This window comes from Panthera pardus, unplaced genomic scaffold, assembly GCF_024362965.1.
Source record: "Panthera pardus isolate Hobbes unplaced genomic scaffold, ASM2436296v1 HiC_scaffold_27, whole genome shotgun sequence".
Taxonomy (NCBI): domain Eukaryota; kingdom Metazoa; phylum Chordata; class Mammalia; order Carnivora; family Felidae; genus Panthera; species Panthera pardus.
In genome coordinates this window covers 91,262,929-91,523,002 of record NW_026526843.1, presented here as the reverse complement: position 1 = coordinate 91,523,002, position 260,074 = coordinate 91,262,929, and the positions used below count along the sequence as shown (strand labels likewise).

General features: G+C 41.7%; 2 protein-coding genes across 4 annotated transcripts; one reads left to right on the top strand and one right to left on the bottom strand.

Moving 5' to 3' along the window:
- Positions 1-55,983: 55,983 nt before the first annotated feature.
- LOC109248010 (ferritin light chain-like) lies at positions 55,984-123,623 on the bottom strand. Of its 2 annotated transcripts, XM_053891714.1 has the most exons (4): positions 123,380-123,623; positions 117,300-117,378; positions 56,812-57,381; positions 55,984-56,363 (listed from the first exon to the last, which is right to left on the bottom strand). In XM_053891714.1, exons 1-4 carry the CDS (start codon positions 123,536-123,538, stop codon positions 56,359-56,361), a joined length of 813 nt encoding a protein of 270 aa, XP_053747689.1. In that variant the 5' UTR covers positions 123,539-123,623; the 3' UTR covers positions 55,984-56,358. The 2 variants fall into 2 exon arrangements, with proteins under 2 accessions (XP_053747689.1, XP_053747690.1); XM_053891715.1 differs by lacking the exons at positions 117,300-117,378; positions 123,380-123,623 and having other exon boundaries at positions 56,812-57,763.
- A 60-nt stretch (positions 123,624-123,683) lies between these two features.
- Positions 123,684-251,207, top strand: TSPAN7 (tetraspanin 7). 2 transcript variants are annotated; one of them, XM_019417286.2, is made up of 8 exons: positions 123,684-123,816; positions 226,780-226,968; positions 230,959-231,033; positions 233,357-233,452; positions 235,042-235,197; positions 241,124-241,207; positions 249,887-249,962; positions 250,227-251,207. In XM_019417286.2, the coding sequence occupies exons 1-7, from the start codon at positions 123,736-123,738 to the stop codon at positions 249,953-249,955; spliced, it is 750 nt and encodes a 249-aa protein (XP_019272831.1). In that variant the 5' UTR covers positions 123,684-123,735; the 3' UTR covers positions 249,956-249,962; positions 250,227-251,207. The 2 variants fall into 2 exon arrangements, with proteins under 2 accessions (XP_019272831.1, XP_019272832.1); XM_019417287.2 differs by lacking the exon at positions 241,124-241,207.
- The last annotated feature ends 8,867 nt before the right edge of the window (positions 251,208-260,074 follow it).

The window sequence follows — 260,074 nt, the reverse complement described above, 5'->3', positions numbered from 1 at the left end:
TTACTAGCTACTCTCTGAACTACATGGAAGGTATAATCTTCTTCCCTCAATCAGAACTTCTAATCATTTTCTTGTCAAAATGTAGTCACTTTACCTCAAAGAGCCCCAAAGCATTCTTTTTTTGTGTGTACACACGATTTAACATCTTTCTCAACCCAAACTGGTAGGAATTTATTTGCTTTCTTACCTTTTAATCTTAAGAAGACATAATTTATAATATTAAGAATAATGAAAACAGGGAAGGTTGATCTAGCCTTAATTTTTCCAAAGCCACTTTTTTTTCCTCACAGCAAATTTGTCATATTTTATTTCCCACTGCCTTCTAAGGAAAGTAAATTCTGGTATTTCAAGGAACTTCTCTTTATTTTTCTCCCTGTATTGGTCATTTATTATGACTGCCATTGATGTGTTTATTTTTATTTTATTTTTATTTTTTCATATTAAATATAATTTATTGTCAAATTGATTTCCATACAACACCCAGTGCTCATCCCAACAGGTGCCCTCCTCAATGCCCATCACCCGCTTTCCCCTCTCCCCTACCCCCCACCAACCCTCAGTTTGTTCTCAGTATTTAAGAGTCTCTTATAGTTTTCCTCCCTCCCTCTCTGTAACTTTTTCCCCCTTCTCTCCCCCACCATGGTCTTCTGCTAAGTTTCTCAGGATCCACATATGAGTGAAAACATATGGTATCTTTCTCTGCCTGACTTATTTCACTTAGCATAATACCCTCCAGTTCCATCCATGTTGCTACAAATGGCCAGATTTCATTCTTTCTCATTGTCAGGTAGTATTCCATTGTATATATAAACCACATCTTCTTTATCCATTTGTCAGTTGATGGACATTTAGGCTCTTTCCATAATTTGGCTATTGTTGAGAGTGCTGCTATAAACATTGGGGTACAAGTGCCCCTATGCATCAACACTCCTATATCCCCTGGGTAAATTCCTAGCAGTGCTATTGCTGGGTCATAGGGTAGATCTATTTTTAATTTTTTGAGGAAGCTCCACACTGTTTTCCAGAGTGGCTACACCAATTTGCATTCCCACCAACAGTGCAAGAGGGTTCCCGTTTCTCCACATCCTCGCCAGCATCTATAGTCTCCTGATTTGTTCATTTTAGCCACTCTGACCGGTGTGAGGTGGTATCTAAGTGTGGTTTTGATTTGTATTTCCCTGATGAGGAGCGACGTTGAGCATCTTTTCATGTGCCTGTTGGCCATCGGGATGTCTTCTTTAGAGAAGTGTCTATTCATGTTTTCTGCCCATTTCTTCCCTGGATTATTTGTTGTTTGGGTGTGGAGTTTGGTGAGTTCTTTATATATTTTAGATACTAGCCCTTTATCCGATATGTCATTTGCAAATATCTTTTCCCAATCCGTCGGTTGCCTTTTAGTTTTGTTGATTGTTTCCTTTGCAGTGCAGAAGCTTTTTATCTTCATGAGGTCCCAATAGTTAATTTTTGCTTTTAATTCCCTTGCTTTTGGAGATATGTCGAGTAAGAAATTGCTGTGGCTGAGGTCAGAGAGGTTTTTTCCTGCTTTCTCCTCTAGGGTTTTGATGGTTTCCTGTCTCACATTCAGGTCCTTCATCCATTTTGAGTTTATTTTTGTGAATGGTGTAAGAAGTGGTCTAGTTTCATTCTTCTGCATGTTGTTGTCCTGTTCTCCCAGCACCATTTGTTAGACTGGCTTTTTTTCCATTGGATATTCTTTCCTGCTTTGTCAAAGATTAATTGGCCATACTTTGTCAAAGATTAATTGGCCATTTGTGGGTCTAATTCTGGAGTCTATATTCTATTCCATTGGTCTATGTGTCTGTTTTTGTGCCAATACCACACTGTCTTGATGATTACAACTTTGTAGTAGAGGTTAAACTCTGGGATTGTGATGACTCCTGCTTTGGTTTTCTTCTTTAATATTACTTTGGCTATTCAGGGTCTTTTGTGGTTCCATACAAATTTTAGGATTGCTTGTTCTAGCTTTGAGAAGAATGCTCGTGCAATTTTGATTGGGATTGCATTGAATGTGTAGATTGCTTTGGGTAGTATTGACATTTCAACAATATTTATTCTTCCAATCCATGAGCATGGAATGTTTTTCCATTTCTCTGTATCTTCTTCAATTTCCTTCATAAGCTTTCAATAGTTTTTAGTACACAGATCTTTTACATCTTTGGTTAGGTTTATTCCTAGGTATTTTATGATTCTTGGTGCAATTGTGAATGGGATCAGTTTCTTTATTTCTCTTTCTGTTGCTTCATTATTGGTGTATAAAAATGCAACCGATTTCTGTAGATTAATTTTGTACCCTGCAACTTTGCTGAATTCATGTATCAGTTCTAGCAGACTTTTGGTGGAGTCTGTCGGGTTTCCCATGTAGAGTATCATGTCATCTGCAAAAAGTGAAAGTTTGACTTCATCTTTGCCCATTTTGATGCCTTTGATTTCATTTTTGCTGTCTGATTGCTGATGCTAGGACTTCCAACACTGTGTTAAACAACAGCGGTGAGAGTGGACATCCCTGTTGTGTTCCTGATCTCAGAGGGAAAGCTCTCAGTTTTTCCCCGTTGAGGATGATGTTAGCTGTGGGCTTTTCATAAATGGCTTTTATGATGTTTAAGTATGTTCCTTCTATCCCGACTTTCTCAAGGGTTTTTATTAAGAAAGGATTCCAAAGCCATTTTTTTTTACCTCCTTTCTCTTTTTACACTTTCCTCCTTGTTCACCTTCCCTATGTAACTACCACCTCAACAAAGAATAACAAAAACTCCAGCAATGATCCTTGGGTCTCTGGTGTACATAATAGATCCTATCTACCAAATATAACTAGCCAAAGAGTTCCTTTCTTCCAGTCTTTCTTCACTGTAACATTGGAAGTAAAACAAGAAGTAATTGTACAGCAGTAATTTCAGTGTCAGGAAGAATCAACAGGTTTTTTTTCCCAATGAGAAGTTTCTAGGAACTTTTATTTCTAATGTTTATTTATTTCTCAGAGCATGAGTGGGAGTGGGGCAGAGAGAGAGGGAGACACAGAATCAGAAGCAGGCTCCAGGCTCTGAGCTGTCAGCACAGAGCCCAATGCAGGGCTTGATCCCACGAGCTGTGAGGTCATGACCTTGAGCCAAAGTCAGACATTTAACCAACTGAGCCACTCAGGCACCCCTGGGTGAATTACTTTAGACAAGTAATTCAGTATCAGATATTTCTAATGGATAGTGCATGAATGATTTGACTATTGTAAAACCACCAGGCAGATGGCACAAGCAAGTGACCTTAGAACCTCAGTTAAAATGGCAAGAGCACCAGTGCCAAAGTTTCCAGGCAAATCTCCTCGGGTGACAAAAATGAATGAATAATACATATAGAAAAGGTGTCCAGAATATATTCTTTCTTTGGGCCTTTCTGTTTTGGAAGCTCTCATCAATGCCTAGATTACAGAGATGGTTGAGGCACCACTCAGGAATTTTGATGTCTTTTGACAAATATAAAAGGTCACATCAAAGAACAGAAAACCGCTTCAGTCACAATCGTCAGACTCCTACAACTAGGAACACCATATACTGACGTGAAAGTTACGTTCTGTGCAAAGGTCTCCGGTGAAAGGTGTGAGTAGTGCTGAAATATGATTTGCACTTCAGTTACCGAGTCTTGTGCTTCTTTACAGGCTGGAGAGCCAGGAGGAAGGAGTGACTTTTTAATAAGTTGTTCACCCAGAGGGGACACTTCTCCGCATTTCATAAGCCTGAACAGGTGTTTTATTTTAAATCACACAAAGGGCCAGTATCTGGTAGGGGTGGCCCTACCATCAACTATTTACATTAAATTTTTTTTTTCGATATCACCTTGGACTTGATTGAAATAAGACACCTAGGGACGTTTTGGTGATGGTTTTGGTATCTTGCCTGGGTTTCTGCCCCAGTTTCCTGATGACTTCACAATGGAAGTGAAAGTGTCTGTTTATCTTTGTGTGGCAAATACATGACAGAGATCACTGAAGCAGGAGTTTGAAATCAACTCTGCAGTTCTTTAATCTTTTGAAAAAAATTCATCCCTAATAATTATCCAGTCAGTTATTGTCAGTCAATTAATCAGAAAAAAAATCTTGGTTGGAGCAAATGGAAGGGAATTCCTAATAAGGATGAAATCTTTTTACGGTTTTAAAAGTGCCTGAATTATATCAATGACACCAGTCTTAATTTTTAATTAATGTTTTTGTAAAATTCATTCCTAAACAACAACTGCCTTCGGGAGCAAAACCATCAGGCAAATGAATATTTATGTATGTATGTATGTATGTATGTATGTATTTATGTTTATTTTGAGATAGAGAGAGAGAACATGAGCAGGGGAGGACAGAGAGAGAGGGAGAGAGAAAATCCTAAGCAAAGTCTACACTGGCAGCACAGAGCCCGTTGTAGGGTTTGAACTCACAAACCATGAGGGGCACCTGGGTGGCTCAGTCAGTTAAGCGTCCGACCTTGGCTCAGGTCATGATCTCATGGTTCATGAGTTTGAGCCCCGCATTGGGCTCTATGCTGACAGCTTAGAGCCTGGAGCCTGCTTCCGATTCTGTGTCTCCCTCTCTCTCTGCCCCTCCCGCACTCACACTCTGTCTCTCAAAAATGAATGGTAAAAAAATAATAATAACAAAAAATGAATTCACGAACAGTGAGATCATGACCTGAGCCAAAACCAGGAGTCAGACACTTAACCGACCGAGCCACCCAGGTATCCCCAGGCAAATGAATTTTTCAATTGGAAGGAGGTTGAGAAATAAGCCAGATTATTCTTTCATTTTGCAGAGGAAGAAAATAGGAAATAACAACAAAAATGTTCCTAGGATAGAAATATATCCTATAAGGAGGGATAATACATGTATTCAACTCCCTCTGAAAATTGTCAGGGATCCCACAAATGTAGCCACTTGACTTGATTTACCTTTTAGGCTGAGTGGGGAATAGAAAGCTGGCCGGTCCAGGATTATGGTTCTGTGAGGTCAAGGGATAGAGAGGAGAGTTCACACTTTAGGCAGGCATGGATATAGATACCCAGGGATGTGAACAGAGACCCAAAAATATTGATGTAGTAAATGCTGTTGGTGCCCCATCCAGGCCCTTTTACCACCCCTCGGCTGCTGTCAGGGGTGGGTGCTAATGGCTCACAGCTGCCCCTTTTTCTGAAGCGTCATCCTCAGCTACGAGCAACCACTTAGCTTGGGGGATTAGGCTCTAACCCTCATCCCACCAGCAGCCCACAGTGAGTGGCTGACAGAGGGGTGTACAAAGACTTGGCTCCCCTCCCTCCAGGTAGGACCAACTCTGGTAAAACTCATGCTCCAGAGCTCCCCATGGGATCAGGCTGAGGCTAGTATCCGCTTAAGAACACATCCTTAGGCAGCTTCCCCTGCTGTGTAACCTGTGTCCCTTCTCCTGATAGTGCTTCCTCAATAAATTACTTGCACAAGAATCCCCATCTCAGGCTCTGCTTCTAGGGAATCTGATCTAAGATAATCCCCAAAGAAGGTTTCGCAGAGGTCTGTACTATACTGCTCATCCTTCAGGCATCAAGGGACAAGTAGAGAGTTAAGAAGCCGTTGGAAAAATAGTGAAGAGGTCATGCTTAGCAAGCAAAAACTTTTCTGGTTATCCGGATCAGCCTTCCTTAGAAGGAAACAGAACATTATACATAGTAAATATTCTTTTTCTGCCACATGTTCAAATTCATAATAAGGAATTTATTAGCTGCACGGAATAGGAGACCAATTTGCCTTCCCCAGAGAAGAGTGGAGCCGAGCTAATGGACATGATATTTCTGGTTTATTTCTGTCACATTTTAGTCTCTTTATAGATTGAGTTTAGTTGGTTGCCCTTTGCGTTTGCTTCTGGACTTCCCCCAAAGCTTATTCAGCAGGTCTGGATTGGGGCCTGAGAATCTGTTTTTAACAAGTTCCCAGAGATGCCGATGCTGCTGGTCCAGGGACCACACTTTGAGAATCATTGGCCTGAAGCTATCATAAAGACTTATTTGAGGTATTTTCATCACCACATCGATAAAGCGCCACCATAAAGCATTTGACACAACCCTGATCCTCTGTTAAACTGTCTTCGGAGCCACCGCAGCCTGGGTTTCATCCCTCCTCTGCTATATAACAGTTATCTCCCTGATCTCCTTATCTGTAAAATGGGAATAATAATGCCCACCTCATAGTCACTGGGAGGATTAGATGAAGTAAAATATGTAAGAGTATTTGGCTGAGAGCAAGTGCTAAATAAATATTAGCCCCCTTTTTTTGATCTATTTTTTCTAATACTTTGTATTTTTCTTTGGCCCTTCACAATAAAATTATATTCCACTATCAGAAATATATTGAGTAGAAAAGTTGGTGTCCAAAACAAATTGCAAGGAGTGAGCTTGCCTCGTGAACTTGGCAGAGCGCAGCAGAGGATGCTTCAACTGAGCTATGTATCTCTAGGAGCCAGTTTGTGAATATGTTACCCAGATGAGCGACCTGGCTCTTTGCCAAACCAAATCATTGACGCCCACAAGTTCAAACATCTAATCAAAGTAACTAAACTCTTTGCTTAGGAAAGCACAATGGGAATGTACATTTATGTGAAATAAACCAGAGTCATTTGGCGATCGTTGGACTTGGGGGCTAGGTGATAAAAGGAGAAAGGGACTAGGAAGAACTCATCAGGGTTTATCCATCTCTGAGGCTAAAATTCCTCAAAGAAACAAGTTTGCAAACTTGTTAAGTCAGCAGTTCTTGAACATTTTGGTGTAAGCCCTCTTTATGCTCTCATAAATCATGAAGATATTAAAGAGCCTTTGTTTATGTGGGATACAGGTATCCCATATATACAGTAGAAACAGAAGCAGAAATTTTAGAAACAATTATTTAGCAATTCGTTTTAAAATAACAATAGTAAACCCATTACAGGTTACCATAAACAATGTATTTTTATTAAAAAAAAAAAAACATGTTTTCCAAAACCAAGTTAACAAATAGAACGGCCGACGCTGTGTTGTACTTCTGCACATGTCTCTGATGCCTGCCTTAATGAAAGCCAGCTGAATTCTCATATCTGCTTCTGCATTCCATCTGTGGTGCTATGTTGGTTTGAAGTACAGGAAGAACATCCAGCCTCATGCAGATAAGTAGTTGGAAAGGGAGGGCTATCTTAATAGCATTTTCAAATAATCATGGGTATTCTTTGATGTTACTCTGAAACTCTTCAAGTGATAGCTCCTTAAAGATTAATTGCAATTTGGAATCTAAAACCACATCAGTGAACTTTTCTACACTGTTACATTACACTGCATGCCTATCTTGCACTTTAAATAGGTTTTTACCCATATGTGATTCCACATTGGTCATTTGGAAAATATCAGTTTACTGAATTATATAGCTCTTTCCAATGATGGTATATTATATTACATAAAATATAAAAAATCACATTTGTTGGGGTGCCTGGGTGGCTCAGGCAAGCGTCCAACTCTCGATTTTGGCTCAGGTCATGATCTCACCGTCATGAGATTGAGCCTGGCGTCCGGCTCCATGCTGAGCATGAAGCCTGCTTGGGACTCTCTCTCTCCTTCTCTCTCTGCCCCTCCCCTGGTTGTGTGTACTCTCTCTCTCTCTCTCAAAATTAATAAATATTTTAAAAATAATAAAACTAATAAAAAAAATCACATTTGTTAATATCAACACTACTATGGTCTTAATGTGTCCCCACAAATTTCATATGTTGAAGTCCTAACCCCCAGATTATGGTATTAGGAGGTGGGGCCCTTGGGAGGTGTTTAAGTCATGAGGGTTCTACCCTCGTGGAATTAGGTGTCTTATAAAAAGAGACCCCACAGAGCTCCCTAGCCCCTTCTACCATTAGGGCACAGCCAGAAGTCAGCTTTCTATGAATCAGAAAGTGGGCCCTCACCAGACACTGAATCTGCCAGCATCTTAATCTTGGACTTCCCAACTTCCAGGACTGTGAAAAGTACATGTCTGCTGTGTATAAGCTTACCCAGTTGTGTGGTGGTTGGTTACAGCAGCCCAAATGGACTAAGATAACCCCCTCTCTCATTAGAAAAATTTTTAAGAATTGCAAAGCAGATACAGACTTTACACAAATCTAATTTTCTCTTGAAAGCTCACATTTTTTCTTTGGCAGTAAGTACTGTCACTTAGTTTCCTTGAAGTGACAGGTTTATCTCATTCATTTTCAAGGCATCTGCCAAATATCCAAGACCTAGTGACCATAGTTTGTCAGTTGTTTTTTTTTCCCCCAATTAAAACTGGTGTACCATTCAAAAGGCAACTAGTTTAACACACAACTCAAGGAATTGCACAGGTGCTTTTCCTCAGACAGTTACAATATTTCATAATGTGTTTGTCTCATGACATCACACAGAATATTAAAGAGACATGTTCTCAAGGGTTGACATTTAATATTAATAATATTTACTGATTCACCAAGGACCTTCATAAGTGAATCTGGCCTTTAAAAAAACCGCATGAATGTGCTAGTGAAGAATAAAATGACTTGTAGTTCTGCTGCTTTGATTTGTGCTAAGGTGTCAGCAGTTTTACCCAGCATTCCTTTTGTACCATCCATTGATGCTGCCGGTCCAGAGACCACCCATTGTGAAGCAAGGTCCTATACTGCCTTTGGGGATCCAAGGGAGCCCAAGTGGGAAGAACTCTGGAACACTCGCTCCTGATTAAATCAGAACAGCTGACTGTGGTCTGATTTTATCTGTAATTAGTAGCATCCTGAAAAAGATTCTGGTGGAAAATAAAAAGTTTATGACTCACTTCTGTAAAGCAAGTCTGGGTTGTGCTAACTATGGATAAAATCCACATTGAAATCTCTTTTTATTAATCTTGTGCATAACAAGCCATCTATTGTTATGATCCCCCCAGCTTTGTGGCAGGCACTGTGTTGGGCACTGGGGATACAGTAATTGACAAGAAGGACATGGTGTCTGCCCACATAGTGCTAATGGTCTAGCAGGGGACACAGACCACCACGTGTAAGTAGATATTGCGATAAGAGCTGAAAGAAACAAATGGGATGCTCTAACAGAGAATAAACGTATGAAAGGATGGATACACATTTGGATCAGTAGTTCTCAAGCTTTGGTGAGAATCAGAATGACCTGGAGAGCTAGCTAGTAAGAATACAGAGGCCCTGACTTATTGAAGTAGGGAGAGGCTGGGCCCCTGTAGTTTTACCAAGTGGCTTTCTAAAATTTGAGCAGTGCTGCTTTAAATACAATGCCCAGAGACAGCCTCTCAGAGAACGTGATGTTAAAACTGAGCCCTGACTGAGGAGAATAATTGGCCGCAGGGGGGAGGGGGCACAGGCTTTTCTTTGGATTTGAATCAGATTTGTCTGAGGTGATGCCAGTTCTATAGCTGTAAGTTGAGCATTAGGGCTGGTAAGTTCATTTATTGCTTAAATGAGCGCATTGCATTTCTTATTACAAAAATATGTGATCACTTTAGTGAACTACAAGTTCCTATAACAGTTTTATGAGCAGAAGTGGTTGCACTAGACATTTTGTATTTACAAGCCTTGTCATAGAACATCTCACTGAAGATCTTATCCCATTAACAAGGGACAGAGCACATATCCTAATTTCAATAATTTATGCCCCTACTGGCTATTTTCCAACAGTGCCTTTTGACGTGGTCACTGGAATGTAAATGTCCTCTGACTTCTCTTTGTTATCTTCCTGAGACTTGCACAATCATCATGACACTTGGAATTAATTCTCAAAGTACTTATGCTAATAAGATTATCTCCCCTCAAGGCTTTTCATTAAATATAATTGTAAAAATTACATTTCTTTAACTAAAATCAGTAAAAGAAATTAAAGTATTTAATTTCTGATCCTCATATAATTAAGGGAAAAATGGAGGATAAGAGTATTCTAGCTAGAGGGAATAGTACACAGGTTTGGCCCTGAGGGGAAGGAGGGCTTGGCTTCTTCAAGGAACTGGAAAAGGAGGAGTATAGCTAGAGTGGAGTGAGCAAGGGAGAGAGCACAAGAAAAGTCTGGAAAGTTTAACAGGGGTTAGCCCATGTAGGCCCTTGAGGCCAAGGCAAGGATTTTGGTTTTTATTCTAAATGCCAATGGCAGGACACATCCATTGAGAGTGTTCTGTGATGACAGCTGTGAGTTGAACGTATTGTAAAACAGTGTCATTGCACATGAATACACTGTTACCTGGTTTAGCCACCAATCTCTTAGATATTTGGTAGGTATGAGTTAGTCCTTAAAAGTCTACTCAACTATTGACAAACCAATAAGATGGCAATCTACAGCTTTAAAGCTAAGAACTAAATATCTGTCTGAATTTGAGCCATTGAAGAATCTACAACAGATCTGCTTCTAAAAGGAGGACCCTGGAAGACAAATGTTGACAGAACCGCTCCAGGGTCCTAAACTTCATTTTATTGGCTTATGGGTCACTCCATCTTTTTATTTCTCCATTGTTAATTCTTGCCCTCCTCTGCTTCTCTGTATTCATCTTCCCATTAGTGTTTCAATGGGTCACTTCCCCCAATCTCCCTTTCTTCCTCCCTGAGAACACATCTTAAGTGCACCATAGCCTGAGGGATAAAATATGGGCTATTCAAATCCTACCTCCCCTCTTATTAGCTGGATGACCTTGGCTAAGTCCTATAACATCTCTAACCTCAGATTCCTCATCTGTAGATAGATTATGATAATAGTGCCTACTTATAGATACAAATGTGCAAATTCAGGGAAAATAGTGTATGGTCTGCTGCATAGCACATACTCAAAAATGTTACTAATATATCTTTAATTGTTTAATTACATTTTCCATCTATATTGTCACCTCACATTTGGAGCTCTTTCTGTTCAAGGAGTATATAATTTATTTTCAGATCTACCATGCCACCTTTCATTTTGTTGTTACTCTGGAAATAATTTGCCGTCTGCTTAATACAACTGTGCAATGCCACAAGACTTCAGAGAAGGGAAAAAATACCTCCCTTAGGACTGATCAGAAAACGTTCAGGTCAGTGGATGGATATGATTCCATCCACTGAAGGACTGGCAACATTTGGACAGACAAAAAAAAAAAAGGCATTCAAGTTGGCAGGATTGTGATTGAATGTGTGAGATGGGAATGTGTGAGATGAGAATTCTTATTTGATGGTCCATGAATAGTCCATATTGTCAGAAATGGAGGATTTGTGTGTGGATGTATTTGGAAAAGTATGTTGGTACAAAACTGAAGAGCACCTTCATCAATAAAGTACTAAGTCTGAAAAATTTGTCTGTAGACTTTGGAGAGCCATTGAACAGTTTGACATGAGAGACAGACATCATGAAAGCAGTCTTTCATCAATAGGGATTTGATGATATTGTATAGATTTACTTAAGAAACTAGTTTCATGGCTATTTTACGCCCTAAACTGGAGTAGGAGCTGGGGAAATTGGCGATTTGATCCAGGAGAAAACTGACAGGACTTGGTAATCAAATCTAAAAGTTAAAGAAGAAGAATAAACAGTTTGAACTTGAAATTGTTACGAAACATATACAAGCAGGTCACTTTACCTCTGTGCCTCTGTAATTCTATATTTAAAGCAGTGTTGATAACATATAATCTCTTAGCTACTCAGGATGAGAAGAACTTAAGTGAGATACTCAGTGTGAAGTATGAATATAATAATAGATGCAAAGATCCGTAGCCCCTTACCTATCACAAGGAAAGCAATTAATAAACACTTGTTCATTTTTAATTATGCTGATACCTTGGAAATAGAGCTCCATAAGCAAATCAAGGAAGTTTTATAAAGTAACACTAGATAAGGGAAAGGGTTAAAGGAGGTGCTGGATCTGTATTTCTTGTCTTCAAGTCTTGATTTACAGATTAATACATTAAACAAACATATTTCCTGCCCACGGGCCTAAGAGTACAATAAGGTAGAGAAACTACTTAGTTGTAATTATTAATGGCTTCCCAGTCCTTCCCCTTTATCAATAAAAGCTCAGTAACAGCAGAACCTTATGGATGTAAACATCTGTTGCTCTGACCTAACAAAGTCTAATTTCTTTGATAATTAAATTATTAATCCTTTAATTGCCATTGAGAAGAAGTTGTACATACTTAAGTAAGAGTAGACAGTTATTCTCAGTAATAAAATACAGGATACATTCCTTCCTTGGAAGACAACCACTTCTCTGATCCCTGAAGTGGCCATTTTCCCCTCATCCCACTTCTATTTGGACCATAGACTCGACTTTCAGTTTCCAGGAATCATTTCCATTGGCTTTTCTAAGGGCCTTTGTCATTGTAAAACTGTTATTTCTAGAGGTCTGCTTCCGAAGGACCAAGAATACTGTCATAAATAGTCAAGAAAATAAGTCCATGTCAAAACCCTGTGTATCTACCAGGGTAAATCCGTGCCAAACTGTCTAAGAGGTTCTGAGAGCACTGATATGCCTTTTTCTTGCTAGGTAATAGCCCAGTTAGTCTTACTTAAAAGTGGACTATCTCTACCGGAATGACTAAAATTTAAAAGAATTACAATACCTATTTTCTATGGGGCTAGGGTAGGAGAAGGAATAACTAAAACTCTCATACCTCGCTGATGGGAGTGTAAGTTTGTGCAACCGCATTACAGAACTATTTGACAATATCTAGCAAAGCTGAACATACATATGTCCCATGACCCAGCAATTTCACTTCTGGATATGCACTCAAGAGAAATGAGTGTTCGTGTCCATCAAAAGACATGTTCAGCAATCCATAGCAGCTTTTTTCATAATAGCCCCAAACTGGCAACAATCCTAATGCCCATCAACAGTAAGATGATAGTATACTCATGCAATGGAATACTACACAACGATGAAAATAGATGAAGTACAGTCACCTATAGAAACTTAGATGAAACTCACAGACATAATGCAGAGTAAAAGAATGCAGGCACTAGAGAGCTCATAAAATTAAAGGACAGGCAAAGTTAATCTATGGTTACAGAAGTCAGAATAGTGGTTACTTTTACATGGATGGGTACTGACTGGGGAGGAGCATGAGGGAGCCTTGGGGATTTTGGAAATGTTCTATATCTTGATCTGATTGGTGGTTACCTAGGTGTATGTAGAAACTCACTGAGCCATTCCTTTGATATTCGTGTACTTTGAAGCATATAAATTTGATCTCAATTACAACAATAAAAAAATAAATAAATGTACAGTATTTATATTTTTAAACATTAAAAAAGGTAGGGGAATCCAAAGCACAGGAATTAAATGAGTTGCCCAAGGTCATCCTTTGTCTGGATTTAGACAAATATTTCACTGCATTGCTTCAACTACACTGCTTACCAAAGTGGAATTACATTTTGCAAACATTTTATTTGATTACAGAATTTGGGCATTGTCTTCATTAGAATGAAAGCCTGGACCTTCTGCAATTGGTAGAGTCACCAACTTTCTGCTCTTTCAAACCACGGAACAAGAGAGGGCTTCAAGATGGAAAAGCCGCTGCTGCTTCCCAACCCTAGGGCTAAACCTATCCCCAAAATGGGACTATTTTGGCTGCGATCTTTATTGGGTACCCATCCAACATATTCAGATTATCTATAATGTATTTAGTACTGTACCTATATATTAAGGAGGATATAGGCTCTTTCCTTTTTTTTTAAAATGCTTATTTATTTTTGAGAGAGACAGAAAGCATGAGCAGGGGAGAGGTTGAGAAAGAGGGAGACAAAGAATCTGAAGCAGGCTCCAGGCTCTGAGCCATCAGCACAAAGCCTGATGCAGGGCTTGAACTCGCAAACCATATCATAACCTGAGCCGAAGTCGGAAGCTTAACCAACTGAGTCACCCAGGCTCCCTGGCTCTTTCCTTTTTAATGAAGAGGTTATAATACATCCTTAAGAAATTTACAGCGTTTTTTGAAGATGTGTTGTTTCAGATAAAGGCCCACAGAAGATTCTTGTTAAATGAGGTCAGCAATAAATTCTGTAAACAGGTGGTCTTAACCATCCATGTGGTCCAACAAACGGACTTGAAGGGGTCTGTGAACCCCATGAAATGACACACATTTCCCCATGTGTATATTAGTATTTTTCTGTGAAGGGTTACAAAGCTTTTGTGGTAGCCATGAAAATGGACCTCTCAAATCCACTGCAAGGACCATAAGTGACTGGTGGTCCTAGCTGTTGTACTCTGAAATTTATCATTGTTTTGATGCCAAGGCCATACTTCCCACAGCCTGCTCCAAGCCAACGATGCAGGACTTCTCCAATGGCACCCCTGGCTCAAGGGCTCTCTGATAGCTTTACAGAATGCCTTCAGAACCACAATGCAGTCTAAGATGCTTCCACCTAACCTTCCTATCTTCCTCCTCCCCTCTCTCTCTCTTTCACCCAGAGTCAGATCCGCTTTGAGGTTCCCAGCCCCTTCTGGCTCCCTCCCTATACCCTCTCACAGGCATAGTCCCTAACAAATCTCTTATATGGCTAGTTCCATTGTGGCATCTACTTCTCATTAGGTCTGGACTACATAAGTAGTACTGAGAGTCTGAGAATATAGGCGGTAAGATATGCAATTGAAACTTGGTCCTTCACTGCCCTGCAAGTGAAGATGACGCTGTCCTGGTTGGTAGATGGGGCATAGCCAGTCCTTGGCACCAAGTAGTGACTTAATTGCTAAAGATTTCACAGGTGGTTATTCCAGTAACCAAGGGTCAGGGGCATGCTGGAACACTCTTTCCAAAGTAAAAAAGAGTGCTGAATCTTATGTCCCTTACCACAGAGAAGCACAGCATCTGGTAGGCCTCTTCGGGTTCTGGAGGCAGCACAATGCCCTCCTAGGAATATTCCTCTGCCATGGAAGACTGCCAGCTTTAAGTAGGGTCCAGAGCAGGAAAGCGTTCTGCAGCAGGTCCAGGTTATTGTAACACCATAAGGTCTGCTGGATTGTATGGCCCAATCCTTATGGTGTTATAAGTGTCAGTGGTGGGAAAAGATACAGTATGGAACTTATGGCAAACTCTAGCAAGAGAAAAGCCACGCAGGCCCTGGGAATCAGAAGCAAGGGCCATCCAGAGCAGAAACTGATATGCCTTTTGAGAAACAAGTCCTGGTATGTCACTGGGCTCCAGTAGAGACAAAATGTTTGACTATAAGTACTAAGTGACCATGTAGCTGGAACTGTCCATTCAGTTGAGTTCTTTCTGAACTGTCAAGCTCTAAAGTCAGATAATCCTAGCATCAGTCCATAATAATATGGAAATGGTACATCCAGGATGGGACCGGAGCAAGACCAGAGGACACAAATAAACTGCATGAGCAGTCATCCCAGATCCCCATGTCACCCATATGAGTTGCACCAGTGCCCCACCAAGGCTTGAACCTATAGCCACATGGGGGAAAGTTATACGAACAGCTGAAGGAAAAGAATAAAGCTCTTGCTTGGTTTACAGATCGTTTGGTTCAGTGTGTGAACGAAAGCTAAAAATGGATGGTGGCTATATTATGCTATGCTCGGGAGTATCCATGAATGACAATGAGAAGAAAAATGTTCCCAATGAGTGGAAAGTAAGTGTTGCATTTGGTCATCCACTTTGTGTGGAAGGACTGATGGTCTGAGATGAGAATATTTAGATTCATGGGCAGTGGCCAATGACCTGGGAGGAAGACTCAAAGATCAGACACCAGAAGTTCTAGGGTAGAGGAATGTGGATGGAAATAGAGGAGTAGGTACAAAATGTGAAGATCTTTGTATCACGTGGAAATGTCCACCAGAAAGCACACACCACAGAAGAGGCACCAAACAACCAAGGAGGCAAAATGACTCAGCTACCTGACATCAGCTAGCCTTTGTCATTAGCCATCTCATAATTGGCATGATAGACATATTCATGAAGTGGCCATGGTGACCAAGATATAGGCCAATAATATGGATTCCCACTTACCAAAGCTGATCTAGTTACTGCTGCCTCTGAATGTCCATCCTGTTGGCAACAGAGACCCATACTGAACTCCCAGATATGGCACTATCCCTTGGTTATTTGGTGTTAAGTCAACCCATCTTGAAAGGATTGGTGTGGGTTCATCTTTTCTGCCCATAGAGCTTCAGTCAGTATCACTATCCAGGGGATTAAGGAAGGCCTGATCCGTAAGCATGCAACATAGCAACTGACCAGGGGACTCAGTTTATAGCAAAGGAGGGGTGGAAGTGAACCCATGACCATGGGATCCACTGGTTGTATCATGCACCACACTATCCAGAAGCAATCAGCCTCACAGAACACTGGAATGGCTTTTGAAAGGAATAAATAAAGTACCAGTTTTGAGGCAACATTCTCAAAGAAGAGGGTGCCCTTCAGGACACAGTGTATATATTAAATCAGAGACCTCTATCCGGTGTTGTGTCCCCAGTAGAAAGAACAAATGGATCCAGAGACTAAGGAATAAAAATATGAGTGGCTCCACTTAATACTGGAGGACTCTGCTTCCAGTCCCATCAACTCTGGGCATGACAGGGTTGGTGGTCATGGTCCTCAAAAAGAGTACATTTTTTACAGAGGATGCAGGAAGAGTCCCACTGAACTATAAGCTATGGCTAACACCAGGACACTTTGGACTTCTTGTGCCCAGGGATCAGAAAGCAAGAAGAGAAGTCACAATCACGGCAAGAGTAATTGATGCTGATCATCAGGAGGAAGCAGGGCTGCTTCTACATAATGGCAGTAGGGAAGAATACTTCCCACTTGGGTACCTCTTGGTATGCTCTTACTCAAGTATAACTATGAACGGGCAAGTGTAGCAATTCTAGCTTCAGAAAAGTATGATTCCCAAAGGCATAGATATCTCAGGAGTGAAAGTTTTAGTTATACTATCAAGTAAAGCCAAAGACCTAGAGAGATAATTGAGGGTGAGAGAAATTTAGAATAGACAGTAAAAGAGAGAGATGATGAATTCTAATTGGAGCTCCAAGACCAACTGTAACAACGGCGGTTACAATTTGCCCCACTAACCCTATTTTTCTGTGTTTTCCCCTCAGGAAAAGAAGCCCATGATAACCATGGAGGGTCTGTTCCCTGAATTTGTGGGAGGTAGATCTGTGCAGCACAAGAAGTAGACAAGCAGCCATAAGAATGCCCCTTTTAGACCTCTGACTGTCGGGAGTGTAATTGACCCTATCGCCCAGTGGCTCCCAGCCAGTGAATGAGTATAGTAGGAATACAAAGGCATGCATGTTCCTGGCAGATGTAGGATTCCTATGACAGGCCAACTTTGGCTCAAGGACTCCTGGAGAGCCTTGTTGAACTCTCTGAAAACTGCACTGAAGTCTAAGACACTTTCACCTAACCTTCCTTCCCTTCCTCTCTCCTCGATAGGGGGTCAGATCAGATATCCTCAGTCTGACAGCTCTCCTAGCCTCCCTTTTTCTGCTCTCCGCACTCATATTCCCTCACAAGCTTTTCTCTCAATAAGTCTCTTACACAGCTAATCCCACCTTAGAGAACTTGAATCAACATAGCTTTCATCAGATACTCAAAATTTTTGTGACCTAAAAAAGGTTATGACCCATATGTCTGATGATGAGTTTGCATTCTGGCCTTGGAAGAACCAGGAACAGGATTTGGAAGAGTCCTTGACTCAGATCAATGGTCTCATTCTTGCCATGTCAAGGTGAGTAAGATTGTGCTGATGCATCTGGGAAGATGAGTCAACACTAGGAATAAATTTAGGCCCAAGAGTGATTTCTCTCCTCTTTGGCTGGGCAGGTCACCCTTCCAACAGAGTCAGCCTTATTGTATAAACTACAGGGATTCAGTGGAATGTCACAAAAGCAATTAAACTAGAGAAATAGTCTGCTTTAAATTTACTTATTAAAATAATATATTAAAGAGAATAAAATCCTTCCCAAATCATCCAACTAGCAATGCTATCAGTCATTCCAAGAACTTGAAATGTACTACGAACACAATGGCTTTCTCCATCTTGAAAAATGCAGTGATGAGGGAAGATGATCACAAACCATTTCCGGAGAAAATTAAATACATACATTTTAGGTTTTAGACAGTTAGCTTTTTTATAAAACGTGTGCTCCCCAACCATACTTGAGCTTTCTCCATGACATTAATTGTGTTTTGCTGGCAGGGAGGGGGACAATGTCTACTTAATAGATCTGTTACCCATGGGGGAGTGTTTCACAGTCTGGCAACATCCTCTTCTCTTATTTGTGACAAGACTGATTCAGAGTATGCTTCCCTGACCCATTTATTCACGGGTATGTTATCAAGAATAATCTTAAGCTTTCTAGTTCACAGCATAATAAAAAACAAATGAACCCAAGCAAAATTCATACTCTGTCTGATTTCTGTCCCACTCTTGTCCTGCTAATATTTCCTGGGTCTTTGGTCCTCAAAACAGCAAAATAAAAACTTTATTTTCAAAGATTTCAGTCTGAAATCTCTTCGGATGTCAGTCCAACTTAAAGTAGCTGAGAGTATGACTCTTCTAGGGTAACGTGGAGGAGAGGAGAGGCTGAAGATGGGGTCTAGGACATAGGTGGAGTGGAATCTTTTTCAAAGCACAAAAAGTCCCGGAGTGCCCAGGTGGCTCAGTTGGTTAAACATCCAACTCTTGGTTTCAGCTCACTTCATGATCTCATGGTTCGTGAGTTCAAGCCCTGTGTCAAGCTCTGCGCTGACAGCGTGCAGCCTGCTTGGGATTCTCTCTCTCTCTCCCCCCGCCCGCCCCTGTCCTGTTCATTCATTCTCTCTCTCTCTCTCTGTCTGTCAATAAACTTAAAAAGAAAAACATTCCACAAAGCACAAAAAGTCCCAAACGACCCTTCCTCAAGAGTAATGTCACCGCGGGGGGGGGGGGGGGGGAGCATCCTGGGGTTCACAGAAGGATATTAGGATGAAGAGACTGCTGGAGTGTCAGTAGCTTGATCCATAGCTGATCTAGTTGCCAAAATCATCTGGGCATTCTCTTAGGGACAAAAACACACCGGAGGTACGTGCCATCTCTGCAATTTAATTAATCAGAAGACCCAATTCACCAAGTGACCCTAGTGGGAGCATCCAGTCTCTGGCACCTAAGATCATCCATTTGTAGACTAAGATGGTGTTACTTATCTCTTCCTTATTCCATAGTTTCTCATGAAAAGGAAAGATACCTTGATTTTAATTCAATCAGGTTATAATGGCCAAAACAAAGTGTCAAACATGATTCACGGGAGTCGTTCAACATTAACTATGTTGGCTTTGTATTCACCAAAAGCAAACTTAGTATCCCTATCAAAATACTACTAGTATTTTTCACAGAATTAGAGAAAATAAGCCTAAAATTTGCATGAAACCACAGAAGACCCTGAATAGCCAAAGCAATCTTAAGAAAGAAGAACAAAACTGCATGTATTACAATCCCAGATATTACAAAGGGGTAGTTACCAGAACAGTAATGATACTGGCACAAAAATAGATGCAAAGATCAATGGAACAGAATAGAAAACCCAGAAACAAACTCATATTTATATTGTCAATTAATCTGTGACAAAGGAGTAAAAAATATCTCTTCAATAAATGGTGTTTGAAAAACTGGACAGTTACATGCAAAAGAATAAAACTGGACCATTTTCTTACTATATACACAAAATAAACTCAAAATAAATTAAATATCTAAATGTGAGACCAAAAACCATAAAACTCTTCAAAGAAAACATAGGCAGTAGTCTCTTTGACATCAGCAACATTTTTCTAGTTATGTCTCCTCAAACAAGGGAATAAAGGCAATAATAAACTATTAGGACTCAACCAAAATAAAAAGCTTTTGCACAGTGAAGGAAACTATCAACAAAACCAAAAGGCAACCTACTCAATGGGAGAAGATAGTTGCAAATGATATATCTGCTAAGGCATTAATATCCAAAATATATAAAGAACTCATACACCTCAACACCAAAAGAACCCCGAATAATCTAATTTAAAAGTGGGCAGAGGACCTGAATAGACATTTTTCCAAAGAAGACATGCGGATGGCAAATAGACACATGACAAGATGCTCAGCATCACTAATCATCAGTGAAATGCAAATCAAAACCACAATGAGCTATGACCTCAGACCTGTCAGAATGGTTAAAGTAAAAAATGCAAGAAATAACAAGTGTTGGCAAGGGTGTGGAAAAAAACAAACCCTTGTGTACTGTTGATAGGTATGCAAATTGGTGCGACCACTATGGAAAACAGTATGAAGTTTCCTCGAAGAGCTAAAACTAGAATTACCATATAATCCAGCAATTCCACTACTGGGTATTTACCCAAATAAAATGAAAGCACTAATTCAAAGCAGTATATGCACCCCTATGTAGCATTATTTACAACAGCCAAGATATGGAAGCAACCCAAGTGTCCACAGATAAATAAATGGATAAAGAAGACGTGGTGTATATACACAATGGAACATTACTTAGCCATAAGAAAGAATAAAAGCTTGCCTTTTTGCAACAACATGGGTGGATCTACAGGGTATAATGCTAAATGAAATAAGTCAGAGAAAGACAAATACCATATGATTTCACCCATATGTGGAATTTAAACAAAACAAATGAACAAAGCAAAAAAGAGACAAACAAAAAACCAGACTCTTAAGTATAGAGAACAAACTGGTAGTTGCCAGAGGGAGGTTGGTGGAGGGATAGGTGAAATAGGTGAAGGAGATTAAGAGTACCATTACTGTGGTGAACACTAATGTATAGAATTGTCAAATCATTATATTGTACACCTGAAATTATTACACCTTACTATAACACTGTATGTTAATTATACTTGAAATACACACACACACGCGCGCGCAATAAAGCAGTGCTACTGAAAATGTGCTTTATGGACCAGAATTGGTCCCTGGCCTGTGAACTCTTTTGTAACCAGTCTGCAACAAGTACACAAACTGAGAATATGTATTTATAATCTTTTATAGAAATTTAACATTGCCATATTTTTAAAATTGCTAACGTTTATTAATTTTTGAGAGACAGAGAGAGACAGAGTGCAAGAGGGGTGGGGTAGAGAGAGGGAGACACAGAATCCAAAGCAGGCTCCAGGCTCTGAGCTGTCAGCACAGAGCCCAATGCGGGGCTCGAACTCACGAACTGTGAGATCATGACCTGAGCTGAAGCCAGACACTTAACCGACTGAGCCACCCAGGCATCCCATCATTGCCATATTTTTTAAGCTCATGTCCACTGTACTCATCTTGTTGAACAGGGAAAGACCAGACTGGGTGCTGAGCTTGCTGGGATGAGTCGTATATAGTATGAACTGTATACTTGTGCTGGGCAGCAATACACAAAAATAAAAAGCTGACATCTTACCATAGAGGGTTTGAGAAGCACTGCTCTAAATCAGGAGTTGGCAAACTAAGGTCTGTGAGTCAAAAGCTACTGGTCATCTACCTGGTTTATATAACCGTTATTGAACAAGCCTTGTCCATTCGTTTACTTATTATTTATGCTGCTTTCATCCTACAGAGGCAGACTTGAGTACTTGTAGCATAGAATCATGGCCGTCAAAGCTTAACAAATTTGCTATATGATCCTTTAAAGAAAAGGTTCACTGATCCTTCCTCTAAAGCTATATTTTCTTGAATTTTATTTGACTATAATCAACACAAAGAAATGCATTTTACTACAGAAACAAGTAGACATATATATATATCTACGTATCTGAGACAAAAGTTTTACAAACAATATTCACTCACACTACATTTGATGCAGTCTTATATGTGTATTCTGTTCTGCTTTGCTCTATTTTTAAATGTTTATTTATTCTGAGAGAGAGACAGCAAGCACACAAGCAAGGGAGGGGCAGAGAGAAAGGGAGAGAGAGAGTCCCAAGCAGGCTCCACGTTGTCAGCACAGAGCCTGACATAGGGCTTGATCTCACAAACCAGGAGATCATGACCTGAGCCAAACTCAAGAGTCAGATGCATAAGTGACTGAGCCATCCAGTTGCCTCTGCTCTATTTTATTTTAAAAACACTGGATGCACATAACAAATTAATAATACAACCCATTATAGATTTTCACCCATAACTTGAAAATTACTGCTTGAAATCCCATAGCACGTGCCTGGCACAAAGATGGCACATAGAAAACATTTACTGAATAGTTCATTGGTATTTACTCATATCAGAGTTATTTTTCCTCCAGGTCATATCGGGTTTACTGATATTTGGTAGGATCTCCAACTTCTAAGTTCTCCCTTGTACCACAGGATGCAAAGCCTGGAAACTATTTTCCCGATTCCTTTGTCCCAGTTAGATATTGCTATTACAGAAATTGAAGGTGGAACTAAGGAGGAGCTATTATTCCCTAACAGCAGGCAGCAGGCACATGGGTATCAACAGATGCAGTAAGCATAGGATTCTGCCACGCTTCCAGTCATCCACCTGAGAATTATTCTCTCCAGTGCGACAGTCAGTGTTACCTGATTTCATGTACATTGTTGGTTCATTAACATTGAACTAATGGCCAAAGCACTGTAACTCATGCCTGAATGAAATTTATCCAACATGGATATTTTCCCCATAAAGCACATCACAGCCTTCTTGCACTTAGAAACACTAGCCAGAACTTCAACACTATGCTTGAGGGCTATTTTAAACCACAAAATCACTGACAGAAGCACAGAAATGGGGAAAACATGGCATTACATAGGCTGAAATGAGGATGTCTCTTTATAGTATGAGATCTGAAACAAGAAGGCAGAGCATTGCCATGTTCAACCTCAGCTAGGAACATGCACGCCGAGAGAGCAACTTAATATTTTCACTGCTCTGCACATGTCTGTGAAAGACAGCAAATGCACCACCAGAATTCATTTTGGTGTTACAAATAAATTTTAGTGAGTAGGCAACTTCTTTAAATTTTTTAATGTTTATTTGTTTTTGAGAGAGAGAGAGAGAGACAGAGAGAGAAGGAGACCCAGAATCCAAAGCAGGCTCCAGGCTCTGAGCTGTCAGCACAGAACCCGATGGGGGCTTGAACTCACAAACTGTGAAATCATGACCTGAGCCGAAGTCAGACCCTTAACCGACTGAGCCGCCCAGGCGCCCCATGAGCAGGCAAATTCCTAAATGTGGAATCATGAATCCATTTGTGAATCATGAATATCAACTATATATTATGGTCACACTAGTTATTAAGTGACAAAAATAATTAGGTCTTTTCATGGATAGTAAGAGCAAGAGCTCTGGAAGAATTAGTTGGAGAGGAAAAAAGATTTGGAAGTTGGACAAGATTTTGTTGAAGAAGATTGTTTAAAATCAACTTAAAGGAACTGCAAGGGGCCAGACAAATTAGATTTGTTACAGGGTTTATCTTTCTCTAGAGCCCCAGGAGCTCAGGATTCTAACCAAATCTTGACTCTTACCATAGATGTTTTAGTCTGCCAGTTGGCAGATGGGATGAACAACAGGGTCACTACAGCCCTCATTCTGAAGACTTTATTGGAATTCACTGCAACATGAACCTGCTTCTTACTGGTTTTCAAAATGAGGGAGAACTTGAGAAATCCTGAATTCTGGGAGCTTCCTTATGAAGTCTGATCTTTTGTTCAGGTCTATTAAAGAATTAGACTGGTGCCTCTGGTTCTACTCTCCACTTTTCTCCATCCTGCTGTCTGCCCTAGGAGCCAACTTTTATAGACTGCATCAACAATCTCCTTTGTCCTCTGGGTCCTGGTTATCCAATGATAGACACCCATAGATCGTAGAATGGTAAGGGAGTAAAGTCAAGGTATTTATCCCTCTGATGGCTTCCCTGCTGAGTTGCCCCAGGTTGACAGTGGTTACATTTCATTATCCAAAGGGCACGGCTGCCATTAGGTGGCCTTCTCTTGCAGCTCCAGCTCTCTTTTTAGGTTCCAGGAACTGCTCTCTTTACCCCTCTAGGCCTAGGGTTAATGGTCCCCTGCTCATACAAATTCTTGAGTACTTCATTATTCTGTGTTGCTTTTCTTTAAATTTTTTAAAGTTTTTATTTATTTTGAGAAAGAGAGAGAGAGAGAGAAAGAGAGAGCACATGCACACACACTAGAGCAGGAGAGGGGCAGAGAGAGAGGATAGAGAGAATCCTAAGCAGTCTCCCACTGTTAGTGTGGAATCGGACGCAGGGCTTGAACCCACGAACTGTGAGATCATGACCTGAGCTGAAATCAAGAGCTGGATGTTTAACTGACTGAGCCACCTAGGTGCCCCTGTGTTGGTTTTCTTTAACCATGCCCACACCTCAGTAAATAGTCCTTTCATTACATTATCCTCATTATCTTTTTTGGCCTGTATGACAATAAGGCCATATTGTTTCCTTCTGTGACTTGATTGATGAGAGTGGGTTCAGGTGCTGTCAGCCTGAGCCTTCCATTGTCAAGGTCCCTGTCGACTTCCACCTAATGATTTCTTACAACTTTGTAAGATCGTGGGTAATTATATATTTGGTGTGCTTCATTATTCTTTCCGATGCTCAAATTGTCCCATATTTCACCAGCAGGAACCTTTTTGTCATGACTCCAATATACTTTGATAGCTTCTTTGCTTTCTAGAACAACATGATGTCTCTGACTCCTTTTATACATTCCTGCCCCAGACTTGGAACTAAACATTACTCTAAGGAACTCTGATTCCTTTTTGTGGAAAATGCTATTTAGAGATCATAAATGGAATTTTAGGGGTCTTCATTCCTACTGGGTTTTCATTGCTCCTATACTTTTTCAGTGAACAGAATTAGGAAATAGATGCATTTTCAGAAAGCGAAACACAAATCATGAGTTTATACTGCCATTTCCGAGTAAAATCTAAGGTTACAGGGGTCTTAACTTGATTTTATATTTGTATCCCTTTTCTCTTACAGTGAAAGTATTTCTTTGTAATTAACATAATTAATAATTTGATTTACACTATTTCACATATCATTGTCCCCCAAACAACAATAGTTTAAAAAATAAGTCTATTGAGTGCAGTATAAGATTTCTTTGGGGGGTTATTTGGTCTTTATAATATATCCCTCAAGGAATGTAGAAGAAATGCATTTTAAGTCACTTGAAATATTTCTGCGGTTAAGCTACCATATTAATCTATAACTAAGTTCCATCATTAAAGTTTGTTTTATATTTTTGAGGTGCTTGCTTTTTATTTTAATTTAATTTTTGTTTTTCTTTGTATAAAAAAAAAATCTATGATCCCAAAGTCAAAATGATAGAATAAGGTACATTCAGAGAGTTCTAGCTTCCATTGTGGTTCTTGCTCATATATTCCTTCCCTCCTTCTGTAAGCAAAACTCTTCATTAGTCCCTTCACTGAGGGACATTTGGGTTATTTCCATTCTTTTTGCTATTGCATAGAGTGATAAAAGGAGCACTTTTTTTTAATCATGTCAACTTGTGTTTTTGTTAGATCTAGAAGTGGGACTGCTTGTACAAAGGGTAAGTGCATATGTAATTTTTTAGAGATGTTAGAAATTCTTCTCCAAAGGAACTGCATTTCCAATAGCTCCATAATGAGAGTGTCTGTTTCCCCACAGCCACACCAATGGAGTATGTTGTCAAATCCTGAAAGTTTTTGCCCCTCTCACAGGTGAAAATAGTATCTCAGTGTAGTTTTAATTTTCATTTCTCTTATATGATCAAGGTAGAGCATCTTTGCATACATTTGGGGGCATTTGCATATCTATTTGTGTGTGTGTGTGTGTGTGTGTGTGTGCGCGCACACACACACACACACACACACATATATATGTCTTTTTGAGAGAGGAGAGATATGGATGCTCTTTAAATTACATAACACGTGTGTCTTAAGTTAGGTTGCCCAGAGGTAGACCTTGAGACAAGGATTCATGTGTAAGTGAATTGTTAGGAGGTATTTCCATTAGACACATGGAGAAATAGGACAAGGAAGGAAAGGAGGCCAAGCCAGGGTGTGATAGCAAGCAAAATTCCAAGGAATATTTCTTTGGGTCAATCTCAGAGGGGAGTTATGGAGACAGTATAAAACACATCTAAGAATTGTCCCCATCTGGGGGCAAGGTTGCTATAATATTAATTCTCCTCACTGTTAGTTACTGGGTAAGTGCTACACTCAGGGGATATAGATTCCCAGGCACTTCCAGCTTTCCATGTCTCCAAGCATATCTAGCTCCAGCTGCCTAAGGGTAGTCCGCCAAATAAGAGTGTTAGCTGCAAGTGCTGGGAACAAAAGACTACATAGGGACAGAAAGCACGAAAATCGTAAATGGATTGGAGGAATTATGGGCAGAGCACGGGAAGTATCTGCTTCAGTGAATGATCACCCATCCCACATTCGGGGGGGTGAGCAGTGTACAAAAGGGACACTTATCAGGCATGATTTCAAAATCAACACTGGTGCCTATGATAAATGAGAGAGCATTGCTGGCATTTTATTTACTTGATTTGCCTTCATAACTGTTGGCTAATAACATGTGGTAAAAGAAAAACACAGTGTATTTTGTACACCCAGTTTTCCCTAGTCACACAGTGTTGAGTCAGGTGGCTCCTGTGAGGCTGCCTTAGAACTTCCACAGACACCTAAGCTAATCCCTTTGTGTGAAATCAACACTTAGACCTGTGTTGGAATTAAACCAGGGTCCCCCTGACAATAGCATGAGAAATAAACAGAGCCTTGTTTTCCAAGCTAATGAGAGCAAACAGCTCTATCCCAGGTGGCCTTCCTTAGAGGTTTTGCAACTGTATGATAATCGTACACAGGCCAGAGGTACAGTTCAACAATCCTGAATGAGAAGAGAAACCAGAAAAGGAATAGAACAAAATGTCTTGCTTGACACTATCTAGTGTATTAACATGTGGCAAGAAGTTTACTGACAAAGCAAACAGAGTTTACCTATTAGGACTCTGACGCTGGACTCCAGGTTTTGATTTGCAGGAGGATATAAAGAGCTGTGAGGTCTCAACATCGCAGAGAGCAGAGAGCTGTTCCTAGTTTCATCTATTTTCTTAAAGCTTAAAATGAGTGAGTGGGAACATAGTAATGGACTCACAGTGTAATTTCTCCACATCCATTTTTTTTTCCTTGTCAATTCTAACGTTGAACCTAGGTCAATTTTAGGGTTCCTAATTTGTCTCAATTTGCCTGGACTTTCTTGGTTTTAGCACCAAAAGCCCTAAGTCCAGAGTAATGTCTCAGTACAGAGTAGAAGGAGATAGCTGGTCACTCTAGCAATTTCTTGAATAATTTGGGTTACACTGAGGGTTTAAAACAGGGATTCTCAAATTTAAAGCACATCCAAACTCCTCTGGATAACTTGGTAACATGCTGATTCTGATTCAAAAGGTCTGGGGTGGGGCCTGCATTTCCAGTTCCCAGGTGCGGCTGATACTACTGGTCTACATGTGGACCACACTGAATGGCAAGGGTCGAGAGCAGGCAAAATATTGATGCTAAAGTTTTGCTACAAATCTCCAACGTTGGGAGAAATTTTAGTTTATCTCTGCTTTTAACTTAAGGAAAGAAAAGTGTGTGATAATGTTATTCCTTTATGAATATTTGTAATAAAGAGAAAGAAGTTAATTTATTTTCCCATAGTGTAGTTGTGTCTATGAAAAACAGTTTCAAGGAAGGGTGTTCAACTTACAACAAAGCAACCTTTAACTGATACAAACATTAGAGATGATGGTTGTTGCTCTACTTTTTGTGCTGTACTATTCACCTTCTATTTAGTTCCGTTTTTTGGATTTTTAACAAATTTTAAACATGATATTTTCAGATAATTTTAATTTCATTAACATATGTGTATTGCCCATTCCTATCACAACCACATGTGGGTAGCACCTGTACCTTCAAATGGAGTTGTATGTTTTTAATTTTTTTTTTTCAACGTTATTTATTTATTTTTGGGACAGAGAGAGACAGAGCATGAACGGGGGAGGGGCAGAGAGAGAGGGAGACACAGAATCGGAAACAGGCTCCAGGCTCCGAGCTATCAGCCCAGAGCCTGACGCGGGGCTCGAACTCACGGACCGCGAGATCGTGACCTGGCTGAAGTCGGACGCTTATGGAGTTGTATGTTTTTAAAGTGATTTCCTTATTCTTACTTTACGGGGACACATTTCTTAATAAATCATATACATTTCATATATAAGGTAGGAAAGTGCTTAATAAGGATTATTCCTAGATTTATTTCATCAACTCCTTATCTAAAACTTCATTTATGTACTTTTATTTGGGCACACTTCCCAATGAGAAATCTCCTTTGAACAACACACTTCATTGATGCCATAAGACAGCTTTGATTACAGGAAATAAAAGCTTATTTTGAGGATTCCTAAATATCACAGCAGCAGGGCTTGCTGTTATTAATCTCCATTTCCATCATTGACATGATAAACAATACCTAAATCTATACCATGCTCTTCCAATGAATTGTCTAGAATTATGTCTTGCCAGCTTTCTCAATTATAGGGTAGTCACTGTTAGTCATATTTGGTCAAGTTTCTATTTATTTTAGGAGAGGAATCATAGAAAACCTCAAGCATTATCAGCCCTATCACAGTTAAGAGATATACTCTCAAATCCACCAACTTTACTGGATTTCTAAATCTATTAATGGTCAGTAATTGTGTGTGTGTGTGTGTGTGTGTGTGTGTGTGTGTGTGTACTAATACGTGTACAAGTATAGTGAAGTAAAAATACACACTACTCTGATTTATTTCACTTAGCATAATACATTCTAGTTCCATCTATGTTGTTGCAAATGGTAAGATACCATATGATTTCACTTATATGTGGAATTTAAGAAGCAAAACAGATGAGCATAGGGGAATAGAAGGAAAAGTAAGATAGAAACAGAGAGGAGGCAAACCATAACAGACTCTTAAATACAAAGAACAAACTGAGGGTTGCTGGAGGGGAGGTGAGTGGGAGGATGGGCTAAATGGGTGATGGGGATCAAGGTGGGCCCTTGCTGGGATGAGCATTGGGTGTTATATATAAGTGATGAATCACGGGGTTCTAATCCTGAATACAACACTGTATGTTAACTAAGTTGAATTTAAACACATAAATTTTTAAAAATAAATTTTTAATTTTTTAAAAAAAATAACTTTTGTCTATAGTAAGATAAGCCCAAATAAGTTTATTTTAATTTTAAAAATTTATACTCTACCTTGTACTAGAAATGACTTAACATAACTTGCATGGGTGCATTTCAACACAAAGAAAATAGCAACCATTAAAAATGGGGTGAAAAATAAAATATATCAGAGGATAAAGTGAAACTAGGTAAATGCAGAAGATGCCATAATATTCACATCTACCGTTAAAGTTTCTAGAATAAGATACAATAGTGTCAAAGAGATAAAAGCAAGGCAACTAACCTATATCTCGCACAGGACTAGTTCAATATAATATTTCATCTTGTTCCGCTGGCATCAGTGCCAAAAACCAACTGTTTGTCCTAAGAAAATGAAACTTCTCAATCAACTAAATTGACATGTTGTTTACACCCACTAAAATGTACCTATTTTAAGTATATATTTTGATTAGTTTTGACACATTTACAAACCTGTAAATCACAATCAAGATGCAAACATTTCCAAAAGCCCTAAACACTCCCTTGTGCCCCATTCTAGTAGAGCCTCGGCACCTCTAGGTCTGGACAACTACCGATCTGCTTTCTGTTAATATGGATTAGATTTGCCTTTTGTAACATGTCACATAAATGAAATCGTAGAATATATGTTCTTTTGAGTTGGACTTCTTCCCTTCAGCATAATATCGCTCAGATTCAGCCATGCTTTTACATGTATCCAAAGCCCATTTCTTTTTATTACCGAACAGTATTCTATAGTGGGGATATATGTTTTGTTTATCCATTCACTAGTTGATAGACAAAATGCTGTAAGAAAAGGATATATGAAACAAACAAAACTGTACACCTGTCACTTTCGCTTTATGAATAACAGAAGATACAAAGAGAGTAGGATTATTGCTAAAATATTCTTTAACTCAACAACTAAACTTCTGCCTCATTTTCTCTCTCTAGGCCTGTTGCTTTTCTAATAATCAATACTTTCATTATACAAACGTAAAATACTTTAGATTTATGTAAATTGTCACTGGCAGAAATCAAAGCATGCCATATTGATCAACTTTGGCTCACATATCATCCCTGAGTGGCAGGCAGATGGCAGAATCTATTATCCTCCCTCAATTGAAAAGGAAACTTCTGGAAGTAAACTAATATTTTGGGCTGTAACAGAAATTTGGGACCAAAACCAGGTCCACAATATTGAGTTCCCAAGCCCAAAATTATTCCTCTACTCTCTTCCTGCACCTGAAATGTCAACTGAGAAAAGAGGCAGAACTGAAATCAAACAAAAGCATTTATTTGGGGTCTCATAACTGCAATTCAGGAGCACAGATTTGGGTGGCACCCCAAACCGTGTCCTACTAGGGACACAAAACACAAAAGTCAGTTTTTAAAGACAAAAGAGAATGTTTGTATATGCTGCTTACAAAGAATTCTGATTGGTATTGGTGGCAGAAAACTAGTCTTGCTTAAATATAATTGGTTGCTAAGGCTGTCACTAAGCAAATGTCTGTTACCATAGCAAGTTGCAGGTGTTTGTGCAGGGTCCTTGGAATATCTGCAGTTTGACCCAGTTCGAAAGTTCATGGTTCCACCCAGTGAGGACGAGCATAAGGCCCACATCCTTAATGGCCTCCTGGCTCCATCTTAAAACCCCACGGACAGAAGTGATTCCATTTAATTTCACCTTATACATTATCCTGAAAGGGGTGAGGGATTGGACTGAACAGGTGAGGCATGGCCCCCTTCCCCTCATCCTCGCTCCAATCACCTCTTCTCACTTCAACCCAAGCACTGGTCTTTAACTTGTTTTATCTACTGAATTACCATGTAAGATTTCATATGCTAAAATGGTTCTCAGGTGAAAAAAACTTGAAAACCCATTGAACCAAATCATCCTAGGAAAATAAGGATTCTATTTTTTTTAATTTTTTTTAAAAGATCTTTATTTATTTTTGAGAGAGAGACAGAGTGTAAGCAGGGGAGGAGCAGAGAGAGAGAGGGAGACACAGAATCCGAAGCAGGCTCCAGGCGCTGAGCTGTCGGCACAGAGCCCGACGTGGGGCTCGAACTCACAAACCGTGAGATCATGACCTGAGCCGAAGTCGGAAGCTCAACCGACTGAGCCACCCAGGAGCCCCTAGGATTCTATTTTAAAATACAAACTCTCAGTGATAATCATAATGCCTTCCACTTATGGGATACTTCTACTTCTTTAAAGACCTTGCACAGACATTTCATTTGGGCAGAAGAACAACGTTAATCAATAAAGGCAATCAATTAAGAGTATGCATTCACAAATGTGTTAAGTCCAGTTAACATTTAATTATCTTTGTTAATAAGAAATGAACGCAGTATGTGCATGCAAAATCCACACACAAACTAAAAACTTAATTAGAACAAGTAGTTTCTAACATCTTTCTCATTAAACTTTGCCTGGAAGTCTTCTAAAGAGTATCCACAGTCCTCCCCCCACCCCACCCCCCACACAAAAGGCAATGTATGTGGGTTTCATTTCCTGTCTGTCCTGCAAGAGTGCAGTGGTGGTGAAGTGAAAGAAGAATCTTGGGAAAGCAGAATTTTTTAAACCCTCAAAAATGACTTTCCAAAAACTGATTGCCAAATCATTTGACATGATAAAGGCATGTTTTTTAAAAAGTGACTTAAAAGTCTTCCAACAGGCAAGTATTAAAACCTCAACAACAGCATGGCTTAACTTTGGGCCTTTACTGAGACCAAGAGGAGAGGCAGGCCATAGCAAGAGCAGAGTAACAACTGATTCCAATTTGCCTGGACAGTTACAATTAACAACCATTGTCCTGGCATACCTGTTAATAGCTCCTTCTTCCACTCTCACAAGTGTCCTGATGTGGATAAATTCTACGGTTACCCTAGCTATAAGGAAATACCTAGTGCTAAGCACGAATGATGCAAGTGGGGACATTCCCTACGTTTTTTTTTTTCTATTTCTCCTTCCCCAAAAGATGCTCACACTGACATCAAGCATGATCTAAATTACAGATACAATGAGACTTCCTCTCCCTCCTATTCATTTCCACCATCGATTCGCAGCCCTGTGTGTTTGCTGGAATTATTAAAAATACTGATGCCGGAGAAACATCTTGGAAACTAAATCAGTGTCACTGGAGGCGGGCCTAGTCACCATTACTGTCTCAATGCTTCCCGGATAATTTTAATGTGCAACCAGGGTTGAGAACCACTGATTCTGACAGATATCAAGCAATTATTTCTATTACAAGGCACCTGATAATCTCAGTGATGTTTGAAACTTATTATCTCCTTCGGGAAGAAGGATGCCCATGCCCACCACTCTTAACCAAGGACCATAGCTCACTCTCCTTTGCGCCATCCTCTGGGTGGCCAAAGGTCCTGTTCATTCTTGTTATTCTCTGTTCACAAAAGAATAAATCATTCTACTTTTTCCTCCGAAATCTTCAATGCCTGCAGTGACAACATAACAAAGCTTGAATTGTAAAAGTCCAAATGAAGAGCCGTTTCCCCTGAGATAAAGCTCCTGAAGTAATAAGTGATAAAAGCATTTGAAGGCAACTTCAAGTTGGCCACTCATTATTTGACGGAACCTCTGACATTCTGAAAGCCTAGCAACTGAAGCTAGGTGGCAGTCCTGCTTAGGCAATTAAAGACGACACCATTAAGACAATTAGAAAGAAGATCCACACAGACGAAAACCAAAAAGAAGTTACCACTGATCTAACACCAGCATGGGATCAACAGGGCAAAATGAACTTGCTAACACCGTGCCTTTAAATATAATCTTCCTTATCAAAGTTGGAAAATTTCCCTAAAACTGTGGACAACTCTTGAATTTTGGGGATGCTTCTCAATATTCTCCATAACTTTTTTACATTCCAGTTTTCTGAAGATGCCCTCTCAGGCACCATCGCTCAGGCATGTCTCTACAAATGGACACTGGCTGATACTTTATCTTCTATAAAATGAAATAATGTGAAGAGATTATGGAGAATATTGAGAGGCATCTGAAATGGTAAGGTACGTTATAGATAGCCAAAGCAGTGGCAAAATGTGATTGTTTTAAAAGAACATTACCTGTATGTCTATAAAGATGTTTACCAAAATATGAATAGCACTTATCTCTAGGTGGAAGGACATTTTTATGTTCTTCCTTGTGCTTTTCTGTCTTGTTTAACTTGTTTTATAATAAGCACATTTCCTTTTACCCTAAAAGTTCACTGTTTTTATGAGTCATAATGTCCTTTAACTCACCAATGTCCATTAGTGATTAGATAATTAGCAGATCATGACTGTTTTCCGTCATGTTTATTTTCAGCCCAAGGCCTGCTTTACTTTAATTGATGGCTCCCCTAATTAGAGTTGTTAATGGATGATGCCAGTGTGTGTTCATCCCAGACAATCAATAGATTGTGCTTGTACTCACTCTAATTTGGAAAGCTAACCAGAAGTTGATGTTTTTGTTTACTTGCTGCTGTTTTGAGGACTGCCCAATATGTGGCTAGGGTATATTGAGTTGTGTAAATTTTACACATCCTAAAGTGTTTAACAAGCTGTTTTTCAGAGCACATGTAATTTTAGAAATTAAAAAACAAACTGCTGTATCAAAACTAAGATCTCAAAAATATTTTGTGATTCTTCTAAACACATATGCATTTAGTTATTTGAGTTAAGCACAGTACATTAAGAAGTACAGTTGGGAATACAGCTGATAGGAATGCCTGATCAACCTTTCTCAAAAATAATGCTTTGATGTATAACCAGATGTTGAGTTGTATTTTTCTGTTGCCCCGGCATTACAGCTAAGGCCCAAGGTTGATGACAAAAGGCTAATTAGTATCCTAAATCTAAGTTCATCAAGCCATCTAGAGTTGGGGCTAGCCACACCCATGCAAAGAATATAAACTGGCGATGTAAAAACAGACACTCTCATCACCCACCCTACCCCATCCTTCTCCTAGTCAATATAAAGGGAAAACTCAGGGAAGAGCCCATGGGCCTTTAGTCTGTGAAAAATAAGCTGTTTTGACCCTTCACCATTACCATACACCCTTTCTCTGGGTTAGGGCAGGATACTTCCCTTTTTCAAAGCCAAGGTGGGGGCTTCAAGAGAGTTATTTATAAAGTTATAGATGATTTCTAGAAAAGGAGACTGGAATTTCACTCTCTTAGTGGATGTCTCCTTAGCCAGAAGATTTGTTGAACTGTTGTGTACTATCAGAGGAGGGAAATGAGAATTGGGAGGAGATGGAAAGTTAGGGGACTACCAATAGAGTCTATCAAGCAGGAACAAACTCCATTTAAGTTCATGTTTCCAGAGAGGAATAAAAGATGGATTCCACACAGACAGAAAGAAGATGAAACTGGGAGTTCTTGTCCTACAGCATGGAAGGAAAGAGGCTTGGCCACTAAAGAAATTGTCTAGAATGTAGCCCAGAGACAGGAGATAAAACCTATAAAGGAAAGATTAAAAGACAAGGAGGAAAATAACTAAAGAGATCACGGGTGAGAATTTTCTAGAATTGTTGAAAAACACTAAATCTCATTATTAAGTCTTAATAAATCCCAACAGGATAAATAAAAGGAAATCCACACCTTCATATGTTCTAATGAAACTATGGATTAACAAAAACAGAGAAAATATCAAAATCAGGCAAAGAGAAAAGACTAATAATCACTTATAAAGGAATGGCTATTAGATCAATAGCCACAAGTGAAGTCAGAAGGCAATAAAATAATATCTTTAATATTCTGAGGGTCAATAACTGTCAAGTTAGAATTTTGTACCCACAGAAACTATATGTCACAAGAGCACACTTTACACACCGTATGTTAGCCAATTTGACAATAAATTATACTAATAAAAGGAAACTATATTTCAAGAATACAGATAAAGTAAAAAAATATTTTTAAGCAAAAATTAAAAGGTTTTTATCAACAGATCCTCATTAAAGTAAATCCTAAAGGACTGTCATTCAAGCAAAAGAAAATAATCTCAGATGTGAAATCTAAAATGAAAGAAGGAAAGATAATGAGTAAGATCCAAATTGAATATACAAAATAATAAAACCAATTCAATATATAAAATAATAAGACAAGTGAATATATATAGATAGTAATATCTAACATTTAAGCACATAGGGAAGCTAAGAGGAGATGCACCTCAGTTCATTTGATGACTACAGACGTAGTCAATATATACTCATGATCATACCACTCAGCAAACTCAAGATAAAAGGGACATTCTCTAACCTGATAAAGGACAGCTACGAATATTGATAGCAATTATTGCACTTAATGGTGGCAAAATGAAGGGATTACCATTAATATGAGAAAAAAAAAGACAAGGGAGACTTCTTATTACCACTCCTAGTCAACATTCTACTGGACATCATAGCCAGTGCAATAAAACCAAGAAAAATATTTTAATGTACAGGAATTGAAAAGGAAGAAAAAGCTGGCTTGATGGCAGATGATGTGATTATCTGTGTAGAAAAGCTGACATAATTTATAACTTATTAGAGTGAAGAAGAGTTTAGCAGGTTTCCTAAATTAAAAAAAAGTATAAAAGTCAATTGCATTTTTACAAACAATCAACAATCTGTTAGAAGATGTATCTCCTCTACTTCTTGAGTCTTGTTAGGAATTTTATTGCTTTGTTTCCGTATTTTACAGTTGCAGTCTACCATCGTACTTTAGTCTGAAGTTAGTGCCTAGTGCCAGTTCACTTGCCATAAAATCCCCATTCATCTTTTGAGGAAATTTCTTATTTTAGTTTCATCAAGAAGAGTTCAAAGGACTGTATATCCTGAATTCTTGTATATCTGAAAATATTTATCTGTTGGCTCTATACCTGCACAAAATTTTAGATGGTTATAATCGTCTCAGGATTCTTTTTCCTTTACAAGTTTAGAGACATTACTGTACTTACTATTTTCTAGGATTGAATATTACTGTGTAAAAGTCAGAAGCTGGGCGTGTGGGTGGCTCAGTCAGTTGAGTGTCTGACTTCGGCTCAGTCATGATCTCGTGGTTGGTGAGTTCGAGCCCTGCATCAGGCTCTGTACTGACAGCTCAGAGCCTGAAGCCTACTTTGGATTCTGTGTCTTCCCCTCTCTCTGCCTTTCCCCTGCTTGCACTCTGTCTCTCTATCAAAAATAAATAAACATTAAAATTTTTTTTAAAAAATAAATAAAAGTCAGAAGTCAACCTGATTTGTTTCCCTTGTAGCTGGCTTTATCTTTATGCTTTAAGGCTAAGAGGACACCTCTTCATTTCTGAGGTCTACAAAATTTGCTAGGATACGTTTTGTTCTTGCCCACTCTATCAGTCAGGGTCCAGTCATTAAAAGAGACCTCATACCAGGTACTTCAATAGAGGGGATTTAATACAGGGAAATTTTCACAGGTGTGAGAGAGCTGACAGAACAAAAGGAGAATGCTGGGGGAACCCAGAGATAATACCTGCAGGAAACAGCTATCCCTTCTAAGACTGAGAAAACAAAGGGAAGTCATGATCAGAATCTAGAAGCTTGGAGGAGGGGACTCCAATCCCCAAGGAAAGGGTGCTGCCTAGCTGGTGCTGTCACTTCAGGAATTTGAAGAGACCATGCATAGCTGAACTTCAGACCTCTGATAACTCTGCTGCTGTTATCTCAAAGGAACAAGACCAGTCAGTTATGTGGATGCCAAAAGAAGCTGGAAACAGGAACCAATAAAGTACCTTTGCTGGGTCTATGCAATGGAGAGTATCATGCAAATAGAAGGAAAGATGTCCCCTATTCTGCCCCCTTTTGGCAGAGCCTAACAAGGAACAAGCTGGCAAATGCAAAATGTAATTTGCAGAGCTCTGGCCACAGCATCACCAAGTGGAAAACAGAAGGGTGTATTTGGAGCTGTGAGATTAATAACTGGCATGCTCATTAAATGTCAACTTTTCCTGGGATACAGTATGCCATCCCCATCAATATATTCAAAACTCCTTTATTTCAGCAATGTTTTCTTAATTTCAATTTGTGAATTTTTTTATTCCATTGTTTGGTCCTTAGGTTTTCTTCTTGTGGGCTACCGATCGGTGAAAAGAAACCCCCTCATGCAATTACCATATGGTTAAGTTAATTCCCAGTTTGCTAACCATAACATATATAAATCTAGCAGGAGGAAAGTGGCTACACAGGGCAGCGTGGCTTTGCACATCTTACAGAGGTCACCGCCACCACCCCAAACACTAAGCCCAAACACAGGGAAACATAGGTGCCATTGTCACTGTCTGCACAGGGTAGGGCCTTGCTGCCTCTAAGAAGCTTAATTCCATGTTTGTCATCCAGGACGAAACTCTAAAAAAATACTCATAATTTCACAGAGATAGTTTCACTTCCTTCTTTCCCAGACCCATTTTAGAACCACAAAGCCCTTCTCCTGGGGTCTGAGAAAAGAAATCCAAACAATAGAAACAAAAATATATGGAAGATAAAAATAATATGGGCACTAGTTTTAAGATTCTTTCATTTCTTATTCTATATACAGCTTGTGACCAACAGATTCCTCCTCAAATCCTTACCTTTAGAGGTATCAAGAGTGACTGGCACATAAAATTCAATTGAAAGATATTTTATCTGTGTGCTAATGTAACCTTTAGTTAACACAGAAACCAAAGATTAGATGTGGAAAATGCATTTTGTTTTAGGGTGATTGCTTTCCTCCATAATGATGAGTGTGGTGGGTGGGTTTGTGAGCTTTCACTGCTAGTCAGGCATCCGCTATTCCTCACCCCGATACAGTCATCTTTTGCAAATTACTCTCCCAAATGGCAAGCTTCATCTGAAATTAGACACTTTACTAGAGACATTTGAGTAACGATTTGAAAGATTATAAGCTTAAAGGGAATGGCGGAGGGGTGGGGAGAAATAACTACACCAACCATAGGAAGCTGTAATGAACAGCTTTAAACCTGACCTGGGCCTGCAAGGACAGGAAGAATACTTCTTTTCTCTTGACCTCAATCTCTTCTGGTGACACTTTAGATCTAGCTCCATCAATTTATACTTTTAATTACTCCATTTTACTGTTCCTTCCCTTTGCTTACATTTTTAGGTCTACCCAGTATTAAAAATAATTATATCCTACCTCCCACAAGCTGCCAAACTTGCTGCAATCAAACTTCTTGAAAAAAATTTCTCGTAACCTGCTTATTGCTCATCTCCTTGAAGTGTGGATTCCAGTTTTGCCACCCCACGAAAACCACTCACCAGTGTCACAGATGGCTTGCTACCTGTCAATCTCATTGCTGTATCCTTTTCCCTGTTCCTCTCCATCTCTCTCCATCTTGTCATGTTGCTCTCCCGTAGTCTTCCTCTTCTCCTAACTTTTATGACAGAAGCATTTTGGTTCTACTTCTGGATGCTGTCTTCTGCACTTTCTTCCTCCTCTTGCTCTTAAAGGCTTTCCAGGACTTGTCATTTTTCTCTTGAGCCTTGATGAGCTCATCAATGTCTGTGGTCTCACCTTACGAAACCTACAGCTCAATTCAGTTATTTCCTTAAGCTCTATTCCTATGTTCAGAACTTCGTCATGGACGTCACTCCCTGGATAATTCAACAACATCTCAAACTCTGCAGATCCAAAGGTAAATTTGTTACGTTCTCCCACAAATTATCTCCTTTCCCAAAGGCTGGAAGCCTGTTCTTTGTTCCTCACTACATCTAATCGAGTACGAAATCTGTAAGCTCTCTGCAACATTTGCATGTGCCCCTTACACTCCGTCTTTTTTTTAATCTTCTTCTTCTCAATTTACCTTTCTAATTTGAGTATAGTGGACACATAACGTTACATTAACTCCAAGTGTGCGACTTAGCGATTTGACAAGTTTATACATTATGCTATGGTCACCACAAGTGACCATCTGTCCCATTATGCCATTGTTACAATATTATTGACTGTATTCCTTATACTCTGCTTTCTATTCCTATGACTTATTCATTCCATAATGAAAGGCCTGTATCTCCCCCTCCCTTTCACCCAGCCCCCCCACCCCTCTCCCTTTTGGCAACCGTCAGTGTGTTCTCTGTATTTATAGGTCTGATTCTGCTTTTTCTTTGTCTACTCATTTTTTTTATATTCCAAATCTGAAGTATTCAAAATAGTATAGTCCTGGCACAAAAATAGACACACAGATCAATAGAACAGAATAGAGAAACTAGAAATAAACTTACACTTATATGGTCAATTAATCTATGACAAAGGAGGCAAGAATATACAACGGGGAAAAGTCAGTCTTCAATAAATGGTGCTGGGAAAACTGGATAGCTAAATCCAAAAGGATGACATTGGACTACTTTCTAACACTCCATACTCCATTCTTAACACCACTGCCCTGCTCCTAACCCTCACAATCACTCATATTGTCTTTTGTAATAATCTTCTAATGTCCTTCCCCTACCCTTCCTTTCACACTCCAATCCATCATAGTCAGCAAGGTCAAATTAATTTCCAAAACTAGAGCAATGGTCATTTACTTGCTTAAAAACTTTCAATAGCTCCCTAGTTCCTTCTCAATTACGTGCAAATTTATCATCCTTACATTCATGCTTCATCTATGCTTGGCTTTCCCTCCTCTACTCCTATTATACATTCCAAGAAAACTGAATTACTTGCTGTTCCCTATACCTCTCCCTAGATTCTCCACGCCTTGGTTCATACCACTTCCCTCATCTCTGCTTATAAAATCCTGACCAATACTCAATATCATTTTGGATGCTTTCTCGTCTATCTTCTCTTGTAAACACTTGGTTGAAAATTCTTCCAAGACCCAATCTGAAACTTCAATTACACCAATTATTACATCTTGCAACTGATTATAGATTTCTGTGAACTTGTTTTATCTCTCTACTCAGACTAGGACCTTCATTTTTTAATTGGGTAATATATTGGACAATATCAGTGATCACTTTTTGCCATTTTACTATTATGTGCCCTCTCTCCACCAACATCAGTGTTCTTTAAATGGCCAGGCCAGCACCTGTGGTGGCTCTTCTTTAGAGAGTTGTCCTCAGGCTACTGGAGCTACTTTACCCACAAGGTCAGAGGGCTAGGGCTGGGAGTTTCCATCCTCCCACTGTACCCTGAGGTGGGTGGTTGTTACCCAGTGGATATAGATCATAGCCGTATGAAAGCACAGCTGCCTGACCTCAAGATGATATAACCAGGAAGGCCAACTCACACTAAGAGTTCCCTGCAGGATCAGGCTGAAGTTCCCCCTTGTAGGATCTTTGCTAAGATTCCACCTTTGCTTGCCTTCTTCTCCTTCTCTGCTCCCTGACCCATCTGCTTGCCTCTTAGGATGCTGCTAGGCAACCCTGGCTAAGACAAGTAACATTTTCGAGTACCTACCACATGCCAGGAACCATACTAAATGTGCATGTAAATAATTTCATTTAAATTTAACCCTCACAATCCCTCTGAAAGCTAAGTACTATTATTCTTCTGAATTCACAGAGGAGGAAACTAAAGTTCGAGAAGTTACTTTTCCAAGGCTATATAGCCAGTGAGTGGCAATATCAGAAATACAAACAAGGAATCAGAGGCAGCTTCGTCACTTTGCTTTGCTCCTTCCAAAACTGTCGAATGGAAGAGAGCTATCTAAGATGGCTCCCCACGATTCCTCCTTCCTGGTATTCACACCCATATCAATCCCCTCCCCCTCAGTGTGAACTGGACCTAGTGATTTGCCTCTAAGAAATATAATATGGCAAAAGTGATAGATGACACTTTCATGATTAGTTATGTAAGTCTGTGACTTCCCTTTTGCTAACAGACGCTCTCGCTGGCTTTAATGAGGCAAGCTCTCACACTGGGGAGGCCCATGTGGCAGGGAATTCAATGTGCCCCCCGTCAAGAACCAGCAAGGAACTGAAGCCCTCAGTCCAAACACCTGCAAGAAACTGAATCTTGCTGACAGCCACAGGAGTGAGCTCAGGAGTGAATTCTTCCCCAGTGACACTCCAGCGACAGTCCACATCTTGACTGCAATTCCTGAGAGATCCTAAGCCAGAGGGCTTAGCTAAGCTGGGCCTGGATTCCTGGCTCCCAGAAACTGGGAGACAATACATGTGTGGTATTTTAAAGAGTTTAAAAAGACCTGCTGCCTGGAAAGCAGAGAAGGAGTCAGTCTTGCTATTTTGTGTAACACTTGCAACTTCTGCCTCAGCAACCAAAAGAAATGCTAACGGATAATCTATCAACTGGGGTGACTTTACAGTCCAAAAAACTTAGCTAGGTGGCAAAGCTTACGGTGGTGGCAATAAAGTGCTTGAAAGGCATTAGCTTTCCAGTGTGATCGGTACTTGGTATCCTCAGAACCAAGTAAACAACGAATAAATTATGGCTGAGGATGTGGTAAAGCATTTTTTTAATGCATCCAAAATAAGAGTTTGGTTTGGGGCTTATTGCAATCAATTAATCAATCAATAAGGGACAATGCAAATCAGGCACGAGCTGGCTCATTGCATAATAAGTTATGTTCAGCATCTCCCAGTCATCATCATGTTTTCTAACATGTGCCTCTCTCTGCCCCTGCCTCTCCACCCACATATAGCACAGTTGTCATGTAAATGGATAGCAGCCAAGGATGCTTTCTCCTACTCTTTATTCCCCGTGTTGCCAGGGGATGAAAGACTAAAACTCAGAAAAGACAGAAGTAAAATTGAAAAATATGCAGACCTCCAACTTTCACAGCAAGGAGAGGTAATAAAACGTAATGGATGACACTGAGGCACAGCCAGCCACTACATGATGGCAGGAATAGAAAAAGTCCGGAAGATAAAGGCAATTGCATAATAGCCCGCAGGGAAAAATACACACCTTGTCCACAATTCTCTTCATCTTTCTAAGTGGTTCGACAACAACTGTCCTGATTTGCCTGAGATTTGCCTGATTTGCCTTGTTCTCGTTTAGCACTGAATGTCCTGTGTCCCAGGAAACAGCTCAGTTACTGGCAAACCAGACTGGTTGGTCACCCTAGCAACCACCATTAATTCCCAAAGGGCTCTGCTCCCATTGACATTTGCTTTTTAATTGGGAAGGGAGGTCAATATAAAGCAATTTTCTTCAACTTCCTCTTTGAAAGCTGTAAGTATTCTATTCGCAGGGCTTATTTTTTAAGGTAGTGCCACAAATTCTATTTCTTACACTAAAGAGTGATAACAACATTGGAAAGATATTTTTACCGATCTCACCCAGGTGAAGTACTTGAACTGAATTGTGTGTGTGTGTGTGTGTGTGAGTGTGGAGGGGTGTTATAAGGGGGGGTGTTATAAGGGGATGGATTTGGAAGACAGAAACAGAAATAATGGATTAAGAATACATTTAAATTATCAGTATATTATTGATGGAATCACGTGGCTGAATACAAAGTTAATTATGTTGGTAGTCACTCTTCATCCCTAGAGATCTGGGCCTTACGATGTAAGTTGTATAGCCAGAAGCTATCTCAGAGGTAATCCAATTCAAACCTCTACTGCTGAGATAGCCTTCAAGAAGCCTAAACTTGTATTTTGCTGCCTGTTACTGACACTAGTTTGCGTAGATCCTAACAGGTGTTATATGATAAAAAGGTTCCTTGGTCACAAAAGTTTGGGAAATATCAAGGTAAGCAGTATCAAATAAGTTCCTTGATTGCAGACATTTTCTAGGCATTTTATATGCTCACAGTGACTCTCATTAAAAAATATACATTAGAATCACCTGGGGAACTTTTAAAAACTACAGATGCTCGGGCCCCACCCAGATCTAGGGAATAAGAGGGAAAAAACATCTCTCTCTGGATAGTTCTGATGTTCACCTAGTTAAGAATCACTGGCTAATGCATACTGTCAATTTACAAGAGTAACAAAATATCTGCAATATTGGCCGTCACAATATTTTCCTAGCTGTGTCTCCTCAGGCAAGGGAAACAAAAGCAAAAATAAACTACTGGCACTCCACCAAAATAAAAAGCTTTTGCACAGCAGAGGAAACCATCAACAAAACGAAAAGGCAACCTACTGAATTGGAGAAGATTCTCACAAGTTATATACACAATAAGAGGTTAATATCAAAAAATATATGAGGAATTTATACAGCTCAACACCAAAAAAGCAAATAATCTGATTGAAAATGGGCAGAGGACCTGAACAGATATTTTTCCAAAGAAGACATACAGGTGGCCAACAGACACATGAAAAGATGTTCAAAATCATTGATCATCAGGGAAATGCAAATCAAAACTGCAATAAGATATCACCTTACACCTGTCAGAATGGCTAGTACCAAAAAGATAAGAAATAACAAGTGTTGGCGAGGATGTGGAGGAAAGCAAACACTTGTGCACTATTGGTAGGAGTGTAAATTGGTGCAGCCACTGTGGAAAATCATTTGAAGGGTTTTCTAAAAATTAAAAATAGAAATACCATGTGATCCAGTAATTCCACTACTGAGTACTTACACAAAGGAAAAAAACCCCACTAATTTCAAAAGATATATGAAATCCTGTTTATCGCAGCATTGTTTACAATAAACAAGATATGGAAGTAATCCAGTTGTCCATTTATAGATGAATGAATAAAGAAAATGTGGTGTGTGTATGTGTGTGTGTGTGTAAAATTAAATATTACTCGGCCATAAAAAAGGATGGGATCTTGCCATTTGCAACAACACATATGAAACTAGAGAGTATTACGCTAAGTGAAATGAGTCAGACAAAGAAAAATACCATTTCACGTATATACGGAACCTAAAAAGCAAATGAACAAACAAAAAGGAACAGACTCTTAAATCTTAGATATGGAGAACTGGTGGTTGCCAGAGGGGTGGAGGGGTGGGGGAATGGACAAAATAGGTAAAGGCAAGTGGGAGGAATAGGCCTCTAGTTATGGAATGAGAAAATCACAGGGATAAAGGGTACAGCATAAGGAACACAGTCAAAGATATTATAATTGTGTTGTATGGTGACAGGAGGTAGGCACACTTATGGCGAGTATACCATAACACGGAATTGTTGAACCATGTTGTATGCCTGAAACAGTATAGTTGTGTGTCAATCATACTTCAATAAAAATAAATAAGAATAACGAAAAATAAAAACAGGAAAAATATCTGTAATATATTCTGATTTTAATTATATATATACTTATATATTTTCCTCCCTCTCTCCCTCCTTCTGTCCCTCCCTTCCTCTTTTCTTCCTCTCTTTCTTTTCATTTTGGTCTTGGGAAACACTGATTTACATTCTGAGATTTTGTTTGTTTGATCAATTATTCTAAAAGAAGAAAACAGAAAATTATAATGATATCTGTAAAGAGAATTATCACTTATTTAAAAGCAGACTATCTTATACTTTAACTCTTTAATGTAAAATTTTAAAAACATATAGGAAAGTTCTTAAGAAGAGTAGTATAATGAACTCCCCTTATACCGTCACAAAGTTTCAACAGTTATCAACACGTGGCCATCTTGATTCATATATGCCCTAAACCACTTCTCCCCTCTCCCCACCACTAGATTTTTTTGAAGCAAATCCCAGATAATCATATTATTTTATTCATAAGTATTTCAAAAAATATCTCTAAGAGAGAAGAATTATTTTATTTTATTTTATTTTATTTTATTTTATTTTATTTTATTTTATTTTAACTTTGAGAAAGACAGCTTGAGTCGGGGAGAGGGGCAAAAGGAGAGGGAGAGAGAATCCATGCTCAGCGTGGAGCCCGACATAGCGCTCAATCCCACAACCCTGAAATCATGACCTGAGCTGAAATCAAGAGTCGGACCCTTAACTGACTGAGCCACTCAGGCACCCCAGAATTCTTTTAATTGCAATATCACTCTCATATAAAAAATGAACAATTCTGTAACACTATTGAATAGTCAGTATGCAAACTTATAAGTTAACTTAAGATGAATTGACACGTTAGTGACAATAAATTTTTCTAACCCAGAACACAGTATGTCTTTTTATTTGTTCATGTGTATTTTTGTGTTTTTCAGAAGTGTGTTATAATTTTTTTTCATATAGACTTTGGACTTTTTTTTATTTTATTTTTTAAAATTTACATCCAAATTAGTTAGCATATAGTGAAACAATGATTTCAGGAGTAGATTCCTTAATGCCCCTTACCCATTTAGCCCATCCCCCGTCCCACAACCCCTCCAGTAACCCTCAGCTTGTTCTCCATATTTATGAGTCTCTTATGTTTTGTCCCCATCCCTGTTCTTTATATTATTTTTGTTTCCCTTCCCTTACGTTCATCTGTTTTGTCTCTTAAAGTCTTCATGAGTGAAGACATATGATTTTTGTCTTTCTCTAATTTCACTTAGCATAATACCCTCCAGTTCCATCCACGTAGATGCAAATGGCAAGATTTCATTTTTTGTGATTATCAAGTAATACTCCATTGTATATATATACCACATCTTCTTTATCCATTCATCCATCGATGGACATTTGGGCTCTTTCCATACTTTGGCTATTGTTGATCATGCTGCTATAAACATGGGGGTGCATGTGTCCCTTCGAAACAGCACACCTGTATCCCGTGGATAAATGCCTAGTAGTGCCATTGCTGGGCCTGGGGTAGTTCTATTTTTAATTTTTTGAGGAACCTCCATACTGTTTTCCAGAGTGGCTGCACCAGCTTGCACTGCCACCAACAACGCAAAAGAGATCCTCTTTCCCCGCAACCTTGCCAACATCTGTTGTTTAGGCTTTGGACTTTTTTTTTTTTAATTTTTTTTTTAACGTTTATTTATTTTTGAGACAGAGAGAGACAGAGCATGAACGGGGGAGGGTCAGAGAGAGGGAGACACAGAATCTGAAACAGGCTCCAGGCTCTGAGCTGTCAGCACAGAGCCCGACACGGGGCTTAAACTCACAAACTGTGAGATCATGACCTGAGCCGAAGTCGGCCGCTTAACCGACTGAGCCACCCAGGCGCCCCTAGGCTTTGGACTTTTTAAAAATAAAGTTTTGCCTAGGTATTCTAGTTTATTTATTTTGGCTTATTCTCTGTTTTTATTTTCTTATTTGAGTTGACACACGTTACATTAGTTTCAGGTGATATAGGCTTCCAGTTATTATTTGCTGTTTTAAATGGGGTCTTCCCTTCCGTTATATTTTCTCACTCGTTACCACTGGTATATTTCAAGTTTATTAATTTTCATCCACTTTATTAAGGTATAATTTACAGGCAACAACATGCACATATTTTAAGTGTATAGTTCAATGAGTTTTAACAAAAGTTTATGCCCATTTACCATTCTCATTATTGATTTTTATATGGTGATTTTATAACCTGGTAATTTACTAAATTTGATTTTTAACATATATTTTAAAAGCTCTTACTAACGTTTGGCCAGTCATTTTAAAAGGCTTCATATTCCAATTTCTTATTTTTGTTTTACTTCTCATTCTATCGCATCATGCCACAAAGATGTTCCAGTCAATGCTGTTACAGGAGCAGATTTAACAGCAAATTTTGACTGCTCCTAGAGATTTAAATTGTTTTTACAGGCCTAAAGAAACATGATCCTCTTTGCAACAGGTGTCATGCTAAATACAAGTTTACTGATGTAACCAGCTAATAATAATTGGAATGTGAGCTGACTCAAGAATAGAAATCCGGCTCGTTAATATTTGCTTCAGAGAAATAGGCTCAAATGTTCTTCTCAAGTCTCAGTGTGTCCATGACCTGGATGTTTAGAGGAATAAATTTATACTTGATTCCAGTACTAATGTTGTCATTAGTCAGAGAATTCCAAGTGACCGCTGTCTGGAAAAATGTGTTTACCCAGCCCCAGCTGTTGTATTTATGAATATTTAGGAAGTGACAGTGACTGGTAATGGTCTCAGTGCCCCTTCCCACATGTGACAATTTATCTGAAAGCTGAAAGGCAGCCAACTCGCTTGCCAAGCTGAGACCAGAAGAGCAGCATTTCTGCACGGCGGTCAGGGCTTTCCAGGCTGAGTGTTTCCTGGAGCCGTCACACCGCAAGGATAGACTGTAACCTAGGGGCAAGGTAATGAGCAATAGAGAGAGCAAGGGAGTCGGGGAAGAAGAGTGAGGCATGCTGGTTGGAGGATAAAAGCAGAAAATAATGCAATTGTCCAGAAGTTCCTAGAGCCAATAGAGACTGTAACACATGAGTTATTCCTTTACTTTTGTCTTAGTCTGTAGTTGTGAAGAAGTAGACCTTGAGCAAAGGTTTGGGTACAAGCAGTTTATTGAAAGAAGAGGTGTGATCTCCAGAAGCACGGTGAAGGAAGGAAGGACAATCAATAAAATGTGTGTAACTGAAAGGGTTACTGCTGTGGGAAACCCAGGGCTCAATTCACTGGGTCCTTCCTGAGATACTTTGTAAAACATGTCTCAGAATTGTGCTACTGAACACTGAGGACACTGAGGTATTTGTGTGCTAATTTCCATCTCTTACCGGTTCTAGGTCGCTATGAGGGAAGGGGTGAGAGTTAACGCTTGGGCCCTTCTGAACACTCCCACATACAGACCAAACAGAGTGCCCTTTGGCAAGGGGTTGTATGGGAATTATTTGCAAGCAATTTCCAGGGTAGACAAAAGGATGTGGGTGCTATAATTCTATATCACTGTGATTGTTTTTTTAATGTGTGAGTTTCATTTCACCAACGGGAATGTAAACTCTTTGAATGCACGGGCTGCAGCTTCTATTTGTATTGCTTTCTCCATAAATTCTGACGAGTTCTGTGCTACAGTGAAATAAAATCCACTAAGCCCACCATGACCTGGGGTTGTCCAGACTTCCTCTCCAGACTTTTCTTTGTGGTCTACTTTCTCATTTCAAGCACTCGAGTCATTCCATTTACCTCAAGCGCCTAGAATAGCTCTTATTCCCTTGTCAACACTGATCATCTTTCAAGATGAGCTAAGTTACTCTTCTTTCATAAAAATATTCCACGTTCCACCCAAGTAGAGTAATCCTGCCCTATTTTGCAAACCACTACCTGGCTCTCACCTCTACTATACAACTTATCATGTTGTACTGAAGTAATATTTTTATATGTTAGTCTTGACTACCAGAGTATGAGTTCATTGAGAAAGTAAACTGTGTCACACATTTCGTTATCTGCAGTACTTAGCTCACTGCCTGGCATAGAGTAAATGCTCAACAAATATTTTTTGAATGAGTAAATGAACATGACCAATAAATACTTCTTGATTATGTGAAACAAGAGGCTGGACATACCTGCTTTGGACACTTCTAATAATATCTCTCAAATATCTGTAGATTTAATACAGAATATTCTCCCAGAATATTGTCATTGCCCTTCAGGCAATGATGACCAAGACTACATCTGTAGTACTGGTACAAAAATAGACACATAGGTCAGTGGAACACGATAGAGACACAGAAATAAACCGATGCTTATATGGTCAATTAATCTATGACAAAGGAGGCAAGAGTATATAATGGAGAAAAGACAGCCTTTCCAATACATGGCGCTGGGAAAACTGGGCAGCTACATGCAGAAGAATGAAACTGGACCACTTTCTAACACCATACATAAAAATAAACTCAAAATGGACTGAAGACCTAAATGTAAGACCTGAAACCATAAAACTCCTACTAAAAGAAAATATAGGCAAATAGTCTCTTCGATGTTGGCCTTAGCAAATATATTTATGGATATGTCTCCTGAGGCAAGAGAAAGAAACAAAAGCAAAAATAAACTAGCAAAAATAAACTAGCAGCAATGGAAACTATCAGCAAAATGAAAAGTCAATGTACTGAATAGGGAAAGATAACTGCAAATGATAAATCTGCTAATAGGTTAATATCCAAAATATACAAAGAACTTATACAACTCAACACCAAAACACCAAAAAAAAAAAGAATAATCCAGTTTAAAAATGTACAGAAGACCTGAATAGACATTTTTCCAGAGAAGACATCCAGATGGCCAATAGACACATGAAAAGATGCTCAACATCACTGATCATCAGGGAAATGCAAATCAAAACCACAATAAGATATCACCTTATACCCATCAGAATGACTAGAATCAAAAAGCCAGGAAATAAGTGTAAGCAAGGATGTGGAGAAAAAGGAACCCCTTTTCTGTTGAGTGTTGCAAAACCCCATGCACGATGCAAACTGGTGTGACCACTGTGGAAAACAGTATAGAGGTTCCTCAAAATTTAAGAACAGAAATACCATGTGATCCAGTAATTCCACTGCTGAGTATTTACCCAAAGAAAGTGAAAACGCTAGTTTGAAAAGCTATACGCACCCTAACGTTCATTCCAGCACCATTTACAATAGCTAAGATACGGAAGCAACCTCAGTGTCCATTGATAGATGGATGGATAGAGAAGATGTGGTGTATACATACACACACTGAAATATTACTCAGTCATAAAAAGAACGAGGTGTTGCCATTTATGACAACATGGATGGACCCAGAGGGTATTATCCTAAGTGAAATAAGTAAGACAGAGAAAGACAAACACCATATGACTTCATTGTGGAACCTAAAAACAGACAAAGAAAAACAGAAACAGACTTATAAATAAAAAGGAACTGGTGCTTGCCAGAGGGGAGAGGGTGGGAGGATAAGCAAAATAGGTAAAGGGGATTAATTAAGAGATACAAATTTCCAGTTATAAAATAAGTAATTCACGGGGATGAAAAGTATAGCATAGGGAATATAGTCAATAATATTTTAATAGTGTTGTTTGGTGACAGATGGTAACTATACCTATTATGGTGAGCACTGCATAATGTATAGAATTATTATCACTAGTGTGCCTGAAACAAATACAACATTGTATATCAACTATAAAACAACATTTTTTTAAGTTAAAAAAGAACACACCTGTAGTTAAGCAAGCTGGAATTTTACTCACTGCAGAGAGAGAACACACATCATGAGGGCCTTTGGGGTATTTAAATAAGGATATATTTGAAAGAAACTACGCTAGGATTTGGGCTTTTGACAGATGATTTTTGGGAGTGACCAAGGAAGCAGAGATTTGCTCTAGATTAGATGCTGTCAGAAAGCAAGGGCAATGCTACGACTATTTTGTGAGAAGTATGGTGACTGATTTGGTCTGTGCTTAGGCAAAATTATGAAATGACCTCATTTTGTTTCATTTTATCATGATCTCAGAGTAACTCTGAGTTTGGTAGTCTGTGAGATTGTTTATGTCCAACACGACAAAACAGCCTGGCTGGGAACATCATTTGACCAGCTTGTAATAATATTGAGGTCTAGTTATAAACATCAGATAAGTTTTGAACGTCAGAGAATGCTCTTTTTTTGTGTGATGATGAGTGGAAAGGAAGGCCCAAAAGAAAGGTTGTAAGTGCAGGTGCTGAGAGTATTCACGAGTGTGGAATGAGAGTTGAAAAGAAGGGAATAAAAATGAAAGTCAAACTGAATCTTCCATCCTGTTGTGTGACCTTTCAGGTTGACAGGAGTTTTAAATCCTGAAGCTCTGCATAGTATTAAAAGGCATATAATAGCTGAAAGGAAGAATTTTTTCACCAGAAAAGCAAGTCATACAGATTCTCCTTTGAAAAAATAAAACTGTAAGGTCTGAAAAATTAAAATATTTAATCCAGCAGCAGTATCACTTGTGTAGTGATAAAATAGTAGGATTTTCTTTTCGTTGCCTCCCTGTTTCGGCTACTCTCTTAAAAAAATTGTTGACATCCTTTTTGGGGATGAGGAATAGATAAAAAATCCGTAAATATGTAATTTATATTCAGGAAGAAGAAAACAACTTGGAACTTTCTGGTAGTTAAATTGTTTCTGAAGCCCTGTGACTAGAAATCTAAGTTCACAGGGTCATTTGAAAGCCATTACAGTATTTATTCAACAAATTATTTTTGAACAGTAGTTATAGGTCTAAATCATCTGTGACTGATATCTTTTGTGGGATGAATTTTTATTAGATATAATTTCAAACTTACAGAAACACTGCAACATCAGTTCACCCTTCATACAGACTCGCCAGTTGCTTTTCTTAACTATATGCAAGTTGGAGAAATTGTGCCCACCTACCCCTAAATACTTTAGCGAGTGTCTTCTAAAAGGAAAAATATTCTGCAACCTAACCACCATGCAACTATCCAACTCAGGAAATTTAATGTTGATGTAAAACCATTATCGAATTAAAATGTTACAAATTGCCTTAATGTCCTTCATAGTTTTGTTTTTTTTTTTCCCTACACAGATCCAATCCAGGATCATGCATTTAGTTGTTACACTTTGTGGTCTTCTTTAACCTGGGATAATTCCTTGGTCTTTCTCTGTCTTTCTTGACCTTCACACTTTTGAGAATTACAGGCAAGTTGCTTTGTATAATGCCCCTCAGTTTGGATCTGTCTGATGGTCTCTCATTATTAGATTCAGGGTAGGAATTTTTAGCAGGAATATGTGCTTGATTTTAAACCCCAGAATAGTCCCCTCTGCTCACATCTCCCACACTTTGATCGGACACCATACACAGCTGGGGGACCTTTGAGGTCTCCTGGTGAAATATAGACCTTTTCTCGGCTTCCTCTTATGATCCCTAATTTAGCCATCAGAAATGCTAAAATCCTGAGGAGGATGTCTGCTTTTTAAAGAATTTATACTTAGTTGAAACCTTATATTAATTCCAAATTCTTTCTTAATGTGTGGCCCCCTTCCTAATTCCCTATGTATTAGCACCTGCTTCATTATTATTGTGAAGAAAAAACTATTCATTGAGGTGGATAAATGGCTTATGGAGATAAATAACATGACATGAATGTAATAAAAATGTTTCCTTCTTGTAAAATAAATAGCATTTTTTAAAGTTTATCAATTTTGAGAGAGAGAGAGTGTGCGTGCGTGTGTGTGTGTGTGTGTGTGTGTGTGTGAGTGTGAGTGAGTGGGGGAGGGGCAAAGAGAAAGGGAGAGAGAGAATCTAAAGCAGCTCCACAGTGTCAGTACAGAGCCCAACACAGGGCTCCACAGGGCTCGACATGGTGCTCTTTGCGGGGTTCAACATGGGGCTTGATCCTACGACCCTGGGACCTGAGCCGAAATCAAGAGTAGGGCACTTAACCAACTGAGCCACCCAGATGCCCCTAAATAAGTAGCATTTTTAACCAAACCCTTTAAGACCGTACATCTTTCTGGAGAGAAACAGTCAACTGCACAGTAGTCTCCCCCCCCCCACATACACACAAAACAGAGCTTTAAACAGGCCCTAAATAAAGAAGTTCAAGGCTTCAGTGATGCCTGGAGTTTGACTGTGCCTATTCAGTCTCTGCTCCCTCATGCTGAATATCCAAGGCTGCCATGAAATGGAAGGAGGAGGATGTGTGGGTGAAGAGTGGGCAGAGAAGACTCCCAAGAATTGGAAACTATGCAAAGAGTAGCAGCCAGCAGCTAATTAGTTTCAGCTCTGAAATGACCCCTTTGTGTGGCTTGTCCTTCCTGAGAGAAAGGTTAAAATGCTGTCATGCCTGCTTTTAGCAGTGTGGTAATTAAAACAATTAATCCCAGGTTCTAAATAAGGTGGCTTTGCTTATTTGGCAGAAGAGAGAATGGTCCTCCTTCATTTTTTCCCGCTCCTACTCACTGAACATCACGTTCAAGAAATCAGCAAATACCTATATTATACTTCTACACATAGGGCCTATTTAGAGGGAGGAATGATCATTAAGGAAGAGTCTAGAATCTAAAGTTATCTATTTTCCTAAAACTGAGAAGCAAACTTATTTTGAGATGTTCCTATCATAGCTCTTTACTAAGCTCTGCTGGGATATAAAGTCAGTTGATAAAGATAGCTAATAATTATTGTGCATTTACCATGTGCTGAGTCACAATGTAGAGATTTTACATGGTTTATCCTATTTAATCCTCCCTAAAATCTGTGAGTTGGATGGTATTATCCTTATTGTGATCATGTCCAGTTTATTAGATGAGGAAGCTGGGACCAAGAAAAGTGAAGAGATTAGACCATGATGAGTTAGAGTAGAGGCAGGATTTGAACACAGGCAGGCAGTCTGGCCCAGAGGCCATTGCTCAACCACCATGCTATCTGTATTTCAGACTCCAACTTGCCTACAGTCTAGTGGGTACCATAAGACAATGAAGACAAGATGAATCCATGCCAAATGAGTGGATCAGGTTCATCAGGGAAGATTTCACAGAACAAGGTAGATTTAAACAAGGCTGAAAGGTAGAATGAGTTTGATTTGGTTAAGAGGGGTATGAAGGGCCTTCCAGGTAAGGGGAGCCACATGACAACTTCAAGTACTGGGACAACAAACTGAACACTTGGGCCAAGGCAGAGAGCTCCTGCAGTCCTTTGCAGGAGACCTTTATGTCCTAGGCCTCACACTTCTATAAAAGAGAGGTAACATCCACTCTGGTCCCTAACAGGGAACTCTGAGAGACTAATGTCTATGAAGTGCACATTGGCTGTAGTACAGGGTCACTGCAATGGCAAGGCAATAGGGCCTGCCATGTCCTTCCCACTTCCCTTGGGCAATAAGCATTGCCCTGGGTTCCAGTCTCCATGGGGTTATCAGAAAAGGCTGAGCCTGCCTCTGGTTGGTCCATCCTGGTTTCTGCTCTTTGTTTCAGCTTCACTTCCTGGAACTACTAGCTGGTTGAAATTAATTCAGGATGTGGCAATACGAAGCCCTAACACTCTCCAATTTGGTTTCATCACCAATAAAGCTATCTGGATTTCCATCTGACTTCTTGTGTCTGTTGTAAGTGATCAGAACTTGGATGAAAGATGAACAGCTGGTACTCCCCAAACTTCCAACAACAGGGAAGTGGTAGAAAATTCCATTTAAAAGATAGATTAGACATGGTAGACCAAGGAGAGCCTTGAAGGCTGGTATAAGGAATTTTTTTAAGTTTATTTATTTATTTTGAGAGAGAGATGGAGTACAAGTGGGGGAGGGGCAGAGAGAAGGTAAGACAGAATCCCAAGCAGGCTTTACACCATCAGTGCAGAGCCTGACGCAGGGCTCAAACTCACAGAACTGTGAGATCATGACCTAAGCCGAGATCTAGAGTTGGACACGTAACCGACTGAGCCACCCAGGGGCCTCTGTATAAGGAATTTAGTCATAGCCTATAGGAATTATTTACCATAACTCTCTGTGAAAGCGTGTGTGCACGTGTGCACGCACACACACACACACACACACACACACACACACACACACACACACAGTGGTTAGCCATAAAGGAAATCACTGTGGGACCTGAGTCCAAAATAATCTCTAGAGCTTTAATGTCATCAACTTCCCACTTCCCCGCAAATTTGCTAAGAACCTTAAGTCATTTTTAAAAATCAAACTAAGAGTACAAACTTCCAGTTATAAGATGAATAATATCTGAGGGTCTAATATATGGTGACAATAGTTAACAATACTGTGTTGTATACTTAAAATATGTCAAGAGTGTATATCTTAAGTTTTATCACAAAAAGGTAACTGTGATGTGCTGAATGTATTCATTAATTTGACTGTGGTAATAATTTCACAATGTAAATGTATATCAAATTACCATGTTGTACACTTTAAATATATTATAATTTTAGTTGTCAATTTTACCTCAATAAAACAGTAAAAACAAAAAAAAAAAAATAAAAGCCAAACTAATATGTTGTCCATATGTCTTTGAATGATTTGTTTGCCCCACAAGTTGCTGTTTTTCAAGAATTATGTGATGCCCAAGGAACATTTCAGCCTATTTGGGAGACTTTAATAAAACTTTCTTGTACAGCCCCATTATTGATGTTAAAAGACACTAATAAATAATGACAAATATAATGCCATTATTTGGAAATATATGCTTGCATCTTTCTTCCCAAACAATCTACCTTAAATTATAGTCTTTCAATTGATCTCACAATATTAGGTGATTTTTTTCTCATTCATTTAAAAAATTTTTAAAAACATTTATTTATTTTGAGAGAGAGAACACGAGCAGGGGAGGGGCAGAGAGAGGGAGAGAGAATCCCAAGTGGGGTCCACACTGTCAGCGCAGAGCCTGATGTAGGGCTTAAACTCACAAACTGTGAGATCATGACCTGAAATCAGTTGAGTCGGACACTCAACCGACTAAGTCACCCAGGCACCCCTTTTTTTTCTCATTTTGATTTATGTGTTTGAGTGCCAATGTTAAAATAATTTTGATTGGAAGTGTATATTTTAAGTACAGAGATCTGAGTTTTAATCCAAATCTGAAAATTGTTAACTGCTTCCTTCCATCTCTTACTGGCGACTACCAGCAAATGGGTAGAATTCCTTTCTCCAGGAATAACTTTTCCAGTACATTCCTTTTTATTATCAAAAGACTTTGCATGAAAACAGGAAGATATGGTTTTCTCCTTAACTGAGAAAAACACTTGTCCCAATCTCTGTAAAATGTTCTTCCTATGCCTCTGACCCTTGGACGATAAAAGCAATGATAGTATGACTTTGGTCTTCCTGCTCCAGGAAGGAAAGTTGCTGTAGGAAGAGAATTGACTTTTTTTCAATTCTGTGGCTTGAGAACAAGTTACAACTCCAGTTTTTCAAAGTGCATGGAAAATAATACACAATTATTAGATTGCTATCTGTCGGACTAGAGATTTAGTAGAATCTAGAAAAATCAGAAACCAGAAAAATCCAATGTATTTTTAAAAGAATGCTACATTTTACTGCTTCTCCTTCCTTTGGCTTCTGGAATTTAACCTCCATCTGACCCATCTCCATTCTAATAGTGTAGAGCCACTTTGGCTCTATTAGTACTTCCTTAAAGTTATCTTCTTTTTTCTGTTACATGAACTGCACAGCCAGTTTTTCAATCAGCATTTTTAAAGTTTATTTATCTATTTACACACAACCTTGTTCTAGAAATGGTTTAAGGTGGCTTAAAAGAAACCATAAAATATACCAAGAAATTAGTGACAGAAGAGTCAGAAATGAAGCTTGTGGAGAAATGCTTATACAATCCTACTCATTGACACCGGGTGGACCACAAATTTGGCTCTAAGCTTTCTCACAGGCAGTCAGAAAAGGAAACTTAATCATTTGCAGTGTCCATAAAACAAAAACAAATCAATTACCCAGGCAAAGAACTGTTATTCGCAATACTGAGACCAGAAAGAAATTTCTCTTGAGAGGCTTCATAGAGATGGTCAGTGTATGATGTCATCATCAGTATTCTCGGTATCAACCTAATTGAAAACATAAAAGATAAATTTCACAGGGCTTTTCTTATAATCTTCAACATAACAGATGGCATCACAGCAACTTGAAAAGCGGGAAAGTCATTTTATCATGAGTTTGAGGGTTGGGGGTGAGCACAAGGCACTCATATCTCCCCTCTGCTAGGCAAAACCAAAGGTAAATTTTAGAACAACGGGATCTAATCCAGTACCAATAATGGCTTCAGAGAAATTCTAAAACCTCTAAATTTGTATGCATTTTATGAATAGGTAAGTTCATTTTTCTTAACAGAGAAACCATCGTGTATCAGATCCTCAATGCACACAAGCAATTCACAAAAGCTAGGTACAATTTCTAGAAAACCTAGAGGATTAAACACGCTACCTTTCTCCTATTCTTCATATTTTTCCCCACAGCCTAGCTTTCCTCCCCACCTCCCACTCCTGCAAAAAGAACCTTTTTTGTTTCCATTTGATCTCACAGCATAGGCAAGCTTGTCAGCATGGTTGAAAAGTTGCGTTCTGGCTGAAGAAAGAAGCTCGAGCGGACATCTTGACACTGGGTAAATGCAGACGGGTTCCTCAAAGGCTGCTGGGCACTGCACGGGAGGCTCCAAGTTGTGCTGCGGGGTGAGCTTTTTGAAGAGATACTCGCCCAGCCCGGCCTGAGGGCCAGCCAGCCTGCGGAGGTCGGTGAGGTGGTCGCCCATCTTCTTGATGACTTTCATCTCCTCCTCTAGGAAGTGGCTTTTGAGGAGGTCACAGAGACCGGGATCTCCGTTGGCGGCCCCCAGGGCATGCAGATCCAAAAGGGCCTGGTTCAGGTTCTTCTCCAAGGCCATGGCGGCTTCCATGGCGTCCACGCTGCCACGCCACCCATCTTGGGACAGCTCTTGCCAGTCCTGAAGGAAGGGGCAGCCGCTCCACTGGTTTCGCATCTTAAAGAGACGGTGGGCGCCCTCACGCTTCTCCCCAGCTAACTCTTGGAAGAAGCGGCCCATGCCCTTCGGAGCTACATCGTTGCCTCCTTCAAAATAGAAGCGAAGAGAGAGGTGGGTGTAGGAGGCCTGCAGATGCAGGTTCACCAGGCGCTGGAGTGCAGCCTCCATCTGGGCGGAATAATTCTGCTGGATCTGGGTGCTCATGGTTGGTGAGCCGTGAGGAGCGAAGCGTAAAATACGGTGCTTGCGGGTCTTGGAAGCACGGGAGAGCAAAGAGGATTCCGCCGGAAGTTGTAGCTGAAGGGGAGGGCCTAGAGGTGAGAGGTTGGCAGGGATAGGAGGAGGTAGGGAAGGGCTGGGGCTACCCAGTCTGTTCAATCCAATAGACAGTTCTAGAGGGCTGCAGGGTGAACTCTAAGTCTAGTTTTTGATAAGAGTTTAATTCTTTCCTAACTATTAGAAAGGAGTTTTTACCTCTCATTTTGCCCCGTTTCTTACTTACAAGATGAGGTAAGAACGTTCAAGGTTAAGAATGTTAAGTATCGATAGTGAAATGCCTCCAGTCTTCACTTGTGACTTAAAACTCCCTTGTTTCTTATTTTATAGAGTCTATAGGAATTTATCGTTTCCTGCTCCTAAAGCCTCGTTTACAGGGTGACTATTAGTTCCAGTTTGCCCAGAGCAGTCTTGTTGTCCTGGTGCAATTATTAATAGTTTCCCCTAATAAATAAATAAAATAGTATCCCCTTTCACACTCAAAAGGGTCCTTGTTTGGAATATACATTACATGGTCACCTTACTTATTATTATTAAGAAGGTCAAAATCTACACTATAGAATGAGAAATGGATGAGCTTCTAAGACATTGAATTTGGACATAGTTCATACCAGTAAGAATCCCATCATAAATTTTCTACTAGTCAGGCTTCATTTTTTCATGTGTTGATGCATTTATTCCTTCTAATAGAAGATCTACTGGATACCGTTTATGTGCCAGGTGTTTTGTTAGGTACTGGTGGCTTCTTGTGATTACCCAGATATTCCACCATTAACTTAGACATGTCATGTGAAAGGGAAGTAAAGATGAAAGTGTAGACTTATAAATCCTACCACAATAGAAAATAATCCATACAGGATGAGTTAGCTATTCTCAGCTGGAAGATGAGGGTAGAACTAGATGATCTCACAGGGTCTCTTCCAGGTTTGTGATTTCATGTTTAGCATTTTATTTTCCTAAATACCACTTGCCTGGGGCTGTTTCACAATTAGAACACTTTAATGTGTTTTCTGTCAAACAGGAAGGCATATGCTATTCAGGATAAACAATATTTGAACCCAGAGAGGAAAGTTTGCATTCAACCTTGGACCTACTTCTAAATGAAAATAAAAATTCATTCTCTTGCAGCTACTTTCTTTTTTTTAAATATTTTTTAATGTTTATTTTTGAGACACCCACACACACACAGAGGCAGAGAAAGAGGGAGACACAGAATCTGAAGCAGGCTCCAGGCTCTGAGCTGTCAGCACAGACCCCGACACGGGGCTCAAACTCACAAATGGTGAGATCATGACCTGAGCCGAAGTCGGATGCCCAACCGTCCAACCCACTGAGCCACCCAGTCTTTTGCAGCTACTTTCAACTTTTATTTTCTATGTTGCTGGAAACTGACATGTTAAAATTTCAAAAAGAGATCTGCAGTCTCCGTTCACTGCTGAAGCCAAAATACGGGCATATATCCTGTAAATTGTAAATTTTTTTCATGGAAGGTTGTGCCCAAAAGTATTCTCATATTGCATTTGGAATTTGCAAAAACTGTTAGAATTCAGGAATAGCACATTTTTCAACCCTGGGGGGAATGGGGTAAAACGGAAGTAGTTGTGCAGCCTTTCTAGTCTTGGTTCTAGAGCAAAAAGAGGAGGCTGGAGGTTAGGAGGGAGGGGAAAAACAAAAATTCAAACCCAAGAACAATCCTCACATATACCCAAATAGGAAAGAAATTATACAAGATGGAATACCCTCCAAATGATTGCAAAGAAAATGTTCATTTTTTACCCTGTGCATTAACCCTTAGTCATCATATTGACCTTGTAATAAAAAATGCTGGGCTTAGAGAAAACTTCAGCATATAACATATTATCTGTATTATAACATGTCAGGCTCATTTAATATATTTCAATTTCCTATACATTTATTTGTTCTTCTTGGAAAAGAAAAATGTCTACATAAACCTTCTCAGATGAGATCATTTTCTGCCTTGTGCACAATTTGACAAATATTTCCCTCATCATGTTAGAGAGAAGACAGTCAGTGTTGGAACTGTGCTGTGATAGGTGGTCAAGCACATAATTGTCAGAAGCAAGTCAATGTGTGCTCAAATCCCAGCTTTGCCACTTACTATGAGTGTGACCTTAGGCAGGTAGCATAAGCTCTTTGAGCCTTAGCTTGCTTTCTTGCCTATAAAATAGGACTGTTAATATCTCACAAGTATACCACAAGGATTAAATTATATAATACATGAGAAAACATTGCCAAACAAGTAGAAAGCACTTAAAATAGTGCTGTATCACTAATGAATTTTGCAGTAAAATTTTGGGGATCCTCTCAAACCTTGGTAAGTATCAGATTCATATCCCAATAGGTTTTTGATCCAAGCGTCCTCGCTGCAGACCTGTTTGGCTGAATCACTCTTCTCAGTGGCAATGTCCTTTTAAGTATGAAAGCACAGAGGCACAGCCTTGGGTGCCAAAGAGCCAATTCATTTAAAACACGAACAAAACCAGCTTTTCTTACTTCCCATGCCTAAGTGAGATTCAGCAACACCTCTTGAGGTCCTTTGTGGCACTCTCAGCTGTGGAGGGAAGGGGAGCAATGCCTAGGCAGCAGAAGTCTCTTCACATTTTCTCATTTCTCCAGCCCAAGATCATCATCCACTGTAGCAAGAAACATCTAATGAACACCTACTTTATAGGAGAGGTAAGATTATGGAACATCCCGTGTGAATAATAAATTCATCTCCTCTCTCATTCCAATGTAGACTTTGTGGAATGCTTATGTCTTGAGTCAGATTCCTCAGAAACAGACCTTGAAATGAGGATTCCTGTGCAAGTGATTTATTGGGAAAGTGCTCCCAGGGGAGACCAAAAGAGAGTGCAGAAAGCAGCACAGAGAAAGAAAGGAGGCCAAGAAGCGAGGTTGCAATTTCAGGAAAAGTCTGAGCTTCCTAATAATCTCGAGGCTTATTAGCTTTGGAGTGTAAATTACACTTAGTGTTTATTTCAACATGGGGCAAGGCAACTGGATTTTCATAGTCCTGTCCATTGGCTATGGGGATCCCCAGAGAAATATAAATTCCCATGGTCTTTATACAGGTGAAACAACTCCGGTATCTCAAGGGACAGCCAAAGGTCACAGGTGCCAGTCATTAGCAGAAAAGCACACCAGAACTGGGTGCTGAGCACACCAAACTGCCAAAAGGGATCCGATAGTATTTGGGCAGGGCATGTACAGTATCCACCACCAGCCTGCTTCTCTACTTGACCTTGGAAGGTACCGGAGTACAGTGGAAATGAGAAACCCCAATTTGTACATTTTTACCATGAATTCAATGGATAAAATAAAGACTTTATTCAATGGATAAAATAAAGACTTTTTATATATGTATACCTCTTTGCTACTTCCATTTACAGGGAATATAGGGGTTTTAGAGTCTACATCTGAAATCTCTTCTGGCATCGCTGGAAATCTGTAACTCTCTTCAGGTGTCTCATTTTCACATATTCAAGGCCCAAACAGACCCAAAGCTCCAGCTAAGAAACTGTTTGCATCTTTTATCAGGCCCTCTACTGTAATTGACAGCACTCCCTATATTGGAACCGCATATTGATTTGTTTAATAGCTGCACAGAAGTACTTAAAAGTGAAAACATCCCTAACAACGCAGAAACTGACAGGCTGTGAAATGGCTGCTTAAGAACTTGTCATCCAAACTGAACTCACATGAAAACTGATGCTAAAAAACAGCAAAATGGTCTCTGTTGCTTGTCATTTTTCTAAAAGGAACTGTAAGGGGTACAATTTAGTTCTAAGCTGTTCATCTACTTTAGACAAGGGACAGCTTGACACCAGGCACAGTTATAAAACGAAGAGTTTCTAATTTTTCTCTCCCACAACACGCGCGTGCACACACGCGCACACGCACACAGTCTCCTCCTCATTCCACCTGTAACCCCCACTAAACCCTGAAGCACACTGAGAAGCTTGTCCACAGCCTAGCCCAACAGGTCTACCTTGCAAAACCTACCCTCCCTGTACTTCCTATGGGTACCTCAAACAAGCAGTGGTTCTCAGCCAGGGCTGATTTTGTCCCCCAGAAGACATTTGGCAATGTCTGGAGACATTTTTGGTTGTCATAATTAGGGGAAAGGAACTACTGGCATCTAGTGGGTGCAGGCCTTTGGGATGCTATGAAACTTTCTACAATGCCCCAAACATTCTACAGCAACCTGCAAGAAATTATGCAGCCCAAAATATCAGTAGTGCCGAGGATGAGAAACTCCGTGCTAATGGGTAAATAATGTTGGTGTCTTAGTTTGGGTTACCCTAAAAGCGGAACCTGAGATAAGAATCTGAGTACAATGAGTTGAGGTGATCCCTGAAAACATCAGCAGGCATTAAGGTAAATGAGACAAGGAAAAGGAAGAAAACCAATAATGGCTGTGTTAAACAACAGGTTACTCCTATAGGCAGCTAGCACTCAATCCTACTGGGGAACTCTGGGGTACTATATGAGGCATGCTTTGGGGTTATCCGGAACAAGAACAAGGAAGCTGCAATATTTATCTTCATATCTTATCTGTTATTAGCTGAGGACTGAGGATATTAACTTTCATGTACTTCCGGACTACTCTTTGAGAACCAAAAGAATGCCCTCTCAGGTAGAGAGTTTGTGAGCTTGTGGCAAGAGCCCATGGACACGTAGCAAGAGCCCATGGACATGTATGGGAATGGTGAGTGCTGAGTGAGTGTGGACAGGGGACCAATGATGTATGCTGGGGTTGGTCGTCCAAGAAAACACTCATGGGAATATATCTTCAGTTGCTTTTTCTGAGGATAATGCTTTAGCCAAAAACATAATTCTAATCATGACCACAGTAGGTGTCCCAGATGACAAGCAAGAGTGATATGTTTTAGAGAGATCTTATTAGAACATGTGGTTGGAAGGACTCTTAGAAGCCATGTGTTCCAGCTCTGTACCAATGCATGCATCTCCTTAGGAACATCTCTGACAAATAACCATCTAGTCTTTGCTTGAACACACCCAGGTTACCAGGAACACAGTAGCTCATGAGGGATACCCGTTCTATGTTCGAGAGAGTCACTTGGGAGCCAAGCAGACCTGAGTCTTGAACCTGACTATTCCATTTTTTTCATTTTTTTTTAATGTTTGTTTACTTTTGAGAGAGAGAGAGAGAGAGAGAGAGAGACAGAGAGACAGAGCATGAGTGGGGGAGGAGCGGAGAGAGAGGGAGACACAGAATCCAAAGCAGGCTCCAAGCTCTGAGCTGTCAGCACAGAGCCCGATGTGGGGCTCAAACCCACGAACTGTGAGATCATGACCTGAGCCGAAGTCAGACGCTTAACCGACTGAGCCACCCAGGTGCCCCAGAACCTGACTTTTCTATTTAATGGCTGTGTAACTTTGCGCAAGTTACTTAACCTCTCTGAGTCTTATTCTCTTTAGCTATAAAACACCAGTAATATAATCTACCTCTTAAGATTATTGTGAAGATTAAACAAGAGAATACAAGGAATTTTTTAAAGGCTTATTTATTTATTTGAGAGAGAGAGAATGGGAGAGAGGAAGAGAGAGAGAGAGAGAGAGAGAGAGAGAGAGAGAGAGAGAGAGAGAGAGAAATGTCAGGGCAGAGAGCCCGATGTAGGGCTGGAATTCACGAACCCGTGAGATCATGACTGGGCCACCGAGGAGCCCCAAATACAAGGAATTCAATACAACTTCTGACACATAGTACGTGCTAAATAAACATTAGCTGCCTTCACTCCTTTTCCTTCTCCATCCTCTCAAATCTCTTGTGTCAGCTCTCTGTCTCACAATAAGTTTGATCCTTTCATTCTGGTTCTGGCTTCCAAAAAAATATAAAATAAGCTAATGCCACCTTTCCATTAATCTAAGACCCTCCTTCTCCACTGAAACGGGCCTGGCGTCTTCCACCACTCCTCATACCACCTGGCTCTGTGGGCCTCTACTCTCTGGTCACTCTCCAAAAGGAAGTGGAGTCCCCCCAAGGAGACAGCTTCAACCACATGGTTTACCTGGGATGAAATACACTTGAAGATCACATCCTCTTAATTTTGATGCATGTAGATCAAAAAGGGCTCTTTATGAAATAGTGTTCTCTTTTAACATAAAGAACAAAATCTGTCTAGTCAGGAAAGCAAGGCAGGAAATGATTTGCTCTTTCCTTATCATGCTCCATTTTAACTCTTACAAATGTTTCTTCCAACCTGTACTTGCCCTTTAGCCTCCGTGATGAAAAGTACTTTCTGTTACTTTTTAAAAGTAAAATTTTAATGTTTCATAGAAAGAAACAAGATTCATATTCCAAATAAGATGTGGCATCATATTTCAGAAGGGCTGGCAAGTCGGCCCTTCGTGGCTGCCAAGAAGTGGGTTGGACAGACCCAGCTTGAGCTGGAAAGAACATCCAGCCTTGAAATCCGAAGTGGCAACTTTTGCAGTACTACTCTCCCTTTCCCTGCTTGAAGCCCCTCAATGCTCCTTCTGGTCCCGCTGACATCTGGCTGGAGAAGAGAGTCACCCAGCAAGAGATTGTGCTTTTCATTACCTATAACATGATCTCATTTTTGTAAAGATATGTGTGTATATGTATATGTGTGTGTGTGTAAAGACAGATAGCAAAATGTTAGCAGTGGTCTGTATCTTTGTGTGACCAATTTTTTACTTTTTCGTTTCTGTATCATCTGATTTGGGGGCGATGAGAATATACTGAAATTTATTTCAGAAAAATCAGGGAAAAAGACCTGTTTCTATCTTCAAAGAAAAGGAAAATTTTGCTCTCCTGTCTCAGTAGGTCATATGATCTCAGTCCACAGAGCAATGAACAGGACTCAGTGTCGTCTCCTGAAGCCAGAGCTAGCCTGATGCATAGCATTCTCCAGCCTGGTAGGTACCCAGGTACTTTGCAACTGAGAAATTAAAATTCAGGAAAATGAAGGGCTTCTCTCTCATGCCTCCTCCCCTATTCCCTTGGGGCTTCAGTGGTACTCCTTCTACCCCCTACTAATCACCAACAACCCGAGGTTCAGTCTGGGGACTGGGAAAAAAGGAAACTCCCTCCTGGGGCTGCCCTGGCTCATAGGGCAGGGATGCTGCCTTATATTTCCTCCTCATTCCCTGCTGGGCCTGGCAGTCTGATTGACACAAAGGATCACAGATTCTCAGGGGTGATGATTCCTCAGAGGTCATTTGATCCCAGTCCTTATCCCCATTGTCAATGCTTGATAATTACCTGATCATTAACAAGTTAAATGTGGCTACTGGTCACTTTGGCTACTCAAGAGGTTTGAGCCCAAGAGTCAAGTGTGCCCAATTCACTCAGACACCATCCCCAGCCAGTCCCCTCTGCCAATGGTCTAGGAATACAAAGACATGACTCGGCACTTATGTCCCCGTGAATGGGACAGGAGAAGGGGCCACTGACCCATGGTGGGAACAGCACCAACAACAGGTCCCATTTACAGCTTCTGGAACTGGCAATGGCTGTATGTTTGGCACCAGTGCAAATCTCCCCTCCCATGATCCCCCTGCCCCCTCCTCAGGGTGTATGCATGGGGCTGCAGGCCAAAACACAGCACTGTTCAGCAGTTCGAGATAACGAAATATCTATCTGGGCCTGACTCTCTATATAAGCACCAGATGGTAATGATTAAAATTAAATTAAATTAATGTTTGACAGTCCGTGAAGGGCATAAATTGCATGGTGTGCTGGTTGTCCAATCTGTCATCTTGTTTCCCTTGGCTCAGGTCAACAAACAACAGCTGAAAGCTGCCTCTCTGGGTCAAACAGTAGCTTATTTCTCTGCTATGGAAATGGCTGCTCAGTTTACTAAGTTGAAGGCTCCTATGCCGCCAAAACCGTGATTAAGACTCCTTAAAAGGCAGAGAATTCTGTCTTCTCCCTACAGTCTCCAGCAACCATCTCCCAAACACGCCATAATGGCAATCATTGGTTAGAATTCAGAAACAGGGAAATCTGAACCTGGCCTAAGAGCAAAACCATTGCCAAAATCACAAAGCAATTTCCAGCTCTAATGACGGCCTTCTACATGCACGTGGTTTCTAGAGCATGTGGGCAGTGCTGATGTGTTATCAAATTGCAAAAGAATCCATGGTATTACATTTTAAAATCACCCATCTGCCAAGTACTCCCTTCCAAAGAACTTTCCGATTCAGACTTTTGCTCCTTCCCCCTGTGTTATTCAAGAATCGCTGTTCCAATATTTACACTGTCTTTCTTCCTATGTACAACCAAAGTCCCACTTCAACCTTTGTACTTTTGCACAAGAACTTTAACGGAAGTTTCAAAATGTTTAGCATATATTCTTTGGTGGCAAGGATTTGTTTCTCTATGTGTAAGCCAAATAGAACAAGCAAATGAGGCACGCACAAGGCGGTGGAAGCCGGTTTGTACCACCCATATGGCCCTTCAGGAATCAAACACTTATCTCCCCAGCTGCCTGGTGCACCGCTGGCGGGCAGCCCTCAGCTGTCAGCCCACTTTGGAGATTGCTTCTGTTGAAGACAACTGCCTCACCAAAGATCTCATCTCCTTCTGAGGGCAGCTCACGTATCCCAACTCGGGACAGCTCTTAGGATCCTTCTTTCCCTGCTATTTTGTCTGCCTGGGCTTGTGATCCAGGTTATTGCCTGGGTCCTCCCACTTCATTCAGGTCTCTGCCCAAATGTCACTTCATCAGAAAGGCTTCTCCTGATCGTTTTTTCCCAAAGTAGCACACACTCCGCCCTTCTCCACAGCCCCACCTCCATAGCGCACTGTGCCTTTACTGTGCTTTTGTTTTCTTCACAACTCTTTCCTCTACCTGATGTTATTTCGATATTTATCTATTATTTGGTTTATCGTCTCCCCACTGGAATATAAGCTCTATGATGTCTGGGACTTTAGCTGTTTTGTTCATTTCTTTATCTCTACTATTTAGAAAAAGTGCCTAGCACATATATAAAGGATAAATACTTGTATTATTTTGCTCAGTAAATATTTGTTAATCAATGAATGAATGATTAGTCTCCTAATATCTTAGTTACTTCCTAGTATTTACACTGCCTAGCTCTCTCCCTCCACATCCTGAGAATCAGACTCCTGCCAGGGAAGCATAATAGTCAAGAACATAGGCTTTGGCATTAGGCTGACTTACTCCCTTAGTTCATACACGATTACATACCTCTTTAACATTTAGTAATTTTTGAGAGAGAGAGAAAGTATGTGCGCATGAGCAGGGGAGGGGCAGAAGGGAGAAGGAGACAGAGAATCCCAAGCAGGCTCTGCACTGAGATTGGAGAACCCGATGTGGGGCTCAAACTCAAGAATCATGAAATCATGACCTGAACGGAAGTCAGATGCTTCACCAACTGAACCACCCAGGCGCCCCGCGATTACATAGCCCTTAAGCTGTGTCAGGCATTGCTCTCGACACTTTAATATTAATGCATTTAAGGCTCACAACAGCCATAAGAGTAGGTATTATTACTATTCCCTTTTTACTGATGAAGATATTGAGCAATAGAGAGGTTAAGCACTTGCCCCAAGTCACACATATAATAAGAGTCAGAATTTGAACCCAGAAAGTCTGTCTCCCGAATCTGCCACTTAACCCACTGTGTAATTTTGAGTAAGTTTGTCTCTGAATCAGTTTCTTTGCCCATAAAAATAGAGATAATAATGCCTACCACACAGAGTTGTAACCAAGAAATGAGGTGTGTAAAGTGCACAGCAGGGTTCCTGATTCACACAAATACTTAATAAAGGGTAAGTGTTATCATTTTCCCCCTGCATCCCAACAGACTGCATGGACTTCCAAGTGTCACCCCCACTGGACTTTTGTTTCATTTTGGATGCCCTATATTGACCCTTGCTGAAGGTCTTGGATAATATATATCCACTCACTATTCTAATGCTCCATGGACAGCCCCAGCCTCTGTCACCTCCTCCCTCGACTCCACCATAGCTTGCCTTACCCCTGTAGACAGACCTAGGGCCAGGTCCAGAACACTTTGCTAATGTACTGCCTTGTCAGATCCCAGAATAAAATGATTGTTTGAGGCAGAGGCAACAAAATTCACGTGGTATAACTTGCCTTTGACAGCTAGCCTTACAGTTCTCTGGGGTTCCCACTACCCAGTATAATCACTCAGATGGGCCACAGCCCAAATTTGATCAGGTGTAGTAGCCACTTTCACGTTTTTCCCAGACCTCTCTTCAAACAATTCCTTATTGTCACAGCTGCTAGGAGTCCTCATGGCAGACAACTCTTAGCTCTCAGTCACTTCAGGGGTTGCCTCAAAGGCAGTTTCCTTGATGACCTTCTGAGGCTGTCGATATCCAGTGACAAATCAATGTAGGAATATAAATTCCTGCCATTTTGGCCCAAATGAGGACAACTCTAAAGGGCCATTGGAACTCCAGAGCTACTTGTGGGTCAGCCGAGGCTACTGTTGGGCCTGCATCACAGCTCAGCTTCTCCCTGTGCCCACTCCTGCTTGCTTTTTCTCCTTTTCCCAGGAGCTGATAACAAGGGCATGCCCTGATAAGCATCCTGCCTCCTGTGCTCTATCTCAGAGTCAGCTGCCCAGGAAGCCCAGCCTATAACACAAGACCTAGTCAATTCACTCATACTCATTGTCATGGTCTCTGGATTCTTCCAGAAACTATTAAACCCAGGAGACAAAATGGCCTCCTAGGATTACATCTCCCTGGCCAAATCCCCAACCCATCCCCATTGTTTTTCACTTTTTCTCAGAGGCACGTCTACTCTAGCCTGCCTGCTTACACAAGCATATAAATGAAGCCAGAAAAATGATCTTCCCTGATGCCTATTAATCAATTTCTTGCCTACTGTTCATTGCTTCAGCTCAGGGCTTCTCTTTCCTCAAGGAAATGAGACAGATGATCATGGGTTGCCACACAACACTGGTTCTTTACTTTGACCTCTTGAGTCCTAGGAGGATTTATCAGCAAACAACAAGCTCATTTAACTATAAGTCAGAAGCAGACAAAGAGTCAGTCATTAAGGGAATATAAACAACTAGGTGTTTTACCCATTCTGTAAAGCTGATATATTTATAAACATGCCCTTGGGCAAGGGTCAGCCTCAATGATAGCCCCTTTGGAAGTAGCAAATCCCATACCACTTATTTGTTATGTCTATAGATGACATTTTGATCTCAGTAATCATTAAAATATCTGTACTTTTAATGGCCTATAAAATCTTAACATGCTTCCCTATACCAGATTTCCCACAGTGCAACTGGATGAACCTCATAGCTTCCATTTGATCTTCAAGAATAGATAAATAACTGCTCTATTTAAGTGTGCAGCACTGTGTTTGATAAGTTTCATGAAGTATAAAAATGCGGCAGCGTATAAATGGTTTTTTTTTTTTAAGATTTTCTGTGGGAAGATATTTTATGTCAGTAAGTAGGTCTTCCTAAGTAAATCCTTTGCTCTCACAGCGTGCAGCCTAATTCTTACAAGGGAATTAAAAGAATACTTGATAGTCTATTGGTTTCTCATGTTAGTTTTTGTTTTATTATGTCCCTTTGGAAATACTGTTTCGTTTTGATCTAAGACTCTGTCTAGATATCCAAAATGTAGCTAGTATTATTAGGCAGGCATGGATACTGATCAATATTCTGTCCTTTATAGTGAACGGTGATATGATTGATGCTGACCTCAATCTGTATGGACAATTACAGCTGTAAAAACAGATGCTACTCTCCCAGGCCCATCCCAGCCATATGCTTTGATTCATGGTGCTGGGCACTTGGCAGAGATGGGCATTTTGTGTAAGTCAGACTCTGATACCCCTGGACTATCTGAAGATTATTTTTAAAAAGTTATGATTCACTGCTGGTGGGGCTAGCTGCCTGTGTTGCCTCCTAGGATTCTACAATTCCTATGGCTCATGCTCTGACATTTTGCTTTTGTGCCCCAGACACTTATAACAACCTTATTTCAGGCTCCCCATAAAGTAGTTACTTGGATCACTGGAACAGTGAACTCATAGAGACTTTTAAAAAATATCTGGTATTTTAAAAATCCTGGTTGTGAACATCACTATAGGGGAAACTAGTGCAGTTTAACGTCTTCCTATGGGAGCTTCAGATTTATTGGGGGAGACCAATGAAAACAGAATGACGTCTGCCATCATCGAAATAGGTTGGATTGAATGATCACTCACATAACCTGAAAGTGAATCATGGGGGTCCTTGTTAAAATGCAGTTCCCATCACAGATCAATTGAATAAGAACCTCTGGTTTGGTATTGATATCTGAATCTTATTAAGCTCTCCAAGTGATTCTCATGCACGCTAAATGTGAAGAACCATCACCCCAGAGATGGATTTCAGCCTAGGCATGTTTCCTGCACTGCCACCATTAGTTAGTGGCTCTCTGTGTTTTGGAAGGAAATGGAAGCCTTCAGTGACAATTATCATCAAAATGTGCAATTAATCACTAAAATGATGATGTTGCTGCCCCACCCAGAGCCCCTTTACCAGTATAGTGTACCCATTCTCGGTTGCTGACTCCATCTTACCCAGAACCAAGATTGGCTCTATTTATTTGCTACTTAGCAGCTGTAAGTGTTAGCTGCTAACAGCTCACAGCTGCACTCTTCTCTGGAGAATTGTTCTAAACTGATAGGAGCCACCTCATCCAGAGATGCCTCAGAGGTAACATACCTACCAACACAGCAAATGACTGACTAATATGAAGGAACAAAAGACCAAACCCTTTGCCTCAAGGGAGACCACTCTGTGATATCATCTTTGCTCTGAATCCTCCATAAAATCAGGGTGATGCTAGACTTCTGTTGAATCCACTTCTTTGCTTAGTCTCTTCTGCCATTCCTGCTTCCTTCATGTCCTTCCTTGGTGGTTCCTCCCGAGAACACTCCCTCAAGAGAATCCCTGTCTCATTCTCTGCTTCTAGGTTACTCTACTTAAGTATTGTTATTCAGAAGTTGAGGAGGCTTTTCCAAGAAGAAAAAGTTATAGAAATAACAAAAGAGGTTCTGTGAATAAATACACAGATATATATATGAAACAAATAGGAGATTCTGGTTCTAAGTAAAAGGGGGTAACTTTTTACCTAAGTAAAAGGGGGTAAAAGATATACAGGGTAACACTCTGTATATCCCACTCAATGCAGCTATAAAACCTGGAAAGAATGCATAAGGCAGCTAGTTGAGGACACTGAAAAGTCCACAGTAGCATGCAGATTGGGAAAGAAAACAGACCAGAATCCAAAGTACTACCAAACTGGTGATGAGTTTGTTTATTTTTCCTCTGCTATCCCTGGCTTAGACTCAAGGCAGCCCAAAACCTAGAAATGGGAACTAGGGCATGGACAAAAAGAGCTCCAGGAGAAGCCCACTAGTTTTGTCCGGAAAAGGAGGAAGAAGGTCTCTTGATGTTTAGAGAGAGTGGGGGAAATCTCTCAGGCTTCCCCCCACCTTTTCTCTGTTCTCTTGCACGCGAGGAAATCCTAGAGTAGCAGCAGCAACAGTAGAGACAGCACCAGCAATGGGGGCCTATAGATGCCTAAAACTCTGAGGGAGGAGAACCATTATGACTGATCAGAAGACCTGTGTCCCAAGAGGATGTGGCCAATTCCCATTGCTGTTTTTCTCTCTCTTCCCTCCTGCTGCTTGGTCTTAGACATAGGTACAACTGTGAGAAATGCACAGCACAGCATAGTAGCCCAAAGCCCATCTTCCCTGGGTTAGAGCCTGGAAGGTGAGCCCCAGGGAGGAAAAAGGAATGGGGAAATGTTGAAGAGGGTAGAACTTAGGAAAACCAACCCATAAAATTGTTTATTAGTGCCTAAGCTCAGTCTTTAGTTGTGTGCATATGAATCTGACCCAAAACAATACAACAAAGATTTTGAGAACTGAATTATGGGCTAGAACACTGCCCAGATCACAGACTGGCCACTGGGTGGCCACACATGAGATAGAGTTGAATAGCGCTGCAAAGGCTTTGAAACTGAACTGACGTTGGAAACACAACCCACAGATGGCTGGTTGGAATGTCTGGTTTGAACTCAAACCAATCGTCTGTTAAAAATATCTACATTCCCCATAAGATTTAAACAATACCCAGAAACTCATAATGCAGAGTCTCCCAAAATATCCAGGAAAAAATCTAAAATTACTTATATTGCAAGGAACCAGGAAAAATCTCAACTCACACCAATGCCAAGATGACATGTTGGGATTATCAGACAAAAACTTTAAAGCAATATTATTAACATGTTCTAAGAAATAAAGGAGAACACCCTTGAAATAAATGGAAATATAGAAAGTCTCAGCAGGGAAATAGAATATAGAAAGAGATATCAAATGGAGGTTTGAACTGAAAACTACGATAACCAAAATAAAAAATTCACAAGACGGGCTCAAAAGGAAAATGAACATAATAGAAGAAACAGTGAATTTATTGGTATATTAATAGAAATAATCCAACCTAAACAACAGGGAGAAAAATATTGAAAAAAATAATAAGCATTGCCTCAGGGGCCTGTAGGATAATACTAAAGGTTTAACATGTCATTGGAATACCAAAGGGAAATGAGAAAGAGTATACAATAGAAAAACTACTTGAGGAAATAGTGGTTAAAACCTTCCCCAAAGTGGCATAAGACATAAACCTACAGACTTAAGAAGTTCAATGAATCTCAAATAGTATAAGCCCAAAGAAATTACAGACACATCATAATCAAACTGCTAAAAAATAAATACAAAGTCTGGAGAGCAGTCAGAGAAAATGATTTTTGTGATAAGTGTCTAACCTTTTTTTTGCATATGGATGTCAGTTTCTCCGGCATCATTTGTTAAATAGACTATTTTTGCTCCATTGTATTGCCTCTGTTCTCTTATCAAAGATTAGTGGACTATATTTATGGAGGTCTAGTTCTGAGTTCTTTATTCTGGTCACTTGATCTATTTGTCTATTTGTCCACCAAAACCACACTGTCTTGATACTGCAGCCTTAAAGTAAGTCTTGAAGTCAAGCAGCACCAGTCCTCCGATTTTGTTCCCCTTCAATATTTTGTTGGTTATTCTGAGTCTTTTGCCTCTCCATATAAATATTTAGAATCAGTTTGTCAATATCCATGAATTAACTTACTGCAATTTTGATTGGTACTGTGTTGAATCTATAGATCAACAGATTAGAAAGAACTTACATCCTGACGTTATTGAGTCTTCTTTATCCATGAACATGGAATATCACCCATTTATTTAGTTCTTCAATTTCATTCATCAGAGTTTTGTAGTTCTCCCCATACAGCTCTTATATATATTTTGTTAGGATTTATACATTTTGGGGGGTGCTAATGTAAATGGTATTGTGGTTTTAATTTCAAATTCCACCTGTTCATTGCTGGTATATAGGAAAGTGAGTAACTTTTATGTATTAACTTTGTGTCCTGAAATCTTCCTATAATTGTGTATTCATTCTAGGAGGTATTTGTTGATTCTTTTGGATTTTCTACATAGACGATCATGTCATTTTTAAACAAACACAATTTTATTTTTCCTTCTTAGCCTGTGTACCATTTATTTAGCTTTCTCATGTTATTGCATTAGCTAGAACTTCAGGCACAATGTTGAAAAGGAGTGGTAAAAGCGGGGGCATCCTAGCCTTGTACCTGATCTTAGTGAGAAATATCCAAGTTTCTCACCATTAAGTATGGTCACTGTAAATTTTTTGTACATAGTCTTTATCAAGTTGGGAAAGCTCTCCTCTGTTCTTAGTTAACTGACAGTTTTTATCATAAATTGGTGTTGGAATCTGTCAAATACTTTTTCTATATCTATTGATATAATCATGTGATTTTTCTTTTATTAGTTAATTGATATAATGGATCACATTAGTTGATTTTTGAATGGTGAACCCGCCTTGCACCACTGAACTAAATCCCACTTAGTCATGGTGTATAATCTTTTTATACTTTGTTGGATTTGATTTGCCAATATTTTGTTGAGGAGTTATGAATCTACGTTCATGAGAGATATTTAGTTTTCTTATAATGTATTTGTCTAGTTTGGATATTAAAATAATACTGGTCTCATAAAATGAGTTAGGAAGTATTCCCTCTGCTTCTATTCTGTGAAAGAGATTATAGAGAATTGGTATAATTTCCTCCTTAAATGTTTGGTATAACTCACCATTAAACCCATCTGGGCCTGGTGCTTTCTGTTTTGAAAGGTTACTCATAATTGATTCAATTTCTTTAATAGATATAGGCCAATTCAGATGATGTGATTCTTCTTGTGTGAATTTTGGCAGATTGTTTTTCAAGGAGTTGGTGCATTTCATCTAAGTTATCAAATTTGTGAACAGAGTTGTTAACCTTTTAATTTCCATGGGATCTGTAGTAATGTCCCTGTTTCATTTCTGATATTAGTAATTTGTGTCTTTTCCCCTTTTTCCTTAGTCAGCCTGGCTAGGGGTTTATTGATTTTATTAATCTTGTCAAAGAACTAACTTTGGCTTTTGTTGATTTTATCTATTGATTTCCTGTTTTCAATTTCCTTGATTTCTGCTTTAATTCTTAACATTTACTTTATTTTTTAAAGTTTATTTATTTTGAGGCGGGGGGGGGGGGAGAGAGAGAGAGAAAGCAGGGAAGGGGCAGAGTGAGGGGGAGATAGAATCCCAAGCAAGTTCCACTCTAGCTTAGAGCCTGACACAGGGTTCAAACCCATGAACCGTGAGATCATGACCTGAGCCAAGATCAAGGGTTGGATGCATAACCAACTGAGCCACACAGGCACTCCTTAACATTTATTTTATTCTGCTTACTTTGGATTTAATTTTTTCTTCTTTTTCTAGTTTCCTAAGATGGAAACTTAGATGATTGATTTTAGATCTCTTTTTTTCTAATATATGTATTCAATGCTATAAATTTCACTTTAAGCACTGCTTTCAATGCATCCCACAAACTTTGATAAATTGTGTTTTCATTCTCGTTTAGTTTAAAATATTTGTTATTTCTCTTCTGATTTCTACTATGGCCCATGTGTTATTTAGAAGTATGTTGTTTAATATCCATGCATTTGGGGATTTTCCAATTTTCTTTCTGTTATTGGTTTCTAGTTCAATTCCACTGTGATCTAAAAAAAGACATTGTGTGATTTGTATTCTTTTAAATTTGTTAAGGTATGCTTTGTGGCCCATAATGTGGTATATCTTGGTGAATGTTCCATGTAAGCTTGAGAGAAATGTGTATTCGGCTGTTGTTGGATGAAGTAGGCTATAGACATCAATAATATCCAGTTTATTGCTAGTGCTGCTGGGTTCAACTATGTCCTTATTGATTTTCTGCATATTGGATCTATCCATCCTGATAGGGCGGTGTGGAAGTCTACAACTGTAATAGGGGATTCAACTATTTCTCCTTACAGTTCTATCTGTTTTTGCTTCATGGTAAAAAACTTCACTTCAAAGAGAACAGTTTGATGCTCTGGTTAAGCACATACATGCTAAGAACTGTTATGTCTTCTTGGAGAATTGACTGCCTTATCATTATATAATGCCTTTCTTTATTCCTGATAATTTTCATTACTTAGTAGTTTGCTCTGTCTTAAATTAATATAGCTACTCCTGTTTACCTTTTTAGAAATATTTGTTTTTGGGAGAGCACAAACAGGGATGGGGCACAGAGGGGAGACAGAGGATCCAAAGTGGGCTCTGCACTGACAGTCTGACAGCAGTAAGTCTAATGTGGGGCTCGAACTCACAAACTGTGAGATTGTGATCTGAGCCAAAGCCAGACGCTCAACCTGAGCCACCCAGGTGCCTTCCTCCTTTCTTTTGATTAGCGTTAGCATGGTATTTTTCCCCACTATTTACATTTTTTATTATTGAAGTATATTTATTATATACAGTGTTAGTTTCAGATGTACAACATAGTGATTTGACAATTCTACACATTATCTTATGTTTCCATCATGAGCATAGTTACCCATCTGTCACCATACAACGCTATTGCATATTACTGACTATATTCCCTATGCTGTACTTTTCACCTCTGTGACTTATTTGTAAGAAGTCTGTAACTCTTAATCCCCTTCACTTATTTCACCCATTCCCCCTAACCCTCACCCCTCTGACAACCATCTTTATTCTCTGTAGTTATGAGTCTTATTTCTGCTTTATTTTTTAGATTCTACATATAAGTGAAATCATATGGTATTTGTCTTTATCTGACTTATTTCATTTAGCACAATAGCTTTTACATCCATCCATGTTGTCACAAATGGTGAGACAGCATTCTTTTAGAGTTAAGTAATGTTCCATTGTATGTGTGTGTGTACACACACACACACATTTCTTTTTTTTTCTTTTTTTTTTAAATTTTTTTTTAACGTTTATTTATTATTGAGAGACAGAGAGACACAGAGCGTGAGCAGGGGAGGGGTAGAGAGAGGGGGAGACATAGAATCTGAAGTAGGCTCCAGGCTCTGAGCTGTCAGCACAGAGCCTGATGCGGGGCTCGAACTCACAAACTGCGAGATCATGACCTGAGCCGAAGTCGGTCGCTCAACCAACTGAGCCACCCAGGTGCCCCAAAACATTTCTTTATCCATTCATCTATTGATGGATACTTAGGTTGCTTCCATAATTGGCTATTGTAAATAATGCTACAATAAGTACAGGAGAGCAAGTATCTTTTCAAATTAGTGTTTTCATTTTCTCTGGGTAAATACCCAGTAGTAGAATTACTGGATCATATCATAATTCTATTTTTAATTTTCTGAGGAACCTCCATACCGTTTTCCACAGTGGTTACCCCAATTTATATTCCCATCAACAGTGTAGGAGGGTTCCCTTTATTCCACATCCTCACCAACACTTGTTATTTCTTGTCTTTTTGATTCTAGCCATTCTGACAAGTGTGAGGTGGTAAATCATTGTGATTTTGATTTGCATTTCCATGATGATTATGGCTATATGTTTTCTTTGGAAATATTTCTTTTCAGTTCCTCTGCTCATTTTTAATTGGATTATTCTTTTTGTGGATGTGTTGAGTTGTATAAGTTCTTTATATATTTTGGATATTAATTCCTTAGCAGATTTATCATTTTCCAACATCCTCTCCCATTCAGTAGTTTCCCTATTTATTGTGTTGATGGTTTTCTTCACTGTGCAAAGGCTTTTTATTTTGGTGTAGTCCCAATAGTTTTTGATTTTCCTTCCCTTGCTTGAGGAGACAAATCCATAAATATGTTGCTTAGGCTAATGTCACAGTTATTATTGCCTATATTTTCATGACCTTTTTGTTTTCAGGTCCCACACTTAGATCTTTAATCCATTTTAAGGTTTTTTTTGTATATGGTTTAAGAGAGTGGCCCAGTTTCATTCTTTTTCATGTAGCTGTCCAGTTTTCCCAATGCCATTTACTGAAGAGAATGTCTTTTTCCCATTGTATATTCTTGCATCCTTTGTTATAGATTGACCATAAAAATGTGGGTTTATTTCTGGGCTCTCTATTCTGTTCCATTGATTTATGTGTCCATTTTGTGACAGTACTATATTGTTTTATTATAGCTTTGTAGTGTATCTTGAAATTTGAGACTGTGATGCCTCTAGCTTTGTTCTTCTTTCTTATGATAGCTTTGGTTATTTTGGGTCTTTTGTGGTTCCATATAAATGTTAGGATTATATGTCCTATTTCTCTGAAAAATACTATTGGCATAGGGATTGTATTGAATCTGTAGATTGTTTTGGGTAGTATGAACATTTTAACAATGTTAATTCTTCCAGTCCATGAGCATGGTATATTTTTCCATTTGTTTGTGTCATCTTCAACTTCTTTCTTCAATGTTTTATAGTTTTCAGAGTGCAGGTCTTTCACTTCTTTGGTTACATTTATTCCTAGGTATTCTATTCTTTTTTGGTATAATTATAATTGGGATTGTTTTATTAGACCTAATGAATGAATTTGGTAAAGTTGCCAAATATGAAATCCATGTACAGAAATATGTTGAATTTCTATACACTAATAATGAAGTCTCAGAAAGAAATTAAGAAAAACACTCCACTGTTTGCTTTTTAATCTGTATATCTTTATATTTAAAGATTTCTCATAGAAAACATAGTTTTCATGTTTTTGATCTACCCTTATAGTCTCTGTTAATGGTACATTTAGACCACTGAATTTAAAATGATTATTGATATAGCTGGATTAATGTTTATCATATTCATTACTATTTTCTATATGTTGCCATTGCTCCTATGATTGTCTTCCACTCTTTTTCTACCTTTTGTGGTTTTAACTGAGATTTTACATGATTTTATTTTCTCCCCTTTCTTAGCATATGTTACACTTATTTAACTTTTATTAGTGGTTGCCCTAGAGTTTGCAATATGTGTTTACATCTAATCCAATTCCTCTTTCACTGGACCACTGTAACCTCTGTAACACTACAATGGTCATGTAAGTACTTTATAATAACAAAATAATCCTAATTCCTTCCTCCCATAACTTGTAGTATTGCTGTCATTAATTTCACTAACATATAAGCATACGTAAGCATATATATACACACACATATACGTATACATGCAGGTAAGTATACATCATTGAATACATTGTTGGTGTTATTATATTGAACAAACTGTTATCTGTTAGATGAATTAAGAATAAGAAAAATAAAAAATATTTTATCTTCATTTATTCCTTCTTTGATACTCTTCCTATCTTTATGTAGATCTGAGTTTCTGACACATGTTATTTTCCTTCTTTCAAAGAACTTCTTTAACATTTCTTGCAGGAAAGGTCTACTGGCAACAAATTCCCTCAATCTTTGTTTGAGAAAGTTTTTATTTACCCTGTACTTCTGAAAGATAATTTTTCATGGTATAAAACTCTAGATTGGTGTTTTTCTTTTGTCTCAACACTTTAAATATTTCATTTCTCTCTCTTCTTGCTCACATGGCTTCTGAGAAGTTGGATGTTAATTCTTAACTTTGTTCCTCTATTAGGTAAAATGTTTTGCGCTTCTGGCTTCCCCAGAACTTTGTCTTTATCTTTGATATTTTTTTCAATTTGAAAATGATATGCCAAGTTGTATGGTGCTGTGTTTTTTGTTTTGTTTTGTTTGTATTTATCCTGCTTGATGTTCTCTGAGCTTCCTGGATCCATGGTTTGGTGTCTGACACTAATTTGGAAAAATTCTAAGTCAAATTGTTTCAATATCTCTTTTGTTCTCTTCTCTGGGTTTTCTGGCATTACCATTACTAGTATGTTACCTTTTTTGTAGTTGTCCCACATTCCTTGGATATTCTATTCTGTTTTTAGTCTTTATTCTCTTTGATTTTTGGTTTTCAGGCATTCCGTTGATATATCATCTGGTTCACAGATTTTTTTCTCAGTTGTGTCCAGTCTACTAATAGGCCCATCAAAGGCATTCTTCATTTCTGTAATAATGTCTTTTATCTCTTGAATTTCTTTTTGGTTCTTTTTTTAAGATTTCCATTTATCTGCTTACAATGCCCATCTGTTCTTACATGCTGTCTACTTTATCCATTAAGGCCCTTAGCATATTAATCACAGTTGTTTGAAATTCCCAGTCTAATAATTTCAAAACCTCTGTTATGTCTGGTTCTGATGCTTGCTATGTCTCTTCAAACTATTTGTTTTGCCTTTTGGTGTGTCTTATAAGTTTATTTTTTGATAGTCAGATATGATGTACCAGATAAAGGGAACTACTGTAATAGGTCTTTAGTAATGTGGTGGTGAAGTGTGGGGAAAGGGAAAGCATTCTATGACCTATGATTAGGTCAGTCTTTTAGTGAGCCTGTGCCTCTGGACTATAAACTTCACAAATATTTCTCAGTTTTTTTTCTCCCCTCCTGGGTGAGACAGGATGGCGAGAGTGTTCTGGAGTTGGGTATTTCACTTCTTCTGCTCAGTTAGGGTCTGAATTAATTCGTTTCCCTTGAGGATAGGCCTGGCTAAGAACAGCATGTTCTAGCACATTTCAAAATGGTTCCTTTTCCCCTTCCACTATCGGAAGCCTGAGGGGATTTTTCTCCAGTATTTACTTTAGGAACCTGGTTGAGCTTCTGGAGGTAAGTCTCACAGTACTGTAGGGTTTCCCCCATGAGTGGGTCCCTCTAGGGTTTTTAACTCTCAGAGTTTTCAACACTGAGCCTTTAGCAATTTGTCAATTACAATTCAAATCTCCCTACCCCAGCACTGGTCCGTACAGTGGTTTCTCCAAGTTGGTCTCTGTTCTAGTAAGCTGTAAATCCCTTTATTTGCCTTTCTGTCTCCAATGTTTGGGACAGTAGCTTGTCCTATATCCTTCCTTCTCTTATGGATCCAAGGAGAGGTGATTTTCCAGTCTGTTCAGGTTTTTACTTGTTAGAATTGAGTGGTGACTTCCAAGCCACTTACATGTGAAACTGGAAACCAAAAGTCCCTTGCCAGCAGAAAGTTTCTGAAAGAATTGCTAAAAAGAAGTTCTTCACACAGAAAGAAACTTGGAACTAGAAATGAAAGAGCAACCAAGTGGTAAATATCTGGGTAAACAGAATATCCTCTCCTACTGAGTTCTTTAAAATACATTTGATAACTGAAAGCAAAATTTATCACATTTTTCGATGTGTTTTGATGAGTTTTCTGATTTTTCTGATGAAGTTTTTGATATATGTATATATACTACAAAAAATGCAACTACAATATAAAGGGTAAAGGGACCTATATGGTGCTAATATCTTTCCACTTAAAATACTAAAATATTGATTCTGAATAGACTGAAAAGTTGCATATATTATAATCTATAGAACAAACATTAAAAATACTATATAGAGTAAAAAACACAAGAGAAAAAATAAAACAGAATATTAAAACATGTTCAAATAATCCAAAAAGAGGCAGAAAAAAGAAAACAAATAAAAAACAGAGGGAACAATCACAAAACAGTAAAATAGTGAGCCTAAATGCAAACATCAATAATTACATTAAGTGTAAATGTAAAAGTAAGAAATTGTCAGAATGGATGAAAAAAATAAAAAGACCTGAGTGTATGCTATCTACAAGAGACTCATTTCAAATATAATGATGTAGGTATACTAAAAGTAAAAAATATTAACTTTTATGCCAATATGCAAATACTAATAAGTGGAAAGATGGAGTGACTAGTAAGAACTACAATAGACATTTTGGCAAAGTGACACAATGCTAAATCAAAGCTACTTGTCACCAATAATTCCTTAATAAATTATTTCCATTCTTTTCTTGGGAAAATTGTGATTCATCTCACCCAGAGACTTTCCAAGCTTCTAGATGCTAAAAAGCTGCCAACCTTTAGCTGGACAGCTTTTTTGAATCTTCATGGGTTTGAAATTAGAATCTTGCTGACTGCTCTAATCTAATGCTTACTGTAAGAACACAAGACATAACATCTTTCTCCTTCACTTTCCCAGTTAGGTGCAAGGCAATTTTCCCGACAGATCTCTATTTCCTCTAACCAGAATAGATCTTTTTGTTTTTTATTTTCATTTTATCTCCTCTGTAGTACAAAGCTCCACACTTCAAAACTATAAGAAAACTAGGTGGCCATATAACTAACATCACTTGCCTGGAGTCTCATTTGTCAGTTAAGAAACTTACAGCACTTGAGGTGGCTGGGTGGCTCAGTTGGTTAAGTGTCTGACTTCAACTCAGGTCAGGATCTCATAGCTTGTGAGTTCAAGACCTGTGTCAGGCTCGGTGCTGACAGTTCAGAGACTGGAGCCTGCTTTGGTTTCTGTCTCTCTCTCTCTCTCTCTCTCTCTCTCTATCTCTCTCTCTCTCTCTCAAAAATAAATAAGCATTAAAAATATTTTTAAAAACAAGAAACTTATGACACTTGTTGTGATGAGCACTGGGTATTATATGTAAGTGATGAATCACTAAATTCTACATGTGAAACCAATTTTACTATATATGTTAACTAGAAATTAAATAAAAATTGAATTCAAAAATGAAAAGTTGGCCATAAGTAAGTAGATACTACACTGAAACCTTCTTTTGTAAGAATCCTTATTCAGAAGGATAATTTTCTAACATTTCTGTCATATCACACATAAAAAGTGGTAATATTTGTGATGTTGTGGGATAAGTAGGAGGACAGTGCTCATGCCCAGCAATTGGCTGGAGCCATTTAGTTCCTCTAGGATGCACTGAGCTGTCCTGAAGGCTGTAGGGAACCAACACGCTGGCACATCTATAAATCGTTTGTGGAGGCTGCAGTCAGGAGGAGGGCACTATTGTAGCATAAAATGCAGAATCTTGCCATAGCAATCCTTGTGGACTTCCCTTTTGAGTTTCCATAATCCTCGGTGTAATTGTACTTAATCTCTTTTACTTTTTAAATACTTCAAAAAATTGTAAGTAAAAGAGAACATTAAATAATGTTACACAGTGGTTTCTTCACACTTGAAAAAATCAGTACAAAGCTATGTATGCTAACTTCCCATGGGAATGATGGGCAGAGAAATGATAGGGATTTTGGACTGGTTTCCTAAATTCTGGAATATTACAGATCCTTTCTGATTTTAGTTTTCTGTTATATAATGGAGATAATAACACATGTGATATGACTTGTGAATATTAAGATGAGACGCCTTATGAAATGTGCTTAGCATAGTGCCTGGCACATAGTGGGTACTCAATGAACACAGTTAGCTTCCTCCTCATTTTCATTCCCTAGAGTGATTTTTGCTAAAGAAATTGAAAGTAAAGAGATATGTCAGCTTTGAAGTCTCTCAGAAGGCTTTGTGGAGGGTTATGTAATGATCTTGGCCTTGAGGGGAAGCTGAGATTTGATGGGCAGTGAAAAAGAAGAAAGGCCTCCCAGGTCCTGGTAATAAGATGGCATGGAGATAATCTTTGAAGTCTCAGGCAGCCCAAGGTAGGATTAATGAATAAAGAATACTTGGTAAGTAGAAGAGATATTGATTTGGAACCTAGCCTCAAGGAAACACAATGAAAAAGTCTTACTTGTGTGGGTGTGAGAGTTGATTCAGGTTAGCCCATGACTACATGGTGAAGTAGGCAAAATTTTCCTCCAGTGCTTTTCCTAAATGACTTTGCTCTTTTCTTCTCTTTCAGCATCACTTCTTCCAAGGACTCCATTATACTACTTATGCTCAACTATCACCTCTTTGGGAAGAAAGTGGGCTAAAAATATCTAAGTCATACTAAAGAGTTTCTGATCTAATAGGTTAACCCTTCTAGTTCATCAGAATTTTAAAAGAGAGTCTTGGATTGCCTTATGATTAATCAAGAGAAAAGCTCTCCAGTGATTGAATTTCCTGAGTAGGGAAGATATTTTTGATTATAGAGGCTACCCACTCAAATCATACCACAAAGATAACTTCCCACTCCATCTATGGGTGATAAGGACCCTAATTAGTAGACCTGGGTATGCACAGTCTAGACATAATCATGCCTTAATATCAACATGTTAAATGAGGCTCTAGAAGAATTTGTCTGAATTACGCCTGAGTGTCAGGGCTGAACAGTCAGGAGAAACACCACAGGGATTCCTGGATGAGCAGTCCAGGGTACAGAGAAATGGAGGGGCAAGCAAGTGAGAAAAACCAAGACCCAAAGTAACAGTATTAAATCCAAAGGGGGCAGATACATGATTGCCAAGCATCCTCCAAGCTTTTGGAGTTAGGGGAGGTGGGGTTCAAAATAAGAACTGGCCAGGAACAGCTGTTGAGTTCAAGGGGTTATAGTGACCAGTCTATCCATAACATCCATGGCTCATGTTTCTTATTCAGAGACTGCTAGCTGTGACTGCCCACTGGAATAGTTTGAAAGGTTAAAGGCAGAGTGAGTATAAAGGATGCAGCAAAGGACCTGTGATGCTATGGGAAATTTTTAAATAACTATTAGAGAGGAATCGGTAGCTAGTAAAATACAGAAGCTATGAAGCTATTAGAATACAGAAGTTATGGAACATGCATCTAGAGGAGGTAGTAAAATCACAATTTAAAGACTCATTAGACACCCATTCATTTTTAAGACAGGATTTAAGAAAAATAATGAGATCTATCTTGTGGTAGTGCTGAGATATGAGCTAAATGACCCACGAGAGGTCTCTTCAAACCCGAGAGATTCTGTTTAAACGTTAGAATCCACCTGCTGTAATGGAAATTAAATCCAATAAGCATTCTCCTCGGAAAAACATTGCTTTATATGAGCAATGCTCTATTTGCTCTTCTATTTCTTTCGTTTCATCCCTTCCAAATTAAAAACTGGCTCAAACCTATCTCCAAAGTAATTTTCTTGATATTAACCCCTAAGAACAGGATTCATAGCCTAATATACCAAGAATGGCAAATAGACTTCATTTTGATAGAGGTTTCCTGAACTTTGTGTTGAGAAATATTTTGAAGCTGCATTCAGAGGGCTCTGTCTGATTAGCAATGCCTGCCCTGCAGGAAGAAGGGATTAGAGTGTGCTTACCAGGTGTTTGCTACTCCTGCGATATAACAACCCAAGGAGTATTTATAATTAAAAGCAATAAAAAGATAATCTAATATTTTAATATTCCGAAGCATATATGATCTCACAGGTATCAATGAGATTTGGTGCAGGGTATAACGGACTCCTTCCAAGTACTGTATATGGAAATAAGGGGCTAGTTATTGTTCGAAAGAAAAGACCCAGCAGAAGAGGAAAAGGCATGCACCAAGAGTAAACTTTTTGCAAAACCACTAGCCTAAGGCTGGAACCCTAAGAAAAACATGTAGGTATGATTTAAAGAGAGGAAACAGAACTTGTATTTTTATGGCCATATAGTACACTGCTTGGCCTAATGGAGGACACAGATAAAATTCTCCTAATATTGATCACAAAACTGATTTTATAGGCATAGAGCTGAACTGTTATTGTCATCCATTTCCAGAGCCACCTTGTTAATCACATAGCCATACTGCCTAAACTCGGCTGGAACCCGCCCCTTGCAATACTTAATAACTTGTATTTGACAGTCCAACCTACTCAGCTGCCTAATGGCCTTCAGGGTCCAGAAGGTAAATCTTGCTGGTAAAATCATTTCGGTTTCCTCAGGAGCTCTTTCAGGGGATTCAACCCAGAATTTCTCAGTCCCGGGTTCAACCCTCATATCCTCGCTCCACCATCTAAAATCGTGGAGACCGTATGTGGTTCTGGTGGCTATGGTCATGTGGAAGGCTCCCAGCCCAGCATGGGCCTTGCATTTTTCCATCCTCCAATCTGCTTTACCTGAGATTAGTCACAAGGGGTGTCTGTGGTAGTTGGGGGTGAGGGGCCAGGGGGAAATGAGGGGATATTGCTTGAAATATTATTGGAACTCAAAGATTTATTAAATGAATAGTTGCATGCATGAATGAATGAATGAATGAATGAATGAATGGAATTTGGGGGACCACCTTAAATAATGGGAGGAAAAGTGCCTTCTAGCCTTGGAAAAAAAGGTATAGCAAGTCAGAAAAATAAAACCAGGCCACTGTAGATAAGACTGGTGCTTTCCTATCCTACTATCACCGACCATCCTCCATCTAAGACAGGAAAACTGAGATATCTTTGCACAGGAGAATTGTCTGTCAGTGGGAGAATCCCATGACCAAAAGGTTAACCTTCAAAATAACAGGGGGAAGTTTATGCAGACTTAATTTGGCAGCACTTAATCTTGGAGTTCTCCAACATGTATAGTATGGAATAAGAGGGCAATGCACAACATCATTAAAGTGTACTGCATGTTCTAACTTTGAACCTGGGCTAGGACAAATAGACTTTTTTCTCTTTAACAATATACTGGTATGTTAAGAGAAAACAATTTCTAAATCTCCAGAGCCTTTAACAACTTCATTTGAGGAAACAACTGTCCTTAGTTTTAGTGACTATAGATGAACTTGAAATTGTTTCTGAAGAAGTTGATTCTGTTTTCAATTTAATCTGTTCTGAATTGTTCGTTTTGGATTTTAAGCTATGCTGCTATTGTCACTTTTATTTTTTTAAATTTTTTTTTGATGTTTATTTATTTTTGAGAGAGACAGAGACAAAATGCGAGTGGGTTGGGGCAGAGAGAGAGAGAGAGGGGCACAGAATCTGAAGCAGGCTCCAGGCTCTGAGCTGTCAGCACAGAGCCCGATGCAAGGCTCGTACTCACGAGCTGTGAGATCATAACCTGAGCCAAAGTCGGACGCTCAACCGACTGAGCCACCCAGGCACCCCACTATTGTCACTTTTAAAGAGAGGGAGACTTTGGTGGTGTTTGACCATCTAAGTAAATTAGTGCATAAGGCTGTATGAAATTGGCTGTGTATAGGCTTCATTTAAAAAGCAACTGGGGCACCTGGGTGGCTCAGTCGGTTAAGCATCCAACTTCGGCTCGGGTCATGATCTCACAGTTCATGAGTATGAGCCTGAAGTCAGGCTCTGTGCTGACAGCTCAGAGCCTGGAGCCTGCTTCGGATTCTGTGTCTCCCTGTCTCTCTGCCCCTCCCCCACTTGCTCTGTCTCTCTCTCTCAAAAATAAACATTAAAAAATTTTTAAAAAGCAACTGTGCAGAAGGCATACAGTCTTAAAAATAAGTGGTGTTGGGGCGCCTGGGTGGCGCAGTCGGTTAAGCGTCCGACTTCAGCCAGGTCACGATCTCACGGTCCGTGAGTTCGAGCCCCGCATCAGGCTCTGGGCTGATGGCTCAGAGCCTGGAGCCTGTTTCCGATTCTGTGTCTCCCTCTCTCTCTGTCCCTCCCCCGTTCATGCTCTGTCTCTCTCTGTCCCAAAAATAAATAAACGTTGAAAAAAATTTAAAAAAAAAAAAAAAAAAAAAAAAAAAAAAAAAAAAAAAAAAAAAAAAAAAATAAGTGGTGTTTATAATCTGGCACCAGAACAAATTTTGCCTTGGCAAATGCCAATTTTGCTTTACAATTACTTGGAAAATGCTTCTGTCTTTTGTCTCCATTTCAGCTATTTATATGCAAAATATTGTTAAAAGTGAAATTAAATATGTAACTTAGCCTCTTCTTAGGTTTTGATTATCATTCTAACTGAAATAACTATCTACTTGGTGAAGTTATATGGAAGAAAAGGGCATTCTCAGCTCCACCTTACTCATTATAATGGACTGCTGTCAACTGAAAAAACATACTTCATACCACCAGCCCTGCTCTACAGAGGGAGCATGTTTTGAATCTATTGCTTTAAGTAGGAGAAATATGAAATCATGTCATCTGGTAATGAGAATGAATTTTCATAGAATTCAGAATACCTGGATATTCTGTAAGGCAGGCTACGTAAGTGCCGGGAAATTAAAGCCCTCGTGTCCTAATGGATGGGAACTGGATAAGGACACCGGCTCTCAAGCCTCTCAGGTGGGATAACTCTGAGGTGCAAGTCTGCGTCATGGTTAGCAAACGACTTCTGCAAAGGGTCAGACGGTAAATATTTTAGACTTTGCAGCCACATGGCCTGTGTTGCAGCTATTCAATTCTGCTGTTGCAGAGTGAAAGCAACCATAAACAATTCAGAGATGAATGATCGCGGCTGTTACAATAAAATTTTATTTATGGATGCTGAAATTTGAATTTCACATAATTTTTATGTGACATGATTTTTGTGACTATTAAAAAACATAAAAGCCATTCTTAGCTCACAGGCTCGGTAAAACCAGGCTGCATCTGGCCCACAGGTTGTAGTGTGCCAACTCCTCTTCTGCATTACCTTTTGAAGTTTCCCTCGGGATTCCACAGTGGTATCTTACTACAAAATTCACCCTTTATTGCTTGCCTTATCTTCCTTGTCTTGCTTCCGCTTTCACCTAACAGTATTCCTGGGAATAACCTCCCAAATAAGCTGCTTGAACTTGGATACTCGTCTTGAGGTCTGTTTCTGGGAGAAACAAAACTGAGACAACCAGCTTGGCTGATTCATCGCTGAATTGAACGTTCATGGCTTTGGCACCATGAAGACCCCCAGGAAGACTCCTGCCTAGGAGTATATTTAAGAAAAGGCTCTTTTCATTATATTCTCAGACCGACAGTGCAGTGCATTAAAAATGTATAACCTTTGCCATTCCAGTCTTGTGACTTGTACCCGAGATAAAACCAGGAGTGTTAACACCTGCAATGAGCCCAAGGCAGCCATTTCATCTTGGATCCATGGCTTTCAAACCCTCATGCTGGGCTTATCAGCAGCGAGGACATCAAGGTGCTTCACAGCAGCATGTGTTGGTGAGTCAGAGTCAGCTGAACCATGTAACAGTCCATAGGAATCCAGGGGTCTTGGGTGTGATAATAACCACTGTAGCAATCTCTGGAGCCATGGGGACTTATGAAATGGGTTTCCTCCCCAAAGCTCCTTGGAAACAACCAAAGGACTGAATTATTTGTAGATCAAGAATAGCAGGTGAGTAGATGGGGCATTCATTTTTTTCTTGGTCCCATATTGCTCATTTTAGGCAGTAATTTCTTTCTTTGCAAATTCAAAAAGCTTTCCTCACCCTGTTCTATGCTATTCCAGATGGCTAAACCCTCCCAACCTGGCAGGTGCCTGCCTGTTGGCGTGAGGCTATGAACTTACTAAGTATGACATTTTCAGATCTTCAGACACAAATGAAGCAATGTAGATTCTTTTATTAATGACAGGCTTCTCTAATAAAAGGACAGGACATGGCATGTGCACTATAAAGAAATCATGAAGTTATGTCTGGCTCTAAAGTGCCAGGGACCTGTGCATCGCCTAAAAATTGATTAATAGACACTGATTTCCTCTAGTCCTACTTGGTATGCAACATACAACAAAAATATAATTGTAAACTTAAAAGAAAAAAGCTGACATTCTATAACTAGCTCTGGGGTGTTTGTGAGTTCTAACAAAACCCTTCAAAAATGTGTTTTAATTGGGTTTCCATTAGTAAGTCTAATCCATTGGGATTCCCTAATGACTGAGGTAAGTCTTAATTCCCTTTCATCATTATTTTCTCTCTTTCAGTTCAAAATAGAAAGGAAGAAGTTCTCTTTATTAAGATGTGAATTTTAAATTGCGCTTCAGTCCAGCAAAGTAAGCTATCACTGGTTCTTTCTGAGCCTAACCCTCTGGAGGGCTTCATTTTAAAATTCAAATACAGGGAGATTATTTATCAGTGTGGTTTTGGCAGTAACATAATTGCCCCTTGAAGAAAACAAATTGGCAGGCTTGCAAAAGAGGAAGTGATTTTTATTTATTTATTTATTTTGTATGGGAATTAGGTTCTGCAAACAAATGCCTCTGACTACTGGGGCTTAAAAAATGCTGTATGGTGTTCCAATGAAAAAGCAACATGAAGCCAATGAATGCCCATGGTCTCATGGTGTGGGAAGTGTAGCCATGGTAATAAAAACCAAAGTGCCAGGGAGTAGCAAACCAATGCCCAGATCCGTAAGCCAGCTGAAATTTCTACCCTAGGCTCCGCATTCCTGCTTGAAAAACACCTCCTTCTTGATCAGATACACAAAGGCATATGTCTCTGTGGTATAGTAGGATGCAGCTATGGTAGAGTAGAGAGTCAACTGGCTCAGGTATGGAGTATCTGGGTTATCTTCCTGCTTATAACAGTCTCTGGGTCCATATGCTGCAGGCAGAGGAGGAGGAGAGAAGGGAGCTATTTCTTCACATCAGCCAGCGTTGCAGCTCTGGCAGTTTTTCATCAATTTGCATACCCAGGAACAGCAGGTATATTTCAGAAGCATATGGATCACTGCCCCACCTCCCCAACACACACGTACCTCCACCTAGGTCTCCCTCCAGGCCCACTCTATCATATACATTCCCATCTGCTTTTGGATGCCAAAAAATTCACAACTAAGGATTTATTCCTTGGATATAAGGCCTTGTTTCTTAGTAATGTGTATATATAATCCTGGGATGAATAACACCTTAACTCCTTAGCTTTTGAATTTAAACCAACCCACCATGTTCACTGAAATTAACTCCTTCAAAACAGTCAGAAAATTAAATTGAATAAGCTCTATTGATCACTTACACTTTACTGAATACGGGTAGGGAAAGGATTAGGCAAAGAAAGATTTAAAAAGGGGGACACTGTGGGATCTCCATAATGATCAGGTCAATGGAAATGAAAACTGCCATTGTTCCATTCAATCCAACCTCTCATTGCCACAAAGAAAGATGATTCTACACAGGTGTTTATTCTTTATACTTCCTAAGGTATATTTTTTCTGTGAATGAAATATCTAATAAAATACATTTAAAAAAAAATAAGATCCAGATGAAATACCCTGTTTGGGAATGTGGAAATGAAATTCATCAGCAAATTCTTCATAATTTAATCTATTTGGCCAGTAGAGATATTGTTACATGGCATGTCTCCAAGTCCCCAAGCTTATTTATATCACTTTGCTATCCTCATAACATCTGTGCTCTTAGGAGAGTAGGAATATATTTAAGCGAATACTTTTCTGTTCAGATGGGAGGAGATGCATAAAAACATGGAATTGTAAGAACTGTCATATCGTGATAGTGTAGGAAATATAAAACGTTCATCAACAGTTGCTTAGAGCATAACTTGGAGGACAAATTTGGTCATTTTATCAAAATGTCTCACTGACAGAATTTAATGTAGCGGTACTTTTTCCAGAAAATTATTGTATAGGACCACCCTAACAGACAAGGGAACCAAGGTATAAGATATATGGGAGATACAAGGATATTCATCATAACATTGCAAATGTGGCAAATGCTGGAAAATTTTTAAATGTTTGTTAGTGGGCTAAAGAAATCATGGTTTATTTGCATAGTAGAATGATACACAACCACTAAAAAGAATTAAGTAAATTTATATGTACTGATATAGAAAGGCACCCAAGATACTTCATGAAGTAAACTGTAATGCATACTATCATACATATATTTTTCACAAGGCAAAATGGACAGGCACCTATTTATGCGGTTACCTCTGAGGAGAAGGATGTTGTCAGGGAAAATTTTTACTTATCACTTCCTAGTTCTGAACGGTTTGAATTTTCTTTTTGGAAGTGACAATTCATTACATGTATAAAATAATAATAACAAAACAAAGAAAAATTAAAAAGGGAAAATGATGAAAGTGAATTGTCCCCTTGGGAACATTCCTAGATACCATTTGGGCCTACATTCTTTCTTTGATGGTGGCCATACTAGATTAAAAAGAGGTCAGAATTGCCTTCCCTAGTGTGCCCTTAACAGGTTATAGATCTGCCACCACAAAGTAACACCTCTCCTATTAGAATCAGTATAAATTGCTCATAGTGCTTCTTGGGGGTAACAAGTTTCATAAATTCATTGCCCCTACTTTACACCCCTATCAGGGGTGCTGAGGGGAGAGGCCTCTAAATTTAGTTCTTTCCATCTTCAAGAGCTGCTGTAAGGTTTGACAAATAAGTTGGTGTTCATCCCTCCGTGTTTCTCACTCTATCTCTTATGCAACCTTGCAGAAGAATAAGAAATCTTTTAATCTGCCTTCAACAGGAGGACTCCCTATTTTCCCAGTCATCTTAGCTCCCCTTCTCTGGGCACTTTTCAGCTCCACCATAAATTTTTTGGAGAGGTTTCAGAATCAGAATTGCAAATGGTTTTCTCAGCATGGTTGTGCAGGGATCTCATACAGTGTTACCTGTTTTGTTTCCTCTGCCTTCTTTCCTGATCATCCCACTGCCTGGCCAGCCTTTTGGAACAAGCTCTCCCCACTCCATTTAGCCATTCTTTTCCCTCTGCAAGATACCAAACCTCCAAGATGAAAATGGAAAAAGTTCAGATGTTTCTAAATAATGGAATTCCAGAATAGAATTCAACAGGTCATTAGATCTAATCTTGTCCAAACCTCCCATTTTATAAGTGGGGGAAACTGAGGCCCAGAGAGGATAAGCAAGGACTCCAACTCAAATCTCCCAACTTCCATGCCAGCCCTCTCTCCATTTCAGCTGTGTGCAGGAGAGATATTGGAAATATTTAATAGCTATATATACCTCAGGCACCAGGCTGAAGACCCACCCGAGCGCTGAGGTAGGGTCCTGAAGGCACCCTGTTGTGGTGGACAATAGCTCTTTATTTGCCTGATCAAGGAATGGTTTGTGGGTCTCTAGGGGATGGACAGAGGTTACTGGACTGGTGGATAGGGGGGCTTGTGGAGCACACAGCAGCATCTCTTCACCAACCAATAAAGAATTATTTCAGTATAGTGACTGGGACAGTCATCCAAGTGTGTCGCAGTTGTGGGGCATTTGTGTCTATATGGTTCTTTGGCCTAATTTAGATAAAACTCAGTTATATATTTGTCTTCATTGCAGTGCTTTGATGTGTAAAGACTCAGTCGCTGCAAAGTGATATGCTGTAAATCTTTCAAAATATAGGCATCAAGAAAATAACTTCCAGGTACTCTGAACAATACACATAATTAACCAAAATCTAGGGGTCTCACACATCCAGCAGCATTAGAGCACTGCAGCCTTTCAGTGTCACTCAAAGATGAAATATTTAAATTGCAAAACAGACACATCCGCACAGAAATGTGAGCGCTCTAAAAATGTATGAGCTGATGCTTATCTGTCTTCAAGGAAAAATGAGTCACAGCAATGTTTCCCTCTGTGCAACTGATTTTAAATTGTGATTTATGCGATTTAAGAGCAGCTAAGTAGCCCTTGTCAGTAAGACTATCACAAGATTGTTTGATGGAGACCACTTTGTACAAATTACCTAATCAATTCAATTCCCTATCCTCAGAGCAGAAGAATAGGGAATACCCAACCCCAGGAACGGGTGGGGGTGTGTGCATGCAGACGCTCTTTGTTCTCTCACTCAGCATTCCTCTCTGCAGCTCCTCGGGAGGCACTACACAAGACACGGTGTACATGAAAGCTAAACAATAGGATGTGCAGGAATGTTCCCCCTAAGAAGCCCACCGAAGACCCCCCACCCCTAACGTCTCTCCCATAGCTTGAAATGCTGACATTCCATTTGTCTCTGGCAGTGCCCAAATAAACAAAATGATTCCCGGTAAGCCAGAGATACTTACATCTCTTGTACGTTTCTCCCCTGTGGGAAAATGGGACCTAGGTTCTTCCCCAAATTTATTTTCTCATATATACATTTAACGGGTTTCAAAAATATCAAAAGTTAAATCACACTTAGTCATACTTTTAAAGAAAGAGTCTGTATTAAAAATAAAAAGACTAGATGAATAGAGGTATGGAAGAGGCTTGACATAATATCTGTTGGATGTTGAATGAAAAATTAATCAATATATTTGTCAATTATACCTCAATATACAATTTACAAATTAACTCCCAGGAACTTGCATATTTGAACTAGGGATTTCTGATACCAAATTTTGCATCCTATAGGATACAGAGAAACAAAACCATACTACATGCACACACACATACACACACACGAGCACATGCACAAAAGGGATTTGTTACAGGGATGCAACCTCACACAATTGTGGAAGCTAGTTAATCAGTCTCTGTAAGACGGTTGTGTTTGCTTCTGATGCTGAAGCTTAAAGTGCACAGAGTGGGCAGTGGGTGAAGGGAAGATGGATATGCAGTGACGGAAAGCAAGAATGAGCTGGAACCCACAAGCACGAGCTGAAGACCTCAAGGAGGGGCTGAAAAACCGTCAGTTTGTGTCTCTAACCTTAATGTAATGGCTGTCCTGTAGAAGCTAGGGACCCTTCATCACCGAACTAAGCTCACACAGCTAGCCCAGGGATAGAAGTGGCTGAGGGAAGAATTAGAGGAGGGTGGAGCAGCAGAAAGCCCAGCTGCTGTGTCACTGCAGTAACAGATCAGTGATGATGTGTGTGAGCTACAGAGTAGCTTCTGTTCTCTTCTTCCCTCCAAATCTCATAACAATCTCTCTTTTGGCCCACCATAACCAGGAACGTATAAGAAAGGGGTTTCTGGGGGCGCCTGGGTGGCGCAGTCGGTTAAGCGTCCGACTTCAGCCAGGTCACGATCTCGCGGTCCGTGAGTTCGAGCCCCGCGTCAGGCTCTGGGCTGATGGCTCGGAGCCTGGAGCCTGTTTCCGATTCTGTGTCTCCCTCTCTCTCTGCCCCTCCCCCGTTCATGCTCTGTCTCTCTCTGTCCCAAAAATAAATAAAAAATGTTGAAAAAAAAAAAAAAAAAAAAAAAAGAAAGGGGTTTCTGAAATATGTCGTTCAGCCTAGCAAAGTTGACACATTGCAAAGCCCCCATACTAGTCACTGTACTCGGGGAGAGGACAGAAGTGTTAACAGATTTCTGAGTCTCTAATAAATAGAAATGAAGGTATTTTTCCAGCAGGGCAGAGAAGAGGGCAAGGGCACCGCAAGGAGAGGAAAGAAGGTATATATTTGGTTAGTCACCCTCCCTCCTTCCATTCGTTAAAAATGTGTACTGTGATGTTGGAACTCCTATATCAAGAGATGTGGTCTATGTTCCCTCCCCTTAAATCTGGGAAGGACTGTGACTATGGCAAAAGTGATGCTGCATGGCTTCCGAAGCTAGTTCAGAAAGGGTACTGAATTTCCACTAAGCTCTCCATCTCTCTGGAGGTTCTTATCATCAACTCAATCCCCATGTTATGAGAATGCCCAACCCACACGAAGACATCATGTGTAGATGTTCTAGTTGACATCTCCAGCTCTGATCTCAATACCAACCAACCAGCATCAATCTTTATATATATGAGCCTTCAAATAATTCGTGCCCCCAGTCTTTAAGTATTGCCCCCCAAATTGATGTCATAATGAGGAAGATGAGCCATCCCCACTGAATCTCGCTCAAACTACAGATTTGTAAGCAAAATAAATGTTGTCATTATTTCAAGCCACCATGTTTTGGGGTAATTTGTTACACAGCCACAGTAACTGAAACAGGTTCTTTCCTGATAGGGTATATAATGACTAATACATAGTTATATGGAATCATACATAATTACCTAAATCATTTTTCTATAGTATTAAACCCACTGACTTGAAGCTAAATTTTTAATGAACACTTTTGTATAAATAATGGTATGTTTTCAACCTTTTATGTTGAAGTAATTGTATATTTGCACGAAATTATAAGAAATAATACACACAGATTGGATATACTCTTCATCTAGTTTCCCCTAATGGTGGTAGCATCTTACCTAACTAGGGTACAATATCACAACCAGGAAATTCACATTGATACAATTTACCAATTTTATTCTGGTTTCACCAGTTTTATACACAGTCGTGTGTGTGTGTGTGTGTGTGTGTGTGTGTGTGTGTGTGTGTGTGTATTTAGTTCTAGGCAAATTTATCACATGTAGTTTCATATGATGACCATCACAGACAAGATCCAGAAAAATTCCATCACAAGGATCTCGTAAGAACCCTTTATAGCTACAGCCACCTCCCTCCCACCATTACCAATACCCCTAATCCCTGGCAACCACTAATCTATTCTCCATATCCATGACTTTTTCATTTCAAGAATGTTATATAAATGAAATCATACAGTATGTAAACTTTTGAGACTACCTTTTTTTTTTTACTCAGCATAATTCCCTGGAAATCCATCCAAGTTGTTGTGCATATCAGTATCTCATTCCTTTTTATAGCTGAGCAGTATTTCATGATATGGATGATGTCCCAGAGCTGTTTAAGCATGTACTCAATAAGGAACAATTGGGTTGTTTTCTGCTTAGAGATATTATGAATAAAGCTCTGTGAATATTCGTGTACAGCTTTTGTGTGAAAACGAATTTTCATTTCTCTCACACAAGAGTGAAATTGGTGGGTTGTATGGTAAGCACAATGTTTAGTTTTGTAAGAAACTGTCACACTTTTTTCCAAAGTAGCTGTACCATACATTCCCATCAGCAATGTATAAGTGATCCAGTTTCCTCTGTATCCTCACTAGCATTTGGTGATATCACTGTTTTGAACTTCAGCCATTCTGATGGGTGTAGAGTGATACAGTGATATATCTTGTCATATGATTAGACCAGATGTGCATAAACCCTGTGTGTATCTAACTCTTCTTGCTTACACCAGGGGTATTATATTCTTCAGGGTCTCTAGGCCTAGCGCCTGCTAAGAAACTGCTCGCTCTTGTCAAATGTTGGGAGGACCTCTTTTTTTTTTTTTACTATCACCTCTTTCCCCTTGACCATCCTCTTTGAAATAGAGAAGTGAATGAGTTACTTGGGGTGTATAACTAATGGCTGGCTTTACTTTCTTAGAAGTACAATCATTCCTAATATACATGCAGAGGCAAAATACATTGCTTTGTTCCAAAAAAATATTTAAATAAATCTTCTACAACAATATCCCTTAATGAGGAGTGAGGAATTCAAGACGAAGAAAGATAAGGACAGAGAAAAGATGAAATCTGGAATAAAATTAAATATATAAAATGCATAAAGTCTTTTTCCATTGAGTCACAAATTTGTGCATTTGTAGAGTTAAGAGGGTGATGTGGTGAGTTATTTAGTTCATAACAGTCATTAAGAGATACTAAACCAGTTGTGAGCGAAGCAGATTAGGAATAAGCCAATACGGAGTGGGGCAATGGAGCTGTGCTAAAGTGAAAAGTGCATGTCCAGTCTAAGAGGGCGGCCACTTCTCAGCTTTAGCTGATATTGCCATGAGGAAAGAGTAGACCCAATGTTTCCAGATTTTCCAATTTTTTAAGAGCCTACAAGGTCAGATGTGTAGGGAGTCGTCTCCTGATTTTCAATGTACTAACAACTCTATCGGTTAAAATACTAGCTGAACAAAATGCTTTTGTGATCCAGAGTCGGCCTACCACTGCCAACTGAAAACCTCTGGCCTGGAAAAGTAGACAGGGACATCTTATGCAAGGCAATCCTTACAAATATGACCTGTCTCAACTTAGCTTTGGGTAAATATTGAACATCACTGGGCTGGTGGTTATGCTGACATGTGTACAAAATACAGGCTGTCTGTGTTGGTCAAGTGTGGTGTCACACGCTTTCATAGTTAGTCAACAATAATAAAAAAGTAACCAAAGACTTGAACAGGCACTTCACAAAAGATATCTGAATTGCCAATAAGCATAGCAAAAGGTGTTCAACATCATTAATCATTAGAGAAATACAAATTAAAATGACAATGAGATAAAACTATATACCCACCAGAATAAAAAAATATCAAAAACACTGGGTGTGGGTAAAGATGTAGAGCAACTGGAACTCTCCAACATTGCTGACAGGAATGCAGAATTTTACATCCTTGTTGTTTCTATTAAAATGTATTATATTGCTTCTTCATGACCAGCAATTCCATTTCTAAGTATATATTAGCCAAGAGAAATGAATGCATAAATTCATAGAAAGACTTCTATAAGAATGTTGAAAGTAGCTTTATTCAGGCTAGCTATTCACTGAAAATATTCCAACAACAGTCCATCAACAGGCAAATGGATAAAAAACTCCATGGCATATTCATACAATTAATGAGCAATAAAAGGAACTCATTAAGATGCATCCAACAACATAGACTAACCTAAAAAAAACCACAGTAGGTTGAGTGAAAGGAGCCTTACACAAAAGACTGCATATATGAGTCCATTTATATGGCAATGGAGAGCAAGAAAACTTATGGTAATTTAAAAACTGGTTGTCTCCATGGGTGGAGGAATTGACTACAAAGGAAAGTAAAGGATGGTTCTGGGAGATGTAAGTGTTCTGCATCTTGAGCTGGGTGATAGTTACATGATACATACATTTGTTAAAGTTCTCCAAACTGTATATATAAGATGCTTGAATCTTGATGTATGTAAATTATACTTCAGTAGTGTACTAAAATAAGAGCTCAGTCCTGATAGAAAAGCTGTAGAAGTGTACTTCCAGCCTGGTCCAACTAACCCATGCCGCTTCATACAGGAAAAAAATGTCAACCTCCATATTGGCATGTTATACTTGGGTGCCTATGCTGGGCCAATTCCACACAGAGGTGGTAAAGCACACATACAGAATGACTGAAAGGGAAAATCTTTCTTTCCCAAGACAATGCCCATCATACAGAGAGACAGCACATGCTAGCGGTTAAGAAAATGGCTTTGAAGTCAAATAGCATAGATTCAAATTCTGGATCCCCCAAATATTAGCTAGGTGACCTGGAACAAATTAGTTCACTGTTCTGAGCCTCTTATTTCACATCTATAAAATGGGCACAATAATGCCTTCTTCAAAGTGTTGCCATGGGGGTTTTTGTAAAGTGCTTACCTAGCACAATGACACACATAGCCAAGTATTCAAAAAATGGTAGCATTTTACTTGATAGTCTTATGAGAACCAAATATCTGAACATTTAATCTTCAAGGCTTGTCTACTGGCTTCTTCCTAAAGATCTTTCACCATCCTGAGACTCCTAGGAAGAGTAACACACCAAGCTCTTAACAGTGCAAGTTACCTTTGGTAAGAAATGGCTTCCTCAGATTCAAGAAGGGTGGGTAGGTTGTAAAGTAATTTACTTGGAGGTAGATGTAGGAAAAGCCCTGCTAAAGGAGAATGTGCCATTTAGGATTCCCTGTTTACAAGTAACTGAAACAAACTCTGATTAAATTGAAGGCAAAAGATTAGAAAGTCATGCTGGGGAGCCTGCAGAAATCAAGGTCACTCTCTAGGCCTAGGGCACAGAATCAAAAATCACCAACTCAATGCAAGAAACGACTAATCAGTGCAGGACCTCTGTTTCTGGGCATCAATTGCTCAAGATTCAAAGTCTTAGGAGAGACATCATATTAGCCAAGTTCAGGTCAAATTCTCCATGCTGGCTCTTAAAGTGGCCAAGGCAAGGGACAACTGAATGCCTTTGACTTCCAAACGGGGAGGCAAGAATCTGGCATTATGTCACACCTCTTGGTGTGACCACCCTAATGAGAGACAAATATTCCCCAAAATAAAACTGGACAACTCTTGGAAAATAGCAGCTGATACCGGGCAGCTGAAAACAATAAATATCTACCAGAAAGAACACAGGGCAGAGCAGTGGAGGGCAGAGAAGGCCCTTTTCCCCCTTCTCAGCTGCTTCTTAATTAGCTGTATTTGGAACTTAATGACCTTTTCAGTGATTCCATTATTAAATTCATCTCAACAACAGCTCTGATCGGCACAGAGGGACCATCCATTTATCTCCTCATTAGTGACCTGTTCTGTATCTCATTGTATTTCTTAAAAGTCTAAGTGCTTTCTGTGAAGGTCAGCAAAAAGCCTAGAACAAATACTGAAGAGTGTCGTTTTGTGGTACATATTTTCATACATATAAAAGTTAAAAGATTAGGGTGACTTTTTGCACAAATCAGAGGAAAGCAACTGTACTAGCAAGATATACACAGTAATCATCAGAAGATGGAAATATGGAGAAACTGACTTTTCAGTTCATGTCAATGTTACCAGAATAAACATTTCACTTTCACAGAAATATTACTTTGGCATTGCCCATTCTGGCCTGCTAGCGAAGGAGGCCAAAATATAAATTTGATAATTGTAGTATAACTAAAGCTTATTTTATTTTTTTTAATTTTTTAATGCTTATTTTTGAGAGAGAGAGAGAGAGAGAGAGACAGAGTGTGAGTGGGGGAAGGGCAGAGAGAGAGAGAAAGGGAGACACAGAATCAGAAGCACGCTCCAGGCTCTGAGCTGTCAGCACAGAGCCTGATGCGGGGCTTGAACTCAAGAACCTTGAGATCATGACCTGAGCTGAAGTCAGATGCTTAACTGACTGAGCCACCCAGGAGCCCCTAAAGCTTATTTTAATTTAAAAAATTTCCCCAGTCTTTCCTATATGCATTTTCCACAGCTTGAAAGAAACCATGTACTGCCATGCTAAAATATTTATTTTATGTTCAATAACTTTATCACCAAAGTTTTTAAAATTTAGTTAATGTGTGTTTTATTAAGTATTTGTAAATGTTGACAATGGCCTTTTTAATTTTGATTGTTATAATGGCATAGCTTGCTGACTCAGCTTGGAATCATCTGACCCTGTCAACCAGTTCCAAATATACTTCAGCTCCTTAGGCATCTTTACTTAGTAAAATCCTTGTTTTTACTATGACACCAAACTGAACAAAATAGTATTTTCATATTGTACCACAAAACAACTCTGTATTCAGTGTTGAACTTTTTAACTAAATTTTCAATTTAATTAGTAATAATTCCATTTTTTCCCTTTGACAGAATGAACTTCTAAAAACTTTACTTTGATTCCCTGAATTGAGTGATATAAAATTGAACCATCATTGATATGAGCAGATTTTCCATTTTAAGCTTCCAATATCACTGATATAAAACTGGCCTCACTTAATTCTTTTAGCATTTCTTCTACTAACGGAGCTAACACAATAACATGTATCATTTCATTTTTTTAAAATTTTTTTTTAACGTTTATTTATTTTTGAGACAGAAAGATACAGAGCATGAACGGGGGAGGGTCACAGAGAGGGGGAGACACAGAATCCGAAACAGGCTCCAGGCTCTGAGCTGTCGGCACAGAGCCCGACGCAGGGCTCGAACTCACGGACCGTGAGATCGTGACCTGAGCCGAAGTCGGATGCTTAACCGACCAAGCCACCCAGACGCCCCTCATTTCATTTTTAATATGTGTAAATGAAAACTTAGAATGAAATGAATGACATTAACTTAGTAAAATGAATATTTGATCTAAATGAAAAGTGATGTCTTACAGAGTGATATATAAATACATCTTCTGAAGATGCACATGTTAAACAGATGTCCTCAGGCCCAGGCTTCTTAAATAAAGTATTAAGTCTCAAAATAGATATTTATGTATCCCACAGATTCATATCCCTGGATTTTATACAGTCCATTATATTATTTTGGCTCCCAAGGTGAATGGTAAATGTCTTCAAAAATTTTGTGCAAATTATAGACCCATGATCAACTTTCTTGACAAATGGAAATTCAGAGTTCATTGTCATTAATAATCATGAATTTCATTTTTTAAGCCTATTGGAACTAAAAGGGTTCATTGCAAAATAAAAAGATTACTAAACAGTATAAAATATTTGTTTATTAGCATCATACAATAAATGACAAAATTACTATATGAGAGTCAAGCTAATCTCTCTATTGGGTTTGGCAAACTACTACCTATAAGCCAAATCCAGCTCATGACCTATTTGTAGAAATAAAGTTTTATTGGTTGCACAGACTCGTTGATTAATGAGTGTTGTCTATGGTTGAAACAGGCACCACATGACCCACAAAGCCTAGAATATTTACTATCTGGCCCTTTAAAGAAAATATTTGCCAACCTTTGCTCTATATGTAACACAGCAACGCTGGTCAGCTTCTATTTCCTGTACATATTTTATACGCACCTAACCCGGGGTTTCTCCACCTTGGGACTATTTATATTTGGGGCTGGATACTTGTTTGTTGGGAAAAAGGGGGCCATTCTTTGCACTGTGGGAGGTTTAGCAAAATCCTTGATCTCTACTCTCTAGATGCCTCCCATTTGCAACAACCAAAAATGTCTACAAGACGTTGTCAAATATCCTCTGGTGGGCAAAATCACCCACAATTGAGAATCACTGACCTAAACTATAAGTTCCCTCTGATCCCACCAATTAGGACTTGACAGTTTCGTGCATCTTGCAGGCTGTGCCTTAATACATAACAACAGACTGGTACTTCATGTGGCCAGCCAGGGCAAAGCAGTGTCAAATACTTTCCCCACTACTTTCCAAGGCCAGTGGGCGTTAGTTGTTTCTCTTCACTGATGAAGCACACTTCATCCAATCATTAAGTGCCCTGCATTCTGTCTTTGGAAAGAGCACATTAGTTACTTTGTGTCTAGAAAAGGTCAGGAAATGAGCACTGGGTTACTGCTAACCGTTTTCAGTTCCAAGTATGTGTTAAACTGAGCACTTGGTTCACTGCCTATATATCTCACCCACTACTAGAGAAGGTTATGGCACAAGCACTAGGTATAAAGTTTCAAACTGTGAACTGAGTGAAAGAATAGGCAATGCATAACAAATCCACTACAAAATTCTATTTTCTTATCTTTGTATACCTTCACTTGTATTGCACCAAGAAACTTTTAGCATCTTGACCTCATTTACCCTGGCCCCCTTACTGAGTTCAACTGAACAAACCATTGGAATCACTTCTGGCATCTTAAGCTAGCACAGTGAAATCAGAATCTCCTTGTAAGAGCTTCCTAAATAATGAATTTAGACTGATCTAGTGTTTTGTTCTGCCTTCCTTCCTATGGCATTCACTGAATCTATTGTGATAACACAACATACATTAGTAAATTCACAATTTGCCAACTGGAGCTAGCTTTGGTGTGACAATACTCAGAAGCAGTTATCTAAGAAGTCAAAAGAAATTTTCTATCCTTTTAAAGGCAATTTTCTCGGGGCGCCTGGGTGGCTCAGTCAGTTAAGTGTCCAACTTCGGCTCAGGTCATGATTTCACCGTCTGAGGGTTCGAGCCCCGCGTTGGGCTCTGTGCTGACAGCTCAGAGCCTGGAGCCTGCTTCAGATACTGTGTCTCCCTTTCTCTCTGCCCCTCCCCCGCTCGTGCTTTGCCCCCCCCCCAAATTAAATAAACATTAAAATTTTAAACAAACAAACAAACATTTTTAAAAAATTAAAGGCAATGCTCTCAGCAAGGTTGTTACAGAGTCTTCAAGGAATGAACAGCTTCATCAACCAGGAGAGGAAGGAAGGCTCTGTGGGGTTTGGAGTACTTAGTTATCTGCATTCTACATGTCTCCATTCCAATTCTGGGGATCCTACTCTCTCCAAACACAAATATAACTTTTATGTAAAATATCTAGTAAACCAATGTTTTTTATACAGCAGCCTAAGAATAAAAATTTGAGTTTTGTTTGAGCTGTCTCAGCCTAGAGGCAGCATGCAATAAGAGATTCTTTGAATAAAATCATCGAAATGCCACAAATTTCTGCTTTTGCCTTGCTCTTTTCTTTCTTTATATTGTCAAGCTCAGCTAGAAGAGACTGACACTATAAAGTTTGAATTCCTTAGGCCTTTCATATCATTCTAGTCCAACTGCCCCTATCGCCCTTAGAACCTTACCCCAAATGAGCATGTTATTCCTAGTGGGCAAAGATAATAATTTAATTGGCTTTTGTTGTTGTTGTTCTTGATCAATGCATGTCTTGGACTAACCCAGTGCCAGTGGTTTTCAGAGATATCAATAACAATTAAAAGAGATAATTAACCTGACATTTCCTTTTTTCTCCTGAGGATCTATTACCTGCAGCCACTTCCTATATGACTTTCTTGATCAAGTTGACTATTAAGCAGAAAAGTCACTCATTAACGCTTCACAAAATTGCTCGGAGGGCTAGAAGCTAAACTTCCAGGAACAGAACTCAAAACCATACCGCAAGACAGGCTTGAAAAACTACTGCCACCAATCACTAGAGGAAGTCCTCATGGCTGCTATCCTGATGCCAGATCTAAGGCAGGCACTCAAGTTGCCAGCCACCAAGAAACTACCATCATTGCCACTACCATTGGTTAGACACCGCTCCAGATGAAATGGAAGCATCACAGACTGCTCACTTATAAACCAACGTTCACATCAGATTGACAGGGTCTAGGTCACACTCCTGTACACTAGATGCAAGTGGGGCTGTGAATTTGAGGTTTTACCCCTATGTTGGGGGACCTGGACTCAGGTATGGGGATTTCCTTTTTCTGTTTATTCACTGGTGTGTAATGTTCCATCCAAAAATTTAGTGGCTCAAAACAACAACATTTATTTTGCTCACAAATCTGCAATTTGGGCAAGGTTTACAGGGGGCAGTTAGTCTGTTTGGCTCAGTGTAACTGGGGGCTAGAATAGCCAGCAGCTCATTCATTTACATGTCCAGTGACATGTAAAGCCAGTGACATGAAAGCCAGGCTGGCTTTCAGGCTGTGAATTTACCTGAGGCCATTGACCACATACCTAACATAAGGTCCTCTCCACTAAGAACCAAACTACTTACTCCTACACAGCTTACTTTCTAAACTAAACTGACTTCACTATTCCATTATATTTGTTAACATGACTTTAATATTCTAGTAGGCTGTTGTCCAAGAAGATAAATTTGCAAATAAAATTATTGTTCTTTATAGGAACTTTCTGAAAGACCTATCACTCTTCAATAGAAGAGTTTATATACGCCTCCAGCCTCAAAATGTTCACCTTGTTGTGACCACCAATCCTATGATTCTTACCCAAACCTAATCAAGCCCCTATACTGAAAGACCCACTTTAGACCAACTCTCATAATAATCACTAAATATACTGTCTTCCCTGTCTGAGACTCTCAGATTCCATTAGGTAGTGTTTTAAGCAACATGCTCAGCTTTGTCTCATCAATGTGTTGTTCTGGTGGTATTTGGGAAGCCAGAATTTGACACCATGGGGCGTGGGCTTCTTAACAACATAATGATTAGGTTTCAAAGGTGAGCATCACAAAAGAGAGAGCTATGTAGAAGTGGCATGGCTTTTAATAATCCAAGGTCAGAAGCATCATTTCATTATTTTTTTTTATTTTATAGAGAGAGTGTGTATGCATGCAAGCAGGGAAGAGGGACAGAGGGAGAGAAAGAATCTTAAGCAGACTCCACGCTAAGTGTGGAGCCCAATGTGGGGCTCCATCCCATGACCCTGGGATCATGACCTGAGCCAATATCAAGAGTTAAGATGCTCAACTAACTGAGCCACCCAGATGCCCCCATTTCTGCCACATTCTAGTCAATGAGGTAATCACAAATCCTCACCTATGTTCAAAGAAAAGGGGATTAGTCTTTCCCTTTTGATGGGAGGGATCACAAATTTTCAGATAGGTTTTAAACCATCACATTCCCCAACTATTCAAAGACTATCCAAAAGCTAATGGTCAGCTATGAATATGAGAACTATGATGGATACCATCTACAAAAGGTGTCCACCAAAATATTGACAATGTTTAGGTTAGGGAATAGAATTACAGAAGGATGTTTCCTGCATATATTTTCTGAACGTTCATCAAGGAACACATATTCCTTAATTTCAAACTAAGATATACAAACATATCCTCAAATCTAAGTTTGATACTTAAGAAAAAAATGCAGGCTAAAAAATCAGAAAGAATACCTGTCACCTAAAGTTTAAAAACATTTTAATGGCTTTATTGAGATATGACTTTATATCATAAAATTCACTTGTTTTAAGTACACAATTAAGTGCTTTTTAGTAAATTTATAGTTTGTAACCACCACAAATTCCAATTTTAAGATATTCCCACCACCCCAAGAAGACCCCTCCTTTTAGTTAATCCCACTTTTAGTCAATCTCTATCCTCCCTACTCCCAGCCCCAGGCAACCACTACACAATTTCTGTCTCTATGGATTTGCCAATTCTTGTACAATATGTAGTCTTTATGTTTGGCTACTTTCCCTTCACAAAGAGTTTTTGAGGTTCATCAATGTTGTAGCATGTATCAGTCCTTTGTTCTTTTTTATTGCTGAATAAAATTCCATTGTACGGATATGCCACAATTTGTTCATTTGTTGTGCAGAAGGGCATTTGGATTGTTTCGGTTTTTAACTATTATAAATAATGTTGCTACTAACATTCACATATGTCTTTGTGTGAACATCGGTTTCATTTTTCTTGGGTAGATACCCAGGAGGATTGCTGGGTATGTGTGTTTCCCCTTTTAAGATACTGCCAAACTTTTTCCAAAGTTGCTGTACCATTTAATATACCCATCTGTATTAAGTTCTCATTTCTCCATATCTTCCCCAACACTTTTTCATGTCTGTTGCTGATTGTAGCCATTCTTGTGGATGTAGGGTAGTGTCTCATTTTGCTTCTTATTTGCATTTCCCTAATGACTAATGATATTGAGCATCTTTTCATGTGCTTATTATCCAGTTATATGTCTTTTTTGATGAAGTATCTATTCAAGTACTTTCCTCATTTTTAATCATGTGTCTTGTTATTGAGTTGTAAGAGTTCTTTATATATTCTAGATATAAGACTTTAATCAGATATATAATTTGCAAATATTTTCTTCTAGTATGTAACCTTTCTCCCAGTCAGGAACCTAGATTTTATGCTTTCGGTAGTATAATTATCACCAATTATTTGATTTTGTGCATGGAATGCACCACATTTGAAGCAAATTAAGTTAATGAGAAGGTGTGCTCTGGAAGAGCTCTGTTTCTAAGGTTTGAAATTGAAAAGGCAATTGCAGTTGCCTCTTTTATCTAGAGATTGAGAATCAAAGCATAAGAGCATATTTTCCAAAATGATATACTAACGGGTCTTTTGAAATAAGCATTTGAATAAGCATTATTCAACGATAGTAGTCCTAGATTTTAATGTCACAATTGAAATGTAAATCATTTTAACATTTTATCTGCATCTGGCATCGATGTAAAATAAAGCAGGTGGCTCAATTCAGCAAACATTTAGTGAGCATCTGTTAAATGAGGCCCTGTGCTGGGTGTGGCAGGGAATTTAGGGATGCGAATAATTGCTTAACTGTGGTTTACTAAATGAGGTAACCTCTCACCCAAGTGGTGAGAGTGCGGGACAATTTTATGAGTTGCAACTGATACATTCAATTCTGTATTCTACCAGTGAAGAGTAAAATTGTATAAGAGGATATAAGAATGAAAGTCTTTCTGCCTCAGTTTTGGCTGAATCCCCAAAGGACGAGAAAAGCCAGTAAATTCCAAATACGTTCATGTGCCCAAGGACTTGTGAAGAGAACGGAATAAAAGTAATGTTTTTCAATCCTTAGCACATCATCTATCTTGAAGACACATAATTGGCTTCAAGGGGGCTGCTCAGCTTCACATGTGCCTCTGGGTTTGGGAGACTGATGTCTGACACTCTGAGAGACAAGTCCAAATGTTGTGAAACATTCTTTTCAATTATTAGTACATTTCCTTATACAGAGGGGAGAACTGAACATGTGCATTTTACTGTTTTACCTCCAGCTTCGACAAAGTGGGTATTTTGTTTCATTGCTTGTTTATCCTACCAGTGTCTGAACATAAATACTCATATTTCCTCCTCATTTTACACAAAAGTTAGCATATGCACTATACTGCATCTTGCCAATTGTACTTAATATATTTTACAATTTGTAACATATCAGCACATAAAATCAGCCTCAATCTTTTCATATATGCATAGCATTTTTATTGTGTGGATGTATCATAATTTCTTAAACCAATCCTAACTTGATGGACATTGGATGGCTTCCAAGCTTTTAAGTAGTACCAAAATAAAAAAAAAAAAAGCAACAATGAACAACCTTGCATATACATCTTCTTATATATGTGGTAGATGAATGTTCATTTTGATGCCTGTAAAAGGTTTCCCGGTCTCCCCACCTGCCTAGAGACCGTATATTACCTATATAATCTATTCAGCTATGAAGCAAACACTTGACAGAGTGACATGTACATGCACATATGTACATGTCCAGAAGTATAATTCCTGGGTCCCAAACTGCCTGTGTAATCTTGATGAATATCGCCAAATTACCTTTCATAAGAGATATGTACTATTTTCCACCAGACATGTATACGGGTGCTTGTTTCTTTGCATAGTTTTCAGTGACCTCAATTGTTTACTAAAACACACACACACATACACACACACACAAAACAAGAACTAGTTTTATAGTCCCTCAGCCAGAATCAGGCTTTATTTTTTTTCCCCTCTGTGTAGGCAAGTTCATTCTTCTTCTAGTTTGCACTCAGGCTAACCCAAGTGCAAATTGGTTCTTTCTAAATACAGGCCTCAAGTTATTACATTTCTAAGTGTCTTTTCTTCTGGTTTCTGATATAATTTGTGTCACGTGATACATTTCCTTTTAACTATTTCTTAAAAATTTGAAATATTTGACCCATCAGGACAGAGTGGTAGTAGTTCTAAATGAAGAGATAAGTTCATGTTAATACATACTATAAAATCATTCTACTTCCTTATTCAAAGAAGAATGGCCCCTCGAGGCTGAATATTATCAAATTCTACCTTATTTTTAGACATATTACCAGTTTGTGAGATACAAAAAACTAAAAACCCTCACACATTTAATCCCAGCCACAACTGATTGTATATATCAGCTATTTTGATAAACTATATGCTAGAAAGTATTAGTCTCTTTTTACCCAAGATGAAGAGAATGAAAATGCACTATTTGCTTAAGGTCAAAAAGCCAATGGATGGTACAGGAAATAGAATGGTGGTTGCCAGGGGCTCCAGAGAGAGGGGCATGGGGAGTTACAGTTTAATGGGAATAGAGTTAGTCTTGCAAGATGAAAGAGTTCTGGAGATGGATGGTGGTGATGGCGGCTCCAGATGCAGTGAACTATATATATACTTAAAAATGGTTATGGTGGTAAATTTTATGTTATGTGTATTTTATTACAATAAAAAAATCGGGGGTGGGGGAAGCCAATGAATAGTGAAGCTAAATTCGATTTCATTTCTATCCGATCTCTTCTTTCTACTCATAGCAATGATTATCCTCATGTTACAGATCAGGGGACTAAGGCCCAGAAGGACTGAATTGACTTAAGTCCCATAACTCTCAAGTGTCAGAGTTGGAATTCAATCCAACAGAAATGATTTTACAACCAGAGGCTAAGCATAGGAAGTCAAAATAAAATCAAGGGCTCATCTAACCACTCGGGGTCGGGTAATCTTGAGTTAATCACTTCACCTGTCTGGGCAGCAGTTCACTCAATTGTAAAATAAAAGGACTGATATAGATCAGAGTCAGGGCTGTTTCTCAATTCAACGTTTTTGACCATGACTTATAGTAAGACATGTTTTATATTGACCCAGCATGTGCACGTGTGTGCGCATGCACACATACCACCTCACCCTAGGTGGGATTTCCCAGAAGCAGACCCTGACATAAGGATTCGAGTGCAAGTAATTTATTGAGGATGTGCTCCCATGAGAAACTGGTAACTGGTGTGGGGGTAGAAGAGGCAGAGCAGGAAAGGAATAGAAATCAACCCATGGTAAGATTTCAGCTGAAGCCTCAGCCTCAGCCTGACCCCATGGGGAGCTCTGGAGCATAAAATATAGCACAGAGTTTGACTCACCTGGAGGCAAGGGAGCTGGGCTTTCACATTTCATTCCTAGTCAGTCACTGGTTACAGGCCACCAGAAAGATGTAACTTCCAGGTATTTCAGCCCATGGTACCTGTTGTAGCCAGACTCTAAAGGTGGCCCCCAATGATCCCTGTCTTATGGTATTCACACCTTCGTGTAGTTCTCTCCTAATCCTGTTCCATGGCCAGTCTGTGTAGCCAATAAAATACAGCAGAAGCGATGGCATGTCACTTCTGAGATTAAGATATAAAAGACTGTGGCTTCCATCCTGGATTCTCTCTTTCTTGGATCAGTGCTTCTGGAGGAAGCAAGGTCTCCTTTTATGAGCAGTCCTATGAAAAGACGCATGATACAGACTCTCATAACAAGGAACTAAGGCCTCCAGGCAACAGGCAGCCAAGAACTGAGGCTTGAGTTTGAAGGCAGAGCCTCCAGCCCCACTCAAGCATCGAGCAGGCTGACTGCAGCCCCAGCTGAAGGGCTCCACTGTGCTCCTGGGACACGCCCCAAGCCAGAAGCATCCAGCTAAGTCGCTCCTGGTTTCCTGACCCTCGGAAATGATGTAAGGTAATAAATGCTTGTCATTTCATGTCACCTGGTTTTTGAACACTTTGTTAGGTAGCAACAGATAAATAATAATACATTAGGCTAATGTGCCTCCAGTAGCTGAAGGGTAGTTTCCGAAGAACTATAGGGAAGATTGTTTAGAAGAGAAGCACAAAGACACGGAGGGATGGGCAGAACCAACAAAAGAGACCTGAGGGGATGTGGGCAGGACATCAATCACGTCTGCTATTACTTTAAAACAAATGTTTCATGAAACAATACTTAACCTTACTACATGCGATGCATTTTGATAATATCTATCTTATCATATTCTCACTTGCTTTATTAAATGACAGAAGTGAGCCCTTAAACTGATTTCAAAATCCACTAACAGGTTGTGAACCACAGTTGAAAAACAGTGAACTTAATCATCTTTGAGGTCTCTTTTGGATCTAAACTTTCATACCTCAGAGGCAGCATGGCGTTCTTTTAATTTCTTTTTAATGTTTATTTATTTTTGAGAGAGAGACAGAGACAGAGTGTGAGCGGTGGTGGGGCAGAGAGAGAGAGAGAGAGACAGACAGACAGACAGAATCTGAAGCAGGCTTCAGGCTCTGAGCTGTCAGCACAGAGCCCAGTGTGGGACCCAAACTCACGAACCGTGAGATCATGAGCTGAGCTGAAGTCAGACGCTTAACTGACTGAGCCACCCAGGTGCTTCATTCTTAAATGAAGACTAACATTTATTGAGCCCCCATTATGTCAGAACTGTTTCTTTTTTTAAGTTTATTTATTTATTAAGAGGGTGGAGGAAAGGAGAGGCAGGCTCCACACTGTCAAAGCAGAGCCCAATGCAGGACTCAATCCCATGAACCGTGAGATCATGACCTGAGCCAAAACCAAGAGTCAGATGCTTAACTGTGCCACCCAGGTGCCCTGCCAGAACCGTTCTTCACATACATTGCCTCATGGAAAGACAGTAAGGTAGGTACTATTAATATCCCCATTTTACAGATGTGAAGACTGGTAAATGGCAGAGGCCAAAAGGAAACCCAGGCAGCCTGACTCCAAAATCTACCATCAAGAGTGCAGGCTCCTATGCCAGATTGCTTGGGTTCAAATCCTAATCCAGCTGATCCCTATATGTCTCTAATTTTGATGATGATATAAGCCAATTACTACAAGCCAGCAGTCTACTGATGGGGATACTTCTAACAAAAAATGTTTAGAGCCAGGGTTTTGTATGTCAACTGAATTCAGAGGTTAACTTATCGATAATCAGCTCGATGTTCTGGTCTGCTTTAGCCATGCTGGCCCAGTCTTCACCTTAAATACAGCCACTTGTACACTGAAGTAAGATGGGGCTCTGGCCTGGGTTATGTAACATCTGCATGCCTGAATGTCTAAAGTACATATCACTATAACTAGATAGAAGGAATTTCAATGCACTCATTTTTTATGTATTGGTTCATTAAAGTGCAATCAAATATAATTCTCTAATAAATGAATCTAAGCTAAAACAGATGAATCACAATTATGTAGAAAATATTCCTACTGGAGTCAATGAATGCTAATTAATCTTTGGATTGCAGAAATAAATAGGGTCCAATAAACATTATGATATAAATGACTAAAAATGGTAAAAAAAAAAAACAAAAAACGGCACAGAAGCTGCATCCCTCCAACTATCACCTTTTTGGCTGAATTCTTCTAAGCCAACTCTCCACTAATTACACTTTTATGTCACAGGAATGCAGTATTTATCATAGGTATTGAAGTCAGCATAAACGCATGATATCCTTTCAATTAAGATTATCAGTAACCAAAGATTCATGTATCTGCTGAATTATCTAGAGCTGCACACATGCAGGGGATACGTGTCAAGAGGATGTTCCGGCAGCCGCTGAGTGGTAAGGTGACTTAGAGTATTTAGGGAGAGGACAGAAACAAAAAAAAAATGGTTTATATACGACTTCACATGCTACTGCATGATTGTGGACTACTGGGCAACAAGAGTGACTGCAACCTGGCTTGGAATGCTTTTAGGAGAGGTAAGACCTGATTTCTTGTCAACTATTTTTTTGAGGAAAAAAAAGTCACTTTGAATATATTGCTAAAGAGGGAGTTACAGAAGGTATCATGACTCCACCAGGTTGAATATCAATCTAGATGTCCTGAAAAATTAACAATTTGAAATTTTTTCTAATTATAAACTTTTTTAAATGTTTATTTATTTTTACTTATTTTTTGAGAGAGAGAGAGAGCACGTGCACAAGCGCAAGTGGGGGAGGGACAGAGAGAATGGGAGACACAGAATGTGAAGCAGGCTCCTGGCTCCGCAATGCCAGTGCAGAGCCTGACGTGGAGCTCAAACCCACAAGCCGTGAGATCATGACCTGAGATGAAGTCAGATGCTTAACCGACTGAGCCACCCAGGCACCTCATGAAATTTTTTCTAATTATAAAAAAAAGCATGCTTTCACAGAGAATTTAGCAAATGCAGAAAATGTAAAAAATAAAAGAAAAAAATCACAAAATGAAAAGATATCGGGATTATAAGATGATAATTATCACTGTGTGTGTGCCTCCAAACTGGCATCATACTATATGTAGTTTTTATAATTTCATTGTTTTCACTGAGAAACATGCTATGGGAATTTGCCTCATTAATTTGATGGCTGCACAGAATTCCATTCTATGGACACTGTAACATTTGTGAATTCAATGGACACTAAAGCATTTGTAATAGAATCCAGTCAAGCAAACACAAATCACTCTATACGTCTACAGCAGAAACAACTTAATGCTACTGACTCGCTACAAAGGTATAAAAATGCTTTAAAAAATAAGGAAAAAGGCGTGTATCTGTTACATAGCTATTGCTATGTAACCGCTGCAAACTTACAGATATAAAACCAGAGTTATTTAAGAAAAAATTCTGTGGTTGACAATTTAGGCTGGGCTCAGCTAGTCAGTTTTCTGTTCTCAGTTGAGGTCCCTCATACATCCATGGTTGAGTGTGCATTGGCTTTGCTGACCTTGGCTGGGCTCCCTTAGATATTTGAGACCTCAGCTGGGACAAGAAGGCTGGCTAGACTCTGACACACATAGTTTCTCATTCGCTGGCAGGCTAGCATGGGCTTATTCCATCAGCAGTCAGGAGGCTCCAGAGAGTAAGCAGAAGCCTGTGAGTTCCCATGAGGACTAGGCTGGGGACTATCATAATGCCATTTTCTCTGCATTCTATTGTTCAAAGTAAGAAACAAGGCCAGCCCAGATTCAAAGAGTAGAGAAACAGATTCCACTCTTTATGGGAGGAGTTTCAAAATCACATGGCAATAGGGTATGGAAACAGGGAGAGAAAGAATTCTGGCCAGACCTGCAAACAACTGATCACAGTGTGTCCTACCTAGAGACCAGAAAGCTGCTTCCACTCTTGGGCTGAAGCCCACAAGCTCACACTTAATGCTGACCTGTGAGAGGTACTATTGCTGCATCTTTAGGAGATGCTGCCATCACTGAGTAGAAACTCAGGAGTCCATAAGCTTACTAATGCAATGAAAAGTGCACATAAAACATTCTCCAGGACAGATCACATGTTAGGCCACAAAACAAGTCTCAATAAATTTAAGAGGACTGAAATCACATCACACATTTTTTACAACCACAACAATATGAAACTAGAAATCAATTACAAGAAAAAACTGGAAAAAACAAAAACATGTGGAGGCTAAACAACATGTTACTAGACAACCAATGGGTCAATGAAGAAATCAAAGAGAAAATTAAAAAAATACATGGAGACAAATGAAAATGAAAACACAACAGTCCAAAATCTTCGGTATACAGCAAAAGTAGTTCTAGGAGAGAAATCATAGCAATATAAGCTTACCTCAAGAAACAAGAAAAATCTCAAACAATGTAACCTTACACTGAAAGGAACTAGAAAAAGAACAAAGACCAAAGTTAGTAGAAGGAAGACAGTAATAAAGATCAGAGTGGAAATAAATGAAATACAGACTAAAAAAGTAAAAATAAAAAAGATGAATGAAACCAAGAGCTGATTCTCTGAAGAGATAAACAAAACTTTAATCAGATTTGTCAAGAAAAAGAAAGGACAAAAATAAATAAAATCAGAAATGAAAGAGGAGAGCTAACAACTGGTAGCACAAAAATTCAAAGGATTATAAGAAACTGCTATGAAAAAGTGTATGCCAACAAATTGGACAATCTAGAAGGAATGGATATATTCCTAGAAACACACAATCTTCTAAAATGTAATCAGCAAGAAGTAGAAAATCTGAACCGATCAATTTCTAGCAATGAAATTGAATCAGTAATCAAAAACCTCCCAACAAACAGAATTCTGGGACCAGATGGATTCACAGGTGAATTCTACCAAACATTTAAAAAAGAGGCACTACCTATTCTCCTCAAATTACTCCAAAAAATAGAAGAGGAAGGAAGCTTCCAAATATATTCTACAAGGCCATCATTACCCTGATGCCAAAACCAAAGACAATACAAAAAAGAGAAAACTATAGGCCAATATCTCTGATGAACATAGATATAAAACTTCTCCACAAAATATTAGTACACCGTATTCAACAATACATTAAAAGAATCACCACAATCAAGTGGGATTTATTCCAGGGGATGCATGGATAGTTCATCTGCAAATCAATCAATGTGAATACCACATTAACTGAAGGAAGGATAAAAATCATGTGATCATCTCAACAGATGCAGAGAATGCATTTGTCAAAATCCAACATCCATTCATGATAAACAAGTGGGTTTACCAGGTACATACCTCAACTTACTAGAGGCCATATATGAAAATCCACAGCTAGCATCACACACAATGATGAAAAAACCGAGGGCTTTTCCTCTAAAATCAGGAACAAAACAAGGATGTCCGCTCTCACCACTGCTATTTAACATAGTACTCGAATTCCTAGTCACAGCAATTAGACAAGAAAAAGAAATAAAAGCCATCCATATTGGTGAGGAGGAAGTAAAGTTGCCACTATTAGCAGATGACCTAGAAAACCCTAAAGACCCCAGTAAAAAACTAGTAGAATAAATTCAGTAAAGTTTTAGTATACAAAATTAATATACATAAATCTGTTGCATTTCTATACCCTAATAATGAAGTAGCAGAAAGAGGAATTAATAAAACAATTCCCTTTACAATTTCACCAAAAAGAATAAATACCCAGGAATAAACTTAACCAAGGAGGTGAAAGACTTGTGCTCTAAAAACTATAAAACACTGGTGAAAGAAAGTGAAGTTGATGCAAACAAATGGAAAGATAAATCATGCTCAGGGACTGGAAAAATATTATTAAAATGTCTGTACTATCCAAAGCAATCTAGAGATTCAAAGCAATCCCTATTAAAATACTAATAGCATTTTTTCACAGAAATAGAATAACCTCAAAATCTGTACAGAACCACAAAAAAAAAAAAATAGCCAAAACAATCTTGAGGAAGGAAAACAAAGCTAGAGGTATCACAATCCCAAATTTCAAGATATACTATAAGGCTATAATAAAACAATATGGTACTGGCCCAAAAATAGACACAGATCAACAGAGCAGAATACAAAACCCAGAAGTAAATCCACATCTATATGTTCAACTAATCTATGACAAAGGAGGCAAAAATATACAATGGGAAAAAGACATTCTCTTCAACCAATAGTGTTGGGAAGACTGGACAGCTACATGCTAAAGAATGAAACTGGACCACTTTCTTATACCATACACAAAAATAAACTCAAAATACATTAAAGACTTAAATGTGAGATCTGAAATAATAAAACTCATAAAAGAAAACACAGACAGTAATGTCTTTAACATTGTCCTTAGAAACATTTTTCTAGATATGTCTCCTCATGCAAGGGAAATAAAAGCAAAAAAGGTCTATTGGGACTACACCAAAATAAAAAAAACTTTCGCACAGTGAAGGAAGCCATCAACAAAATGAAAAGGAAACTTACTGAATGGGAGAAGATATCTGCAAATGATATATCTGATAAGGAATTAATATCCAAAATACACAAAGAGCTTCTACAACTCGACACCAAAAAAACAATCCAGTTACAAAATGGGCAGAGTACCTGAATAGACATTTTTACCAAGACATCCAGATGGCCAACAGACACATGAAAAAATACTCAACATCACTAATCACAAGGGAAATGCAAATCAAAACCACAATGAACTATCACCTCACACCAGTCAAAATGGCTAGTATCAAAAAGACAAGATATAACAGGTTTGAGTGACGATGTGGAGAAAAAGGAACCCTTGAGCACTGCTCGTGGGAATGCAAGTTGGTGCAGCCATGGTGGAAAACGGAACTTCCCCCCAAAAATTAAAAACAGAATTACCATATAATTCAGTAGTTCCACTACTGAATATTTACCTGAAGAAAAAGAAAACAGTAATTCAAAAAGATATATGCACCCCTACGTTTATTGCAGCATTATTTACAACAGCCCAAATATGGAAGCAACACAAATGTCCATCTATAGATGAATGAAAGAAATAGTATGTATTCCCATTTGGTTGAGATATGAAGGGATTATTCTTAAGTCATAATTATACATTTTTGTATTGTATCCCCAAATACACAAAAGTTTTATCTGCCTTTCCCTATGTCCAATAGCCACAGGATAAAAAGGAGATCCCAACAACAATTTTTCAAAAAGCATTTCTAGGGTTTAGCCGCTATACAGTGTTTGGTTTTAATAATTTATTTTTTACTATAAATGTAATACTGCTCGTAAAAAAATCAAGTGAGCATTTTCAGTGGTGAAATTCCATTGTAATACAACTCACTGCTCAAAGATTGTCATGTATTCTCATCCTGATTTTTTTGTGTGAACATTCTACTACATTTTATTTTTATACTTAGGAGTTTATAATTCTCTCCTACAAGTTGTTTTTATAACTAAAAATTATATATTATGTATTATATTTTGATGTATTATATATATACATGTATATACAATATATATGTATATATTATGTATTATATTTTGATTAAATATATTTAATATTAGAAACCTAGCTCATAAAATTCTATAGTATAGATATGCTAAAATTTATTTTATGGTTCACCTTCCCCAGTAGAGTATACTCCCTGAGGACAAGGACCTGGTTTGGCTTGGTCACAGCTATATCCCCAGTGCTTAGAAAAGTGTCTGGCAAATGGTAGGCGCTCAAAAATTTTGTAGAATGAATGACTGAATGTCAAAACACTATTGATGAAGAGTTGTATTCGTTTTTACTATTCCAGTAATGCATTTTGCAACTCCTAATCTTCTAGTGGTATTTTATACATCTATTTATTTTTGTAGGGTAAAATCATAAAAGAAAACAAAACAAAACCGAAGAACTTCAACCTCTCTCAATTTCCTCCCAACACGTTCAGGAAGTCCCCAGTGTGAAGGGAGGTGGCACTTGAATTTATAAATCTGGTCTTCCCAGCTACCACCTTGTGCTGCCACTCTAGTCTCACCAATGTAGTCCTGTTACTAAATGGCATTGGCTTTTTCCTTCATTTTGGCTTGTGCTATTCGAGGAGGTTGTCTGAATGTCTTGTGTTTCCACCCCATGTTCTGAGATATTCAACTGCTAGTCTGTCAAAATGAGAACAGTACCCTTTGTCCCTGCTAAGTTTTCATGCAGCAGGCTATATCAGCTATAAAACTTCATGCTCCCAGTATTTTCATGAACTTTTTTTTTCTCATTTAGATTTTTTTTTTTTTTTTAAACATGTGCTTCTTCCCCAGGCTTGGGGGTAAATCCATTCAAGGAAAAAGCATGATTCATTCTACATCCTCCTCCACGTCCTAACGAGCTGTCCTCAGAACAAACCTAACCCTCTGATGCTTATGAAGGTTTCTTAAACCAAATTGGCATACTTCATATCTCTCCTCTCTTTGGGTGCATGCTTTCCTGAGTGGCTTTTGCAAACATACCTTTCGCAGGTGCCGTCTCAGTCATGCAGAAATTTCTGATACCCAGGGAGAAAGTCATCTTGGTGTTCAGGTAAGGACCCTGGAAGCACAGAGATATATTAATAAATATAGAAATTTAGATGAATGGGGGTGCCTGGGTGGCTCAGTCAGGTAAGCATCCGACTCTTGATTTCAGTTCAGGTCCCAATTTCACAACCAAGAGATCAAGCCCCATGTCGGGGTCCACGCTGACTGTGGACCAGGTTAGGATTCTCTCTCTCTTTCACTCTGCCTCTCCCCTGTTCATGCACACACCACGCATGCTTGCTCGCTCGCTCTCTCTCTCTCAAAATAAACATCTTAAAAAAGAAATTCAGATGAATGCACATACACTCAAATTTCATCTAAGCAAGTTTTCAAACAGTTCAAGGTTTTCTGCCTACTAAGTCCTACAACCTTAGTGTTTTAAACTTTTGGGAGGGCCTCCTATTATATATGATTATTTCAAAATTCTGAGAAAGAGAATAAATACAAAAAAGAGGAAATAAAATCCTTTATAACCTCACCGGCCAGATCTACCGGTGTGAAAATTTTATACACATTTTTAAATGTTATCTCTATGCCCAAGGTGGGGTGAACTCACAACCCCAAGTTTAAGAGTTACACGTTCTACCAACTGAGCCAGCCAGGTACACCAATTTGTACACATTTTCTTCTAATTTCTTTTCTATATGTTCTTACATAGTTGAGGTCATATTGCATATATATTTTTGATGACTTTTTCTTATTAGAACAAAAATTTCCCTTTGTGACTAAACAAGTTCTTCATATACATACTTTGTAATAACTGTAAGCCAGTCCCTTGCCTGGATGTACCATATTTGGGGACTACACATTTTAAAAGCTGCCCTCCAAGTTTACTGAAACTAAAAGTCATATTCTGTTCCTCCTTTTCCTTCATTACCCCAATCCACTGGGTCCTAGAGGCTGTGTATTCTTTTTTAAAATTTTTTTTAACGTTTTTATTTATTTTTGAGACAGGGAGAGACAGAGCATGAACAGGGGAGGGTCAGAGAGAGGGAGACACAGAATCTGAAACAGGCTCCAGGCTCTGAGCTGTCAGCACAGAGCCCGACGCGGGGCTCGAACTCACGGACCGCGAGATCATAACCTGAGCCGAAGTCAGACGCTTCACCGACTGAGCCACCCAGGCGCCCCGAGACTGTGTATTCTTAAGCAGGTTCTTTTATCCACCCCAGGGGTTTCCATCCCAGCTAGAGCATCTGTGGAGCTTTTAAAAAATACTGATCGCCATGGCCCCACCACAGACCGGGTCAATCAGAATGTCTGGGGGCCGGCGCCCAGGCATCTGTGAGTCTGTGAGCTCTCCGGCAGATTTTCCTGCTGCCGGAGTTGAGACACACTGCTCTGGCACCTCCTCCAGCCTCACTGCCATTTGCCGAGGTCTAGCCCACATCAAGTCCCAGGCAGGTGACTGCAGTTGCTTCCTAACTCCAGTTCCTTTCCTGAATGCTGGTCAGGTCACATCACTTCTACTGAGAGCCCCTCCGATGCTCTCTACTGCCTACACAAGAGTGTAACTTGCCTGGGCAAGGCTCTCCTCCCCTGCAGCCCTACATTTCTGCATCCTTTCCTACTCTATGTCCTCTGGCGCACCTCACCACTCTTCTACGTGTTCTGCTTTGTTTTATTCCTGCTGTGCCATAGCCTGTAAGGATCTCCTTCTCCTTTCCTCAATCACCGCCATTATTTTAGTCACACTTCAAGGTCCATTTCAAACATCCCACCCTTCTTCGATCAGTCAACAATCATCTACTGAGTGACTACTGTGTGCCATCTATTTGGTCAGCACGTTCTGAGTTGCTACTTCATCTAGGTGGTGGGGATGCAACAGCGAATACAACAGACAAAAAATACCTGCCATGTGGAGCTTAGTGGGGGAGGCAGACAACAGAACAAAAATGCGAATAAGAACGTGGTAGGGAAGTGCCACATAGGGGATTAGAACATATAGGACTGGGTGGCTATTTTCATCTGAAATGGCCTTTCTGACGAGGTGACGACTATGCTTAGGTCTGAATGGCAGGAAGGAAGGGAGCAAGCATTCAGAGTTCGGGGGCAAAGCATTCTAATGATGGGACCAGCCAGCATGAAGGCTTTCAGGTGGAACCAAGTGTGATTGAAGAACACAGAGAAGGCCAGAGAGGCTGAAGCACAGGGGTAGAGGGAGAAATTAACAGGAGAGGACGTCGCGGCCAGCTCATGTGTGCTTACTAAGTCAGGGCAAAGGGCTGAAATTTGATTCTTTGTACAATGATGGAAAGCCACTGGAGGGTTTTAAGCAAGAGAGTGACATGATATGGCTTGTGTTTGAATAAGCTCACTCTGGTTGCTGTGTGAACAAAAGATTAACGGTAGCAGGGACCAGGGAGGAGCCTTGGTGGACAGTCCGGTTCTCCTTGAAGTACTGCTGAAGTTAAGGCAAATGAAACTCAAAAGCCCCCCTTACTTCAGGCAAAATATTAAAATTCTTATTATTATCTACTGGGGCCTGGATGGGCTGACCTCTCTCCAGCCTCCCGTATGCCGTCTTTGGCCCTGCTATTGAGCCTTGCTGACTCTGTCAGCTCTCCAAATGCAGCATTCCTTCAGGCCTCAGAGCCTTCAGGCTTGCTGTGGTTATTTGTGTGATAAAATATACATAACATAAAGTTCTCTATTTTAACCATTTCAAAGTGTACAATTCAGTGGCCTTGAGTACATTCACTAGGGGGTGTCTAGCTCCAGAACTTTTTCATCACCTCAAGAGGAAACCCTGGAACTGCTAAGCAGTCATTTCCCATGGCCCCTGCCCCCAGCCCAGGCAACCACTAATCTGCTTTCTATCTCTATGCACTGGCGTGTTCTGGATCGTGCATACAAATGTAGTAACACAGCAAGCGGGCTGTGTGTGCCGCTTCTTTCACTCGGTAGCTTTTCAAGGTTTATCTACATTATAGCGTGTGTCGTTACCTCATTCTCTTTAATGGCTGAATAATATTCCCTGGTATGGATCGACCACATTTTGTTGATCTGTTCGTCAGCTGGTAGACGTTTCGGCTGTTTCCACCTTTCAGCTGTTGTGACTAGTGCTGCCGTGAACAGTCATGTATGAGCTTCTGTTTGAACACCCGTTTTCATTTCTTTTGGGTCCATACCTGGCAGTGAAATTGCTGGGTGATAGGGTGGGCGTGGTTGTTTTGAGCAACTGGAGATCAGTGAGTCTTAAGATGTTACTAGTTTCCTGTGATTGCGCTAACAAAGTATCACAAAATGGGCAGCTTACACGACACAAATTTATTGTCTCACAGTTTTGGGGGCCAGAAGTCTCAAATCAGAGTGTCAGCAGGGCCATGGTCCCTCTGAGGCTGGGTAAAACTGTTTCTTGCCTCTTCTACTCCTTGGCGTTCCCTGGCTTGCAGCTGTATCATGCCAACTGGTCGTATGCCCTTCCCACGTGTGTCTCTGTGTCTTCACACGGACCCCTCCTCGTGTCTCTTCTTCTTTTAAGGACACCAGTCATACTGGAATAAAGGCTGACCCTCCTCCAGTATGACCTCATCCTAGCTTAAATAATTGCACCTGCAACAACCCTAGTTCCAAGTAGGGTCCCATTCTGAGGTAGTTAAGGTAGAACTTCAACATACCTTTTGGGGGACACAGTTCAATCCATGACAAACTGACAGAGATTACTGTGCATCTGACTCTCCTAGGGATCTTGTTAACATGGGCTTCGCGTGGGGCCTAAGGTTCGGCATTTTCAACAAGCTCTCCCAGCAGATGCCAGTGCCACTAGTTCAAGGGCAGGGTGACCAACTTTTTCTGGTTTGACAAAGACTTTCCTGGCTTTAACAATGAAAACCCAGAGTGCAAGGAAACCCCTCAGTCCTGGGAAAACTGGGATAGTTTGTCCCCCTATTGTATCACCCAGACCATAATTTGAGTAGCAAGGATTTAGCTATCAGCTATGTTAATTTACCCAAGAATTACATTATTGAATATCATTATTGAATATTTACTTTTAATTCAATGTATTATTGAATATTTACTTTTGTTTTTGCTGGAACAGTCCACATTTTCAAGAATCTGGACCTAAAAGGTATCCCTAGAACGCTCAAAACGGAAATCGTTGACCTGATGGACGCCGTCTGGGAATATCACGCGTTAACTCATGAAATTATCTATGATGCTCAGCAGTGTCCCTGTTAGGTTGAAAACTGAGATTTCTGACTCCGTTACAGAGTAATTAGGCATGGGCAAGACCTTTTGAGGCTAAGGGTGGCCACGGGGTTTGAAGTGTTCACTATCCTTTTCCTGCTGCTGCCTGGGGACTGTAAACACGTAGGAGAAAGCTTTCTGAAGTTGGCTAAAGGTCATTGCAATAAGGACAGTATCCCTCAACTCTTGATTCCTATCAGGACCACCTGAGACCTCACCCCACAGCAAATGATTCAGGCCACCTGGGATTGGGCACAGGCAGTCAGTGTTTTGCTTTGCTTTTTTAACAATAAGCTCTCCAGGTGATGCAAATGAGTAACCAGCGTTGAGAATAATTGTGCGGGAACTGCCTTTATAACACAAACCTTGCCAATCTGCTCCTAATCTTTTTTTTCACCTGAACCCATATTCCTCTCCACTCCCCTCTATGCCAACATATCCTTTTGTTATGGTTGATCATTTCCTTAAGCAGGTTCTCCTCTTCCTCCTGTTTGAGTCCTGTTTATACAATGACCTCACTGACCTCAGACCATGTTCAACTTACTGGAGGTAATAATTATTCCTGCAACAACTGACCTTGGCCGGCTTTCCTCAAGCCTACTGACTGCTTTTTTACTCTTTCACAAAAGGTGTCCTTAACATTATCCACGGTAGAGTTAGCCTGAGCTAGTGTTGCTATTTTGACCGCAGAATCTCTCAGGAATCAGGCTAAATCTCCCACAGAATCTGTACTGTGTGTTCCTCTACAAACCAGCCACAGGAAATCAGGGTGGAGTGTACATTATTTTTTTATTGGGGTATAATTCACATGTCATAAAAGCCGCCCTTCTGAGGGTACAATTCAGTGGGTTTTAGTATGTTCACAAAATTGTGCAACCATCACCACTAATTCCATAATATTTCCGTCCCTCCAAAAAGAAACCCCCAACTCATTAACAGTCACTCTTTATTCCTGCAGCCCCTCCCCCTGCAACCTCTATTTCTGTCTCTCTGGATCTATTGTGGACCTTGCCTCTAAATGGATTATTCAACACTGGTCTTTTGTGTCTAGCTTATTTCACTTAGCAGATTTTCAAGGTTCATACATGCAGCATAGATAAGCAGTACTTCATTCCTTTTTGTGGCTAAATAATTTTCCATTGTATGGATTTACTACAGTATGCTTATCCATGCATAACTGATGAACATTCAAGTTGTTTCTGCTTTGGGGTTACAATAAATAGTGCTATGATCATATGTTTTCATACCTTTTGGGTACATATCTAGGGGTAGAATTGCTTGATCACACAGTATCTCTTATGCTTAGCTTTTTGAGGAAGTTCCAAATTGTTTTTGAACATTATTTTTTTGACCTTGATACAGCTCTCTTTCCTGGGTGTGAGGTGGTTTGTTGGACTTGTTAGGGTGGGAAAAATGGTTCTCAGGCATTTTAAACATTTTTTTCTGTTATCTGCTAAACATTTTATGTGCAGGAAGAATGGTACCTTCGTACAGAAACATGCCATTCAGCATCATTTCAAAATGTGACCTCTAAAAAATGGCGCTCCTGCGGTGGCCAGTCTTTGGGGTGTCTGAGCTCCCAGGTTCCTGACCATCCCTCCAGCTGTATCTCCGGCCACCTGTCACAGTCTGTTCCTGGCACAGACAAGGCTTGCTTGTTCCAAGAACACGACTACTGGGCCACTTCCATCTGAGAAGGCCTGGTGGGGTGTCTAAATGCAGAAACGTGCCCGCTTTTCGGGGATACCCATAAAGCTCGCGGCGCCAGGTGCACACAGCCCTGCAAATGTAAAAGCCTTACGGTGCATAAAGCAGAAACTTACGTGCCTCGGTGGCCTGGAAGAGATTGTGTTGACCTCCGACCCCGCCCCCAGGCTCTTCCATTCCCTCCCCGCGGCCCTGCCCGGCTCTTCGCCTCGGTGGGGGGGGGGGGGGGGTCTGAGCCTGCGCGGGCTTGCCCGCGCGGGCGGCCTTCTCAGCATGCGCAGTCACTGCCAGCCCAACTCCTTAAACTGGAGCCCCGCGGAATGCGCGCTCACGCACGCGCACGGCCTCATCTGCGCGTGCACGGAGCCTCTCGCGGCACGCGCCCCCGCCCCGCCCCGCCCCGCCTCCTCCCCCCTCCCGCGCGCCCGCCCGCCGCCCGCCGCCGCCGCCGCCGCCGCCGGAGCTCTGTAGTATGGCATCGAGGAGAATGGAGACCAAACCTGTGATAACCTGTCTCAAAACCCTCCTCATCATCTACTCCTTCGTCTTCTGGGTGAGTGGCCACGCCAGGCGGGTGGCCGGGCCTCCGGCCGTCCATCCTTATAGTGATGCTCGGAGAAAGGAAGAGGGGTGAAAAAACCCAAACCAAAAATCTAATCTCGGTCCCCTGCTTAAGGAAATAGGTTCAGGGGGCTGGGTTGGGGCTGCAGGATGTCGGGGTGCAAGCTTGGGGCTGCTGGGACCCTGGACCCCGCCCGGCGCGGGCTGCAAGGGGCTGCGTGGTGGCGGTGACTGCAGGTTGTCGATCTTTCCAAATTTGTTTTAATGCGCGGATTTATTTTTTAAGCTCGCGGGATAGAGTCAGCCTCTAGGGAAAGTTGCGGCTTTATTCCTCTATTTTCCTCTCTGGACACCCCTCCCCGGCCTCCCTTACGATCCTGTTCGCGGTGTCTCTGGGAGCTAACCTGGCTGGGAGAGGGCGCGGGAGTACTGGGTTTGATCCCAGATTCCCGGTTATTCCCAGCCCCGCGGGGCTGCGGGAGGGAGGCGCCAGGAGTCCTGTGCCTGCCTGGCTGGGCAAGGGCGACCAGGGCCCCCCAAACGCACTGATGGGGAGAGGGCGCTGCAGTCGCACGGAGACGCACTGACCTGAGAGGGTCTTACATAAACTAGGGGCATCTTTAAGCTTTCTCAGAGACCCAGGAGGTGGGTCTTATGACCCTTTTCCCACTCCCCTCCACCCCTCCACTCTTCATCTGGTCTTTCGGTCATTGCGCGTACCCAAGCCGCAGAGTCCTGGGGGAGGACCCCTGCCACTTGGTGACAGCAGTAGCGCCCCAACTCTACTCCCCACCTAACCGGTGCTGCTCCCAGTCCTTGAAGCTCAATGCAGAAGGGTGACGTCAGCCCCTCAGCTGAGGCCTCGGGGGGCTGCGTGGTGCACCTCGCGGAGGGATGCGCCCTTATGCGCGCGGGGGTAGGTGGAGGAGGGGGGGGGGCTCAAGGCTTGTGCCTTACCTCATCCTGTTTGGCAATTCGTGGGATCAGTGCAGGGCTGACACTGCAGTGATTCACTTGGAGGGGTGGGTGGTACCTAAAGACCGTTCCCTGTTGTTTCTCTTTCCATGTAGAAACCCCCTCCCTCCCCAAGTTCTGCATTTCCACACCAAGCCACAGCCACTCTGCAGGAGAATGAATGTCTGTTACCTCCTTCCGCCCACCCCAATAATAATTTGGGTCATTTCACCTTCCCAGGCAGTCATTTTGAAACCTGAGGCTCTGTAGAAAAAGCTAATCCCGCCTTTGGTCGTTTTTTCTCCGTGTCACCCCCCACCCCAATTAGCCCTAATTCTGGTTTGAAACTGGGCACAGTACCGTATGAGACTCGGGTTGACGGTGAGGCAAGCTGTTTGTAATGACCAAGGCAGGAGCTGAGATTTATTAAGGATGAAAAAAAAATCTCTCATGTGCCCCCTCCCCCCCCCCCCCCCCCCGCTGGCATTTCCTTGTCACTGGCATTGGTGATGCTTCAGATCCAAGAAACTGTGGACTCTAGGGACCGGACATTCCAAGAGATCTGCAGTAAGATAGGATAGATTAACTGGTATATCACACAAGGCAGACACAGAAATGGACTTTATTTGGACTGAAAACGACACAGGTTGAAAATTTAGCCGAAACTTTCCAGTAGCCATTCCTGGGAACTGATTTAGCCTTTTATTTATTTCCTTAAATCTCTGTGTTTGGCACTTTAGTATTTACTTGACTTCCTATTTGTTACTGGAGTAAATCATATGGGTGATTATTTTGAGCTTCCTGAAAAATAAGATTTACAGTATATAGGGAGTGTTCTTCGGCATCACTGCAGGCTGGTACAGAAGGGAGTCTTCTAGACTGAGGCTTTTCATATCTCTTTAACTCTTCTTGCTTACCTCCTGCTCCCACCCCATGCATATAATTACTTAATGCTCCCTAATAAATCGTAAACAAGCACTGTATTTTATGTCCTCTGACGTTCGTGATACCTGCGTTTTAAGTTTTTTATAATCTCAAATAAAATGTTTACCTGGAGCATTTTCAGTAGTTTAAATAGCATTCAGTAATCATTTCACAACCAAAAGAATGAGATGTCTCCAGATTCAAGAGTATTTTAAATAAGACATTGTCGTTAATAAAGTGTTGTTCAAATGTCATGTTTCCATTGTACTTTAAATGCTGGTTGTTGTTTTTTTATAAAACACCTTATTGAAATGTAATTCATATACTATATAATTTACTTTTTTAAGAATGTACAATCCAGTGGTTTTTAGTATATTCACAGATAAGTGCAACCATCAGCCCGGTCAGTTTTAGAACATTTTCATCATTTTTAAAGAAACTCCATACGTTTAGCTATTCTCCTCCTCCCCCTCCCCTCCCCAAGTAATCACTAATCTAATTTCTGCCTCTAGATTTCCCTATTCTGGACATTTTATATAAATGAAATCATATAGTATGTGGTCTTTGGTGATTGGTTTCTTTCATTTAACGTAACGTTTTCAAGATTCATCCATGTTCCTTCTTTTTATTGCCAAATAATACTGCATCGTATGACTATATCACATTTTGTTCATCTGTTTGTCCATTAATGGGCATTGGGGTTGTTTCTACCTTTTGGATATTGTGAATAATGATGCTATAAATGTTCACATACAAATGTTTGTGTGAACATATATTTTCAATTCTCTTTCCTGGGAATTGCTGGGTCATGTAGTAACTGTATGTTTAATTGTTTGAAGAACTGCCAGACTGTTTTCCAAAGTGACTGCACCATTTTATATCCCACCCCCCACCCCCAGCAGTGTTGGGGGGTTCTGGTTTCTCCACGCCCTTGCCAACATTTGTTATTATCTGACTTTGTGATTCTAGCCATTTTAGTAGGTATCTCATTGTGGTTTTGAGTTGAATTTAACTGATGAGTAATGATGTTGAGCATCTTTTTATGTGCTTCTTGGTCATTTGTATATCTTCCTTGAAATGTCTATTCATATCCTTTGCCCATTTTTTATTTGGGTTATTCATTTATTATTGAGTTGCAAGTGTCCTTTACTTTTTGATTCAAGTCTCTTATCAGATATACCGTATGCACATATTTTCTCCTATTCTGTGGACTTCCTTTTCACTTCCTTGATGGTGTCCTTTGAAGTACAAAAGTTTTTATTTTGACAAAGTCTAGCTTGCCTATTTTTCTTTTGTTGCTTGTGTTTTGGGTGTGCTATCTAGGAATGCTTTGCCAAATTCAAGATCATGAAGAAAATGCTGTTGATTAGAGTGATTTATCAATTCAGTAAATACAGTTGGCAAATTTATATCTAGAACTATGTCTGGCACATTGTAGGTACTCAAATATCTGTCAAAACTTCTGGGGTTAGGTTAGGTAATTAACTAAAAAGATGACCTTAGTTCTTTTAAGTGGAAGATGAAGGGAAGATTAGTCAGAATTGTTTCCTTTGTGTTCTTTGTGAATTGCTTTCGTGGGACAACCTCTCTTCTCTTCCGTTTAGATTTAGGACCAGAAGATATTCGAACTTAAAATGATGGTAGACCAGTAACATCAAGGGGTGGATGCACCTGAGTGTATACTAAAGCAGAAATCTAATGTTATGGAAGAGAGATCTTTGTTTTATCTTGTCTCCTCTTCTGTCTACAATCATTCTCCCTTTCTGAGGTATTCCTCTAGAGCAATGGTTCTCAACAGGTGACATTTTTGTTCACCCATCTCCTGACATTTGGCAGTATCTGGAGACCTTTTGGGTTGCAGCTGGGGTTGGAGTGCTATTGGCATCTAGTGGATAGAGGCCACAAGGGCTGCCGAACATCCTATAAAACACAAGACAGACCTCACAACAAAGAATTACCTGGTTCAACGTTAACAGTGCCTGCAACCTCTATACTATTGGACTTTATACAGTAGTAAGTCCTACGAAGAAAAATAGAGTCTTATGCAAATTATATTTAGTAGTGTTTGGAACCGCCAAACCAGAGCATGCTCAACACAATCCCGGGTTAGAGGAAAAACAGTCTCTATAGTGCACTGTAATTCTTTTTTGAAGATAAAAGGTAGGTAGTTCTTTATATAATAGTGTCTAAAAGCATAAGACGATTTGTCTTCCAGTAAATGACATCACTTGAATGCTAGGTAAATGGATCATTTATTTTTCCTGGTTTATATGTCTCATTTTCAGATTTATAGAAGAGGAGGAAAAAACACACCTAGGAGTAAGTTATCCTGTGCTTCAAAGACTAGTAAACAGTGCCTGGCACATAATAGGTTTACTCAGGAAGTACTGAATGAATGAATGAATGAATGAATAAATTTTATTGACTACTCTTAGGCTCATTGATTTATTTCAATTTACCTTAATTTGTATATTAAAGTAATTGGGAGGCTTTTCAAAACAGTCTCCTTTCCAGTCTACCTGTGGTGATTTAAATGTGTTCCTGACATTAATACATGCAAACATGGGACAGAGGACTTTCTAAAGAATAGCTTATCCTAATGATAGTTCAGTTATTATATTTTTATGGTCAGCTAGTTTCCCAGACATTTTAGTTATCTAAAATTTTCGTTGGAATTTAATGTCTTAAGCTTGAATACAAAAGGTATCTATTTTGTCCTAATACAAAGCAAAATGTCTCTTCTTCATGACAAATATAATTATTTTCAACAAGTGGGGCAGTTTTTTAAACATGCCACTTATTAGGTAAATTCTGTTTTGACTTATAATTTTTAATGTATTTTAGACACTCATGTGAGTTCTAAATCCACGGCATCTAAATCCACTAAATAATGTGTGAAGAAAAATATCCTTCACTTCATTCCAGTGTATATTAGATTTGATTTCTTCGTTAAATATCCAAGGACCTAATTAGCTTATCAGTAATGCTATCAAACTGTCTTATGGCAAAATATGAGTGCTTCTTTTTTTTTTTCACTTGATAAGCATCACCAATCTTTTTTGGGGGGAGGATTTAAACTTTTTTTATTTTATTTTCGAGAGAGAGAGTGTACAAGCAGGGGAGGGGGCGGGGGGAGAGAGAGAGAGAGAGAGAGAGAGAGAGAGAGAGAATGAATGAATCTCAAGCAGGCTCCATGCCCAGTGCAGAGCCAGGCATGAGGCTTGATCCCACGACCCTGGGATCATGACCTGAGCCAAAATTAAGAGTTGGATGCTCAACGGACTGAGCCACCCAGGTGGCCCCTTTTTTTTTGAGAGGAATTAAAAGAAACGGTCAAAATATTTTTCTTTTTTATTTTATCATCTAGAAAGTTTAGGTCCTTGGGTTAAATAGAGGAGAAAAATATCTTAATGAGAATTCCCTAACATTTTACTAAGTGTTTGAGTTTTGGCACATACTGAAGTTCATACTTACTATTTTGCATGTGTGTGTAATTCAATAAACAGTCATTAAAGGGCTTTTATACGCCAGGTATTTCAATAGAATGTTTACCAACTTTTGCCAGCTGCTGCTTTTAGCGTTTTACCTTCATTTTTAGGTAATGCACTTATTTTACTACTTCTCAACTAGTAGGTGTTATATATTGTCTTCCCACTATGGAAGATGAAGATTAGCTCTCCTACCCCTTTCTCCCACACTCACATCCTTTCTCTATTGGGATAGACCCCAGTGTATTATTTATCATTATCATATATCATTCTGGTTAGAGCAGTAGCCAGTTGTTACATTAATGTGACTAGGTAAGCCTATTCATAGATGAGCCATTTAGTGTGTATATTATGATTATGTGCACAGCTTTTTGTTTCCTCTGTTAAAAATTGCCTTGTTTTATATCCTTTGCTTGTCCCTCTTCCATGTTTGCTCCTAATTTAGCCCCAGACTCTCCCCCAAGAGTTGTGTATCTTCGCTCAGTATGTTCAAATACTTCATGACTCCTATCAGCTCCTATCAGAGACCTTTCTCCTAGAGCATTCTGACCTTCAATCTGGACTAGTGTTCTCTGGCCCTTTGAAACAGCCAACATCATTATAATCTCCCTTTACCATCATCCTGGAAAATCCAGTCTCGTTTTATGTTGGATCCTCAGTTTCCTATATGTCCTGTTTTTCTTGGTTTGTTCTTTCATTTTGTTGGAGCAAATCATCTAGTAACTTTCTGGAGAAGGATGCATGGGAGGTTAATATTTGAAGTCTTGCAGGTGTGAAAATCTTATTTTTCTCTTGCACTTAATTTGATAGTTTGGCTGAGTATAGAATTCTAGTTTATAAATCATTTACACTCAGAATGTTACTGTCTCCTCTCCTCCTCCCAGTCTTCTTACTCTTTTTACTGTTGAAAAATCAAATGTTAGTCAAATTCTTCTTAAATTCTGCTTTTTCTTCTCTAAAAGCTTTTTAAATTCTTATTCTTGGTGCTCTGAAATTTCATCAGAATATTTCTTGTTATATATTTATTTTCATTTCTTTCCTGTGCATTCTTTCAATCTGGCAACCGAGGTCCTTCAGTTTGGGGAAATTTTCTTGAATTCTCTTTTTGGTTACTTTCATTTTCTCTATTCTGTCTCTCTCTTTGAATGTACCTTTTAGACAGATTCTCTAATTTCTTTCCTCTTTTCTACCTCTTCATCATTTTTTAAGATTTTATTTTTAAATTATCTCTACACGCAACATGGAGTTCCAAGTCATGACCCCAAGATCAAGAGTCACATGCTCCACTGACTGAGCCAGCCAGGCACCCCTACCTCTTCACCTTTTTGCTCTACCTTCTGGGACATGTCACCTACTTGATCTTGCCTGCTATTGAATTTTTCATTTGATTTATATATTGATTTCTAGGAGCTCCTTTTTGATATCTGAATATTACTTTTCCTATCATCTTACTCTTATTTCGAAAATGTAGTATCTTTTTAAAATCCTTTTGGCAATACCGATGATTTTTTTTTTAAGTTTGTTTCTTCTGCATGGTTTCCTTCAAACTTCTCTGCTTTCTGGCATATTACAGACTTACCTCAAATTTCTGGCAATCTTTTGCTCTTTGTTCTGTGTGTGTTTAAGAGTAGAACACTAAAAAGCTGATTGGAAGCCCCTACTATATTAAGTGGGAGTTTGTTGATTTTTAAGTTGGGTGATTTGGCTGGACAATTGAGTTTGGAACCAAGGTCAGTATCTTTAGGTCTTTTCCCTTGGCCCGATCAGATTTCCTACAGAAGCATCTTCCAATCATCTCTTTGCATGGAGAAGATTAGGAGGATGGGAATCCAACATGGCGGAGAAGTAGGGGGAGCCAAAGTTCCCTTGTCCCTCAAACACAGGAATGTTGAGGCCAGAGGACTTGGAATTCCAAGAGACCAGGCTGCAGAGCGACAGAGACGTCTCCAGGGGCCCACGGGGACAACCTGGCAGGCCATAGGGTTACTTCAATGAACAAATCAAAGCACACCTGGTGGAGGGTCCAAACCATCACTGCGAGTAGGGTAATAAAGTAACCAGAGTTATAACAACAGAAAGCATGTAACACACTCCAAAAAACACCTGCTAAAGGGCTGGGCCCTGGACAGTGTATGACCTCTCTTTAACATAGTAGTGCTCACAGGTGCAGGACACATAACAAGCCTTTAAAGCACATAAGAGACAGAAAACTAGCCCAAATGACAAAATGGAAGAATTCCCCTCAGAAGAAATTCCAGGAAGGAATGACAGCTGAAGAATTGCTCAAAACAGATATAAACAATATATCTGATCAAGAATTTAGAGTAATAGTCATAAGATTAATCACTGGGCTTGAAAAAAGCATAGTAGACAGCAGAGAATCTATTGCTGCAGAGATCAAGGAACTAAAAAATAGTCATGATGAATTGAATGCTATAAATGAGGTGGATGAAGACGGTTAGAAATTTGGGTGTCTTCGCATGCAGTATATAAAACTTTGTTAAGCCCCTATTTTAAGTATACAATATATGTCCACTGTGCTTTTGTTCCACAGTTCAGAGACCCTCTGTTTCACCCTCCCTGGAAAATGAATCTGAGCCTATGCTGGAATGGGAAAAGGCCAGAGACAGAAGTTGGCAAGGATCTAATTACTCCACAGAACGCCTTTTTTTTTTTTTTTTTTTAACCAGATCCTCCTCATTTTAGCCCCGTTTCATCCCCAGTTCCAGGTGCGCTTGCGTGCAAATATTTTGTTCTTGGCTTTTCTCATAGCTGCCATGAGATTTGGCTTTTTCTCAGCTTTCAAAATGTCATTGTGGTTGTCTCCTCTTCCATTCTCTTCGTTATTGTGGGTTTTAAAAATCCTTTCAGTGTCATTTCGGTGGAGTTTTGGGAGATCGCCAAGGTAAATGGATGTGTTCAATCCATCATCTTTAACTGGAAGTCCTTTATATTTGTATCTCTTCATTGCATGGTACTAATTAAATACGTAGTTGATTGTGAGTGATCGACCGGAGCATCTAAAATGGCGATAGTTGGGCTGTGCTAGTAGATACTGGTATCTACTTTTCAATTTTTACAAAGCTTTTGAATGTCAAGGGGAGTGTTCTGGGGACTCGAGTTGGATTAAATGGAAATGAAGCTCTGAAGGTTGCTGCTGCTTTTTCTGCTCCTTTCTTCCTGCCAGGTGAAGGCCTTTGTGTCTCCTGACCTAATTCAGACCTTGCTGAATTAATTGAACGTGGAAGCACCAGAGTTCGAAATATGATGTTAAACGGGTTATTGCTCTGCTGTCTTTCTGTTATGACATGATAACCCTTCACGTTTATTATAGGATTTGTACGTTGTAATCTGAAGAGTCTCTTCTTAATCAACTTCACTCCCCATATGCAGTATGCAGTTAGGATATGTGCACTACCTTTTATAGCATTTGGGGAACGTTAGTCTTCTCCACTTAGTAGTTGCTTAGAAACTAGCTGAAATTTTGTCCAATTAGAATGAAATACTTTCCTCAATTTTAATTATAGCTAGAGTTCTTGATGTGACCTTACCATGAGCTATATTACTTATGATTCATGGACTTGTTCAGCGTTATATACTGTTTTAAGTAAGCACCTCAGAGGGTGCTGAAAGTTGAAAGTCATCTCTGACTGCGTTTCTTTGTTTAAATGTATTAAGCCCTTGACATGGGTGACTAATGCACTGCTAAACCAATTTGAAACACACTTTAAAAATATATTCTTATATCTTTTTCTCCTCTGTTCCCATAACAGCAGCTTCTGATTTGGGTTATCTCCTCATGGCAAGCAGATCGTTGGATTACTCTTCTTAAATTTATTTTTTTTTTTGGCTGTTATCCCCCTTGCCATGACAGAAGGCTTTTCATTTTTGGCTCAACATTTTAGCCTCTTTTATACAGATCCCTAATATCCGTCAAGTAAAGGACATAGGGGGGAAAAGATAGGAGAGGGTTTTTCTTCGGTTTCCCTTTTTATTATTTGATCAGTTGTGCAGGAAAGCATGCCAAATAGTTTGGTGGTAGAATTAAGGATCACAGTTCTATTGTGGAAGATTTTCTTTAGTGCTTTCTGGAAGGCACAGTGGGCTTTTTCATCATCTGTTTTAGGAGAAATTACAGATGCCTTTTACTAGAAGATGCAGTGGGTCAGATACAGATACTAGTTGAACAGTCTAGATCAGTGGTTCTCAACCCTGTATGCCCATCAGGATTGCCTGAGGAGACCTGAAATACATGCTTAGGTTCCCACCCTAAGAGATTCTGATTCAGTTGGTCTGGAGTTGGGTAGCATCATTTGGATCTTTCCCATAATCTCCTAGGTGATTCAGCGTTCAAGTAGGATTGAGAAGCATTGATTCCAAGAGAACTCAATATATAATAGCAAGCCCGGTTCATCTCGACTCTCCTGGATCTGGAGGTAGCTAGGGGATATCTAGCTGTTGAGTATCTAGCATTGGCTTATTGATTTGTTCTGCTTTGCTTCAAAGTCTGAAGCTAGGTTTCCAGTGTCTCTTGGGAAATCAAAGCGACCTTGTCCCTCTTGGGAGACCCTGCTAGCCATTCCTAACTATAGGAGCGCTTATCAGAATCACTAAGGGACTTTTAAAAACACAGATATGTGGTCCTGTCTCCTGAAGTTTTTATTTTAATAGGTCTAGAGATTGGCCTGGTTATGTATTTTTTAAAACCACTCCCAAGGTGATTCTGATTTCTGGGATGTGACTCTAGTCCACGATGCAGTTTGTTATAAATTCTTACCATATGAATGCTTTCCTGTGGTGTGACCTGTGGTACCATAAAGCTAGCTTGAGAAGATTCCACAAGCAAGACATAGCCCAAAGGTCTCCAATTGAACTCTTGGAGTTTGGAGTAGTTTCATTTCCTCGAGGGAATCTATTTCTGTTCACATTTGCACTGAAAAGTTAAGAAGCCCTCTGCCAAGAGATCAGACTATTATCCAATATCTACAACAAAAAGTGAAGTAGGAGAGAGAAGTTTATGAGTAAAGTAGATTTCTGATCTTTTATGGGAAGTGTGGTGGTGTTTGGGGCTTGCTCTGGTTACGGAGGCATGAGTGGTTGACCTTGGCCTTGGAACCATTTGGGTGAGACTGTTGTTGATTGACTTCAGAAAATGTGTTCACTGCAGTGTCTGCTGCTGCTTGGTTGGACTCAGAGTGTGTGAGGCTGTCACTGTAACTGGCTTTCAGAAGAATGATCCCTGAAGCAAGTTGAGTTGTCACTGATAATTAGACTGAGGTGAGTTGTCATTGATCAAATAGGTTTGAAAGTGGGTACTGGTGGTTGCTAGTTACGATGCCTATTGAATAATCAATTTACTTCTCCCCAGAAGTATAGAGACTTTTGTTCTCGCCTCAGACTACCACTTCTTGCTTGGCAATGAAAGGAAGTTGCTTCTGCACTTTAGTTCCCACTCTCCAAACATTGTCATGGTGTTGTACAGAATTCCTGGGTCAGTTAATTGTTCTAATCATTCCACAAAGATTATTTTAAAGTTTATCGTTTCCAGGGATTGTTCCAGGACTTCCCTAAGGTAGATTCTGTTGCACTGAGAAGGAACCTAAAACTTGATAATGAGTCTGAGTGGTAAATGGTCCTTTCACATCCTCATCATTACTTACGTTCCATTTCTATTTCTGATGAAACTTTTGAGGATTTATTGCTTTGCTCCACTTCTGTTTCATATTCAAAACTGTGCCAGTCACTTGGTATTCTTTTAACTATTGCCCTCTGTTGTAGGGGGCTTGAAATCAGTCCTGTGGGAAGTCTTGATTTGGAGAGTTGATGTGTGGCCTTAGGCAAGTCACACAAGTGTTTCTGAGCCTCAGTTTCCTCTTCAGAATTGAGATTTGTGCTTACCCACCTTAGTCAGGTGTTGAAGGCCAAATGACATTCAAGTGCTTTGTAAAGTGTGACACATACACATTTTGCCAACATTATTCCTTATGGTGTAGAGTGTTGCTTTTTTCCTAATATCTTGCACACGGGAGGTATTATGTCAATCTTTGTTAAATGAGTAAATTGATCAGAACTCTCCCAATCCTGAAAATCAAGGATGATTAACTCTTTGGATTTTATAGTTTGTGACCAAGGAGAGCTGGGATTGCAAAAGAGTTTGAATAGGAACCGAAAATATAGTGAGTTTAGGTTGCTGAGTGTAGCTGTCATTGAGATAAGGATATTCTTACATAGGATAAATAAATATCAATCTGTCACTTAAAATTAAACCAAGTATTGATGACTTACCTTATTATTTTTTTAAATAAGCTTTTAATTTTAGAACAGTTTTAAATTTACAGAAAATTGTGGAGATAGTACATAGTTTCCATTTATCGTACAACCAGTTTTTCCTATTATTAACATCTTGTATTAGTATGGTACCTTTGTTACAGTTAGTGAACCAAAATCAATACATTATTAACTAAAGTCCATACCTCATTCAGATTTCCTGAGTTTTAACCTAATATCGAATTTAGGCTACTATATTACATTTAGTAGTAATGTGTCCTTAGACTTCTTTTGGTTGTGACGGTTTCTCAGACTTTCCTTGTTTTTGGTGACTTGACAATTTTTGAAGAGTAGGGGTCATATACCTTGTACAGTGGCCCTCAGTTGGGATTTGTCTGATGTTTTTCTCATGGTCACTGGGGTTACGTGTTTTGGGAAAGAAAACCACAGTGGTTAAGTGCTATTTTCATCACATCATATGAAGGGTGCCCACTAATAAGATGACTTATTGCTGTTGATATTGACCATGATTATCTGACTGAGATGGTTTATCAGGTTTCTCACTGTAAAGGTACTCTTTTTCCCCATTTCCATACTGTGTTCTTTGGAAGAAAGTCACTATGCCTAACTCACACTTAAGGATTGTGGAGTTATGCACCACTTCCTTGAGGGCAGGGTATCTATCATTATTTTATTAACAGAGACGATTTCCGTTCAACAAATGTTAAAACCAACAGTAAATATTTGTTCAAAAAACAGTAAAATATTAAAGACATTTGAGTTAGTTGGGAACTAGACAAGGATTCTTGCTTGCCATTATTATTTATGATTTTGGTTTATCTAGCCACTGCAGTAAAATAAAAACAACTTAATGTTGGATCTTTTCATGGATACAATTGTTGTATACTAAGAAACCCAATAGTTTTTTAGTTTAAAATAAGACTAACAGAATTTGGTAAAGTGGTTGGATACAAGATAAAAATACAAAAATTAGGGGCACCTGGGTGGCTCCATCAGTTACGCGTCTGACTTCAGCTCAGGTCATGATCTCACGGTTCATGAGTTCAAGCCCTACATTGGGCTCACTGCTGTCGGTGCAGAGCTTACTGAAGATCCTGTCCCCTTCTCTTTCTGCCCCTCCCCCACTTGTGCTCTCTGTCTCTCTCAAAATAAATAAACTTTTTAAAAAATACAAAAATTACTTGCTTTTCATTATTTTAACATAAGCCTTAGAAAAGGAGAGGGAGGAAAAACTTCTGGTCTTAGTAGCAACAGATCATAACTACTTTAGAATAAAGCTAACAAGAAAGGCAAGGCTCTTTTTTTAAATTTTATTTATGTATTTATTTTTTAAATTTACATCCAAGTTAGTTAGCATACAGTGATAATGATTTCAGGAGTAGATTCCAGTGATTCATCCCCTAGGTATAACACCCAGTGCTCATCCCAACAAGTGTCTTTCTTAGTGCCCCTTACCCATTTAGCCTGTTCCCCCACCCACAACCCCTCCAGCAACCCTCAGTTTGTTCTCTGTATTTAAGAGTCTCTTATGTTTTATCCCCCTCCTTGTTTTTATATGATTTTTGCTTCCCTTCCCTGATGTTCATCTGTTTTGTGTCTTAAATTCCACATGAGTGAAGTCATGTGATATTTGTCTTTCTCTGACTAGTTTCGCTTAGCATCATACCATCTAGTTCCATCCACGTAGTTGCAAATGGCAAAGTTTCATTCTTTTTGAAGGGCATGGCTATTATATGAAGAAAACTAAGGTTTTATTGAAGGACATACAATGAGATCTGAACAGATTAAAGGACACTGTGTTCTTGAATGGAGGGATTGAATATCATAAAAATATCAGTTTTCTAAAAGTGTGTTTAGCGCCATTCCAAGGAGAATCCCAACAGGACTCTTTTGAGGGGTAGGGGTGATACTGATAAAATAATAATGTTTATGTAGAAGAATAAATGCCTGAAAAATCAAGAGAAATTTTGGATGAAGAAAGAAGTATGTGCCTTATCAGTTATCAGAATATACTCTTGTGGCAGACATACTATAATATGGCTGCCATGATTCCTACTTCCTGGTATTCATGTCCTTGTGTAATCTCCTCTATTTGGGTATTAGCAGGACACATCACTTGCTTCTAATAGAATACAACAAAGATGTTCAGGTGTATGTGAATACGTGGTCGTGATTATATTAGATAAGACTGTAATGTCTGTCTTCCTGAGACACTCTGTCCCTGGCTGGCCTTGAAGAAGTAAGCTACCCTGTTGTGATCTGCCCTATGCAGAGGGCCACATGGCAAGGAACTGAGGGCAGCTTTGGCTAATAGCCAGCAAGAAACTGAGATCCCCAGTTTGGTAGCCTGCAAGCAATGAAATGATGCCAACAATAAAGTGATCTTGGAAGCAGATCCTTCCGCATTTAGGCCTCAGATGAAACTGCAGCCACCTGAAACCTTGACTGAAGCTTTGTGAGACTCTGAAACAGAAGACCCAGCTAAGCTGTGCCCAGACTCCTGACCCTACAGAAACTGTGAGGTAATAATTGTATGCTGTTTTATGTCTCTACGTTTGTGGCAATACATAACCAATGAAGCTTTAAAGTCACTAATTGATTCAATATCATATTGACTTCGAAATAGACAAATAGGTCAGTGGAACAATAGAGAATCCAGAATTAAATTCTGGTGTATGTGGTTTACTATATGAAAAATACATTCATTTTAGTGAGAGATGCTACTAAATGATGCTACTGGATATGTGGAAGAAAATAAAACTGGAGCCCCTACTTAAATAATATTAAAACTTCCAGTTGGTTTAAACGCATAAATGTAAAACTAAAATCCTGTAAGAAAATGTAGAGATCATATGTACAATATGATCATATGTACAGTCAGACTGCCTTAACCTAGCTGGAGACTCAGAAGAAGCAATCAAAAAACAATGTATTTCCTTATAAAATTTTTTAAAATTCTATGGCAAAAGGTACAATAAAGTCAATTAAACAGTTATGGTGAGATAAGAAGCTAGTGTCGGACTATTAGCTAATGTGCTGCTTTCTTTGTCAGGAAAGTCCTGTTACAAAAAATGTATTTACGTTCTTTTTTTTTTTTAATTTTTTTTTAACGTTTATTTATTTTTGAGACAGAGAGAGACAGAGCATGAACAGGGGAGGGTCAGAGAGAGGGAGACACAGAATCTGAAACAGGCTCCAGGCTCTGAGCTGTCAGCACAGAGCCCGACGCGGGGCTCGAACTCACTGACCGTGAGATCATGACCTGAGTCGAAGTCGGACGCTTAACCGACCGAGCCACCCAGGCACCCCAAAATGTATTTACATTCTGATGCAAGCTTCTTCTCATTTTGGACTGATAACAGTTTGCTGATCAGTGCTGGCCCACTGACCATACTTTGGGAGTCACTGTTCTAGGGAAGGGATCAGCAAACCATTTCTATAAAGGAACAGATAATAAATATCTTAGGCTTTGTGGGCAATATGGTCCCAGTTGCAACTACTCAGCTTTGCCATTATCATGTGATATCAGCATAGACCAGTGTAACTAAAGAAGCAAGGCTATATTCAAATAAAACTTTATTTACAAAAAGAGATGGGCAGCCAGAGTTGACCCATGGGCAGTGATTTCCTGATTCATGCTCTAGGGAGTACCAGTATAAGAAAGGGATAATCCTTAACCTCGAGAGTCAAAGTTTTATATGGGCCTGTAGGAGTTGGAGTGAAGCAAGCCTCAACAATTTTTGGTTTGAAAGACCTAGAAATGCCCTATCCAGTAAAGCAGCCATTAGAGCACATCAAATGTGGATAGTCCAAATTGAGATGTGCTCCAAGTACAAAATACATAAATGTTGAAGATTTAATATGAAAAAATCTCTCAATTTTTATATTATGTGTTGGAATGATAATATTTTAGACATACTAAGTTAAATAAAACATTATTAAAATTGATTTCACCTGTTTCTTTTTCTTTATTTTAGAGAGAGCACAAGTGAGGGAGAGGGGGAGAGGGAGGGAGAGAGAGAGAATCTCAAGCAGGCTCCATACTCAGTGCAGAGCCTGACATGGGGCTCAATCCCATGACCCTGGCATCATGACCTGAGCAAAAATCAAGAGTCGAACACTCAACCAACTGAACCACCTAGGTGCCCTGGGAGAGAGAGAATCTTAAGCAAGCTCCATACTCAGTGCAGAGCCCAATGCAGGGCTCGATCCCACAACTCTGGGATCATGACCTGAGTTGAAATCAAGAGTTGGACGTTCAACCAACTGAGCCACCCAGGCACCCCATCACAACATCCACTGTGGCTACTAGAAAATTTTAAGTTAGATCTGCAGCTTGCCAGTAGATCTCTATTGGACAGCACTGGCCTAGAAGTACTATAATTTTTTTAAAGTACTAGAAGTTGAAATTAAGTGCTATGGGACCAAGGGAGAGAGTTCATCTAGCTGAGGAATTTGGAAAAGTCATGTGGATGGAATCTACCTTGGAGAATGATGGGATTTTGACAGGTGGTGCTCTGAGAGGATCCTGAAGGCTAATCAGATGGAGGAAGTGGCATAAATAGAAGTTTGTAGACAGCAGAAGGCTTTCTGTGTTTGGGGCAGGAGTGAGTTTAGCTATCATAAGGGACAAAACGTGCTACATTTAGGTAAGTAGGCATAGGCCTTATTGTGGGTTGACTGCACAAGTTAGGGCTTTGGACCTGTTTTTACTGGTGGGGGTGGAGGGACTAGGCCATAATTTTGAGCAGGGAGTGCTAGTTTTGGAAGCTGTTTACAGGTAGGTCTACTCTAGAAACAGTAAGTTGGTTGGGTTGGAATAAGAAAGGCAAAAGTGGTGAAACCTGTTTAGGAAAGCATAAAGGTCTTATATAGTGTATAATGAGAATGAAGGATAGAGGACAGTGGACAGCCACTTTATGATGTGGCAAGGATATTTGTGAATGAGTGAGAACCCCAGTGTTACGTGCTTGAAGAACCTGAATGATGATGATGGCCTCATGGAAATGCAGACATTAGAAGCTGGTTTGAGATTAATATGATGTGTTCCATTTTGCATGTGTTTAGTTGGAGATACCAGTGGATTTAGGAGATAGGCCAGCTCTCAGAGCTCTCAGAAGCTTGCTCACTTGTGTTCTTTGCTGACAGAAGTGGCCTTGCACACTTCTTTACTTTTGGCCATCTCTGTACTTCCTGACCCTTCCCACTGCCCACCATGATCACAGCCCACTGGCCAGGAGAAAGGATCTGACCCTTGGCTATTTGCTTGTTGGCTGGTCAGTGGAACTTAAGATGATAAGGCTTGTGGGATCTAGATGGAGCTGTTCTTTTGGAGGCACTTGAACTCAAGATACAAGAGACATGGCTGGTGTAGGGACGGAAGGAGAAAGAAACATAGGGATAAGTAGCAGAGAAAGGAAAAACTTCACTGAGTGGGCTCAGTAAACCCCTGGCCACAAGACTGTGCAGGCTCCTGAACAGCTGTGTGGGAGCCCACACGTTTCCTTCTCGCCTGGAAGAATGGCCTTTCATGGTTCTGGTGAGGTACGACCAAGGAGGTGTGATTCCTATCCTCCTTATTCTCTCCTTTTTCCTAACAGTTAAGGCTTCTTGGCTAATCAGGAAGAGTGATTAGGTGGATGTTTTGAGTTGTCAAAAAGGTAGGTTTGGAATTAAAAGAGGAGGTTGGTGTGGAAATCAAAATTGAAGAAAGTCTGTTTGTTCACATAAGAAGCATGAGATCATAAACAGGATTCTTTTCAACTGCATGGTAAGCCCAGAGTTCTACATGTAGCTGATGCTAAATTGCTTGCTGGTAAGTGGATGTAATAGGTGTAAAAGCGTTCAGCACTAACGGAAGCCCAAGTTTCCAGTAAATCTTGTTTAAGGGTTGAAGGTTCTACTACAGGGTAGAAGCAAGTTATTGGCGCAAGTTACTTATTAATCTTCTTAACATGCAGCTGCTCTATTTGTGACATGAAGCTGGCAGTTGTTTATATCCTTTAGAGATGTTTTGAGAACAAACAAGTAACTGCTTTGTATGTTGTATTTTTCGTAAGACAGTCCTGGTCTACAGAGGTAGCTAGCCTGACAGTTTTTATAAATGGCTTAGAACAGGTAGCTCTGAATGGTGGCTCAACGAGTGGTTTGGAGGGCTTTGATTTGGTCTAGATGACAAATAGAGGTGAAATGCACTTCTCCACGTCGTTGGAAACTCAGAACAAAGTCTTTTAAACCAAGATGTCAGGTATGAACTCTGTATATAGCATGTGAATTCTTTTGAGATAAAAATACAGGAAAAGAGAGGTTCAAAACTGAATATTCTAATAAAAAAGCTATACAAATAACCTGTCTACAAAACAATCTGTATATATGGTTTACCATATTTGTAAGGAAGAAAATGCATGTAGCAAATCCTGGTGAGGGACCCATAGCAGAATGTTACTAGTTATGGTTGTGTGGTGAGATAATTCATGGGTTACTTTTTTTGTGTGCTTTTCTTTATTTTCGGGGGCTCCTTTTCTTCCCTTGCATATAGCATGAATTAAGAAGACAGTAAATGCTGTTTTAAAAACAAAAATTTTCTGGGGTGCCTGGCTAGCTCAGTCAGTAGAGTACGTGACTCTTGATCTCGGGGTCATGAGTTCAAGCCCCACGTGTGGTGTAGGGTTTAATTAAAAAATATATATGTATATTCTGGGTATTTTATAGTATGTAGTTTTCCTTTGTTTCTCAAAGATCGAGTGCCTATTTTTACATCATCATGTCATTTATAATGTAGCAGTTCTTTGCCCTAGTCCATTTTAGCCATTGGATGAAATTGATGCAGAGCAAAAACACATTTAACTTGATTTTTAAGCCTTGTCCCTTCATAATAAAGGAAAATGTCTGCTTCTAGTAAACAAAAAATTTTTTTTCACCATGTATTTCAAATATAATACTAAGACAGGGCATAATATGATAATTATCTTTGTATCTATCACCCAACTTAATCAGATCTTGGCATTAAGCCTTATTTGCTTTGGGTATTTGGTTTTTAAAGAAACATGAAAAAATTACAGTTGATTCCTCAACATGTCTGTCATAAATCCAGAATTTATGAGTGGAGTAAGTGTATAAATGTTGTATCTATCATGCATATCTACAATGATTATAAAGTATTGCTTTCAGATTTTTAAACTTTATATACATGAATCACACCATGGATATTGTTTTGAAGCTTACATTTTTTGCTCAACATTGTTTGACATGTTTCCATGTTAATAAATGTGGCTCAAGGTTAGGGGCTGACAACCCCTATTTGGCCCAGGGGCCAAATCTAGCCAGCCACCTCTTTTGGTATGTAAACTAGGTATTATCTATGGCTGCTTTCACACCAAAACAGCAGAGTTGAGTAGTTGCAACAGAGACTGGATGGCCCAGAAAGCCTAAATTATTTACTATCTACAGAAAATATTTGGGGCGCCTGGGTGGCTCAGTCGGTTAAGCATCCAACTTCGGCTCAGGTCATGATCTCACAGCTTGTGAGTTTGAGGCCCGTGTCGGGCTCTGTGCTGCCAGCTCAGAGCTTGGAGCCTGCTTCAATTCTGTGTCTCCCTCTCTCTCTGCCCCTACCCTGCTTGTGTTCTCTGTCTCTCATAAATGAATAAATGTTAAAAAAAAAAAAAAATTTAAAAAAAGAAAATATTTTACCTCAGAAATTAGTAAATATTTACTATTTTTGGAGAGTTTGCTGACCTTTGCTCTAGTTCATTCTTTGTATGGATATATCATTATTTATCTGTTTTCCTGCCTATGGAGACACTTATTTCCTGTTTCTTTCCAAGAAGCAGTGCTTTGGTGAACAGTGATGTGTGTGTGTGTGTGTGTGTGTGTGTGTGTGTGTGTGTGTGTGTGTGTGTGAGTGAGAGGGTTTCCAGTGTAGCACACTGATCATGAGACAATTAGGCTTTTCATATATTTTGGTCTTGCTTTCCATACTTAGCAAAAAAAAAAAAAAAAATTCAAGGCATACAGTGGCCCTGTTAGCTGATAGGTTTGTTATTTAGTGGTTTGAGATAGAGAAGATATTTTTATTCTTGATGTAAATGGCTTTTCTCAAAGTCGATTTTTATTGCTGAAGAGGGAATAGTGCTGAGTGGTCCATACAGAGCAAAGGGAGAGTTATGAATGGTCCTGTCAGCAACAAGGGAGTACCCCCTGTGTAGGCAGGTAACTGTATTAGGTCATGGTGATGTTGTTGTTACTATTTATAGTTGCTACTTGATCATTGAGCATTTACAAAAGGACAAGGATAGCATTCAATGCTTCACGTGCATTATTTTATTTAATTCTCATAACAACATGTGGAGGTAGTAATTACCGTTCCTCAGTTTGAAAAGAGGCAGCTAAGGTCCAGAGTTTGGCCCAAGGTCTTGTTTAAGTGAGGCTTCAGTTGGGACCTGTCCGCCTGCCCTGGCCTGGCGCTTGTTGTCAAGTTCTCAGTGGTAGACCTTTGAAGGTGGGCTAGAGGGTAGAATCCACACTGCTCTGAGGCACAAATCCTCATCAGTTCCAGCGTTGGCTCCTAGAAGCTGGCCAAGGGTTCAAGGCACAAAGAAGCAGCCTTGGCTTTCCAGAAAGGTCCAAGTTTACAACTTCAGCAGGAATAATTATCTTATATGGTTCTTTTGTAGAACACTGAGGCCAGGGCCATCTTTTCTCGTGTTTTCCTATCTATCCTCTCCGCTCACAACTCCAGTTTCTCAAGTGGGAGATTTACTGCTGCTCAGATAAGTGGATGCTGAGGACTGTCTAAGGGATCCTAATGTCAGGCTTGGAGCTCTTCCTGAAACTGGACAGCTGCCCATTCGCTTCCAAATGTTTGAATTTCTAAATGTCTTTGTCTCGCTCCATTTTATGGCTGGGGTGGGCAAGACGTTAAGAAATCCTGAAAACTTTCATGGGGATGGTCATTCTGCTCTCATTAAAAAACAAAAAACAAAACACATATCCCGACAAGACTAAATTACTGTCCCAAACCGCATGGGTATTATTTTTCCTGCTGCTGTGAAACATGGTAAGGATGTGAACTTGTCTCTCATGCCTATAAGCTCCCAACCACTTTGAACAAGACAGAAGCCAAGTCATTAAAAGCTGCTGGAGATGCAGTTTTTTCTTTCCTCCAAAGGAACAAAGCTGAAAGCAGTGGGAATCGTCAGGCATTTTCCTAAGAGAGCTGACACTAGCTTAAATACAGTTATCTAATCCACAGGTAGACACACAGATTAAGCGCATTGGCCCAATTGCCAAGTAAGTTTGTCAACTGGAGTGAACTTGCTTCCTCCCGTGAACTTACTTTCAAGCAATAATCTGACCGGTCGTTTATACCCCCTATGAACGGCAAGAAAACGGCAGTACCCTGCTTTATAATGACAATAAAAACTTTTTGCCTTGAAATATAATTAGCAACCCAAAATTTTCCACGGCTGATGAATATCTGTTGTATAGTCAGGTAACATGTAGGCTTGTGTACACAGTCGCAAATCTCTCAAATCTCCCTTGTACAATGTTTGCCTTCTGAAGATGTCTGTTAGACATCATTTCAAGGACTTGTAATTATTCTAAACTCATTGTCAATCGGACCTCTTTTTGCATATTGATTTTTCGACACCACCAGCTCTAAATTTAATCTCTTGTGTGATAGCAATCAAATAGTTTTGAAATTATGAACCTAAGAATTCTAGGAAAAGCCTCTGATGAGCATGACTTTATCACATTACTTCCAATTAGCCTGCGAGCTTTGTCATTGTTATCTTCCTATCTGGGCAATTGTAATCATCCTAGACACACAGTTCTGCTTTTTCCAGTTATTGTGTGATTCACGTGTGGACTGCATATGGATGGGTGGAAATGGTTGTGTGTGTTACTTTGTGTTTGAAAAATTAAGTCTTTATGGAAGAACCAAGTATAAAGGAGTGTGAAAATACTTAGGTACAGCTTAAAGAATAATTAAAAAAGCAAATACTCATCTAGTTAGCCTCCAAGTTTAAGAACTAGGACAGAAGCCTCCTGCATAACCCTATCACATCTCCCTCTCTCCCCTCTGTAGGGAAACTAGACTGATCATTCCCTTGCTTTTAATAGCTGTACCACATATGAATGTACCCTTAGATGGCCTGGTACTTCTCTCTCTCTTTTGTTTTTGCCTATCTTTGAACGTTACGTACATTGAGTAATACTCCATGCGTTCTGTGACTTCTTTCACTTCACTTATGAGATCCATCCACGTTGCTACTTGGGGCTATGTTTATTCTTTTTCATTGCTTTATAATATTTCAGTATAGGACTGTACCACAAATTATTCATTCTGTTGTTGGACATTTGGGTGGTCTTCAGGTTGCCTTTATGAATACTGCTATGAACATTCTTTTGTTTCCTGTTGAACATCTGTGAAGACGTAAGTGCATCTTTAAATTAAAAGATGCTGCTAAACTATTTTTTCTAGTCGTCATGGATGGGTGAGAATTCTAATTGTTTCACATCTTCTCTAGCACTTAATCTTGTGAAACTTCTCAATATTTTTCCACTTTGGTGGATGTTTAATAGTATTATGGTGCTTTTATTTTGTGTTCCTCTCCTCTGGTTAATAACAAGGAAGTATATATTTTCATATATTTGTTGCCCATTCTTATATCAATTTTGGGGCCATGTTGCATTGCCCCATGAAAAGACATCTGGTTTTTTTCCCCTAACTCCTATGATTTGAAAGATTTTTTTAATTTTTTTAAAAAATGTTTTGAATATAGTTGACACACAACGTTACATTAGTCTCAGGTGTACAACATAGTCATTCACCTTCTCTATATGTCACACTGTGCTCACCGGCCGCTAGCTACCATCTGTCACCATCCAGTGCTCTTGCAATACCACTATGTACCTTATGCTGGGCCTTTTGTTCCCATGACTTAGTCCATAACTGGAAGCCTGGATCTCCCCCTCCGCTTCCCCCATTTTGCTCACCCCCAGCACCCTCCCCTCTGGTGTGGATGTGGAGATAAAGGAACCTTCCTGCAGTGTTGATGGGAATGTCAATTGGTGCCACCACTGTGGAAGACGGTATGGAGTTTCCTCCAAAAATTAAAAATATAAACACCATATGATCCATTAATTCCACTACTGGGTATTTACCCAAAGAATGAAAACACTAATTTGTAAGATTTTTGATTAATAAATTGCATTTTTGATAAATGGGTTGCCTGGGTGGCTCAATCAGTTGGGTGTCTGACTCTTCAGTTCAGGTCGTGATCTTGTGGAATTGTGGGATCAAGCCCCGCATTGGGCTCTGTGCTGAGAGAGTGGAGCCTGCTTGGGATTCTCTCTCTCCCGCTCTCTCTGCCCCTCCCCTGCTTGCACTCTTTCTCTTTCTCTCTCTCTCTCTCTCTCAAAATAAGTAAATAAACATTAAAAAATGTTTTTATAAATGCAATTGCTTATATTTGTATACAATATATTTGTATATAATTTTGGAATACATACAATCATTTATATACAATACAAAAATATGTAATTATTAATTCTGTCATTTATTCATCTGACTGTTCTTGTTCCTTTGTTTTTCTAAACCTTGCAGCTGAACACTGACCTAGGGCATTAGGCACTTTTTTTTATGTGTGAGAGAGAGAGCACAAGCGGGGGAGAGGGGCAGAGGGAGAGAGCGAGAATCCCAAGTAGGCTCCATGCTGAGCATGGAGCCCAACGCGGGGCTCGATTCCATGACCCTAGGACCATGAACTGAACCAAAAGCAGGAGTCGGATGCTCAACCAACTGAGCCACCCAGGTGCCCCAACCTAGGCACTTTTTACAAAAAGTTTTGAAAATACCCAGTGGGCCCTTTTTGCTATGTTCAGTTCCCCTCAGTGGTTTGGAGACAAGACATCGGACTAGAAACTCAGGTTTCTTTCAACCATCTATGTGTCTGATAAAGCATAAATGTCTGTTGCTTTGCCTCAGTTTGCAAATTTGGGAGCTGTGCAGTATTTAACACCAGGAATGCTTTGAATATTTTTAACCTAATTTCTTTTGGGGGCTATTTCCTTGAAATATATTTCTAAATGTGGAATTATTAAACATCTTATTTCTTTTAACCTGGTATCTCATATGTTAGGAGATGAACTGATCAAACTAGCTATTGACCCACAGTCGGTCTCAGCCTTAGTTAACATGCATTTTGTTAGCTTAATTCGTAGGCAGAAGTGGCATAGATTTTTCTTTTAACTTGACCGAAGGTTGAAGTTTGGGACCTGAGTTTTCAAAAGCTGATTCCTTGCGAAACCATTTGTTAAAAGTCTAGTGTATATTTGCATCCTGTCCTCAGAGTAAATGATCAGTTCTTTAATTCCTCTCTGTTCTGCTGGAATAAATGACCAATTTGTGGTGTTGTAGAGTTGGTCAGTGGTGATGACTTATGGCTATGAAACCTAACATATAAGTTAAGGAGAACTCTTAGAAAACTGTGCTTGAGATGTTTCCAGGTTTATCTATGCTCATTAGCCATGGAGGAAGGCATTGATAGTATTGATTGCCTGTATTTGAAAGTATCCTAAATAAAATGTTGAGTGACTATTATATCATATGCCTGAAGCTAATAGAACATTGTATGTTAGCTCAAAGTAAAGTAAAAATTTTAGATATAGAGGCACCTGGGTGGCTCAGCGGGCTCCAACTTCGGCTCAGGTCAGATCTCCTGGTTAGTGAGGTTCGATCCCTACATTGGGCTCACTACTGTCAGCCTGTCAGCACAGAGCCCATTTTAGATCCTCTGTCCCCCTCTCTCTGGCCCTCCCTGCCTTGTACTCTCCCAAAAATAAATTTAAAAAATTTTTTAATTTTAAATATAAATGAATGAATGAATGAATGAATGTTTGGTAGAGCTCACCTGTTAAAAAAAAGTGTTCTAAATAACCCTTAAGTCATCAACATTCTCCATTTTTTTCTTTCTCTGGGATTGTTACCTTTTACCACTAGCTTCTGCTAAATTTACGTAATAAATCCTTACATAATAGATCCTTGTTAGAAGGATGTGATGCAGAAATCCTCAAGGGCTGGGGGAAGCTTGCCCCCAGGGGACATTTGGCAGTGTCTGTAAACATTTTTGGTTGTCACGACTGAAGAGGGAAGGTGAGGCAGAGAAACCCTACTCTGGGGTAAACAAGTTTCTTTCCTTCCATGTCCTCCCCAGTCACTGTTATTTCCATCTTTTATGAGTGAATGATCAGTTCCCACTTATGTTGCATATATATGCAATGCAATTTGCCAATTTAAAGTGTACGATTTGATGAATTTTGACAAATGCCTACTGTTGTGCAACCACCCTTGTACTCGTGTTTAGTATGTTTAAATTTTAATTCTTCAAATATGCATTCATTAAATAATACTATATTACAGGGCAGAAGGAAAGTTAAAGTAATTCAGGTACTGATGGGTAGCTTGTGACTGATAGGTAGAACATAGGTGGTAATTCATGAAGGATGATGCCCTCGAACTGAATTCCGAATTTTGCTCCATTATAGTATGAATCTGATGCGTGCTTTATTTTACTTAGTGGGTCATGTTTAGTCCTCTGAATAATTGGCTTAGGGGACAGTTGCTGCAGCATAAGTAGGAAACCTGTATTAGCCTGTTATAAAGTACCGAGTTTTGTGTCCACAAATTTCTGTATTCCTTTGCATTTTCTAGTTTTTTTTTTCATTGTCGTGCATGCAAGTGAAAATAAAACTGGATGTTTGAAAGCAAACCCAGAATGTATGCTTCTATCCTAAAGGATAATTTCCAGAATGTTGGCTACTTTGGTGGTTAAATTTAACCTCCGTAAGTAGTAGCAGTTGTCTGCGGTAAAGTGAATGGAAACCCTTGCTTGCATTGCTGAACCACATTCTGAGAGGGGGAGCTTTGCCTTGACCACTAACTGCTGTAATTGGAGCTTGGGAGATGATTTGAGATGAGAATTGGAGTTATAAGTGAGTCTGAGTGCTTGGCAGGTGTTCTCTCTTTTCCCCCTTAGCTCTCTTTTCAGTCAAGGTGGTATTCGTACTCTGGGTTTCATAGGGAGTTTGTTAGTGTGTCTCAAGGAGAAACAGTAACATGAGGTGGGAAGGTGGTCAGCAGTTACTATCGATTTGTGTTCATACTAACGGTGGCATGATGAGAACATAGTAATTCTTATATAATAGCAAAAAATGAGGTAGGGTTGGGAGCATTGCAACATTTAGAGGTATTTAACTACATTTTAATACGATAGGTTATGGCTCAGAACAGCCATAGGAGTCTTGCTGGTTTTATTTGTGGGTTTAGTTTAGGCAAACTATCTACAGTACTGAAATGATACTCTATGAAAAGGAAAAAAAAAAAAACCTACCCACAAATTTAAAGTGCTGTGTTTGCCGGTTTTCCTCTCTTGGCCTTATGCACCAATCAAGAAATTGTTGGAGAAAGAAGTCATGTTGAACAATTCTGCCAATTCCACCATGTAATCTTGGGATCGTTTGTGTCACCCGTCATGGTAACCTGAGTATTTGAGAATACTCAGGATGAAAAGAGTCTTCCAACTTAAGAAAACCAGGACTCTTTTGGACCAACATCTCAAATGCTAAGAAAAGATTTTTCTCTGCGGATGTTTGTCCTCAGTCCCTTCTTCTGTGGCCTCGTAACTCAAGGCGCCATCTTAGCCACTGGTAGTAGAGTTCCAGGAGTGAGTGCCTTGTCCAGAAGAAGTGATATTTTAGAGTGGCCTTATCTTTGTTTTGAAAGATATCTTTGTTTTGCACATCGATAGAATGATCCCAGTTTGTTTTTGCTAACAGACTATACCAGACAAAAATCTCAGGCGTTTAAATTCCCCATTTGTCCCTACTGCACTGCTTCCTTACTCTTCCCTACTTTCACTGGCCCTCTTGACAGGAAGGGTGTTTTGCTAATGGATATGTGGTTATTTAGCCCCCAGGCCGAGGCTAGGTTAGCAATGGAAGGAGGGATTGGACTTTCTGAGTTTAGAATTTCTGTTTGATGGCACTCAAGCCTTTTAGTTGGTTAGCCACATGATTGGCAATGAGCCACTAACAGATAACAACTTGGCAAAAGTGCTTCAAGAGCAGCGGAAAACTTTAAAACCTGGAGGAGCACGACAGATTTGGAATACTTCAGTACTAAACAGATTTGTGTCCTGGTGTTTTTCATTCAGCTAGAATTTTCCCATGTCTTTAAAAATTCATTTAAAATAGCATTAAATGGCCACATATTTTTCTATCCTGAGATTCACTTATTTAAGCAATTTTTATGCTGTAGTATATGTAGGTTGTTTCTAGGTTTTCATTAATATGATTAATAGCCTTGAACTTAAATCTTTGCCTTTGCATTTCATTATTTGCTTAAACTAACTTCTTATGGTAGGATTAAATGTGAATGTTTTTAGATATTGAAAATTTTTGCTAGAAGAGCTTTCAGCAGGGATGTTTGCCAATATCCTCCTGCTAATTGCATAAGAAAATGTTAATTACAGCACACTCTTACCATTGACAAAGATTTAAAACATTTCAGAATTCTTAGTTTTAAAAACTGAGTACATTTTATATATATATATATATATGTATGTATGTACTTAATTATAAGGGGGAAACTTTAAAAATCTATTTGTATTTTATGAATTGTCTGTTATTTTACTCTGGCCATTTTCCTATTAGTGATGCTTTAGTGTTTTATAAGAGTGTTTACACATTAAAGCTATCTATCCATTTTTGTGTGTGTGTTGCACATTACCTAATATGGCATTCCTCTTGTAATTTATGCGGTAGGAGCTATATAAATTATGAATTTGAAAAAATAAAAAGTAAACTCATATACAGCTATCATGCTATAGAAAAGCTTGGTATTAATGCATATTTCCTTCTGTAGAAGGACCTAACTAAACATAATCCTAAAGGCACTGTGGCTGAGAATTTGTGATCTGGTCCGGATTCTGCTTTTCTTCAGCACTGTTATGAGTCATTTGCCCTTTTTTTTTTTTTTTTTTTTTTTCTTAATTGCTTCACACCTCATGAGCTGGGTTGAAATTTTACTTTATTGTACTAAGGTCATCGCTCTTAATTGCAGGAAGTTGTTAGTCTTTGCTACTTAGGTCCTGGATCAAAGTTTCCTTAATAATGTCTTTCAACTTCTAAGAAGTTTTCTTAGTTTTGCAATGTCATGGGCATGTTTATTGGGAATGGTTCCTGTCTGTTAGCCTGGCCACGAATGCTTAGGATAGTTGTTGCTCTCAGGGAGTTTATATTCTAGCGGTGGGGAACATGCAGTGAATGTGGAAAGAGAAGGTAGGATTTTGCCATGCATATTTGTTTGCTTGCTTGATGATTTTTAACAACTTTTTTGAGGTATAATTGACATACCACAAACTGAACATGTTTAAAGAGTACGATTTAAATTTGGGGAAATGTGTATATCTGGGAAATTATCACAACAGTTAAGAAAGTGACCATATCCATCCTGCCAAAAGCTTCCTGTTCCCATTTCCCATTCCCAGGCAACTACTGATCTTTTTTTCATCACCACAGTTTGCATTTTCCAGAATTACATAGACATGGAATCATACAGTATATACTTTTTTGTCTGGCTTTTTTCACTCAGCACCATTATTTTGAGATTCATCCATGTTGTAATGTATATTTATTTCATTTCATTTTTCATTTCAAATGTATTCATTTTTATTCCTGAGTTGTTTTTCATTAAATGGATGTATCTGTTTGTTTACACATTCATTTGTTGATGGACAGACATTTGTGTTTTTTCCAATTTTTGGCAATGAGCAATAAAGCTGTTACGTATATGTATATACAAGTGTTTCTATGGACATATGCTTTCATTTCTCTTGGGATAAATACCTAGGAATGGAATGGCTGAGTCATATGGTAGGTATCTGTTTAACTTTTCTAGAAACTGCCAAACTGGTCTCCAAAATGGTTGTACTGTTTTACATTCACATCTACAGTTCCAGTTTCTCCATATCCTCACCAACACTTGGCATGGTAAGTTTTGAAATTTTATTTATTTTAATAGATGTGTAGTGCTATCTTGTTGCAGTTTTAATTTGTATTTCTCTGATGATTAATGATGTCGAGCATTTTTTGTTCTTACCCATATTATTTTATTGTGGTGAAGTACATATAAAATTTACCATCTTAACTGTTTTTAAGTGTTCATTTTAGTGGCATTAAGTACTTTCACATCCTTATGGAATCATCACGACCATCTCTCTGCAGAGCTCTTTTCATTTTGCAAAATGGAAAATCTCTACCCATTAAACAAAAACTCCCTGTTCCTCCCTTCCCCAACCCTTGGCAACCACCATTTTGCTTTCTTTCTCCATGAATTGGACTACTCTAGGAACCTCATATAAGTAGAAATACATGGTATTTGTTCTTTTGTGACTGGTTTATTTCACTTAGCACAGTGTTCTCAAGGTTCAGCCATGTTGTAGCATATGTCAGAATTTCCTTCTTTTAAGGCTGAGTAACACCCCATTATATGTATATACCACATTTTTCATGTGCTTATTTGCACCTGCATATGTTCTTTGGTGACATATCTGTTCAAATCTTTTGCCCGTTATTTTTTGGAGGATTGTCTCTTATAAGTTTGTGTTGACAAATCTTCATATTTTTTGGATACAAGTCCTTTATCAGGTATATGAATTACAAATATTTTCTCCCAGTCTGGGTCTTGCTTTCCAGTGTCTTCAAAAGAGCTAAAGTTTTTTTTAACCGTGATAAAGTCCAATTTATCAGTTTCTTCCTCTAAGGATCATGCTTGTGGTTTCATATCTAAGAAATCTTTGCCTAATTGAAGATCACAAACATTTTCTCCTGTTTTCTTCTGAAAGTTTTATACTTTTATGTTCTACATTCAGGTCTATAATCATTTTCATTTTGTTTTTGTGTATAATACAAAATGTGGCTCAAAGTTCATTTGGGGGGGGAGCATATGGACATCCAGTTGTTTCAGCACCATTTGTTGAAAAGACTTTTTTCTACTAAATTGCCTTTGCACCCTTTTCAGAAATTGTTTGCCTATATTTGTGTGGGTCTATGTCTACGATCTCTGTTTTGGTCCATCTAACTGTCTATACTTTAGTACCACACTGCCTTGATTGTAAAAGCTTTATAATAATTCTTTAAATCAAGCAATGTTAATCCTCCAACTTTGTTCTTCTTTTTTATTCCATTTTCTGGAAGTGATTGTACAGAATTGCCATTAATTTTTCCTTAAACATCTAGTAGATTTTACCAGTAAAGCCATCTGGGTCTGGAGTTTTCTTTGTGGAAAGGTTTTTAACTGTGAAAACCTTTATATGTTTTAAATGTTTGTTTGTTTATTTAGAGAGAGAAAGCATGAGTGGAGGGATAGACAGAGAGAGAGGACAGAGAGACAATCCCAAGGAGTCTCCGTGCCGATAGCACTGATCTCATGAACAATGAGATCCTGACCTGAGCCGAAAACAAGAGTTGGTCACTTAACCAACTGAGCTACTCAGGTGCCCCTAAATTCAGTTTCTTTAATAAGTATGTATCTATTTCAGATTTTCTATTTTTTCTTGAGTCATCTGTGGTAGTACGTATCTTTCAAGGAATTAGTCCATTTCCTCTAGGTTATCAAATTTGTTGGCATAAAGTTTTCAATAATATTCCCTGATGATGCTTTCAATATTTGTAGAATGTATAGTGATATTTCCCCCAATCTTGTTGTAATTTGGGTTTTCTCTCTTTCCAGATAAGTCCAGCTAGAGATTCATCAATTTTTTTGATCTTCTCAAAGAGCAAGGTTTTTGTTTCATTGGTTTTCTGTGTGTGTGTGTGTGTGTGTGTGTGTGTGTGTGTGTGTGTGCGTGTGTGTGCGTGCGTGTGTTTATCTTAATGATTTTGGCTCTGATATTCTTTCCTTTCTTCTACTGACTTTGGGTTCAATTTTCTCTTGCTTTTCCAGTTGCTTAAACTAGAAGCTGAAGTCATGGATTTGAGACCTTTCTTCTTTTCTACTCTAAGCATTCAATGCTATATATTTTCCCCTGAATACTGTTTTAGCTGCCTTTACAAATTTTTAATATGTTGTCTTTTCACTTTCATTCATTTAAAAGTTTTAACTTCTCTTCTGAGTTTTCTCTTTAACTCTTGGGTGATTTAGAAGTGTGTTATTTTATTTCCAAATAGTTGAGGATTTTCCAGAGGTCTTTATCTTACTGATTTCTAAATTAGTTTCTTTGTGAGAAGAACATACTATATGACTTGCATCCATTTCTTTGAGATTTTTGTAGCCTAGAATGTAGTCTTGGCAAATGTTCCATGTGTGCTAGAAAAGAATGTATGTTTTGCTCTTACTGGTGTAATGTTGTATGTATGTCAATACTGATAATATTTAAATTTTCTATATCCTTAACTAATTTTATCAATATTTGTTCTATCAATTGAAAGAGGCTTTTTGAAATTTCAAGCTATAGTTCTAGACTTGTCACATTCTCCTTGAAGTTCTATTAGTTTTGCTTCATGTATTTTGAAGCTCTGTTCTTAAGTGCCCTTGTGATAAATTGAACCCTTTTTCATTATGAAATGACCTTTATCACTGATAATATTCTGTGCTCTGAAATGTACTTTAATATTAATATAGCTATTCCAGTTCTCTTTTGACTAGTGTCAGTATGATATATCTTTTTCTGTCCTTTTACTTTTAACCTACTTGTGTCTTTATATGTGCTTCTTATATTTAGCATATAGTTGGGTCTTGCTTTATTTTTTCCTGTGTGACAATCTCTGCCTTTTAACTGGGGTATTTAGACCACTTACATTTAATGTGACTATTCATATGGTTAGGTTTAAATCTGTTGTTTTGCAAAGTTTTCTATTTGTCCCACCTCTTCTTTATTCCTTTTTCTGCCTTATTTTTGATTATTTTATGTTGGCATGTTGGCTATAATTCTTTGTTTTGTGAATTTTATTGGTTGCTTTAGGGTTCATTGTATACATTTTTAACTCATCAAGGTCTGCCATGATAGTGTATCACCTCACTATTACAAGAATCTTACAATAGTATACAGTACTTCCGTTTTTCCATTCCTAGCATTTCTTTCTTTGTTTTATACATTTTATTTTTTTATGTACTTTAAACACCACACTTTGTTGTTATTATTTTTGTTTAAACAATCCTATTTTAAAAACATCTAAATAGTAAGGGGAAATCTTACATTTACCCAAGTTTTTTTTTTTTTTTTTAATTTTTTTTTAACGTTTATTTATTTTTGAGACAGAAAGAGACAGAGCATGAACGGGGGAGGAGCAGAGAGAGAGGGAGACACAGAATCGGAAGCAGGCTCCAGGCTCTGGGCCATCAGCCCAGACCCCGACGCGGGGCTCGAACTCACGGACCGTGAGATCGTGACCTGAGCTGAAGTCGGACGCTCAACCGACTGAGCCACCCAGGCGCCCCCAAAGTTTTTATTTCTAGCACTCTTCATTCCTTTATGCAGATCCACATTCTCATCTGGTATCATTTTATTTCCTTCTAAAGTATTTATTTCTACATTTTTCTTGATATAATTTTGCTGGTGATGAATTCCTTCAGCCTTTCTATGTCTGGAAAATTATTTCACCTTTGTGTTTGAAAGGTATCTTTGCTGCTATAGAATTCTCAGTTGATAGTTTTTAAATTTCTGTACTTCAAAGATGTTGCTCCTTTGTCTTCTTGCTTGTATTGTTTCTAATGAGAAATATGTCATCCATATCTTTATTCTGCTGTATGTAACATTTCTGTTTTCTCTGGAAGCTTTTAAGATTTTTTTCTTTATCAGTTTTGAGCAATTTGATAATGATATGCCTAGGTGTACATTTCTTCATGTTTTGCTTTGGGTTTGTTGAGCTTCTTGAATATGTAGGCTTATTGATTGCACAAAATTTGGGAAATTCTGGCTAATATTTCTGTAAATCTTTTTTTTCTGACCCATCCTTTATTGGTTCCTTTTATTGCAGAATGGCATTTAAAAATTAGGGCCTGTGCCCTAGGTGCGCTCATTTGGTACTGGAATGTCCTTGCTTCTAGGCCTTCCCGGTGGTTAGGACATACATGTAAACATGTACTAACTATGCAAACACATGCGTTGATATCTTGTCTTTTTTCATTCTTTCATCTTTCTGTCTTCCTTCCTTCCTTCCTTCCTATCTACCATCCATTAATATATCTATAATATATGTAAATATATTTACTTACTTCTTTAATCCTAGTATATACTAGTTTCAGAATTACTAAGCCAAACCCTTGTGAGAAACACATTAACTAGCAAGAGTAAGTTCTCAGTACAGTTCTTTTTTCAGTCTTAGGTCAAGATATTGTTTTCCACCGTCACTAAGACTAGTTCTTTTCTTCCCTGTTCCATTCAGTGTGGTTACATATTCACTTGTGACACAATTGGGCTGTTTTGTTATTGTTTGTATTCCATTTTGCTCTCTTCCCTTAACACACACACATCTTGGTTGGTTTTAATTATTTATTTATAGTTTTGGTATAGGAAGCATTACTCTGATTCTCAGAGTCAGGACTCTACAAAAAGGTAGACTTGCAAGTGTTGCTCCCTCCTCATCCCTACTGTCCCTTTCCATTGTGTCCTTTTCCATTCCTTCCCACCTACCCCCTTAAATAACCAATTTCTTTCCTTTCTGGTTCAATTTTCTTTTTGGTTTCTGGTTTATCTTCACTGTATTTGTTTTGCACAAATGAGAAGACACATGAATGTTTTCTCATATTCCCATTTTTAAGTGAAAGTTAGCATACCATAGATACAGTTTTTGCGCTCTGCCTTTTTCCCTTAACAGTTTATCCTGCAAATCGTTCAATATCCATATCAGTGCATAGAGATCTTCCCTGTTCTTTTTAAAAAGTAGTTTAGCACTCCATTGTGGCCGGACCAAGTTTATTTAGCCACCCTCCTGTATATTGGCATTTAAATCATTTCCCATTATTTTGTAATTGCTAACAATTTTGTCCCTCTGTTCACTTGAAGAATTTCTGATTTGTATCAGAAAGTAGAAGCTTTTCTTTGCATTTCCTTCCTCTCATGATTTTGAGTGAAGTAAAAATAAAGTTGTAAAAGAATGCAAGTGAGGACTTTTCCAACGTGTCTGGTATTTCAAGTACAAGTTTTCTAATATCTAACCTTCATCCCATGAGCATTAGATTCCTACAGTCATCCCCCACTCTTTCTTTAAATCTCTCTCTTCATAGAATTCTCATCCATATGTTCTAAAACGTCCTTAATTTGTAGGTTGAGCTGAGGTTTGCTCACTGAAGTGTAATTATCTGCATTTTATCTTTATCTTGCCATGTTTAAAAATACAACAAAACTGCTGGCACATTAATGATACATAGTCAGTTGAGGACAGTTATTTTTTCTTAACTGCATTTGGTACCATGTGTGCTGAAGAAACTTGGTTTAAAGAAAGAAGACAACTGTGGGTAGTTTTCAAGTGGAATGGAAAATCAAACTTGCTTAAGTGGTGGAGAACCCTATGTTTGGTCTCAGATGGAACTTTGACTTTTTAAATTGTTAAACACAAACTGTGGCCTAGAAGGATCAGTCTTGAGTATCCCCGAGGCCTTTCTTACTCCCTGCCTTCCACAAAATATCTGCCCCTCCGAAGCACCAGTGAACATGTCCTTCTTTTTATCTGCTTTGTTGTTACTTTTATAGTTCTGCAAATCTTTGTGGGAGACCAGCGTTCCTCTGGATTATATCCTGGAAGTCAAATTTCCACTGGGGCTTTTACATCAAATTGCTTTTCTCACAGGCTCTTTGGTGCCAGATTTCCTTCCAAAATGACAGGTCGCTGGATATGCACTTCTACTGCCCTTTACTTCCCAAAGTCATCTTTGATTTATAGTGTGTGTTCTGGGGGTATGAGCAAACGGCAGTGAGGAGCAAATGCCTTTATCTGCAGATAACAGCTTCCAAATGGTCCCAGCCCCTTATCTGCATGTTAAAAGGGACAAGTGGTGCTTTGGCCACTTCTGTCATCTGCCTGCAAATGAAGTAGCCTGTACCTCTCAGATGATTGTCCCTTTGCTTCCTTAATGCTGCGAATGGTCCGTTGGGAGAGGGGAAAACTCATCTTAAGTCTGAGGTGTTATTTGGAAAATAATATTGAGATTCTAACATATTCGTGTTATGTTATAGATCCTCTCTAACACTGAGAGGCTTCAGTAGAAAAATGAATGGCATTGGTTACTCTAGATTATTTTACATTGGAACTGTTGATATTCCCAAAGCTTCATTTGTAGTATCTAATACATAATCTTAAACTGAAGTGCTTGTTTTTTTTTTTTTAATCTACGTAACTATTGTCTATCGGATGCAGGCCCATCTTGGGGCTGACCAATTCCTGGAGTAGCCTTGCTCCTCAAAGTATGTGTGCAGCATTGGCATCATCTGGGACTAGTTGGAAATGAAGAATCCTCAGGTCTGACCCCAGACCTCCTGAATCGAAATCTGTGTTGTTCACAAGATGCCTGGGGATTTAGAGCACAGTAAAGCGTGAGAAACACTAACAGAGAAAATGGGCAATTTTTTAGGAATCGGGCCATCTAGAATTTACTCCTGTTCCTTTTCATTTGTTTTTTTTGAAAAAGGTACCTCTTTCTTAATTGCCCAAAGTTTTGATTTTCTCACATTTAAAAACTTACTTATAACTGGGTTTTTCCATGAAGTGCCTAGGTGGCTCAGTCCGACTTCCGCCTAGGTCATGATCTCCCTGTTCCCAAGTTCGAGGCCTGCATCGGGCTCTGTGGTGACAGCTCATAGCCTGGAGCCCATTTCACATTCTGTCTGTCTGTCTGTCTGTCTCTCTCTCTCTCTGCCCCTCCCCCACTCATGCTCGCTCTCTTTCTCTCTCTCTCTCAAAAATAAACAAACATTAAAAAATGTTTTTAAGTTTTAAAAACTGCTTTATAAGTGGGTTTTTCCAGGCCCACGGGAGATGAGCAAAGGGGTTATTTAGATATGATGTCTGAAGAGATACTTTTGAACTCCTCAGGGAAAAGCATATGACAAAAGATTGGGCATTGTTAGGGACTCACTCTGCCTACCTCCTAAAGTACCTTTGGATAACTTCAGGAAAGGAAGGATCTCTGAGTGATATAGCCAATCCTCCTTATTCATGGATTCTGTATTTGCAAACTTGCCTCCTCACTATAATCTGTCCGTAACCCCCAAATCGGTACGTCTTTTGCAGTCATTCGGAGACATGCATAAAGCTGCAAACAATCTGAGTCCCCCGACACACACATTCCCAGTTGAGGTTGAACATGGCAGTGCTCTTGCCTTCTTTTTTAAACTCTCATACTGTAAACAAGCATCCTTTTCATGGCCTATTAAGTGTCACATGGCTCCTGTTTTTATCCCCATTTTGTTGGTGATTGTGCTGTTTAAAATGCCCCCCAAATGTAGTGCTGAAGGGCTGGCTAGTGCTGCCAAGGGTTAAGAAGGCTGTGATGCACCTTGTGGAGAAAATACGTGTGTCAGATCAGCATGATTTAAGCATGAGTTGTAGTGATTTGAGCAATGAGTTTGTGTTAAGGAACCAACAGTATATACTAAATAGGTGTCTTTCAACAGAAATACACATAAAGCGAGGTTGTGTGTTGACTGGTTAACAAAATTGCATGAATCTAACTCTGTTTCCGCTAGGAGCAATAGGCCACTATTTGTCAGTTCAGTGTTTGTGGTGACTATATAGCACCTAAGTGCTGTGAATAATGAGAATCAACTGTACGTTTAAAAGAACAATTAGACTAACATTCCAGTGGAGCATCATTTTCTCCTTTATGGATGATGGTGAGACCAACTTGTTATAAGGAATTTAGCTGTACTCTGTGGGCACAAATTCAAATGAAGATACCTGGTTATTTACCAAAAAAAAACCCAAAAAACCAGACTTCACCAATATTTGGAGGCTTTCTTGGAACTGAAACAATATGATAGGGAAGCTTTCCTCTTCCTCTGGGTGAGGTTGCTTTTTTTTTTTTTTTTAGGCACAGCATGTGAAACAGCTGTACTCCATTTGCTTTTAGGCTACCAATTTACATGTCAAGCTCATTCTCCTTTGGGTCTGTGTCTTCTTTTACAGTCAACCTTGCTGCAATCTGTGTCCCACCCCCCCACCCCCCCCCCCCGCCCGGATCCAAGATCTTTGTGGCTGCGTCAGTGCAGGCCCACATCGTGTATTTCCTGGATCCTAGACTAATGTTCTGACTGCTCTGACCTCCATCCCACTCTCCAGCATAGCCCACTTGCTACCGCAGTAAATCTGATCCTGTCCCTCCCTGTGTGAAATCGCTCCGTGGCTCCTAGTTACCTTGGGATAAACTTTCAGATCCTCTGAGATTGAACCTCTGACTTCCTTGCACTGTGCTTGAAGATCCCGGACCATGTGAAACTCCCACCTCTGTGCCTTTGCGTGAGCTGTCCCTCTGCTTCCCTTTCTTCTTCACCTACCAAGGAGTTGCCTCTAGGTCTAGGATGCTGAAAATTACCTTTTGTATTGGGATTGTAGATTTAAAAAAAAATGTTCCCCCCCTCCATTAGGCAGTGAGAACTTTTTATTCCCCTTGATGGAAAGGAATGATTTTGTTCAGTTCGGTGTCACTAGTGCCTTTTATAGGAGCGTGTGGCCACGAGGTCACTGGAAGTATTGTATAAATGAGAATTTAGAGGTGAGTCTGATCTGATTAGCGTCATAATAGACTGGTTTTGCATCAGTCCTGATCTGCACCAGTTCTGATATCACTAATCTTCAAGGAAATCCCGTGTAGAATGCATAATGAGCATTTAATCTTGGAAAATATAAAAAAAAATTGAGGGTGGGGAGATTAGCTATGAAGTACAATAGCAACTTGTTTTATGTGGTCAGCTGGTTTAAAAGAAATGAGTGATGCTTAGTGTGGCATATGTTTGTTAAGAAATAAAGAACATAGGCATGCCTGGGGGGCTTAGTCGGTTGAGCATCTGATTCCTGGTTTCAGGTCAGGTCATGATCTCACAGTTTGTGAGTTTGAGCCCCACATCGGGCTCCGAACTAACAGTGTGGAGCCTGCTTGGGATTCTTTCTGCCCCTCCCCTGCTCTCTCTCTTCCTCTCTCTCTCAAAAAATAAATAATCTAAAAAAAATTTTTTTAAGTAATAAAGAACATAGAATGAATTAATTCAGTACTCTAAATTTTACTAGATTTTACTAGATTTTAATTCCTCCTTTCCCTGACTCATACAATGAGTAATATATAGCAGTCAAAAATAAATAAATTCTATTGCAATGTAGAACACTATAGGTGAATCTTATTAATATGACAAATGAAGTCCCATCAAGATTACATGATAGGAATATATCAATGTTCAACACAAGATTCCAGACAGTGGTTACTTTGGGAGGAGGGAGGCGGGGGAAGCAGAAGGGGATGGGGATAACTACATGAACCACATAGACTGTTCATATCTGTAGTCTCCGTGTTAGGTTGTATGTGTGTGTGCGTGTGTGTGTGTGTGTGTGTGTGTGTTAATATAATAAACACAAATAAACAAGGCTGTGGGGCACTTCGGTGGCTCAGTTAAGCATCCAGCTCTCGATTTCAGCTCAGGTCATGATCTCACGGTTCGTGAGTTTGAGCCCCGGGTGGGGCTCTGTGCTTGCTGTGTGGAACCTGTTTCAGATTCTGTCTCTCCCCCCTCTGACCCTCCCACCATTCTTGCATACTCTCTCTCTCTCAAAATAAACTTAAAAAAAATAAACAAGGCCATGAAGAGTGGTCATGAACCAAAGATTTTGATTAATATGATTTATCCAATTCTCTTTGCCTGAGTTTCACACTTTTAAAAAGTCCCTATTTGGAAATGTTAGGGGAGCCTCCATCCCTTTATCCTCTCTTGAAGTGAACCAAGCACGTATGTAAGAATTTTAAGTATTTCACACGTGGAAGAAAGAGAATAAAATGACCAAATATAAAATGTAATATCAATGGTAAATTCAAAGACAATAGGCATTATGAAAATGAGAAAATAATGGGAAGAATACACAAGTAGCCCATCTTGTTTGAGTCAGTCGAGTACTGGAGATGTGGGGATGAATGGCAATCAGCTTTAATGGATTCCCCCATTTTGTGGTGCTCTTATGAGCTTGTCCTACATTTTCTTGGCAGCAGGAGGAAAGCACAGGGCACTATTGAAAGAAAAGCAACTCTGTGAGGCCCGTGAGAAAAATATGCATCCTATCTCTTTCCTGTTGCCTACCACAGAAAAAGAGCCTTGTTTCCCAATTTTATGAGAAATACCCTTCATGAGAAAACGATTTTGTTTTCCATTTCTCCCAAGAGCACTTGCTCTCATGCTCAATTTCTCGTCAATCGTGCCTTCCCTTTTCTGCTAGAATCCTTGAAACCGCTTTCTAGTAGCAGTTGGTGCAAGACAATGTGCATTTATTTTGGTGGCAGCCTTTTCTAGTTTTCATGCCAGAATGTCTGCCTGCACAATGAGCTAGTTTTGAGGCACTTTAGATTTCAGCTGATTCCCAGTATCAGATGTGAACAGACAAAATTCTATGTGAATTCTCTCTTTTGGCAGGAGCCTTGGTTACCCTCTTGGCGGAGTCCGGAGAAAGGAGTCCAGCGTTGCCTGGATTCCTAAGTCATTTAAAAAAACTATATCATGAGGGTCTTCTTGTCTCCTTGGTGATACGTGACCATTTTCCTCCTAGAAGAGCTATTCCATGTATTTTTAGTAACAGCAGGAGAGGATAGATATTTGGGTGAGCTGTGTACCCAGCTGGAAAGCCTATGCAGACAAAGGCTCTTAAGTTTCCCTTGATCTTGTTTTTCTCCCCAGCCCCCTACTTTCTTGTTTTGTAAAGCACAGAAATGGAAGGCCCACTTGTGAAAAGCATCTCACTTAAGGCTCACTGGCCACCATTCTCTTCTGTGGCCCTTTGTTATGTTTCTTCCATCTGCAAGGGAAGCTCTTAAGCTGTGCCAGCTGTTGGTCACTTCCAGAGATACCATGCTGTTTCTGTCACGTCCGTCCAGCCCCGCCAAGAGTGGAATCTTACTGTTCGATGACCTATAAACAGGAGGCCTGAATAGAATTTAACCATGTTTGTATGTTTTCCCAGCCTCATTCCTTTTGTTTACGCAGCTAACAGTGTCGGAGACTTAATTGCCTGAATGAATCCGGGTAATTTCAAACTAAAAGTGATATCCTTTTTGCCCAATTAGCAGGAAAGCTGCTTTGTGTTCTTTCTCATAGCAATAGGTATTATGTCCACATTCTCTCCCATCTTCCAAGCCTGGCCTTCTCACACCTTAGCAGTAGAGGTCCCAGAAGTGATGCACACGCACACCTCACCCCTCTGCCTACACGACGTGGGCTGGAGTCCATCGCCAAGCCCAGAGTCACTGTGACTCGGGATGCGACAGGAGGGCTTGGGGAGGAGGCGTGACTTACTGGAGCCGTTACTGTAATGGTCTCCCACGGTGGACTTCTGAGTTGCCAGATGCTTTCAGTAAAATGGAAGCAGAGCTGCTGGTTGCTGGGATTTAGGAGGAGAGCTGAGGGTGGAGGAAAACCCAGTTGCTACAGTGGTGTGATGGAGGTGCTTTCTGAATGAGAAATCATAAGACGGTCGGGTGAAGGGAGTTTTACAAAAAGTGGCTTTACTATGAAAGGCAGTGGATAAACGTACAGACTACTAGACCAGCCTCCACGAAAAATGAAGAACTCATATATGGCAAACACTGGGAACGAAGAAGGAAAACACAGCTGGGGACATTATTGATAATACACAAAGGGGAAATACTCCTAAAAATTAACAAAGACAAATATGCCAATGGGAAAATCAGCAAAGGTCACAGAGAGGATATTTACAGAAGAAGAAATATCAGCATCCACACGGCTGCCAATAAACATTTGAGAAAGCATTTGTTTTAACCAGTAACCACAGAAAGGCAAACGAACGATACATTTCTGACAGATGTCGATTGCCGATATATTTTCATAGAACTTATGTAAGACGAGGGTACAGGAATGGAGAGACGGGTGGTGGGAGTTGCAGTTTAGAGGAGGCCTCTCTGAGGTGGTGCCTTTGGGACAGAGGCCCGAAGGAAGTGAGGGCACCAGGCCGTGTGCTCTAGAAGCATTCCAGGCTGAGGTAAGCACCAAGGTGAGGTCCTGACATGGACGCAGGCAGTGGGAAAGCCAGCTAGTGTGTGGCTGCAACCAGCTGGGCTGGGGAGTGGTGGAAAATCTGTTGATATATATACCTAATGATGCAGTCAGACACATTCAGTGTGATAACTGAAAAAAAAGAAAAAAAAAAGCGACTGTCAGAGCCTACAAAATCGACAAATCTTTGCAAATCGTATATCCGAAAAGGGACTTGTATCAAGAATATATGAATAGCTCTTACAAGTCAATAGTAAAAAGGCAAATAGTACAATTAACAAATGGGCAAAGGGTCTCTGAATCGCCATTTCTCCAAAGCAGATAGCCAGAAGGCTAATTAGTGCATGAAAAAGGCTTGGTATCATTAACCGTTAGGAAAACGCAAATCAAAATAACACTGAGATACCACTTCACACCCCCTAGAATGACTATAATAAAAAAGACAGAAATGCCGAGTGTTGGCAAGGAGGTGGAGAAATTGGAATCCTCATATATTGCTGGTAAAAATGTAACATGGTGCAGCCGCTGTGGAAAACAGTCTGGCACTTCCTCCAACACTTAAACATGGAGTTACCATGTAATCAGGCAATTCCACTCATATACATACACCCAAGAGAAATGAAAACCTACCTCCACACAAAAACTTACGCACGAACGTTCGTAACAGCATTATTCATTAACAGCCGAATAGTGGAAACAACCCCAATGTTTATCAACTGATGAATGGATAACTCAAATAGGACATATGCATACAATGAATATTATTTGGCAATTAAAAGGAATGGTACAACACGGATGAACCTTGAAAGCGTTATCCTAAGAAATGTCCCAAATAGGCAAATCTGTAGAGACCGAATGTAGATTAGTGTTTGCCTAGAGCTGGGGAGAAGGGGGTACTGGGGAGCAATAGCCAAAGGGTGTGGGGTTTCTTTAGGGTTGCTTTAAAAATATCGACATCTAGGGGCGCCTGGGTGGCTCAGTCGGTTGAGCGGCCGACTTCGGCTCAGGTCATGATCTCACGGTCCGTGGGTTTGAGCCCCGCGTCGGGCCCTGTGCTGACAGCTCAGAGCCTGGAGCCTGTTTCGGATTCTGTGTCTCCCTCTCTCTGACCCTCCCCCGTTCATGCTCTGTCTCTCTCTGTCTCAAAAATAAATAAACTTTAAAAAAAATTAAAAAAAAAAATTGACATCTTTTTATGCATGTAATTGATCTTTTCAAAAAGGACACATAAATAGGAATGTTTTAGAAAAAGCAATGGTAAATGGAGAAGAGAATTTTGAAGAGGCAGCACCTAGCTCAGCCAAGGAGGGAGAAATGTGCAAGATAAAGATAAAGCATTAGTTGACTTTGGTCTTGGTACCTATAAGAGTCATAGCTATAGCCTTCCGCAAGGTATTAGTTCGGAGTTTTTAAGTACAGGCTACTATGTGGTAAGCAAGATCTTTTGGTCCGGGAAGCTTGAATCCGAAGTCTGCCATATGGGTAGTCTACAGCCTACAGGTGATGAATACAGCAAAAGACATCTGCCCCTGACATGTCTCTCTCACCGCAAGCTGCTGCTGTGACTCCCCCCCACCCTCCGCCCCCAACTAAGGGCAGCCACCGTCACAAGAGAAGGCCTCTTTGTGAAGATGCATCTGAATTGGAAGTTAGGATCTGTTTTTTGCCTAGTGGAAGCATTTTTAAATTATTACATTTTTCAGACTCTCAGCTTTATTGTAAATCTGTTGTGATTAGACCTCTAAGACCATTTATAACATTGTATGAGGAAATGGGTCCGGGTTTCAAATAGATGATTTAGGTGATCTTTCGGGAAGCCAGCTTTTTTGTGAGATAGAACTGCCTATATAGTTCAGAGCCCTTCTCCGCGTCTTAGTGTGGATATAGGTAAGGGCAGCCTGAGAAAATAAGATAAGGAGCTCCAGGTCTTGTAGATTCATGCAGAGTCAAATTCCTATTCTAGTGTTTGCTGCTCCAGTGTTCTGGGAGCTGAGGTCGAAGTCTGTAGTTTAGCTTGTTAAATGTGATTTGCATGCTGTCGACATCTCGGAACCCCCGTGTATGATGAATTTCATTAATCCAGTGATTTGTAAAAAGAGTCTGAATTAAACCCTTTTCCATGCTCCAGAGACTGTATTGGGCCGTTCTGTATTGGTTGCCACAGTTGCGCCAAGGGTAGTGATGTAAAAAAGGAAAAGACAGCTAGGAATGAAAGATAATCCAGAGACCTGCAGGTACAATGTTGCTGATCTTGAAACAGGGAGAAAATAATGTAGCTTTATTTAGATGTCTCATCTAGAATAACTGCTTTTTTCCTCTAGTTTTGTGAAGATAGAAAATTCTACTCTCATGTGCTTCAGTTTTTTACTCTGTAATAGTAATTTTCACTTAGAGTGTTGGTCTAACATGCCTGGAGAGCTCATTAACATGCAGATACCTGGACCTCATCCCTAGAGCTTCTGGTTCAATATACCTACGTGGGGCCAGGAAATTTGCATTTCTAGCAAGCACCCATGCAATGCTGCTGAGCAACCACACTGTTAGTAGCATTCATCTATAAAACCTAGAAAGCCACATTCAGCTCTAATATTCTGCAGTTCTGTGATTTCATGTTCTGACATTTGAGGCATATGCTTGGGACCAGAAGCGAGCGCTGACCGTTAAATTGCAATGGTCTTTAGGGACTCGCTTTCTTCCTGACCCTCCCCACAGAAACCAGATCATATCCATGCTAGTGTCTACAAAAGGACTGGTTTCTGCTCTGATTTTAACCTTGAGGGAAAAGGCGAGGAAGAGGAGAAGCCAATTCTGAATTGGAATTAAGATTACCAAGTGGGTCCTAAATGAAGCCTAAATGGCTTCAAAGCTCAATCTTCTTCTTCCCGAGTATCCCCAACCTCTGGCATCCCCTGAATCATCACTGATTTAGCCTGCCCATCCCTGGTGGGGAAGGATCCCAACCTTTAGGAAATTCAGGAGAACTGGAGGAATAAATCAAAGGGAGGAAGATGAAGAGGGCAGAGAGTTGTAAGAAATAAGTCAAAGTAACTTGGGGACACTAAGATTTTAGTTCCTTTGAACATTTGTTCCTTATAGGCAATTCACACTTCCAGGAAAGTTCTCAAGATGCCATTTAAAGAGAACAAAGTAGGGTCTCGAGAATTTACCATTCCAAAATAACTTGACTGCCTGCCACCCGGACAGGAGGATCCAGTGTGGGCAGCCTGAGAATACAGTATTGGGTTTAAATTGTTGAATTCTATTGCCTTTGTTTTCTGGCCATTTCTTAGTGGATAAAGAGCCATGTAATATTTTCCTTTCCTAGATGTTATTCCTAAAGCTTATTATATATAGTTCTTGAGGAAGGGGGGAGAAATTAAAAAGTGGTCTGCTCTTTTTTTGTTATATATCCTTTATTATTTAGTATGTCTATTGCATTTTAGTTTTGAACCTTTTTATATTTTATTCATTCCTTTAGTTGTACCAGCCATACATAACTAAATACTTAGAAATTACTCCCCCAAAGAAAAATTCCCACGATCCCATTAATCAGAGGTTACTAAGGTAACTTAGTATAGCCTTCCATGCATTTTTCTAATATTGTATGCTTATTTTCTGCACAGATGGAGTCCTGCTACCCAAATAGTTTAACTGCCTATTTTTCACTAACTTTATTGCAGATACTTTTCCATTTCTCTCAATACATTTCTATGTCCTAGGACTCTCTCTAGGTAATCGGTGCTCCCTGGTACTTTTGTTCCCCCACCCCTTTTTTTGCCATTAAGCAACGTAATGACCTTTCTTGCATGCACATTTTCCCACGTGTGTCCAGTTAACTTCCAAGAACCAATCCTTAGACCCTGAATCCCGGGTCAGAAGATATACACTCTGAATACTTCTGATACCAACGGAGAAGTGTTGGGTCTGTTGACACACTCTCAGCAGTGTCTGATTAGTGATCTGCATGTTTCAAAATGAGTTTTTATTCTTTTTAAGAGGCTGCTTCATGGCGTTAGAGAATTTAAGTGTCGGTTTTGGAATGAGAGCATCAGCAAGCTGAACATATTTGAAGTGTCGCTGGTGAATATTACTCAGAGCTCTCTCTTGACGCAACTGTATTTAGGAGGTGCACGTATGAAAATATCTTTCCTCAAACACCATGTTATGTTTATTCTTGCAGTTGAAAATTTCAGCTCATGCAGCCAAATGTCTGTTCACACATACATCCCAAGACTATATTCAGTTTTGATCTCCTGTTTTAAATATCTTTTAGAATTAATGGATTTCTGTGCATGGTGCTTGGCATACAGCTTTTCTTTTTTTAATTAAAGTTAGAAAAATTCAGGGACCTCTGTTTCCTACAACAGTACAGAGAACCCTTTGAAAAAATACTCCTTTATCTTCTGAGTGGAGGCAGGGACGTATTCCTTTGAAAGGAAAAACTTGGAATTCTAAAGCCATTCTTGCCAATTCCTGCAAATACGGCACTCAGATTTCACACCAGGTTATTAACAAAGACACGGATGTCTGAACCGATGGAGAGAAGGGTGGACACAGCAAGAAAGAATGTTGCTGTGTTATGTTAAATTTCTCTCTTGGACCTCAAAACTGCCCCTTTTACCAGAGCTGGATAAAGTTCCATTATAAAAATAAGAGGTAGAGCAGAAAATTTGAGGGATGTTTGTCCCAAAAAATGTGCAATTGGCATCCTGAAGAAACTTTTATCTGATTCTGAATTATTTTAGTTAATACAATTGCCAATTTCTTTTTTTAGTTTCTCTTTGGAGCTTGTAGAAACTGGTTCAACGTTTGACTTCACAGACATTTCTGAGGCATGTTCTGTGTCATAGCCATTGTTGGAAGCATTCTATAAATATCAACTGATTTAATACCCACCATCCCGTAAGGTCTGGGTACGAATATGAGCCCAGTTTGCAAATGAGGAAACTGAAGCACGGATCAATTATATAAGTTGTCCAGTACTCAGCCAGTGAGTGACAAAGCCGGTGGTCAAACTCAGGCAGCCTGACTCAAGATTCTGTGCTCTTAATCACTTAGCTGTGCTGCCTGGTGTATGTAAGCATACCCACTGTGTTATAGCAGGGATGGGTTTTAGGACACGTCGACTTCTGTTTTTGACAGGACAAAACTGGTCACGATTATTTCCTGCTAGACCACAGTGCTCATCCTTTTTTTTTTTTTTTTTTTTTTTTTTAATATATGAAATTTACTGTCAAATTGGTTTCCATACAACACCCAGTGCTCATCCCAAAAGGTGCCCTCCTCAATACCCATCACCCACCCTGCCCTCCCTCCCACCCCCCATCAACCCTCAGTTTGTTCTCAGTTTTTAACAGTCTCTAATGCTTTGGCTCTCTCCCACTCTAACCTCTTTTTTTTTTTTTTTCCTTCCCCTCCCCCATGGGTTTCTGTTATGTTTCTCAGGATCCACATAAGAGTGAAACCATATGGTATCTGTCTTTCTCTGTATGGCTTATTTCACTTAGCATCACACTCTCCAGTTCCATCCATGTTGCTACAAAAGGCCATATTTCATTTTTTCTCATTGCCACGTAGTATTCCATTGTGTATATAAACCACAATTTCTTTATCCATTCATCAGTTGATGGACATTTAGGCTCTTTCCATAATTTGGCTATTGTTGAGAGTGCCGCTATAAACATTGGGGTACAGGTGCCCCTATGCATCAGTACTCCTGTATCCCTTGGATAAATTCCTAGCAGTGCTATTGCTGGGTCATAGGGTAGGTCTATTTTTAATTTTCTGAGGAACCTCCACACTGCTTTCCAGAGCGGCTGCACCAATTTGCATTCCCACCAACAGTGCAAGAGGGTTCCTGTTTCTCCACATCCTCTCCAGCATCTATAGTCTCCTGATTTCTTCATTTTGGCCACTCTGACTGGCGTGAGGTGATATCTGAGTGTGGTTTTGATTTGTATTTCCCTGATAAGGAGCGACGTTGAACATCTTTTCATGTGCCTGTGGGCCATCCGGATGTCTTCTTTAGAGAAGTGTCTATTCATGTTTTCTGCCCATTTCTTCACTGGGTTATTTGTTTTTCGGGTGTGGAGTTTGATGAGCTCTTTGTAGATTTTGGATACTAGCCCTTTGTCCGATGTGTCATTTGCAAATATCTTTTCCCATTCCGTTGGTTGCCTTTTATTTTTGTTGGTTGTTTCCTTTGCTGTGCAGAAGCTTTTTATCTTCATAAGGTCCCAGTAATTCACTTTTGCTTTTAATTCCCTTGCCTTTGGGGATGTGCCGAGTAAGAGATTGCTACGGCTGAGGTCAGAGAGGTCTTTTCCTGCTTTCTCCTCTAAGGTTTTGATGGTTTCCTGTCTCACATTCAGGTCCTTTATCCATTTTGAGTTTATTTTTGTGAATGGTGTGAGAAAGTGGTCTAGTTTCAACCTTCTGCATGTTGCTGTCCAGTTCTCCCAGCACCATTTGTTAAAGAGACTGTCTTTTTTCCATTGGATGTTCTTTCCTGCTTTGTCAAAGATGAGTTGGCCATACGTTTGTGGGTCTAGTTCTGGGGTTTCTATTCTATTCCATTGGTCTATGTGTCTGTTTTTATGCCAATACCATGCTGTCTTGATGATGACAGCTTTGTAGTAGAGGCTAAAGTCTGGGATTGTGATGCCTCCTGCTTTGGTCTTCTTCTTCAAAATTACTTTGGCTATTCGGGGCCTTTTGTGGTTCCATATGAATTTTAGGATTGCTTGTTCTAGTTTCGAGAAGAATGCTGGTGCAATTTTGATTGGGATTGCATTGAATGTGTAGATAGCTTTGGGTAGTATTGACATTTTGACAATATTTATTCTTCCAATCCATGAGCAGGGAATGTCTTTCCATTTCTTTATATCTTCTTCAATTACCTGCATAAGCTTTCTGTAGTTTTCAGCATACAGATCTTTTACATCTTTGGTTAGATTTATTCCTAGGTATTTTATGCTTCTTGGTGCAATTGTGAACTGAGAGCTTTTTCCCTGAGATCAGGAACACGACAGGGATGCCCACTGTCACCGCTGCTGTTTAATATAGTGCTGGAAGTTCTAGCATCAGCAATCAGACAACAAAAGGAAATCAAAGGCATCAAAATTGGCAAAGATGAAGTCAAGCTTTCGCTTTTTGCAGATGACATGATATTATACATGGAAAATCCGATAGACTCCACCAAAAGTCTGCTAGAACTGATACATGAATTCAGCAAAGTTGCAGGATACAAAATCAATGTGCAGAAATCAGTTGCATTCTTATACACTAACAATGAAGCAACAGAAAGACACAGTGCTCATCCTTGACTGCATGTCGGAATCACTTGAGAAGCTCTTCAAACTCACAAAGCCGTGGCCACACCCCTGGCCCGGTAAATCAATGGGACCCAGACATCAGTAGTTTTTAAAGCTCCCCAGGTGATTCAGCAGGAAGCCAAGGTTGAGAAGCTCTGATCTAGGAGCAGGGGATTACTGATGGCCATTACTTTATCAGAAACATTGATGAAAAAGAACACTGTGGCAGTGTCTTGATTCACTGCACTGAGGCTTCTAAGAGGTGAACTGCTTCGCAAACAAGCACTCTTGTCTTAAGGGGAGGCAGTTCAAGCGTGGGAAAAATGATTCCTTCTGGAGATTCTGGTTCTGAAGATGGTTGAGAAAAGTCAGGGGTGTGCATCCATCTGTGCTGATAGAATTTCGCCAACTATTTCACTTTATTGCTTGGATGAGTGGAATGGATGCCCTCGTACTCAAGTCAGAGGACAGTTGGTTTGACCCTGTATGTCTGCACCTCCATGTGAACCCTACAAGAGGTGAAGTCATTGGCAGTAGGGAAGGGAGGCCGTGTCTCGGCTAGATGGCTGAGTGGCAGCCAGAGGCTTGGGCTATGATGTCCTGAGTCTTCTGCGAGAGCTGTAGACCTCTTTCTTTCTTTCTTTGACCAGACAGAGAAAGGGAGCATGGAACACATGAGAATTTGGAAAGAGTTTTTCTGTCGGAGCAACTTTGTGAAATCGAAGAGCAAAATGCCTTTCATAAAAAGTGATTTGTGGTCATGGTGGCGTGAGCATAGCATACGTAGCATGTAAGGAAATCTACCAGGTGTGGGTCAGTAGTGAATAGTAAGTATCTCTCCTGTTTGTTCTGCATCATGCTGGGAAAGTGAATTGGGAATTGCCGGTGTGTCCAAACAAGACTAAACCATGTGAGGGAAATGGTGAACACAGTCTCTCTGACTCGACCCTTCGGTTTGTCTCAGAAGCCTGTCAATAGTGGTAATCCCACTGGTAGAAGAGCGCCGAGGCATTTCTCATTATGGCTATACACGAAAGGTAATTACAGAGGGTCCCGTGTCTGTTTGTTCCTGTTGTAAAGTGTCTTGTAGAGTTGCATTTCTGTGACTGCTGTCTTGGGGCACATAAAAGGAATGTGATGACTGGAATAGACTCTGTCTACTGCTGTTTTGGGGGACAACAGAGACAAATGGCACAGATTCTATGGAATTTGTAATGTAATCTGTGACCCAAATATTTTTTGTAATTACAAAATGCATCCCAAATACGGAAGAGTGTTTTGCAGCTATAATACTGCATGAAGAATACTAAGGCAAATACCTATGTGTCCACCCCCCAGTTTAAGAAATAGGACAATAGCTCCTGAATCTTCCCCTGCACCTTCCTCCATTTGCATGAAACTTCCTTCCTTCCAGAGATAACCAGTGTTCTACCTTATGTGGCCCATTTTCTTTTTAGTGTTCCCATGTATGTGTATATCCCTAAACAATACATTGCTTTCTAAAAAAACAAAAACAAAAAACAAACAAAAAAAAACCCAAACAGCAGCAAGTGCCAACCTAGCTGTGTAAGGAAGGGAAGCCATTGCTTCTATTTGAGGATGGTCCCAAGAGAAGGTAGTCTAAGCCGAGTCTCTGGGAGAAGTGTGGCTTCAGGTTCTGTGAGGTTATTCTGGGGGAACTTGGTGGGCAAGGGCACAAGTGAGTCCCCAGGAAAATGGGGCTCTCTGCCATCAGGGCATGTGATGGTGCTGTAACGTAGTGCCAGGTACTAGAGGCCCAGCAGGAAGGTGGTCAGGGGACAGGGGCGGCTCTGCCTTTCCTGCTTCTCAGCTCTCCGGGGCCTGCCTCCATCTCTCAGAAATAGGTCAAAGCACAATGCTGCCGTGGAGTGAGATGAGAGTCCTCTGCCGATGCAGGCAGCACAGCATGGTTGGGACAACCACCAGTGGCCCAGGGTCAAGAAGAGCAACACGGAGAGGATTTGGGCCCTGCTCGCCTGGTTCTGTCCACCAAATCGTCAGCAGCAGGCATCTTGTGAGAACAGTCCTCAGTGTGCCCATCTCTGCCATCACGTTGCTCCAGCCTGGATTGGTTGCCCTCTTCTTTTGGGGCCCAGCTCCCATCCTGGGGTTGTCCTTCACTCTCACCCGGGACACCCCCTGGCCTCTCTCCTGCGTTCCAGCTCTTTTCCTTCAATCTTGTCTTCCCCTTTGCTCATTTTGGTGACGCACATCCTCCAGCAACCTGCTGGGAAGGGGTGCATGGGAAGTACATTTTCTGAGGCCTTGTGTGCCTGACGATGTCTCTTCTACTGTCATGCTTGATTGGCAGTTTGGAGATAGAATTCCAAGTTAGAAATCAAAGTTCTGAATTACCACGTTGCTCCGTTGTCCTCAATTTCGACTCTTGCTGTCGCAAAGTGTGAAGCCATTCTGATTCCTGAAAGGTTGTTTGTGACCTGATTTTTTTCCTCCCTGGAAGCTTCTAAAGTCCTCTTGTCCCTGAGGATCTGCGATGTCCCACTAATGGGCCAGGGCATGGATTCGTTTTCATCCACTGTGCCAGGTGGTGTGTGCCTTGCTATGTGCCATTTCACCCTGACACCTCAACTCCTTCAGTTTGGGAAATAGTTCTTGAATATTCTTTTCACTTTCCATTTTCCTCTTCTCATTCCACAGCTCCCATTTAGGAGCTGGACTCTTTCAGTTCCCACATTTGCCCATTTTTAGTCTCTTGGTATTTTCTCTAATTGTGGAAGATACCATCTAACCCTTCTATTGTTCTTAATTTCTCATACTACTTTTTAGATTCCGGAAATGTTTGTTTTGGATTTTTAATTGGGGAGAGTTGTTTGTTTGTTTGTTTGTTTGTTTACCTTTTCTTATTTCATGGAGACAGCATGTTACCTCTCCAAGGATATCACTGATAACATATTTGCCTGAGTTTCCTCTGAGCTCAGTAGCGTCTGTTCCCTCCAAGTTAACACTTTTCTGTTTGCTTGTTTTCATCTCTGTCACCTTTGAGAGAGGCTTTTCACAGGCATCCTGTGATCTTCGGTTGTTTGGGGGACTAGAAAGCTGTTGTGAAGTTCTGATTGGCGGGTGGAGATCTGGGTTGGGCATTTTGGGGAAAACCCCAGTGTCGATATATTGAAGTCTTTCCCCTTGAGTTGCTTAGATGCCCCCAGAGAAGCCTTCCCGTCTCCTGCTGGGAGGAAGCGCCTCTGGTGTTCAGCCTGGCAGCTCGTGCAGAAAGAGCACTGGACTGCAGGTTGTCTCTGCATTCAGGGCTCAGTGTGCTTTTAAATCCGGTCACTTAATGCCCCTGCTTGCCCCAGAGTACCCATAGCCCAAGTATGCCTCCCGAACCAGAGGCCCTGTTTTCCCCTCTTTAGGAACTGATCCACTGGACGTTTGCCTGAGCAGGGGAGGGACAGTGGAATGGAGCAAGGAGCTAATAGGACCAGCTTCTAAGACTGCTTTCTATCCAGCCCGTTGCTCTTCCACCATCCTCTTTATCCACCCCCCACCCCCCAATTCCACTTTCCTCCCTGCTGGTTTTAGATCAGTTCCCCACCACCACCACCACCACCACCACCACCACCACCACCTCGACTGCCACCTGCTGAGTTGGTTGCCACCCCCATCTGTTTTTGCAGCTTCTGAAACTTTCTTGCTGTTGCCCTGTCCTTTTCTCCTGGGGTTATCTTTGAAAAAACCAGTTCTTTTATATGGTCTTAGTGGGGTTGCAAGAGAGCGGAATGAGGTGCATGTGTTTAGTACACCAGCTTAACCTAGAAGCTGGAACTTCTTTCCTTTTTTTTTTTTTTTTTTTACATTATCGGATCCAGTACATTTTTGACTATTTGAAGCCAAGGGCCAAGTCTGTTAACAAGGTCTGTGACCGTTTACCGAACACCTTTGTGCCAGGTGCTGCTGAGCCTTTGCATGTGCAGACACGCAAGTAGGAATGGATGTTATCCTTAGTTTACAAAAGACAAAACCGACACTCGGATTAAGCAGTGCACCCAAGGTCACTGCTCAAAAGTGGCGGTGCTGGCATCTGAATCCAGTCCAAGATCTGGGTTTTGAAACCCTGTGAAAGTTTTTAACACACCCAGTGTTTTCCTTAGACCAGGAGCTGATATGAACTAACGCCTCTGAATTCTATGAGGATCTCTGAGTTAATTGGACTTTGAAGGAGGAAAAATATTCTGGCATGTATTGGGTTGAGTAACCTTGCCTGGGCTTTTGAAGAGTGAATGGGGCACCCACGAAGCGTGAGAAGCATCTGCTTTTCCCAGCTGCATCGTCTCCCGTCTCCCGCCTCCCTGCTAGCTTGGTGTGTGGCTGAAGGTCATTCACAGACGCTGTTGTGCCAGCTGTCTGTAGAACAAAGCGTGCATGGTTTTCTAGCCCACCCAGTAGAATATGTGTCCTACTGGTGAGACTGTGCTATAATGAGGGACTTATTTCCTGCGTGGCCACAAAGCTAGGTAACTCATTGCCCATTCAAGGTCATGAGCACCAGCATTTCATTTCCCTATTGACAGTTTTGCTTTTTTCTGCAACAGTGTGAAGCCATGGATTTGCAAAAGAAATACAGCCGTAAATGGGGGCTTTAGAGTCTTTACAGATTTAATTATTATGATGGTATTTTGCAAACCTTTTTCAGACTGAATTTTTCAGACCATATTATGTACCCCCCCCCCCAAAATTATGCTTCAAACCTAAAAAGTTGCCTATAACTTTAAGTATGCACTGGGTGGATTTGCATATTTGACTCTATTGGAAGTATCGGTAAACAATGAGACCTTTTTTCCCCCCTGAATGTTGAGAGTGTTATTCTTATAATAGGTTTCAGCTTGAGTGAGCTTTCTAACCATGGCTGCTTGCTTGTTAAGAATAGGGTTCTATTTATATTCTTTCCCATAACTATAGCTGGTCCTTTGCCTAGAAGAATGTAATATAAAACACAAATAACTGAAAATAAGGTTTCTGAAAGTGCAGAGTAGTATCAACCTGCCTCTGCCTATGAACCCTTGAAATTAGCTGGGGTGCCATTTGAATACAGTGTTTTGAGCCAAATTGTTTTTAGTCTCTGCAGAGAGAACCCTTTACATTTCAAGGGATTTAACGAGTGCTGGAGCTATTCCAGCTGCTTTAAAATGCACATTTGGGGCCTTTTTCTGTTCCCTCAAGTTCTAAAGAAAAGAATATGCTCAGGACACTGTCGAAGGCCTTACAGTGTTGGCTTTCACATTCAACTAGATCTTTACCTAGGAGAGGATAAACATATGCCTTGAGTATTTTATCTTGAGAGCAATAAAGGGCTTTACCTTGTATTTTGTTTTCAACGTTTTTCATTAATGAAGGGAAAATATTTAGGTGTCTCACTTCAGAAAAATCTGCTATACCAACACCAGATTTTGAGTCAGAAGAGAAGTTCAGAAAACCTTGTCAACACAGACCTGCGGTCCCAAGGTCATCACCCCTTTAGACCTCGTGTCAGGGGGCTAACCCTGGAAAAAGCCTGGACTTTGGAGTTGGATGTTTGTTTTAATTCTTCCCACACTTTGCATTCTTGGACTTCTCTGGGCTTGTTTCTGCTTCAGTAAAATGGGGATAAATCCCAACTTGCATGGTTCTTGTAAGGTATAGACAGAGTGCATGTAGAGGGGGGGCTGCACTTCTGCAACTGGTGTATCACTGGGGGCCCCAGTTATAATATAGCACAAATTGACAGCATTTACTACCTGCTGGCCTCTGTTTTGAGGATTTTATGTGTACTAACTCACTGAAGCATCACAACAACCTTCTACGATAGATACTATATTAATATCCCCATTCCACAAATGAGAAAACTGAGGCACTGAGAGTTTTAATGTGCTCAGAGTTATATAGCTAGTAAGTAGTGGAGTCAGGCTTTCAACCCAGACAGTCTGATTCCAGAGCCTGTGTCTTAACTGCTACCCAGTTAGTGTCGTTTCAGTGGTGGCTGAAAATATGTTGGATTGTGGTCATCGGTCAGGTAGAGTTGCTGTCTCATTCATCTTTATGGCACCCATTGCGTGATGTATGTATTAGTAGGTGCTCCATAAGCGTTTGCTGAATGAGTGTATGAAGACATTTCCAAAACTGGCTGAGGTGGGCCAGTCTTGCTGCACAAAACATGTTCTTTTTCAGAACCACCTTATTCATTTTCCCTGAGTCCCTGTCCACCTCCTGTGAACTTGGAGTACCAGGGCCAAACCCTATGTCAGTACTTCTAAATGTTTATTTTTGAGAGAGAGAGAAACAGAGCAAGCACAAGCAGGGGAGGGGACAGAGAGAGAGAGGGAGACAGGATCCAAGCAAGCTCTGTGCCGTCAGCACAAAGTCTGACGTGGGGCTTGAACTCATGAACCGCGAGATCATGAGCTGAGCCGAAGTCCGATTCTCAACCGACTGAGCCACCCAGGCGCCCCTATGTCAGTACCTCTACTGAGCTTTCCATAGCGTGGATGATCTCCGGAGCCAGCCTGGCCCTAACTGCCTCCAAATGATGCTGAAAAATTTGCTTGGTAAATGCAGATCTTTTAAAGCGATTCCCCTAGAGCAGGTGTTGACACGGTGATTCAGTGAAAGGCCAGATAGTAAATATTTTAGACTTTGCAGACCATAGGGCTTCTGTCACGACTTCTTCATTGTAGCTCAAAAGCAGCCACAGACAATAAATAAGTGGATGGGTGTGGCTGCGTTCCAAGAAAACTTTATTTACAAAAAGAAGCTGGCCGGATGCATTTGGTCTGAGAGCTGTCTTTTGTCAACCCTGCCACAGAGTGCTGGTTTTCCCACTTTGTAGTGCTGAAGAATCCCCTAGGGTATACCTCTTTAAATAGAGATCCTGGGCGCTGCCCCTGTTAAAAGATAATATTCAGGAAAAAGTGAAATCATTTCTTTCATGCAGATATAAAAATGAACACGTGTTAACAATTTTATTTTGCTCAGATGAGGGAACCCAGCAGAGGCTCTAAGCAGTTCAAAGGCAAAAAGCAGAAATGTATCTTGAGTGAAGGAATTGATTTGCAAATGGAGGCAAACCTGATTTTTTTTAGGCTGGGAAGAGGGAAGCCCATCAAAACTGGACAGTGACAGAGTTTTTCTGTCACTCAGTCACCTACAGCGCAGAGAGTTGCAAAACAGCTCAAAGGCAATGAAAGTGGGGAGGCAGATCATCTGGAGGGGTGTGCCATAGTAGACAATGCAGAGTCTTCCTCTGAAACACGTATTTCTACACCCCCGGGAGACTGGTTCTGTAGGCCTGGTGTTATACTCAGAAATCTGCATTTGGAACAGATCTCCAAAGCTTTGATCAAGCAGGAAGGCTTCATGCAACACTTCGAGGAACTCCGTACACAAGTCTGTTTGTGTGTGTGCCTCTTTTCCCCAAAATACCCATTTCTGCTCAGTACTCCCCTCCCCTGATTTAGGGAAATCAATCCTCACCTTGTGAGATTCACCCATCCATTTGACCAGAGGGGTGACAAGTAGCTTCTCTGTTGTAGGGACAGGGAGAGATTGGATATTGGGGCAAACTCATCCTCATCTCCTATGTTTACTGTTTGTCTGCTCGTGTCGGAAGACCAAAGGGATGGTGTGTGGAGACTTAACCCCAATTGATCATAAAAGTAGTTTACAAGGAGGCGCCTGGCTGCTCAGGTGGTTGACTGGCCAACTCTTGATTTTGGCTCGGGCCATGATCTCATGGTTCATTGGTTCAAGTCCCGCATCAGGCTCCACACTGACAGCACAAAGCCTGCTTGGGATTCTCTCTTTCCCTCTCTCTTAAAAAAATAGTTTACACAGACTAAGGAAAGGGTGTCTGCAACAGAGAATGAATGAACTTTGAAAGGTCTCAGTGCAGTCTTAGGAAGGGGGAGGAAGGCAGACCAGGAGAATGCAGCCCAGCCCTGGGAGGGACAGTCAGGTGGGCACAGACAGGGAAAGCATGAAACATGAAAGTTAAACAATCAATAAGCACGTTAGGGAAGTCAGAACACATTAAGTTGGCAATCCATTATATAGTTACTTTCTTGCAGATCTTTAACTGCCAACAGCTGTTCTGTTCTATCAACTGCTGTTCCTCCCTGGACCCATGGGCAGTCCTGGCTTGTGCATTTCCGGAGGATGGGGAAGTTCAGAAAAACCCCGGACCGTCAGCTGGTTGACTTCCTTCTTACTAGGTTTTCTGCCTGTGTGAAAAAATAAAGGGACGGATGGGTGGGTGTCACTGATACAAGGTTTGTGGAAATTACCGTCAAGTCACGGTGGTTGGAACGTAATTTCCCTCTGATATGCCGTCCAGTGGGAGCTGTCCTTTGTGTCTGAGAGTGAGGGTGGGAATGTGAGGAGGGGTGCAGTCCCCCCAATGTTTCCCTCCAATACCTCCAGCTTCTCAGACTGTGTTCCTAGTCACAGGGCTGCATAGAAAATGGTACCATTTCTGGGGCGCCTGGGTGGCTCAGTCGGTTAAGCGGCCGACTTCGGCTCAGGTCATGATCTCGTGCTCCGTGAGTTCGAGCCCCGCATCAGGCTCTGTGCTGACAGCTCAGAGCCTGGAGCCTGTTTCAGATTCTGTGTCTCCCTCTCTCTGATCCTCCCCCATTCATGCTCTGTCTCTGTCTCAAAAATAAATAAACGTTAAAAAAAAATTAAAAAAAAAAAAAAAGAAAATGGTACCATTTCATGCTAGCAGGAGAATTCCCAGTGAACTCCCTTGCTCAGTGAGTTCAGTAGTTTAAAGGGAAGACCGTTTTCCATCAGGTAATCCTCTGAAAGATGCTGCACCAGGACCAGGGGCTTCAAGGGACAGCAACCACAGATCCTGGCTGTGTGGGGTTGGGAGTGGGTGGGCAGTCACCCCTCTGTGGATGGGGGTAGGTGGGAAGGCCTGCCTGGTGGCACATACTTGACACGTGGTTGTGTTACACTGATAGCTGGGTGGCTTTGCTTCCTGACCTTGAAATGCCGGCTTTGAGCACCCCAGGCTCCTTTGACATCTGTGTCTTCTCGAAGATTCCGTCTGCATCTTGTCTTTGCTTTGACATCGTATCTCAGAGCTTGCCTGTTTGGCTGGCCCTGTCGAGTTACCGCCTATTCTGAAATCTCAGCCACCCCAGAATGCAGTTTTCTGCTCGTGTCAGGAGCCTAAGTGATAAGAATGTCCAGGTGGTGTCCCCTGCTGCCCCGGAGATATCCCAGGCCCCCTGTGTGACCAAGAGGGGCAGGGGTGGCAGCGGCCATGGCCGCTGCTGGGGACCAGCTTGCAGCAGGAACGTAACACCAGAGTCTGCCCTGCTGGAATGTGTGATGCTGGAGCGTGAACCTCATGCGGCTGCCCCGCCCCTGCTGTGTTGGCTCTGCCTGGAGTGCTTGATGCCTCGGAAAAGAACCCAGCACCAGCCTGCTGCCCTCCGCTCCAGGAGATGTTCTTCCTGCCCTCGGCTTGTTTACCCTTAAAGGGCACCTGAGACGGGAAAGGTTACTGGTGTTGATTAGCTAAGGCAGAGCCTCGGGCTTGAGTCCCTCTCTGAAAGCTACCTAAAAGGGTTTTCACGTTGTTTCCGAAAGAGTCCTTTGCCACTTATTTTTCAGAGTTACCCACAGCAGCCTTCAAGGGGCTGATAGCTGTTTGAAAGGCAGGAGCCTGTTTTCAGGCAGAACATATTGTCATTTTAGATTCACAACCCAGAGTTCCTAATTTAGACTGGGAATCTGAGCAGCGCTGGGACTTCCACAGTATTGACATGCTCTATTTTGTATTCGTGGGTTGTCAACCCAGAACATTCTGGAACTAAACTGTAAAATTCTGTACGGTTTAAGAATGAAATTTTAGGATTGACTGGGGCCTTTCCTGCACTGTATACATAATTTTGTGTGTGTGTGTGGGGGTGTAGATAGTAATAAATACAGAAGTTTTAAAAACCTACATTGGAAGGTGACACAAAAAAAGTAAAATTTCTAAAGCAGTGAGCTATCGGAACCAAACATGTAGCTATTCAGACTTTACTGATTTAAAGATAATATATTTTCTTGGGACACCTCGGTGGCTCAGTTGGTTGACTGTCTGACTCTTGATTTTGGCTCAGGTCATGATCTCACAGTTGTGAGATCGAGCCCTGCATCAGGTTCGGCGCTGAGCGTGGAGCCTGCTTGGGGTTCTCTCTCTCCCTCCCTTTCTCTGCCCCTCCCCTGCTCGCTCTCACTCCTGCTCTGTCTTTATCTCTCAAAATAAACAAACATTTTTAAGAAATTAAAAAATAAAATAAAGAGAATATATTTTCCCATTCTTTTTGCTGAGACAGTTGTGTCTTCTGTACCACAGAAATGAGTGTCATGTATTTACTGTGGTGCAGACCCACTTGGAAGTCTCTGAGGGACATGGCAGGGGTGGATACACCCGTCTGTCTGGGTAGCAAGGTGGAAGCCGTGTTTTAGGGGGGAAAACAGCGGGACGGGGAGGAAAGGCAGGGGAGCCGTGAGTGGGGTAGATTAACTTCTTCAAGTCCTGGCTTTTGTCTTTGACTCCCTTCCTGGGAGACGGGCCCTGAATCTTCAACACAGGATAATATGTGGCATTTCAGAGTCCCCTTCTTAGAGTCGTCGCTTTAGAAACTGCTTACCTTTTTTGTTTGATGTTGACAACCAGATTTTTCTTAATCCTGTGTCGCAAATGAAGTTGTCCCTATGGACCTATGATGTCTGTCTACATAAAAGTTATTTAAAAAAGGATCAGAAGCCTCATTCCCCAGCTCCAGCAGTGGTCTGGTCTGGTCTGGTCCATAGAGAGTTGGCTGTGAAGTGTGGGCAGTTCCTCTGTTGTCCACTGTGAGCGTTCCAAGGAGCCACCCCAGGTCCAGAATCCACAACCTCTCCAGGCACAAGAGACCCACCGTTAGGCACAGCATAGACAGAGGGCAGGTGTATGCATGCAAGTATGACTTGACGGGACATTTGGTAAGGAATGAAGAGTGTGGGAAAGCTTGTGACCCATCTCTGCCCCTTGGTGTCCTGAACCCGCTGACTCATGGAGGACAGGGATATGCTTTTCATCACTCTCTTCCCGACATCGAACATGATGCCTGGCACATAGAAGCCCAATAGATAGGAACTTAGAGGCTGCCAGAATCAGGGATGTTTTCTTTCTGGATAGATCGGGAGAACCTATAGATCCAAGGGTGTTGGATTCTGTGGCAGTCCATGACCAAAAACTTGTTGTCTATGTTCTAAGAAACAGACCAGTCTGTTGCAGGAAGACTGAGGATATACAGATTGGGTATCAGCAAAGACTGAGAGGTTTAAAATGACATTTAGACATTTTAACTTACCTGTAGAACATACTACTTCACTGGTCTTAAAGCAAGATCAATCCATCATAAAGAACTTTACGTTTCATTTTTAAAGGTAATACTTTTCTTTAAACCTTCATTTGACAGTAGTTTTAAAAATCCTGGGCGGATATACCTGGTCATTCTGTCTTTGGTAGTCTTTTTAACTTTTAGGAAGTAATCCCAATGAACCACGCCTGAGCCTCTGAATAAGATATTGTCTGCCATTACAGCTATCTGGGAAGAATTGGGGGGCGCCTGGGTAGCTCAGTCAGTTAAGCATCTGACTCTTGATTTCAGCTCAGGTTATTATCTCACAGTGGGGAGATTGAGGCCCGCATGGGGCTCCACACTGGGCTTGGAGCCTGCTTGGGATTCTCTCTCTTCTCCTCCCCCACTCACTGGTCTCTGCAAGCTCACTCACTCGCTCTCAAGGAAGGAAGGAAGGAGAGAGGGAGGGAGGGAGGGAGGGAGAAATTTCTAGACCCTAGCTATTCATGCTACTTTTTGAACAACCCATCTTAATGACAGCACAACAGAAACCCAGCTAGACAAAGGACAAAGATTAAAGTAATAAGATCTAAGATGATAAGGAAAAGAGTAGAAGGTCAGAGGAATTCTCATCAAAATATTTCAGACAGTCCCCTGAGCCCAAACTGGTAATGGTGGTTGGCTCCAGGAAAGGGAACCAGGAGATTAGGAGTTCTGGGTAGAAGGCAGATTCCCTTCATCGTATGATCCTTTTGGGTCCTTTAAATTTTGTATTACATTCATTTATGCTCTTCCAGAAATGAATTAGCTAAAAACAAATGACAGCAGCTTCCCGATGAGAAAAAGGGAATAATTGCTGTGTCATTTGTCTTTGGGAAACGTAGCAGCCAAGCTCTGATGGTAGCTGCACTGTCCCATCCCACCCGGTTTTGCTGAGGTAATTACTTTCCAACAAGGCTTATTGCACAAACAGATGCAGAATTTTAACCCGGGGGATGCTGTATAGATAAGTGATTTCTGCGTTTACACTCTACTCTTTGGCTTTGTGTAGCTGATAGTCCATACATTTCTAATTTATAAAGACAAAAAGAATCAATTTAATATAGTACTCTGCTTCTGGATCTCTGAAACGAGTCTGAAAAATTTCCAGATCACCAGGCCTTGGCAAAACTACAGTATATTGATTATTGGTCTTAAAATTAGTTCTTTACAAGATTTGAAAGTTCTCATGCTTGGTTCTAGGATCTAAGCTTCCTTTGGTTTTCCTGGGGCTGAAAGGCTCCAAGTAACTGAATTTCCTTGGTGCTAAGAGAAAAGCTATAACTTTGCTTAAGACTCCGACTGGTCTGAGGGTGCCTCGGTGGCTCAGTCGGTTAAGCATCTGAATTCAGCTCAGGTCATGATCTCGGGGTCCATGAGTTCGAGCCCCGCGTCAGACTCTGCGCTGACAGCTCAGAGCCCGGAGCCTGCTTCAGATTCTGCATCTCCCTCTCTCTGCCCCTCCCCCGCTCATGCCTCTGTCTCCCTCTCTCTTTCTCTCAAAAGTAAATAAACATTAAAAAAATTTAAAAAAAAAAGACTCCAACTGGTGTGTGATACCTTGCATTAGATCAGGTTTGAGTGCTACTTAGAAAGGTGGAGGAATCGAGAACCATGTTGGCAAGTTCACCTTCAGTAAAGTGTAATGTAAGATGGGGGTGAGGCAAAGGTAAATAGGCCTATTTCATATGCCTGTGATTTGGGTTTCCAGAACTTGTGCCGTTCGCACTTGGTTCATTTCTTTCTTTCCCTGATGAAGAGTGTGTAAGGTGTGACCCACAAAGCAGTATGCGGACCTTAGTTGTGCACCCATTTCTCTGTGTTTGGGATAGCCTTGTCTACTGAGGTTAAGAAGCTGGCTTTCTCTCATTTACATAACAAGTGAAAAGATGTGGAAGACAGAACCAAAGATTTGAGGTCTTCAGAGCCCAGTTCTCTTCTACAACCTCAGATGGCTGGCTCTGAGCAAGTCTCATTTGTAGGGTTTTCCATCTGTACCTTCAAGAACACCCCCTCCTCATGTCCCAGGGAGGCCGTAGAGTTGTGTCTAAGGAGACCCCGTGTGAGGCAGCACTTGATAAACAGCAAAGTGCGATCATCTTCAGTTTTATTTAGTCTCAGTCGTAAGCGTTACCGGCAGACCCTCTGATTTCTGAGAAACTTGGCTTTCACTGGGATGAAGAGACAGGCTGCTGAAGCTAATGCCATGTGGTAAGTAAGATCAAAGACCTTCCCGGAACTCGGCTTCCGTTCCTCCAATTAAGCAAGAAGAGGATTGAATTTTAATCACTGACGATTTTTAAAGCTCACCATACATTCTAGGAATTTTTCTTGCCTTGGCTTCCAGAGCGCCCCATTCTCTTGGTTTTCCTTACAACTCACTGTTTTCTCAGCTCCCTTTACTGGTTCCTCCACTTTCTCCATACTCTCTTGTTGACCTTACCCCATGTCATGACTTTTTACATACTACCTAAATCTCGAAAACTCCCAGACTTTCTCCTGAAATCCAGACTCGTATCCCACAGACTTCTCTACTTTATCTCCAATTATTATGTCCCCAATCTGAACGGATCTTCTCCTCTCAAAGGTAACAAAGAACCAGTTCCACCTATAGCTGTATAAGCTGCTGCTCCTTTCTTTCCCAAATTATTTTCTAGATACATCTCCAAGGCCTGCCCCCTCCCCACCAAGTGCCTGTGGTAGAGTCACATAGAGGAAAAGTAAATATCTGTTAGAATTTAAATATGCTATCATCCACTTTACTTATTTTAAAGCTGAGGACACAGATCCGAGGCATCACAGCCAGGTTTCATAAATTCTTGTTCTCTTGGCAAACAGCTGTATGAGCTTTGGAGTGGTGTGTGTGTGTGTGTGTGTGTGTGTGTGTGTGTGTGTGTTGTTGTTGTTGTTGTTGTTGTTGTTATATGAGCTTTGGGGTGCTGTGCGTGCGTGTGTGTGTGTGTGTGTGTGTGTGTGTGTGTGGTGGTTGTTTGTTTGTTTTAGAGCAATGCAGTATAGTTCTTTATAAAGATGGGATAGCCCAGGCTGGCTCTAGGCTAGAGGTATGACCAAATAATATATTAGCCGTATTTTATACATTCAACATTTCCATTTTCTACGCTGGAAGCCACAATACCCAGCCCTCGAGAGTGCTGTTATTAAAAACGTTGAGTCATAAAGCTGTATCAAACCTACCAGCTAGAGGAAATGGTGCTGCCAGACTGGTTCTCACGATGCTCATCTCTTGAGACCCTTAAAACCAGATTCATGATGAAAGGTGCTATGGAAGGGCAAATTGCAAATTATTGTGTTTATTTTCAGGTTATTAAACTTTTTATGCTGGCAATAGAGTCACTTCTCAGCTTTTTGACTAATAAATGTTGACTTACTAGGGTCTTGATAGGGCTTAGTAAGCTCACAGGTCTTTAGAAATAGGTTTCGGTTTTAGTGTTCTCTGTACTAAGAAACATTGTTTAGAAATAGTTTCTGGAGCCCAAAAGATTGAGACAAGAAGAAACAAATGATCGAGGCAGAATTGTCTTGCCTGATTATAAATAGTGTATCTAATATTTCTGTATCTTACTGAAATTAAAAAGAAAAACTATAATATTGAGTGTCCATTCTTCTAAGGTGGTGCTTCTCAACCTTAGCTGCACATTGGTATCACCTGGGGTGCTTAAAGAACACTGATGCCTGGCTCCACCCCCCAGAGATTCTAATTCAATTGGTTTGGGGTGTGGCCCAGGCATCAGGATGTTGCAAAGCTCCCCAGATGATTCTAATGTGCAGCTGAGGGTTGAGAATTCTTGTAACAGGGACTTGAAAATATTTTGTGGACACCTGTCCTAATTTTTTGTTTTCTGAAACAATTTTTGCTTTCAAGAACCTCCTTGGAATTTTCCATATCTTTTACTCACTTGTGGAAGATAGGAAAATGAACAGTAGTTCCTCTTTGACTTTAAACATTATACTTTTCCAGAATCTAGAGCACTTCCTACCTGTACATAGCTAGTTAACAGGGCATGGAACAGATACATTTAAAACCCTACTCAGTGTAGGAGACTCATTAGTGTTTCTCTCAATATGTCTAAACTCTGAGACCAGCTAACCATCACCTAGCCAGTAAGTTACAGGCCTGAGATTTGAACCCTGATCTTTCTGACCCCAAGATTCGTTTGTTTAAGGACAAAGGGCAAAGTCTATTAGGATCCACCAAAACCCGTTTCATCTTCTTGCTAGGCACACAGCTAGACCACCTTTCCTGGTGTCCCTCAAAGTTAGGTGTGGCCATGTGACTGGATTCTAGTCCATGCAATGAAAGCAGAAGTAACATATGTCAGCTCGATGCCTGGCCTCCCCAGATCATCCTCCATTCTTTCCCCATCATCTGGCTACGAGTGAGGACCACCTTTGGATGGCCACCTGCCAAATAGCCACAGAATAATTCTACATGAACGAGAAAAATGGCCTTAAGGGAGAGATCTGGGCTTTATGCATCTGAGCAGCTAGTCTTCCCTACCCAAAAATAAGTACTGTGTATTAATGACTCTGTGGAAAGGGAAAGGCTGAAGATTAAGTGGAGAGGGGAGAAAATAATGGAGTAGAGATCCCAGGATGTGGGGTCCAGAGCACAAGTGGAAGCGTTAGTCTTAACCAGGTGAAAGGACCCATCTTTGATTTTGACAACTGGGAAAGAGAAGCAAGTGTGGAGGCAAGTGTATTTGGAGGTGTGGAGGCAGTTATGGCAATTTTTTTTTCTGATGGCTTCAGTTTTCCTTGTGATGTCTAAGAGATAACTCATCTATGGGAACTTCATGAGGCAGGGTAGGTGGTTCGAGGAGATAATGTTTGAATAAGCCCTTGTGGAGAGTAGGAAATAGACACAAAGAAGTTAGTAACAGTTGGCATCAAGAATTCATTAAGGATGGACATCATGTGAATTTGTGATTGCAAACACTATGTTTCTTCTTCACTGCTATTTCCTCAGTGCTCAGCATTATGCCTGGGACATGGCAGGTTTTAAATAAATGGTTGAAGAATAAATATGGTGACACTAAAGAAGTGAAAGCTGGAAAAGTGGAATGGAGGTGAAGATCATTGACATTGGGGGTACCTCAGGACTAAGAGGCTAAAGGCACAAAGTCACTCTGGATGAGAGGGCGTAGAGTAGAGGAAAACTGTCAACCAGCTGTCAGTCTTCAAGACTACAAAGGGATTGGTGCTTTAATAGGAAAAGGCAGAGCCTGGTATGTGGTATAGCCACATAGTCTGAGCATCAGGGAAGAAGGGATGGCATTTGTGAGTGGAAGGGCAGTGGTCTGGAAGTGGCTTTGGGTCATGAGAAAAGTACTAACAAGCTTCATGGCCATGAATGGTGGGTACTTACTGTGCGTGTTTCTAGAGTCAGATGGTGATCACCGAGGTGACTCTAATGATCTTAGCTGGGCTTACTTGTATGTCTGGGGGTTAGCTAGTGATCAGCTCATCTAGGCTGGGGTAACCTGGCTGTGTTCTGTGTGTCTCTTATCTTCTTCCTGGGACCAGGAGACTACCCTGGGCATGGCTTTAACATAGTGATGATGGCAGATAGGAACACGAACAAGCACCCTTGTTCAAGTGCTTTTCAAGTCTCTGCATGGGTCATGTATGCTAACATCCTGTTGGCCCAAGCAAGTCACAGAGCTAAGCTTAGAGTCAGTCATAAAGTTATATGGCAAAGGGTATGGAGAAGAGAAAGAGAGAGAGAGAGAGAGAACCCAGGGTCATTTTTGCAGTCTGTCACACTTTGGGAAAGTGGGTGAAGAGAGGAATTGAAAAGACTGACTAGAAGGGATTACATCTAGGGGTAAGCAAGGACGACTTGTGGGTAAAGCAGGTGTGGTGAATGGCTATAGAAGCATCGGTTCCAATAGATCTCTGATCGAGGTGGAAAATATAAGCCCTCTCGGGAAGAGCATGATCCACTTATCCTCTTAGCCTTGGCCTCCCCATGTATAAATGGGATGTTAACATTTTTCAGATTAAGATTACAATGAGGTAATACATTTGCAAACATTTGGTAAATGATGGACTTAAAATATGGTGTTAGGTGTGCATAGATCAGCTGACAGCTGGCCACCCCCAGCATGTGAATAAGCCCAGTCAAGATCATCCAAGCCACGGAAGAATGTTGGGGCCAGATTATCAGGTAAAGTCTGTATAGATGTCTCAAACCCCTACCAACATTTCAGTGACCCAACCACAGGTCTGCTAAGAGAGAAAAAAAAACATTTCCTTTATCATTAGGAGACTATCAAACCGAGTAACTTTTGCCCCTGGAGTGGAGGGCATGGATGACTGATACCAAGTAGCCCAGAAGAATACAGACCGTAAATCAGAAATAATGCATGGCTCCTCTAGAGGGCAGTGCCCTCCACCCAGCCCCTGCTACGTCCTCTAGTGGCCGCAGTAGGACGTTAAAGCTCTTTCAGAGAACCTGCTCAGAGCCCCCTGGACTGGAATCTGGGAAAACAAGCCTGCCTAACTTCCAGAGTGGCTTGCTCTAGGCTGGCCTCCCTTGGCTAAAGGTGAGCTTCCCTACTGATTAGGGAAGTCTTTTCAAATGTAGGAGTGCAGACCCTATCGTGTCCTCTTGGGCAGTGTCCAGAAACGGGTCTGTTGGCATTAATCCCAAGTTCTCTTCTTCCCATGCCCCTCCCCAGTGCCCACCATGGGGCAAGGGGGACTGTGTTAGTAAGCGTCCTGCAGGTCCCAAGCCAGGTATGCAAATGACTCTGGTGTGATCCTGGTCATATCTATGAGGACCCATCTGTGACTCCAGAGAGACTGTGCCAAACATGACCTTTTTCACTCTGGGAGCATTTGGAGTGACAATTCTGGTAAAAATAAATAAATAAATAAAATCTGCAATCTTCTTTTAGTGAACAGGGAAGTAGCCCTTACCTGTGCGTGGTGTGGCCAGGTACATTGTGCCCATCTGCAGAAGCTTCCAGATGAATGTCCTGCATCTTGACTTCAGTAGCACAATAAAAATCCTTGCATGCGAGGTTTTATTATCTGCCATATTGCTCTATGTTTCATCTCAGGTCAGCATTAGAGCTGAATGTCAAACTTCTTGTTTTATATTCAACTGTCAGCTAGCTGTCCTCATTGTTTTTAAACACCCCTGCCCTCTTGACCATTTCTTGGTGGATTTGGAACGCTGGGTCATTTCAAGCATTTATATTTGTCAATGTATTGACTTGGTTCTCACATTTATTGAGTATTTGGTTTTCATTTGGCTTTTGTTTTTTGGTATTTGATGGCACCATCATTAAGATAGCTCTGTTCACTGGGGTATGTTTATTTAAGTTGGTTCTGTAAAACTGACATATGGGAAATGTCAAAAAACCGGGATCTATAATGAGAAGTTACTGCCCGTTTATTTTAGAAATCTTAATGTAGCTTAGTGCTGGCCCACCAGCGTTGACCATGAAGATCCCTCCTGCGAGGTTTTAAATTTTGACCGGAGGCCCACTTGTTTACAGATTTGCTTCAACACAGATATATCACAGAGACTTGGCAGTTTCAGAAGCTCAAAAAGTATAACCAGTCTGTTCTTTGCCTATTTGTTTAAGGAAATGCCTCTGCCACTGGGCTTTGGTGCCTGGAGCAGGATTTATCAGGACCAGGCTGGGGACTGTCATTCCAGTGTCCCGAGGGGCTGGGAACAATGATCACAGCTCTAGTGAGACACTGAAGCGTTGTCCCTGGCTCCTCTGGTTGGGGCCCTTTCATAGCTCAAAATGGGGAGTCCGTCCCTCTCCTTTCCTCAGCCACCATCCCCTGCTGGGAATGATCGCTCTGACTTGGGCCCAGGGTTTCTTTTCTCCTTCCTAGATATGTACTTTACTCCTTCCTCTGCCAGCATTTCTGGACCACCTGCCCACTGGCTTTCCTGGGATGTGGGGCTGGCAGTGGGAGAGGGACTTCTGTTGAGAGAGGTATCAAGAGTACCTCCTGCCTCTTGCAGAGTAAAACCAGGAACCTCTGACCTAAGGAAATGAGTGCAATGCAGGATGTCTTGCGTTCTTAGAGTTATTTTTAATGGCCAGTAAGTTTTAGGTCTCAGATGGTCTTTGTGTTTGGGCTAAGTAGCACAGATAAAGTGAAGCACTACTCCATGTATTTCAAATGCTTTTCCCTTTGATATTTTTTTTCTCCTTAAAGAAAGTCTGCAACGGTTTTGCTCAAAAGAAATATAATGCGAGCCTGATAGGTCATTTGAATTTTCTAGTGGCCCACATTAAAAAGTAGAAAGAAAGAGGTAAAATGAATAAAATCTTCTGCATTTCTTTATGTTTAACACAAAGTCTTTGAAATCCAGTGTGTATTTTACACTTACAGCACATCTAAATTTGCACTGGCCAAGTTCAAGTGCTCCGTGGCCACCGTGGCTACTGGTTACAGTAGTGGATGGCACAGGCCTACAACATCAAGGAGGTGATGTGGTACAGTGTGGAGAATCTTCCACCACAGTTCCCATTTTGTTGTTCCTGTTGTTGTTGTTGTTGTTGTTGTTGTTGTTGTTGTTAACAGCAGCATTTTGATTCAGTTTGGGGCAATACACTTGAAGGGCTTAAACTGCATCCACAGTTGTCACATCCTTCACTTGATGACCCTTCAGCCCGTTTTTTGAATAGCATTGGAAGAGAACTTGTGGAGAACCACTGCTGTTTCTGAAAGAGCCTGGTAATAGCAAACAGCAGAGTCACAATAGCAGAAACATTCAGCTTGACTGCAACGTGGGACAGTGTTCATGTGGCTGCACGTACACGATGCAAGCCTCGCCTCTTCTGTCTCTTCCTCTCATGGAAAAGGACTGGACGTGTGATACTCAGGGCAAAGATATCGAAGAGCATTAGAGATTTGGTGCTGCTTAATGCTGTCTTACCTGAGGGCCTCCAATGCTCTGAGGTATGGCCAGTATGACACATGTATGTAGGACTTCCAGAAGTGTGGCCTTCTCACTGTCTTGTTTCCCCCAGACTTATTTCATCTTCACGTCCTTGCTCAATTTAGTATTTGTTACTCTATAGTGATAGAGTGCATTACCAACCTTGTTTATAAACTCTGGAAACCAGGACATTCTCATCCGAATGGCATTGGCTTTTTTTTTTTTTTTTTTTTTTTTTTTGCACAGGGAAGGGGAGGGGTGACTCTGGAATTGGCCTGATTGTATAGCTGCGGCCAGAATGAGTTTGCTTTCCAGCTCACAGTATTGTACTATGGAAGGTTTAGGATTCTTGGGGTTGTGCTGGAGAAGAAAAATGAGGCATTTTCAAAATCTAGAAAGAACAACAAATGATGGTTTTCATTTACCCATTCCAGTTATTTGATGCCTATTTACAATCCAAAATGTCCAAGTCAGTTTAGAAAATGGTCGCGTCTTTCATGTAGCCTAAAAAGTGTTGCCACGCACGGTTGCATTGAGGATTTGGATATATTGCCAAACGTGTGCTCATTTCAAGGAGAAAATATGTCGTGGTCTGTAGCCGTCTTTATATTAATGAGTTTTGAAAACAAGCCATGAGTTTAAAGAATGGTGAATGAACAGGCCTCTCCTAAGAAATCTTATTCTAAATGGGTTTGGTGGGTTTTGTTTTTGTTTTTGTTTTTAGTTTCTGTTTCTATTTTCCCATGTGAAGACTGGATTTACCTCCATCTAGACTCAAAGTTGGGCCTAACGGTGAGGATTATGCCACCTTGGTATGCCCAGGTAGGGACTGTTTATGGATATAGCAATATCCTCCATATAATGTGGTACGAAATCCAAACACATTTACGAATGGGGACCAAATAGTTTTTGTGTATATCTCTACTGTTCTGATGTAATGATATGTTATGGGTACAGTATACTTTTAGACCATTGTGGGGCCAGCATATCTTTCTTTTTTAATCCCCATTATTTCGTCTTTCAACTTTTACAGCTGTCTTTTTGGTGTGGTCTAAGATAGATTCAGATGATCTGTTTTTACTCCAGAGTCACCTTGAGAAGGCTCCTGCGACACAGCACCACAGTTGTGCAGAAATGCCCCACCTGTGATGCCAAGTGAGCAGTGCTCGTGTTCATATCTGCACAGTGCAAGAGTGGAAATCGAGTACCAAGAACTAGATAAATCTCGAATACTAGTCTTGTAGCCTGTGTTGTCCATTTACACATTTCTCCGGGGACAAAGCGGGACAGATGGTTTTTTTTTCTCTCCCTTTAAGTTGGATGTAATAAATGACTGGTTTGCTAGAATTCTTCATTATTCCTAGGTGTAATACGTTTTGGAACATGAACTACTTTTCTTAATGTTTTTAATCCACCAACCTTAAAAGTAAATATTTTCCATCCAATTCTCTTTGAACACCCGTTATGTGTTTTCTTTTCATTCTGGCGTCCTAATACTGGTGGTCTCGGGGCATTTTATGGCAGGGAGTTTGGAACTTAAAGGAAAACTGGCTCTGATTGGCATGAATCTGTGGTTTTTTTATTGCAGCGTAGTTGACATCCAATGTTCTAGTAGTTTCAGGTACACAGCATAGTGGTTCAGCAATTTTATACATTATGCAGTGTTCACCACAATAGTTACTGTCACCATACACAGTTGTCACAATATTATTGATTGTATTCCTTATGCTGTACTTTACATCCCTTATTTATTTTATAGCTGGAACTTTGTACCTATAATTCCCTAATTCCCTTCACCTATTTTGCCCATCACAGAACCCTGTCGTGTATGTATATGTGGATGTGCACGTGCCCGCGCATACACACACACACACACACACACACACACACACACACACACACACACACCGTGGAATGTTACTCAGCCATAAAAAAGAATACCATCTTGTCATTTGCAACAACACGGATGGACCTGGGGGGTATAGTGCTAAGTGAAATAAGTCAGAGAAAGACAAATACCATATGATTTCACTTACATGTGGAATCTAAAAAAACAAATGAACAAACAAAAACAGACTCGTAAGTACACAGAACAAACGGGTGGCACGGATGTGTCTTTGAACCGCCGTAGTCCTTTCGGGAATTTCAGGTCCCCACCTATTTTGCATAGAGACCATTTGAATAAGCATTGCCTCACTCTTTGTTTTGATGTGTTTCCAGAATCCCAGGTTTAAAATGGAACAATTGCTACGCTTCAAGACATCTGTTGCTCCCCTAATTTGGGAGACGTGGATTGAGGAAAGAGCAGTTGCTTCTTGGCTCTGTGATCTGTTATACCTTAGTGTCAAATTGGACATACTTACTTACATTCTCAGCTTTCATGTTGTGACATTACTTCTCCAAGGCAGTGCTTTCAACAGGTATAAAGCTTCCAAAGGCTTTTCTGAGTCTGGTACCTCTTTGACATGTCTTATGCAGTTGTATCTGTAGGTCTCGTGACTGTGTTAAACTCCAGAAAAGACACATCATTTAGAGAACATTCTCTAGTGGATTGGTTCTAAAATTACACCTGCCTTAATTGGTATAAGCTGCTTGCCTTCTAATTGTGCTAATGCCATTTAAGTTTCACCAGAACGGCATTCTGAAGTTGCCCCAGACAATTGCTCTTCATTTTGTATCTGTAGCGATGATGATGCTAATTGGTAACATTCCACTGGACAGAGTTGAAGAATCCCGTTAGTATTTAGTTGTTCGGTTTGTGTAAAACTCTCTTACGCTCACCTCCAAAATCCGTGGCTGTTAACCTTTTTTAGAACAGTTTGTTTCTGAGCAACTCTGTTAGAAGATATTCTAAAAAGCAGAATCATTTAAATACTAAGTTTGAGCTGGGGGCAAAGAGACTTGTGTTACTAAGCGGAACCAGAGTTAATTTAAACTACTAATTCTGCTGAGCTCCTATGACACCAAGAGTTCCTTTCTGGCTGCCAGCAGGCAAATGGAAGTGAGGGTTTGAAATGGTTGGCCTTCTGGCCTTTAGTTAACCTTGGAAAAAGTTGAAGTCCAGTCTGATTTCATGACTTAATGCTGTGATATTCATTGACTGCCATTCGTCAACATTGTACTGTCAGGAAGGTATCTCTTCCAAGTGTCACACATGTGACTATCTACAAAATGGCTTCTATCATAGAGCAACACTGTAAGGCTTGACTATTGAGTGATGATTTCATTGTTGTCATCACTGTTACTGAGAATTTTTTTTTCCTTTCTTCTAGTACTCAGGAACACAAACCAGAGCATTAACGGGTAAAGAGGAAGAAAGATAATCTGTAGGAGGGTAAACCTTGGGGGAAGATATGTAACCATATAGGGAAAGAAGACTAAAGGTCATTTGGTCCAGATTTTTGTTTTGTTTTTTTGTTTTCCTCATTCTTTTTTTTTTGACTGCAGAAGTCTCTTCTGCTCTTCCGTGGGTCTCTAGAGATGGGGAGCAGACAACCCCACCAAGCGGTCTAAGGCAATGTGGTATAGGACAATGTGTTTTGTTTTAAAAATGCTTATCGCTTTAACAATCATTTATGTTGGGTTCTTCGATGATATCCACCAATTTGCTAATTTAATTTTCTTTAACATGTTGTTAACTAAGCCCTGCCCTCAAATTTTATTATATTTGAGATGATTGCTAGATGCCAGTGTCAGATGTAGCTCTTTCATATTAGTGAAAGATTGAGATAAGAGACACTATTACCCTAGTTCCTGGTGGTTAATACTTGAAAATATACAAATGAGGATTTTTAGAATCAGTCATTCTCCCTTTGAATTAAAATTGATTTGCCTACTAAGTGTGTATACAGATGTTCTTAATGGAAAGAAGCAACTGACAGAAAACTCCTTGAAACCAGGTAGCTGATAGCAAAGGCTCCTGGGGTATGTGAAGACCCGAGGGCGAGGAAAAGGGCACATGCCCTTAGAATCTAACAGCTCCAGCAGACCTGGATAAGACTTCAGAAAATAACCACCATCAAGCACTCCTCTATCATTCCCCAACTCATGTGCATATGTGAATAATGGTAGGAGTTTGAAGACAATTTTTCGATATCATTTTGAAGATCGGTCTTGATGATTTAAAATAGAACCAGTGTTCTTGGGACTTGGCACTTGCCCTGCGGCCCTGTTAAGGCTGTGGCTCCCCTGCTTCTGCATTGCACCCAGCAGATCCCGATCCAGTTCGTCTGACCCAGCCCCAGGCTCTATTCCATCTCTGTCTGAGATCGGCTAAATTCTAGAAGGGGGCAGGAAAGCGCCCTGCCATGGTAGCAGCATTACCAACTCCTCCATCTTCTTAGGGACTTTATTCTCAGCATCCAGACGTTTTCCCCCTGCTTGTCCCCTTTCCTTCATGAGGGACCTCACATTGATTGACACAGCTCTTTACTTTACAGCATCCAGACGGTCCTCATAAAACTTCTTTCTAGAAGGCCAGGGACATGAGAAAATTCCGAGTCAGAGGAGTGAGAGCTAGCACTTTGAACCTCAGCTGTCTGATGTTGCTAAACCTCTCTGCTGCCTGAGTGCATAAGCTGATAAGAAGCCAGGTCAGGAGGGATCCAGGAAGTGAGCCCTTCCCCCATGAACAAATGTGAGCACACGTATCTAGGACACAGGCCACGAGAGAGGCAGCATGTGGCCCACCGGGCAGGATGGTCAGCCCGGATTCTGACTCCGTGGTGAACTTCCAGGTGGTGAACCCTGCCTCCTCCTGGAACTTCAGGATCTGCTGAGTGGGCTCTATGCAGACTCTTAATACTACCATTCCAGACTCCCCTTCCTCTCCTTGTTTGTTAGCAGCCTTACACAGACATGCATCTGGGGGTACTTCTATGACTGGGGACTTTCCTCCGTGAAAATCCGTGACATCTTCACCTGGAACTCTGAAGGTTGGAAGAGAAAAGAGCTACTGAATGCAGTCAGTGAAGTCAATTTTAAATTAATTTTAAAGGAAACATACCCTACTTTGAATTTTCTGCATAGACCTAGTTTGAATTTCTACTTTAACTTGGGTGGAGGGGTTTTCGAGCAGAGGCTGAGATGCCTTTAAAGAAGGAAAAATATTGTGGAATGACTCTTATGTTACATTTTGCCAAGACTTTTAGGGGCAGAAGCAATGTCCTAAAAGGGTCTTCTATACTATTTCCATTTCCCAAGAAAGATGATATAGGTCTTTGGTTAAATTTCCTATGAAATAGGCCCCATTTCTCATTCTCTGTTGACAAAGACTAATGATACTTACTTTCTGGAAACATCCTTGCCAGAAAAAGAAGAAAAAGAAAGCAAGCTTTGGAATAATCTAAAATACTGATACTGATACTTAATGTTTATTGAACACTTACTATGTGCCCCATACTGTGTTACTTCATTTAGTCCTTAGTACAGTCTTGTGAAAAAGGAGGTAACATTATCTTCATTTAACAGATAAGGAAACTGAGGCAGAGGATAAGTAAGTTGCCCAAAGTCCCACATCCTAAATGGCAGACAGAGTGGAACCCCAACCCATTTTCTAGAACACTGTTCTACTAGCTATGTGGGCCCTTCCAGGTGAGGTGGGCTATGGGTCGGCATGGCCACCCCATTGCAAACTCCAGGGGGTGCCATGCAGGCCTTGGTTTATGAATAGTACCCTACCGTGAAGTTGTTTGCAGACTTCCTATTTCTAGCAGAGGATTCAATTATTCATTTTCAGGCAAAATTTTTGAAATTCTTTACTGGCAGTCCCACTAATTCATATGCACTTGCTAATTAGGGGAAAATATTTTTGCCAAACTGAAATGTGTTGTACCCCAGCTTTAAGACAGGCCACATTTGGGCCAAATCGTGCAAAAACCCCTTGTTGTTTATGATTAGAATAGCTAAAGTATACTTACCCTCTCCACTCTTTAGTTAAGACAAACCACTTAGCAGGAGAACAGAAGCTGTTTCTTTTATTATTTTCTTTTCCCTTGGCTCAAATTGCTTCATAACCATTACTCCAACTTTGAGTAAATCACCCTTATTCATTCTTTTCTCATAGAAAAACATTTGAAACTGCACATTACCCTCTGTTCCAAACAGTTGTCCCTGTTTACAGTCAAACTTTTTGCACTCAGGAGCAGCGAGGCGCTAAGCAAATCCCGAGGTATTTTTTGGCTGAAAATCAGCACAAAGAGTAGATCATGGAAAAAGTTGGATTCCAGCCCCAATGCCATCATGTTGAACAGAAGTGGAAGATGACACCAAGCATAGAAGACAGCTCTGAGGCACCTGGTGGGATGGGCCAAGCCAGGGAACCATGGGCCTATGCCCCTCGTGACTAGCAGTCAGTATGAGGACCGGGCAGGGATTTTTTTTCCCAGTACTTTCTGCAATAAAACCATTGTCCTGTTGAAGAGACACCACAGGGCAAGTTGCCAAGATGTCACAAAGCATGTGGCTGTAAGAAATTATCCCTTCATAATTCCTGCATCCTGACTTTCTGGGAGGTTTTGCCTTAGCTGGCCACACTGGAAGTTCTGTGTCCTGGTAGGAGTTCAGCTTACTGCTGCTTTTGGTATCCTGCAAATTGGCCTATGGGCATTCTCACAAGCAGATTTCCTTCCTGTAAAATTCCAAAAGTGCTGTTTTTAATTCATATGACCTGTGAATTCCTATGAATACAGCTATTCCGATGTTGCTTTAACCTTGTGTACCGTGGCACATATTTGCCTCCTGTGAGAATCCTCCCCCAGTTGACTTCCGTTTTACATATTCAAGGTCATGACCATATCTAAGAGATAGATAATCTTGTGTCTTTGATCCTAGGCTTAGAAATGTCATGACAGTCACTGCTTTAGTTCCATACTGGGTCCCTTGAGTGGCCTGGTTCAGCAGTGATTGTTTTCCTTCCTGTGCGGCTTAGTTATTGTTGGGGATGCTGAACTCACTTTTTCCTTCCCAGTACCTCTTGAAACACGGCCATCTTTCCCCACAGGAGAGCAAGCCCCTGCTGATAGGAAATCTTTCCACGTGCACATGCACACAGCAATTTGCCGGCGTGGATGGCTGCCAATGGTTTTCTCTAGTTGCGAGGAGTTTATTTTCCCTGGATGACACTGCTGTGCCACACAGGTGGCCTGCGACATAGTAGGCTCCTCATTGATAGAAGCTTCTTTCTGGAGAAGCGCCTCTGGTGTGCTTTGGGGCCCCATAGACATTTGTGACGGTTGACTTATGCAAAAAAAAAAAAAAATGATTTCATGTTGCATTGATTTTTGGCTTATTGTGAAGCACGGGATGTGTCAAGATTAGGGTATACCGTAGGCCCCTCAAGAGGTAATGGATTACCTCAGCCCCAGGAGGGCTGGCTGGCAGTTACATCAGACCTGGAGCCCACGGACAGTCCCTTAGAGCCACTCACCCTTGATTGGCTTGTTGAAGGATAGTGTTATGGATTCCCCACTGTGTACCCCCACTCTATAGGGCATGGCCTGCATCCCTGGCTAACTCTGTAAGCGGAGAAGAAAAGGCAACTCCCTAGAGCTGCACCTTAGGGAGCTATACCTCCCTCCCCACCAACTCCCCAATTCTGGCAAAATACTGTAGCCTTTAACCTTCTGTCTGTTGTTTTAAAATTGAAATTATATTGACTTATCTCCTTCTCTCTACGTGTGGTGCTCTCCAAAACCACAAAGCAGGCTCTCCAGGGGGCAATCTAAGTGCTACCTATGAAAAGATTTTTCACTAGAGGAGAAAATATCAGCATGTGTGTTCGTAGTGAGAGGGAGCATTGCTTTGAGAAACTGTCATTTAAATTGTGTATACTGGGTTAGGGCTCCTGGGTGGCTCAGTCAGTTGAGCAGCCGACTCTTGATCTTGGCTCAGGTCATGATCTCACGGTTCGTGGGATCAAGCCCCGCATCAGGCTCTGTGCTGTCAGTGCAGAGCCTGCTTAGGATTCTCTCTCTCTCTCTCTCTCTCTCTCTCTCTCTCTCTCTCTCTCTCTCTGCCCCTCCCCTGCTTGCACATACACATACTATCTCTCTCTTTCTCCAAATAGCTAAATAAGCCGAAAAAAAAAAAAAAAATACATATACAGGGTTTCGGTATAAACCTTTTTTCTTGTGTAGATCGATTGTGTTTAGGTGTGAAGCTCTGACTTAGGGGTCCCATCTTCTTGGTCTCACATCGCCTCCTGCTCCCGTCAGCTTGCTTTTGCAGTTGGCCCAGCTCCTGCTCTGCCGAGCTTCAGTTGTGGGGGATCCTCCTTAATGACAACCTGGGGCACTGCTAGGTGTTCAGTCATCATGACCACAGTGCACTTTCTGCAGCAAAGGATGTGCTCACAGAATTAAGATTTCCTTATGAGTTAAATCAGTTTTGTATTAACGGTCAGTTGGTAAGAAAACTCACTGAACCCCGGCATGACACTCGCTAAGCATTTTGGTTCATTGATCCTTCTCTCTAGATCCAGGAGTTTATTTTTCTTTCTTTCTTTTTTGAGAGAGAGAGCGCATGTGGGTGTGGGTGGGGGAAGGGGATGGGGGGGTGGAGAGAGAGAGAGAGAGAGAATATGAGAATGAGTAAATCTTAAGCAGGCTCCATGCTGAGCGTAGAGCCCAACATGGGGCTTGATCCCACGACCTGAGCCAAAATCAAGAGTCAGACACTCGACTGAGTCCCCCAGGTGCCCCCAGATCCAGGAGTTTAAAGTGGACAGAAATCAGAGGCTACCTGCAGGGAGAGGGCAGGCTTTGGTACCTAGCATTTTCATGCTTTAATAGGTGGGGGGGTCCCCGATATGTGCGGAGAATGCGTTTAGCCATCGACACAACACCCTCTGCCTCTGACCTATGGCATGGGGAAAGGAATTGTTCAGCAAGCTCTTCTGAGCCACATCTACAAAGTCCTCTTAAAGGCATATTTATTTAGTCTTTAGAAGGAGAATGAGGGTAGAATGGTAGCCGCCCCAGTTTATTGGGCACCGATTGTTAGGCATGGACCTAAGGGATTATGGATTACTCTGTCTCTTCCGAGAGCTGCTTACCCCTTTCAGGTGGCTGTCATCATCCTCCTTTTACAGAGAAGAAAACTGGGTGTTAAGGAAGTCAAGTCACTTAGCCAGGGTCACATACCTGAGCAGTGGAGAAGTGATACATACCGATGAGTCCAGACCATGAGCCCGGCCCTCACCTTGCCATGTTGTCTTGTTGGGTGATTGTGTATTCCCTCCTGCCTGGAGTGTTCCCTCCTTCCCATTCCAAGCCATCAGAATCTGTTCCATCTGGTAGGCCCTAGTCTCAACGTTAACTTTCTGGAAGCCCCTTTTGCTTCTCCTGGTGAGAAGTGATTTCCTGTTTTCTGTACCCATGTGACACGTGGTTGTGCTTCTGTGGTATGTCCCATTCTGCTGCATATGGGTTTATTGTTGTCAGATATGAATATTAAATGTTCTTGGATTGGAATTCTCAATGGATGGTTCTCTTGCTACTTCTTTGGTTTTGGGGGGGGGGCGGGGGGGGGGACCTGCTGTCTTTATCAGTGAGGCCTACTTTGGCAATTTCCGGTTCAGGCTCAACCTTTCCTTCATCTCTGAGCAATGATTGTTGACCTTGAGGGATGAGAAGATTTTTCTTCACTCTCAGGGTAATCATCATGAAGAGATCTTAAATGAAGGTCATGAATTTTCTGGTTGTGACTGTATTTGCCAGTGTGATTCTTTTAGAATCTTTAGTCATGACCAGGATAGGCTTTTTGAAATTATGGACACAAGCAACAATGCATGTTTCTACTCCTGCTTCCTCCCCAACCCTGTCGAAAACTCACAAAGAGCATGACAGCAAAATATGGGAAAAAAGGGGCAATTCCCAAGATTGCATCTTACCACCATTTTTCCAGGTATGGAAACAGGCTCAGGGAGGTGGTGCTCAAAGTTACAACACTCCCTGTCTGATAAAGCTTGAACTGGAATCCAGGCCCACCATGCCCACTGTGCCCCAAAGTTCTTTGTCCACAGCATTTGTTGTTCAAAGAGCAGCCCTGGAATTTTCTAGGTGGGATGAGAGAGATACACTTCGAATTAGTGTCTCCTGAACAAGCTCTCCCCTTCTTTGCCAAGGCTGACTTGATCAAATCGCTCACACTTTGAGATGAATTGCTCTTTTATTGCCTGTTAAGGTATTTTTCTCTCTCAAAATGTTAAAATTCAGCTATAACATCTGCCTTTTAAAGTGAAATTTCAGGGACTCTGACATTTACAGGGGAAGGAGCAATTACCTCAAGATCACACCTCATGCTTCTCAAATTACTTAAGTAGGAGACCTGTGCCTGTGAGTAGCACTGGTGAGCAATACATTCATCGAGCACTTTCCAAGTTTTAGGCGCTAAAACTAGGCGCTTTAGTTCTATTTCAGCTAATCCTGACCACACCTCCTCGAGATAAGTATGTTATCCCCATTTGACACATGAGATAAGGGAGGCTTTGCCCAAGGTCACACCCAAGTTTAGGTTGTCAGGGGAGCTGGGGTCTGTGGATTAGTCTATCAGTCTCTCGCTAGAGGATTTGTGTGTGAATTCTTGGCCTTGCAGAAGGAGCCCAGCCTCCTGGTGAGAAGTCTGAAATATGTTTGCAGCCTGATTGATGCTCAGAGTGCAGGTTGCCTCTCTCAAGTACTTCTCCTGTCTGCAATTCTGAGGAGAGGCTTGGAACTTTCTCAAGTGAAGGCTTGTCCCTTCCAGATGTTTGTTTGGGGTTGAAGAACAAGGAAAATTGTGTGAAACTAGAGACGCAACCGTCCCTGTGAAAGCATGCACTTCCTTCTCGACTTGCCGAACCCACGTTCTGGCTTCTTTTTATCTCCAGGACGACGTTGACAGAGTCAGCTCGGAGGGATGGAGGCCGAAAACCCTCTCTGACGGAGGTGACAGTCCCCTGGCCGGCTCCACCCAATAGCAGAGCTCTCTCTGTGGTGCCATTTCCTTGGCGTACCTCTCAGAGCACTTTCCCACTTGGTTCCGGAGTGTTTCCCATCTCGTCCCTACCCCATGGTGCAGATACTGTCTTCCTTGTACAGAACAGAGGCTGAGAGTCAGATCAAAAGTGGCAGAGGTCGGATGCAAAAGGCAGAAGTGGGTTCAAAAGAGAACAGAAAAGAAATGCGTTTTCAAATCTGGATTGCCTCCTTCTAGTCTTTTGGAAAGCCCCCTTACGCCCTCACCCTGGGATTTGGAAGGTCTGCCCCCACAGGCCGCCACCTATTGCTGCTACTGAGTGTACAGTCCTGATTTCCATTAGGTCTGAAGAGTCCTCCACCTATTAGACTAGATGTTTGTCACATTTTGTTTTCCCCAAAAGCCATTAGCAGTTTTGGTTTTTTGTGTTTTTGTTGTTGTTGTTTTTTGTTCTGTCTCTGGCATGCTCTAGTGTGTGTATTTGTTTTGCAAGAGTGAATTTGTAACTGTCTTCAACCCTGTCCACCGAGATTCCTAGGGATTAAAGGGAATACATCTTAAGGTGAAAGGGACCATAACTTTGGCAGCTGTGGCTAGGACATCTCGGAACTAAACTTAGGACTTAGGGTGACCGTGACAAATTGAAGAAGTCCACAGAATGATGTTGAACAAGGGCAAGTGGACAATATCCTCATGCGGGAAAAGCCACCCAATCTTGTGGGTATTTATATGACAATTACACGGTGCTCATTGCTGTGCTGAGTACTCTTCTGGGCCCAGAAAAGGCTGTAAGGTTTCCTCTACCTTCTAGCTATAATCTCTTTGGAGAGGTAAGACCTAAAACATGAAACAAATAAGGAACGAGTAAGCATCTCACTATAAGTGCAGAGTGGCCTTTGTAACATAGGGTGCTCAGAGAATTTGGCTTTGGAGTGAAAAAACTGAGAGGGAAACAGGTTAGGTAAGATCCCACCTCTGACCTAAGGAACCTTCTGTCAGGGCGCCTGGGTGGCTCAGTCAGTTAAGTGTCCGACTTCGGCTCAGGTCATGATCTCACCGCTTGTGAGTTCAAACCCCGCGCCGGGCTCTGGCCTGACAGCTTGGAGCCTGGAGCCTGCTTCAGATTCTGTGTCTCCCTCTCTCTCTCTGCCGCTCCTCCTCTCTAACTCTGTGTCTCTTTCTCTCTCAAAAATGAATAAACACTAAAAAAAATTTTAAGGAGGCCTGTCTCTACTGAGAGGTACACATGTAAATGATTAAAATATAGTGTCATCATGTAATGGAAATGGACCCCAGAGTAGGCAGCTGGAGGGCAGCAGTTAAAACCATAGACTAGAAAGACACTGCTGGGGTTCAAAGCTCGGTTCTGTCACTTATTGATTATGTGATCTTGGGCGCTCATTTCACCACCCTTTACCTTCATTTCCTTATATGTAAAGTGGGGAGTGATAACAGTATCTACTTCATGGGAGGTAAGATTGTGATAAGGATTACTTAAGTTCACACACACATGCACACGAGTTCCAGTACACGGCAATGCTCTGGCATTGGTGGGGAAGGAACCTTAGCTGGAAGACGGCAGGGCAGAGGTCAGCAAAAGTTGCACAATGCGTCCTCACCACAGGGTCTTGCAAATGTCCACGAGCCGTCCAGGCCGACGATGAGTAACGGCGCAAAATGACAAGACGGGTTGTAGGGAGCTACGGCTGGGTGGGTGTTCTTGTAACAGCAGATTGAAGTGGAGGGGAAGTGGGAGAAAATATGGCCCAAGTTGGGCTGTAAAAGAGGAATAGACCCTGGGTAGGATCGAAAGGGGTGCTTTTCGGGTTGGAGACCATGTCTGAGCAGAGGTATAGAGTTAAAGCTGCTTGTTCAAACAAATATAAGAGTCTGCAAATAAGGTCACGAAGGGGACATTTTCAGCAACGTGGCTGGTTGCTGAGACTTGTAGGGAAGTACCTCATGCTAAAACATGGAATTGAGATTTAGCCTTTAATAAACTGCGGTTTCCCCCATGTTACTAAGGAAAGCGACAATGTCGGGATGGAGCTGAGCGTGAGAGGAAAGAAATCAGTGACAAGGAGACAAAGCAAATCATAGGTCAAGGAGGGAGACTGGGGAATGTCAACCGGCTTTGCTTTGGCGGTAATGAGTGGACAATGATGAGAAGGAAGGGTGGAAAGGCTGGTATCTTTGCTCTTAAAAAAGCCCGGCTAACTCCCTGGTGTTCATAGCACCCCATGAGTGCTCTCTGCTTCTCTGACTCCGGCGGTATCAACGGATGTCTCCAGCGAGTGTTCAACTGTGTTGACCTCAGTGAACTATGCACAGGAGAGAGATTTTGACTCAATAGGGTGATGTCTAGGCTAAAACTCTTCCGAGTCACCTATTTTGGGGACCCTTTTGCTGAGAAGTGCTGATGCCTCTGACCTTGAGTTGAAGAAACAGCAGTGTTGTTATTCTGGTGGCCTTCTGTGGCATTAACTCTTTCTTCCAACCTTGTGTGACCCGACGACAGGGCCTGGGGATGGAGAGAAGGCACACTGATATCCAAATAAATCTTCTTCTTTTGAAGATTTTATTTTTAAGTGATCTCTACACCTGATGTGGGGCTCAAACTTACAACCCTGAGATCAAGAGTTGCACGCTTTAACCTGAGCCAGCCAGGCACCCCGACCCACCGATGCATCTTTATACAATATATACCATGGCATAGTTTTTCAGTAATTTAACAAGTGCCCCTTTTGATTTGTATCTTTTGCATTTCGTTAATAACTTTCAAATTTCAGAATAAATCACTGATTATCACTATAAACGGTCCTGATACATCTATCCATGTCCCCCAGAAACTCTTTTATACCCTCCTCTAACAGAAATTTCTTTTTTAAAAAAAATTTTTTAATGTTTATTCATTTTTGAGAGACAGAGACAGAGTGCAAGTGGGGGAGAGGCAGAGAGAGAGGGAGACACAGAATCCGAAGCAGGCTCCAGGCTCTGAGCTGTCCGCACAGAGCCCGACGCGGGGCTCGGACTCACGGACCACGAGATCATGACCTGAGCTGAAGTCGGACGCTTTACCGACTGAGCCACCCAGGCGCCCCTCTAACAGAAATTTCTTAGAGGCCTTTAAAGGGGACACTTTGAAGGAGTCCGTGTGGACGAATGAACGAACGACTTGGATTCTAACGTTGGCTCTGCCCCTAAGTAGCTGTGTGCTCTTGAGCAAATATTCCTGCTTCCCTGGGCCCCAGTCTTCCCATGTGTAAAACTGTGGGGGTTGGAGTAGGTAGTGACTGATGAAGATAGTAGCTAATACCGACTGAGTGCTTCTGATGCATGAGGTAGTGTTCCAAGTACTTCATCCAGTAACCCCATTGACCGCTGTCATCACTGACCCCATTTTGCAGATGAGGGAAGGTGGTTTAGGACATGCCATGACCCCAGGATTTGCAGTGATGTCATCCCACTCATGTACATTCCTACTCTGACCATACCAGGTTGAGCCCCTTCAGGGCTCCTGCGATGTGTGGAATCTGCTGAGGTGGCTGGCGGTGGGGAAGGCACATGCTGGGAGCCCTCGTTGGCTCCCAGGACCTTCTAGTCCTGCTGCTCTGAGAGCCCGTGGCTGCCTGGCTGGCTCTCACATCCTAAGGCAGAGCCACAGACGAAGGAGCCGAGAAACTCCATGCCTCTTCCAAGAGCTCAATTTAAAACGATTTGTTACTATGGACTCAGAAATGAATGGAAACAAGCTTTTTCTGGAGAAGGCAGCAATGGCTATGCAGAAAGTGAGGTGATGGGTATCCTCTAGCTGCGAAACAGTTATGGTTTATTTTTCTAAAAGCCAGCGCAGACCTCTGGATTCATAACAATCTAGATGTTTCACAGACTCAACGACTCTCCCAAGAGGCAATTCAGAACATAAAAGGATTCTGGGCAGTGCAGATTCTTGGTAGCATTCATGGCTGTGGAAATATTTGGAAGAGCTTAATAATAACAACAGTACTAATCATAAAATAACAATGGGATAACCACAGTTTTTGTTTAACATTTCCTGCTTACCAGGTCTGAATGACTGCTGAGCACATTAGACATGTTATCTATTTAAACCACTCATCAGCCCTCCGGAAAGTAAATCGGAGCCATGGAGCACAGAAAGAACTTGGAATCAGAGTGGTTTTCTTGGTGTCTGCCCAACTTATGTGACACTTCGAGTATTTCTTGTCAGTCACCTGGCAGTGATCTGGCAAGTTCCAGATTTCTATTGGTCAAACAGACGTACGCGTCTGGTTTTGAATCCAGTAATAGTCGGTGCACTTTCTAATGAAGCCTGTCAAGACATTAGAACTCTGGGGAAGGGGTGCCTGGGTGGTTCAGTCGGTTGAGTGTCGGACTTTGGCTCAGATCATAATCTCATGGTTCGTGGGTTCGAGCCCCGCATCAGGCTCTGTGCTGACAGCTCAGAGCCAGGAGCCCGCTTCGGATTCTGTGTCTCCGTCTCTCTCTCTACCCCTCCCCTGCTTGCGCACTCGTGCGCGTGCTCTCTCTCTCTCTCTCAAAAATAAATAAATGTTTAAAAAAAAAAAAACCACTTTGGGGAAGAGTCTTCTCGTAAAGAGTACAGACACAGGACTGCAGAGGTTTTGCTCTAAGATCATTTGTATTCCATGTTCACTAGAGACAGGAAAAGCTGCAGGGTTTGGGGGCCAAGTGGGATGGGGGCCGTGGCTTTGAGTAGTAAAAGGTGTTTGGCAATTTGGCTCCTACAAATTAACATATATAGCTCTGGGAATTTGTGGACATGGCATTTGTTTTTGCTGTTTCCCTGAGGGTGGCAGTGCAACAGACTAGCATACTGGGAGGGCTGGGTGCACGTGACACAGGGTTTCTCAACAGGAGGTGTCAGACGCAAGATGAGAGAGGCGGGTGCAGTCAGAGAAAGCATGTTCACAGTGATCACTGCTTGAAAGAATATTTGAAATTCCACATAATCTTTTTAGTAATGTTTATTTATTTTTGAGAGAGAGAGAGAGAGAGAGAGAGGAAGGGAGGGACAGGGAGGGGCAGAGAAAAAGAGAGAGAGAATCTCAAGCAGGCGCCTCACTGTCAGCGCAGAACCCCATGCGAGGCTCAGTTTCATGAACTGTGAGATCATGACCCGAGCCGAGATCAAGGGTCAGACGCTTAACTGACTGTGCCACCCAGGCGCCCCAAAATCCCACATGATCTTAAAAGAGGGCATGAGCTTTTCTGTGCTGTCCAAAAGGGGTGTAAGTTTAAAAGTAAGAAGCTCGAGCGATGTATATGCTATAATTATATACATTCATGTGAATTGAAAAGCTCCTAAATTAAAAAAAGAAAAAAGTTGTGTTAAAATGCATTTCGGTGTCATTCAGTTGTTCAGGTTCTGCCTCTGAGAAGCATGCAACTTCATCGCTTCCACCTTGACTTCTGGGATACTTGTACCTTCAGATTGCCAGAGAAAGCCGTGGGAGAGCACATTGTCTCAGCGCGTGGTCCTTCACGGAGGTCAGGGCTTGCGCTCCCCTGTGCTCCACTTACAAAGAGCAGCACTGATGTGTATCTCGAAGATAACTCAACCTGAAAACTGTTCTGACCTGGGGGGAGAATTAAGGGTGCTCTGGGGTCAAAGGTAGACGTCAGAGTTTGGAAAGGGCTGGCTATAGATTATCTTCTAATTACGCCTACTCAGAAATGTAAACGTTAGAAAAGAAAAGAAGTATCCTCACTGCTCTACTCTAACACAGAAATTGCCAGCAGGTTAGTTTTGCTAGTCCGAGCCCTTTAGTTAAATTCTGTAAATTATTCCCCTGCTTGGATTAAGGGTTGAGAACACATACAATTAATACATAAACCATCACAGTAAATCTGTCCTGAATTTTACCGAAATACGTTTTTGCAATACAGAATTTTGTGTCACCGGATTCGGTGTTGAACACTAAACACATATTAATTTCTAGAAGGTACCAACTGGATTGACAAAATAAGCATTTCTTGAGTTGATGCTGCAAGTGGGGGGCCATAGCAGGTGCTCCTGGAAATATAAAACACGATGGCTCAGTTCCTACCCTCACCTGGTTGTGTGCTATCAAGATGACAAGACAGGGGCGTCTGGGTGGCTCAGTCGGTTAAGTGTCTGACTCTTGATCTCGGCTCAGGTCATGATCTCATGGTTCTTGAGTTTGAGCCCTGCATCGGGGGCCGTGCTGATAGCATGGAGCCTGCTTGGGATACTCTGTCTCCCTTTCTCTCTTTGCCCCTGCCCTGCTTGCGCTTGCTCTCTCTCTCTCTCTCTCTCTCTCTCTCTCAAAATAAATAAATGAACGTTAAAAAAAAAAAAAAAGATGACAAGACCAACACCTGCAAAGTGTAAGACAGATGGAAAAACCACAGTCTGCAAAGTCACATAATTGTAGCAGTATTGATTGCTTGGTTTTATTTTAACTCTTTGATTTTCGCTCTTTACCCTCAGCATTTGATTACCAAAGAGCCCTAGACACTGGATGTTAGGCAGGCATGGGGCCCTGTGCCCTGTGGCAGGTTGTCCACTCTGAGTCCTGTACACTTGGATGATGTTGTTAATAAACTCATTTTTCAGGGGAACTTCACAGTTTAGAGTTCCAGGCCAGGCACAAGTCGGATACACAAAATAAAATGAATTAAACCAAGGAACGCTAACTGACAAAAGTTCATGGCGTGGTATAGTCAAAAGGACTTGGCCTGTGAGTCAAGGCTGTGGGTTTAATTCTGTCTCGGTCACTTACAGACTGTGGGACTTCGGTTAACACTTAATTTTCTCTGAACCTGCTGCTTCATCTTGCAAGGCGGCATGCTGATCACGTGACCCTAATGGGGTTCTTACAAGTATTCAGTGGAGTTCTATGAATGAAAATACTTTATAAACTGTAGAGCGCATTATAGATGTGATGATATTTTAATCTTACTTGTTACCTAAAATTCAGGCACCATTTTCTTCCTCCTGCCATCTCTCATGGTTATATAATAACTTTCCTTCATTCCTTCTTCTCTGCTTGTGTTTTGAGATCGTCCCTGAAAACACACCTCCATGAAGATGAGCATCATCTCTGTTACCCCTCCCGATCTTCCTGTCTGTCTCGTCCCCTCCAGGGATAGCTACTCTTATGATTTCTATCACACTAGGTTAGTTTCAGTTTTTGCAATTTAAATGAGTCAAGAATCAACACATGCCAATATTATGTTATTCCCGTCATTTAAGGAGGGACCCTGATGCGATCCCAAACTCGCTTGCTTTTTTTATTTACTATGTGATCTACTTAAAAAAATTTCTTATTACTATCCTCTAGCATTGTGGAAGGTGTTAGTTTCATATGTGTTTGAGCCTCAGGCTCTTTCTTTTCCCCAAATGAATATGTTAACAGATTGACACAGCGTGACAGCCCTTCCGACATGGTACTCTCCATATTTTCCCATTTCTCTCCCAACAACCAAGCCCTCATTCTCGAGTTGGTGGAGTCGCTGCTGCAGTACTGGAAGCCACCATCGGCTGAGCTGGCAAGTCAGAAGAGGGATGGTATTCAACCAGATTTGGCCGACGCTCAGTGTAGGCGTGAGGGTGTTCAAAGGATCCAGCCAACCCCATTAGATTTTAAGAGAGAACTACTTCGAATGGTCCTTCGAAGAGTAGAGCGAGTACTGCAGCGGCCAGATTCCCTGACGATCGTGTCTTCACTTGAGGTTACTTGGCATTGAGCCTCGCATATGGTCAGGGGCCTGAGCCGTGTTTGGGGGAGGAGATGAGGGAATTATCTGGCCCCCCAGTAATTGCCAGTGCTGCACACACTCCCAGGGCACCCCAACTGGGTGCCCAGGGCTTCCTCATGTAAGATGGTTCTGGCTCCTCAAGTGGGGTCTCCCCAGGACCTCTCCTGGGCAAAGGGTTGTGCTGGTCACAGGACTCTCTCAAGAGGCAGTGATTTGGTCTTCCATTGGTGTCTCCTGGTGCTGCATAGATTAGAGTGTTTAAATGAGGCTGATGGGGCACCTGGGTGGCTCAGTCAGTTGAGCGTCTGACTCTGGATTTTGGCTCAGGTCAAATGATCCCACGGTTTGTGGGTTCGAGCCCCATCTTGGCCTCTGCTCTGATAGCACAGAGCCTGCTTGGCATTCTCTGTCTCCCTCTCTCTCTGCTCCTCCCCCTCTCACACGCTTTCTACACCCCAGAATAAATAAATAAACATGAAAAAAAATTTAAAAAAATAAATGAGGGTACAAATGTAGACTGCCTCACAGTCTCTCCCTTGTTCCCGGAGGGGAGGGATGGCCAAGTGTCTCAGTGGCAGGCATGGGAATCAGTGGGTTGCCCTGCTCCCAGCTTTTTCTGAGCGTCTGTTCTCCTAGCTCCTGCTGATAAGATGGGGCACGGGGACATGGTCCTGTCCCCGTCACAGCTGATTGCATCAGTGAGGTCACCTGACCTGAGGTCGGCCCCTCAGATTCTGTCCTCCACCAGTTGGAAATCAGTATCCAGGGCTGCTTCTCAGTCTCGGTTGGATGTTTGAATCAGGAGGTGCTCTAATGGGAGGCTCTTGTCACTGGGTAGAGAGAGCTAGTTCCCCAAGAAGGAGAGGAATGCGGTAGGCGTGCAAGAGAGGCACTTCCCAGAGCCCTTGCTGTGGGGGGGGTGGGGGGGAAGGTAGCTCTCCTGGCTCCCGTCCTTGGAGTTACCTGCTGCTTGTGCTGCCCCTTACGATGCTTGCAGCCTTCCAGAAACCCCCCTTTTGCTCAAGGTGGCTTGTATGGCTTTTCCCTGTAGCCACACCAGCCTGTGGTTCACAATACATTCTGATTGAACAACACAAGGCAAATGAGTTGGAAGAACAATTCAGCAAAAATAACAATACCTACTGATTTCAGGGGGCAGAATATACCCATGGTGCCCGCTGGTCCACGCTGCCGGCGAGTCCGGGAAGTCCCATGGTCACAGTCACTCGCAGTGCGTACCAGGACTTCGGATGGCTGTTGGCTTTGGGGGCAAACATATGGTAAGATCCAGTGGCTTCCCCCATGCCAGGAAAGTGTGTCCTTGGTCATTAGCTTGTGTGCAGTACAGGGAGGTCTCAGCAGTTCTGGCCCCTCAAACGTTCCTTAAGGAGCGGTCAGCAGGCGGGTCACTTTCAGCACACACTGCCTGTCAGTGGGGAAGGATTGCTGCTGCTTGCTGAAAAGCCTAGTTTTCTAAAATAAGTTGCTGATGGTGACTTTCCGGGGAGGAGGGGCTTTCGTCTGTGGCTTCTGAGTTGGGGGGACCCAATTACCAAGTTGTCCTTTTCTGAAGTGCTAATTTGCTTCAGACCACAGCAGTCCTGTTTGTTTCTAAGCACAATGGAAGCAGTGCAGCAGCCTGGAATGCCACTGCCACGCTCGACTGTTGGTGTCTCTCCAGTCCTTTTCTGCCTGTCGGGTCCCCGTCCCACCTCTCCATCCCATGCCCTCCCCACAACCTGAGGGTGCAAAGTGGAGGTGCCCGTTGACGTGTCCTAGATGAGACCTGTTTGCTACAAAAGGACTCTTTGTGATCACACATAGTTGGCAAAACCGAGCGCAAGGTGTCACAGGATGTACATAGTTAATAACACAGCGCCAGGAGGGACTCCTCTGTTTGCGGGGAGTGGGTTACGGGGATGCGGTAAGGTGTTCACAAAGGCCTAGAACACCGGGTAAAATGCCAGTCACAAGAGATCTGTGGAAAATCCTAAGCACATTCACAGGAGGACGAAGAGATTACTGTCTTGGAGTGTCGGGAAAGGCGTCTCGGTGCAAAGGGCATCGAAGTTAGGCTTGGAAAGGCAGGCACGACCTGGCTGGGCGGCCGTGGGGCAGGAGGGCCGGGCACGTGGAACCAGCAGGCACCACGCAGGAGCGAGCTTGCCAGGGGCAGCTGTGTCATGTCAGGGGTAAAAAGTGGAGCTGTGTTTGCCCCCATCACCAGGACCAAGAGCTAATTACATAGCTTTTCCAAGGAGCTACGCACCCGTTTTATAGGGAATAGATTTCTGGTGCAATGCACCATTTACTAATAGCACCTTCTTAGATACTTTCTTTTTTTGCTTCCAACGTCTGTCAGGTTTTTGACAGAATCTTTGTCTATATGTGAAAAGTGGGAAGGTTGCCTGTACAGGTTTTATGAATTTATCTTTAACCAGCTTCACTGATTCTTAAAGTGAGCCAGGATGTTTGACTCTAGGTGAGAAAAGGTTGAGAGTGTGTTTGCCTAGGGAAAATAAGGGCATTGTGATAATAAAGCAAGAGCTCCTTCAAGTGCCGTATACCCCTTTAAAGAACCCAGCTCGTTTTCGTTGCAACCTCATTACACCGAACAGGTATTTCTGTTGGTCTTCATGTGACAAAATTATGTGACCTATCACTTCTTCTTTGGAGATCAAAAGAAAATACAACTTGGAGTCTGGGAAAATGGTTTCCCTGGTGCCTGTGTTGCTAACGCTCCTATTCATTCATGTATGAAAATCCAGGGAGATAATTGTCTGGGAAACACACAAAGCTTCCGGGACAATAGTCCGGATCAGAATGACTTTTCAGGCAATTCTGCCTTTCCTGCTGGCTTCCCATCCATAGGACTTCTGTCCCATGGTTGCCTCTGGAGATTCTGTGGGAGTACCCAGAAAGCTGTTTACCTTCTGTTGTCACACTTCCTAGAGCGACCCACTCCATTTTGGGCAATGCCTATTATTAGAAAGTTCTTCCCTGTATTGAGACAAAAATCTGCTCCTCTGTAACTTTCCCCAATACTGGCTTAAATATAGACTTCTGAGGACTGACCTAGAAACACAGGCACCACACCTAACACTGCTTGCAAAACAAATGCATTCAGAGCTCCAAACAAGTAACGTATAAATAATCTTCTGGGACACGACCCCATTCATAAGTTGGCGCATGCCCAGTAGTGGACACGGCAGGCGTGCGCCAGGAAAGGAGAAGGGAGAAGACCGATGCTCGCAGGGTCGGTGTGTAGAGCCCATGTGTTCACACCCCTGCCTTTCCCCACGTTTCCTGCATGTTGACAACTAGAAACTGCTTTAAAAACGCGTGGAGATTGGTCCAGAATGCTGCTTTCCTCACCATTCACCTTAAGAAGCTCCTGGGCGGTGTACAGAAAACTGGGCTTCTCTCTCTGGACCCCCTTCCTGGACCTCAGCCCTGGGAGCTCGCTGGTTCTGCTCACGCTGCCGCGGGATGCGGGGAGTCGTGAGGGTGGGGGGAGCTGCCTTCCAGTCGCACAGACAACAGTCTAACTCTGGGCTGTACCCCTTCTTAGCTCTGCGACTGCGAGCAAGTAGCCAAACCTCTCAGAGCCTCGGTTTTTAGAGCCTGTTTTTCATCTGCAAAACAGAGATCAAGAGTAAATGTGATGAAGCATGAAAGGAGCATGCCGTTTATCACAGGCATGTACACAGGTGACTGATTCCGGTCCGTGCTCTTGGTTTGTGAAGGACGGATCACCTCCCCCTCCCAGGCTGTGGGGCAGGCAGATACGTCACCAACCGCCTCAGCTGGCAACTCAGCCCACCGCTTTGGGTCCGCACTACTTTGAAAGTCAGTGTCTCGGACTTCCACAGCCTCAGAGTGGGTTCCCCTCATATATATATTTCAGCCACAGCTTCTTGGTGTTTGGGTTTCCCCCCTCCCCCGCCCCAGGGTAAAACCCAGAACACTTTAGTTTCCTAAACTTGTCCCAGAACGTGCTACAGTTTTCTGTTTGCATCTTGGATTCTTCAGATTGGCGGTCCTCGCGTAGATTTGTGTGTGAAGTGTGTGATATTTAACACTTCCGGCTCATCCCAGCATACACATCAGGATATTTAGTCCCCATCCTGGTTCGTTTAAGGTATGAAGCTGTAGCTTGGAGCAGAACGTGTTTCCGTTTCTATAGATTTGCGTGCTTGAGAGAGGAGAAATAATGGGATAGCCTTTAAAAATAAATCAGTTAGTGACTAGGCCTGCAGGGTTTTTTTGTTTTTTGTTTTTTGTTTTTTTAATTCTGGCCGCCAGATTCTCAGGGTTGAGAACCAACCTGGCATTGTTGCCAGCATGGATGACACTGGCTTCTGGGCTTTTCTTACAGAGGAGTTAGGGGCACAGGTCAGCTACTTAAGAGGATGTTAAGAGAAGGCAGTGGTTGCGGGCCAGGGCTTTGAGTGCCTATTCTGCCACTTAGTGGGGATGACCTCAGGCAAGGTTTATAGGATTATTACGAGATTGAGCTGGACAGAGCATTAAAGCACTTAGCAGCGTGCCTGGCACACAGTAAGCTCCTCCACCAACCGCCACCCCCCCCCCCGGCCGCCCCTCACTGTTGTACATTTTTTGAGAGACAAAGCGTGCTGGTATAAGCACTGCTCATTCTCTTGACTCCTAACCATCAATTATTGACCTCATGGAGTTATAGGATGTTAGAGCGTCAAATTACATTTCCATTAGTGGATCAGACCTAGCCATGCCCGCGCTCTCTCATTTAGTCCCCCTTGTGGTCACAAGCAGACGTTTGTGAAGCGGTGTGCTGGATCAGAAATGAATTGGCCAAGGAACGGGGTTTTATCTGAGTAAAGCTGCCTGGACCCTGAGAGTCAAGTCCACTATTTGGTTTCTTTAGTGCAGTGTCAGTGACCATAGGTCTTCTGTCCTTCTGTCCTCCAAAGCTCACACTGGCCTACCAGCCTGTCATCTTGTAGTCAATCACTTAACACATATTTACCGAGCACCTACTATGGGGAGGCGTTTGTCTTGGCTTTGGGGATACATTAATGAAACAGGCAAAACTCCCCACCCTCATGGAGCTTAAATTCATTTGGGGAGACAGACGAAGAGAGTAAATCAAATAGCATTTGGAGATGGTAAGTGTGCTGGAGAAAAATAAAGGATGAAAGGGCACAAGGAATGCCAGAGAGGCAGGGTTGTAGTTTTAAATCGTGTCGTGAGGGGAAGGGCTCGTTCTCACTCAGAAATGAGAGATCTCTGAAGTCCAGGCAGAGGAAAGAGCAAGTGCAAAGTCCCTGAGGCAGGAAGCAGGCCAAGAGTACTCTGGAGGAGCAAAAAGGCCCAGGAGGGCTGGAGCCGAGTAAGCACGGAGGGAGCCACTGGAGGTCCCATCAGAGGAACCAGGGAGGGGTGCGCCGGCTCCCGCTCTGCAAAGTGGGATGTGTGGAAGGTTTTGAGCAAAGGAGTAATCTTCTTGGACTTTGGTTTGAATAGGATAGCTCTGGCTTCTGTGTCGAGAACAGAGCATGGGGGCAAGGGTAGAGACAGGGAGAGATGCCAGGGATGGTGGCTGGGCCCAAGTGGCAGTGGTAGACATGGCAAAGTATCCTCTTTGTGCGTTTCTGGAATGACTGAATTATTTTCCTTTTTTTGCCAAGAACACGTGTTACCTAAAGTTAATTCCTGCGATACCCTGTCAATATCAGACATCTGAATAGTGCCCATGTCTCTTATTTGGTGGCAGTGTCACATATGTGTGCGACGTGGATATTTGAATATTGAGAGGAAGGTTAAATAAGTCACTAATAGAGATGAGTTTTTGTCTTCCCTTGAATCATCTCGGGGGAAAGTTCGGACCACCGAAAGACCACCACCACCTTACCATTTGTGTAAGAATCTTGTTATCGAACAGGTCGTTCTACTCATTTAAAAATGGGCCCTCTTCTGGCATTACGTCTCATCCGTGCCAAGTTCATCTGAAAAGAGGCAGGAGCTCGCCTAGCCCCTCAGCCCCCATTAACACAAAGCCAGATCGAGCACAGGCCTTCAGGGATTGCCTTGCTGTCTACATTCTCGCTTCTTGTTTGCTTTAGATGTGTATATATACATGTAGGATTGTTGGGGGTTTTTTGGTATTTTGAAGATGATATGTAAAAATTTTGCAAAGAAAATTTTCCCTTTTGCGCATAATGAAACTCCAGGAAAGCAAAACCTGTTCAACAACATAATCATGAGGGAGACCTGTGCTGTTCAGCCACAGATTGGCACTTAGAGTCATACGTATGGAGTTGCTGATAGGAGTAGTTTATCCACATTCGTTCCCACCCAGCAACTCCCAAGGACATGGCCACCGGAAGGGAGCTCAATTTGAAGACGAGATCACCACAAGATTCAGTCCGCGTTTATTGATCTCCCGCTGGGTGTTCACTGTGGGCACAGTGACTGGCTTTCAAATTAAAAAAACAATGGGAATCATCCTCAGACGAGCAGCGATTCTATTAAATGGGCATTAGGACAGAATGTCTGAACGACCTGTTGTCTTGTAAGATCAGACCCAGGTTGTGTGTGGGTGAGGCTCCGGTGGGTACAGAGGAGGTAACTGACCTTATTTCCTCCCACAAGACTCTGCAAATCATAATATATACACAATTAACAACACAAGATGGGATAAATGTGCAGTCAGCAGAAACTTTCTGTCAACGGGTATTAATAATATAGTTGCAGCTCTTGTTTGTAAGCTTACACTGGCATGCTCTTTTTTTTTTTTTAATACCTCTTCTTATTAGTGTGGAATTTGATCCATCTTTTCACAGCACTGGTCCGCTCATAGGTCCCAAGGAAAGGAAGCACAACACTTCTGCGGTTGCTCAGCCACCTGCTCATGACACTAAGGCTGTTTGTTGGTGTCCCTGGTGCTCACCTGCCTGTGTCTGTGTGTGTGTGTGTGTGTGTGTGTGTGTATGTCAACCGGGCCAACAGATTTTAAATCTGAGCGAGATCAACTTGGGGGTTCTGTGGAGGGGGTGTGGCACAGAGGGAATCCCCCAGACATTAAGCTTCTGTCACTTTAGCCACTGCAGCTGCTCCTGATTCCTAAGTACACAAATCTCCTCCTAAGTGGCTTCGCTGCCCCAATTCTTAATAGGCACTCACCTATATGCCATCTATTTATATATCTGGGTCATCCGTGCAACCAGAGGTGTGAGCTACGCCCAGACAGACTTAACCTCTGCTTTGTTCACTCACTTCTCTTACATGCTCCTAGAGGCTTGAAGTTGGAGGAGGACACTCCCTGTTGGCGTAAATCAAACACCCAAGTCCAGTGGTCAACACTTTCAGGGAGAACTCGACAATACTTACCAACGGGGGAAAAAAATGCCAAGAAGCTCAGAATAAGCTGCCCTTAAAATTTCTCCCTGATACAACGGAACGTTTCTCAACGTGTTAATAAGCATGAAGCGAAATTCTTTTTGGCTTCTGGGGCCTTCCTTTGTGGATTTGTTTTTTGTTTTGTTCTGGTTTGGTTGTTTATTTGTTTGTTGTTTAAGAGGGAGCAGACCTAAAGTCCAGAACCTTTTAGGCTGCCCATTCTTTCTCATTTCCTAGTAGGATATACAGGGTCCCTAATAACATGTTGGGACATTTCCTACGACCCTTTGTTGAATAGTGGAATTAATATAAGGTGGAACCAGTTGGGCTAATTCGAAAGGGGTCTAGTAATTGAAGTAGCAAAAGGCTGTGTGAGTGAAGTGGTCTTTACTATGATTTTAGCAGCTGTGTCACCTTGACTTCCTGTGATCGGCCTACCTCCACCATGTCTCCACCACGTCCGGACCCAGTTTTTAATTCGGGAAGGACTGCCAACAGTGATCCATTTCCACCGCTTCCTGGGCCCCTAGGACATTAGAGATTGTCCAGTCTCCAGCCAGCCACCTGCTTGGGGGCCCCTCCCCAGCTAGACTCCCGCAAGCTGAGTACAAAGCTCGGCCAGCACAGGCCCCGAGTGAACGCTGTTGACGAGCGTGGTCTGCACCCTAGCTAGTGGCAGGGCCTGCTGTTGGCCCCTCTGAGGGATGCTGGGCACCTCAAAGAAGCACGTAAAACTTTCGCACTGGAAGGGCTCCTGTAGGTGTTCCTGAGGCCAGTCCCGTCATTTCACAGAGAAAGAACAAAGGCACAGATCTGCGACAGGCTTGAGCTGGTGGTTGCATATTTAAGGCCTGCGGGAGGACAGGAAGCATTGTTTGATGGAATGAAAGCATTCCTGGAGCTGTTTCCTATGACACGATCAGCCGCTTCACTACGTAAGCGTAAGTGAAGAAAGGCCTGTGGTGAGCCCACCGCCAGAGCTGGAATTCCTGACTTTTCATAGGGCTGTTCAAAGCCCTTTTCATATTTTCAGAAGCATCTATGTAGGATCCGTTAGACAGTGTGCACATCAGACCCTGGCTGCTCAGTGATAAGATCCAAGCAGAAGCCAGAGTTTGTGACAAGTCGCTGTGCGCTCGTGACCTAACTCCTGGAATTTGAATTCTAGGAATCGGCTACAGGACGACACAATGTTGAAATATAAAATGCAATTGTAGCGGGCTTTACCGGGTATACAAAAGACTACCATGCCTGCCCGTTGGCGTACTCGGGGCCCGTGAACTGTGCTGGCCTTTTGTTTCCCAGAAGTGTTTAGAGAAGGAAGAAGTCCCTTTCTTCGAGTCTCCCACTTCTCCTGTTGGAAGCCCCCTTCACAGACTTGTGCATTCGGTTCTGCATCTCCTCCCTCTTCCCAAATTCCGGCACCAGTTCCCCACATTCTAGTGATGGCGTCCTTCCCACCATCCTCTGCTTCTGTTTCCTAAGACACAACGGTCCCTCAGCTGTCACTTCCGGCCTCAGCCCTGACTTGCCTCTGCGACTCTCTCCCAGACTGCAGTCGCACATCCACGGGTGCCTTCTGAATATTCCCTGCGGGGCCTTTGGTCACCTCAAATCCAATAGAAAACAGGGCCAGGACCGGATGGTCTCTGAGTTTCCTATTGGTTCGCAAACCCAGGTTTAACAAACCCGTGTTTAAGATCATCTCAGTTCTCTCCCTTTCCTCAAACTTCCCCGTCCGCTTTTAATGATCACCCTAATCTCCCCATTATGTAAGTCGTGTAACGTGTGCTCTCTTCCACACATACTGTAGCCGCAAAAGCCAGGGAGCAAAAGGGTTGAATTGGCTGACATACTCGCTGAGAGAGGAGCAGCTCAGAGCATATGTCTTCACTGCTCTCAGGATGACACGGGCATCGTCATATAAAAAGTAAGGCTTGTTGTCATGCTAGGGACCCTTATACATTTTTGAGCGTCTCTTTAAAACTGCGATGCATGACCCCCTGGGCAGCTTTTTCTTTCCTTGTCTTCCCCGGCAACCAGTTGTCACCTCGGAGAGCTGGCGGAACAGTAGGCGTGGAGTCCACAGATGAGCCGACTTTCCTACTCCCACTGCTGACGGTTTGTCAGTCACGGGGAGGACCTAATAAACTCTCTTGTGTTCCTTTGCCCAATGGGCACGTCCCTAAATAGATTTCAGAGTGAATAAGCACGACGACGTGGAGATTCTGATTTGGTGCATCACAACGTTAGAGCTGCAGGGAAGCACGGGACGTCAGGCTTCTCCACCTCCTGATCTTACTGAAGAGGGGACGGAGGCCCGGGAAGGTTAGGTGAACTGCCCAAAGTCACACAGCTGATTTGTGACACACGGTGGCCCCAGCCCTGGTATTCTGACTCCCAGCCCACAGCTCTTCCCTTCACCTGCCTTTTAAACATACCGGCTCCTCTGCGGCCCCTCATCTGGAGTGGGCTCTCCAGCCCCCTGGAAAACCCCAATAAATTCCGCCTCCTGGTCCAAAACAGTGTTTTCAAAAATACTCTGTTATACAATCTTAAGTTGTAAATGTGATGGATCCGCACCCTTACTACTTCAAGTTTAAAGAGAAAACCACGACGTGGTGGAAACTGCTGGTTTGTCTGCCTTCCTGTGTGTTTTATCCACATGCACAAAATCAGGTCAGAACACCTTCCAAGCCGTGCAGAGATGCCCTCCCCCGCAGCCTCCTCAGCATCACGCTTCAAGGAAGAATGGGCAGAAAGCACAGTTTGCTGGTTCCTTCTGAAAACCTAACTCCTGAGGACCCTATATTTTCAGGATTTAATCACTGTTTTAATTATTACTTGGAGTTTCTGTGCCATGTGGTTTTTCTGAGGTATAGAATCGTCTGGAGTGGGGGAAGAACATTTGACAATGCCTCTGCTCTGCACGGAGTCGCCAGGGGTGAATTAACCTATAAACCCCTAGGATGAGTGAACCTTGGCTTTCACCTAAAATGCTACCTAGCTGAGATTTCGGCCCACAACTTCTCCTGTGTGTTTCTTTAGGCTGGCTTTAGTTCCTGTGCTTTGTATCCCATCTGGCTTCTTAGGATGGGGTGTCTTCAGGGCGCCTGCGTGGCTCAGTCGGTTAACAAAGTCGGTCCAACTTTGGCTCAGGTCATGATCTCACGGTTCATGGAATGGAGCCCTGCCATCGGGCTGTGTGCTGCCAGCTCAGAGCCTGGAGCCTGCTTCGGTTTCTGTGTCTCCCTCTCTCTGCCCCTCCCTCCATCTCTCTCTCTCTCTCTCTCTCTCTCTCTCTCTCAAAAATAAGTAAACATTAAAAAAAATTTGTTGAAGGATAGGGTGTCTTCGAGAGAGCTTGTGCTTCTGTAAGTCAATTTTTCATTGTCTTTTCTTTAATTCCATAACACGTGGGTTCATGAGCCCCACCTACAAGAACAGATACACATTATTCCAACGGTGACACAAGCGTGTATTTAGCATCTCATACAGTTAAAGAAATAAAAAATACAGGGACTTTGCACCGTCAGACCCATACCAGGCACAGCCTTTCACGGTAAGACAGGAGCTGCTGCTGCTGCCGCTTAGTCAGAGGGCTGTGGTCTGTGTGCAGAAGAGGCAGCGGGCCCAAGTTCAATGCCTGTGGGCGCGTGAGAAACATAGAAGCGCTGTATCTCTGGCTCCTCTCTGAGGATCAGGACGCTGCAGGGACAATTGAGAGACTTCCCTGCATCAGCTGTGTTGACCTGGAGGGAGCAAAGGACAGTGCTGATCTCTGCCACTGCTACCCCAGTATCCACTTTAGGATGAAACCAAACCTCAGTAAGTCTCTTCCAGAGCCTTTTGGACACCCCGTGATATACTGGCAAACCTGCCCGCGGTATCCTTTCAATGTAATTTTAAGCTAACGTGAGCCTAGTTCTGATTTCCTACTTCTGATTTACCTTTTCTACTGCTACCATTATAGGTTTTTTGGCCTCATCGCCAAGCCTAAATTAGAAGTAGCGGGGGTACATCGCTATCTGTATATCTTGAGCTGCACAGGAAGCACACAGAATATGTCGAGCTGCCCCGGGATGCTAGGAGTGATATGAGACTGAGCCTCAGCCTGGCTACTGCCGGCAGGCGCTGGGCCTGCCCTCCTGGCTTGTGGTTGACGTGAGGGTGTATGGGAGGCGGCGGTACCTTCCCCAGGCCACTTGTGTGGGCTCTGATCTCCAGGCTCTGATCTGTCCCCTCTTAAGCCACACCGTTGGCTCCTTGCTAATGGAGTCTTCCGAGAAAGAAACACGACTTCCTTGAGAAAGCTAAAGCAGTGACACAATGATTGGCTTAGAAAGTTCAGGTCTCTGAGGTGCCCGGACACAGAATTGCTTTGGTGAGCCCTGAGCCTCGCGTGTGCTTGTAAAGGTACACGCAGGGGTGAGTGTGCGTGTGTGGGTGCTGACAAGAACCAAGGAGAAAATCACCCAGACAACGAAGACTTTTGCATTTGGCTTGTCTTTGTATGTTTCTTTTCCTTGGTAAGAAGCATTATTATCATAGGCAAAAAGAGAAAGCACTAGATTGTGTGTTACGGAGCTTCAGCCCTTTGCCGGTAGTTTTTTCCTTCAACAGCCTGGCACTTTCGTCCACCAGCACTGCCACCAGCAAGTAGGGTTTTACTCACTGCAGGGCGCACCGCAGCCCAACCTTCTCTCCCTTGTCCATCTCATCGTTTCTTCTTTGCCCTTAGCATTATGATTTCCCCGGATCACAGCACCTGCCTGGATTGGCATTCTTACCATTTCTGAGAGTTCCTAGCAGAGATTCAGACAGTATGGCAGGGAGATGGCTAACATGAAACTTCTTTCCCCTCCTCACATCCGCAATCGGCTGTGTATCCGTCCGTGCAGCAGACACACAGCTCCTGCCCTCGAGGGAGGTCACAGTCCTGGATGTGCACAGTAGGAGGAAAGGGCGCAGCACGACGATGGCATAAGTTCTGTGTAAGGAGGCTGGGAGGCGTGGGCACAGTATGCCGAACGAGCTTAGGATGTAGATAGGTAGTGATAGGAAGGGGAAGAATTCTAGGTAAGGGGATCATCACGAGCAAACTTTGAGAAGCAGTAAAGCACAGGAAGTACACGGAGAACAGCTCCATTTTACTGGAACTACACAGAGTGCAGAAAGACTAAGGAGGGAGATGCGGCTGCAGAGGCGGGTCCTGTTTGTGCAAAACACCTTGCATATGTGGGGCTCGGGCTTCCAGACGCAGAGCTGGTCACTCAGGGATCTTTGAGTGTGAGAAGAGCAACATTGGAGAAGGTCTTTTCTCTCTGGGCTGTTCTTAGATTCCTACCAGAGAGATGCTGGGTGGAGAAAGGTCTCCTTAGAGGGTGACTGACCTGGTCAAGTTCAAGATACTGGATGGCTTTTCTCCCATACAATGTGGCGCCCACAGTGTTGTGTTTCTTTGCGTCCATTGGCAGTCTTTAAGAGGTACCTCTGAGGTCTGCAAAAATAGCCTTTTAATTTTAATGTAATTTACATTTTATGAAGATTTTAATAAGTTGTTACCATAGGTTTTGCACCTTACGTGAGAGAGGTGTCCTATACAAAAGCAGTGGTCGCATTCTGACAAAGTACTTTTTGAAAGGAGGAAAGGGATAGAAATGTTGATACCGTTAGCCCTAAGAGCCAGATTTCTGTTAACTTTGATATACTGCATTCACTATTTGTTATGATGGTAAGTGAACTTGATGAAATGACTGGTCCCAGAAATCTAAGCTATCAGACTCTCATGTTTGGTCACTAAAGCCATCGCACCCCAATAGCGACTGGCGGTAGGTGTGTAGAAACGAGCTGCTCAGTGCATATCTGAAGCGTTACTGAATCTTTGGAGGCAGTCACGTGAAATAGCAAGTCTGTGGATGAGACTTATATTCAGCCTGAACAGTGACTGGCTTAACTGAGTTTTTAGTTTTGTTCAGAACATTTATGCTGTGACATCTACAACATTAGGCAGATAACGGTAGAGTGGGAAGCAGAGGCAGAGGTTTTTCTCTGGTTCCATTTTAAGGCCCCTCACAGTATTCAGCCGATGGAGCAGCTTTGTAAGTATATGACATTCAAAGGACTCTTATGAAGAAGAGGTTCTAAGACCCAGAGAAATGAAATCTATGTGTTTGGCAATGAATATTTAGCGTTTCCTCTGTGCCTGGCGCTGTGCTAAGCATTGAGTGATAAAAGCTCAGGCACTATCCTTCGTCCCTAGTGTTCACTGCACTCTTACCCCTAATGAGCGGAGAGTTCAATTTTGATTCTGGTGGATAAAAAGCATTTTATGTTTCCATTTTATGCTTCCATGTGGCAGAAGAGGCTGTTCACGGGAGGTAGTTTCTTTAGCAGCCACCAGGTGTCAGCAAAGGACTTGAAACTCTTGACCGCGTCTGCATTCTTGGCTTTCTTAACTCCCCGAGGCCCCCATTGGAACTTTTCAAAGGCAGTAGACCTGCACTGGGCCGCCTTCTCCTAAATATTAGTGTCAAATACTTTCTCCTCAAGATTGCATCACATTTATTCACCTTTCCCTTATAAAACTAGCACTAGTCCCTCGGTTTTTTTCTGATTTAAAGCTTCTAATTCGGTCTTTTCACAGTGATGGTTCTACAGAGTAGAAGGCAATCGGGGTGGGGGTGGGGGAATATCACCAGGCTCTTGCTTTTTCCACTCATCCCTTCCACCAAATAGAAGAGAAACAGTCTGATGGTGGAGCTTGGTGGATCCAGACTGCAGAAGGAGTTTTCAGAGTGTACAGGAGAGAGGCCCAGGCATCTTCACTGGCCCTGCCATCTGGTTCCTCGTGTAGCATGTATTTGGGACAGTGTGTTGATTGACAAGGGAAACCTTGGCATGGTGGGTATTGGTTTGTATCATACGGCTTTGCTCCCGTTTCTCATCTCATCACGCCTCCTCGCTGGGATGGCCAGGCGGGACAGGAAGCAGAGGCATTTGGTATAGGACATTGGGCGATAGGGTGGGACAAAACTGGGGAAGGCTCTCCCTGGACACCCGGGCTTCTCTCAAGCTTCATGCGGCGTCAGAAGAGGTGGCCGTTAGAGGGATGTCCGTTTGAATGAGCTGCTAAGCTACTGGGAAACTGAAGGAGAGACCAGCTGGGGAGATAGAGACAGAAAGTCAAGTGCTGGCTTTAGCCACTGATGCTGCTGGGTTGTGTGGCCTGCAGGGGAGGGAGAGTAAGGCATAGCATGTAGCCCCAAGTCTACCCCCTGAAGTAAGGGCCCGATTGATGCAAGGTTCTCAGTTTAGACATGCTGTGGGGATTTCCTTTGGACTGATCAGCAGGATTTGCCAAATCGCATTACAGCTAATTCCAGGAACTACTCAGACGCTTCTGTTGTTTTGTATTGACTAAAGCACTGTAAATAAGGAAGTGTATCCATAGGGATTCAAAAGTATTTTGAATGTTTTGCTTTTGTAGAGATCTTTGCTATAATAGTGAAAGAAAATCATCTTGCTCCTTACAACATCATGCGAAATGTCCTCAAAACATACCATATCCAGAGGAACCTGGCTAGCTCAGTCTGTAGAGTGTGTAACTCTTGATCTCAGGGTCATGAGTTCAAGTCCCACGTTGGACATGAAGCCTACTTTAAATTAATTAGTTAATTTTTAAAAATCGTACGAAAGCCACACATGCTATTGAAGAGGGTGGCTCGGCACTGGGCAGCGGCTCTCCCGGGGAGGGCTCTCACACCTGCATTGGCATGCATTTTTAATTCTCTTTAATTTTTTTACAAGTTTATTTACTTATTTTGAGAGAGGACAGGGGAGGGGCAGAGACAGAGGGGGACAGATGATCCAAAGCGGGCTCCACGTGGACAGGAGAGAGCCAGATGTGGGGCTCGAACTCATAAACTGTGAGATCGTGACCTGAGCCGAGGTTGGACGCTTAACCAGCTGAGCCACCCAGGCGCCCCGCGTGCATTTTTTTTCAAAACAGTTTTAAAGACAAAGTTTCTTATTATCAGCTTGACTTCCAGTTCATGTGATAACTGCCTGTGGGTCTGTGTAAGGGACAGGTCGATCGTACAAAACAAAAGGGTGTTTACACTGTGATGCCTTTGAGCCACCCGTCTCCCACATTTCCCACTGCTCCGGGGACTCCTGCAGCAAGCGCCACTTGCCCACGGGAACGTGAGTCTTCGCATCCAGGCCACATCGCCGCGTCGATTCCCAGCTTCACAGTTTCACGCTCCCTTCTCCTCCCTGCTCTTTTCAGATCACTGGCGTGATCCTGCTGGCTGTTGGAGTCTGGGGCAAACTCACTCTGGGCACCTACATCTCCCTGATCGCCGAGAACTCCACAAATGCCCCCTATGTGCTCATCGGGACCGGCACCACTATTGTGGTGTTTGGCCTGTTCGGATGCTTTGCGACATGCCGTGGTAGCCCGTGGATGCTGAAGCTGGTGAGTGTGTCACGACATAATACTGCTTTTTCGATTACTTTTTGAAACCACAGAAATCACACGAAAGTGACATGGCCCTTCTTGAAGCCACAGACAAGACCTTCATAGGTGTTGCCTCTAATCTTAGTCCAGACCCTTGTCTAATCCACCGTCTAATGCCCTAGAGGGCAAAACAACCCCAAACACAGCTTGGCACACACACGCAAAAAAGCCAGTTCTCGTCCCTCGAAGTGGGTGGTGACAGAGCAGTGGCCAGTGGTTCCATGAAGCCATTTATATCCTCATGGCAAGACGCCTTGGGTTAGTTTTGAAGTGTTCCTCCCAAGTCTCTTCAGGTATGTGACGTGCAGCGTGGGCAGGCAGCACCCCTAACATGAGCAGCCTTTCCTCTCCAAGTTCCCACTGGAGCAATACTTCCTGCTTCCTTGAACTTGGCCGTGCTTGGCTGAGTGGGCACACTCTTCTCCGAACCTGCACACCCGAGCTCAATGCTATGGGAGTCAAGCTAAGCCAGAGCTTCCCCGCTCGACAGAGGGTTGGCGCAGGAGCAGATTTTGACTGCCAGCCCAGCGCTGGGCACCTTTACTATAATAGGACACTCGGCGTGATGTTCCCCAAAGGGCAAGGGGCAGGCTGCTGAAAGGCTGTTACCATGATTCTCAACGTTCTGGTGGACTCATTGCCCAACTGTCTACCCCCTGCCCGTGCTCACTGCCTATGCTAATAAGAGTTCATGTTCAAGGATTTTATAGATAAAAGGTAGCAAGGGCCTCTCCTCAAAAGAACAATTTGTTTGAAGAGATTGATTTCAGATGTCTCATTTTGTGAAAGGGGAGAGTGGAGAGTCTGTCCGCGCCGTGCTGCCCATACTTCCTTGTTTAGCCCTAGATTAGAGGACATTTCATACCCTCTAGTGACAGAGATGGGTGTGAGGATGACTCTCTCCAAAGGAACCACCTTCCAAACTGGCACTGATCAGTCCCTCTCTCGACAGCCTCACGGAAGTAGTGTTTGATTCAGCCACTTCTGTCCTGCAGACCACGCAGGAGGTTGATGGCCTGGCCACCACTGATTCTTCCGGGTTGGTGGAAAAGCCAGAGCGAGGCCACATTGAGGCATTTCTGCTGCTGTCACCTGCTACTCTATGCTGGCCTCCCGAGTCTACCTTCTAGTACTTCTGAGAAGCACTAGGATTTCTTTCTGTCTGGTGTGATAGTCCTCAATTCTGGATGCCTGCTTAAATCACCTGGGCCGCTTTTGAAAGACACCTTCACCAGGGTCCCACCTTCAGCCAACCGAACCAGACTCCACAGCAGCGAGGCCAACCGCCAGTCTCTAAAAGCCATTTAGGAGATTCCATCCTACAGCGAAGGTTGAGAGCCTCCCGTTCAGTATAATGAGTAGCAAGGGAAGGATTAACTTGAAAGGACCAGAAAAGAAAGATGGCTAGGAATTCATCCGTCTGAACAAGAAGGGAGGAGACCTGGCCTACGTCTCTAGTGGCCAAGATGTAACCTCTTTGGGCCTGTCCCCATTTGGGAAAGAACAGCATTGGACTAACTCACCAAGGTTTCTTCCTGAGCGAAGGGGGATAGGAGAGGGGACACAACAATGGAACAGTTCTCTCTGGACTCTGCTGAAGGTGGTTTCAAACCACTCTGCCGTGTTCTCCTAACACGTGTGAGCTCACTAGCAGGTGAGCCTTTGGAGAGAACTTCTTGAGGTTTTGTTTAGTTTTTAGCTTTGGCCTTTAAAAGCCATCAGCTGGTGTGGGGAGAGCTGGGATGGGAACCCAGGGATGTCTCCTTCCAAAGCCAGGACGATTTCTACTACGGTACTTTCATCTCGAGAAAACTCGCCCCCTACCACCTGTATTTAGTGTGCGCTTTCCACAGTAGGCTTTTGGCCAGGGCCTTCTGAAGGAGAAGCAGCTGTTCTCTGGAAGCTCCTAGAAACCGGGAACTTCCCAGCGACAGGAAACCGCTGATCTGGCTGATAAGAGCGGAAGTCACTTGATTAACTGTCTGTCAGTCTAGAATTTTATGGTCCTCATTTAACCTCATTAACTGCAAAACAACTGAAGATAACTATTTCCACTTTATGGAGGCCCAGATTGGCTGCCTCTTTCCTAAGAGTTAGCCCACAACAAAGCTAGGACGTAAACCTACGAGGACTTCTGACTACAGAGTTGAATGTCCTTTCTCCCACCGGCCTCTGACAGTTACTTTCCCACAGGACTTTCTGGTGGATTCTGGGCCTGGTGTGAGACTCTCTCTAGAGTCAAATGTGTTTCTTATTGTATTTTATAGTAAGTTGAGAGACAGATGTCATGTCCATGGGGCGTTCTACTCATAACTGTGTTTGCTATTTTGTTTTATGTTTTTTAAAGTCTATTTATTTTGAGAGAGAGACAGACAGACAGACAGACAGAGAACCAGCGGGGGAGGGGTGGAGAGAGAAGGGACCGAGGATCAGAAGGGGGTCCTGTGCTGACAGCAGACAGCCCGATGTAGGGCTTGAACTCATGAACCATGAGATCATGACCTGAGCCGAAGTCAGAAGCTCAACTGACTGAGCCACCCAGGCGCCCCTGTGTTTGCTAGTTTAGTGGCCATGCTTTAAGTGTACGTAGAGACTTTTGTTAATATTTTCTACAAAACTGGCATTTTAAGCCAATATTCCCTCCTTTTAACATGTGCCACTAGCTGAGAAAAATAGTTTATGATCTTATGCACATACGTACTTTACAAGCAAGTAACATGACCATGTACAGTCGATCCAAATTCTAAAGCATCACCTAGGAGCATTCCAAACATTCCATTTTATTTTGAGATGAGAAGAAACAGATTGTAAGACATATGCCTTGTAGGAAAAGAGTCACTTCTCTTTCCTTTTATCTGCTTTTCAAAGTCACAAAAATGGAAACCCTTAATGTCTCATAAGTACCATGTAATTCATCCCTGAACTTAGGCACACGTGTGTGCACACGCACACACACTTAACTTGGGAAGTACGGGAAGCGTGAAATGAGTAAGAAGCACTAAGGGTTTCGGATGCTTATGGAGAGTGTTAGTAGTACAGCTTCTTTGCTTTTTAAAGACTAGCGACTCCACACACTGTGCAGAACAAGACCGGTACGGAGCCCACCGGCCCCTGCTGTAAGTGCTACATTCAGGCACGATCACCGTATCGAGGAAGAACGTTGACCTGTGCGCGTTCTGGTCTTTCTGTCAGGATGGGATCGGTACAGTCACAGAGGAAGGGGTTTGGAAGCCATTTTATTAGCTTTGCTCAAGAAAACTGGAGGGATTTGCCCACCTGAAGAGAAGCAGCAGGTTGGCACCATGGCCGTGTTCCCACATACGAAGGGCGATTGTGGAGGAGCAAGGTTGGGCTGGTGCTTCTAGCTCTTGAAAGCGGTTCTGACACCAGGGAGTAGAAGTTGCAAGGAGGCAGACTGTGGCCAGGAGAAAGAAAGCCTTTCCAGCAATTGGAACGGTGTGAAAACTGAATGGGCTGCAAGGGGCGCGTGGGTGGAGGGACTAGGCTGGGCTCACAGATGCTAGAGGAAGGGTGCATGCAGGTGCCGGCTGACCATCGTGACCGAGGTGGTCTGAAGGACTCCCGGACGGGGCAGAACGGTGTCCTGCGACCTCCAGAGTACTTTCCCACTCGACGATTCCGGCATCACAAGTAGTGCATACCTGAGTTATAAAAAGCCCTTCCAGATTTCTCCCGGTTGAGCCCAGTCTCCGGATGTGCTCTCCTTAGCATGTGTGGCCCAAAATGCTTGCGCATATTTAAACAGACACGTTTCTATATTGAGGCTCATGTGGGGAAATCTGGACAAGGGTATTTTTAAGCTTTTCCTAAACTTTGGGGAATATGAGGATTTGTGTGATTCCCTGTGATAAGAAGTTAGCTACCCCGAAGGAACACTCATTTCCATCCTGACGTGTCTGACTCTGTCCCTGTGTGCTTGGTTTTCAGTATGCCATGTTCCTGTCCCTGGTGTTCCTGGCTGAGCTGGTAGCTGGCATTTCAGGGTTCGTGTTTCGTCATGAGGTGAGTATACACGAAGTACAGAACTCACTGAAAGAGGCTTTGGGAGGAGGATTTCTGAAACCTCTCACAATGTGTAAAGGGCACATATGGGCTAGCTGGCATCTCCGGTGGTATCGCTGTTTTCCAAATGTCACTTAATATGGGCTGAAATGCCAATAAAAATCTAAATGCCGCAGGAATTTCGCCAAACTCAAAACCTTAGTTGTTGATCCTCTATTTCTTGATATAGCTACTGCCTGAAATGATTCTCCACCCGGTTTTAAAGCAAGTGACCTTCAAAGTAGATTAAATACTCCTTTTAAAATAGCAGCTTCAGCAAGGCCCAAGATTTCTGTGATTGCTTGGTATCCCCCAAACAGCCTGGGCTCCCCTGTCTCCTCCCCAGAGCCGTGGGGGCCACCCCCTGCCAACTGGGGGGGTAGAAACGGAGGCCAGATGTGAGGAGCCTTGCGGAAGGAGAGAAGGCAGTCGTGATCTGAAACCCCTACAGCGCTTTGTTTCTAATTCACATGTCCTATTTTAGACTTCTAAAGCTGGAGAAAAAGGATTTCGAATACTGTTTTGTGATCGTGATGTAGTTTCAAGGACACTGCTGGCTGTCTGGTATCATGTGTGGCCATTCTCACCCATACTCTCACTGTGGCTGCTCTGTTCAGACCATGGGGAGCCTCTCAGGCAGAGCTAAGACGTCCTCATGCTGTCTGTAGCCACCGTGGTGTCGCCTTTCAGACACGTATAGTGGTGATAGGTCAGGCAGGGCTGGTTCTGACAACCCTCTCCCCCCGCCCCATAGGCTGTTAGCACACCCTGTAAATAACAGTAAAGCCACAAGTAGATACGCACGTGTTAGAAAGGAAAAGAAGCGCAAGACAGAGGTGGAAAAGACAATGAGGCCGTTGAGAGTCTGGCATGATCTGTCCCAGACCCTGGTTCTGTGCTTGACCAAGTTCAGTTCCCAGTCAGCTGGCTTATGCACTTTCTGCCCCTTTCCCCTACTTGCTGTGGTTTTCCCCTTACCAGAGGTGCAGTCTCAGGTGTCAAGGCTGACTTCTAGAACCCATCTTGTGCAGGTGCCGTATCTGGAATTAGATTCCCTATTCTTATTCTCAGGTGAGGCGAAACCTGATGAAGTCACGGCCTCGGCAGCCCTAGCGGTACCCCCAGTGGGTGTGCGAACCCCAGATGCAGCCAAGCCCTTGCCCCCTTCCCCCCCAATATACTGCCGTGACTGGGCTCCACTAGGGGTGGGGGGTTCTCTCAGTGGTCCCTGATACCCAGTGCCTGGGCCCCCTTATCTACCTCCCCTCTGTGCATCTGAAACACTTAAGGGAGCTGGGGGGAGGGGGAGGGGTTGCAATGCCACTCTGACCACCGGCGAGTGGGTCTTCAAAGCGGCCCGGTTCTATTCCGTGTGCACCTGCCCACAACAGACAACGCAGGTGCAGTGACATGAAAGGACACAGCCAGGTGTGGCATCCACCATGGCTTAGAAGCTCCATGAGACTAGTGCCCACTGATCTCTTCTTTATCCCATGGGCATACCGTCCAGTATTTCAGCAAGGAGCATGCCTAGTCAAGAGAGCCGCCGTACTTAGCCCTAAGCTTCCCAGCAGGCAGTTATTGTCATCTGCTGTCCCCCCGACTCCAGAGTCATGTGGGCAATTGGGGGCAGTCTTACCCTAAGTGTGGAGTTGCCTGGTAATGCGCCTGAGACTCTACCTTCAGCAGGTTTCCAGGGGAACAGAGCTCGAAAGTTACCCCACAGTCAAATGCGCTCGCAGAGGAGGGGAGGGGTTTTGTTAACTACTTAGTAGTAAGAAAAGTTCATATCTTTTAGCCTCTCTTTTTGGCCCCTATAAGGACAGGTAAGTGAAAGTTGGTTGTGCCCTCCCCCTGTATGTTAGAACAGGGATCTGTTTCCCGTCACAGCCACAGCAGGCTTCCTGCCCTCCAGTGGCCTGTCCTTTGTTATTCTTCTGAGTAAGGGCAGGAAAAGTTATGGACAGAAGGGTGGGCATCAGTCAATTCGAAGACCGTAAGTAGAAAAAGCCAGGCCTGAGGTTGGCCGCTCACCCTCACAGCCCTCTCAGAAACTGGCCACTTCACTGGGTTCCTCTGGATTGGGGATGAGGGGAACGTTCTTTCAAATCCCTCAGCGAATTTTCTGAGGTCTTTTGTCTCAGGAAACAGGGCATTCCCTCCCTGGCCTACATTTATTCAGAAATTTTTTCAGAAGAGGTCATCTTGGGGTAGAAGTGGGCATGAACATGAGTCCATTTGAGCGGCAGTGGACCAGAACCGCACTCCCCCTTGTCTTCCATAGATCAAGGACACCTTCCTGAGGACTTACACGGACGCCATGCAGAATTACAATGGCAACGATGAGAGGAGCCGGGCGGTGGATCACGTGCAGCGCAGCGTAAGTCCCAGGGAAGGAGACTGGGCTGGCCACCGCCCGTGACGTCAGGCCTTCGGCCTGGGGGGCTGCTGGGGGTGGGGGGCCGTCAGCCTTTGCTCTTGACTCCCACTCTCCGGTCCTGTGTCCAAAAGTTCACACCCAGCACTGGTCCAGGGGCCAGTTATCCGGGCCATTGGTATCAAGAGGGCCCCCTGCCTGTGGCTTGCCTTTCGTCAGTATGAATTAGGAACACCCCAAGGAAAGCTAGCTTGCCCTGAAAATCTGAAGCCTCGAAAAGGAGGCAGTGGGTGTAGGCAGCCTTGCTGAGCATTCTGGAAGTGGTGTGTATAGGCTGGGTGGAGAGCTCAGATGAGCCGTGTTTACCAGCATGGGCGGTGTCGTGGGGTGGGCAGGGGGCCTAGGAGAAGCCGAGGGTCTGGCGGGAGTGGGAAGGCCCTAGGCTGCCTGATGCTTTGCAGAGGAGATGAGGAAAATGGCGGTCTCGTGCCTGGAGGTGCTCAAGCTGATGGCCCATCTGGAGCACCCGGGGAAGTTTTGGGTTTGGGGTGTTTTTTGCGTGTTTTGTTTTGTTACTTCAGAAGCAGTATTTTTTTTTTCTTTTTGGTATTTTGATAAAAATTCAAACTTAACAGAAAAGTTGCTAGAAGAATGTAAGGAACTAGCTACCTTTTACCCAGTCACTAATCCATTTCCACTTTTGCCCCATTTCCTTGAATACTCTTTATGTCTGGGGTTGGCACATCTTTTATGGAAAGGGTCATATGGTAATTAGGCTCTGAGTGTGGTACAGTCTCTGTCAAAGCCACGCGGCTCTGCTCTTATGGCACAGAAGCGGCCATATTGTGTAAATGGGCAGGCGTGGCTGTGTCTCAGTGAAACTTGATTTACAAAATCAGGCAGCTGGTGAGCTGTAGTTTACCAACAACAGCTCTCTCTTCCTCTGTGTACATCATTCTCCACCCTAAACCATTACTTACCAGTAGAGATCTTATAGATCTATAAGGTCTAAAAAGAGCTTTTTAGTTTTGTTAATGTTTATTTATTTTTGCGAGAGCGTGACCACGAGAAGGGGAGGGGTAGAGAGAGAGGGAGACAGAGGATCTGAAGCGGGCTTTGCACTGACAGCGGAGTCCGAACTCATGAGCCGTGAGATCGTGACCTGACCCGAAGTCGGCCGCTTAACCGACTGAGCCACCCAGGCACCCCTAAAAAGAGATTTTTAAAACCATTTTTGTCTCGGCTTCCCCATCAGTATCCTGATTTAGTTGATCTGTACCTTCAATAGCACCCAACTATTGATTTTGAGGCTGATCCAGGCCAGAGAACCTACTGCTTTGCTTTGTGGACTTGGTAAGGAAGCCAACACAAAATCGCAATCTAGGATTGACTTCCTTTTTCTCAGTCCAGTTGAGCCTCCCGGTGAATATAATAGTTAATGGAGTCTCAGCTCATCTGTACTCACCACAGCTGTGCCTGTTCACTCAGGGCCTCGGCCCGTGTTTCTCTTCTAAACGGTGCAGGGTCGTGAGGGAGGAGACTGCTCTGTCTTTGACCCGCACCCTTTGGCTCTTCCCCTCCCCCGTTAACAGCTGAGCTGCTGTGGCGTGCAGAACTACACCAACTGGAGCACCAGCCCCTACTTCCTGGAGCGCGGCATCCCCCTGAGTTGCTGCATGAACGAAACCGACTGCAATTCCCAGGATCTACACAATCTGACTGTGGCGGCCACCAAAGTTAACCAGAAGGTACACTTCCTGTCAGCCCTGACGGGATCCGTGGTGAATGTTTGGGGGAGGGCTTTTCGTTGTCGTTTCTATGGAACTGTGACAAACGGGTTAGAAATGTAGTCCAGGAGAGAGTGCGGGATCTTTCTGTGCAGCCCTTTGGAGCCTGGGAGAGGCACTCGAGGCTGTCCGCTCCTGAAGGAGTGAGCTGTGAGTCAGCAAGAAGCTACCAGGCGTAGTTAGGGAGGTTTAGCTACGGTTCCTGTTCACCCTGGTGCGGATGCCAGACAGGGAATGTTGCCTTTCTTCTTTCTGGCTGTCTTTCTTCTGCTTAATCTACCTTCTAAACATGGAATTATTCACAGCTGGGTGCCAGTCCTTAGCAGGAAGGGGGACTAGAGTTGACAGACAACATCTGCTCCTGCCAGGAGGGTGGCCTTTATTTTAGGGCGTTCTCGGCTCTAGGAAAAGAAATCAGCAACTCCGCTTCAACTCACTGTCAGAATCCTGACTCCCAAAGAAATCAGAGAGAGGGAGAGGGAGAGAGAGAGAGAGGAAAAGACAGGCTAAAAGAAATCTGCAAGGTAGCATGTACTAAAAATGAAGGAAATAAAATTTCAGTAGTCAGAGAAAAAAGGAAGACCAATTCTGTATCCCACTTCACAGAGAATATGATGAAGGCATGATAAAACTGTGTGAAGGGGGTCTGTGTTCTTAAATGTTTAGAGAAATTCCAGATAAAAAATATGTTTTGGTAAAACAGAAGGGAGGGGAAAAAAACACCCTATTGTTGACTTTACCTGCTGTTCCGCAGCCATCGGGTAAATTATCTTTTCTTACTAAGATAAAATTCTGTTCTTGCAAGGTCTTCAAAACTTGATGTGATCTGGGCCAACTACTGAATAATTCATAGAAGATAGCCATGTTCTCAAGATTAGAATGTTAAGAAATGGTTTCTATATTTTACCCATTTAATGTTGGTATTTGTAGCATAAATGCTACAGAGCATTGTTGCCATTCTAGAAGCTCATTCTGTCATTCTGGGCTTATTGCTTGCTACTGGTGTCGTGAGGTTAAGATGTTCAGTACTGACTGCTTCCACTTCCTGTCTTAGCTCAGAGGACATCTGCTCCTACTGGAATTTTCTTATAAATCCAAAGCGTGAGGCTTCCTTTGCCTCTCATCAGTAAGGTGACTTCTGGTTTCCTTGTGGACATCCCCACTGAGCCCCCATAGATGTTGTTATGCTGCCATTTTACGAAGCGCCGAGCATACCCAGCTGCAGTGGACGCTCCAATTTATAAAAGATAAGAAATGCTTTTGGCTGTGAGACGTTGGCATAGCAAAGTCTCAGGAGGTCGTTTGTTGAAGCAGGCAGCCATCAACCTGGATAAAGTCTTCCATTACAGCGAAATTTCCTTTGTGAAAGGTGGAGATCTACAAGTCAGGAAGGAGCATGGGCTCTGGAGTCAGACTCCAGTTTAAATTCTGGCTCAGCCACTTGCTGGTTGTGCAGCCCTGATCGAGTGACTTACCCTTTCTCCGTCTTCTTTTTCGCATCAGTAAAAGGGAGATGATGATCCCCCCCACCTAGGATTGATACGAGGATTGAGTGACATAAAGTATCTAAAGCACAGTGCCTGGCCCAGAGTATAGACAAGAGAAACGTGAACTGCGATGTTAAATGCTAACTGTGACGTAAACATCACCCTGATGATGGTGAGGTCTGTCTTCCACTACACCACACCGTGTCCTTTATTAGGAAAGATACCCCAGGGCCCCGGCTGGAGGGTCTTTTGTTACTATTCAAAAGCAAGTTGAGAGCCGTAGCCTGTAGTGCATCTCTGTGATCCTTAGAAAGAAAGATAGGGTAACATTTTTTCCATTTCATTGATAACCTACAAATTGACCTCACTCCCTGCCTCCCCACCCCACCTCCTGCCCCCGTCCTGCTTTACGTTTTCTTGGCCACCTCAAATACCTGGAAAAGGTGCTTAATTCCTCCGACCTGGCTTTCTCCGTGGAGAAAAAGTGAGTGAAAACTGAAATTTGTCTACTAAGTCTTATCAGATATTCCCATTCAATGCCCACACGAACCACTGAGATAAGTTCTTGGGTCTGAGGCTCAGATACCCCACCTGTAAGAGGCAGGAGATGGGGACGACGTGAAGATACTAATAGTATAGATACTTGTAAGTGTTAGCCACCCCCCAGCTCCCTCCCCCGGGAGGCTTAACTACTGCCACATTGTAGTTCTATGGAATCCTGTTGTCTAGAATAAATATATTCTAAATCCCTGTAGATCTTTTGGTGTCTTGAACCCTATGCTTTAATAGCACAGAAGGATGACTCTTGGCTCTTTCCTGGCAGCCTGAGAAACCTACCTTGTACAAATAATGGGCGGGGGGGGGGGTGAGAATAGTTAAGCAGGATGTTTATTGTTTTGTGTGAGGGATGGAATTTATTTTGGTTTTGTTAGCAGGATGTTGAGATAGCTGCAGGTTCACATGGCTAAACAGCATTGACTGAGCCCCTACTCCATAGGAATTCTTGACCTTTTTTAAGAACAAGAGGAAGTGAGATGGTTATTCTGGTTGGCCGCTACTGATACACCTCTTCCCAGAACCTGCCTGGGACGAGCTGTCTACTCCTCATATCAAACATCTGCCACTGACAGCTGTTTCCCACTGGCGACTGTGTTGATTTCGACATGCTGAGAGGGCAAGCAAATGACCTATTCTGTCTCTGGATGTTTCCTAGGACACTTAGCAGGTCTCTGTAGATTTATCTCACACCTGGACCACCAGGCTTTCATTTTAGGAAATTACAAGGGATTGTTGTGGGCGGGTAAGATCACGGTGTAGTGGGGACCATGGCGTGGGATACAAACACGGCCTGTGTTCTAGTACCACGGCAGTCCTTGTGGTCTGCCGGTCTGTGCTGAGATCTGGAGGATGGGCCTGTGGGTCCACGTGGTGAGTAACGGAGATGAGTCTAGAGATGGAAAGCCTTTATTTCCGCCTTGCCCTTACACTGTGGAGACAACAACAAAAAAAGCGAAATCAGTTCCATCCTTCTCATTTTAAGTAACCCCCTCCTCTGATAGGCTTCATTAATTTGCTTTCTTCTGTGGAGTGAAAAACCATGTGAGAACTTTTCTTCTAGAAGAGTACTCCTCAAGCTTTAAGGGGCATATGAAACATCTGGAGATATTGGTCACATTCATTAAAATTCATTAAAAATGAATAACCTGGGGATTTGACAGATTCTGGAGTCTGGAGCGAGACCTCAGATTCTGCATTTCTAGCAGACTCTCAGGTGATGGTTGCTGTTGCTGCCCCTGGAAGAGCCCTACTTTGAGAAGCAAGGTTTGGAGAGAACGATTTTGTCACAATTGCCCTAATGGCGGGAACCTCATTTTTCTGGTTTCACTTGCTGAAGTGGCGTGGGCTTATCAAAAATGTGATTGATTGTGGAATCTCCTACAACAGAATAGAAATCATGCATTAGCAAAATGCAGAATCCAAGTTCATAGGAAAAATGTCTGTGCCAAAATATATTGCAGAGTAAGAAACTCACCCACCTTGCTTCTCTCTGGTTTGTGTGGTTGGGTTTGTGTTTTCATATTTTTTTTTAAATTTTTTTTTTTCAACGTTTTTTATTTATTTTTGGGACAGAGAGAGACAGAGCATGAACGGGGGAGGGGCAGAGAGAGAGGGAGACACAGAATCGGAAACAGGCTCCAGGCTCCGAGCCATCAGCCCAGAGCCTGACGCGGGGCTCGAACTCACGGACCGCAAGATCGTGACCTGGCTGAAGTCGGATGCTTAACCGACTGCGCCACCCAGGCGCCCCTGTGTTTTCATATTTTGAGCTGACCTAACACTGGTGTTGGGCTGAACTTCATTCCTCCACCCGACCGTCACTGGCCTGGAGAAGATACGGTCATGACGGCCACCTCAGCAAAGCTCTGTCTTAATTGCTACCATTTGGCAAAGTGTTCAAATATCCATCTCTCTTCTGTTCTCTCCTTGAATTCTTCCTAACCCAACCTGTTCTCCCTTCCACCACCTTTTGAAAAGTAGTTTGGTTTTATACTTTCACTAGTAAAAATGAAATCAGCAAGCAATCTTCTACAATAAAGAGAGAATCAATTTGCAGAACTCCTCATAAGCAGTCATATATCTCCTTTCCCACCCGCCCCCAGCCTTCAAATTTGCGTCAGCTAACCAAGAAGTGTAGTTTTCCCATTGCATCGAAAACGTGTCAAGGGCACCGGGGTGGCTCAGTCAGTTAAGAGTCCGACTTCAGCTCAGGTCATGATCTTACGGTTCGTAGGTTCGAGCCCCGCGTCGGGCTCTGTGCTGTCAACACAGCTCTTGTCCCCCTCTCTCTTCCCCTCGCTGGCTGGCTCTCTCTCTCTCTAAAAAATAAATACACATGAAAAAAGGAAACATGTTAAAGCACTGCTGCTACGTTAATGTACTTCTCTGCAGACAGACTGAGGCTACATAAAATATCACTCATTAGAAGGTACAGCATTGGTAGAATTTTCGTAAGTTACGAGAAATATTACAGTGTTAAATTTTGAGTTTAAATGTGGAAGACGTGTTTTTTTGTGTGTTCTTCAGATATTATTGCAATTTAGTGTGTCTTTCTTGATAAGCAAGAATCCTTTTTGCCCCCTTTTGAAATCAATGTCTTGATTTTTGCAGACTTTAGACATTTAAGTAGAAGCCCTCTCTCAGAAAACTGGAAAAAGACCATGTCTTCTGAGTCTGTTATGTCAGTTCAGAAATCTAGGTTGATGTGGTCCAGTTTCAAATAAATATACACACACGCATGCATGCACACGGGCACACGCACACACAGAGTTCAACCTGTTGGGTACTTAACAGGAAGAGTCCACTTTCGCCTTTGCGTTATGGCCAATACACAAACTGTGGTGCTTACTACCTAGACTAGGTTGATAAAATGTAATCCTGAAAAACAACAGTGAAAAAACTTGTTCAGCAACATTGTTGAACTCCAACCAGATCGTTTATTTTAAAGAAAGGTGATTCACATTATCAGTATCAAACTACCATTGAAATTGGTAAAACTTGTGTTGGTTTGAATCACGTTTGAAGATTTCATAGTACGTTATGGGGAAATTCACTTCATTTTATGGATAAAGTCAACTGACTCCAGAAATGGGAAGTGACTTGTCCAAGGTCACATAGTAAATTTGTGGAAAAGAGGACTTTCAGACATAGGTTTTTCCCTGTTTTAAAAAAATAAAATAATGATCTCCTTAGGAAGAACCCCCAAACACCATAAAGGTGGCAGGCATTCAAGCACATTCTCTAACCAGATGATTTCATTTTTTTTTCTGAGATGTTGTCATTTGTTGTCAAAATGCTAGTAACTATGTTTGTGATTCTGAGTCTTTCCGTGCAAGGATGTGGAATGCCTTTGTATCCTTCGAGTCTGCTTCCCTACCTCTACAGCATTTGCCTCATAGATCTTACAGATTTCCTGCTATATTTAATCCTACTACGGAAACATTTCTGGCTGAAAGTATATATCTGGGACTGGCTTTAAAATAATCCAGCCAGGGGAGGAGAGGTGAGGAGCTCTAAATGAAACAAGATTGGCCACATGTTAATTGCGAGGTTAGAGAAGGAGTTACTTCGGGGTTCACTGTACTACGCTCTGTGCCTTTCTGTATGTTTGGAATTTTTCTGATTTTTTTTTAAGTTTGAAAAGAATGCTAATGAGAGTTCCTAGGGTGAGTTGCAGTTGTACTTGCTGACTGCGGGGTCACAATGTTTGCTGGGAGTGTCGCAAGTTAACACAGCCCAGTCTGGCCTGGGTAAAACACATCTCTGAGGCCACCTCTCTCTCTCTCTCTCTCTCTCTCTCTCTCTCTCTCTCTCTCTGTCTCTCTCTGTCTCTCTCTCTGCAGGGTTGTTACGATCTGGTGACCAGTTTCATGGAGACAAACATGGGGATCATCGCTGGAGTGGCTTTTGGAATCGCGTTCTCCCAGGTAGCCTGCGTCATTGTGCGGTCAGACCTGTCCTTCCCCAGCCTCCTGCCCTGGCCTCCCTCCCTGGTCTCCGGATTCCCCTCCTGCCTCCCTGTTCCTTGGGGAAGGCTGATAGATGGGGTCAGAGCTCCTTGCTCATTAGTCCTCAGGTCATCTGTTTATTGATTTTCCTTTTTCAACTTAAATGAAGTTTTGCCATCAAGGGAATATCGGTTACAGTTCAACTAATGACTAGCTCCAGAAAACAACTTGCTTCTTCTGTAGGTCAAATGGAGGTTAACTGAACAAAGTGCTGGCTTAATTGGAGCATAAACAACTCCAAGCATCAAATGGCTGATCTGGATTTGGGGGAGGCTTTTTTTTCCTGGTTGACCTGTCCCGGTTTTGTTCTTAGTTCCTGTCGATTATGCACGAGACGTCTCCTTTTCCAGAAAGTCTACATTTAGCAAACTTCATCTTTGTGATCATTGTTTTACTCCTAAGGACTATTGGTTCTTAGAGGAAACTGAATTTTTGTATATTAAACTTTATATCCCTATATCCCCACCCAGTGTCTATAAAATAGTAGGGGAACTAATTCTGCACATGAAGTGAACAACACATACTCAAGGATGGAACAAGATTAAACTAAATCTAAAAATCTAAATCTAAAAAATTTGGCCCTCCTCCACAGGCCTCTGATCTGGCAGCCAATGATACATTGTTGCTATGATATTGCTATGGGTAGAAGGATTGGCACGTATACTCAACAACCAAATGAAAACTTCATGTATGTTTAACTCGGAATTTTTTCAGACCAACAGATCGTTTTTCTAACAAAGCCTAATTAATGTTCTCTCTCTCAGTCCTGTCTCCACCACTCTAATTTCCCCTGCCCGAATTCAATATTGGCTCTCTCAGACTATGCTTCCCTCTTCCCGACGCCCCCATACATACCTCCTTCCTTCCTGCCTCGTAATGCAAATGTACTTTTTTTAGCCAAGTTTGTCCTTAAAACTCTTTTTTAAATTTATTTATTTTGAGAGAGATGGCAAGAGGGGAAGGGGCAGAGAGAGAGACAGAGAATCCCAAGCAGGCTCCGTGCTCTCAGCACAGAGCCCCACACCGGGCTCGATCTTACAAACTGTGAGATCATGACCTGAGCCAAAATCAAGAGACGCTCAACCAACTGAAGCATCCAGGCACCCCCATCCTTAAAACTTTTTAATTGAAATATGGCACATATAGAAAAATGCATTAATTATAGATGTGCAACTTAATAAATTAGCACAAAATGAACACACCTTTATGTTACACCTGTGTAACCTTCACTTAGATCAAAGACTAGAACATTGCCCTAGTAGTTTTTGCAAAGAGAGGGTTTAGGCTCAGGTGTTTCGAAAAGCTTTTCTTCCTCAGTGGTTACAAAATCCTGTGTGACATTTTATGTCACAAGAGCGTGTGGAATCATCCAACAGGAGTGTGTGCTCCTTCCAGCAGTTTTAAAATTCTTTTACCACACTTCGTTTTTTGTAGCTCAGGAAATGAATTAAACCCTCAACACACCAACACACAGACACAGAATGACACCACAAACAGTGCCAATGCGTCTCCAAAGACGTTTCGCAGAAAGTTGCTGCCCCGCCCTTTCTTCCGATTGCTATCATACTTGAGTGGTAACACTTCAGTGACGTATCTGTAATGGCCAAGGGACATTGTAGAGGCTCCAGGACGTCATGTCCGATATAGATGTGCAAGCACTTGAGAGCTTGTACGTCCAGTTTACCACATGTATATGTGGTGTCAGGTTAACGCCTCCGACAGGCCAGGCTTGTGCTTGGTGACTGAGGACAGCTGTCGCTTTGGAAGAAGGGATATAGGTCTCCCCTAATGGCTATCCTAGAACCGTAAAGGAACATGATGTCAATACTCTCCATGGGGAGAAGAGAGCATCACAGAGCCTGGAATCTCATGGATAAAACCTATCATCCAAGAATATTACTGCGTAGCCATGAGGGGGCACAGGGGATTCTCCTATTTTCATTAGTGAGGTGAACCAAGTCATGAAGGATCTGATTAAGACCTCGCTTCTACTTCTCTCTCATGCTTCCCTGTGGAGGGGTGTGTGGGGATTTATGCTTTAGACCAATTGCCTGATGAGCATTAAGCTGTCTGCACTAACCTTGGAGAAATCCCCAACGTGGGGATGGTCGAGTTTGTTCTGTGGCCCTCTAGGGCAGTGAGAGAGGGGCCAAAGCCCCTCAAGGAACCCCCAAACAAACTCTCTGCAGGGATTCTAGGTGTCCTCAAGGTCCCACATAGTGGTTGGGATGAGAAAACAAAACACAAAGCCCGGTGGCCTTGCATAGCTAATACCATCCACCTACGTGACCAGACAGGTGCAGTGGTACAAGACTTGGGACCTGCCACGCTCAACTTGGGGCAGGGAGAAGAAGAGCCATCGCTGGCTTTTACTAGCCTGATGTGCTAGCAGCTGCAGTTTTTAATGGTGCCAGCAGCCTGGGGGCTCCTGGAAGCTGGAGTTGGCTTCCAGGTACCAGTAGATCCATCCATGGCCTCTCTGGAACAGTGGTGGCCACTTACTAGATGCCTATTCAGGTAGAACCAGCAATACTGACTCTAGTCAACCACCCAGAACGGAAGCTTTAGCCACCAGTGTTCAAAATTTTGAAGATCGACGCCAGAGTAAAACTCAGCAAATGTTGGCTTGTTTAGATGAATCAGTCATGTCAGCCTATGTCTTGGCCCTCCTATACTAATGGAAGTTCTACTGAGTAGAGGCCAAAGTAGGTAGGAAAGAACAGAGCACGCTCTCATGTGCTTGCCGGCTCTCTCTTTCTCTCTCTCTGTCTTCCCCTTTCCTCACCTGCCCTCTGCCTGCTCCTTGCCCTTTTCCTCACCTGCTCTTGCAACATCCATCATTCTCATCTGTCGGGACACACTGGCCTTGCCCATCTGTTGTGTCAGAAATTAAAGGTGGTATAAAGTACAAGGAAAACTAAGCCAAGTCTAGCCTTTTAATACACTGTGCAAACTTTGTCCCGTTAGCCACGTTAGCTAACTTAAAGCCCTTGAGTTCTGTTTGTGGACAGCAGGAATTGGGCAGGCATTTGAGGCTTCTCTCCACAAACTTCCATTGCCTGAGCCCTGTCAAGGGAAAGCCCGCTTGTCTGGACTGGACGGGCAGGTCCCACTGCCCTAGAAATTTGTAGCAGGAGGTTGGAGTGTTTTGAGAGGGTATCTCCTCCCTGCATCTTTGAAAGCTTCTCTTTTACTCAAGAGAGCTTGGAGAGACACACACTCAAGCAGAATGTACGTGCATATTCGTGCATGAGAGAGGAGAGAGACAAGGAGGGAGAGATAGAGCGAGAGAGAAACGGAGGGAACAAAACTGGGAATATCACCTCCCCTGCTCCTAACACGGCCTGGAAGCCAAAGGTGAGGGTGTCTGGGTCTGGACACTTACTCCATTTGTGACGCCTCTTCCCACCTTGGTTGGCTTTCTGCTGTGTGTTGCAGGGGAGAAGTGGTAACGCTTCTGCATCCAATGTAAATAGACACAGGGCTTCACTAGGCTGGATTAATTCTCCACATCACAAGATGTTACAGTCCTGAGTGGGGTCGGTAGAGGTGTTTTCCAGAAGGGGGGAGACTTGAATGGCTTGCTTGAGATTAGGCTGCTCTTCTAGATCCAGGATTATAATTCTGACTTCTCTAGCTGGCCTGCTATGTCAAATCTTCGGGCCAAAGATCCCTCTTGTTCTTGCCTCAGGTGTGGCACCTAAGGGAAACTCATTGTGTGCTTTCATAATGCAAGGGTTTGAGTCTGTGGGGTTGAAAGCAAGAAGGTACTCATTACAAAATACAGATCCTCCTCCTACCCATCCATGCTCTGACCCTCACCCCTGCAGAGCCTCTCCCAGGGCCCATAGGCTGCCGGGATGATTCATTACGAACCAGGATTTCTTTTCTGGGACCTGTTGACCTCTTCCATGTAGAGGGCAGGACAAAGCTGTTGATAGCCTGGATGACACATGGCCAAAGAAAGTTAATGGAGCTATTTACTTACTCCTCTTTCAGGGCCTGAGATGGTCCCAGATAGCATTTGTACAGTTTTATGTCAAACCAGATTCCTCGGCACTTTCCCAAAGACTTGGAAGTTCTATTTAGTTTCCCACTGAAGTCATTAGCGTAAAATCTCCACAGGCATTATAAAGATCTAAGTTTTTGATCTATTGCTTGTCACTTTCTTATTAAGAAACTTTCTTATTAAGAAAGTTGCCTTGGGCACCTGGGTGGCTCAATTGCTTCAGCGTCCGACTTCGGCTCAGGCCACGATCTCACAGTTCGTGGGTTTGGGCCCAGCATCGAGCTCTGTGCTGACAGCTCGGACCCTGGAGCCTGCTTCAGATTCTGTGTCTCCCTCTCTCTCTGCCCCTCCCCTGCTCACACTCTGTCTCTCCCTCTCTCTCAAAAATAAACATTAAAAGAAAAAGTTGCCTTTACAACTTTGCCATCCTCCCTCCACCCCTCAGCCATCAGGTCTTGGGCCACATTTGGTTCCCATGGTGATGGCAGGGAGGACGCCCTTGGCCTATCTCCTCTTACATCGCTTGCCTTTGCTGACATGGGCAACCCACCCCCCAGCCCCTCTCTCCCACCTCTAGGAATGTGCCCTGTTGCTGTGATTTGCAGAGCCCCAGTGATGCAATCCACGTCCCTAGAGCTTTGTGGCACCCAGGCCGCTCAGCCATCTATGTGAGAGCGCCTTGAGAAAGCCTGGAGTCACCCTTTTGTTAAGTAGAGGGCCTTTCTTCTCTCTCCCCCCTCCCTAGTTTCTCAGTTCTTGAAGCAGCAGAACCTCCCAGAGGTTTTCATGACCCAAAAGAAAGTAGAATATAGTACCGGCAAGGCAGAGAGTGGGAAAAATAAAAGTTTACCTCCAAAAATTAGACAGAGACTAAAACTCCATAGGCTGAATGATATTAGGCATTTCACCAGCCACAAGAATGGCAAGTGGTGGTTCTGGGGTCTCCGTCCTGAGGGGTTTCCAGCATAAGAGACCAGGTCTTCTTTTCTGCCTCCGTCTGGGGTTTAAAGCAGGAGTCTGTCCAAATGCCTACGTACTGCATCCTTCATGCATATGAGCAGTGTGGTCCTCAAAGGCAGCCCGGAACCCCACAGAACATACCTCTGCTCTTTGAGGTGCTTTTTACATATATCTAACCTGAGAAAAAGTATCATCTAAATAAGGATGGACTTCTCCGTCTAGTGGCAAGCAAGCATTTGTCCTCCCCCTGAGTCTTCCATGACTTTGGCTGAACAGGCCTTCTGTTATGTACCCCCCAAATCATTTGGTAATAGCTGCTATTAAGTATAGGATGCTTCCCCCCAAACCCCGACTTTCCCTTAATTGGTACTTATGGAGGTGAGAGATCAAAGTTTCTTGCAAATATGATTAAAAATGCAGTAGCAAATTTAAAATCAGTAACTCCAGGGGTGCCTGGGTGGCTCAGTCAGTTAAGCATCTGACTTTGGCTCAGGTCATGATCTCACAGTTCTTGAGTTCAAGCCCCATACTGGGCTCTGTGCTGACAGCTTAGGGCCTGGAGCCTGATTCGGATTCTGTGTCTCCCTCTCTCTCTGCCTCTTCTCTACTTGTGTGCTCTCTCTCTCTCTCTCTCTCTCTCTCTCAATCTCTCTCTGTCTCTGTCTCTCATAAATAATAAATGAATTAACTTAAAAATAATAATTTTTAGAATCTGTCTTTTTCCATGGGCAAACAGGAAGGTGTGTTTGTGCCCCAGAAATATACACTAAAGTAAGTTTAAAAGCAAGTAGCTTTTATTTGTGCCAATATTTTTAAAAGTTACTGTTTCTGTGAGAAGGTATGTCCAGTGCTTAAGAATGATGCCGTTCCCGTTCTGGAAAAAAAAAAAAGTGGAGGCACATGCTCTATTTCCTTGAAATCAGAGATTTTGGATACAAGCAATACTTAAACACTCTAAAGAGATTTCGGGCTGTATGGCTCATGAATTGCCACAGAGGCCAGGAGCGTCGGAAAGTACTGAATTCTAGCAGCGTTGCAAACCATGAAGCATAATGGTAACTATCGTGTTTCAAGCACACATGAGCTCAACGAGAAAACACTAAACTGATAAGCTTCACAAAGAAAGAAGAGTTTAGGAACTCGAAATCAAATGAGGAGATGCCCACTGAAAGCCCTCTCTCTCTGAAGTTTGCAAAATGAAGCAGAAAAGAACCCCCAGTAATGTGAGACGGAGGAGGTATTCTGGAAAGGACAGGGTCTAGGCCGAGCTGTAGGGGTGGGGGACAAGGAAAGGGGCTGTCCTCCTCCAGGGGAACAGGTGGAGCTCAATGTGAGTTACCAGTGTGGTTTGGGGGAAGATTCTTTCTCCTCCCCTGAGCCCCTTGTTTTATCTGGAATGTTGGGATGGTAACATTGTACAGGGAGGTGGGAAGGGTTAGAGAGCTGGATATACTCGAATATGCTGTTCCTCTAATGCTCACATGTTTTTTTGGCGGAAATCTGGGTTTTAAACCTTCCCACTATGTTCTGGTATGGCAGTGGTCCTGGAAAATGGCAGTTCTAATGAAAAGGGACGAGCTACGAGGTTCAAAGTCCTTACAATCATTGGGGGGGGGGGTGTTTAATGTGTCACTTGCCATAGAATTCTCGAGGTTACAGCCATGGTTCCTTTGGTGGTTTGGTGCCAGGTGCACAGGACTGTGTATCTTGTGGCACAAAATGAGGTTGGCCAGAGCCTTGGTAGGAGGGAGGGCGAGCCCAATAAGGTGGTAGTTTTTCCTTACCTGACAGAGGCTATAGTTTTTATATTTCACAGCATGGTTTTACTTTTGAAGAGGAAGATAAGAATCTAAGATTTCAGCAAGAGAGGTAGCCAGATGGACGGGAACCTGAACGAGTGGGTGGAAAGCCAACAGAACAGAGGTCAACACTGGGACCTGGTGTGGGCTGCACGTGTTCCGCCTGTAAGATAAGGGCAACTACCTGGACTGCGCTGAGTGCTTCTCTCACCCAGAAGCCTTGTTTAAACACAAACTCTTTATCTTTTAAGTTTATTGATTCTGAGAGGGAGGGGTAGAGAGCGAATCCCAAGCAGGCTCCTCACTGACAGCACAGAATTCGATGTGGGGCTCAAACCCACGAACCGGGAGATCATGACCTGAGCCGAAACCAAGAGTCGGAGACACTTAACCAACTGAGCCAGCCAGGGGCCCCTTAAACACCACTTCTGGGCCCCACGCCTCAGAGTGTGGTCCCACAAGTCTGAGGTGAGGCCCTGAGAATTTGCATTTCTAACAAGGTTCCGCGGCATGCTGATGCTGCTGTCCTGGGGCCACACTTGGAGTGACACTGTGCCAGATTATCTGTAAAGGTCATTCCCACCTTTGATCCAGTAAAAAAAAAAAAAAAAAAAAAAAAAAAAAAGCCAATTGCTTAAGGAGAAGGGACTCCATGTGGCCAAGAGAAGCTGCAGGCCTCTTATCTCAAGTGCACAGTCAGGTTCCTGTCCAAAGAATGCTGATCCTCCAGAGTCAGGAATGAGAATTTTGGTTTCCAATAAGCAGAACAGATGTGCTTGAGGATGTTTGGATGGTGTCACAGCAGCTTTTATCAGATCCACCTGTGCTACTGAAGTCAAAGTCTTGTGAGGAGGTGGGGATATCCTGCTCTCTGTTGTTCCAGAGCCCCTAAAACCTAGGGGTTGGGCCTTCAGTGTGGATGGGCTCGTTTAGGCCTAAAATATCTACATGGTTAGAGACAAAGAGAAAACCCTGATTTCCCCTTCCCCTCCCTAACACCTCCCTCTCACGAGCCATGACTTTCTTACTGGCAAACTCACCTGGTCAAGAATAGTGTCTCCTTGTCTCAAGGAAAGAACTGTGCTCGCGTCGGCCAGGTATGGCTGAGGTGGCATACCACGTTGAGATCTCTTCCCAGTGCGTGTGTTTACAGCTTTGAATTAAATGTTGGCCTTTTTGTTAAGACCTCACGGATTCCGTGGTCCTTCAGTGTTTTCACTACTCTCCTAACACGGGAACAAATTTAAATAGTGCTTATGTGTCAAAAGTTGCTTTCAAGCGGCCAGAGCAAGCTGCAGTGGGACGTTATGGCCAGTTCTAGAGCCTCCAGCTGTCCTGCCTGAGCAGCGAGACTCCCGAAGTCTTCGACCCCACTGTTGAGATCACCTCTGATCTTTTTCTCTAGTGCCCTTTTCCTCACTCACATGGAAAAACCCTCAGTTGTCAAAAATTACATCCAGGGGTGGAGCCCGTGGGTGGCTCAGTTAGGTGTCTGACTCTTGCTTTCGGCTCAGGTCATGATCTCACGGGTTCGTGAGTTCGAGCCCCAAGTGGGACTGTGCGCCGACAGTGTGGAGCCTGCTTGGGATTCCCTCTCTCTCTCTCTCTCTCTCTCTCTCTCTCTCCCTCTCCCTCTCCTTCCCTCCCTCCCTCCCTCTCTGCCCCGCCCCCACTCATGCGCACACACGCCTGTTCGCGCATGCTTGCTCTCTCTCTCTCTCTCTCTCTCTCGCAAAATAAACGTTTAAAAAAAATTACATCTAGAGGGTCATAGGCGTGTGTCGTTCCGTGACTTGAGACTCTGGTCTTCGTTTCTCGTTCTGGCACCAGCTGATCGGCATGCTGCTGGCCTGCTGTCTGTCCCGGTTCATCACGGCCAACCAGTATGAGATGGTGTAAGGAGAAGGTGAGCGGATGTGGGGAGCGTTCAGTTTCGGGGTTCTCCCTTTGGGGCACATACTACCCTTCAAAGGGGCAAGGGTACCGCCTGGCCACCTAACTACTTGCTCGCTGGGGTACCTGTGCATGTGCTGAAACCTCGTTTCCGTGGTGCTGGGGAGGAGATGTGGTCACTGCTCTTGTGCAAAATGTAGTGCCCTTTTCAGCCTGTCACCTTCTTTTCAGTCCTTAGTAATGGTGAGTCACTCACATATTTTCATTTCTCTCATAGTCTTTCAAGAACGATGGCCTAAGAGACCCGTTTTAAAAAGGAACCACGGCAATCTTTGAAAGACTTGCAAAGGATGTCAGAGCACAGTGCATAACACACCTGTCCCACGCTCCCTAACCCCCCACCCAGCGTGCAACTGACCCGCCCACACAGTCTCTGCTCCGCCTTCCAGCCCGCATCATGTGTAGCGTTCCATTTTGTGAAGCCCCGTGTGCCAGAGTGTAGCCAGGTTCCCTGCATCCGGTCCTAGCGGACCCCACCTGAGGCCCCGTGCGCACCAGATCCTCCATCTGTACTTGGTCCGACTGCAGCTCATTGTAGGTGACTGGTCATCCCACCATCACTGGCCCGGCCGGGCCCTGCATGTAGTGTGGAAGGCTCCTGCTAGCCCTTCATCCTGATCGATAAACGCCATACCCCTTGATGTAGATAAGCAGCTAGCTAGCTGTTCTTCTGGCTTAACCTCCTTTGGTTTGGTTTTCCCTTTACTAAGGCTCTTACTACCTTCTTCAGGCTGCCTAGGATACGTAAAGAGATACATCAGTAATTGTCCATGCGGAGAAAAAAAGCATGCGTCACGCATGAAGGGAACTGCTGAGCGTTAGGTGGCCTCCTCCTTGCTCATTATTGTTACATGCCTGGGTATGTGTAGACAGTTTAGTGCACCTATGCCTCTGGTTGAAACCTGTATAATCCTGTTACCAAGCCGTATTGTTACTTCCTGTGAAGGAAATATTACTTCTGTTTCTCCCCAATTAATTGCTATTGTGTTATTTTACTTCTGTATTTTTTCTTTGCATTGACATTACAGACATCGAGGACCTCATCGAATCAATTTAAAAATGAGTGTGAAGGGGGAACAAAGTCAAAATATTTTTAGAAGACCTTCAGAAACAATGCCTCTGTCTAGCATGCCAACAAGAATGCATTGATATTGTGAAACATTTGTGATACATGTATTAATAAATAGAATCACTACAACTTGCCTTGTTTTGTTCTTTGGTTGTTGTGTAAGTTTCTAAACACGTATTTCTATTTCATCTCGTTCCACGGGGGATTGGAGGAGGACCACCTTCCACGCTGACACACGGCTCCACGCATGCTCTCACCCTACCGAAACAGCCTCGGGCAGTGTCAAAGCTGAAGGGTTAGGTTTTTTTTATGGACACTTCAGGAACTTAAAACATTTATCATGAACAGGATGTATTACTGTTGGCCGCAAAAAATAGATGCTTCGCATTATTTCAGGCTAGAGGCAGAAAGATTTCAGCGGTTTTCAAAAGTCTGAATGTCATTAAAACAAACCAACAAAAAAAGGAAATGAGCATCGATTCTCTCCTTTGTTGTTTCTAATGAGCGTGTATTTTTCCCTTACTTTTTTCTCCTCTGGATTGAAGGAAGATAGTCTAGAGAAGAAATGACATCATACCATGCCGTCATCCCCATGCCCTGCTTTATGCTAAAGTATGGAATCCTTATACTTGGTTAAAAGAACGTTTTAGCAATAGGTACAGCATATGTTATCTGCGATCTGTATTTTCCTCCTGATGAGTCCCCTTAGAGGAAAAAAAAAAACTAGTAAAAGTATATATTGATCCCAAAAAAGTAGATCTAAAAAGCCCCCTCTTTTCTGTAGAACAACCTGTAATGAGGACAGAGATGGCATTCTAACCATATGCATTTATTAGCCTGAACATACTTCGGTGCTTACAAAGGGCACTGCCCCACACCTTCAGATAGTTCATCTTCAAAAGATCAACATTTTTAGGGTTGCCTGGGTGGCTCAGTTGGTTAAGCGTCAGACTTCAGCTCAGGTCATCATCTCATGCTTTGTGGGTTCGAGCCCTGCGTTGGGCTCTGTGCTGACAGCTCAGAGCCTGGAGCCTGGTTGGGATTCTTTGTCTCCCTCTCTCTCTTCCCCTCCCCTGCTCACACTCTGTCTTTCTCTCTCTCTCTCAAAAATAAATAAACATTGGGGCGCCTGGGTGGTTCAGTCGGTTGAGCATCTGACTAAAGCTCAGGTCATGATCTCGCAGTTTGTGGGTTCGAGCCCCGCGTCGGGCTCTGTGCTGACAGCTCAGAGCCTGGAGCCTGCTTTGGATTCTATGTCTCCCTCTCTCTCTGCCCCTCCCCCACTCACACTGTCTCTCTCTCTCGCTCTCTCTTTCAAAAATAAATAAAAGTTAAAAAAATTGTTTTGAAGGTCAACATTTTGAGAGAATTAAGATCTTTCTGAGAGTTTCTTTGGGTTTTTCTCTAACTTTTTGTGTTGTATCTTAGCTCATTAATATGTGCTAAAAAAAAAAAAGTGCTGCTTTAGTTGCTTCAGTTTTGGTTTGCAATTTTGGTTGTATTTTATTCTAGACATTTTGCAGTTTTCTTTAGGATTTATGCACTGAATCATACAGGAATTGTTTTGTTTTGTTTTCTAAGTTTCCAAATGTGTAGAGTTTGAGGCTGCATTTTTGTTCAAAACAACTTGGTTTGTGAGATAAAGATTCTCTGTTATTTGCTGAGGCTTGCTTTGTGCCCTGGTATGTGGTTCCAGTTTGTTCTGTGTGTGCTTGAAAGGGATGTATATTTTCTGATTATAGGGTGCAGAGTTTGAGTAAGGTTGTAAATATATTCAAGTAGTAAATTTTAGGACTGTTCAAATTATCTGCGTTCTTAGGAATATTTTGTCCATTTGACCTATTGGGTTCCGAGGACGATGCCCTAATATCCCCCACCGTGACTGTGGATTTTGTCGATTTTTGCTTCATGTATTTTTAAGCTATATTGTTAGGGACATGCAAGTTCATGATTATGTCTCACTGATGAATTATTTCCTTCGTCATTATCAACTGACCCTCTTTATCCCTAATTATGATTTTTTTCTTTTAAAGTTCATTTTGGCTGATGATTACAAATGTTAAGATTACTTTTCTTTTGATGAATATTTGCAAGGCTATTGCTCCAGACCCCTCTGCTTCCAGCCCTTTCTGTGTCATATTTCAGATGCATCTCTTAAACAGCATGTAGCTGCATATTTTCTTCTTTGGCTCAATATGAGAAAGTCTCAACCGAAAAGCTTAATCCAGTTATGGATTGTGATTATGGATATACAGGATTTGGTTTTATCTCTAGCACATTTGTTTCCTGTCTACATTTCTTTCTTGTTTCTCTTCCCTGCCTCTTTTTTTTTTTTTTTTTTTGGAAACTATACATTATATTTATTCTTTTAGTGGTTAATCTTAATTTCTTAATGTGTATACTTGAAATATAAAGCTTTTTAAAATTTTTTTTAATGTTTATTGATATTTGAGAGAGAAGGAGACAGAGCACAAGTGGGGGAGGGGCAGAGAGATGGAGACAGAATCCAAAGCAGGCTCTGAGCATCTAGCTGTGAGCTGTCAGTGCAGAGCCCAACACAGGGCTCGAACTCACGAGCAGTGAGATCATGACCTGAGTTGAAGTCCGATGCTTAACTGACTGATCCACCCAGGTGCCCCGAAATATAAAATTAATCAGAATCTCTATCTTCTTCCAAAATAACACAAAGACCTCGGAGTGTGTTAATTATAGGCACTTCTCACTTAAATTCCATGCTTCTGTTGCCTGACATTGTGTTTCTACTGTCTCCCAAAATGAATCATGACCATCACTGTTTTTAGGGCTTATTTAGATTTACCTACCTGTATACCAGTTTTTTGTTCTGTTTTGTTTCTTTAACCACTGTTCCTTGCATCTCATCCTTTGGGGTTCAATTTTGGGTTTGTTTGTTTGGTTTTTTTTTTTTTTTTTGAAGTACATGTTTGTTAGCTTATCAAGGAGTTTATTTATATGTGCTAAATTATCTCAATCTTTGAAAAATCTGCATGTCATTTGTACTCTTAAATGATAGTTTAACTGGGGCTAAAATTCTAATTTGGTAGTTGAAAGTATTCCTGGCTTTCACTGTTGTTAATAATAAGTCTAATTGTTCGTTTTGAGGTCATTTATCATTTCTCATTTCTCCCTAGTGATATCATTTATCATTTCTCCCTAGTGATATCATTTCTCACTAGTTGCCATTGAGACTTTTTTGGGGTGCCTGGGTAACTCAGCTGAGTGTCTGACTTCAGTTCAGGTTATGATCCCGTGGTTCATGAGTTTGAGCCCCGCATCGGGCTCACTGCTTTCAGCACAGAGCACGCTTCAGATCCTCTGTCCCCCCCCCCCTCTCAAAAAAGAAGACTCTTTTTTTCCCCAGCTTTATTGAGATATAATTGACATATAACATTGTGTAAGCTCAAGATGTACAGTGTGATGCATGTATACATTGTGAAATGTTCACCACAATAAGGTTGGTTAACACATCCTTCACATAATTCCCAATTTTGTTATTGTCTTGGTGAGAACATTTAAGATCTACTTGCATAGAAACTTTTTTAAATTTTTTTTTTTTAACATTTATTCATTCTTGAGAGACAGAGAGAGCACAAGTGGGGAAGGGGCAGAGACAGAGAGGGAAACACAGAATCCGAAGCAGGCTCCAGGCTCTGAGCTGTCAGCACAGAGCCCGACGCGGGGCTCGAACTCACAAACCATGAGATCATGACCTGAGTGGAAGTCAAACACTTAACCGACTGAGCCACCCAGGTGCCCCGAAACTTTGAAGTATACAGTACAGTATTGTTGCCTCTATTCACCACGCTGTACATTACATCCTCAGAACTTACAAAAATGAAAATTTGTGCTCTTTGAGCAACATGTCCCCATTTCCTCCACCCCCCAGGACTAGGTCTTGTTCTTTTAATAGGTGTGGGAAAAGATAATTGCATGCTGACCTCCCTTGGATAGCTGAATCATGGTTAATACTGGATAGCCCGGGACATCATTGCATGTAACACCCTGGGAGAAAATAAGCATCTCAAACCTAATACAACAGTGATGCTAGCCTCATGCTCTTGGGTTGAGTGTTTTAATACTTTTAATTAATTGCCAACTTTTCTCTTTCTAAATCTTAATGAAAAAACGACTCACTAAATCATTGTACGACTCTCTCTTTGCCTTTGATGATCCTCTTCCATATATAATGGACTTTCTATCTTCTATGCCTCTTAGAGCCTTTCATTTTTTTTCCCCATGTCTTTATTTCTTGGAGAGCATCCTGGATAACTTCCTCAGTTATGTCTTCCAGTTCTCTTCTCAATTTTGTCTCATTATTTGTCATTTTCATTTTCTTTTTTAAAACTTTCTGTTCTTTTTCTTTGATGGCCTCTTCTGCCGACTTCTCATCTTGTGTCTAATACTCATCTATCATTATCCTTTCTTTCAGATATTCTAGTATCTAAAGTTTGCGGGTGCTAATCCTCTTGTATGTTATGTTTGCTGACTATTACTCATAGTAGATTGTTTTCTTGTGTTTTGAGTTTGCGTAAGTAAGCTTCTCTTCAGTGAGGATTTTTGAAAATACCTTCTTATTTTGGACTAATTTTCGATTTAGGCAGGAGTTGCAATGACAATACAGAGATTTCCTGCCAGTCCTCCTAATGTCAACACCTTACATTATTCTCGTATATTTAAAAACCAACACGGGTACTGGTACATTGCTATTAACTGAACTCCAGACTTCATGCAGATTTCACCAATTTTGCTTCTAGTGCCCTTTTTTTTGTGTGTTCAGGGACCCAATCCAGGATACCACATTACATTTAGAGAGTGGATTGGTTTTTCTGTGGTAATACCATGCCATCTGGGTTATAGAATTGTCCCTGCAGAGAGATTTTGCATTTGTTTAGCCAGGCACCCAGAAGTTTTGTTGATCCAGAACCAGATTTTATAGTTGCTTCTCAGCTTGCGGAATCCTATACAACATAGATAGCATAAATTTAGACTGCACACCTGTATATGCTTGTTATTTCTGCAGGTTTTTTTTCTACTTTCCCCTTCACTGTATTTATGCAAGGTCATGAGATACAGATCATTGCTCAGTGTGGGCCCAAGGATATGTCTCTTGATCCCCTGTAGGGGTTCAACTCTCAAGGTATTGAGTATGTTAGGTCCACTATCCCACCACACCCTCTACCCTGGTCATTGATGGAACACAATTCATGAGCCTGTTGCTCTAGCTTTAAGTTTCTTTGTTTCTGTCTCTTGGTGATTCATCTTTGTCTTTAGATGTATAGTTAATTCTTTTTTTTTAACTTTTTTAAATGTTTATTCATTTTTGAGAGATACAGAGCACAAGTGGGGGAAGGGCAGAGAGAGAGGGAGACACAGAATCCAAAGCAGGCTCCAGCCTCTGAGCAGTCAGCACAGAGCCCGACGCAGGGCTCGAACTCACGAACCTTGAATCATGACCTGAGCCAAAGTCGGATGCTTGACCGACTGAGCCACCCAGGTGCCCCATGTATAGTTAATTCTTAAACATATTTTTTATCCAGTATTTGAGGTTCTGCCTAGTGTATATGGCTTCCTTTTCCCCCCAGTGTTTCATGTTGCCAGGACCTATACTCTGTTATCTGCAGTGTATTACATGTCCCCTTGTTCTCTGTTTCATTTGTAAGTAATTTCACTCACAGTTGCTTAGGATCTTTTAATAGCGTTCTTGAGGGTGAGGACAATGTCAATACTGCCTTTATATCCCCACAGTGACTAGCAAAGAAGAAAGACCATTTTAGGTTCTCAAATTACTTTATAAATAACGAATGAATGAACTCCAAGTCCTTAAACTATGTGCCAGAAGCTGAACTGGTCCTCCGGACATACATTGTCTTAGTTTCTTTTAGTTGTTCCTTGAGCCCTATTTGTTGTTTTATCTCTAGAATTCTGTGGCATTCTATTTTTGCCTCGTGTCTTGTTTTCCATTTAATGTATTACTGTTTTTATCCCATGGATTTGTCATAGTTTCTCCCACTGTCCTCAATATAAATAACTTTTCATGTCTTGAGTAGTACTGGTGTGATCCAACCTGGATTCTTATTTAGATTTATAGTTATAATCCTCAGATTTTTGTTTCTTGGAGGAGGAAAAGTGGTGGCCTCTGTCTCCTAGTAGAACCTTCAAGATAACCTGCATAAATAGGCTAAGAAAGACTCAACGTATGCACAGAAAGTGTGACCTGTTACCCAGCACTGATTGTCGCCGAGAGCTACCGGGCTAGGAGGAATTCATTGATCTGTTCTTGGATCCTTTTGACCCAGGATGTGTGATGTGTCCATGAAGTAATAGAATTTAATTCAAAGAAGAGTAATAGGAGACCTACCGGATTTAGACGATGGGGTATGTGGAAAAGATGTTGATTAATTTCTATGTATATAGCAGATCATGCAAGCTACTAATCTTTTTAGTAGAATAATTTAGGTTTGTACCCTTGATAGTGAAAAGGTCAACGTAACACCTTCTATGAATACAGTTGTGCTAGTTTCCTATTTGTTTATTAAACATTACCCCATCACGTAGCCATTCAAATAACGAACATTTATTATCAGTTTCTGTGGGATCAGGAATCCAGGTGCGGCTTGGACGGGTGCCTCTGGTTCTCAAGGTGTCTCATGAAGTTGCAGTTAAGCTATTGGTTGGAGCCGTGATCTCCTTTAAAGGCTCAGCTTGGGGCAAGGTAATCAGCTTCTAGCCTCATTCAGGTGATTGACAGGCCTTGGTCCCTGGTCACAGGGGCCTTCCCAAGGGTTGCTCCGGCCCTCCGTAGGGGAGTTTGGCAGCTGACCTGCCCCAGGATGAGAGATCCAAGAGAGAGGGAGTAAGAGAGAACGTTTAAGACAGAAGCCACTTTCTTATAACCTAACCTCAGAGGTGACATGCCATCACTTCTCTAAAAGGAAGTCGGGGACTAAGTCTAGTCCATGCAGAAGGGAAAGGAATCACACAAAGGTGTGAATGCCAGCCGGCTAGGATCATTGGGGGCCATCTGACAGGCTGCCTGGCACAACTAGATTTGCTTCCCTTTGGGACTTACTGAATGATACACACAGTTGACCGAGAACAGTAACTAAACTAAGGAAGAAGGGTTCTGTACAGGTAAGTTCACACTCCACTGTCATTAACCTTGGTGTTTTCCACTATCTTCATTTTTTCATGACTGGCCAAGGCTTGCTGTTTTTTTTTCTTTTTTTTCTTTTTTGCACCGCTTCCTCAAATATTTTTCTTTAGGAGTTAGAATTCCTTATGGTCAGCAAAATCAAGTTTTGCTGCAAGTTTCCAAATATATTGAAACTATTTTTCCTTATCTTGGAAGATTTTCTCATTTGTGCGTGTCTACTCTCTTTTGGGGAAAAAAATCCTAGTAATTGTCTCATTTCTGTGCTGCTACACACCTCTTGGTAAAATAACCCTGAGGAGAAATCATTAAAAGTAGATGACTTGGTATTGGATTTTTAACCCTTTCTTCCATTACCTTTACTTCATGAGGATCCTTTTAAATGATGCTTGGTGCAGCGAAAGGAATGGAGCAGTGGGGTTGGTATTGGTTCTATTTGTAATTTCTTTGGTAGCAGAAAGGTTACATTTTTAAAGGGACATTGATGAACCGATAAATGAGTATGTCCAGAGTCCTCTCCAGAATAGCAAGCATCTAGAAATCATTCCAGGCTCGAAGGCACTTGTGATAGTCTGGCTGTGCAAGTTTGTGTGCAGGGGGGTGGGGCATGTTGGGGCGCTATGGCAAAGCATGGGAAATAATCTTTTTTAAGGATTGAGTCCACGAGACCTCAAGCCTGGGTCATCTGCACGCTCTCCTCCAGGGCGATTTTATCCATCCCTGTGACCTCAGTTGCCAGGTATATGCTGGTGACTTCCATCTTCATGTAGCCAGCTTACATATGTCTCTGGAGCTCCAGATCTGTTCAGTTCAGCTGTCAACGACCACTGGGCTGAAAGAATAGAAGCCCAGAGTGGTGACGGCGGGGAGGCCGACTCGGACAGCAAATCAAGGGAAGGTCCAGACCAATCTTGTTTGGACTAAAAGAAACAAAAACTTTTGATGGACTGTAGCAATGCAATCATTTCATAGATATTTATTGAACACATACTATGTGCCAGGCACACTTCTTTTTTTTTAATTTTTTTTAATGTTTGTTTATTTTTATGAAAGAGAGAGAGACTGAGTGCTAGCGGGGGAGGGGCAGAGAGAGAGGAAGACACAGAAACCAAAGCAGGCTCCAGACTGTCAGCCCAGAGCCTAATGTGGGGCTCGAACTCACAAACTGTGAGATCACGACCTGAGCCGAAGTTGGACGCCCAGCCGACTGAGCCACCCGGGTGCCCCAGCACACTTCTGAATATGGGGCTACAACGGTGACAAGACAGAGCAGGCCTTTGGCCTCGTGCGACTTAAATTTTTATGGAAGCAGGCAGATGATAGATGTGTGAATGAACGAAATTAGTGATATATTTTAGAAAGAAAATGAAAACGGGTGAAGTCGATGACATCAAACGGTCCAACTTGCGCTATATGTTTGAATTTGTTTTTGAGCTTGGGCAGTCAGTCTCTGACACCATCTCATTGGAATTAATTTAGATGTGAGCTGAGGTCCACCTGAAGCTTTGGGTTGGGCAGTGTGCTGAGAACCTCCCCCCCCCCCGCCCCGATAAGAACCCTGAAGACACTTCCACAAATTCAGTTAATCACTAATCAAGGTTATTCCCTTGCAAAGCAGAGCTAACTTCATACGGAAGAGCATAACAACTGTGCCCGTGTGTGCACATTTCACAAGGAGCGTGCGTGCTATAATCATGGTTGACTAGCTTCGTGGATGAGCTCTGGCCCTTCCCCTGCAGAACCACAACGTTTCTATGTGTTGTGTATATGGGGCTTGCCGGCGAGATTGGAGTTGAAGAAAGGGTTTCATAGCTTTCAGAAGAAAGTT

What these genes read in the sequence shown, in the direction of transcription:
- LOC109248010 (XM_053891714.1), bottom strand. Translation starts at nt 123,538, where the DNA reads ATGCTGAGAAGGCCGCCCGCGCGGGCAAGCCCGCGCAGGCTCAGACCC. An exon ending in CTTCCAGGCCACCGAGGCAC is followed by an intron (nt 117,379 to 123,379) that starts GTAAGTTTCTGC and finishes CTGTGCTTCCAG; the next exon opens with GGTCCTTACCTGAACACCAA. An exon ending in TGAGACGGCACCTGCGAAAG is followed by an intron (nt 57,382 to 117,299) that starts GTATGTTTGCAA and finishes TCTATTTTGAAG; the next exon opens with GAGGCAACGATGTAGCTCCG.
- TSPAN7 (XM_019417286.2), top strand. Translation starts at nt 123,736, where the DNA reads ATGGCATCGAGGAGAATGGAGACCAAACCTGTGATAACCTGTCTCAAA. An exon ending in CCACCAAAGTTAACCAGAAG is followed by an intron (nt 235,198 to 241,123) that starts GTACACTTCCTG and finishes CTCTCTCTGCAG; the next exon opens with GGTTGTTACGATCTGGTGAC. An exon ending in TTGGAATCGCGTTCTCCCAG is followed by an intron (nt 241,208 to 249,886) that starts GTAGCCTGCGTC and finishes TTCTGGCACCAG; the next exon opens with CTGATCGGCATGCTGCTGGC.